Here is a 287369-nt window from a genome sequence, read left to right as displayed (position 1 = left end):
AAACACACTGCACTGGATCACGTTGCACGCAGTGATTCTCATCTCATCTCATTTCTAAAGGACAGGTGGCTGCTTCCCAGCCGATACGATTCAGCAATCTTTGATCCAACAAGAGATCAAGTGCCACGGAGCAAAAGACTAATGTTTTGGCAGCGCTGTGTTACAGTGACAGGTTGTCCACCTGTGTCTGTTCTCCAGAGCAACAGGATGCGTGGGAACTATTCTCACATAGATGAAAGTGTCTTTTATTTGACCGAAACATAAAACATTCACACACTTTTTGCACAAATGCTTTAACACCTACACCGTAAAACCAATAGCAAAACAGCTTTCACAGAACTCTGTTTGTCTGAATTGTTTTCAGTCAGAAGAAAGACGTTAAGTTCCGTAGCAAAGTTAGAATCACCATTAGGGCCACATATAGGAGATATATAAATATATGAAGTAAAATTTTATTTCCATATATTCAAAAATATACTCTATAATTGAGTAGAATGAAGCCTTTTCTAATGTCATCAGAACATTGACACGTTTATGTATATTTATTTATTAATTCAAGGGCACATTTAGAATGATTTAATATTTCCAAATGTTAAAAAAATATATTTTACATGCCTCACATATTATTTGTCATAACCTATAATTGAGTAGAATGATGCCTCTTCAAATTTCTTTGGAACATTGACACTTTATGTACATTTATTAATTCAAGGGCACAATAATTCATTTGAAACTGCATGAATAATTCCACAATTATTTAATATTTCCATATATCAAAAAATACAAGTCACATATTTTTATTATTTGTCATAACCTATAAATTAGTAGAATTAAGCCTTTCCTTGTTAAATAATATCCATTTTAAGTTGTTCACCAAAATATGTGTTTTATTATTTCATATTAACTACAATAATAACAACATTAAGCTATCATATATGGATGCAACTCATATCGCACGTAGTCCATCTTCTCCTAATAAATAATTACCCCTGAAGCACTATTAAAACAGCCATTAAATCACACTATCAGACTCTTGACACCTGTAAATAAATATATAATATATTCTGTGGTAGTTATTCAAAACACTTAAACCACAGACACGTTTAAAAAAGGGGAACATTCCAAAACCGAATGTTTCCGCCTTGAATGATACGTTGTTCCATTTTCACTACCATAATGATACATTATTTCACTTGCAGAGCTGTGCTAGCTAGCGACTTTACTCATAGTAATTCACCACGGTTTGAATTTGACCAGAGAATCACATTATAGCTGAAGGAAAATCACTCATATTTGATCAAACTATGAGTTCGAGCCGCGACGTGACACTTTAACCCTAAAATAACCTTTAAAACTACTAATCCTGGTCTAAATTAAGATCGCTAGCAGGCTATCCGCTTTCATATCAAGCCATAGACTGACCCACTCTCAACCAGCTGATCAGAAAACATACGAGATTTTAGATGTTAGGCTGTTAGACACTTACCATATGGAGCTGATATCAAAGCTGCAGTCACCTGATGATCAGATCAAGACGATTCCTCGTCATGTGTTGGACGAGGAAGCCCGTGACCTCATAAGTCTTCCATCCTCCTCCTCTTCCTCTTCACTCCAGCTGCCATCTGTACACACACAGACAGGCACACACTCATTTAGTAACCTGAGAATATTGATACTACGTTGTTGTGGCCATTTTTTATTTACATAATAAGAAAGCAATTAAGACTGTCTCCATTTGTAAGTCCTTTAATATATTTACAAAATGTTTAGCCCACCCTCATTGTGTTTTATGTTTTCATGTGTATTATTGTAGTCATAACTGGACTGACTGTGTTTATTGAAGTTTAATTTTAAAAATAAAGAAAAAAGAAACTAAACCTCAGTCCTACAGAGGCCTATTTCAGTCAAACCAATTATATTTAAATTATATTGTATACTGATAAATGATCATCATCATATACAGTGTTAATTTCAGTTAAACAGTATTAATTTAGCGCTTGTATACAGAATAACAACATATACTTTAAAATCTTGACTAAAAAAATTTAATATTTTGTCACATTATTTGGGATTTTTATAGGTAACCATAAAAAAAATGCCATAAATATGAAGAAAATAGAGTAAGACATCTTCCATAATTTATATAAAAAGTAGACCTATTAATTATTTATGAAATGTATGCATTATTCCACAATATTTAAAATGATATGCCATTGCAAAAATTAATCAATTGAAACAATTCCAAAACAGCAACCCTGGAAAAAAGTTTTTTTTACAAATGCATTGTGTACAACAACAATTATTAATTAGATCAAATTTTAACATATGAAAACATTTGACATTTATGGGAAAATACCCTTCCCCTGAGATGAACTTTTCACGTAAAATTTATCTATTGTGTTATTTTTTATCCAACATATAGCCTATAGCACAAATAAGATTGTATTTTTTTAAAGGGCTTTGATATTATTTTAGAGGACTTTTTTGTTCAGAGGACAAAAAAAATCGAATCTAACTTTAATTTAAGAGAAAACAAAGCACTGCTAGAAAAAAAACAAACAAGAAATGACTTGCTACACTTGTTATTGTTGTTAGTTACTGAAATAGGCTACAGCTCTTACTTCCAGCCTCCTATGTGACAACTAGCCCCGGCGGCGGCGTGCCCTACATGCTGCATTTTTAATATTAACCTCTAGATGGCAACCAATACAAATGAAGCGGCTGAATCCGTGTCGCAACGGTCGCACATTTACCCCTCCATCCCCGATGAATGCACAAGTCCGTTGCATTTTCAAAAAATAAATAAAAAAATTAATAAATCTAAGATAATGTAAACCTATGCATCAGAGAAATGACATTGCGACACAAAGCAGGGGAGGCGTGGTCTCTCATGAATATTAACCAGAGAGGCGTGGCTTGACTTCACCTGAGACTGCTCTGAAGAGCGTGCAGCATGCAGCGCAGTACACAGCCAGATCTCTGGAGCAGAAGCATCATTAGCTGCACAACAGGGAATCCAGTGGAAACACGGCATGACTGATGCTTACTTTTTCTGAAACAGTCAGGTAATTTAACTACAGAGTTTGTGATATATCCTTGACATTTTGCATGCGCTTTTTATTATATCTGTGTAGTTATCATTAATAGGCATCTTTTCGCATAATCTGTTGTAATGTAAGCGGAGCCTGCTGGGATCTCTACACGCAGGTGAAGGTGACTGGGAATGAGTGCCAGAAGTGTCCTTTAAAAATACCGCAGTGGTGTGCAATCTAATGTAGACCACGCAGACACAAACTAAACTCTTTTTATAATGATCATGAAAGTCTATCTATCTATCTATCTATCTATCTATCTATCTATCTATCTATCTATCTATCTATCTATCTATCTATCTATCTATCTATCTATCTATCTATCTATCTATCTATCTATCTATCTATCAGATTTGTTTTGCAGGTGTAGCTTTGCACTAATAAATCTGGTGCTATATATGAGACCTGTGATTTGTATGAAGTGAACGGTTCTGAGTGATTTATCAGAGATCAGTTTGAGCTTGTTTTTTTCTGGAAGTTGACCAGGGGGTGAAAAATGGATATGTAAAATTAAAAATGTGCTTCAATGTAGCATATTAATTATTAATACAATTTAGACTTAAAAAAATTGTTAGCATGCATTTGATCTTATTTAGTTCGACCAGAGATTGGATTACCAAACCAGATTCCTGTGCTGGATTAAATTATTATTTTTAATATATTCTCTAATAATAGACGTAAAATTGCATCACTGTGCCAGAGAATGGAAGAAAGGAGTGGGTAAAATTTATTTCTGTAACTAAAAGATGCATTTAGAAATTTTAGACTGAAAATAAGCCTTGAATAACTAATGCAAATTGGGGTGGGGGGCATTAGTCCATCAGAAGTGAATACATAATTGTCTTGATCTTATGGGGGTCTTCTTAACTCTTATAGGTTTACTACGTTACTTTGACAAACAAACCATGAAAACGTCTTCAGAAACAGTGCCATTGTTATTTGATTTAATTAACCCAAGACAGATAATGTGCTCATTAATGACATCAAAGTAACAGTAATCTTGTCTCTAACGCACTCAGAAGGTCTAATGCATTCTTGAAAGGTTCATTCTTTCCATGACGTCAAATCAAAGATGTTATTTTACTTATCTCAGCCTAAATGAGAAACCTATTGTACAGCTTTTGTAGGGGAATTAGTTATAATGTCGGATGGAATGGATGCATGAACTATTTTGGCATGCATAATTATAAGTAGCGTTTCAGGATGCAGTAATCAGTATTGGAAATTAGACTTAAATTCTCATTAAGTCAAAATCTTTCACGACTCTTTCATTGCAGCTAAACTAGATTAAGTGCAGATGGAGAATTAGTGAGATACGCCATAAAATCCCACATTTGGGTGATTGGAGGTATTTCTTCACCATCTGTGGAAATGTCAGACTGGAAATATAGTATTTATATTGTTCAGCTGACAGATGGCTATATCAGAAATGATTCCTTTATGATTCTCTATGTTTGATGCTTCTGTATGTACTAATCACAGTATATAGTGTGTTATATACAGGCAGGCAAATGTATTTATCCAGCCTGTGATGTGATCAGGTTGACGTGTCTCTTGTCCATACTACCCTGAGCAGGGTGCTTATTGTAACAGGAGAGGTGTTAATGCTTATGTGTTTATGCTACAGTATATGTCTGAATAGATGAAGTGATATGCATTAACCCAGCAGCTTTCCAGTGAGGAACAAGAAATCAGAGCAAAGCAAAACCATTTATATTCACTTCAATGTGGTATATAGTGGCTGCATCTATTGTAGCTATATCCACTGCATCCATATCCATTTCACCATCACATAATGTTGTTTCTAGACAACGAACGCATTTAAGCGATACCTCATAATATACAAAGAATTTGTGTGACTCTGAGTGTTTTGAAAGAAGATTTTCTCACTATAAAGTGAATCAAAAGCTACAAAAATTGCTTTTGAGGCAGTTCTCCAGAGCCAAAAAATGTGCATCCTCCACATAGTGCATCATGCCAGAATTTTGTTTTTGAAGGAATAGTTCACCCAAAGATGAATATCTTCTGAAAATGTACTCATCAACACTCGGATCATCCAAGATGTAAATGAGTTGGTTTCTTCAACAGAACAGTTTTGAAATTTAGCATTACATCACTTGCTCACCAATGGATCCTCTGCAGTGAATGGGTGCCGTCAGAATGAGACACCAAACAGCTGATATCACATGAATTCATAATCAATCCACATGACTCCAGTTCATCAATGCACAAAACTGCAGTTTGTGAATTATTGTGATCACCTGTTTGGACTTTCATTCTGACAGCACCCATTCACAGCAGAGGATCCATTGGTGAGTAAGTGATGTAATGCAAAATTTCCCTAAATCTGTTCAGATGAAAAAACAATCTCATCTACATCTTGGATGGCATGGGGATGAGAACATTTTTAATTTTTCTGTTGAAAATGACTGACCGGACCTCAGCGTAACCAAGCGAAAAGCTTTGTTTTGTTTTATTCAAAGTCAGCCCTTTAATATTAACCATTTATTGCTATCTTATATTCATCATGCGCTTGGAAAGTGGAGTTTGTTTCTTTAGCATTTGATGTGCTTTTATCAAACTTTGTTGTAAGTATTTTATCAGGTTATGTTCTTCCTGAGACACAAGCACCACGCAGTACCAGCTACAGGAACGTTAATTGTTTTGCACATTTTTATGCGATTGCCTGAGGCTTTTTTATATCTCTGTGTAGTTTGATAATAGCATTTGATACAGTAGACGTATATTGCACTATGAAATGTTTAGTGGATTCATTTGTGTATGACGTGTTTTCTCATCAAGCCATCTGCTCTTGATATGTGTCTCAGGAAGGAAGAGGCTTACTCATTTTTTCTTGCCAATGCAGCGGGAAACCTTTGACAGAGCAAGGATGAGTTAGCAGCCCATGACTGCACTGCTGGAAGCGGGAGCTTGTTCTAGTGAATCAGCATCAATTACACAACAGCATTATCTTCAGCAAAGTACTGCTGGAGGAACCTGCCTGGATCTTAGCAGAACCTCAATACATCCTGTTGATCATGCGGCTGACCAAACAGCCCAACTTCATGCTGATGCTGCTTGGATACCTAATACCTGTCATTTGGGGTTTTCCATTTGGACCGGTTCTTGATGTGGATGTCACCCCCAGGACAACTGTACATGTCAAAGGTAAGGCTATTTACATGTATTTCAGTGTTGTGTGCCATTCAGAACTGAATTGAGAATGCTTTTTTTTTTTGTTCTAAATTTTTCATTTTGCTCATATCATATCATTACATAATATCTGATTGTAGTGTTACATAGTATGCAATTGGTATGGTCTAACAGCTTATTTTCTAATAAAATAAGATTTGTGTAAATTTGAAACCTTGAATTTCACATCATGAGAGCATTTACTTAGTTTCCATAGTCAATTAAAGTATCAGGTGTGTCTTGCTTCATTCATGGGCCGAGCTGAATGTGTTTCACACTATTTTGCCTGTAGTGCTGGAGGCTATGGCAGTTCTCTGGATATTATTAAACAGCCCTTCTCACTTGTCCTGGCCCAGTTCATGAGATTCACACAGCAGATGCTGTGAGAATATAAAGTGAGGTTACTTTGGTACTAAAGGGAAGGGGAAAGAGAAGTGGGGCCAAGTATGGTGACCCATACTCGGAATTTGTGCTCTGCATTTAACCCATCCAAGTGTACGCACAGTAGTGAACATACACCTGCTGCGGCACCCAGGGAGCAAATGGGGGTTCGGTGCCTTGCTCAAGGTCTCACCTCAGTCGTGGTATTGAGGGTGGAGAGAGTGTTGGTTATTCACTCCCCCCACCTACAATCCCTGCCGGACCTGAGACTTGAACCCACGACCTTTGGGCTACAAGTCCGACTCTCTATCCATTAGGCCACGACTGCCCCTATTATATTATACTATTTCATGTAAATTCTCTTCTTTTGAACATATTCATCAGAAAAATCACAGTTTTGAACTGTATCCTGAAGATATGGTGGCTACTGCATACCAAAGGTGTGTGTGGTGTTTCAAAGAAGTCAGTAACTTGTAAAATGATTTGGAGGCCTGAAGAGGCCTGAACAAAGTCATTAAACCAATTGTGAGCCAGGCTTTATCAGCACCGGGCCTCACTGATGCTCCTAAATCTGTCAAAGCTTGTTGTCTTTATACTTTGTACACCAAATGGGTTCCCAATAACTGTTGTAGAATGTTAATAGCTGTTATTGATGAATAATGCCTGCAATTTGGAATAAAGCCCAAGCTTTTTCTATAGCTGAATGTTCTCTTGGAGTAGATTTGCCCTCTGACTGCACTGATGAAGATAAATGTGTATTTATCACCACAGACTCACACCATCGTTTAAGCCAATTGTACTATTTCTGGATGGTCAGGATGCTTGAACAAATAGAGCAATGTTTTGATAGCACCATAGAGCCATTATTCACATTTTTAGGTGGAATTTGCCTATGCATGATGGGAATATGAGATATGAAAGCATTTTAACATAAAAATGACAGTCACCTTTTTACTTAATTGTCTGTAAGATAATTGACATACTTGTAAAATGATTTAGGATGTTATGACATCTTTACCCACTCAGGTGCTTAAACTGAAGTGTTGCTAAAGTTTGCTGCTGTTTAATGGCTCATACAATCCATTTGTGCTCAGACACAGATCTTGTTCATGTAATTTTGTCTTTATTATTGTATTTTTCTCATTGCCCTGGTTGACTCAAGTCCTTGACATATATTTAGGCTCTCTTGGGATGAGAGGCAGAGCTAGAGCATACAGAGAGAGAAGGGAGAGTGTACAGACATGCATGTAAGAGTGATGAATCTCTGCTAAATGAAGCTTATGTCTTACAATATGTATTTTCAGGGAGAGAGTTATAATGCTGAATTCAAGAAGAGATAATTTTGTGGGTGTAACAAAAGGTGCTGACTTGCTTTAATGGTTTGCTGTAGTGGGTTTGAGCACATGGAATGCTTTCTCTTTATCTGCAGGTCATTGGGTTCATAGCTGTCTGGTTTTCGTAGTGTTTAGCAGACCTGAAGTAATGCTGAAATGAAATATGTATACATGTGTAATTCGTCTGGGGTAGCAGGACAAGGGAAAAAGTGCATCTAGGGTCTTTAGAGACGTCTATCTCTGATTTTTGTATCTGTCTACTATTGAATGTCTAAGACCTTGGGATGTTATACAGTCATTTTAATTCATTCATTAATTTATTTGTTTGTTAAAATAGAGAAGTTATTTTAAATTGCATATATATATATATATGTGTGTGTGTGTATATACTATACAGGTCCTTTTAAAAAAATTAGCATATTGTGATAAAGTTCATTATTTTCTGTAATGTACTGATAAACATTAGACTTTCATATATCTTAGATTCCTTACAACACAACTGAAGTAGTTCAAGCCTTTTATTGTTTTAATATTGATGATTTTGGCATACAGCTCATGAAAACCCAAAATTCCTATCTCAAAAAATTTGCATATTTCATCCGACCAATAAAAGAAAAGTGTTTTTAATACAAAAAAAGTCAACCTTCAAATAATTATGTTCAGTTATGCACTCAATACTTGGTCGGGAATCCTTTTGCAGAAATGACTGCTTCAATGCGGCGTGGCATGGAGGCAATCAGCCTGTGGCACTGCTGAGGTGTTATGGAGGCCCAGGATGCTTCGATAGCGGCCTTAAGCTCATCCAGAGTGTTGGGTCTTGCGTCTCTCAACTTTCTCTTCACAATATCCCACAGATTCTCTATGGGGTTCAGGTCAGGAGAGTTGGCAGGCCAATTGAGCACAGTAATACCATGGTCAGTAAACCATTTACCAGTGGTTTTGGCACTGTGAGCAGGTGCCAGGTCGTGCTGAAAAATGAAATCTTCATCTCCATAAAGCTTTTCAGCAGATGGAAGCATGAAGTGCTCCAAAATCTCCTGATAGCTAGCTGCATTGACCCTGCCCTTGATAAAACACAGTGGACCAACACCAGCAGCTGACATGGCACCCCAGACCAACACTGACTGTGGGTACTTGACACTGGACTTCAGGCATTTTGGCATTTCCCTCTCCCCAGTCTTCCTCCAGACTCTGGCACCTTGATTTCCGAATGACATGCAAAATTTGCAGTGCTGCTTCTCAGTAAGCAAAGGTCAGGCGCTTCTGCCGCTGTTTCTGGTTCAAAAGTGGCTTGACCTGGGGAATGCGGCACCTGTAGCCCATTTCCTGCACACGCCTGTACACGGTGGCTCTGGATGTTTCTACTCCAGACTCAGTCCACTGCTTCCGCAGGTCCCCCAAGGTCTGGAATCGGTCCTTCTCCACAATCTTCCTCAGGGTCCGGTCACCTCTTCTCGTTGTGCTGCGTTTTCTGCCACACTTTTTCCTTCCCACAGACTTCCCACTGAGGTGCCTTGATACAGCACTCTGGGAACAGCCTATTCGTTCAGAAATGTCTTTCTGTGTCTTACCCTCTTGCTTGAGGGTGTCAATGATGGCCTTCTGGACAGCAGTCTTACCCATGATTGCGGTTTTGAGTAATGAACCAGGCTGGGAGTTTTTAAAAGCCTCAGGAATCTTTTGCAGGTGTTTAGAGTTAATTAGTTGATTCAGATGATTAGGTTAATAGCTCGTTTAGAGAACCTTTTCATGATATGCTAATTTTTTGAGATAGGAATTTTGGGTTTTCATGAGCTGTATGCCAAAATCATCAATATTAAAACAATAAAAGGCTTGAACTACTTCAGTTGTGTTGTAATGAATCTAAAATATATGAAAGTCTAATGTTTATCAGTACATTACAGAAAATAATGAACTTTATCACAATATGCTAATTTTTTGAAAAAGACCTGTATATACATACATACATACATAGTCGTGGTCAGAATTATTGGCACCCTTGGTAAATATGATCAAAGAAGGCTGTGAAAATTAATCTGCATTGTTAATCCTTTTGATCTTTTATTAAAAAAAAATACAAAAATCACTGGAGAATAAGAATTTAAAATGGGAGGAAATATCATTATGAAATAAATGTTTTTCTCTAATACACATTGGCCACAATTAACGGCACCCTTTTATTCAATTCTTATTCAATGGAATTGAATAATATTCAATTATTCAATTCCATTTGCCAGTTTAACAACTCTAAATTTTTTCCTATAATGCCTGATGAGGTTAGAGAACACCTGACAAGAGATCAGAGACCATTCCTTCATCCAGAATCTCTCCAGATCCTTTAGATTCACAGCTCCATGACGGTGCTTCTTCTCTTCAGTTCACCTCACTCATTTTCTACAGGGTTCAGGTCAGAGGGCTGGAATGGCAATAGCAGAAGCTTGGTTTTGTGCTCAGTGACCCATTTTTGTGTTGTTTTTGAGGTTTGTGTTTGGATTATTGTCCGGTTGGAAGATCCAAACATGGCCCATTATAAAAATTTCTAACAGAGTCAGTCATGATATTTGATAAAATCAATGATGCCATGTATCTAAACAAGATGTTTAGGACCTCCAGCAGAAATATAGGCCCACAACATTAAAAATACAGCAGTATATTTCATTGTATACATGGGGTACTTTTTATCCCTGTGTTCACCAAACCCATCTTGAGTGTTTGCTGCTAAAAAGCTCATTTTTTAGTTTCATCTGACCATAGAAGCCAGTGCCATTTGAAGTTCCAGTGGGGTTGACACAGCAGTAGGCTTATGTTTTACTTAATTTTTCCTTTTTTAGGCTATTCAAAATATTCCCAGTAATTAAACTGTAAGTAAATGCATTTTGCACCTTTATATATCATGTTAGTTAATCTATAACAGGCGATGGGCAAATTAGCCTAATGTTCTATTAGGGTCATTCTATGGAAATTTCTCTGTCCCTAGCCTTTACAGAAATATTGAACTTGAAAAACACTTTAGGGTTACGATGTTAAAATGGAACAATTTGTTCTTTGAACAATTACACCTTCTTGAGCCATCAATGTTGCAATGTTTGTTTTTTTAATTAATTATATAGAATTCCAAGCACCACAAAACTGCTCGTCCCCACAGCCATATACAGAGAAAAAAATCTTTATTTGAAAAACTGATTTTTCTACCATTTAAAATACATTAATGTATTTATAACTATCAAATATATGATATAAATGGCATAAAAAATCTAAATGGTGAATAAATATGATAAAATAACGAAAGTAGTGGTCCCCTGGAGTTGTGTCACTGGTGTTACCCTTTAACAAAAATAGTTTATTTTGAAATAAAAATCATACTTATGACATCACTTGACTTCCTTCTTCCTATTTCCTGAAGATCTATGAAGAAAGGCCCATGATAAATCCACTGTCTCTTTTCAGAACAGAAATATTCTTATTTATCTCATGATTTCATATGAAGCTTTTAGTTGAACTTTGCTTTATTGTTAGGGAATTGTAAAAAACTAGAATACAAATGGATTAAACTACTTAATTTAGTGAGTACCGTGATTGACAACATGTGGTTTGATACCTTGCTGCAGACATTTTGTAAAATGCATTTGTTTTTTTTTGTTTTTTTTATTGTGTGTTACCATCACTGGTGTCATCTTCCTTATGGGTAAATAAATGCACAAAAGATTTTTTTTTTTAAAACAACCTGTCATTTATGTATATTCTTAAAGTCAAAAGGTAATCTAATAATGTGGTCTAAGTCTAAATGTTAGAAAAATAAATATATTTTAAGACATCTTGCCATACCAAAAGTGGACATTTCTGTAGGATGACCCATTAACTACGCATAAAATTAGACTTTTTACTTAAGTACCACATGGGTGTCATGCCTTAAAATATTATACGACTGCCTTTGTATTTAACATGAATTTAATTAAACGTTGTAAGTTACTAATCATATCACTTTCATTGTACAGAACACAGCAAAGGAAACTTACATTATCAAAGAACATTATCATTTCATTATCAAGACTTCAGTCTCAAGAACTCCCATTATAATCACTGAAGCTGTTTGCAGTTGTTGTTTCTGATAAGAGAATTCACTCAGCGAGCGCGTGCCCTGAACAAGACACCGCGTGTCAGCGATGACTCATCTGAACGTCTCTGATTGGTCATTGCATTCATAATCTCAACAGAATTGTGTGTGATAATACAGTACTGTAAAAACGCATCTGTCTCTGGCTCAGCGCCAGCCAGCAAACTCAGATTAGAATTTAGCTGCTAGTGATTTAACGCACTGAATGATCTAATCACGCCAGTGTGACGGTATCAAATATAAAAATATATGAATCGGCTATTTTTTGTCTTTTGGAAACCGCATTCAAAATCTACTTGGCTCAAAAATCTGAGGGGGCAACGTCATGCCCCCTTTGTTTGAATGGGCATGATGCATCTGGACACACGTCCTCTTCCAGGCAGATTCATAACATTTTATGTTGATTGGAAATGCTTCATTATTGCCCTGATGGTGGAAATGGGAATTTTCTTTTCTTAAAGCCACTTCACTAATTTGTGAAGCTCAATTATCTTTTGCTGCACATCAGAAATATATTCTTTGGTTTTTCTCATTGTGATGGATGATTAAGGGAATTTGGGCTTTGTTTTCCCTCCTATTTATATTTCTGTGAAACAGGAAGCCATGGCTGGATAATTTCATGTTCATAATCACCCTGGAGTGCTCAAAATTGTAAATTTGAATGGGGATATACTTCAGAGATGTTTTACTCATAATAATTTCTAGGGGTACCGATAATTGTGTTATTAGTTAGATTTAGATTAGTTAGATTAAGTTAGATTTTTGTGATTTTTTTTTTTTTAAATAAAAGATCAAAAGGATTAATAATGCAGGTTTATTTTCAGAGCCTTCTTTGATCATATTTACCAAGGGTGCCAATAATTCTGACCACAACTGTGTGTGTATATATATTTAAATTAGCTGTTTTCTATTTAAACAGCAATAGAACTATATATAGTATTATTTATTATTATTATATTTAAAAATATATATTTTTAGCATTTTTTGTAAATATAAATATTTAGTAATATAAGAGTCCTTCCTGTCACTTTTGATCAATTTAATGCACCATTGCAGAATAAAAGCATTAATTTCTTTAAAAAATGGGGAATTATTTGTGAGAATAATCTCTATAAAATAAATCTTTATCCAGCTCTCACAAACAACTAAAGCAGTCTTGGAAATTCATTGGTCAAAAGGTGTGGGTAGTTTCTGTTGAACGTTTTATAAACAAAATCACAGTATGTGAGTTATCGTGTAAGGTCCGGAGAAATTTCAGTCGAGGCAACTGCTGTGGGAAAAAAGCTAGATCTATATTTACTGTTCAGGCAGAAAGGTAACATTTCTTGAAAACACTGAGGTTTACAGAAAAGGCACTTAAAATACACATCTAACTAGCTTTCCTCTGGGACTGATAAAAAGGTAGGCTTGATAAACCAAAACCACGGAATCCAGCCCTCTGATAGAGGGGGTTTTATCTGCGTGGGGGTTGCTGTTGTCTTGGTGACAGGATTTGAACGGTGCCATCTACTTCCTCCTTTTAGTACAGAAATAACATCAATAATAAACACACATTTGGGGTTGCTTACATTGGTATTATGCAAAAAGGGTTCAGTGTGTCTGAGATGGATTTTATTGTTCTGGTAGAGAATTACTTGTTTTTTTTGTTTTTTCCCCACATGCTTCCTGGTCCTTTTTAAAACCAGTTTTGATTTCCTCTCCAACCAAAAAACTAATTTCCCTGACAAGAAACAACATTAAAAACTTATGACTCCTCCTCCTTTGAAGTTCTTTTTGTATTTTACATTGGTGTCATAACTATGAGTCACGATGGTTGACTAATCAGCTATTATTAGATGTATTTCTTATATTATTTTGTTTTACTACCTTTAATTAGCATGCTAACACCAAATGTTGCACTTTTAAGACACTAGCTATGCCTGAAACTGCATACTGTCTAGTTAGTATAATATTTGGATTGAAACTTACTTTGTAACCATTAAAAAGGTATATTCTATATAGTATGAATATAGAATGAAATTCAAACGTACTATATCCTCCATGTTATTTCTGTCACATGACCTACCAGCGTCAGTTGCGTCGCTTCACTGCCCGTGGCTTCATGGGATAGTAAAGTTTCCACTGAACGCGCACTACAAAATGTTAGTGGAAGTAGTGGGTCATACTTTTCGTCTAATGTTTTTCAGATTCTATGTATTCTTTTTCGCCTACTGTATAGTATGGAACTAGGCATATTTGGACGCGGTGACTGTCAAGGTAAAAAAAAGATGTAAAATAAGTCTCTGATGTCCCCAGAGTCTATATGTGAAGTCTTAGCTCAATATACCCCACATATAAATTTAAAATTGCCACTTTTAGGGTGTGAGCCAAAACGCGCTGTTTTGAGTGTGTTGCTTTAAATGCGAGTGAGCTGTTGCTCCCGGAGAAGAGGGCGGAGCTTCAAGAGCTCCAGCTCTGGCATTAGCAGTGCTAGCCTTTGCAAATAAACATTCCACTATTAATACAAGCCTGTTATCTTTACAGAAAACTACTCGGTTTCAAAGTCAGTCATCTGATTATACTGTGCATAATATATTCGCATTTATGAATTACACAGACAGGGAGCACAGCGGGATAAAAATAATAACTTAGCTGGTCTCATGGTATCACAAACTTTATAAGTCCCACTTCTGATTATGAGCTCGACAACTTCAAGCAATCGACTCACATTGCTTTCATATGCAACTTTTAACTACCACATTGTTATTCATGATCATCAGTGAAAACACACATTGACAATGAGAGCAATGAGTGATACTTACTTTGTCTGGAGCTGACGTTCACGCACAAAGCATTGGTATTAATTCCTAAACATTTAGGGGACGTTACCGATTTTTTTCTGGGATATTTCCTTCGAAAATGAAATTTTACCACAGTGTCCTCGGCTCAGATGGGGGGAGATTATGGCGACTCCTATGTTCATTAGTGCATCCCAAAACACAACACAATGCCTCTACATTGTATATATCTCCAGTAATGGTGGACCGCATCTTCTCACTCAGAGCTGCGTTTATGCTAATAGGACAGAGAGCGTCACAAATGGGTGGGACTTTTTCCCCTCTGTGACGGGAACAGAGGGAGAATCTGAAACAGCTCATCTGGAGAGACTGTTTATGATTTATTGGTTTTATAAAAAAAATTAGTTGGTGGATTTTTAACATTATAGGCTGGTTGTTTTCACACACTGCAGCCACACAACTGTTCAAACACCTTATAAAAGTGATTTTTGCATAATAGGTCCCCTTTAATGTTTTCAAATATAAAACTCAAGGTTCTGAAGAAAATCATATTACTTTATTTTGGTACACATTACAATACAGATCTCTATTATTGTTAGTTTGTATTAAATATATTATTAAAGCAGTATGTAGTGATACTGTGAGATGTGCAACTAATAAGATTAAATATATTTTGTAATCCTGGCGAAGCTTGACTGTGGTTGTGTAATGTTGATCACGTCTGAAGCTGACTGTTCTCACCCAGTGTCAGTATTTATTTAGTCATCGCTAGCCCCCTAGCAAACACCGTTCCGATTGGACTCATGAGCACTGCGGCTGCCCGCCCAAGTTTGTTTGGTCCAGGGTTGCAGTGAGTCAACAGTCAAGTCACACACACACAGATGCTACAAAGATGCATGGGTTTGTAGCATGAGGTGAGAGCTACAATACTTAACTCTTGTAGTGTGGCCTTGGGCCATAACACAGCCACACACACACTGTCATTTTTTGATATGTCATATATTCATAGTCAATTATACTCTAATATAAGAAGAATGCAAGTTCATACAGACACTGCATGCACAATTTGCATATTACTGGCTTGACACGAAGGTTGTGTGGTTGAAACTTGGTTCCAGTGTTCATTCTAGGGAACAGTAAATAAACCACACACACTGCTAGAACACAACAGGAGGCCTTGGGCGCTGTGTTGACTCTGCTCATGGATTTGTTCCCTCAGTGATGCACAGAGTCAGTCTGTTTTTATAGGCTGGTGTGGTAAGGCAGTTAGTGCACTAGCAGGCCAGAGGCTATTTTTCGTAATACCCTTATTTGCCGTTATGTTATGAATAACAGCAGTTCCAAAAGAAAGTGGTTATTAAAATTGTGATCATGGAGTGCTACAAATAATTAGATGGAAACTGATTTCATTCATACATAGTGTGCATGTTATCCTAGAGTAATTTTGTTTGTTTAAGCCTACACTCTTAAAAAATAAAGGTTCCAAAGGAGGGTTTTTGCAGTAATTCCATGGAAGAAACATTTTCTGTGAGCAGTTCTAAAAAGAGGCATTTTTATAATAATCTAAAGTACCCTTTTCTACTGTAAAGAACCTTTTGTGCCCTGGAAAGGTTCCATGGATTTTAAAGGTGCTTCATAGACCCATATATGCCAGTCAAGAGCCTTTGTTTATAAGAATGCAGTGCCAGTGTGTGAACCCACTTCCTGGTCGCCTAATTTTAAACAGAAACAAATGCAAGCTTAAAATAAATAACATAAATGTATTCTTTATTGAAGATTTTAGGGCTGTAACGTCCCAGTCGATTAGTCGATTAATTGGTCGATATGGTCTGGTTCGACCAAAAATCTGATTGGTCGATTTTTTGCCGCGCTCATTTCATCAGTTTGGCCGCGCTCATTTCATCAGGTGGAAAGCACTAATTGCTAATGGGGGTGTTTTCAGAGCACCCCTGTTTCACAGGTAACAGTCTGTTTTCAGAACACCCCCATTGTTTTCACTTTTTTTGGATTAGCCCAACCCACTGGAGAAGAGAGACAGATAAGTAGGCTTTAGAAGGTTTGATGCTGAATATTATTTATTTAATAACAAGCTAGTGTAAAAACAAGAAGCTGTCTCCTTCCAAAGAACCAGTGTTAATTTCGTTAACGAAGAGGACGACGAAAAATATTCGTTAACGAACCTTTTTTCTGTGACTAAGACGAGAAGTTGACGAGATAAAATTAATATCTGATGATAAAAACTATGACGAAATGTATGCGCGTCTTCGTTAACGAGACGAGACGGGACTAAAATGTTATTTGAGGACTACCGGACATTCAAAATACATCCTATAGGCTAAATTGACTGTCTTGTCTTTTAAAATGTGCGTCCCTGTCTCTGGATCGCAATCAGATGAGGGGCGTTTGTATATCTCACAGTATGGCAGCCGCAGTGGGCGGATACGCTACCAAAACGCAAACTAGCGATCTGAAACAATGGCCTCAGCAACTGAATGGTTATAGGGATAGGGTGACCAGACATCCCGTTTTTCCCAGGAGTCACAATTCGTTGTTGATTAACTTAAAGTTAGCGGAATCACTCTGATAGAAGTGCTCCACTTTCTCAGTTCTCACACAGCGCGCGATCAGTTCTCAGTTCTCACAATATTGCGCTGTGCCCACTGTTTGTGATAGTTTTGAGCCTAAGATGCTTTATTTTTCAGTTATGCACTTTATTTGGTTTCTGCTCTTGTTTGTTTAATAAATATTCTTTTTTTATTAAAGTGGACGCGCCTTTTGTGTTTATTAAGAGTAAAAGCTTTAAGTCTATTCGTGTCTCAGCCGCGAAGCTGAGCTCTTATGTTCAGCCTCGCTCTGTGCGAGCTGCGCAGAGCGGCTGAAATGATAGTGTCTGACAGTTATACTTATAACATATGACAAAAATAATTTTCTAAATTATGTTGCACATTCCTCAAAAGTTCTTGTGATATCACCAGTTGACAACATAGTACTGTTTTCAGAAATCACAGGCTATGATATTGCGCAGGCACCGCTGTCAGAGACGACAGACTCGTGTGTCAGACTCATTTCAGTGCAAAATAATTAGGTCAAAAACGATTTAATATACTGCAAATAGCCTATTAGTTTTTTATGTTTATTTATAATTAATTTAGGCAGACAACAAGGCTACCAAGTACTGAGCACAGTGCGTATCTAATTAATGTAACGTACGTTTTTTTTTCTCCACAACGTCATTTTTAGTCGATTTTTAGTCGAAAGTTTCAGGACTTCAGTCGACCAAGATTTTCTTTGGTTGATTACAGCCCTAGAAGATTTACACATGCATTTACAGTTAAATAAATCATAATAAATTTATTAATACAAAATAATGACATTTTAATCCGCATATGGACATTTTCAGTGAAAGCATGCAACTTGGAGCAGTAGCAAGCATAATCATCATGGCATCCATATACATTGCAAATATCTTGTATCTTCATTCCAATGTTTTCATTTATGCAGGTAGCTTTAAATTGGGACTGTATTGCTTCTGGGCATTTTTTTTTTTTTTTTTTTTTTTTTTGATAATCTTAATTATATAGCACCTCTAATCCAAGAAATCATCTAAAAAAAAAAAAAAAAGCAGGACAATAAGCATCAAGTTCTTCATATGAAAACAAGCTAGTTGGCATCTTTACGATCTATTGGTAATATGTTTCATAGCTTTGGGCTTAATTATCAAAGATGGCATCTCCAGTATTCTTTCAATTGCTAATTATTTTAAGTCTTAAAATGGTGATAATGAGATTTTTTTAATTTGCGTTGAAAAAAACCCCCCAAAAAAAACACAAATTCAAATTAGAGACAATAAAGTAGCAGTTGCTGTATGTTGCCATGGATAGTGGTCAAATATACAGTTTAGCAGTCATTATACAAAAATATTTGACCATATTGCCATGATTGACAAATTAAAATCAAGTATTCCAGAGACAATGTCAGATGTTCATAACATAGGGCTTTCTAATTAATGCCAGCAATGTTCATCGAAATTTCTTCTCTGTCTGCATTTTCCCTTCCCTTAAATTCTGTAATAGAGGTATTGCTGTGGTGTGTGTGTGTGTGTGTGTATGAGTGGCTGTGCGCGTATATGGTCCAAGGACACACGATGTGCTTTGAGCTCAAAGGCTTTTGTGTGATCGCGCAGTTTATCGTCAGCTCTGCACTCATCACTGTGTGTGTTTCAGTCACTATCTTTCTCTATCTACACAATGAGACACAAGGATTAACAACACACACAGAATGTCATCACTTTGCCTAAGGTCTTGAATCGTGTTTGCATAACTTAATATTTTTTATTTATTTATTTATTTATTTAGTCATTTAGCAGATGCTTTTATCCAAAGCGACTTACAAATGAGGACATTTAATTTTCTTTCCTGTTATGAGTAATTTTAGCCTCTAGCCGTCCCACACGCACAGAAACCCGTAGGTCTGTTCCGACCTTTCTTTGATTGACAGTTTAGATCCTCATGGCCTTGACTTTTTGGTTTATACTGTCACTCATTTTCATGCTCAAACACTAGACCAGTACTGCTTGTTTTGCTCTTTTAAAAGCTATCAGAGCCCATAATGTGTATCTTTATGCAATGTAATATAAATAACTAGTCTGTAATGATACTAATTTAAGTCTCAGTTAGTTGTAAGCTTTGTGTTTGAGGAAAAAAAAATGGCTTAGCTGAATCATTTGTTTGGTAAGCAAACTGCACCTGCTTTTGATTCAACAAAAAAAGAACCATCTAACAAAAGTAATATGTTCTGGAATTTGGACTACAGTGGTTGTGCTGTATGCCTTTGGAGGTACACACACAAAAAAAAAAGGCTCAAAAGAATCATTCATTCAGGAGTCAGACTACTACTGGTCTCTCTCTATGCTTTTGGTTCATTAAAAAGAACTGGCTTATTGGAGTCATTTATTTTGCAATTAGACTGTTTGTGCTGTATGCTTTTGGTTCACTTAAAAGAACTGGCTCATAAGAGGCATTCATTTGGGAATAGAACAACACTGGTTGCTCTGTATCAAAAACTTTAGATATACCAAAACAGTGCACTCATGTTATAATGAATGGGAAAAAGTTCAACTGGCAGTATGGTGGAAAAAATGCCGCCTTACAAAAAAAAAAGAGCCAATCAGGAGTTAATAGTCATCATGTCACTGCAGCTGCTGTTAGAGGCTCTGGTTGTCATAGAAACAGTCAGTATCCTGAGACACGCTTAGGGTTGCACAAGTGCATTCGCTGGACCAACCTAAAATATAACTTTTTTAATGCTATTTGAGTACAAGAAACAACAATTATGGGACAATTTATGTAAGATTTTGTTGCTAATTTGAAATATTCTTTAAATGTAAGTTTGGCAAGCAGTTTTTGAGATTTCAGGATTCTCCAATCAAGTAGAAGGCGTTCAGAGGTGCTGCAAAAATGGCCACTAAGTGAACAGACTTTCCTTGAAAGGGACTCTCTGTTTGCTTTTGATTCACCAAAAAGCAGTGTGTTATTCATTCTGTTATTGGAATACACTGGTCACACTATTTGTTTTGTGTTGATGATTCAGTTGCGGTGTCTCTCAGAGTATTTTAGTATGCTATTCCAGTGTGCAGTCTTTAAACAACGATATTTTTGTACTTTGCTCAAATATATAATGGAACACATGATGGGGCACAAATCTCTTTTAAATTCTAATTCCAAATACCTTGGTATTCCATGCTTGCATGCTGGATTTACTGTATATTGTTGCTGATGCAGACTTTAGCACCGTGTTTGGGGGGGATGGGTGTTTTGAGAGGTACTGGAAGGGCATTTGAGGGGTACCATGGTTGATATGTCGCCTAAAACTGCCAAGTCTCATCAGCATAGCCCACCCGTCTCTCGGTATGGGGCAGGAAATCTCAGCATGCAGTGTTGTAGATGGGCAATACAAGTCCTTTACCCTTCAGAATGTGCCTGGGTTTACTTTATGCCCTTAATTTGAGGAAGCAGACCACCCAAATACGTCAATGTCTCAGAAAGACACCTTATGATTGCGCATGAAAACAGGAAGTGTTAAATCCACTACTTTTTACAGCACCTTTTTGCTTTCCCTGACTCTTTTTATTGTTCCACCATTTCTTTTTTACAGTGAAGTTTTATCTTAGTTTGTGGCAAAACGGTCACATTAATTCAATTCATGCCATACCTTCTCATGCTGCTGAATAAAGCTTTATTATTCTGTTTTCATGGTCATGTTTTCTTTGTAGTCATTCAGTTTATTCATAGATTGGTGATAAGGAATTAGCTCTCCATCTGTTCATCCCAGTTCAAATATTTCCAATAATAGACAAAAGAGTGTAGAGCTATGAGTGGGTCTCTATGTTGTTGACACGATTTGGTCATGTTTGTTCCTGTTTTTCTAACTGGGTCTCTCTCGCCGTTCGCAGGGCTGCTGGGTTGCAATCATTTCCGTGGAGCTGCAGTGAACTACAGTTCTCTGTTATTGGAGGACGGACCAGGGTTGTTGTATGTTGGGGCCAGAGAGGCCATTTACAAGCTGGACACCTCAAACATCTCTGACACTAGTATCTCTCTTTCTGTGAGTTCCGCCTTTGTCATGATATTTTCAATATGTTTCATTCCTCTTCCTAATACAGCTGGGCTGATCATAGTTGTTGTTCATGTCTGTATAACAGCTTGAATGGGCAGCGTCTGCAGAACAGAAGAGGCAGTGCCTGAGCAAAGGAAAGAACAATCAGGTATTGCCATTCTTGATGTGTAGGATATCCTCCCCTAAATCCTGCAGGTCAACTCAATGTCATGCAATTGATTCCCAGGGAACAAGTACTAGTAAAATGTATTAGCCTGAATTCACTTTAAGCTGCTTTGGATAAAAGTTTCTTCCAAATGAATATATAAATGGAAAACTACATATAAAGAATGGAAAGGTGTACTTTTTTGCAATATATGTACTGTAGATAACTTTCAGGAAACCATATATCACATGCTCAAAGATTCTTGTGCATAGCTGACACATTTTTCTGACAAAAGCAAAACTGATGGTGGTTTTGATGTAAAGAAGTGAGAGTGAGAGGAAAATATAATCCAATATAATCCAAAAATGCTCCTTTATGAGAGCATAAACTGGAATCTAAAAGTAAACAGTTTTACCAATATAAATAATAAGAATCACAAATTTTGTTTTGATATGTAGCCTTTGCAACTTGCTGAAACATTTATTTTATTTAAAGGGGTCATTAACTGAGAAATCAAAAATCACAGCCTGATTAGCCCCACCCACCGACTCACGCATGTAGTGTAAATAATGAGAGAGGAGAACGCAGGTCTATGCTAAATTAAAAAAAATAAAGATATAGATATGCTCTATAGTGCCAAGTTGTGGAAAAAAACCCAACATTAGGAAAGATTAATGAAGATCCAGTCTGCGTCAGAAAGAACTTGGTCCTTTGTTCACTTCATTTTTCCGCAGATTCGTTTACAAACAAGTCACAATTTGACAAGATTTTCAGAAGGATTGAAACTATAAGACGTTGCTGTGCCGGCTATATTGGATCTTACTTTACTTTACTTTTACTTTTAGTCATTTAGCAGATGCTTTTATCCAAAGCGACTTACAAATAAGAAAAAGTAACTAAAACTAAAAGTTAACACTCTGTAGATACTCTATACACCCATTTAAGAAAATACAGAAATTAAATAAAATATCTGACAGTAATGTTGCACCACACAAGTGTAAGTATTTTCATTACATTCAAGATTCAAAATTTTTATTCCTCACATACACAATTATACAGACTATAACCAGCAGTGACCCATACTTGGAATTCGTGCTCTGCATTTAACCCATTCAAAGTGCACACACACAGCAGCAGTGCACACACACACACACAGCAGTGAACACACACCCGGAGCAGTGGGCAGCCATTTATGCTGCGGCGCCCGGGGAGCAGTTGGGGGTTCGGTGCCTTGCTCAAGGGCACCTCAGTCGTGGTACTGAAGGTGGAGAGAGTGCTATACATTCACTCCCCCCACCTACAATCCCTGCCGGCCCGAGACTCGAACCTGCAACCTTTGGAGTACGAGTCCGACTCTCTAACCATTAGGCCACGACTTCCCACATGGTTATTATTGCTTGGTCTGTTTGTACAGATCATTTGATATGTACTGAGTATTTATGCGTTTTAACTAGTGATGGGTCGTTCTTGAACTATTAGTTCATTTTGAACAAATCTTTAATGTGACAAAGAACGAGTTGTCTCGGGGAGTGATTCGTTCAGTCGCGTATGCGCAACATCCTATAGGTTCTGCACTGAATTAGTTCACCTGTTTCGAGTCTTCGGGTTTTTTGAGTCGTTTGTTCATCACCTAACAGCCCCATACACGTAACCAATGCAGTCTGAGGGGAAAAGACTTAATAATAATAATAATAACAACCAACTCTTTAGTTTATTACCTTTGTTACCACATTCAGTGTTATGGAAAAGAACCATCATGACAGAAATTCACACATTTATAAACTGTATAATAAAAATAAATAAAAAGCTACAATTTGAGATCAACGCATCACGTAACTGTAAGAGTAAATAACAATAATAATAACTATGCACCCGTTTGTAAGGAAGCTTGTAAATTTACTAATTTCTTTATCCAATGCTGTCACGTTACGTGACAAAAGAACGAAAGACTCGAGAGATGAACTAATCAATTCTCTTTCCGGCTCAGACTGCATTGGTTAAGTTTATGGGGTTGTAACGGGATGAACGAATGACTCAAACCTGAAGACTTGTCAGATAAGAGGTGAGGTGAGCTAATCATAGATTAAAGACCCAGGTAAACAATTTTTGTGTTTTTCTGTTTCTTATACCATAATAGTTTTGTATTGTTTGTAGTGTGATCAACGTTTGCACAAGTAGTAGATGTGTTAGGGAAGTAGCTCGTAACATTTTAATTATATTTTGCTAAAATGAATGAAATGACTCAAAAAAAGATTTGTTAATTTTGCTGAACGAGACTCAAAGGTCCGAGTCAGTAAAATGATCCAAACTTCCCATCACTATTTTTAACCTAAATCACAGCAGCGGCCATCTGTGAAGGACGTAGGCTGTCAAACAAACTACAAAATCATGCCAGTGGGTGTTTACTTCCGAATCTACAATCCACCACGCCTATTCAAATGGAGTATTCCGATGAGGGGTGTCAAAACAGGACAGAAAATTATGTTTTTTGATGTCAAAATCTTAAAGGCAGTTCATGAGTAAAAAAAAAAATTTTTAAATGGTTTTATTTAACTGTAAGAAGAACCCAGATTCACGCTCTCAAAAAACAATAAACATTTTCAACTATGTATTGGCTATTGGTTTTCTCCACAGCACCCCTCAAAGTCTGCGTATGGTACTGCATTATGTATCTTTATTTTTATTTTTTGGAAAATTTAAGAGTTCTAGAATAATTTCTTCCTTGTTTCATCACAGACTGAATGCTACAATCATGTGCGGTTCCTGGACAGATACAATGACACTCACCTGTACACCTGCGGGACGCATGCCTTCAGACCACGCTGTGCTTACATAGTGAGATGTTTACCTCTCTCATTCTGTACTTCATATTGCAAAGAAATTGTGATCATGAATGTTTTGTAGTTTAGTATAAGATTGAGCATGCTGCTTATAAATCTCCATGTTTTGCTCAGGATGTGGCACGCTTTACCTTTGTGCGTTTTGAGGAGGGAAAGGAGAAATGTCCTTACGACCCTACAAAGGGCTACACTGGATTCATAATAGGTAAATGACTTAATTCATAAGCTTATTTCATAACTTGCAGGTTTCTTCTTGAGTGACCTATAAGATTTGATGTTACAGATGGTGAGATGTACTCTGCCTCCCAGTACGAGTTTCGTAACATCCCTGATATACGACGCAACTTTCCCTTCCCCAACTTGCAGACGGACGATTCCCCAACAAGATGGCTGCTGGGTTAGTTGAAAAAGAAGAATGTGAATGGCTACTAATGTGTTCTGAGTGGTTTTCAACACATTGCTATTTGAAAGTCATAGCTGTTTTATACTCATTGTATCATCTGCCAAGCAAGAATCAAAAAGTAGTAGCATGCCTACCTTAGAAAGCACTACTAATAATTCAATACCTTTAGGGAAAATGTTTTGATTCAGTTAAAATGTAAGATATAAGATTAAAAGGAACAGAAGATCCTAAAACTATATTTTAATCACTAAACACTGTACTTTGAAACTTCTCAGACACACAATAAGATCTGTAAGGCTCATAATTGGTCCATTGTGGTGTGGGCAGCAGTTAATGCTGATGTTCTTTCTCGTAGAGTCAGATTTTGTCGGCTCAGCGTTACTCAGAGAGAGCATCAACAGCTCCATCGGGGATGATGACAAACTCTATTTCTTCTTCACGGAGAGGAACACAGAACCGACAGCTTACTCCAGCCAGACCAAAGTGGCCAGGGTGGCCCGTGTGTGTAAGGTAAAGTTTGGGATATATCTTGAAGAGGAACAATTGTATGTTCATCTGTATTTTTTCACATCTGGTGTTCAAATTTGCATTAACAAGGCATTTTCGCTCCTAAGTACAATTCAAATGAGCTAAAATTATTCAGAGCTCTGTGACAGCGCCAGCCTGACCTCATGTCACCACACGTTCCTGGAGTTCCTACGGTTTGCCACTGTTGCCAGGCAGATAAAGTCCCACTACCCAAACTATCTCTCTCGTTCTCTTTCCTTCTCCCACACATGCTCTCCCACCTGCATTACTCTCATCTCATTTAGTGTCTTCATTGTGTTCGGATAAACCACCCAGCATTTTCCCCTCACCGTTATATCTTCATATATTTCACACCTGCATTCACTCTGCAGCTAACACTTCACGGCTTTGGGAAGCAGGTCAGGTCCCTTACTGTTTGATTTACTGAGTTAGGAGGGAAAGAAGCTCCAGTCCAAAGTAGGCCACACTACGCACGCACACACACACACACACACATCTATATGGCCGATTAGACACATCACATCCACGTGTATACACTACTGTTCAAAAGTTTGTGGTTGTATTTTTAATGTTTTTGAAAGAAGCCTCTTATGTTCACCAAGACTGAATGGTGAAAATCTCAGTAAAATTGTGATTTTCTATTTTTTGTTTTAATATATTTAATTTATTCCTGTAAAGCAAATCTGAATTTTCAGCAGCCATTACTCCAGTCTATGGTGTCACATGATCCCTCAGAAATCGTTCTAAGATGCTGATTTGCTGCTCAAGAAACATTAACAATATTACTCTGAAACAGCATTACCAACATTATAAGTGTCTTTACTGTCACTTTGATCAATTTAATGCAGAATAAAACTATTAATCTCTTGAACAAAATGCCGTACTGACCCCAAACTTATGAACAGCAACATACACTGAAGAAAATAAAAAATGCTTTAGTAAATAGTTCACAGTCTTTAGGTTAACTAAATAAAATTATTAATAGTTGTGAAAAACTTTGTTAGCATTTTAAATAGATAGGTTAAAAACACTAGTCTCACCCCAATGAACAAACGTTTTGGTGTAAGTTCAATCAAGATGTTAAAGAACAATTTGAATATATTGTTTTAAATTAGTCCAATTTGTCCTCTAAATGTAGGCAACCCTTAGTCACTATACATTAAAAATCTTCTGTTGACTTACATTGTGTTCAGTCGGTGAGAAATTACTTTAATTAAGCAGGTTCACCAAGGGGAACAGTAAACACCCTTACAGAGATTAGTGCACAAAACAACAATAAAAGTTCATCAAATTACTAATTAAGTACAGCAACAAACTATTAATACTAAGTGTCCCTTAAAAAAATAAAAAAGCAAAGCACAGCAGCAGATACATGAAGTTTATAGTACTTAGCCTAATTTCTGCTTTGCAGAAGCTACTAGAGAAAATACACAAAATAAACATTTAAAGAAATATGTGATTTCCACAATTAAAGTCTAAGTAGCAATTATATGTAAGGTACTCTGAATATTGCTTTCCAGTGTTTACACATCATAAATGTGTTCCATATTAATTAAGAAAATATTTCCTGTCAAATTAACAAAGCATGCCTTGCTGTGATAATGGCAATAATGAGCAGGAGGGAAATGATTATTCTGCCCCAGATGTCTTCCTCAGCCTTCATGAGCATAATTATGTAACGTTGTACACTCTCTCTGTTTTTCCTTGTAATCTGTTTCTCTACATTTCAACTTTGATATAGTTTGTCTAATAGACTGAAAGTTGTTTTTTTGCTACAGCCAGTATACATAGTGTACATTTTTTAAAATAAAAATAATGAAAATCTTATGGGAAAAATTGCCATTTTCAGTGACCCAAATATCTGATACTTAGATCATGTGACATTGCTAATAACTTTTGTTATGGAGAAACTGTACAAAAGGATCTATTTCCTTTACTCTTATATTTGAGCCATCCTCAGTTCTGGTCTTTCTTCTTCTTGCCTGAATGTGAACTGACACCACAATTAGCCTGAAGGTCCTCATGTTACTACTAGAGCCTGATGGAGCCTGTTTTTGAGCAGAACGCTGTTAGCACATTTAGGACAGATTTTTGTTCCCACAACTGTGTCATTTCAAGCTGAATGTTTAATTCAAGAGAGTTTCACATAGCAGTGCTTGGTGCATATGGCTGTGAACGACTCTCAAGAGTATATGTGAATTATGCAAAAAGCCATGGGGTGGGTTGGTAGAAATTCCCCAGATAATATTTTTTTCCCTTTTCAGTATACGTCTGATTTGACAGTTGACAGGGATTGTGGTGTGATGCAAAGCTACATAATCATAATTTATCATTTAAACTCAATTATGTCACATCCCATTAGATTGTAAGATGGGGCGGTATTATGTTCATTTGTTAATATTTTTACAGCTACTTTAGTGTGACTCATGCCCCTGAGGAGTCAGCTTTAAAAGAACTGCAGACTATGTATAATATGTATATTGTGTTGTTTCTACTACACTGAGTTAATAAAAATGAGCCACGCTTTTGTAATTTGCTTAGATTTTTATATCAGTTGCTTTTTGTTTGGTGTTCACAGGGGGATATTGGAGGACAGAGGACACTTCAGAGGAAGTGGACGTCTTTTCTCAAGGCCAGACTGGTGTGCGCCATTCCTGATTATGAGCTTTATTTCAACGTGCTACGCAGTGTTTTTGTCATCGAGGGAAGCAACGTACACGACAGTGTCTTTTATGGTGTTTTTGGACTTGAATGGTGAGAAAATTCATTAAGATTGGATTTGAATTATGGTAGCAAACAGGATGCAGAATTGTAAATTGAATTTAAATATAAGGAAATATAGTTGGATGGCTGGATGGATGGATGGATAGATAGTAATTTAAAGCAGTCAAGTGTGATGTTATCACTTCAAATTGCAATTTTGGCACAACATTGATTTTGCTTCAAATTTAAGGCTGCAGTTAAACATAAGCCTTCAGTTTTAGTGGGTTGAAATGTTTTACAGTGAGAGGGGTGCTGCAGTCTCATTAAATGTGATGTGAACTGAAGTAGCATTAATCCTCTAGCATGTGACCCGGTTATCTTCATTCTCAACATTTTTTTATGACTAAAGGATTTTAGCATGAGAGCCCATCTCTAAATATTCCCATGTGTTTTCCTCGCTAGCAGGGACACTCACAATAGGACACAGGGCACTGGGCCAGTATTTGAATAGGCAGAATCGAGATCGAGAGAGAGAGAAAGTATGCAGAGTCATGCTACATTAAATTGTCCTTTAAATGTCTACAAACTAGTTGGTGACCAAATTTTTTTAATTTTTTTTTTATTTGTCACATACACAATTATACAGAGTATAACCAGCAGTGAAATGTGTGCTCTGCATTTAACCCATCCAAGTGTACACTCAGTAGTGAACATACACCCGGAGCAGTGGGCAGCCAATGCTACGGCGCCTTGTTTCCAGGTAGTGTTGAGTGGCAAACCCTTTTTTCGGCCTGAAGGGAGTAATAACATCAGTCTTTCATTTTGAAGCTTTCTAGTGTTATGTCCCACGGGTGAAAAAAAAAATGCAATGGGTTTGTTTTTGTCCTTGTGTGTTTTATAAGCTTTATCTTTCTCCATAAGGATACAGGTTCAGGGACTATCATTTGTAAGTTTAAACAAACACTGCTTGAAAAATGACAAGTTCATTTTTTCTTCATCCATCACACACAAAAGAATTAGTGAATAATTCACTAAATTTGCCCAACAGCATGTAGAAATTGGGTCCTTCAGCAATGTTTGCAATTCCACAATGGTGTCACTGACACTCTTGATAACAGATTTGGTGTTTATTTACAGTTGAATTATTAAAGAAATATTCTGGGTTCAATTCAAATTTATATTGACAGAATATATGAAATACTGTTGACACAACAGACAACAATTTTGACTTATAACAATTGTGCATATAGTAATGTGTACACAATGGAAGTGTATGGGGCAAGGCGTTAGACTATAATAAACATTCAAATACACAATGGGCCAGTTGCATAAACATAACCACTATGTTAAAACTGTGTCTTAGGAACTAGTTTGACCAACTTCCAGTTAGCCAAGAGGTAATTAGTCTTACTTTAATGATTCAAATTGGGGCAAGCTACCATTTTGTTATTAACTGTAAAGAATTATGACCAGTCTTTAAGAAAACAAATTAGATTATAAAATTTTTAAGACTAGCGTATGCAACTGGCCCAATGTTTTAAAATTCTTAACACAACATTACATATACATTAAATATGATACTAATGTGATAAAATGTAACAATAACATAAAATGATGTATCTATAACCTGGTTAATCACAAATCAAAATAAAACTGTTTCTACTTTATTATAAATGTAGTGGGGAAAAAACATTCACATTTAAAATTCAACAATGTGCTGTGATCAATAAATTACTATGAAAATATTTTTCTGACTATAAACAAAAACTTACTTTTTTTCACTATAATTACATTATTTAGGGATAGTATAAGCACTTTAATAAACATATGAGTTTCACATCTCATTCTCTTTCTCACTGCCAGGAGAAATGTTAAGATGTCTGCAGTGTGTCAGTATTCACTCAAAGATGTCCAGACAGCTTTTGATGGGCCTTACATGGAACTACAGGACACCAAATGGAGGGAATACACTGGGACAGTTCCAGAACCGAGGCCTGGCTCGGTGAGATGCACTAAATCAAAATAGTCCTATAAACTGTTGCCTTCTAGTATCTGTTCTAATATAGCAGTAGGAAAGCTCTTTGGGACTTTTATTGCATTGTTTCTATTTTCACTCTTCTGAGGAATGTTATGTAACAGTGGCTTTGTTTCTCTTTAGTGTATAACTGATCAGCATCGGGCCCTGCTCATAAATTCCTCCAGGGATCTCCCTGACAACATACTGAATTTCGCTCGGAGACATGCTTTAATGTCCAGACAGATCCAGCCAGTGGGAGGACGTCCTGTGTTGCTCCAGAGGAGCGCAGACTACACTAAGATTGCTGTAAAACAGGTTGTGGGATTGGATGGACACGTCTATGACATGCTCTTCATTGGAACAGGTAAGGGTAAATTTCCTTTATTAGTTATTGATTTGATTTTGAAATTAATCAAAAAAAATAATAAATTTTTTAAAGTAAAAGTGAAGTGACAATTTGTGCTCTGCAATTAACCCATCCAAAATGCATGGGTTAAAATGCACAGCAGTGAACACACACCCAGAGCAGTGGGCAGCCATTTATGCTGCGGCGCCCGGGGAGCAGTTAGTGGTTCGGTGCCTTGCTCAAGGGCACCTCAGTTGTGGTGTACATTCACCCCCCACCTCCCCACCTAAAATTCCTGCCGGCCTGAGTCTCGAACTCGCAACCTTTGGATTACGAGTCCGACTCTCTAACCATTAGGCCACGACTTCAAATTTTGATTGATGTTTGATTGTGATATGAAGATTATAACAGTTTGGGGTTGGTAAGATTTTTTTTTTAATGTTAAGTCGTCGTCTATGCTCACCAAGGCTCCATTTGTTTGAACAAAAATACAGTATCTATCTATCTATCTATCTATCTATCCATCCATCTATCTATCATTATCCTTTTATTGTGGCCAGCCTAAGGCACACCTGTGCAATAATCATGCTGTCTAATCAGCATCTTGATATGCCACACCTGTGAGGTGGATGGATTATCTTGGCAAAGGAGAAGTGCTCACTAACACAGATTTAGACAGATTTGTGAACAATATTTGAGAGAAATAGGCCTTTTGTGTACATAGAAAAAGTCTTAGATCTTTGAGTTCAGCTCATGAAAAATGGGGGCAAAAACAAGTGTTGCATTTATAATTTTGTTCAGTTTATATATATATATATATATATATATATATATATATATATATATATATATATACACACACACACACACACACACACACACATATACATACATATATACACATACATATACATACACATACATACATACATATATAAAGTCAATCAGGAGCCATCACTTGTCCTCAGTGTAACAAAAAAATAATTATTCTAATATGCTGATTTGCTGCTCAAGAAACATTTGCTATTATTATCAATGATAAAAACAGTTATGCTGCTTAATATTTTTATAGGAACTGTGATAAATTTTTTAAGAATACTTTTGTAAAATTAGTCTTTTTGATCTATTTAATACATGGTTGCTGAATAAAAATAGTATTAATTTATTTTTACACCTTATTGACCACAAACGTTTTGGACGGTAGTGTATATTTGGTTGCATAGCTTGAAATTTGGTTTGTGTGCTTCTCTCCAGATGAGGGCTGGTTACACAGGGCTGTGAAGATTGGAGACCATGTTCACATCATCGAGGAGCTTCAGCTGTTTGAGGAGAAACAACCAATCAATGACATGGTGATATCACAAAAACAGGTAACCCATGATGCACCTAGTAATTATTAAAAACCAGCATTAAATCCAAGTGTATAATACAAATGCTTATGAATCCCAAAAAATCTTAGGATGTGCATTTTTGTTCAACAGAACAGCATCTATGTGAGTGCCGCCGCTGGAGTGGTGCAAGTACCCCTGTCATCCTGTGAGCGCTTCACCTACTGTTATGACTGTGTGTTTGCACGAGATCCATTCTGTGGCTGGGATGGTAGAGCGTGTGCTGAAATAGCAGCTTATGATAACAGGTAAAAGCAGACATCTGGTGTTTTTAATAATAGACATTTACACATACTGTTACCACAGTCTAAAAGTAATTTTTCTGGCAACGGCAGGTGATATAAGAAAAATGATTAGAGATATATAACATACATAATGTCACAACTATATCAGAGACCAGTATTAAATTTAATTGGCTGATATTGGATTATGATCTCTGCTTGTTTTAAAATTTTGATTCAAATAGTATAATTTTTTTTTTCTATAGCAGATTTCAAAAAAGGATTTATCTTTATTGGATATATTTTATGCTGTAATGTTGTGATGCCTAAATGAACTAGCATACAAACTTTTTATTTTAGTTGTAGTTATGTTTTTAGTTTTTATTTTACATAGTTTTTTGTATTTAGTTTACAAAGTAGTATTAATAGAATCAGTGAAACAAAAAGAATGATCAGAATTTTAATATTAGTGCATTCCTAATTTTTTTATATATATTTTAATTTTTATATACATATTTTTAATTTTGCATTTTTTTTATCATATATAATATTTCTTAAATATTTATTTATATGAAACTGTATTTTGCATTATTTTTCAAAAAATATTTTTGTTCTTATGTCAGTGGATTTAGATGTTTTTGTCTTATGCTTATGTTAAAAGTGCAAGTCATTGTGTCACCACAATTATAAGCCAATCTTAAATGAAAATACACAAATGAAATGAGAAATTGAGAAATGATCAACTTTAGGTGTCTTAAATAAACCTCCAACAAGATAAAAGTTGTTAGAAGATGCGCATCAGTGAAAGTCAGACTATTGTTCTTACAATGTGTGTTAAATCACGTAATATTAGCATTCTTAATAAAGTTATCAGCCAGCTGGTGAGTAAATTTACTTATTTTCTTGCTAAAGCCAATTCTTTACTCTCATTGGTCTCTTGGTGTTAATTTTCAGACCCAGTGTCCAAAACACATTCACACTATTTTTTGCATGCTTCGATTAATGGATTTAATTAGTACAACTCTGTTTCCTGTAGGTCCAGTCTCATCCAGGATGTCCAGTTTGGAAGCAGAGGCTGTACTAACATTACAAGCGATGGTGCGTTTGCATGTGAATAACTTCTGAGCAGCCTAGTCAGGTGACTTTTAAGAGTAGACTAATAATGTCTTATATTTTGCCAGGTTTCGTCATGCACCGGACACGTGCAGTGATGGCAGGAGATGATGTGCTGTTACAGTGTGAGATCCGTTCTAACCTGGCCACCCCTCACTGGACGCTGAACGGTCAGGAGCTGGAAGGTTACGGCGTAGACTTCGGCTACCGCACCGGCACTGATGGCCTCCTCATCATTGGCGCTCAGAACCAGCAAAGTGGACACTACCGCTGTTATGCAGTAGAGAACGGCGTCTGGGTTCCTGTTCGCAGCTATATGGTACGAGTCCAACCCGTTCCGCCCCCTGCATCGCATCTCTCAGGAAGCCCGACAGCTTTACCCGAAAGTTTCTTTACCACCACAACTGCGCCAACTCCGAGTCCTTCCAGCGGTCCTGTGGAGCAGCTTCTGTCGGCCCCACCGGCCCTGTTGCCTTCTAGGCCGGAGTTCCAGACCTACAGGCACATGGAGGCCATGTATATCTCTCTGGTGGCTGTTCTCGGTGGGCTTTGCCTGGTTCTAACGGTGGTCCTCCTGTATGTTAGCTTCTGTACACGCAACTCTCCCAATGCCAGAAAGTACTCCCAGCAAGCTCTGTCCATAACCACAGCAACCGAAAGAAAGAGGAGCTCGCACTTTGAGCTCAAAACCATCTCCAGCCATTGCAACGGCAGAGCGGAGGGGCGTAGCAGAGCGATGTCAAGAGATGGAGAGTTTCTACAGATCGTTCCAGCAGACATCCAGACCACGCCTAGTAAGGAACCTCCGCCTGCACCGCCACTTCCCATGCCGCCGCCCCTGCCCGCATCGGAGTACGCCAACGGACTTTCGGCCACGTTGCCCAGCGTGCTGAGAAAGATGAATGGGAATAGCTACGTACTCCTAAGGCAGACGGACACGGAAATGACGTCTCCGCTTTACCACTCCTTCACCGAGGAGCTCAACAGGATTCTTGAAAAGAGGAAACACACACAATTGGACATCCAACCAGATGAGAGTTCAGTGTAGCATGATCTCGCACCACTGGTATATCGCCCCCTTATGGAGTGTTACATTTTGTAAAAGAGCCAAGAGAACTGTGTGCTGTGAAGTTCTTTGTTATCTCGATATACAATTTGGCTTGGTGCCTTTGAGAATCATTTTGTGAAAATATATTTGTGAAAATATTGGTCGACTAGCTAAAGACACCTAGACTGTGGACCTCGAAGTGTAAAAATCACAAGATAGACTTCAATCAAGAACATATAAGACTGAATTTGGTTATGTTGTTTTGTTTTAAAGGAGAAGTAAGAGACTTAAGAACACTGTCCAAAGACTTTCTCAGCAAAGCAATGCATATTTGTACATAATTAATGTGTTATTATTGTGCAAATGCAGACGTTTACAGATTTAGTTTTTGCCTAATTGCACCTGATGTAAATAACAATCATTTTATGATCAAAGTATAATAAGTGGAAACTTTGCTCGATCATTAATAATTCTGAAAGAGTTTGGGTTTTGAGCTTGTTGTCAACATTTCATGAGTGTTGAGGGCACATGTTCTTGAGCTTTGGACTTTTTAACAACGCAATTTCACACACTAGATTGCAGTCAGATTGCAGGAGCAGCGAGTGTTAGCACATGCATCGTTGACATCTACAGATACAGAGATGGTCATTTTCAGAGCCACTCAGCTGTAGAATTCAATACCTCCTTCAGGGATGATTTGTGTTTCTCTTTGGCAGTGTGTCAGAAGGAGTGAATGGATCTCAAAATGGAAGAAACACTCTCTCTGATAAATGATTTCCCTGTCAAATGCTGTCCAGCTTTGACAGAATATGATTTTTATATTTAAATGAAGGAAGAGATGCACACAAAGGGAAGTAAAAGCCAAAAAAACTTTTGAAGTTTGATGAGTTTGCATTTAGTTAATTTTATGCAGTTTGAATGCATGACAACATTCAACCGTTTTAAACTCCAGACATAAATGTATTTCTATTAGGGCTGTCAGTTGATTATTGTAATTTACTCAAATTAATAAAAAAAATAAATGATACTCTACAGCTCAAGTGTTTGGAGTAAATTTTTTATGCTCACCAAGGCTGCTTTCATTTGATCTAAAATACAGTAAAAAGAGTAATAATGTGAAATATTACAACAATTTAAAATAACCGTTTTCTATTACAGTATACTTTAAAATCGTATTTATTCCTGTTATAGCAAAGTTGAATTTTCAGCATCATTACTCCAGTCTTCAGCGTCACGTGATCCTTCAGAAATCATTCTTATATGATGATTCGGTGTTCAAGAAACATTTCTTTTTTTATACCAATGTTAAAGACGGTTGTGTTGCTTACAATTTTTTTATGGACACCGTAATACATTTTTGCAGGATTCTTTGATGAATAGAAAGTTCAAAAGAACTGCATTTCTTTGAAAAATATCTTACTAACCCCAAACATGAACAATAGTGTACTGTTTATTAATGAAAATTTTAGCACAATTAATAATGCCCCCTAATCCAAATACAAAAAGTTAAATTTTTTTTAAAAAAAGACTTGCAATTTATATGACATAATGACATCACAATGTCTATTTACTGATTTGCTATTATAATAACTGAATTATTTTTATTTGGGGGCTTTTCTCAGCAACTGAGTAACTGAAATTAATTTGATTCAGTAATCAGCATATAGCTTGCATTTAAACTGACAGGCCTAATATCTATACAGCTGCATATCTCATTTCTGCTGTGTGTATTGTGACCCTGGTTTTGTTCTGGTTTGTAAACAATGTTACAGAGAGACGTGTTGAGTCAGCTCTTGTCGTTTCTCCCTAGTGGCTTTCCCAGCTCGTGTTAGTCAGTGTTGCTGACAGGAACAGCACTGCTTAGCAAGAACTCAATCGAGATGCAGAGAGAGGTGTGGAGTCTTTTCTTAAAGCAGCTGAAAGAGTAGGGAGAGACATGATGTGCTTGTTTTGGTAAAGTCAGTAAGTCATGAAGCTTGTATACATGAGTGCTGTCACACTGACTCAATGTGCTTCAGCTCGTCCCTTGTTCACCTTCTCCACGTTATTTTGCATCCATGCACTTCAACCACTTGATCTACATAACATTTTTGATCAATCTTCCATGAGATGTATTTCTATTGCATATCAATAAAAATAAGATTCTGCCTTTTTGGTTCACTGATATAAATACATTACACAAGACTAATTTTGTTGGGTTTTCAGATTTACACTGCTGTTCAAATATTTAGGGTCAGTTTTTAAAGAATTTAGTACTTTTATTCAACAAGGATGCATTTAATTGTTGTGATAGTTAAGACATTTACAATACTGCAAAACATTTTGGTGATTCTAATAACATTCTATTCATCAAAAAAAGCAATAACAGCATTTTTGGCAAATTATGACAATAATAGGAATGGTTTCTTGAGCACCAAATCAGAATAATTTCTGAAGGATCATGTGATGCTAAAAATGTAGTTTTGCTGTCACAGGAATAAATAACATTTTACAATAAATTACAATAGAAAGCTGTTATTTCAAATTGTAATTACATTTCACAATATTACTGTTTTTACTGTATTTTCGACCAAATAAATGCATCCTTGATGAGCACAAGAGGCTAAAAAGTTGATTCAGTGGTGGAGAAAGTTATTATATTGTGATGAATGATTACCAAGACAGACTTATTTCTTTGGAATATTGTGCACGGATGAATTGTTCACGATATTAACGTGTATTAAGAAAGTAAATAATTTTGATTTCATGTTGACTAAGTGCTGTATGCCTATGGTGTACTTCGTCATAAACTGTGATTCATCACGATTTAAATATTAGTGGTTTGCTGTCATTGTGTTTGTGAACATCCACTGCCTTCCCTATAATCGCACAGAATGTTTTGCACTTAATATTTTCCCAAAGTTTTTGCTATGCTTACATGTCAGTCACGGTGTGTATTCGTGGACATATTGTTTCACTATTTTAGAGCTTATACTTACAAAATGATATCTGATGTTTACATCCTATTAAAGTATTTATTATCATTGCTACTGCTTCTGTATCTTGTGCACCCCAAAGGTTAAAGATCATTTTGCATGCAGGTTCTCTAAAAAGAAACCTCTGATTAACCTGAACCCAATTTTCTGTCACTGTAGGAGATTTTAACCAGATCCCCATCTGTATCAGGCCTGTTGGTATGTCCCCCATGTATCCGTTACTTGGCAACACAGCTCTTAATTTAGAACTTTCTTTAATCCACATAATAGGTCAAGCTAGTTTTCACTGGGGAAAAAAGATGTGATCAGAGCACTAGTCTCATCTGCTTGTGTTAAATGGGAAATAATAAATATGCTTCTCTCTTGTGAACTGATTCATTAAAACATGGCTTACATTGATTACTCAGCCTCGGGTTATCTTGCTAGGTTACTACTCAGCAACCGGTTCATCTCTGTGGAAACTCAGATGTTCTACCTTGCTCTTCGAACGACAGCCAGAAGAAAACAGCTAGTCATGTTGTGCACTCAGTGTCATTCGCAGTGGTCATTATCATTTTGTTTACAGATTTTAGCTTGCTGTTTGTTGAAATGAAGAGCCAAAACTGTTGATACTGATTACAGCCAACATATTCTTCTAATATCCTGCCCCCAACATGATCAAGGTCTGCGGCATACTGTGTTTATTACTTCTTTGCCAGTAACGTGTGGGAGTGAGAAAAGCTTTGTGTCGCTGTCACTGTAGATTAAACGCACACAATTCATGTCAGTTTCTCAGCTGCTGTAATCAACAGGATTGTAACCAACATAGATATTGAGGGGGACACTTCTGCCCTAATATTCAGATTAATAATCAGCCAATGAGGGGGATCATTTATTTTCAAATTATTACATTTGGTAACTCACAAAAAATATGAAACATATGTGTTTATAGTCTTGCAATATGTTTTCCTGTTGTTGTTTTTTCCAGACCCCAAATTTCTGTTTTGTGTTACAGCAGTTTTTGTTTTTTTTTCACAAAGATGAAATACAGTGTTATTTTAATATAATTGAGGTACTGTTACATTTAATATTAATATTTAAAAAAATTGTTCTATATTTAGCATTTTAATTTGAATGTTTTAGCAATTTCGTTGTTCGTTTTTTTTACATTTAAATATAGTGCTTATTCATTTTTATTTCAGTTTTAGTACAAGTTAAACTAAAATCAAATGAGAAATGTTGCCCTGGCAACTAGCTGAAATTAGAAAAAAAGTTTTTTATATTTTATTTTAGTTAATAGTCGTTTTAATTTAAGTACTGAGTAATATTAGTTAACTACATGTACTTACTATTAGGTTAGGGTTACTTGCATGTAATTATGCATAATTTATTGTTACTATAATAGTAAGTACATGTAACGTGTAACAAGGACACGTTTTGTTTACTATAATAACTGTAACTACTATAATACCTTGAATTCTTACCAACAAATTTCAAATTTATTCTGTCAAGAGTTGTTTTCTGAGATATTAAGATTTATTAGTGCAGGGGTATTTAGGTAAAGATTTCAAAACAAGTGAGGAAAAAAAGCATATGGAGTCATATTTTCAGTTCAAAATTTTATTTCCCAAAGGAAACGTATTTCTCATCTTATAAGGGGCCAACATAAATGTGAAAAGCAATTAATCTTATTTAAGCAAGATTTCGTTGTTATATAAACTTTATCAAGCCACAAATAATCTGTCATAATTCATCAAACGGAAAAGTATCATTTTAAAAGTCTAATAACAGGTCATTGCTGAAAACATGTTGAATTTGTTGATTTTGTGCTGTGGCAGAAGTTCAGAGCTCCTTCAGTATAGGTCAGAACATTAGTCAGAAAAATAAATTCAAGGCAAATTACTTATTTTGCCTGTGGGCCGACTGGATCGATGCTGGGGGTTCGATTTGTGAAGGGGTGCCACTGGCCCTGGATACTGGGACTGTCTGTGTGGAAGGGTTTACGAATGCGGATGATGTCCAGTCCTGACTGGTTGGACAGCTTGGTTATAAGTTCTGCAATTTCCTGTGATGTTTTGTTGGTGACTGTCTCTTCCTTCACATTACCATTCACTGCACGAATCCAGTAACAACAGTGAGTGCACAGGTATTTTTACATTTTATAATTCCAAATTGTAAACGTTTAGTAAATACTGCAGGAAACAACAAGGTCAGACTTACAATATTCCCCTACTATCTTTGGAATTCTGCAGGACTGAGGGGAGATGTAAACCACAGTTCCTGGGTTCTTCTTGGCAAAGTCGACTACACCTTCTTCAATGAAATCCCTGGAGGAACATAATTAGAATTAAGTGATTTACAATAAGCAAAACACAAACAACGCACAATGTCAAATGATCTCACTGAAACATGGTACTTAATCTACCCTTCACTACATTTAACATTAACTGCATTAAATATCATCCTAAACCCCAGCAAAATAAAAAGTTTTTTCTTAGCAAAATAATTTATTTAAAAATAATAAATACTACCCGAATTCCAGAAATTTAAATTTGAATAAAATAAAAACTAAAAGACTTTCAAATCACATGAGCCAATATTTTATTCACTATAGAACATAACAAATGTTTAAATGGAGAAGTTTTACACTTTTATCCTCTAAATGAGCTCATTTCAAATTTGATGCCTGCTACAGGTCTAAAAAAAAGTTGTCACGGTGGCAACAAAGGGCTGAAAAATCAAGACATTTTGAAAAGATTCAGCTGGGAGAACATCTAGCAACTAATTATGTTAATTGCCATCAGGTCTGTAACATAAAAGGGATGTTTTAGAGAGGCAGAGTCCCTCAGAAATAAAGGCAGAGGCTCTCTAATCTGTGAAAGAGTACGTAAAAAGATTGTGGAATACTTTAAAAATAACGTTCCTCAACGTCAAATTGCAAAGGCTTTGCAAATCTCATCATCTACAGTGCATTACATCATCAAAAGATTCAGAGAAACTGGAGAAATCTCTGTGCGTAAGGGACAAGGCCACAGACCTTTGTTGAATGCCCATGGTCTTCGGGCCCAGGAATACTTCCAGAAACCACTGTAGGTAAACACAATCCACCGTGCCATCTGCAGATTCCAACTTAAACTCTATCATGCAAAAAGGAAGCCATATGTGAACATGGTCCAGAAGCGCCGTCGTGTCCTTTGGGACAAGGCTCATTTAAAATGGACTGTTTCAAAGTGGAAAAGTGTTCTATGGTCAGACGAGTCCAAATTTGATATTCTTGTTGGAAATCGCAGACACCGTGTCCTCTGGGCTAAAGAGGAGGGAGACCTTCCAGCGTGTCATCAGCGTTCAGTTCAAAAGCCAGCATCTCTGATGGTGTGGGGTTGTATAAGTGCATACGGTATGGGCAGCTGTCATGTTTTGGAAGGCACTATGAATGCTGGAAGGTAAATAAAGGATTTAGAGCAACATATGCTCCCCTCTAGATGACGTCTATTTCAGCAGGACAATACAAAACCACACACTGCAGCTATTACAACAGCATGGCTTCGTAGTAGAAGAGTCCGGGTGCTGAATTGGCCTGCCTGCAGTCCAGATCTTTCACCTATAGAGAACATTTGGTGCATCATTAAAAGAAAAATATGTCAAAGACGACCACAAACTCTTCAGCAGCTGGAAACCTATATCAGGCAAGAATGGGACCAAATTCCAACACCAAAACTCCAGAAACTCATAACCATGATGCCCAGACATCTTCAAACTGTCCTGAAAAGAAGAGGAGATGCTACACCATGGTAAACATGCCCCCGTCCCAACTATTGTGAGACCTGTAGCAGCCATCGAATTTGAAATGAGCTCATTTTGTGCATAAAATTGTAAAATTTCTCAGTTTAAACATTTGTTATGCTATCTATGTTCTATTGTGAATAAAATATTGGCTCATGTGATTTGAAACCTTTTTAGTTTTAATTTTATTCAAATTTAAAAAACGTCCCAACAAATCCCATATTTTAGTCATATTTTACTATTTAGTTTTACATAATCTGTTACATTATCTCGGACATACTAACAAAATACTAATAAAATGCAACAAATAATAATAAATTATTAGTGGATCTCCATGCACAGTAAATATTCTATGTGTACAGTGTTTTATTATACATGATCAGCACAGATGATGTAAACCCATACCTGACTCCCAAAGAGCCCTGGCCTTTCTTCGAGAAGATCAGAGAGATTCGCTTCAGCTGACAAACATAGCGCCCCACTCCGTTTTGAAGAACGCTTTGCAAAAAACGACTCGGTGTTCCTCGAGCAGTCATGTTCACCTCTTCAGAGATCCTACATTCACTCTTTGACTGCTGTCAGTATTGGTTAGAGTGATATCGCGCGCTTTGAATCATTGGATGTAGAGGACAGTGGTCAGAACACATGTGTAATGTCATGTACGTTACAAATTGTCGTCCGGGTGGAAATAAAAGCTACGCTTTAGAAGTAACGGCAAGACAGTTTTGTAACAATCAGAAAGTTCCCAATAACATTATTACATGAAATTTAAACATAAGGCAGCTTAATTATTTATAAAGATATTCTTATTACGATTTGAGGCTACATAGTCTAATTATCTTTGTCTTGACTGACTAAGAGTTTCGTGTTTCACACGGAAGTATTTTGGAGCGCGGACCTCATGTTCAGTAGGACTTGCAGACACATGATAACAGTTTTGCGCGCTTCTTACAGATTAGTAAGTTTATGTATACAGTATGTAATTTCAAATATATGTTTCTTATACATTTCATTATTTTTACAGATACACGTTCATTATAGTTGAGTATGTTAAGGGTCATGCATAGACAGTGTACAGTTATTTTTTTGGTGACGCTTTATAATAACTTTTATTAATGAATCCGTAGTAAGTATTATAATACATCAGTAGTTCATGCACAATCTTATATGAAAGTATATAAATAGCATTTATTATAAATGATTAAAATTACTAATGATTATATAATGTATTAATAATTGGTTATGCTATTAAAGGTAGGTAAGGTTTCTGCTGTTACGCATTTTCATGTCCCCATCATAAATATCTCATGTCATTTACAATTTTAAATAACGAAATAATTTTTGAAACCATAATATAACAGAAAACGTAGCAGGTAAATAATTTTCAACGTAGCAGGTAAATAATTTTCAATATGTGAACCTGGACCTCAAAACCAGTCTTAAATGTCAATTTTGTTAAGTTGATTTACACATCATCTGAAAGCTGAATAAATAAGCTTTCCATTGATGTATGGTTTGTTAGCATTAGACAATATTTGGTTATATAAGATACAACTCTTTGAAAATCTCGATCTGAGGGAGCAAAAAAATTTTAATATTGAGAAAATCGCCTTTAAAGTTGTCCAAATGAAGTTCTTAGCAATGCATATTACTAATCAAAAATGAAGTTTTGATATATTTACGGTAAGAAATTTACAAAATATCTTCATGGAACATGATCTTTACTTAATATCCTAATGAATTTTGGCAGAAAAGAAAAATTTATAATTTTGACCCAAATAATGTCTTTTTGGCTATTGTTACAAATATACCCCAGCGACTTAAGACTGGTCTTGTGGTCCAGGGTCACATATTGCAATGCAATACCAGTGATGAGTGAGAGATGTACCAATAAATGTTCCTAAAAAAGTCTAATTTATCATATTTGATACATTTTAACATGCTTTAAAAAAAAAAAAAAAAAAAAGATTATTGATAATGATTAATTATTGATCCAGTAAGTGTTCATCCTGTAATATTACTAACAATATAAAATGTATTCTTATTTTCACATTAAAGATCATGATATGGGGGAATCATGACCTGAAGGGGAACATTTTTAGAATTATACTTTTACTTGATAAAAAGTAACAACAGATTTTCTGCAAAGTTTTGATCACGTTGATAGTTTAGAGGCTATAGACAATTACATGTCAAATGTGATGCAGTTGGTTTAAGGGGGTTTGGCTTAACTTACTGTATGTTTATGTTAACAGTGTGTTTACTTTTAAAAGTTAAAAAGATTGATCATAACACAAATGACCCATGTTTATGACAAGTTCTGTTCCAGTCACATTTTTAAACTGCATATTGTAATTGTGCAAATTTTCTGTGATCATTGCAGGTCTGATGTTCTGAATTAACAGCAAATGTGGAGGAGCAGGTTTCTCAGGGGGGCAGGCTGTCTCTTGCAGGGGACAGGCTGTATTCCTTCTAAACCCTCTCATCTTCCTCCCTGGAGATATCTATCATTTTACCAGCCCTGCCTCAATCCAGTTCTACAGCATTCTTTTAGGGCGCCAACTTGGTATTGTTTTGCAAACCAATTAAGACCTGCTGTTGCTTTATATTTCTGCAGAACATTAAGAAAAGATGCAAAGTCTATCATCGATTTCCCTGCCCAGCCCCTCACAGTGACTGATATCAAGCAGTATCTTCGTTCCAAAGATATCCCTTTCCACGATGGCTACAGCTGCTTGCATGCTCCTAGTATTTTTATGGAACCAGCACCCGAAGGGTCTGGAAAAGAGAATTACTCCCTGTTCATTGATAAAACCACCGGACAGTTTCTGTGTAAGGAGACTTTAGTGGAGGGGAGCTGGGAGGACCTCCAGGATTGCATTGAGGTGATGTTGAATGAGAATCAGACCTACATCAGTCCTAACGTGCTGCTGGGGTTTCCTGAGAGCATGGAGGAGCAAGAAGAAAGAGAGATGGAGATGAAGGAGGTGCAAAGAATATGGAGCAGCTGTGTGCCGTTTTCCGACTTACTGGATGAGGAAGTGCAGCTCATTAAAACCATGTTTCAGATTGGTAAACTCACCAACGCCACACTGAAGAAATTTGGGGTCAGGTTCTTCAAGCCCACCAAGAGTTTGGTGTTCCCCTGGTTTAGTGGACATGACTCGGGCCTCCGGGGTGTTAAGCTGCTTTCCGCTGCCACAAAAGGTGACGGACAGGTGGTCTACACTGAAGCCACGGTTCCAAAAATCTCCAGCTACCACAACCTCTTCGGCCTGCCTTTGATAGGACGGAAGGACGGTGAGGTTGTGCTCACGGGACGTGAGATAGACAGCATGGCAGTGAGTCAGGCTACCAGTCTTCCGTCTTTAGCCTTGCCACGGGGTGTAAGCTGTCTGCCTCCGATCCTTCTGCCTTATCTGGAGCAATTCAAGAAAGTCACACTGTGGCTGGGGGGAGATATGCGCTCCTGGGAAGCCTCAAAAATATTCTCCAGGAAACTTGGACTGAAGCGCTGTTCTCTTATCCGGCCAGGGGACTTTCAGCCATGCCCCAGTGAGGCACTGGCCCAGGGCAGGAACTTGGCGCGAATTGTCAAAGCTTCAATCCCTGCTGCCCACAAGTCCATTGTGTCCTTCAAGCAGCTCAGGGAGGATGTGTATGGGGAACTGGCTAATGTGGAGCAAGTGGCTGGTATACAGTGGTCTCGATTCCCTGAGCTTAATCGTATCCTTAAAGGTCATCGTAAGGGGGAGCTGACAGTTTTTACAGGTACAGACAACACAGCTATATAGAGCAGAACTTTGCGTTATGAAAACGTTTTCTGTACTTTACTGTGCAAAAAAAAAATATATATATAGTATAGCATTGTTTTTGTTAATTGCATTATGTAATATACTGAATCAAAATATAAATAGAAAATAATATTTAAATAGTAGTATAATAGATATTAAATAGAACAGAGTAGAATATTAATATTTTTTGTCATGCATGTGTTTGTAAATACAGGTCCAACAGGCAGTGGAAAGACCACCTTCATCAGCGAGTTTGCCCTAGATCTGTGCATGCAGGGTGTCAACACATTATGGGGCAGCTTTGAAATCAACAATGTGCGTCTGGCCAAAATTATGCTAACCCAGTTTGCCAAGCAAAGGCTGGAGGAGAACCTGGATCAATATGACACCTGGGCTGACAAGTTTGAGGACCTGCCACTCTACTTTATGACCTTCCATGGACAGCAGAACATCAAGTAAATCATTGCCATTCCTTTTATAAACTCTAATACATTTTTTTATTGTAAAATTTATATTGCATTGCAAGTCTTATGACACTTTTACATTTTCCTTATGCAGATGACCAAATTTTCTCATGATCTTTAAATATGAACTGCACTTTTGCACCCTGCACAGGACTGTTTTGGATACCATGCAGCATGCCGTTTACCTGTATGACATCAGTCATGTGATCATTGACAACCTGCAGTTTATGATGGGCCAAGAGAACCTGTCTGTGGACAAGTAAGGGAACAATTTTAATATGCTATTTGTTTAACATAGTTTCTATAGTCCTGAAAAACTTGGAAGTATTGGGGATTTTTAAGACTGTGATTTCCTGGCTTTAAAATTAAAAATCTTGAATAGTCATGGGAATTCTGTAGTCAATAATCATTTTTCTTGTAATTCTCAGTTATTATTCTTTGTGAGTCAGATTTCTGTAAAATGATTTCTTTAAAAGTTATCTCATCTATATATATATATATATATAGAGAGAGAGAGAGATATGTTTTACAATTATTGTTATTATTACATTATTATTGTGTTTTTTTTCCCCCTCAGGTTTGCAGTACAAGACCACATCATAGGAGCCTTCAGGAAGTTTGCCACAAACAGCTGCTGTCATGTGACTTTAATTATCCACCCTCGGAAAGAAGAGGATGATAAAGAACTGCAGACAGCATCCATCTTTGGCACAGCCAAGGTTGGTAGATACAGGCTGTGTCCACGTTTATTCCTCAGCTGTTAACTTGAGATACAAATTTGCACATGTACATGCTTAGTTTCTATCTATAAGAAAATCGAATGTATCTGTCTATAAAAAGTCTATAATGCATCATTTCCCCATATCAGGCCAGTCAGGAGGCAGATAATGTGCTCATCCTTCAGGAGAAGAAGTTGGTGACGTGTCCTGGCCGTAGGTCCCTTCAGGTGGCCAAGAACCGCTTTGATGGGGATGTGGGGATCTTTCCTTTAGAATTTAATAAAGCCTCGCTTACCTTCTCTGCTCCTGTGAAGGGAAAGCAGAAGCTTCGTAAGGTGAAAGTGGACAAGAATAACAGCACAGAGGAAATAGAGGAGACGGACCTCAAAGAAAAAAGTGAGAAAGCTCCCAAGCCTGCAAAAGCCAAGACCTCAAAGACAGTTAATACCACAGATGGAGACGTAAATGATCAGTAGCTCAGGGAATTCATTATTTGTATGAATTCAAATAAAACGATTAATACATGAAAATGTAATGTTATGGTGTTTGCTGCATTTTTGCTACTGAGGAATGTTCATGTTAAGTATTTTAAGGTTTTCTTGTTGATAGTTGTATGCAAATCCACTTATGTTTAATATGCACTTAAATCCAACTTATTATTTTTTACTGTATCAGTTATGAACTAGTATTTGATGATTTAAAGAAGGTTTAAATACAGGACATTAAAGCTGCATTTGTAGAGATCCTGCCATACATTTCATCAATGTAACTACATTTTATGGATTATGTCCAAAAATTAAATGTGATTTGTTTCTGTTTGATTGTCATTGTTACTTTAGGAGAAAAGTGTCAAATACGCTATTTAAAGGAGGCTGTGAAAAGTGTTAATAAATTGTTTTGTAGGATTTGTATCTTCTGCTTATCTAAATGATCTCTGTGTATTTTGAATTGACAGTTGAATCAATTTTATGTTTTTAAACTATTGAATTTGTCTGCGTTAATATACTTTATATACTAAAGTCGAATGAATAGCAATTACACTTAAACCCTGATCACACACAGCACGGAAATAAAGTCCATAGATCCAAATAATATAGGCCCGGTTTCACAGATGGGGCTTAGAGTTAGTCAGGATTAGATCAAAGATCAATTAGGACATTTAAGCAATTTTTAAACGTGCTTAGAAAAAAAAAACATTACTGGTGTGCATCTTGAGACAAAACAAAGGCATATTTTAAGATCAGTCAGTCCAAGTTTCTTTCAGTTGAAACAGCTCAAACTTACATTTTAGTCTAGGACTAGGTTTAAGCCTTGTCTGTGAAACTGGGGTTTAATCTAGCACTTACAATTTACTCTGGGTTTGTATTTCCCACAGGAACATTAGATGCAATTTAGCCACCCAAAATGGATAAATATTTTTTTTTTTTAAATGTGTGTGTGTACAGTACAGAAAATCGTTATTAATTATTTAAAAAGTATTTTATTTATAAATATTAGTGACAATGCTATTATATCAGTTTAATATGAAAGTTTAATGCAATTAAATGCTTTATTCATAAATGTATATTATGAAAACTACTGCATGTCTTTAAAACGTAGTTTTCCTAATATACTGATGCTTTACAACAACTTTCTCAGACAATTTACTATTTCAAACAATGTTGTTGTTGTTTTAAGATTTATAGCCTAAAATCTTTTATTTTATTTTTTTATTAGTGTCTATGCACTTGTTATAATTCGATCTGTAAAACGAGTTTATAATGGCATTTCATTGATATTTGCCTGTTTGTTACATAGTTACCAGACTTGAGCAGGACCTTGACACACTGCAGGGTGATGAGAAACGTGTCATGTGACTTTTGCACCAATCAGGACTCTTGTATATGTAGGAAGTATCTGAGCCTGAATTACTGGTTTCTGTTCCTTTACACAAACCCTATGGATTAAAGCAATTTTATTCAACTTTTTTTATTATTGACCGCTATAAATGAGTTGCTCGGTGATTTAAGATGCATGTCTGCAGCTACTGGAAATCTGTAAAACACTTGCACAAGACACAATGGCCAGCATTTGTCCAGTTAAAAGTGTTGCAGATTTAGTTTCTGAAGCTCGTCGTGTGTACCGGGAAACGTTTGACGGGGATGATGCAAATGTTGCAGTTTGCGCCCCAGGACGTGTGAATTTAATCGGAGAGCACACAGATTATAATGAAGGATTTGTCCTCCCAATGGTAATGACACTTTTTTGACATCCCGTTAGTCGACAAGTGTTGGTAAGATATATATAAAAAAAAGTTTAAATATGTTGTAAAATATGTAATATATTTTTTGTGTGAGACATTCTTTTGACGTGAAGTAGCGAACGATTCATTCGTTTGAATCGAATCTTAGAAATGAATCAGTTGAAACGATTCACAAAACAGATCTCTTCACAAATATAGTCATTTAATTGAAAACGGTGATTTTATTTTATTTTTTAGATTTGTTTAAAGTGTTTGATATGGTAGAACATTCGTTTCTTTTCCAGACACTCAGTCATTTTGGTTTTGGGCCAACATTTATAAATATCATCAAAATGCTTTACAGTTCATTGGCTCTTCCCAAGGGAACTTGACCAAGATTTCAGGTGAACAGAGCAGAGGCATAAGACATGGCTGTGGGAGTTCACCTCTGTTATTTATTATGTTTGCGGAACTGCTAGCCATTCTAGTTAAAAGTGAGAATATCGCTGGAATTCATTTATTAATTAATACACCAATTTATTATTAGTCAGCTTGCTTACCATACAACCCTGTTTGTAAAAGATCATATGCAAATCCCATTAGCACTTCATTCTGTAGAGTGTTTTGCCAAAGCATCAGGATCACAGCTAAGTACTTTGAAATGTGAATTGAAGCTCCCTTTGACCTCATTATATAATGTTTCAATTAAGAAAGAGCTGAAATATTTGTATCACAATTTCAAAAGATGTAGAGAGAATTGAAATATTAAATATTGACATAAAAATGTAGATCAATTATGAACTCTTGGTAACAGAGGGATATCACAATTTTCAGGAGAATATTCTTATCGAAACTTGAAAGCCTTTCTAGATTAATTTACCCAGGATTTTCGTTGCCAATTTCTTCCAGAAAGATAAAAGCAATTAATAAACTTAATTTTGATTTCATCTGGAGGAAGAAGTACCACTATATAAGGAAAAATGATCTAATAAGAGAATATGAGGATGGTGGGTTAAAGGCAAAAGATTTTGATATTATGAATGGAGTACTTAAACTTAAATGGCTTCAGTCTTTTATTAGAAATGAGCATTCATACTGGTTTGAATCCACCTTACCTGCACTAATGCAAAGTGACCCAGTTTTACGTCAGTTTTATGACATCAGGTTTCTTTGTCAATATGCAAAATACTATCCTGCAGAGCGGATATCTGAACAATGTGTAAACGGTAGTGTAAACGTAGCCAACACACTCCCATCTCTCCTTATAAATGGGAATTAATGATAGGAACAAACTATTTTTCTTCTCAAATCAAAACACACTGCAATTATGCACTGACAATCTGTGTTATAATGTTTGAATGATTGCAGGCCTTGCCGATGGTGACCGTTATAGTGGGCAGCAAAACTTCTGGCCAGAAGTGCTGTGTTGTAACTCTGACTGAAGCTGCTGATGAGCCCAGGGTGGTGGACTTTGATCTCCCAAATGAACTGACCCCACTTTTAAGAGGGCAGCCAAACTGGGCCAATTATGTAAAGGGAGTTGTACAGCACTACAGAGGTAATTTTTGCTATCATTTTTGCCTATATTGCAAAAAAGGGAGGTAATGAGGAAGTGTACATTTAGTCTGCCTCTAGCACGAAATGTGACCCTAGGGACCCATGCTGAGAACTTATCTTTGGACTAACTTTTTAATGCAGTGTTTCTGAAAACCATATTTGCAAAACTTAGTTGCTGAGCACGTTCACTGTTGTCTTACTCTAAAAGTGAATATAGCTTGAATATATACTTCAAATGGAGTACATATTAATCTCATGCATCATAGCTTTCACAAATGGCCATGTCTTTGCACAGCACATCCCATCCCTGGCTTCAGAGCTGTAATAGCCAGTAGTGTGCCACTAGGAGGCGGACTCTCCAGCTCCGCTTCACTGGAAGTGGCTGTGTACACCTTCTTGCAGCAGTTGTGTCCTGGTAAGAACTTTGTCTTTCACAATCATTTTAAAAAGTTTTGGTCTATTAGTGGGACCAGAGATGACAAAAAAATTACCGAAGTAAAAATCCCATAAATTTTTTCCATGCAGCATTTGCTTTAATGGCAACATGTAAAGCATTCAGAACAGAACTACCATGCGCTTTGAGGTTGTTATTTGATGGGTTGTGCTTCTAATTCTACAAGCTTTGCAACTTCCAAAAATTGTGTTGAATTTCCTGTAAAGAACTACACTGCCCATATTACTAGAAGTTGCTGTCACCATGGAAACCTATTCTTTTTTCTCTTTCTCTTCTTCTTCTTCTTCATTTTTTTCCCCCTTAATACTTTTTTTAAAGGTTATAATGTTGTGATCCATTTCAGAGCAGGTTTATTTGGTTCATGGCTAAATATGTTTTTGAAATCCTTACAGAGAAAATGAATGGGAAAAGTACTTACAGAACAGCAATAAAGAGTTCTATAACTGCATAATCCAAACAAATAATCCATTGCGTACTTATTTAGTAATCTCTTAAACATATGTTGAATAATTTAGATTTTTGTAATTTATTTTGTAATTTATTTTTGTATTATTGTTTGGATTTTTTATTTTATTAAAATAAAGCAATGTAAAATAAAACATTTATTATTTAAAAAAATATTATATACACTACTGTTCAAATATTTGAGATCATTAAGTTGTTTTTTTTTAAAGAAATTAATACTTTTACTGAGCAAGGATACATTGAATCGATCAAAAGTGACAGTAAAGGGTCATAATGTTGCAAGATGTTTATTTCAATTAAATGTTGTTCTTTTGAACTTTATATTATCAAAGAATTCTTTAAAAATATATAACAGTTTCCACACAAATATGAAGCAGCACAACAGTTTTTCAACACTGATAAAAATAAGAAATCAGCATATCAGCATATTAGAATGATTTCTGAAGGATGACACTGAAAACTGATGGCTAAAATTTCAGCTTTTCCATCACAGAAATACATTTGAAAGCATATTAAAATAGAAAACAGTTATTTAAAATTTTGCAACTTTCTGTAAATTTATAATTTCACAATATTACTGTTTCACTACATTTTTTATCAAGTAAATGCAGCCTTGGTGACCAAAAAATACTTCTTTCAAAAACATTTGAAAAAAATCTTACCAACGTTAATCTTTTGAACAGTGCATAAAGATGTGTAAAGAGGTTAATAGTTCATGGGCTTCATGTTTTCTGGCCCTCCACAGATGATGGGGATCAGGTAGCGAAGGCAGTGGCCTGTCAGCAGGCTGAACACACTCATGCTGCTGTGCCCTGTGGCATCATGGACCAGTTTGTGTCCGTTATGGGTAAAGATGGCCACGCTTTGCTCATTGACTGCAGGTAAGTAGATTTGCCAATTCAAACTCTTCTGTCAGATTAGAAATCAGTTATACTAATTTGTATATGCAAATATAATATATCAAAACAGCTATTAATAAAATTAAATGTAATCTTTTCAGGTCTTTGGAGGCCACTGATGTCCCTTTGGCTGACCCTGGACTTGTAATCCTGATCACAAATTCCAACGTTAGACATTCTCTCACAGGAAGCGAGTATCCCACCAGACGAAAACAATGTGAGGAGGCTGCAGCTGCTTTGGGCAAGAAAAGTCTAAGAGAGGCTACTTTACAAGATTTAGAGGGTAAGGTGAAAAGAAAGATTTTGAACCGACACCATGTCTTTAATCAAGGTCATTTCATAATAAAAAAGTAAAAATCTGAATTTAGCTGCCAAGGATCGATTGGATGGTGTGACATACCATCGGGCACGTCATGTAATCGAGGAGATTGAGCGCACAGCTCAAGCTGCCAAGGCACTGAAGAGAGGGGATTACAAAGAGTTTGGGAGGCTGATGGTGGAGAGCCACAATTCTCTTAGGTAAACATCTATAATCGAAGCAAGATTATCATGTTGGAAGACTTACAGAAGTCAACTCCTTTTAAACATCCCAGGATTAGAAGTGCTTTTCAGTGTCTGAAATGTTGTTTGCTTAACCCATTTATTAAATAGGTGGGGTTAACTGTCAGTTAAATGGCTTTTAATTATGCATTCTTTGACTGGGGTTAATATTGTTTGTTTTAGGGATAATTACGAGGTCAGCTGTCCAGAATTGGATGAGCTGGTGGCGGCAGCACTGGAGGTGGATGGAGTGTTCGGGAGTCGGATGACAGGGGGAGGGTTCGGTGGATGCACAGTTACTTTGCTTCAGGCTCATGTCACGGAGAGAGCAGTCAAACACATTCAGGTTTTCACAAGTTTAAGATGCTCTGTGTATCGATGTTGGACAATTTCATCTAAAGAAATGTTTCAATAAGTATTCTGGGTGTTTTAGAAATATGATTATTTCTTCAGAATTTGTAACTCAGTACCTGCTCTTGTCTTTTTTTCTCATATTGTCTATGAATTAAGCTAACACAGGAGTTCATGCCAAGATATTAATACTTTTCTGTTTCTCTACAGGAGAAATATCATGGATCTCCAACTTTCTTCATAACTACCCCATCAGAAGGAGCTCATGCTCTCAGTCTATGATTTTTAACTAGTGCTAAACCGGTGATTTTTTTTTTTTTTCAAATAACTTGAAATTTACTGTGATCTACATTTTTATCAGAATATATGTATAAATACATATATAAAAAGCAGTCATTGCTTTCTGTGCAATTTTGCATTTAGAATCCCAATTCCCACAATGATTATGATATTCAAAGAGTTGTTTGCTTTTATTGACTTAATTGATAGCGATAATGATGTTTATATACAATAAGCGTAAGTATAGAATACACATAGCAAGTACATAAATGTGTGTGTACTTAATAATATAAAAATGTTTTGGAGAATGTTTTGTGCTTGCATACAGTGTACAGTAAGCATAGGTATAGCTTAAGCTTAGCAAATACATATAAGTGTGTGTACTTAATATAAATAATGAAATTTCCACAATAAACATATTGAAATTTCAAAATGTTTTGCATTGTAAAGATGAAGAATGTGTAATAACATGAATCATTTTTAATTATTTTATTTAAGCTGTATTGTAATTACATTTATTCTCAGTGGTGACTTATTTATTTACATATTTTTAAGGCAGTATATATATAATTCTACTCAGCTGTTTTCTACATATTAATAATTATAAATGTTTTTTGAGCAGCAAATCAGAATATTAGAATGATTTCTGAAGGATCATGAGACTGGAGTAGTGATGCTAAAAATTCAGCTGTGAAATCACAGGAATAAATTACATTTTCAAACATATTCAAATAGAAAACATTTATTTTAAATAGTAAAAATATTTAGGAATTTTACTGCTTTTGCTGCCCTTATGAAAATTAACCATGGTTTATTATAGTAAAAGTTTTTTTTTTTTTTGGCATATTGATTACCATTTGTATAAGCAGGGTTTAAATTGGGCCGGGGCCGTCTGGGGCTGAGCCCCGGCACATAGACTCCAGGGCTAGACATTAACGCTTCATTAATGCCAGAAAAAGTTTCAAAGCCCATGCATAAACATCTGATGAATCTGCCATATGAACGATTCAATGACTCACTCATTAAAGGGTCACTACTGGCGTTTTAATTTCGTTGAAAAGTATCATTTCCACCATCATTTCTTGTTTGTATATTACATTTTTTTTAAAGAATCTCATAATTTAATGTAGTTGTGTTTTTCAGTGTAAATGATTTAAATTGATAATGTATAGATAATAACAATCACATTATTATAATTGAATTTATAGATCAAATGTAAGAATTTGAAATGAAAGTTAATGAGATTAGTGGGAAAATGCCCTCTATAAAGCCCTTGGATAAAATATAAAAAAAACATGCAGATTTATAGCCTATGTAACAGCTGATAGAAAACGATATTGCATTAGAATAAATCATATATGCAAAAAACAAAACGCGCACACACACACACAATACATATATATTTCCATTGTCCTCATTTGTAAGTCGCTTTGGATAAAAGTTTCTGCTAAATTACTAAATGTAAATGTGTGTATATGTATATATATATATATATATATACATATGTGTGTGTGTGTGTGTGTGTGTGTGTATATATATGTAAGATCGATACCATAGAGCCCCCGCTAAAATCCTCTTAATCTGTATTTTCTGATGAGTTCAGTGGTCTGAGCGCCCCCTGCTGGCCGCCCCCCGAACTGTCCCGGAAGGCGTTTGCTCAGGGAGGAGCCAGAGCGCAAATCAGCAGTAAACCCAGCAGGAAACACTTCACTGAAAATCCTCAAACACTGTCCATACACAGACCTCGAAGCCGAGGGAGCCTGCTCTTCTTCACCGCCCGGTGTGGTTTTCCTCTTCACCTCAGGATAATTGAGCAAACCCGCTTGAATCGTGGACAGTGCCGGGACATCGGGCTGCGGTGAATCAGGTGAGTCCTGCCCGGGCCCGTCGACTGCTGCCCGGCCACAGGTGTCTCCACTCACCGACTGTCTCAAAACATACTGATCTGTCTAGATAGCGAACAAACGAATATTCACACAATACCTACAAATGCTGTCTAGCTAGGAAGCTCACTTAGCATTGAGGCACAGCCAGTGAGCTCTGTATGAACTTAACATATGTTTTTGTAGTAGGGTGCATACTGTCTGTTTGCAGATTAATCTGCTTTTTAATCTCCTCTTTTGCATTCAGAGTGTTGTCCAGCTAACTAATGAATAACGTTTAGTCTAAAACGAAACTAACACCCAGTCCTGACCTTGTTCTCCACTGTTGCCCGCACTATCATGAAACTGCACCTTTCTGAATGAGAGAACAGAGAATGTATTGTTTGTCCTCTGGTTACTTCGATCAGGGGCTGTAAAGCACACTGTCTCATACTGGTACTTTCAAAGTGTTTCAATGGCATTTCACTTATTTATTGTGTTGGTTGCACCAAAAAAGTTGTCCCACTGTGTCCACATAGAGACTCGGATGCCAAACTGAATCTAAGTATGCTAGATGTGTATATATATATATGTGTGTGTAGTAGATATAAACCAATATTGCTTTTCTTTTTGGCTTATACAAATCTTATAACTGATATGACAAACCAATTTAAAATCATAAATATGTTTTATAATTAGTTTTTTGACACAAGAACTAATCTATATGTTTCTAAATGCTCCAAAAAATAATTTTATGATCTCTGCCCGGGGCTCTGTCCAAGTGTTAAACTAAGTTACTTGACCTCTAAATATCATCATGAGACCTGCCAAATGGTTCTATTATCAGTAGCTCGGACAATAAAGAACCAGTAAAGTTAAAAGTTGTGGATAATTGCTAGAATATATGATTATTGTTTTTGGAGTTTTTTTCAGATCAGAGATTATAGTGTTGCTCCTGGCTTAAGTTAAAGTGCTTTGGTAAGGACTGGGGAATTGGTTGTCCTTGGCATAGATTGGTGAATGGCTGTCCCACCGGTCTGACAGGTTGAGAATCGAGAATATGATAAAGCCTCCGCCTTTTAGACTCTCATGTTGCTTCACACTTAGCCATGTTCCTGATGTTATGTTTCTCTGCTTTGTAAAGCGACTAAATTTGAGTCATTAGCCTTCATAGTTAATTTGTGGATTAAACATATTGTTGCAGACTTCGGATAACAGTTGTGCCATAGATAGCCAATAGCGTGAATAGGACTATTGGCATAAAGTGTAATTAATCTTGGGTCGTTTCATTCAGAAGTCGCCTGTAATGTAATCTTTAGAGAGCCTATGCAAAGTATTACAGTGTGATCTTGGATAAATGTTAATGTACGTGACAAACTAGCCTTCTTATCAAATCCGTCATGCTTGTTGACACAAGGATTGACCTGAAATACATGTCAGAGAAGGATGTTTTTGTGAAACACAATGCCCCCCCAAAAATCCATTAATCTACCAGGATGTATGCCAAAAAAATGTCAGTTTTGCATACACTACCCTTCAAAAGTTTGGCGTCAGTATGATTTTTTTTTATATACAAAATTAATACATTGAGTAAGGATGCATTAAGGAGCAAGGATGCATCCATTACAGGAATAAATGACTTTTTAAAGTGTTTTAAAATTGAAATTGAAATAATTTCACAATATTACAGTTTTCATCAAATAAATGGAGCCTTGATGAGCATACAAGAGGCTTCATTCAAAAACATCCCTGACTTTCTGAACATTAGTGTATGAGTTGCTTTGTTTGACACCTGTTTGCTTCAAATGTAATGCAGCTAGGCTGCTCTATTGAGGCCACGGTTTTATAAGAACACTAATGTTCTTGCTCGTTCACATCTCTATCATTTCATATTTTTTTCATCTCTGAGGCCCAGGAAACATGAACTTGTTGGCATCAGTTAATGAAGAGCTGCAGGTAGTCGATGACTGTTTACAGAAGACGTTTGTAGGTGTGGTGGCACTCCGTCTCTGATGTCCCGTATCAACTGCAGCTAGTTGGTTACCTTTCTGATTTATCAGTTTGAAACGTTTGGGTGTAAATGTGGTTTTTACGTTTCACTTCATGGCCCTTGTCAGAGAAGACAGGAAAGGCTTGAGTCTGGGGACTGACATCCTGTGGTGGGACACACCCCGTAGCCATAGACAAGATCTTATTTTTACATTTTCACTGAGAGGAAGAGAAGGTAAACAAAGGCTTCTCACTTCCACAGCAACAAGCGGTTAGCGTGGGTGATAGCATGTAGGTTGAGATCAGCTTTACAATGACCAGTAAGAATGAGAGGAAGTTCATCCAACACTTCCTCATCCTCTCCAGCTGTTCTTTTTTTAAGCACTATGAACTTTTGTCTGACTGGGATGGACAGTTTTGTTCAAACAAAAAAATGGCTAACGTCTATGATCATACCGCTGGTCATAAGTTACTCATTATGGACTTTATGAGTAGACTCTATCTTTTATGACCGTATTTATTTAATCAGAATACTCAGGCCTGTCGATCCAGAGCTGTGTACTATGCATTGCATTTGTCGATGATATTTATTATGCCTTAGGCCTAACTTGTTTTTTATTTATGTTTTGATTTTTAATCTTGGCATCGTTTATGTACAGATGTTCTGCTGCATAAATTTCAGCTGTAATTGCAAATAAATGTAAAAACTAACAAAATACTTTAGTTTTAAATATTGTTGATATTTATATATTTTTTTGACACTACCATTGAAAATTTTGTAGTCCATATAAGATTAAAAAATAATAATAATTTAATGCTTTTGTTCAGCAATTGGACGTTACATTTTATCAAAAGTGAAAGTCATTCATAATGTTAAAATATTTTTTTGTTTTCAAAAAATGTTTTTAACTTTCTTTTCATTAAAAACCCACAAAATATTAAACTCTATTCAAAATGGATAATACTACAAAATATTTCTTAAGCACAAAAGCATCATATTAGAATGATTTCTGAAGAATCATGAGACACTGAAGACTGGAGAAATGATACTGATAATCCATATTTGCTATCAAAGCGATGTTACATTTTTAAAAATATATTAAAATGAATAGCCGGTATTTAAATTTTTAATAGTATTTTACAATATTACTGTTTTTACTGTATTTGTGATCAAATAAATGCAGCCTTGGTGAAAAAGAGTCTTCCTTCAAAAAATCCTAACAACCCAATCTTTTAAACCGTAATGTACATGTTTCCAAATGTAAAATGTGTTTTAAATAAAACTGAAAAGTGCATATTTGAAGTACTGTTGAACAATTCTTATTATTTCTCCCTGATTCATGAGTGTCAATGTTTATTTAAAAGAAAGAACCTGCTGACTCGTGGTATCCTAAAATAAAGATACTCTCTCTAACCGTTTCGTCATCTCGTGGCGGTTGAACTGGTTTTCATTGTGTTTGCGTGGTGTTTTGTCACTTAATCAGGGTGTAGCTGATGATTATTTCAGAGCTTGACCTATTTGTACTTGACTGCCTTTCTCTTGACCTCAAATATAATTTAGTTGATTCTTTAGTGCCCTTTTACCCATGCTGAGTCTAAAAATGGAAAATGCAATTCCTCGATTTCCCAGAATGATCGGCATGACATATTTAACGTGCTGTATGAAACCAGGTTACGCAGCTGAGGGACGACGTCTGTGGTGAGAGTTCACTGACAGATCCACGCTCAAGTCAGGGCAGGTTCTCCTCTCTTGCCTTCTCCTCTGATCTTCGTTTCCTGTGGGATGCTATGCAGAGAATGTAGTGATGTCACTAGTGATACGGTAACACGGACAGTTTGCTGTCAAAAGTTAAATTAGAAGTATTTCAGGTATGAAAGATAGAAAGTAGGTTAAAATTGCAATTTTATTGACTTGTTGTTCTTGCTGAGGCAGCACAATTACTATTGTTCGTAGTTTACAATACATTTTTACCTGGCAGATGATAATACAGGTGAAAAATCCCTTTATTTAGATTATTTGTGTATATATTTGTTAATGTGTGTGTATGCGCTCACATGGCTGCATTTGTTTGATCATAAATACAATAAAACAGTAATATAGTTTGTGAAATATTATCACACTATAAAATAATGTTGTTTTTTGTAATTCCTGTGATGGAAAAAGCTTTTATTTATTACTCGAGAGTCACATTATCCTTTAGAAAGTATTCTAATAAAAGGAAACATTTTGGATTGTCATCCCAGTTGTGCTGCTTAAAGTTTTTTTTTTTTTTTTTTCAGGATTCTTTGATACAATAGAAAATTCAAAAGAACATTTTTAATATAATTTAATACTCTTTACTGTCAGTTTTGATCAATTTGATGCTTGCTGAATAAGATAAAATCTCTTAAATAAAAAAAATCTAACTTTTGAACGGGAGTATAATAAAAAATATAAAAAAATCTATTTTTTTTGTCCTCGCTTGTCTGAATATTTTCTTTTTTTTTTCAAGCTGTTTTCTTTTGTTTCATTGGTTTTAGCTGCAGGTTTGCTATTGTGAGCTCTTGTCCCCTTATTGTTCTTTAACATAGGCATTTGTGATATGGAGTCAAATCATGGAGAAGAGGAACCTGCTCTGCTGAGAAACTGAAGCTTTAACACCTGAAATTACATCTGAATTGGTGCTTCTCTTTTTAAAGATTGCTTCGTGCAACCAATAATAGATGTAGGCTAAAGGAGTAGCACATGTAGTTGCCTCCTATAATAACAGTCGTCGAGTTGGGTGGGACATTTTGGTTCTGGTAGCGTGGCTCAGTTTGTCTTGTGCTGTGTCATGAAATGAGAGTGTTGTTGGTCTCGAATTTACTGTGGGCTTGCATGGGCTGTTTTTAAACTAAAAAGCAGTTGACCTCTCCTGACCATAGGGTGCTATTTTTTGGCTGCTGTCCTGAGGGTATGAGGCTAGTAACATGTTGATGTGTTTGCGTAATGTGATGTCACCCCCCACCATGACCTTTAACAGAGGAATCTCTAAGCATATCGATTCTTCAGCGGTGTCACTGTTTACTGCAGGTCTTTCAGAACTGATTATTTAAAAAAATAAAAAAATAAAAAATTCTAAATGAGCTTTCTGACAGCTATACAAAGTTTTTGCTCCTCGTATGGTGTGGATATTCAAATAAATCTGAAACTCATCATATATAGGACTGGGTAATATAGCTTGTCCCACACTTTTTGTGCTTTTCTAGTACTCGACTTAGAAAAGCACAAAAAAAACTTTCCTTTCTACTAAATTTTAATTTATCATTTTCACCTGACGGATGATAAAACTGGTCCTTAAAATCTCTGGAATAATATAAAGTTTCAATTTGTAATTATTTTGATATAAATAATATAATAAAACAATTATTTATTTTAATAATATTAACAACAAAATAATATATTATTTATTATTATTATATAATGATGATAATAATAAATTATTTTTTTATTAGTGTCATTTCATTGAGACAATAAATAAAATACTAATACATAACGTGGCAATACTTCATTGTGCTGCCCCTAAGACTAAACGGAAATGAACATTTATTTGTTTTAATATGTATTTTTCACATTGAAACCTGGCTTGTATAACTTGTAGGACAACATGGAAAGTGTGCAGTTTCAAATTTATAAAATTAAAAAATTGGTATATAAAAATAATCTAGATTCTACTTTAAAATCATAGTTCCAGTAGGTCTTTATAAGCTTCGAACTGATGTTTTCATGTTTTAGAGCTCCAGTTTAATCAATACTTCCTCATTTACCATGCCATTTTATATTCCACTGCCATGAATCTGTCGTCTGTATCGTTGAGCTGATTACGCCGAGCATTTCTTTGGTGGCTTCTTAGTTCCACATAACGTTTCTCCTTAAAGTCTATGAATTCTTCACACAGGCCTCCTACCTCTACTCCCACATCAATGCCCTCACATGCACCTCCGCCATAATTCCTCCCAGCACGATTCAAAACAAACTGCAGTTTGTTTTTTCTACCTCTAATTAACTTGGGATTAGATGGAGGTATAATATTGATCTCTGAGAGCAAAATTGTCTGAAACTGCTGCACGAAATGGTCCTAATGATCAATATGTTGTTCAGAGATTGTTTTAGACTTTCTGGCCTCTTTAGTTGTGAATGAATCGCGTCTTTTCTCCCACCTTCACTCCATTCCAGCTCTCCTGCTGTGAGTTTTCCCTCATAAAGCCAAGCTCACTCTTAAGTAGAAGACCTCCCACTTTACCATTGTCTCTTAAGCTAAGCTTTAGTTTACAGAGACACTCTTTTTTTTTTTTTTTTTTAGTTTGTTGGCTGGTTTCTTCAGGGTCCTGCAATCCTTGGATTTCTGTTCCTAAAAATAAGGAAATGGGAGCTCTTTTCCTTCTCTGGAAGTGTTTGTAGCCACATGCTTGATGACTAAACGTTCTTGGCTAATAATGGTGATAATCACAGAAATATGTGTCTGAGCTGAGTGGGGCAACTGACTCACTGGGAAGGTTATACTTGGAAAAGATTGATTGGGGCTGGAAAAAAGTCCCTTTTCCTGTTGATATGCTGATGTTATCAGCCTGGAGAAAGTGTGATAAATTATGAGGGCATTCTTGTCTAGACACGCTCTCAGGGGAGTTCTTGTGTGATGTGACGTTAACGTTACCTGGATATGTCACTCTGAATACAGTTCTTATTGTCAATAATCAATGTCGTAGACATTGTTTGCTTTCTCGTTTTCCTTGGCTGCATCCTAGTAGCCTCACTTACTTTTTTCCTGCAGAGTTTCTCTTTGCCTGCTGATGCTGTATGTACAGTATGTGCATGTTTTATGTATATACGCATTTGCAGAACGTTAGGACAACTTCCCCTTATTAACATGTACCATGGTAACCATAATCTCCGTAGTTTTTATGGGTATTGTAAGGCAGACTACAGTTCAGTATTTTGGAGTTAGGAGTAAGTCTCTAACGCTCATGAAGACTGCATATATTTGATCAAAAGTACTGCCAAAACCGTAATATTGTGAAATATCATTACAATTTAAAATAACTGTTAATGTAATTCATTCTTCTGATGGCAAAGTTGAATTTCCAGCTGAATTTGTGCTCAATAAACATTTATCCGTTTTTAAAAACCATGATTGATTTTTTTTTTTTTTTTTTTTTTTAGTTTGTTTGATGAATAGAAAAGGCACTTATTGAATCTAATCTAACCTAAAAAGTCTTTTGGATCTGGTTTTTTTTTTTTTTTTTTTACCCATTTTATTGTCTCTCCACTCTTTATCAACAAGCTACATGATTAAAGATATGAATAATATCTGTAGCAAAAACGATGTGGGCCAAGTTATGCCCTGAAGTTTAATACTTCAGTTTCAGGTTAGGGTTAGTTTCGATCAAACATGAGTTATAATAATTATGATGCTTGCAGTGGTTGCCGTAGTAAAATAGTTTTTAAGGAGCAAAATAGCCAGTGGCAACTTTGTTTCCACCCACAACAAACGCAAACGGTTTCAAGCTTCAGGTGAAACAAACTGCCGTCCATTCACACGTTATTCTGTATTGTTATAGTTTGAGTGGTCTCTTTAATGGAAAGCAGGTAGCACCCCTCCTTTCTCTGTCCATTTGAAAGAGGCTTTTTCTGATTGGGCTTCCCCAGAGCAACAGGTGTTTTCATCAGGTGCTGTTTGCTCAGATGACGGGAGGGACTGTAATAGCGTTCAGCTCTGAACAAAAGCTGCTTCAGTCAGGACTGCAGAGATCCACAATCTCCCTGCGGGGGCTGGGCAGAGAGAGCGAAAGAGAGGAATCGGGGTGGTGAGGGGGGTGTAGTTTCAGTCAAACAGCCCACAACTCCTTCCTTGGAATTCCTGATCCTATCAGATCCGTTGTTGTTGTTTTTTTTTTTTTTTTTTTTTTTTTTTTTTGTGGAATACACACAATAACCCTTTGCAAAGTCAGTTTGAGTTATGCACCCTTTACAGTGCTTCAACTTGTCTTTTTAAAGGCATAGTTCACCCAAAAATAAAATGGTCACCCTCATGTGGTTCCTTACCTGACTGAATTTGTTGCATGAAACACAAAAGACGATGGATAATGCTCTTTTCAATAGAATTAATATGAATGGTGACCATGTCTGTAAAGAGCAGTAAACTATGAACTGTGACTTTAAGTCTTGATTATTCTTTTTTTGTCATCGCTATTCATTAGTGTAATTTATTTACATTTTAATGGTTTTATTTTTGTCTGAAAAGCCACCGATTATTAACCCTGTACCCCTCGACTCTTGCCAGGTGGCTGAGGAGAAACCGTGAGAGAGGGCAGCGTGAGGTCCCTGCACGTCCAGGGACGATGAAGAGGTTCAGGCGTCATGGGCATGAGTCTCAGAGGGACAAGCACAAACAGGATCTCTATCAGTTCAACAAGGTGATCAAACACGCATCTGTAGGATTATACACAAGACTGCTTTTGTGCTATTTTTAAAGGAGCTCTCTTGCTGACTGTTTTTGGTTTTACATTACTAAACAAATTTATGATCTTTTTTGGCATTTAATGTGTTCTGTATATTTTTGTCTAACATTTCTTGCCATTTTGATAGGACTGGACAATTTGGTAAAAACATTTTAGATTTCAATATGACCATTGTAATATTTCCCTGTAAAATTTAGGAAAATAATAGTATAGTAAAAGAGTATTTAGGAAAATAATAGTAACAATTGTAAATTATAGTACAGCTGGAAAATTAGCATACATTTATTTATGGCTGTCTTTATTTCTTCATTTTAAGAAATAAATTTTTTTAAACTGTTAAGCTTTCATATTGGCAGAAAACGGCAAGGAAGTCCTTTTAAAGCTTCTCTTTTGTAGACAACAGCTAGTTTATAAGCACTTCTAGTTACAAGTTTGTGAAGATGCAAGTTGCGTTCCCAAATGCATGAATGCATGTTACTAAATGGAGATGCTCTGAGACACTGAAAACACTGGATCATGAGCTGCTCGCGTATAAAAGAACACAGTGTTCACTCTGAAACATGCAATGCATGTATTTATTTTAATAATTAATTCCCAGCCTTTCTGATTTGACTAAACCTTAATGCAATTTTGGTTAGAATTTTTAGTTGATCGTGCAGCCCTACAGTTTGCATAGATGGTCTTCTCCCTGAGCTCTATGCAATATAATATAGAACTGCCTCCCCTGTGAAGAATGCATGTAATCATGCTGCCTTATAATTTGCCCAAAATGAGGCATCTTTAGAAGCAGCATAATTGTATATGTTCCATTTTGGAACAGACTTTGAAACAGTATTCCTATGATGTCTTTAAAATGTGAACTGCACATGTAATCAGCGTATACCTGAGCCATTGTATATAATGTAGCATTTCTCACTCTCATTTCTCCCGTCTCTGCTTTAGACTGTAGAACATGGCTTCCCCCATCAGCCCAGCGCTTTGGGTTTCAGCCCCAACCTGGAGCTCCTGGCCATCGGTACCAGATCAGGAGCAATCAAACTGTATCCTTCAACAACCAGAAGACATTTCCACACTTTGGGTTATTTGATCTGTGTATAACGTAACTCTCGAGTAGAATTATCACATTCCATTCCCATGTCTCTGAATCCTGAGGGCAGTGTGACTACAATGTGATATGATGGTAATGTACTGAGATTTCCTGTAGCTCATCTCGTGGTTATTCTAGTGGCTCAATGGTACACACCCATCATGCAGGTATTTTGAAAGGCGGAACAGTTTATATTAGTGCGCAGCACTGAGAACGCATGTCCATATAAAAAATTTTCCCATACTATTGCGTAATTTTCTCTGTTAGTCATTTACAGAAGAGGAAATAGAAATTAATAACTGGCTAACATTGTGTGTCTGGTATTTAATAGTTATTTGCAATGTAATACTAAAAATGCAAATTGAATGTTTTCTTTTAAAATTGCCACAAAAACAAGGTGCTGTGTGAATGTTTGCCATGTGTTTCCTTAACCAGTTCTCAGGTATGGAGCTCCAGGTGTGGAGTTCATGGGTCTTCACGAAGAGAATGCAGCCGTTACACAGGTGCACTTCCTGCCAAACCAGGTACGGCTTTGAACTTCAATCCTGATGTCTTTTGATTTCATCTAGATTTTTTTTTTGGCAAGGTAATTTCCATTTAATTCAGTCTTTGAGCTTCGGTTTTCAGTGAATCATCAGTGGTTTGGGGTGAGGTTGTCAAAAAATGTTATTACAAAAATTTACAACACAAAACAACCTTTTCAATGATATGCATTGATTAAAGGGGTCATATGATGCTATTTTAAAGATCATTATTTGGTGTAACAAAATGTTGACATGCTTTAATGTTCAAAAAGCACATTATTTTTCAAATACTGTACATTATTGTAGGTCCTCTATGCCACTCTCAAACGCTTAGTTTTCTACAAAGTCCCTCCTTCCGACAAGCGCAGTCTGCTATGATTGGCCAACTTGCACAGTGCATTGTGATTGGCCGAACACCGCAAGCATGGGTCGGAAATGTAATGCCCATTTCTATAATCGCAAGCTTTAGCTTTCAAAATAAATGTAAGAACGTTAATAGTGTCCTTAGTTTTACCATCAGTTCAAGCCCGAGAGGAGAACAGTGTCGCGTGACAGACACAGTGATGATGCTCGTATGTGTTTGCAGTACACAAGCTGCGGTTGTGTGACCGTGTCTCCCTCTCACACACACGTGAGCACACACACGACACACAAAACTCTGCATTTGAACATTCAATAGCAAATACTTAAACTAATAACAAAACGTACAGTCGCTGATTCAGAAGCGCCAGATTGTCATAGCAAAGTCAGAATTACCTCCTCTCCTAGGTTCACGAAATGGTCGTCTGTAAAATGCGTTGTTGGATTGTGCTGTTCTGTTGTAAATAATCTGAATGATTCCTAAATGCATCTACTTTCAGAAGGTCAAATAAAGTGCTTTTGCTTTCACCTAGAACCAATCAGTGTCTCCCTGGCACGGCTGCATCGACACTACTGCGGTTACTGAAACCACGCCTACTTTCTTAGCTTGAACGTTTGGGCGGCATTATGCAAATATTTCCACATCGTGACATAGACATGTGGGGGCCTGTTTGAATGAGGAGTTTTTGGGGGGCGTGGCAGAGTCTTAAATTTGATAAAGAATATCGCTTTGGTTTTGAGACTTTAGTCTTTGCAACTTCAGGGATCTTATCTATGCACAAACAGCTTGTTACACTCCAAAGAGAAAGGAAAACTTGAAATCGCATTTTATGACCACCCTTTAAAATTAGTGGGGTGTATCAGAAAAATATTATACAATGGAGTTCATTTTATATCACATTAGCTGTATATATCATTTCAACAAAACATTATGGATATATATATATATATATATATATATATATATATATATATATATATATATATATATAAGAATATCTATAGTAATTTGGATAATCCACAGTGAATTAAATACATTTTATATTTTCTTTTTATTTAGAAGAATAGTTGAAGTCAATTTTATTATTGTTGCTATTTATTTCAGGTGGAGTTGGTAACATTACTGGATGACAACAGTCTGCACATGTGGACGCTTCGGGCCCATAACAGCATGTCCGAGTTGCTTGAGATGGGACGTTTCACTCTCTCTGGTCCACCTGGGTGAGTCAGAAACACACACCTACAGACCTCAGTCTAATACTATCATGCTTGAAGATGTTTTTTAAACCTGCTGGGATGCTCATGCACACACACCCAGCGAATGAGACATGAGCACTGACTCACACTGACCCAGACGTGACTGATACTCACTGGTGCTCTGAATCCATACATAGATGTACACATGCAGTCAGCTGACTTCCATGATTCAAAGTAGGGCTGCACGATATATCGCATGCAATATTTAATGCGCAACTTGTCAGTAAAGCTGGTCCTGTAATCAGCTGTAATTTCCATCACGTGCAAAAATGAGTATGCAATTTCAGATACAATCTTGGATTTTATTTTTGTTTTGTCATGGTGGGTAGCCCTGCCCACAAATAAATTTAATTGATCTAATCACCCATTTCACATAGCACCATATTAAACATCAGATATGTTTTGGTGGAACCACATTTGTATGAAATTGTAAATTGAATGAAATTGTATGTAATCATAACTAATATACATTATATTGTCTTGTGTTGTTTGTCTAAAAAGCTTATAATGTATTATAATTAAAATATTCTGTTTCATGTGTTTTAGTATATTGGTATTGTAATTGATTATTCATGAAAATACATAGAAAAGATCAATTGTTTATAATAAAAATACTTAAAGAAAAAAATTAATTGATCCCCTGCAGATTTTGTACGTTTGCCCACTGACAAAGAAATGATCAGTCTATAATTTTAATTATAGGTTTATTTGAACTGTGAGAGACAGAATAACAAAAAAATTCTGAAAAACGCATTTCAAAAAAGTTATAAATTGATTTGCATTTTAATGAGTCAAATAAGTATTTGATCCCCTATCAATCAGCAAGATTTCTGGCTCTCAGGTGTCTTTTATACAGGCAAGGAGCTGAGATTAGGAGCACTCTCTTAAAGGGAGAGTTAACTGTATAAAAGACAACCTGTCCACAGAAGCAATCAATCAATCAGATTCCAAACTCTCCACCATGGCCAAGACCAAAGAGCTGTCCAAGGATGTCAGGGATAAGATTGTAGACAGACACAAGACTGGAATGGGCTACAAGACCATCCCCAAGCAGCTTGGTGAGAAGGTGACAACAGTTGGTGTGACTATTCACAAATGGAAGAAACACAACATACCTGTCAATCTCTCTCGGTCTGGGGCTCGGTGAGGAACGGTGAGGAATCAGCCCAGAACTACACGGGTGGATCTTGTCAATGATCTCAAGGCAGATGGGACCATAGTCACCAAGAAAACAATTGGTAACACACTACGCCGTGAAGGACTGAAATCCTGCAGCGCCCATAAGGTCCCCCTGCTCAAGAAAGCACATGTACAGGCCCGTCTGAACTTTGCCAGTGATTCAGAGCAGAACTGGGAGAAAGTGTTGTGGTCAGATGAGACCAAAATTGAGCTCTTTGGCATCAACTCAGCTCACCGTGTTTGGAGGAGGAGGAACGCTGCCTATGACCCCAAGAGCACCATCCCCACCGTCAAACATGTAATGGGTCGTGGATGGGTATTCCAGCATGATAATGACCCAAAACACACAGCCAAGGCAACAAAGGAGTGGCTCAAGAAGAAGCACATTAAGGTCCTGGAGTGGCCTAGCCAGTCTCCAGACCTTAATCCCATAGAAAATCTGTGGAGGGAGCTGAAGGTTCGAGTTGCCAAGCATCAGCCTCGAAACCTTAATGACTTGGAGAGGAGTGGGACAAAATCCCTCCTGAGATGTGTGCAAACCTGCTGGCCAACTACAAGAAACGTCTGATCTCTCTAATTGGCCACAAGGGTCTTGCCACCAAGTACTAAGTCATGTTTTGCAAAGGGGTCAAATACTTATTTGGCTCATTAAAATGCAAATCCATTTATAACTTTTTGAAATGCGTTTTTGTGCCTCTCACTGTTCAAATAAACCTACCATTAAAATTATAGACTGATCATTTCTTTGACAGTGGGCAAACGTACAAAATCAGCAGGGGATCAAATAATTTTTTTCCCCATTGTAAAGGCATGGGTTAACTTTGATAATTATATAGTAATGTAAAAAATTTGATAACATAAAAATAAGCCAGCATACAGTTTTCATCCAGTGTCTAATATACGTGTAACTGGGGCAGTTATAAAAAAAATCACTAGCATCATTTTGACCCGCTTGTGATGTGAAACAGTGCCCCACCCAGTGTGACGCGTGTCACGGCGGTCCTGGCACACTCATCGAGTGAGCTGCTGCTGCTGGGCACGGAAGGAGGGCATGTGTTTGTTGTGGAAGTGCCAGGCTTCAGAGAGCTGGAGGAGAACAACATCAGCGTGGAGGCTGTACAGAACAGGTCAGATATGCTGATCTGAATTATGAATTCATGCCCAAAACACCTGTTACAAAAATACAAGGTTTGGTCAATTTACATATGAACACTATATAAAGGCAAGAGCTTAAAATGACCATATTTAATAGACTTATCTGTGATCTGTGACCCAGTGTCCCTCAACTCCGTAATCTTTTAATTCATTTTGCATATACACATACAGTGTACATGCTTGAAGTAGTTTCAGTGGAATGGTATTATGCAAGAGTTTTGCATGCCTGAGACGGCGGTTACAGTTACGCTTTGTGATCGCTGATCTGTTCACCGCTACTTTTTCCAGAATTCCAGAGGATTATGTTGGCCGCAGGAATCTGGAGTGTGTGGAGACTCTGCATGAGAACCCGCTCAACCCACGGCAGGTGCTGATCGGCTACAGCCGAGGCCTGATGGTACTCTGGGATCTGGACCGGCAGCGTCCCATCCAACACTTTCTTGGCACACAGGTAAAGTATACTTGCAGTGTTGATTCTTTATCGCTTCTAAGAAGAGGCTTGTAATTGTTTCTTTTTGGGTCCTCTGCAGCAACTAGAGAGTGTTTGGTGGATGGAGGACGGTGAGAACATACTCAGTTCCCATAGTGATGGGAGCTACTGCCAATGGACGGTGACCGGCGAGGATCCGCAGATGGAGCCTGAGAAACAGGAGACGCCATATGGTGAGACCACATTAACGGAATCACTTGTGTTTTCTGTTACAACAGTAAACATGTTCCAAAACCTATGCTGTGCCTAAAATTGTGTACATTTGCCTTAAATACTATGTTTAATGAAGAACTCACTTCTCAACTGTCAATAAAATATGTTCTATAATAATAGAAGTATCACATGCAGGTGTACTACATTACTCTCCAAAAGTTTGGGGTCGGTACTAAAAAAAATATATATAAAAAGTTTTTAATCATATATTTGAAATGGAAATCCTTTGTAGCATTATAAATGTCTTTTGCTGTTATTTTCTTATTAAATGTATACAACCTTGCTAAATTCTTTTTTCAAGAAAAGTATTGCTGACCTCAAACTTTTGAATAAAAATCACTGATTAAATTCACTGATTCCTCACTAAAGTTTCACCCTGATAATGTTGGGAAATTGTCTTTTTAATAATTATAAACATGTGAAAATACTTCTTTTCCAAGCCTACTAATAGGTGAATAAAGAGAATTTCTTGGCCATAAGTAATTTTACTGGCAATAAGTTGTTTATTCTGTATGTTTTTGTATTTTGTATTATTAAATATATAGATTAAAAAATCATTCAAAAGTTTAGGGTCGGTAAGATTTCTTAATGTTTTTGAAAGTTGTCAAAAAAGTATTTACAAAAGAATAACATTTTTACTGAACAGTAGTGTACCATATTGGAACTGTAATATGACCTGCAATGGCTGCCATATCTCTGTCCGTTGCCATTTACAAATATGACGACTAGTGATGACAAATAGGGAAGTAGGAAAATTCAAACTCTGGTCCAATGAGCTGCCTTGAAGTCTCCTGCCTACATAGTTAGCATCCTAACTGTCAAAAAGTGGAATAATGTTGTTACCTACCGTTTGGTGCCTAATATTATGCCTAAAATGCTTGCTTAATATGCAGCTAGGTTTTGGAACAAAGCCTGTTATCCACATGTAAAATATATTCATATTGAGCTGTCTGTCCTTACTTCCTTTTAATGAACAATATTTTCACACAGGCTCCTTCCCCTGCAAGGCCATATCCAAAGTTATACAGCTGCCGTCAAAACAAGGGTGAGTATATTCTTTATTAGATAGTACTGTGAGTGTTTACTCACTGATGCTGAGACAGGTGTATTTGCTTCATCATGACTCACACAGCCCGTCTGGTTAATATTTAAACCTTCCATAGACGTTCATATGTTCCGCTCCACAGTAATGATTTTTCTTTTACTGCTAATCTCTAGCCTATTTTATCATACTGTTACTTTAATTTCCTGTTGCTTTATTGTTCTCTTTTTCTTAAAAATATTTGAAACGGCTGATTTGGAAAGTTCTGGAAGAGCCAAGGGGAATTTGTCATTTAGTAAACACTTCCTTATCCAAGGAAATGTGTCTTTTGTCCTTTTGTCCCCCAGTCCCCCATTCCTCATCTTCAGCGGAGGGATGCCGAGGGCCAGTTACGGGGACAGACACTGCATCTCCATCATCCACAGCAAAACCCACGAGGCGCTGGACTTCACCTCACGCATTATCGACTTCTTCGTCATTCGCGAAGGAGAGAACCACAGAGGTAGAGAGAAATGCTCCCAAACATATGGTTTTGGTTCCTTTTACATTTTTTTTTCTACATCTACTTCACATTTTATCTGCGCTACAATAGGTTCACTACCTCTTAGTGGTCTAAATGTGTGTCTGTGTCACAGGTGAGCCGAGCGCTCTTGTGGTTTTAGTGGAGGAGGAGCTGGTCGTGGTGGATCTGCAGACTGAGGGGTGGCCCGTCATCCAGACGCCCTACCTGGTGCCATTACACTGTTCAGCCATCACCTGCTCGCACCACGTCTCCTCCATCCCGCTCAAACTATGGGAGAGAGTGCAAGCTGCAGGAGCCCAGCAGAAAACACACTACTCCAAGAAGGTATGAAACCATATGCGCACACAAATACTAAGCTCAGATCGCATGTTGCCCAAAAATAACAGCTATGTTAAGTGTTGTTGTGATGATTCCTGTGTGGCAGCACCATAGACAACTTTAATCACTGACCTTGATTCTATTGAGCCATTCAATTCTGTTTTTTGTAAATCTGTCTTTTTGTAGCCTTGGCCTATAAATGGAGGCCAGAATCTAGCCCCAGACCCTCCACAGAGAGACTTGCTCCTGACAGGGTGAGTAGACCTGTGTGAGCTAATGCTATCGATCGATATATGTATGTATGTATGTTGTATGCACTTGTCAATTTTATTTAATTTCTGTATTTTCTTAAATGTGTGTGTATAGAGTGTTAACTTTTAGTTTTAGTTACTTTTTCTTGTTTGTAAGTCGCTTTGGATAAAAGCGTCTGCTAAATGACAAAGTAAAGTGTATATATAAAAAAATATGAATTTTTTATATATACAGGCAATAAGCTCACTTCTGTATGATATTTTATGGTTAAATGGATCTTACCTTTCACTTTAAATATTTTGTTTCTATCTTTCTTTTGAAAGGCATGAAGATGGCACTGTGCGTTTCTGGGATGCCTCAGGGGTCTGTCTTTACCCCATGTACAAGCTCAGCACAGCGGTAGTCTTCCTCACAGACGCCGACCCAAATGACAACATGAATCAGGGCAGTGAGGGAGAGTGGCCTCCATTCCGCAAGGTCTGGTTCTACTGACACTTACTACTACTTACTACTTACTACTTGTACAAGTGTTATCACTCACTTCTAGTTAACAGTTGTTTACTGATTTCATCCGACATTTGATTCTGTGAATTTATTGTTTTTAAAAATATCAGGTGGGCTGCTTTGACCCATATAGCGACGACCCTCGGCTCGGCATTCAGAAGATCCACCTGTGTAAATACAGCGGATATCTCACAGTGGCTGGAACTGCAGGACAAGTGAGTTTTAATGTGGGAGTTTAAGGGAAAACATGCAATATTAAAATGGTGCCTTTTGTTCAGTTGTTACATAAACTGCTACATATACATAGCAAGGCTTCATTTATCAAGTGGGAAGCTCTGTTTTGGGGATTAAGGCTCTTTATATCTGGCAACTATGTCGTGTTCCTCTGCGGCCAGATTATACCTTGTTGTAGCCTATATTTTTTAGATAATGAATAGAGGTGTTCTTGTGTTCAAATTAAACGGTGTTCTTGTTCAAATTAAGCGCGGCCCACTGCTACACATGCCACAATATTGATACAGGGACAGCTGTATCGATACTCGTATCGTCAAATCTCTGTGACGATATATCATTGTTTCAATGTATCAAACACAGCACTAATTTTAACATGTAATTTATTCCTGTTATAGCAAAGCAGAATTTTCAGTATCATAACTCCAGTCTTCAGAGTAAAGTGATTCTTCAAAAATCATTGTAATACTGTTTGTTGATTTGGTGCTTAAGAAGCGTTTAATCAATGTCGAAAACAGTTGTGCCGCATAATATTTTTGTGGAAACCGTGATTCAGTTTCAGAAGATTAGCTTTTATTTAAAATTCAATTCAATTCAAGTGTATTTGTATAGCGCTTTTTACAATACAAATCGTTGCAAAGCAGCTCTACAGGAATTTAAGTTTCCACAATATATTTATATATTGCAGAACCTTAATATATTTAACTTATGGCAAAATATGGTAATTCTGTATGTTGTCTGAGCGTTGGCATCCTCTGAGGGGTTGGCATCATCTTTCTCAGGTGTTCGGTCATCTCAGATCATTTAAGGGTTGGATCCAGACTGAAGCTTCTGTAATTCCTGGCAGAAATAGAGACATAATTAGCGTAGCTGCTGTTCCATCGAAGCAAAAATGATTTGTTCAACCCAAGCTAAAGAATAATAATAAACGTACATTTGATCAGATATAACTGCAGTACAAGATTATAAGATGCATGTGAATGCTTGGCTAAAGAGATGTGTCTTTAATCTAGATTTAAACAGAGAGAGTGTGTCTGAACCCCGAACGTTATCAGGAAGGCTATTCCAGAGTTTGGGAGCCAAATGTGAAAAAGCTCTACCTCCTTTAGTGGACTTTGCTATCCTAGGTCCTACCAAAAGTCCAGAGTTTTGCGACCTTAGGGAGCGGGTTGGATTGTAGCGTGGTAGAAGATGAGTTAGGTACGCAGAAGCTAAACCATTTAGGGCCTTATAGGCAAGTAATAATTTGTAAATGATACAGAACTTAATAGGTAGCCAGTGCAGAGACTGTAAAATTGGGGTAATATGATCATATTTTTTTGACCTGGTAAGAGCCACTGCATTTTGGACTATTTGTAGCTTGTTTATTGAAGAAGCAGGACAACCACCTAGCAGTGCATTACAATAGTCCAGTCTAGAGGTCAGGAATGCATGAACTAGCTTTTCTGCATCAGAAACAGGTAGCATGTTTCGAAGCTTGGCAATGTTTCTAAGATGGAAGAATGCTGTTTTTGTAACATGGGAAATATGATTTTCAAAGGACAAGTTGCTGTCTAATATAACACCCAGATTTTTGACTTTAGAGGACGTAGCAGTACATCCGTCTAGTTGCAAATTGTAATCCAAGAGATTCTGTGTAATGTTTTTGGTCCAATAAGTAATATCTCTGTCTTATCTGAATTTAATAGGAGGAAATTATTGGTCATCCAATCTTTTACATTTTTTACACAATCTATTAGCTTAGATAGTTGAGAAGTTTCATCTGGTCTTGTTGAGATATATAGTTGAGTATCATCAGCATAACAATGAAAACTAATCCCGTATTTTCTAATAATATTACCAAGGGGCAACATGTATATTGAAAATATACATGTTTGATTTTTTTGAAAAATCTTTTATAACATTACAAATGTCATTTGTCAATTTTGATCTATTGAATGCATCCTTGCTGAATGAATGTATTAATTTCTTAATTCTTCGTTTGTGAAACATTGATTGTCACTTAAGGAGCTGTATGTCTATGAATTTATTCTCACTTGCGTGTGCTGAAGATCTGATCTCTTTTCCAGTACACCCAGTTCTCAGACTTTTAAGTGGCTGTTGATAATTAATCAGGAGAGAGAACTTGACTGAAGCGCTCTGATTTAGCTGATTATTAACGGTCCACTTCACATTATGTCTGCCATTTGGAAATGAGCTTGGTGAAAAGCCACTCTTCGGATTAGTCGCTCTCCTGTTGTCCTTTGACTGACCTACTGAAATGTGAATGTTGCTGCAAGGACATGAATCTTGGTGTATACTGTTTGAATGTAGCTGTAATGCCATACTTTGTTTTACAGGTCTGGTAAGAGAATATGTCAGTACAGAAGTGAGATATTGCGGTTTAATTTTCATCTGCTTCTGGCAAAATGTATGAAATAAAAATCATTTCTCTGTCTTCCTCCCACGCAGATTCTGGTTTTGGAGCTGAATGATGAGGCTGCGGAGCAGACGGTTGAAGCTACGGTGGTGGACCTGCTGCAGGGTCAGGAGGGATTCCGCTGGAAGGGCCAGGCGCGTCTAGACGTGCGGGAGGAGCCGGTGCTGTTCCCTCCAGGCTTCCAGCCCTTCGCTCTAGTGCAGTGCCAGCCGCCCGCTGTGGTCACAGCAATCGCTCTGCATTCAGAGTGGAAACTGGTGGCCTTCGGTACCAGCCATGGCTTTGGTCTCTATGACTACCACCAGAGGAATAACATCATGGTCAAGTGAGAAGAATAACATTTAAATAGCATTCCAGTTTTATTATTTCAAAAGATCGATTTGTAACTTTTAAAACAAGCAGACTGTCAGGGTATCACAAATGAACATCAGGGAATAACCTGAAACAAATTTGTTTTAGTTGGTTCAGACTGATAATGAGTGATCAGACATGTGCTAATGTGTTCATCACAATAGGCTAATAAAAGAAAAGTTCCCTTCAAAAAGGGAAGTCTTTATTATAGCTACAGTGTTAGTCACCATGGTGTACTTTTATCATGATAAAAGTGGAAAAGCAATGAAATATGATAAAAAGCACCTAGTCTGATTCACTTATCATATGATAGACTGGCTTTTCATTCAAATAATTTGTTAAATATTAAACCATATTTTTTTTACGTGATACAATTCAAATGTAATGCTTCCCACATTGAAAATAATAATAGAAAAGTAGTAAAAACTATAAAATATAATGTCTATAAAGTCTTTTATGCTCACCGATGCTACATTTATTTGATCAAAACAGTAATATTTTAAAAAATCACAATTTAAAATAACCATTTCTCTTTTAATATATGTATATATTTTTTATTATCAGTGAAAACAGCTTAATCTTTTAGTGAATGCTGCTAAATATTTATTTGAATACTGTCACATGTGATACAAGTCTTTAATGTCACTTTTGATCATTTTAATGCATTCTTGCTGAATAAAAGTATGAATTTCTTAAAAATAAAAAAACCCACTCATGTATTTTAGGGTCTTTTGACTCTATTTTACTTACATTTTTAGTTTAATGTTGTAGCCACAATTCAAAATTAAACCTTTTATTTCTGAGCCCAAGCTTTACATTAAATAGTTAGGATCAAGATTGTTAAGATTATTACAAATAAATTCTATTAGTTGTGTTTTTTTCCTGCAGACTTTGAGCATGCTAATAGTAGTTTGCTGTCCATTTGCAGGTGCACCCTAAACCCCAGTGACCAGATGGCCATGGAGGGGCCACTCTCGCGCGTCAAGTCCATCAAGAAGTCCTTGCGACAGTCCTTCCGCAGGATTCGCCGCAGCCGGGTCTCCATGCGAAAACACCACACTAACAATGCAGCTAAGGTACGGTTCGGCTCTCTTTATCTCTAATGCTGCAGTTATTCACCCGGCAAATTAACTAAACATGAAATTAGACATCATGCATGCCATTATTTCAGCAGCGGTTAGCATTGCATAATTCAGAGTTGTTAAAAGGGTGGTGACGGCTTGATAGTGAATATCAGCAATGTTTCTGCAGCTGCAAGAGATCAACGCCAGGCTGGAGGCCGAAGCTCTGCAGGAGATGGAGCTGGCACCTGTACAGAGAAAGATTGAAGCCCGTTCCTCTGACGACTCCTTCACGGGCCTCGTCAGAACACTCTACTTTGCAGATACATTTGTCAGTGATAGTGAGTACCACAGTGTTTCTCATCGTTAAATATCAAATATAGGGTTGTCCTGCTGTATCCTCTCAGATGGCATATGTGTGACTAGCAGAAGACCTTCATGATCTTTCTCTCTCTCTCTCTCTCAGGTTCTCACAGTACGCCCTCACTGTGGGCAGGAACCAATGGTGGAGCTGTTTTTGCGTATGTCCTCCGTGTTCCCGCATTGGAACGAAGGGCGGAGGATCCAGTGGTGGCTCATGCAGGTAAAAGGAAAAGGATATATAAATGAGATTTAATAAAAGCATTTCAGCTCCTAAGCAGATGGACAGAGACAAATATTTTAATAAATCACTTAATTTATTTATTAAACATTGGTTTCTTTGATTATTGTTGCTTGTGTTTGTTAGAGCAATAAACCACATTATGACTTTGTGTTAGTAATAATTTTACCACAGTTAAGGGGGTTTTGGCCATTCTGCTTTACCTAACAACACATTGAACCATGGTAAAAGTACATTAAAGTGTGATTTCTTGCATTTTTTTTTTTAATGCCCACAAATATTCACTACTGTTAAAGAGTTTCGGGTCAAACATTTTAAAGATATTAATACTTTAATGAATACTTTTTATTATTATTACCTTTTTAATTTTTTTTAAATTGTGTTCCTTTGAACTCTCTATTAATCCAAAAATAATGAAAAAAATCAGTTTCCACAAAATATTAATCAGCATATTTCTCAGTATTACTGTTTTCCTGTGTTTTTGGTCAAATAAATTTAGCCTTGATCAGCATAAAAATCTTTAAAAGATAAAAAAAAAAAAAAATCTTACTGAACATTTGGTTTGCATATTGCTTTTTTTAATACCCACAAAAATACACTACTGTTAAAAAGTTGTCAATATTAAAAAAAAAATACTTTTATTAATACTTTTTATTATTAATACCTTTTTATTTTAATTTTAAATAATGTTCCTTTGAACTCTCTATTTATCCAAGAATCCTGAAAAAAAAAAACAGTTTCCACAAAATATTAATCAGCACAATCAGCATATTAGAATGTTTCTGATGGGTCATGTAACACTTAAAACTGTAAATTCAGCTGAAAATTCAGCTTTGCCATCACAGGAGTAAATTACATTTTAAAATATATTGAAACAGATAAACAGCTATTTTTCAAATTGTAATTTTTTTTCTCAATATTACTGTTTTCCAGTGTTTTTGGTCAAATAAATTTAGCCTTGATCAGCATAAAAATCTTTAAAAGAATTAAAGAAAAAATCTTACTGAACCCAAACTTTTGAATGGTCATTATTTGTTCTGCATTTTGGTCAGCACATAATGTATCATATTTTTAGTGACTCTTCTGTTATTATAAGTGGAAAATATAAAAAAATAAATTGAGTGTGACTTGTATTGACCCCAAAGTTTTGAAGAGTAGTGAACGTACACACAACCCATATAAAGTAGTCGAATATTTACATAAACAGATCTTCTATAAAAAAACAAAAATTGCTTCTCCATCACCAGCTAAAGAGATTCAGTTGATGCATCGTGCTCCAGTCGTTGGTTTGGTGGTCTTGGATGGCAAGGGTGCCCCTCTGCCTGAGCCTCTGGAGGTGGCCCATGATTTGGCACGCAGTCCTGAAATGCACGGTTCTCATCACCTATTGGTTGTGTCAGAGGAGCAATTTAAGGTGAAAATTTATACCACACAACTTATTCTTCTTCCATTGCCAACACAGATTGTGTGTCTTACCATATTTGCATGTACACAGCTGTTTACGCTGCCTAAAGTGAGCAGTAAGTCAAAGCTGAAGCTGACAGCAGTTGACGGCTCTCGTGTTCGCCGTGTCGGCGTGGCTTGGTTTGGCTCTCGGACTGATGAACAGTTGGAGAGCAGCCTGGTGGTGCTGTCCAATCAGGGTGAGCTACACGTCATCTCTTTGCCTTCCATCAAAATGATGGTCCACTATCCTTGCATACGAAGAGAAGACGTCAGCGGAATCGCATCCTGTGTGTTCACCAAATATGGCCAAGGTAGGAAACCCTCACTTTTACACACAGTGAATTTGCTGAGTCTCCTCTGAAACTTTGTTTGGTCATCTTTTAGGTTTCTATCTGATGTCCCCTTCTGAGTTTGAGCGGTTTTCTCTCTCCACCCGCTGGGTGGTGGAGCCGCGCTGTCTGGTTGAGGCTCCCCTCCAGATGAGGCTCAAGAACCCATCAAGTCCCGTCCACAGGGACCAGCCGGATGGAGTACCTACAGAACACAGGTGTGTGTGTGTAGTTGTGTAATAGTTCAGAATCCATTATTCCTTTCCTGTTGTTAAGGATTGACAAAAGTGTTTTTATATTGTGTTTGTTTGTTCTGCTTTTCTAGAAATTTCAAAAGGGAGAGTGAAGGATATGGTGAGATTCAGTGGGCTTTTTCCAAATCTGTGTGAATTGTGCAAACTAAGCATCCAATACTAAAAAACGCATGTTCTTAGTGCTTTGTTGAATGTCACTCATGCAAAAGACTTTAGTCTGTACTTACAGACACAATCCGTAATTGATTAAACAATGCCACATTAATATTTGGAATACAGAAGTTATATATTTATATCAAATTATTAGCACCAAAAACATACTGGTATTATACATGGTTATAATTAGTGCTGTCAAACGATTAATCGCATTCAAAAAAGTTTGTTTACATGATATCTGGGTGGGTGTACGTGTGAGAACTTGTGTGTAAATTTATTGTGTGTATATATAAATACACATGCATGTGTATATATTTAAGAAATATAATTATAAACTATTTATATATAATATACATTATATATGAATATACATGCATGTATATATATACAGTATACACGCATATATATTGTGTAAACAAAAAAAACTTATTTTGGATGTGATTAATCGTTTGATAGCACGATATAATACAAACTTCAAGTGAACTCGTAATTGTGAGTTTTGTGCTTGTGATTAGACAAACTGCAACTGACCAATCACAATCAAGTGTTCTAAAGAAGTTAAAGTTGATTAGGTGCATTGGAAGGCAGTGTTTCATTATTAATATTAATTTATGTATTAATTTGGGGCCACCTGTTTTGCACATGCTTGTGGACAATTGTTGTTTTTGTTAACTAAAACTATTAAAAATGTTTTTTGTTAATTGAAATAATTTATACATTTAAAAACTTTTTTTATATTGCTTTGGCAAAATAAAATAAAATGACTCAAAATAAAACTAATATAAACTAAATATACAAAAATAAATAAAATGACACAAGCATGAAACAAAATGACCAAAAAATTATTTGATAAAATGAAATCACGAAATATTAAAATAAAAGCTAATTCAAAATATTAATGAATACTATTACAGTACATAAACTAAATAGTAACTAAGATAAATTAAGCTTAATTAAATTAAAACAAAATTCAAATAAAATATTAATTCAATGTTAATATGAATAAATACTATTGTAGTCTATATATAATACTGAAATAATACCGTTGTGGCTTGCCAGTTGCATCAATTATGTATTGTATTCATAACTCCTCCTCAGAGTGTTTGCAAGCTTTCGCCTGACTGATCAATGTGCTTGTGTGTTCCAGAGAATTCTGCTAGACAAGTAATGGAGCATGCTTTGCTCAACGATGAGAGTGAGTACACGAGGATCAGCAGTTAGACAGCATATTACGAAGTAGTGTAGAAGTAAAGTAAGAGCAGTAGAGCAGTATCAGATTGTTTGCATCTCTGCTTGCTGTGGATGTTTTGTGACATGCAAATGGCTTAAAACAATCTAAACATGCTGTATGTTTTCAGTAATCGTGGCCTGGTCTGTGCAGTCATGTGTGCATGATCTGTAACACTCCCATTTGCCTGCACAACAATATTGTTGAATTAATATCTGTGAAAATTCTTGATTTGATGTTTAGAAACAGAAGAACTAGATTTTGAGTATTTGAGTAGATCCATCGAGGACGGTGTTTGCTGGACTAGTCTTAATAATTTGCAGGAAAGTCTTTTGTTTATTTGTTTGATTCACATCTTGCTTTAACACAGGAGTGCTTCAGGAGATCCAGAAGTCTCTAGAAGGAGATCAGACGTAAGGTTTAATTTAATGTAGATCTTATTACTTTATTAATATGCATTAATACGCATAAGGTTTGAATAATCTGCCAATTGTTTGTTTAAAGGACGTTCCTAGAGAACAATCTGAAGACTAAGCCAAAAGCAGGCAATGTGCTAAGCAATGGAGGTACTTACTTTCTGTTCCTAATTGGCATAAATTGATATTCTGCATTTAATAATAATATTGTAACCAGCCTTGTTGGAAGTATTTGAGCGAACAATGATCATCGAGTTTCAAAGAAGGGAATTTTAGATGTGTTTGAAATGCAGATCTTCCTGTGTGTCTTCCGGCGCAGTAGTGTGTGTTATGCAAGTACTCCAAATGTTTGGAGCTGCTCTGAGTGCTGTTCACTTAAAAGAGGTTCGGGTTTGCATATTGTGCATCATAAAATAAAATAAAAACGTGCTCTGGGTTCACTTTATTTTTTTATTTTTTTTATAATTCCACATTTCTTTGGTTGGAACAGGTCATTATCACACGCAAAGAAAAAATATTATTATTATTTTATTTGTCTTTTTTGTTTATTATAACTATCTTTAAGAAAAACTCAAAGAAATGTTCTAATCTCCCGTCTTTAAAAAAATATATATATTTTTGTCAATACAATAATAGTAATAATTTAACACTAATAATAATATAATAATTTAATATAATATTTTAAAGGCTGAGTTACATAACCTAGAGTGTGAATGTAAAATTGTCTGAGACCAAAAAAATATTTTTAAAGTAGACGAGAATGTTCAAGATATCTCTAGAATTTCTCTTAGAGACAGCGATAATAATAGTTATTAAATGTAGCTCATTTTTGAAAATTATTATTATTTTGGTCTGTTAATTTTATTTATTTGTTCGTTTATTTATGTAATATTCAGTAAAGCTGGGTTACATTAGTATGAATGTAAAATGGGATGATACTGAAGAGAATTTCATGTTTAATGTATGTAAATATTTTAATGTATCTAAAATATTTAGTGTTTTTAATTGTATTTTACCATGCGCATAAATGTATGAGAAAATCATTTTCTATTTGTTCAAGTGAATAAATTACTTTGTATACTACACTTGTAATTGTCACATGACATGTCATAATTATTTCAAATACTTAATTTAATTGTCAGCCAAAATGTTACAAGTTATAAGCTCATTTTGCCTCTTTGCTTTCTGCTGTGTCCACAGATTGAGCCTTTAATTCCCAGTGCCTCAACGATTCTGGATGCGCTCTTCGTTCCAGACTTGCTTACAATCTGAACACTACTGCTAGAACCACTACTGAACCATGAGAAAGCCTTGCCCTGGAGAGAGAAACCTCCCACTCGAGAGCTTCAACACCCAGAGAGAGGAGAGCGAGGGACCACCACCTGTGCCTGCTAAGACCAAACACTGTATCTCCACTAAATCCATTACATGCTGACCAACCGCCATTCACACCACCTGCGTCTGCGCAGTTCACTGCAGCAACCCGAGCAAATGCAGTGGCATTTGAAAGACAGTTTTGTTTTTAACTTCATTTTAAATGCATGATTTTTCTTTTCTACCAGATTGAGGACCTCAGAATTTGCATAGATGGTGTATAATACTGGGATAAAGACGCCATTTGTTGTTGCTGATGACGAATTAGGGTAAAACGACAAGGCGACATTAGCACTAGATGCTGATAAACCACATCCACATTTAAAACCCTACTGAGTATTCCACAACAAGTAGTGTTGCCTTTCCCCGTCCACACCAATGAGAACAGTGGCTCGATAAAAGTTCTTATAGGTACTTTCACACTACTGTGTAGTTCATATGCTGTAGTTTCTAGGGTGTACAGCTTTCTGAGGGGCTAGGTTTTTGTTTTCTGTTTTTTTTTGTTGTTGTTTTTTTAATGTAAAACATTTTTGTTATGCCAATAATGAATGATGTAATTTAGGAATGTAATTTTAAAATATTGTAGTCAAATGTTTTAATATATGTGTATATGAAAATCCGTACCCGTTTTGATGCTGGGTTCCTTTTACGGAGGGCTGTATTTTCTGATCTAAGGAAATATTTTGGTACTGTCTCCTGAAATGCTTTTAGCGTTTTCTTTGGGGGGGGGTCTAGAATATATTTTTGTAGAGACATGATTATGTATGAGAACACTAATTATTATGCTTTGTAACTTCACACTACAGTCTTCTCAGTAAAACTTTTTCACACAAAACTGTCTTTTTCTTCGTTTTTGAAGAATATTCTTATTCTGTTTGTTTCAGTTTAGCGAATTCTGAGAGGTTCTTAGTGTGCAAATAGATCAGTGCAGTTAGAACATTTTGCTCTATTTAAAATTAAATAATTTTTAAATGTGCATTTTATTCACGTTTGTTTAAATGCTACAAATGGGCTAAAAGCACACTGTCAGACAGCTAGATGTTTGCACTTATTCTGACTTTGTAGCACCTCATTATGTAGTTTTGCTCCTCGTCGAAATGTAAATTGTGCTTTCAGAATAATAACAGAAATTCATTTTAAGGCAAAGGAAATTTGATATGGAAAGACTGATATGATGTAGGTTGGGCAGAAGTGTAAAAAGTATTTTGAAGAAAAAAATATATTGATAAGAGGGAGTCTACATTGATAACACCTAGAATTTTGTACTTGTCACTTGACTCATTCAGTAGGAATAGGGAATAAGATTAACTCCATATTTGTAGCTGAGGAGACTTAGATTTTTTATCTAGTAATAATACATAAACTTAATTTATAGAGTGTCTCCATACAACTCTAAATGCTTTAGAAACAAGTGAAAAGAGTAAAACCCTTTGAAGTTTCATAAGAGAAACAATAAGAGACCTTTTTATCTTAAGACTAAATTTAAAAAGTGAGTTTTTACAATGTAGAATGTAATAGCAATGTTGTGTCTATATATGTATATTTTTTATGTAATACTTGTAATTTGTATTGGTATGAATAAAACACGAATATGGTGTACAATAATATACATTTCAATAATTGCCCAATATGTTGTCTTTGTGATTGCATAAGTTTGAATTGGGCCTAAAATTGCATAGCACGGTGTATTGGGCAATTATTGTAAACTATAAACAAGAAAAGTCCATATATTTGTAATATGTATGTTAAGTAGTGATTAACTTAGTTTTTGTTCACCTTCATTCAATGCAAAATTCATTTAGTTCTTAATGCGAATTACTCTCTTTTCAAGAGAAGAGGTGAAAGAATTATGAACGTGAACAGGACACATGACTTTTATTTTTTCTAAGTGAACCATAACTACGTCTATCTAGTCAATTTATGGTTGTAGCCTTCCTGAGAAAAAGAAATCTCCATTTGGTCAGATAAATTGTCATACAGACTCAGCCAAGAGTTTTCATCATCTATTATTGAGAGATGCTTTGTTCCCTAATTGCAGTAGCTCAAATGTTTGCCTGATATTGGACACCATCTCTTAAAGAATTCTGGAGAATAGCCGTTTACACCATTGTGTCACACAGCACAAGCAAGAGAATTAAAAATAAATAGAATTCTTGAAATAGCATGGTCTAGATTCTAAATATGAGATTCAAATGATTAATAACAACTGTTAGATAATAATACTTGTGTGTTTAATTCTCGACGATGGGCAACAATATTAGTAACAAATTGGTTTAAGGATACAGCAAAAAAAGAAAAAAAGATTATCAGATTTATTTTTTGTGGACTGTATTTTATTTTTATTAAATAAACATTTTGGGAAAAAAAGATCACTGTTTAGCAATTTTAATTTTAAACTTAAAGATTAATAATTATAAATGACCTTGCACTTTATCCATACAGATGCACTTTCTGTTTTTAATATAAAACTTTCAGTATTTGGTTTCATCCTCATACATGGGTTATTGTTTGTCTAGTGTTATTAAAAAGTTTTGTGCGTTCATGTTTTAATCCGGCATTCTAATCTAGACCTTTTTTATGATGGAGAAAGAAAATCATTACAGACTTTTCTGAAAGGTTTTGGAAAGAATGCCTTCTGGAATTTCTTTGTAAGCATGTGAGCATCTGTCAGTGTCTTTCTCCTGCTCTCTCATGTATCAACACCTTTTGTCACCCCTGCAGTGAAGCCTCTCACCTTTCCACCGTCTGTTCAGCAGCTGCCGATATGAATGGGTGCATAACTATATGGTGTGCTATCAAATAAATTATTCACCAGAGCCCTTGAATGCCTGTGCATGCTTGTGTGTGTGTGTGTATTTGTGTCAGAAAGACTCTGTAGGTGTTTGAGTCTAGTCACAGGATCAATCAATGGAGTGTTTGGGACTGGCAGAAAAACTCTTGAGAACCCTTCAATGCCTCTTATGCACCTGAGAAAACCGGTGAGTCATTCAAGGTTACATTGATGCAGTAAAGTTTTGTAAATATGTTTGAATTATGTTTGACTTACCTGGTATTTGAGTACTTGTTGGTATAATGTTATGTTACAAATTAATCAGTGTTTGATCTATCTATATCTAAAAGTCAAATCTCTGATCCAACCAGCATTATTGAGAGTGCTGAGCTAAATGCTTGAAACCCAGTCCTAATGGTGACCATTAGATCAGGTACACCTTGCACTTCAGTTGAAAGACATGACATATGATCTCTACCCATGGTAGTTTAGGTTGCTGATATGCATCAATTTCACTAGACCTGCACAAAGGTTAAAAATTTGCGAAAGTTTTGCAGACAGAAGGATTTTAATTGAATAATTTTGTGATGCATCTTTTTGTGGTCTTTTAATCTTTGAAAATGTTTTATTATTCTTAGGTCATCAAAGAAATGTCCTGACATTGGAGGAAAAGTCAGAAACAGGACCTGTGAGGTTACTTTGACCTAGAATCATGCCTCCAGCCAAATCCCCTTCCAGGGCTAGAGGAGGGAAGCAGAAAGCGGTGACAAGAAAGACAGACAAAAAAGAATCAATTCCCCCCCAAAAAGGAGGAAAGACAGAATCTCAAATACTCTCAAATAATAATGAAAGTGAAAAAGGAAAAGGTGATAAATTTAAGAAGGAAGAGACAGCTGGGAAAGGGAAGAACAAAAAGGACAAGAAAATTGGGAATAGTGACCAAACCGAGGAACCACCAGAGGAAGAGATAGAGACCTCTAGGCAAATAGCCAAAGCAAGAAAGCAAAAAGGCAAAGTCTTACCTGCAAAGGGGAAAGCTGTCAAATCAAAACCTGACCAGAAAAAAAATCCAACCAAAACTCCTGCAAAAGTTGCGAGAAGGAGAGGTGCTAAAGCAGTAGATACAGAAGGGGACGAATCGGAGAGCGAGAAAGTAGAGAGCTCAGAACAAGAGAGTGATGAAGAAGGAAAGGATGACAATAAGGAGGGGTCAGATTGCGTGGAGAACACTGCTGAGACAGAACTGTCAGATGTAGGCAAAAAAACAGAAGGGGAGGAAGAAGACGATGTAGGGGAAAATACAGAAGGGGAAGAAGATAAAGATGACGATGTAGGAGAAAAAACAGAAGAGGAGGAAGAAGAAGCGGAGAAGAAAAGTGAGAGAAAGGACAACCCCGATGTGCCTGCTGAAAGCAGAATCAAAGAAGAACCCGAGAAGGAACCTGTTAGCAGTGCAGAAGAAGACGACTCTGAGGAGGAACTGAGCGATACGTGGCAAGAGAGCACACAGGGAGAAACAGCCTGTTCGTCAAAGAAACCAGGACCGCTAAACCTGACAGTTCACCTCCAGGGGCAGAAAAAGATGTTAAAATCTAAGATACTACAAAAGAAAGGGCCTTCTAGAGGAGAGGAGCCTAAAGATGATTCTGTGCCCTCAAAAGGAGTCCATATTAAAGGAATGGCTCTCTCCAAAGGTGGCGCTGCTAAAGGTAAGTCTCAAATTCTACAGTTGGCAAGTAAAACAAAGACAATGAGCAAGACAGAGGAAGATCAAGTAGCAGCCCCAATAAAAAGCCCCAAAGGTCTTCTGAACAGACAGTCTCGTATGCTGTTTTCAATGAAAGGCAAAGGAAAGGACGATAAAAGCAAGATAAAAGAGCAACCTCCAAAAGACACTGAGGATGCTGTTGAAGAACTAAATCAAGACTCATGTGAGAAAACAGTGGCGGACGCAGTTGAGCCTGAGCCTGAAGAGGAGATGCCCTCAAAGTCAACAGAGCGTTTATTGGCCCGGAAAAGAGGCATGACGACATTGCGGCGTGTCTCAGGATGGATTCAAAAGAAGATGCCAAAGGGCTTACACGTTCGGAGAAAATTATCAGCAGTCACCCAAGCGATTGGGATCTCAAAATGGTTCCCTGCTTTGGTAGTCAAGAAGAGGAATAGCAGCACCAAGTCCAAGAAGAATCTTATCCGACACAAGATGGTTAAGAAAATGGCAAGTGGTGGAAAATCAAAGAAGGAAGTATCAGCCTCAAATGATTCCAAGACAGATGAGGCTATTACGGCTGATCCCCAGGGTGACTCCTCTGATGAACCTTGTTCCTCTCCACAAGACGTAGAGGAAAAGGTCAACTCAGGAGAAGCTAAATATGCAATTGTGTTCCCAAGGATGAACAAAATTGGCAAGGCTAATGAAGCCACTGTTCCATCTACTAGCACCAGCACAGGTAATGTAGGCACAACAGAGCGTAAACCACCAAAGCCTGGTGCTCGTCTGGTTCTTCCAGTCAAGCCAGACCTTAGCTTACTAAAGTCCATTAAGAAAAACACTCAGGAGAGTAAAAGTGATAAGAATGGCAGCCCAAACTCTCAAGTGATTGAGGGGCAGCCTGAAGTTAAAGCAGACAAAAAAGAGCCAATATCAGGCATCAAAGAAGGTACAAGTATACTACAAGCCGCCAAGGGAAAACTTGGGGGATCGCAAGTAAACATTGCCAAGTTGTCTATATCTAAACCTGTGCTTAATGGTATAAGTATGGGACAGAGCAAAGAACTGGAAAGGAATCAAATGAATTCAGATGTGTCAGCAGAACCTGAGACATGGAGGAATGGAGTGATGCAACCTTCTTATGAGGAGGATGCAGACCGAGAGGTGGCGGAACTGATGGGTGAGGGTCTTTTGCCCTCCGCTATGGAGCTACACTGGGCTCAGACTCAGCAAATGTGTGGTGATCCTCAAGACTGGCTACGTTCGGAAAACCTCCTGCCCCATCAAACAGTGGAGAAGCTTACTAAATGGACAGTGTATCAAGATGATGAACATGCCCATATCATTCCAGTACATAATGGAAGAGGCCCATGGGAATCTGAAGATCCAACCCAAAATATGCTAGAGGAGAGACTTAACAGCACACAGGTATGACATATGCAGAATAATTTACACAATTTTTGCTGTTGAACTCTTTTGCAATTATGCAGGTAACCTTATTGACATCTACAATGCTTATTGTTTGATTGTTTGAAACAGGAAGCTGGGAAATAGTGTAGGTGTTATCCACATGTCTGCCCACTGGGGGCTCTCAGTGACAGCTCTGCTCTGCTTCCTTTACTTTGTGTCTCAGGTAATGATGCCAGGAAGCAGCCAAGCTGTGGAGGTGGATGAGGTGGAAGATTTAGCACAGCTGGAGTGAGTCATCGCAGCAGTCACCTGATGTACACTTCCTAGTGTAGACTGTCAAAAGCCACACTTGTAAAAAGTGAATTATATGAACAAAACATTAATTTGCACATCAGATAGCATGCTGAGTTTGTCTGAATTGTTTTAAAACATGAAAACTTTAACCAAAGTGTGCATCTTATTTCAGAGAGGTGTGTGAGAGTTCTGTTCTGCTGAATTTGAAGAAGAGGTTTCACCGGGATTCAATTTATGTATGCATTACCTTTTCCAGACAATCAAACGTGATCATGTCTCTCACATTCAGTTGTCTCTTTAACGTAACGGTTTATTAAAACCAACAGACGTATATTGGTGATATGCTCTTGTCCATCAACCCCTTCAAGCCTCTCAGCATCTACACTGAGGATCTGAGACAGCAGTACCAGGGTAAAGAAAAGCACAATAATCCACCGTGAGTGATTTTACTTATGAATATTCAAGCAATGTTTGGCAGTAGGCAATTTTTTATTATTAGTTTGAGAAGTGTTTAACTGTCATATTGAAAGACTGAAGATTTTCATTGTCCCTGTAGTCATATATATGCCATAGCCGATGCTGCCTTTTGCCAATCTCAGAATACCACTCAAGAGTACTGCATCATCATTAGGTGAGGAGGATTATGGGTATGTTTCATATGCATATACACTATACGTATGCATTACACATATCCGTTTGCATATACATACATAAACACACATCTATGAATCCATATTCATAGAGACAAACAATACACATATATATAATGATTTACATAATCCGTTACATATATATATATACACATATTCCTACAATATATGTTATAAATTTGAATGAATGTGAATGTCTCAACAGTGGACAAAGTGGATCAGGGAAGACAGAGGCTGCCAAGCTCATTATCCATTACCTGAGTTCCATGTATCAAGGCAGAAATGATCAATTACGTCAGGTAAATCAATTTATTAAGACATAAGGAAAATTAAGACATAATCCCACAACTCAAAAAGATAATCTCCCTCTCATCAGCCAATGGACGTTTTACCCATTCTTGAGAGTTTTGGTAATGCCAAGACCATACTGAACAACAACTCTAGCCGATTTGGAAAGTACCTACACATCCACATACGCCAGTAAGTGTACTGCATGTTGGTTTAAGGGGTAGTGAACTTTAAATGAGCATGATATGATCTCCTTTAATTTTTTTAGTGGTGTTGTTGTCGGGACATCTTTGTCAAAATATCTCCTTGAAAAATCAAGAATCGTCTTCCAGGTTAGATGTTTATTCATTAGCTTGCACCTTAGTACACCTGCAAGGAATGAAATGAAACCGTTTTCCTTTAGGCTAAGGAGGAGAGAAACTACCATGTTTTTTATGAACTGTTGGCTGGAATGAATGATTGGGACAAGCAGGATATTTACCTGCAAGGAGCTGAAACTTACTTCTACCTCAACCAGGTAGAATAAAAGCCACTTAAAAGCCTATTCGTTTATGATATTTGTCTAATATTCCCGTTTTAAATGCTTTTAAGGGCAGGGCTTGTGAGCTACAAGGAAAGCATGACAAGAAAGACTTCCTGCTTTTGGTCCACTGCTTGGAGACCATTGGTTTACATGCAAATCAACTTGCAACCATTTGGGCCATTCTGTCATCAATCCTACAGCTGGGCAACATTTGCTTCAGCTCCTATGAGGTGTGGATGCCTGGATTACCTCTTTTAAAAACAGTTTTAGCTTTTAGGACCCTTAAAAATGTATATGCTTTAAACTGTGTGTGTTTGTACCCCCACAAAATTAGAGTGAATCGTTTGAAGTTGCCCGTATTTTTAGTGAAGCCGAAGCTCGGAGAGTGGGAAACCTCTTGCAGGTGTCTGCCGAGGCCTTACAGACGGTCATCACACACCGGGTGACTGTGAGCGACTCATACACACACTTACCCAAATACACATTTCTTTCCATGCCCTCGGATTTAAATTAATATTTTGTGTTCAATACAATTTAAACTCAGTTGTTTTCAACATTGAAAATAAGAATTGTTTCTTGAGCACCAATTATGTGACACTGAAAAGATTTGTTTTCACAGGAAACAACTTATGATAGGATCTACTGTCCACTATCTGTGGAAAGTGCCATTGAATCCAGGTTAGAAATCCCAAACAATAAAACGTAATTGAAATGATAAGATTCTATAATGGATTACATACATTAACCCATAATATAGCTGATGAATACTGACAGATTGCTCTTGATTCAGAGATGCAATTGCCAAGGTACTGTACTCCGTGCTGTTTGACTGGATTCTTGAACGCATCAATGAGTGGTTGATTCCCACAGAGATGGACAGCACTGTTGGAGTTGTGGATATATACGGCTTTGAGGTATCTTGTCCCTCATTATGACCTTAAAGTGACAGTTTTACTGTCAAATTTCTTGTTGATTGTCTTTATATATTTACAGCTGAATCATATATATGCGCAAAGTGTCACTGAATTCCCACTTGTTAAGCCTCTTTATAGTAAGTCTGTGGGAGAGAACTGAACAAATGTGCATTACAGGACCTGAGTGTGAACAGTTTCGAGCAGCTGTGCATAAATTTCGCCAACGAGCAGCTGCAACAGTTTGTGAACAAAGCCCTGGTGGCCCAAGAGCAGGTCAGTGTGTGTCCTCAGCTATCTTATAGACAATTTATTCTCAGATTTTTCCATGTTTAGAGGCCAATTATGAAAATATTAACACTTTGAAGAGACTCTACCATTTAGACTTGATGGGAACATGTTTTAATCTATATCTATCAATTCCAATGGGACCAGCAATCGTAATTCTTGAGATACCATACCATAAATGTGGCTTCTCAGATACGTTTTTTGCCCTGGAAATAATTAATACTTTAGGAAATAAAACAAGTGGTTGGCTGTGTGTTTTTGTTAGGAGGAATACAGTGCAGAGCAGATCCAGTGGTATCCAATAATTCTGGAAGACTCTAATGGCTGTCTGGATCTCATCTCAGCACGGCCGTATGGAATCCTCCGCATCCTGGATGACCAGACTTGCCTTCCTCAAGTAATTTCCCATTTCAACTTTAAACCAGACATTTGAGTTCATTTAAAGTCAACATTCTTTTGAATAATCTTATACTACAGCTCAATTATGGATTTGGAAGTCTTCTTCTACTTTATTGTGATGTTTAAATATCATAAAACTTGAATTTCCACCAAAATGACCTAGTGTTGATTCAAATGCAAATTATACTACAATGGATTTATGGGCTGCCTTTGTCTTTTTTGCCTTTCTCCTTCTTTTTTGTCCCAGGCTACAGACCACACGTTCTTGCAGAAATGTCATTATCACCATGGCAACAGTCCCTACTACACCAAGCCCAAAATTCCTCTCCCGGTGTTCACAATATATCACTATGCAGGCGCTGTCACGTACCAGGCAAGCCTGATCTGAGCATTCACAAAATGTTTTATTCATGAAAGATGATTGTTCTGACAGTTTACCCAAGAATCTTTTGATTTCCATGGCTAAAATACTTTTTGGCAGACATTTTGGCTAAAATTGCTTTATTTCCCTTACCAGGTGCACAACTTTCTAAATAAAAATCATGATCAGTTTCGTCCAGAAGTATTAGAGCTTTTTGCCCGCAGTCGTTTACAGGTAAATTCATCTCAGTTGTGTTCATGGAAGCTCACACTGTCCTCAGTGATTTGTGATGTGTCAAGATTGAAAAGAAACACAATAATGTGTCCACTATTATATATTCATGAGACTGTCAACACACCCAGACACAACAAAAGAGTTAGCAACAACCCATATCATTTAAGCAAACTTTAGGTCTCATTAAGTTTTGAAGGATCAATGTTTGGTAACAAATACCTGTAACAAGTAATTGGAGTGTGTTTTCTTGTCTGTGTAGATGGTGTCGGGTATCTTCCGGAAGGTTCAAGAGCGTTACGTCCAACAGAAAGAGCTGGGAAGAGCAAGGGGTTACCGGAACCAGATGTCAACAGTAGCTGCTCATTTCCAGCAGACGCTTATAGAGCTCACCACTCGTTTGGAGAGGTCAACAAATGTCACAGTTTTTTATTTTGCTATATTTTGTATAAATGGACTGCTTTGTATTTTATACACAGGGCATTTGGTATTGCCAGTTGGTGTATGTATTAGGCCAATATGAGAATATGTGTAAATCATTTTATTCTGTTTTTTTTTAGGTGTAAAACTACATTTATACGATGCTTTAAACCAAACTATGTTAAGGTAATTTCAGCTGACACTATATGTCATTTACATATAGTCTCTCTGGTTGTGAACAATTATGTTTAGAATAAGCAAGCACAAATGTATTGGTGGACCTCAATTTGGTGTTTTTGCGTGTTTTCAGCTTCCAGGCATATTTGATGTAGACTACATAACTACACAGCTAAAGCATGGAGGGATACTGGAGACCATTCACATACGAAAAGAAGGATTTCCTATTCGTATCCCTTTCGCTCTGTTCATGGAGAGGTAACACGCTACAGCAGAAATTAGGACATTCAAATACATTATTAGTTGTATGAGTGTGTGCGTAAATTTTTATAGATATTTTATTGTCCTCTTTTTTATTTATTTATACACACACACACACTAAAAATAATGGACAATTCACGTAATTCCATTGATCAAAATGTGTGTGGATCTTTATAGGCGAGTTTATCTACATTTTTCTAGCACCGTTTCTTTGTTTAATTTCAGATATGGTGTATTACTGGCCCAGAGACCTGCACACCAGTCTTGTAAAGAGCAAGTAGTGACTTTACTGGAGAGTATAGGAGCAGAGGAAGGCCAGTACCAACTAGGACTCACTAAAGTACAGTAACATTACTCTTTACCACAGCCTAGGTTATTTTGACTCATTCATTTACTACATTAACACTAAAGACCCCACCCTCTAATGGTTTCCTTTCATGTGAACACACACAGGTGTTTATGAAGGAGAGTCTGTACCAGCGGGTGGAGGAAAAATGGAGTAGCACCCAAACATGGGCGGCAGTCACCATCCAGAGGAACATTCGCGGCTTCATCTGCCGGAGAAACTTCCGTTTCTTTAAACAGAAGGCTATCGTCCTTCAGTCCCACATCAGGGGCCACCAGGCTCGGTGTGTGCAGTGATTTCAAATTTGCTAAACCTCGAGAGCATGATAAAAACAGAAGAGAATTGAATGTGATTCTGAATGTGAAGCAGTGCCGCACTCTTTCTGTTACAGGAAGTACTACAAGAAATTAAAGCAGTCCTTCACTCAGTTCTGGGCAGCTATGATGATCACCAGAGACACCATCAAGAGACGTCATTGGAGGGTGAGAGCTTTTATCTCTAGCTCTTTCAATCCTTTCCCCCGTGTGCCTGTGGCTTCTTCTTAGCTTAATTTGCATATACATAAATCCACACGCTTCACTATATCAGCTGTTTACCTATATGGTCCATTGCTAGGTAACCAAGGCCACGTTATTAATATGTGGCAGCTAATATGAAGCAATGAAGCACTCCTCTCATTCTAAATAAAGGATTGTTATAGTAATCATTATATTAATTCATTCCAACCAGTTTTATATTTTATTATCTAATGCAATGACAGTCAAATACATTTCCAAGTTAGTCATACGAGCCACTGAATATTGATTACTATTTCCTTACATTATGTGTAAGGTCACAGTGTGAACTTGCATCAGAAGTCATGAGTATTATAATATATTTTACTCTTTGAAAGGATTTGAACAGTTAGTGTGCTGAGTGAATTCATGAGATTGTGAAATTCAATCTATCGCTTTTAAAATGGCACCCATAGTTTCCAATTACTCAACCTCTATAGCAAACAAATTCCAATTTCATTTCAAATTAAATAAAAAGCGTGGTGGTTTCCATTCATGTTTTTTTTTATCAATTTATTTTAAGAAAAAACAAAACAATACACAATGCAAAAAAACAAAAATCAATTATTAGTACAGTTATGTTTATTCTCTGATTCATGTGGCATGTTTGGTCTCTCTAGTGCGTCATGGGCTGTTTAAGAGTGTGTATACATGTAAGAAATATCTGAGTTAGGTGAGGTGAGCTCCACCCGCCCGCCTGCCTGCCCTTTCATCTTTGATCCTAGATTCTCTCTTTATTCCTCACTTTCTCTCTCATTACTGCAAAGCACCACTTCTCTTGTGTTTGGATTTCAACTAATTTCATCAGTTAAAGAGCACTTTACATGGGGACGACTACGTTTGTTTTAATATCATCCTAGGTAGGTAGTGTTTAATATTTATCCATATAACACATGCTAATAGCAAACAGAAAGATTAACGATAAAATTCAGGGCAGAAAATAAGAAAGAGTTTATATCAGTTATATAAGACTTTAAGATTTGTTTAATGTGGTGTAATATGTTGGAAAAAGCTTTTAAATGATAAATTCTCTTTTTTTTCTTTTTTTTTTGGATTTACACTACCAGTCAAAGATGTTATACTTACACATTCTTTATTATTGCTGTTTTCAATATATGTAGAATAATATTAAAGTTACATTACATAACACAAATGGAAATATGGGAATCATGTTAAAATCTAGATGGCAACTCTCCACATTGTGGACGCTCTCTCAGCCTTCATGAGGTGCATCATGGGATGATTTTAAATGGTTCCCATGTACGCTGGACACTTAATGACAGCTTTTCCTTCAGGTCTGTTAAAAAGAATATGAATAAAAATTTTATTTTGTAAACATTCAATTTATATTTATGAACAAAATTAGTCAGTCCAAACCTTTGGCTGGTACTGAGTTATATTTAAATGATCCACTAAGTTATATAACCTGCTGCTTTCAGTTCTGTTTCCTTGTAACCCCTCATTGTTGTATACAGTTTGGACTATGTCCTCCTCAGCTGTCATGCACTCTGCTGTCAAATCACTTTGTAGTAATTGTTATGCATTTGTGGTAAGACTGGTTTGTCACATGGTCCTCATTCAGTGGGTTTAGCAGCTTTGTGTATATTTTGTATGATAGTATTTTTGCTTGTCCAATAAAAGTGAAATTGTTTAATATAAAAATGGTTCACTGGAACAGGCAAAAAGTATCTGGTGAAACAGATTTGTTTCTACAGAATGCTAAAATCTTATTTTCTGCACACTGTTTTCTGACAACAATTAAACACAAAACAGAAAAGGCCAATCAAACACAATGATAATATTAAATGATAAGATAAAAAATGGGTTTGGTGACTCATATTTCATGTAATGTTTTTGTTTGGGGAGGAGCGAGTCATGGGAGGGTTTTCCTAGGATATAAAAGAAGGCCAGCTGCTAAGAATAGCCCTGTTTACCTTTGCATACGATGTCGTGAACAGGTAATAGAATAAATGAGTGGAATAGCTTATAAATAAATAAATGTCCAATGGTTCAGTCAAGAAGGAATGAATCACTACAATATGCAAATGGACAGAGAGTGGCTTAATGTTAAACTTTTTTTTTTTTATGTTAGATTGTGTTTTTGATTGTATTTTGATTTGATCAGGAACATACTGATAGAACCAGAGTGAAAGAAGCAGCAAAACCTACATCTTCCTCTTCAGAGATGGTGAGACACTCTGAATCTTTTCATTTTTATAGATTTTTTAAATTTTCTTCTGTGCGCTCAAGGTCTCTGAGCATCTTAGTTTTATGGACTTATGGACATCTTAGTTTTATGTGAATTTTGAACAACACAAAAGAATGAAATATTATATTTTTCCTCAAGGATGTGGGAATATTGGAGATCCCGGCAGACCTGTCGGCCAGATTACGCAGTGCAGCAGGTGAGATCCTTGATACCTGATAACCAATTAAGAGTACTGAAATTATACTTTAAACTGAAATATAAGTACTGTAATTTACTTTATTATAGTACTGTAATAGATCAAACACACTTGAGTGAAAGTATATAAGAGTTTCCATATTTATTTGTGAAAGTGCCTAAAAGTAAAATGTAAACTTTTTCTTTGACTGAAGAAATCAAGAGACAGTGGAGATTTTTTTGTCATCAAAGTAACTTTGATTAACAGGTTTCTTAAAGCAACCTATATTCACAATTTTCTCAATGGTTTGACAATGTGAAACTGTTAAACTAATCCAAGATCCTGTTGAAATTTGAAGTTGAAATTGGACAAAATTCTACAGGTTAAAAAAAGTCTGTAATGCTCACCTAAAATGCATTTACAGTAAAAACAGGAATATTGTGAAATATTATTGCAGTTTCAAATAACTCTGGATTCTTTGATGGATATAAGCATATTTTCTGATTGTCAATTTTGATTAATGCATCTTTGCTGAATAAAAGCATTCAGTTTTAGAATGATTGACGTTGTTCACACTCAAATTAAGTCTTTTAAGTAATTGATTTAATTAAACTGTATTGCTTTGGGTAAAAACTGTTTTGTAGTAACTCATGAGCATCCATATTTGTATTCACATTTGACAATGATTGCTTTCAGGACGTCCTCAAGGATCAGGAGTAACAGAAGTAGGTCTGCCACAGGTCAAAGCAGACCACAACCTCTCATTGCCCCAAGACATTGACAGACACCCTTTCTCCCAATATGCCAACACAGTCCTGAAGGTAGAACTTAAAAAACTACCTACCTAGTTTTGTGGTCTTCACAAGCAATTTCCATACCTGTGAATCGATTGCATCCTTTTTTTTTACAGCAGTTATCTGTTTTCCTTTCCATTAGGACGGATGGTGCCAACCGCAGGGTTTTCCACTTCAGAAACCTCTGATGTCTCTGGATCCTGATGATGCCCGTACAGCTCTAGAAATCTACAAACTGGTCAGTACAGAACCTAAAAACATATTGACGTGTTTTGCATAAATGGAAATAAAGTTTGAAGTAAAGCTTTACTAAAATGTTGGGTATATGAAATTAGTCCTTCCTCATCTACGTTCTCCTTTAGATCCTGCGTTTCACCGGTGACTCTGATCTGACTGGATGGCAAGAGCAGATATTGGGGAACTATATTGTGGAGAAGAGTCAATTACGGCCCAGTATCAGAGATGAGATTCTAGCACAACTGGTGTACCGCACTTGGGACGGGGATAATGAAGAGAGTGCCCTGCGGGGCTGGTTGCTCCTGGCCTGCTGTCTGAGTGCCTTCACACCCTCTCCTGCCTTGGAGAAACCCCTGCTCAAGTACGTCTATAGCAGTGCTTCTCAAAGTCCGGACTCCGGTCCGGATCAGGACCCGGAGGGAATTCAATCCGGACCCGCTTCTATTTCATATTTCAAGAACACTAATTATATTTCCTACTTTGATAAACGCACGTTAAACTTGTAAATCATTTGTTTATTTATTCTTATTTTTTTATGTCTTTTTGGAGAAGGTCCGAAATTGCAGGCGAGATATTGAAACTTTTCCTTCATGACATTTGTTGTCATCATGACATCCAGTGAGCGTATGACGTTTGACGTAATCGGGCGACATTTCACCGCTAATATTTTTTTTTTGTTTTGTTTTGCTATCACTTATATTATGGCAATTTGTCTTATAGCAGTGCCCAGTGTATACATTTATTTGTGGCGGCTTGTCACAATATCAAAACTGACCGCTACAAATTTTCCAAAAGGCTTATACTTCGTTGAATAAAATGCTGCGCTGGTGTTTTTATATGAATGTACCTTTTAAAAGAACCGTCCGTTTTCTTCAGAAAAGCTTTGATGTCAATTTTCATTTGGTCTTTCCTGTAATGCCTGATAAAGTAGCGCTTATTTGATTACAGTCGTTACCGGGGAAACAGCTATATATCACGCTCCAACAGCGCCTCCTGCTGGCAGAGAATCAACTTGCATTTGCTAGTCTGCGGGAAACACTGGTGTCTGTCAGCAAACATAAACAAAAAAGCATGCTTCAGAACTGTTTTGAGAAGGTGCTTAAGTTTTGAGCCATGTATTATTACTATGAATTAGGCTACTACTACTACTATTACTATCTTGTGCCCAAAAAATCAGCATCATATAGGCCATAGGCTGCCCTGATTTCTAAATATCGGCATTGGCCAGAGAAAAAACATTATAGGTCGACTTCTACTGCTGACACTTAAATTAATTGTTTTGCCACTTTTGCACTTGTTATTAAAGTATTTTGAATGCAAAGGGAACCGTTTTTTTTTTTTAAATTAGTGTTTATTTGTTATATGTTATGTATGTTTATTAAAAACACGTTTTGTAATAACCAATTGTTCCGGACCTTTGACACTGATGAAAATTCAGATTTGGACCTTTGAATGTAGACTTTGAGAACCCCTGGTCTATAGTAATAGTATTATAAACCCAAAAGAGGGGTCTTTAGAACAGGAAGAGAGCGGACTGATGTAACACTGCCATTGGTTGATTATTAAATTTTAAATTTCCTAACTAAACTATACAGATTGTCAAATTTCATATTGATCAATAGATCAATTCAGTACAGTACAGAAGTCAGTGTTTCTGTACAGCTATTGGTTATCTTCAAAATTAAAAGTAATATATATTATGATCGTCAGGTACGTGTCTGACCGAGGTCCAGGGGAGTTTCGTGCTCTCTGCCAGCACAAGCTCCTCACATCCCTCCAGCTCCCCTCTCCTGCCTGCAGACAACACCCACCAAGTCAACTCGAGTGGACAGCCAATCAGAGAAAAGGAAAGATGGTGGTGGAGGTTAACACTTTCAATGGTGAGGGCTGTAGTTTTCTTAGAAAACTGAGCTGATGAGCTGTACCTGATAACTGGAATAGTTATCAGCTAAATTTTGGATTCCCAGTTTCACTGTTCATTCCAAGAGAACAAATTATTATTAATATGTTGGATTATAAATGTATTAAAGTATGGTGTTTATTTGATGTTCACTGTTTTTATTTTTCAGAGGAAAGGTTAACTGTGGAGGTGGAATCTTGGACCACAGGAGAACAACTGGCCTCTTGGCTTCTTAGCTACAGGTAGCTAATAGATAAATATGTCTGTTTTTGTGGAGGAATCTTGCAAAAAAAATCATCCAGGTTATATTTATCCCCAAATATTTTTAACATGAAAAAAATAATGTTCATGAAAACTGGGCAGGTTTTTTCATTTCTATAATGCAATAAAATGAGATTCACCAATACTTCTTAATGTCATATTTTTGTTCTCTCAGGGGTCTGAAAGAAGCTACACTGGGCTGGTCTGTGTCTCTGCTGGCTGGAGAGGGCTGGACCGACCTGGCTGGCTGTGATTTTGTAATGGATCTCTTGGCTGGAGTGGAGGCTGATGTGCCCCTGCGTCACCCACCCCCTGAAACCGATTACCTCTTTAGCACAGGCAACAGGTACGCCTCTATAGTGCTCAGTGCTGACAGTTCATTCAAAAGGAAACTGTGAAATTACTGCTTAAAACCTTTGTTTTTAATCCATTATGTCTTTTTTTCAGTATGGCAACTACCGACCTGGATGACTTTATACCACCTGCTCCCTCTATGCAAGCCCCTGGTTTCCCCTCCTTTGAAGCATCCCCATGGGACACCTATGAACCCTCTTCCACATCCCAGGGTGAGTGTCCAACCATTACAAGGAAACAGACAGTAAATTCTGAGTCATGTTCTGTTGCGTAGCTTTGCAGAGGGACGATGAAATAAATCAAAGTGAATGAAAGCTACAGTATGAGGGTTGGGACCCGGCTCACCCTGTAGAGTAAATAAAATAATATTTTCACTCTGACACTCCTGAAAAATAATTTCTTTCAGGATCTCGCGGTCGACAGATGGATGCTTACGTTGATGACCTCTTTGATCCTGTGTTTGATCAGGGTCCTCCGGTCAGTATCATCCAGTTCAAATATATAAACATTATTGTACAGTTTATAGTCAAAGCGGCAGCAACTTTAAACTCACCATTAATAATAAAGTCATTATTTTATAGCAACTGATCAATATATCTGTTGATTTTTAAGTGAATTATAAATGAAAAATGTGCTTGTGCTGTCTTTCTTTAAAATAAATGCCACTGTAGATTTTTTAAATATTTTTTAATATATTGTTTTACATTTATAGAGATGGAACACGAGCCATGACTCAAACTTGTGTCACCTGCAAGAGCAGCACAGCTCAACATGTCAGAGCACATGTGCTTATCACTAGGCTACACAGATATATTGTTAACATTTATTAAGCCAGCAAAGATTACATAGCGTTGGCACTTATTAACTCTGAGATCTACTTGTATTGTCTTTTATCTTTGTGGGCTGACCTGAGGTCTTACTATCTGCATTTTTATTTGTTTTTTATTGATAGGACTTTGAACGGATGGCCATGCTGAATCGTAGAATGAGAGGAGGTGGAGGTATGATGCCCAGCATGTACACCGGAGCAGGTACAGTTTATATCTGTTTAATTAGTGTGTAGGGATTGATCGATAGTGATCCAGATATTTAGAGAGCAGTGAAGCCAATATAATGCTAATTAAAATGGTACAATTTGATGGTAACAAATAATATTGCTGAATTTAAACAATTTATTTACACAGTAATTATTTATATTTATTAATTTATCCATTTAGAAGACGCATTCATCCAAAGCAATTTACAAAACATCACAAGCAATTTTTCATAGAGCCAACAATGCCCATAGTATACAATGGCCGTTTTAGAACAACAATTTAAATAAAAAATAAATATATGAATAAATATATATAATATTTACAATTTATTTTTAGTTTAGTTTACATTTTTATTTAATGTAATTAATTTTAAATTGAACATCCAGTCATTTTAATATTAATTATTGTTTTATTTAGTTAATTTTTTTTTATTTAATTTAAATATTTAAAATAAGACCTGACATTTATTTTGGACCTGACATTAGAATGTATTTTGTATTGTTGCTAATAACATTTGTTGTCTCCTTTTTTTTTTTTTTTTCAGTTGTATGATTCCTCCCCCACCCCTAGACACAATGACACACAAGCACAGAAACACACACACACACACACACACACACACATGCACACATGCACACACACATGCATGCTTACAGACATATGAATGCAAATGCAGGAGCTAATCAGAACGGACATGTAATGTTGGCTATCAGTATACACTCACTGGCCACTTTATTAGGTACACCTTGCTAGTACCGGGTTGGACCCCCTTTTGCCTTCAGAACTGCCTTAATTCTTCGTGGCATAGATTCAACAAGGTGTTGGAAACATTCCTCAGAGATTTTGGTCCATATTGACATGATAGCATCACGCAGTTGTCAGCTGCACATCCATGATGCGAATCTCCCGTTCCACCACATCCCAAAGGTGCTCTATTGGATTGAAATCTGGTGACTGTGGAAGCCATTTGAGTAAAGTGAACTCATTGTCATGTTCAAGAAACCAGACTGAGATGATTTGAGCTTTGTGACATGGTGCATTATCCTGCTAGAAGTAGCCATCAGAAGATGGGTACACTGTAGTCATAAAGGGATGGACATGGTCAGCAACAATACTCAGGTAGGATGTGGCATTTAAACAATGCACAATTGGTACTAAGGGGCCCAAAGTGTGCCAAGAAAATATCCCCCACACCATTACACCACCACCACCAGCCTGAACCGTTGAGACAAGGCAGGATGGATCCATGCTTTCATGGTCTTTACACCAAATTCTGACCCAACCATCTGAATGTCGCAGCAGAAATCGAAACTCATCAGACCAGACAACGCTTTTCCAATCTTCTATTGTCCAATTCTGGTGAGCCTGTGCGAATTGTAGCCTCCGTTTCCTGTTCTTAGCTGACAGGAGCGGCACCTGGTGTGGTCTTCTGGTGCTGTAGCCCATCTGCTTCAGGGTTCGACGTGTTGTGCGTTCAGAGATGGTATTCTGCATACCTTGGTTGTAACGAGTGGTTATTTGAGTTACTGTTGCATGGGGTGGTGATGGCGCAGTGGATAAGACACATGCCTTTGGTGTGAGAGACCCTGGTTCGAATCCACTGTGAGACACCAATGTGTCTCTGAGCAAGACACTTAACCCCTAGTTGCTCCAGAGGCGTGCGACCTCTGACATATATAGCAATTGTAAGTCACTTTGGATAAAAGCGTCAGCTAAATGAATAAATGTAAATGTAAATTTCTATCATCTGCACCTAATAAAGTGGCCGGTGAGTGTATATTTGTTTGTCCAAGTGATTCTATATTTGGCACATGTAAACACTGTCACATTCTTTACTTGCATAAAAAAAAGAATGTATTTTGTAACTGGACTGTTTACTCCCCTTATCATTTAGGAATGCCAATGAATCCTGCCATGGCTGGCTATGGTGCCACACCAATGATGCCAAACATGATGCCTACTATGCCCATGATGCAACCCATGCAACGTAAGCATCCTGCTGATGTTGTGCTTCTCTGATAGCATAAACTGTTTAATGCTTACCCTCTTCCTACTGCTTGTTTTGGACGTAGCTATGATGATGCCAACTGCCATGCCACAAGCCATGCCTGCTGCAACACCGGCTGTCAACTCACAGCAAATGGCTGCTCAGCAGCAGGCCTTTATCAATCAACAGGCTCTGTTTCTGGTTAGTAACGCTTCTGGTATAACATTATTATGTTCTTACATTTGTTACATGAGTTCGTTCAACGTAAAGAAGACAGATAAATCTATTTTTCCCTGTAGGCTCAGCAGATGACAATGCAGGCGATGAAACTGTCCCAGAAGCAGCAGCAGGAAGAGATGCGAAAACGCGAGAAAGAGTCAAAGAGGCAGTCACCACGTCAGTGGCGGCGCTCTCCTCCGCGTGCACGTTCACCTTCACGCTCACCCTCACCCAAACCCCGAAGCCGTCCCCAGGAATTAAGAACCGTCCCTCAGACCCCCAAAAAAGCCCTAGAGACCCTTCCAAAGCCCCGCAGTCCAGTGGTACAGGAACTGATCAGTGCTGTAAACGCTGTAAACGTTTACGCTTCAGATTTTTGCAATGACTTAATTACATTTTGTTCTTTAAGGCACAGCCTGATGCAGAGGTGGATCTCAGGGCCCCAGAAGATCAAGGGTCCTTTCAGGAGAAGAGGAATTTTTTTCAAAAGATCGGTGAGTAGACACTGTCAAATCAGAATCCTTCAAATGGCTAAAATAAACTTAAAATATATCTTTATGCATCTCAGGAACATCAGAAGCACGCCCAAAGTCTGCGCCAAAGGTTGCTAAGCCACTGATATACGCCACTCCACCAGAAGTGGCCCAACTCAAATCACCTCCACCAGTACAGACTGAAGGTAAGACGCTTGTCGCAACACCTAGGGCTACGTTTTTGTGATTCATTGTGGTCTTTATTTAAATTCACACTTAAGACATTCTAATGTCTTCTTTAGTCTTATTTAAGATTATAATGTGTTTTGAAGTTTATAAACCATTCTTCACACAGTGAAACCACTCCCAAAACCTCCTAACATCCGAACACCTGAACCAGAATCTCCAGAACCCACATCTCCTAAACCAGAACCTACTAGTAACATTAGAGAGATCATCAAGCGGTACCAGAGCCGGCCCTCTCCAGAACCTAAAGCCTTCGAGCCTGTCAGGTCATTATTATAAAGCATAGCTTGCTCCACCTAGAGACCACTTTTCATGAGAATTCCCAATGGATAAAATCAATCACTACGGAAGTAAATGGGTTGCTAACTGTGATTCACACTGCAACCTCTGCTGTTCCTGAAAACTTGCATAATATTATGATGCTTTTCACTTGGAGTGACTTCCAGACTGTAAGACAAGGAATAAAGTGGACTTTGATCTTCACAGGGTTCCGGCCAAGCACTTTGTAAAGAAAAATGATCCCAAGGAAGAGGCACTGGCCATTCTCAAAGGTCAGGGACCTGTCTCTAACCAGAAGGTAGATGATACCGACCTGAGTGACATGCCATAATCTAGTGTTTTGAGCTCAAAGTCAAGGATGCAGAAGCTGACCATAAATCTCTTTTTTTTTTTTTTTTTTTTTTTTTTATTATTATTATTTGTGCTGCAGAAACAGTGGGAACAGAAGCCTCCTTCACCCCCTCAGCCACCTGAGTCCCATGGCCCTCGTGAAATCTCTAACGATATGAGGCAGAAGCAGCGTTCACTAGCTGACCTCTTCGGCTCGCAACGTTCACATGCTTTACCTCGAGCCCGTGAGCCCATGCCTCCTACACCTCCCAACATCCCCGACCCACCACAAATGCCGCCTCCTGTACCTAGTAAGTGATCTTATTTATCTTATACATCTTATATATAGGGGTCATTTCTAAAATATACGCAGTACACATGGTATGTCAAGTATGATTGAAATCGTATTATTTCATTTTCTTTAATCATAATTAGCACAATTAACTGAACATGAGGTGAAATTAAATAATTCACTGTAGGTTTGAGGCGGATGTTGTCATTTTTGTAATGCTGCTAGGTACTATGGATTAAAATTAAAAACTGACAATTCTCTTTCTCTAATCAAAATATTCCAGGTGTTGAAAACTGGCAATTTATTAAGAAATAAAAAAAAAATAATAAGAAATAATTGTATTTTATCTGTTTTTATGTTTTAAATAAGATATGCATAACAATTAAGAAATAAAAAAAACCATTAAAATATTTCTTAAATTTTTCCATTCTGTCTAATAGAAAAACTGCTAAATTATTATTATTAATATTTTTTTTTTTTTTTTTTAAATGTGTTGTCTTGGGGATATTTGGATAGATCGATCATAAAAGATTTAATTTGTAACACAGGGGTATGCATATAAATTTGAAAGTTAGATATACGTATGCAAATTTGACAAAAACTGTGAAGATTTTAATCTCTAAAATTCAATATTAAGGTAATATAATTTCTAATTTCTTATCCTTTATGTGTTCCTAAAGATCAGTTCAACAAGATGTTTGAGGAGGAGAGTGTTCGCTCCCAATTGCACAGATTCTCTGCCAGCGTTTACTTTTCCTACCCCAGTATGCCTGGCAAACTCTTCCTGCGCAAGGAGGTAATTAAGTTTTATGTGACTTTACATGACTCCTACAAAGGTTATCACGGCTGCTTCTGGCTAACTTAAGTATACTCAATGTATTTGTGTTTTCTTGTGCGCAGCTCTTTTATCCCAGGGATAAATTCAACCACCCATACATTCTTAATTTACTCTGTGAGCAGGTCAGTAGCAATCATAGTATTATACAATGCAAAGTTTCAAAATCAATATATTTTATATTAGTTTGTATACATCAGATTCTGGGCCACATTATCTACTGTTTTTGTGAACTGCAGATCATGCGAGACACTTACTCGGATTCTTGTCTGAGGATTTCACGTGAAGAAAGGCGTAAAATGAAAGATCTTTTGGGTATGACAGATGCTGTTTTTTAATAACCATGTACCAGTCTAATAATAATTCAGATAAACGATTATGGACAATTCAGCTAGTTTCTGTGTTTTTATCTTACCAGCAAGCTTCCATATCGGAAATCGTATCAATTCACTAGATGACACCCTGAAGAAAAGAATTGTCATGGCAGCAAGAGACAACTGGTCCAATTACTTTGCACGTCTCTTTAATGTGAAGGTGAAATACTTGGCTTTTCTTACATAATGCACATAAACATGCATACAGAAATTTGTTAAGCACTCTGAATTTTTTTTACATTTCTGTGTTTCTGTGTTTGCTTTTAAAACGCTTTTTTTTTTGGAATGCATTGTACAGCACTTTGGGCTGCTCTGAAGGCAGTAGAAATGTGCTTTATAAGAAACTAAACTAAACGTGTGCTTCAACAGGTGGGGAATGGAGGAGATGCTCAGATTCTGGGAGTATCACATAGAGGAATCAGACTGCTGAAAGTGGCCAGAGCTTCAGGCATAAACCCCAAACATCTCAGACTACTCCACAGCTACAGGTACAGAACATCTGACAGGATAGAAATGTTGTGTTAAACAGGATAAAGCATGCTTTTAAATGTTTTTATTACCCTGTTGTTCAAAAGTTTGGGGTTTGTAAGATTTTTTTAATGTGAAAAAAGAGTAAAAACAATACTGTTACAATTTAAAAGAATTGTTTTCTGTTTTAATACATTTAAAAATTAATTTATTCCTGTAATGGCAACCTGATACTTCAGAAAACGGCACCAAATCAGCCAACTTATAGGAAATTTTATTGTATTATCAATGTTGAAAATAGCTGTGTGGGTTAATATTTGAATGGAAACCGTTATACGCTTTTTTTTTCAGGATTCTTTAATAAATAGAATGTTAAAAATGACAACATTAATTTGATATATAATTATTTTGTAAAATTACAAATGCCTTTGATCTGTTCCTTGCTGAATAAAAATATTATTTTCTTAAAAAAAGAAAATGATTAACCCCGAACAATTGAACAGTAGTATATAATATTCTATAGTGTTGCAGTTTATATAACCATATGTTTATACTGTTCAGTTTTTCACAGGTGTTGTCAGTACAGCAGCAAGGGGCTAATAAAGTCGTGATCTCTTTGAGTAATGAGGACTTGGAACTTCACTCTCAACAGGCACCACAGATCGCTGCTGTGATTTATCTCTTCCTGATGCAGCTGATTACGGTGCCGTGATACTAACCTTAACATAGCTTTCATTTTTCATTTAATGTCACCATACCTGACCCTATTTACTTTCATGGTCTTATAAGGAATGGTTAATGCAGTGCATTTTATTTATAGGAAAAAATTGCTCAGTCTCTGAAACAACTCAGGCTCTCTTTTTCAATATCTCAACCCTTCTCTTTCAACCACCTCCATCTTGATATGCAAAACCTTATTTTCACAATCCAAACAATTGCCAAAGGATAAAATCCCACCACGTTTTTTATTTATTTTATTTGTTTCTTTCGCTATATGAAAGTAAAATGGGTTGTGGTTTCATGTTTAACAATGACATTAACTATTATTGTGCATAGTTTTCATTTCATTTGCAAAAACAATGATAAATGTGCATCTACCTCCATTTGCAGAACTCAGACTATGTGATTGGTGTGAAGAGCTATGTGACAGATGACAAGAGCTTGCTGTGCTTTCACAGAGGCGATGTCATCAAAATCCTCCACATGGACGGCCTCAAGGACGGTGAGAAGAGAAAACATTTAGGATCTCCTTAAACTTTACCTTAAAAATGAATAAGTGTAATTTCTATGCTATTAGCGACAAAATCATAAAAATTGGAAAAAAAATTGGAAAAATTTTTGAAAAAAAATAAAGAAACATTGGTTAAGCAAAAAGTCCAAATTAAAAACAAGGATACGATTAGATTAATTGCTGCTGTTTACAGATGTTAGGCCTGTCAGCAGTGACATGGCACAAGTGTTATTTCCCAGGACACATTTTTTTTAGGAAGTAGGAACATTTAATGCATGATATTTAAAAAAAAAAAAAAAAAAAGTGTGACATGTTTGTATATTGAATATCACTTGTATATATGAATAAGTAGTACAGCATAAACCCTAAAAGGGATTGTTTTTGTTTTTTTATCTTTGTAGGATGGATGTTTGGTTCCAGTGGGGGCCGTTCTGGACTCTTCCCGGTGGACGTCACTCAGCCTTGTGCCCCACCAGACTACCACAGCAGCAACATGGAACGGCAGCTTGAACGGAAAAAGAGTATGAGACTCACTGGCTCTTCCCCCAGTGTACCAGCCAATGGCCCCGTCACCAACAAACTTGTCAATGGCCCTGTGACCAACATACCTGCTAATGGCTTTGTCTCCAACACTCCTGTTGCCCGCTCAGTGGCTAGCAGTGTACACAGTGCTGGCGTGGGGTCCATCCAGAGATCTGAATCAGAACATCAGCATTATATCATGACTGAGTTTGCCAGGAAGTTCTTCACAGATGCTATCAGCAGGTGAAATCTTCTGGAAAGCAGAAGAGTTTGCATAATACTTCACAAACGCCACTTGACATTGATTTATTCAAATCAATATATTTAGTTATGTATCATATATTTATTTATCTTTTTTTCAGACAAAACAAAGACAAAAGTTTTAATGAGATGGTGGAATACACTCCAGTACGTATGCATCTCTTAGTCTCTCACTCAATGCATGCTGGGATTTTATGTTTTTTTTTTTATTGTTTTTGTTTGTGTTTTCGTTTGTTAGAATCCTAGTCAGGAACCACTGATCCTTTTCTCAGACAAGGATCTCAATCGTCTGGGTGTTCAAAACTTCATGGGTAAGTTAACAAATGTACTGAAAAACAGACTAACTGTTAGTTCACCCACTATAACAGCAAAAAGTTTGGGTTCCCTGGGATAATGTACAGTCAATGGGTCATGTAAAATAAAATCAGAACCCCAGTAAGAAGCAAAGAGGTCTCTTATGTCTTTTGTACAAGTTTGGTAGGGTGGTAAAAGTTTTATCACCCTGAAAGTTTGTTTTTTTGATAATGACAGACTAAAAAATGGTATGATCAATAAGTCATGACAACATCATGACATCAATACAAGTTAAGAAATGTTCAACTTTTTTAAAGTTTAATGTAATTCAAGTCAAAATGACTAATAAAGCTAAGATGATTGTACCTTATAAATTTAAGGCAGCAACTTTTTTTAATAGTGTATAACTGTACATTATCCCCCTTAAAAATACATTACATAAATTAAAAATAAAAATGATTTATGTCATTTAAAATGACAAAATAAATAAAATTGATAAATTAATCATTGACTTTAAATTAAGAGCGTTTGGAAGAATAAAAAAGACTTTAAAAACTAATATGGCTATTTATACAATTGTTTGCCTGGGAAAGTGGCCATTATATTTAGTTGTTGTTATAGCAAAATATTTAACCACAGATTGACCAATCAGAATGAAGTATTCCAATCTGATTCCATTGCATTCAAAGTATTTGACAGCCATCTCTTTGTAGTTTTGATGCAGTTTATGATGGATCAGCCTATGAAGAAAAATCAGACCGAGAGCGACTGCGTTAACTTCATTTTGCAGGTAAGTGTTCCCTCCAAATGTTGATCATATCTTTTGAGAGGTATTGTAAATGTATACATCTGTTTCATGACAACTTGTTTTGGTTTAGTTGGGAAAAGAGAAGGAGATCCTCAGGGATGAGATCTACTGTCAGGTCATCAAGCAGACCACAAAACACCCAGTGAAGTGAGTAAATAATACTTGTTTACTACCATTCAAAAGTTTGTGATCAGTACTTGGAAGGACACATTAAATTGATAAAAAGTGACTGTAAAGACATTCATAATGCTATAAAACATTTCTATTTCAAATAAATGTTGCTATTTTGAACTTTGTAGTCATTAAAGAATTCTGAAATGTTACCAGCCCTAAATTTTTGAATGTGCATATTGTTTGCTGATTTTGTAGGGAGAACTGTACTCGTGGCTGGCGTTTGTTGAATCTGGTGACTGGATTCTTCCCCTGTTCCAACACTCTCCTGCCATATTGCACCCGCCACCTGGAGGCCATCATTCAGGATGCCAACCACCCTTTTCAAGGTACAGTATCCACTTGTGGATTTTGCTAGACTATATGATTAGAAAGTTATTTGCACCTAATTGTATCAGGAATAGCTTTTTTGTGTTTGCATTGGGTTGTGTGAATATAATATTTGTTTACAGAACTGGCAAGTGTGTGCTTGAAGAATCTCAAACGATCACTCAGTTTCGGAGGACGCAGACACATCCCTTCACATTCAGAGATGGAGGCCATTTTGGTAAGTGAAGACACATGAGAAAAGAAAATTAGTTGAACAGAGCAGATGAAAGTATGTGAAATTGTTTTTTTGCCCTGCAGGCTGGGAGGAACTCCCGTCGGCTGCCCATAAAGCTGCCTGGTGGACAGGAATTTACCTGCAAGATTCGCAGCTTTAGTGTAAGTGAGGGCCGCTCTTTCTATTTTGGATCTTTTCAGATAACGTGTTGTTTACATGTAGTACTTTTATGTTTTTCTGTAGGTCGCGTTTGAGGTGGTACAAGACTTTTGCACTGAGATGGGCGTCTTAAATCCAGCAGAAGTGAAGGAATTATCCATCCATGCCACTAAGAAGGGGGGTAAGATATCTTTAGTCACTCTTATGCGCACTTGAACACATATCAGACAATGCTTTCATACTGTCTTTACCACAAATCCCCCTCTTTAGGTGATGTGACACGACCAATTCACTCCGATGAGTATCTTTTTGACTTCCTGCTGGATGATGGCTCCATCTCCCTCTCCTTTCATCGAATAATCTGGAAACAGCCCTTGCAGTTCAGCAATGATCTTTATCTGGAGTTCCACTATCAGCTGGTACTAAAACAGTCACTTTTGAATTTGTTATTATGTGAAATATTAAAGTAATGACACAACCCCTGTTTTACATGAACGAATATCCAAAATTCCAAGATATATATCTTGAAATGTACTGTATACGCTACATTTGAAATGAAATGTATACAATTATTTTAAAGAAATGCAACAGTTTATTCATCAGATAATCTTGAAGAAAAAGCTATTCAGACAAAGCTATTGTTGATGAGAAATGTTTCCTGAGCACCAAATCAGCATATTACACTTTAGAGTGGCATAATGGCTGCTGAAAATTCAGCTTTGCCATCACAAAAAGAAATCACCTTTTTAAATATATTAAAATAAAAACGTTATTTCCAATTGTAGCAATATTTCACAATATTACTATTTTTTTTTTTTTTACTGTATTTTTGATTAAATCAGTGCAGCCTTGGTGAACATAAGAGACGTATTAATTGAAAAATCTCACCAACCTCAAACTTTTTTTCCATATCTTTCATTTTCATGTACTGTATGATGGATCTTATGTTTTTCAGCTTGTGGCTAACTATCTGGGAGGGAGGCTGTTGCTGGGCACGAACAGTGCTACAATCTACCAGCATGTGGCAGAGTTGACTGCTCTTCAACACCTTGCACTTGGGCTGACGGATCTACCCTCCAAGTAATTTGATAAATATCTCAAACATTTGAGTCATTTCAGCTGACCGTCAAATCATTGTCTTAAAACCTGACACATCTTTACATGTAATCAATTTTCATCTTCAGCGCTGAGGTCAAGCAGTACCTTCCCCGAATGGATCAGCTCAACTCCAGTGACGAAAGACTTCTTGCTACTATACGGGCACAGTTTTCTACCTTAGGGCCCCTCAGCCATCTTGATGCCAAAGCTCGCTTTATCAGTGAGTGAATAAATCTGCTTAATGTTTCCAGATAGCTGTTAAGCCATTCCATTTATTGATTTCACATCCTTATATCCATATAAACAAACTCGTCAACTTTCCAGAAAGTGTCAGTGCGCTGCCTTTCTTTGGATTTGATGTATTCACCGCTCAGAAAGTAAGTCATCGCAGCTGCCCCTCTCCCTCGCTGGTGGCAGTCAACCATGAATTTATCAGAGTCCTTGATCCCAAATCACAGGTGTGACATCCTTGATCTGTCAATTCAGTTCCCATGATGTTTTGATCTTAATTGTGTGTTTTAATCATACCCGACCACAACTAAACAATCACAAACTTCGCAGAACGCATGTTTGACCATGTCTATGGAGGATGTGCAGTCCTTGCGCTCAGTCCGTCCCAAAAAAGACAAGCTGCCATCAGTTGAGATCAGCTTTAGTGGCCAAACTCAACCCAGGACTGTGAGCTTCAGTCTAAAGCAGGTTCGTATGTAGATGATATATACAATATACATGTGGTCGTTTTCAAGAGCTGGTCTTATTAATATTTGGTTATGGTAAATGAGATTGCTCTTATATTGATCCCTCGTGTCTCCCAGGCGAAAGAGCTGTGCCACACCATTGCTGTGATTATGGAAGAAGTGGTGAAACCCTCCCACGGCAGTTTGTCCAGTCGGTCTGGAACTCCACACTAAACAACAACATATGCAAACGTCACCTAATATCCCATGACTTACTCTAAAGTTCAAATATGTCTCCTGCCATAAAATATTGCAGTCATTGTATTTAAAAAAAGATGTACAAATGTTTATGTAAGATCAAGGTTAATGCTTACAAAATGTTTAATTCAGTATAGACCGTTTTTCAGGGGTGTAAAGATACAATTTTCTATAAAAATATCATGACATTTTGAACTTTTTGGAATGAACATTAATGATTTAATAAGCGTTATTTAATGTAATAATGTTTTTTCAAACAAATGTTTAATTTAACATCATTATGAATTTATACCAACAAATGGGGATGATTTGATTATATTTATTATAAGGCTGACCTATTTTGTATATGTGTTATCATTGTTTAATTATTTAAAATAAAATAAAAGCAAACTGATTAGTGAGTATAGATGTTAAACTATTAAAATGTTAAACTATTAAAGTGTAAAATGTCTTCTGAAGTGTAGTTTTCATTATTTTTCAATAAATATCACTGATGTCTTTCCTCCTGTCAGAAAACCGAGAAAATATTTTTTTTTTCCATTTTGCGTGCAGATACATATTTAAATAGCGATGTTTATAAATACAAATTTATTATAAACCCTATATGATATCAAAGTTTTTTTTATTACAAGTATAAACAAGAATAAACTTTAACGATTAAATACAATACTGGATAACATTATGAATACAGAAATAATATAGGAAGACAACAAAGAAACAATAAATAAGAATATATATATAAATAAAACAAGAAGTACAGAGGTAGTAAATCAAATTACATAACATTCAGCAGATTCATATTTTTTAGTGTTATAATTGGGTAGTTAAAATCATAAAGCAAATTATGTAATTTGGGTAATGTTGAAGAAAATGTACATTTATGAATATAGTATTTTTCCAATAAAATAAATACATTTCCTATATATTCTATATTATGTTTACAATAAAAAATTAAATTACAATGACAATTCAGACTGCAATTCCTTAACAAGGGGGCATTTGAAAAAAATAAATAAAAGATGATCAATAGATTCAATACAGAAATTACTATTCAAATGAGAATGACCAAATTTTGATGTAATCTCATTAGTGGGGTATATATTTACTAAATTTATAAGTAAGAGCCATGCTTTTTATCTATTAAAGAATTCCAGAAAAAAAATCCCCTCGGAGTAATTCTTTTCCTTGATTGAGACGCATTTCTTATAACTTTATTACTACATTTTGGGTTGTAAATATATGACATCAAAGGTTTCACTTTGAAATGCAGGGCAACTACGTCACACAGAGGCTCCGCCCTACCAGCCAGACAACAGCAAGCCGATTACCCGCCCTGTAGTACTGACCAATCACAAAGGACAAAACAAAGCAAATCCCGCCCTTCAGATAACACTGACCAATCAGATTCCACTACATCGTCCCTGCACGAACACACCACGCCCTTCTAGTCACTAACATGGCCGTCAGCAGGGAGCGAGTCCAAGGATTTTGAGACGAATATTATTTGATTCTGCTTAAACACTCTTGATGAGTGACGATGCCACTTGCGGGTCGTTGATGCTGCAGCTCAATAATGTAAGTTTACGTCGATTTAGTGGGATTTGAACATGTAGCCAGTAGCATTTAACCCCTAGGCCACCTCTGTTAACATGAACTGTTTAGTTTATAAATGAATGGTTTAATGATATTTATATATACAAGACTGTAACTTTGACAGCTCATTTCAACAGTGAGATACAGCAGGCTTGTTTCCATCAGTCTCAAGTCTTTATCAAACGATCAACATGCCAAAAAATGGGAGCTTTCACATGACCATGGGTGCAATAATAATCTGAAATATAATATTGTATTATGATGTGCAATTCATAAATGCAAGCTGTTACTGTAAGTATTGGATAACTTTATGTAATACCACTGCTTATTTAGGGTTTCTCTGTAGAGAAATATACATATTACTAAAGAAATGTCTCTACAAAACTGTCATATTGTTTTAAAGCTTAGACTGTAGTTGTTCAGATGAATCCTGTGTTGTCATTTCACTCCCTGTAGTCAAATATGAAATCCTCTAGAAACATAAACACTAAGTATTTGTGTAATGCTGTCACTTTATAAATCAGGTCAGCACTTCTTCTCTCTCTGAATATTTTGGATTGATTATGTAAGTGATATATACAGTGCCCTCCAAAAGTTTGAACAGTAAAGATAAAATTGCTCTGTTGGCTGTGGAGTCAAGACATTTACAAATATGATTAAAAGATGAATATGAGACAAAACTACAGAATGTCACATTTTATTATTGGGTGATTCAACACATAGATGTTTTACCAGCTAAGAAGTTCAGCACTTTTAGAGTTTCATCCCTCTATCTGATGTGAGCATAAGTATTGGAACAGTTGCCTCACAGGTCTTTCTAAGAGATCAGCTGTGTCATGTTGCATTAATTCTTCAGATATTAAAAGCAGGGAATGTGTCGTATCAGTTATATCCATTACCTCTGTATTCTGAATCTTGCAGCTAGAGCTATAGCAAAAACACGTTGTGTGTCAACTATCCTTATTTACAGACACACTGTTGCCCTTTATTGCACTCTTGTGTGTCATTGTAAATGAAATGAGTAAGTGAGCAAAGACCAGTCTGACCATCTTCTGTAGATCCGATGACAGACATTTTCCTATAACTGCAGCATGTAAACCTGACTTGGATGATGATGTTAACTGTTGTCTTTGATTATTTGTAATAACTTCTTTTCTAACGCTTTCTGGCCTGATCAGATCCCTTTGAATGTAAGAAGAGAGAAGCCACACCCACTCATTGATTCCAGTTCCCTGGGCACGACTACAGCCCTGACATCCGTCTCTCAGACTGGCAGTGCCCACAGGTGCAGCGTCTTGGAGCTGGGGGCCACCGTTGCCTTCCTCTGCCAGCCGGGTTGGGATCGGGACAAGTGTAGACTGTAACTACCAGCTCTGGGCATCTCGACAGAGTATGGTGAGAGACAGCGGCTGCCATGGAGCTACAGGATAACAAACAGGTAAGATCTCGAGGTGTCTTCCTCTTACAGATGGGAGTGGTTTTGCTCAAACTGTTGATTACCACTGAAAATGATTTTTACACTCCGTTTGTGAAACAAAAGCAACAAGAAATCGAGTTGAAAAATAGGGTATGACTTTACACAGATAAGGCAACTTCATCACATTAGTCTCATTTTAATAACATATAGTGTTTAAAAAAATATTCATACAAATTTTTGTAGTAGAGTTTAATTAAATAGTATGGTCACATTTTCTAAACAAAGTCCAAGTTAATTAGCCTAATCCTATTAACTCAAACTCATTGACCCTGGGCTTCAGCAATGCTGAGACAGTGATAGCACTAGAAATCTTTCCCTAATTGTTTTTTTTTTTTTTTTTTTATTCTTCTGTGGCATATTTTAGACCTCTGTACAGGAAGTGCTGAAAGCTGGTGGGAATTAACGTTTTTTCATAATCAAGGTCAAGGGCACAAAATTCAAAAATAGAAATATTGAATGTTTTATTTACAGGGAATTTCATTCTTATTTTCCGGTCATGAGTATTTTTGCTCTGAGGTGTCCTGTAATAATTAGCTTGAACCATGCCCAGATTCTTTTAATGGAGATCGAAGTTGTAGAGGTTGTGCAAACCATATTGTCTTGACAAGAATGGCTGATATGTTGTGGGCCTTAAAAGCAGTGAGGTTGGGAAGAAATATACAGTGACTTTTCTCATATCTTGTGAAAGCAGGAGATTTGTTTCATGTATTAGCATGTTAAAATACATATCATGATCTATGCAAATGTGTGTAGAATGGCATATTTATTTTTTTATCATTTGAAAACTCACATCCTTGTGTATGGCCTTGAATGTCTAAATTAGCCTTTGTCTGAATTAATTTTTTAACATTGCTTGTGTTGGACAGCATCATTAAAGCCATTATGAGTAATTGGCAGTAATGATTGTTGCTGGGATCCTCTCTTAGTTCTTGTCTTACCTTTATTGATTTTGCTGAAGTAAAGGGAGTGTGCTGGGATAGTGGTTCCCTTGGTATCTGAATCAGACCCTGAATTTGGAGTGCATTGCAAGGTTTGAGGTTCAGTGAGGTTTTGTTTAGCATATTGATGGACATCAGTAATGATTATTATGAAAGTACAATTATTTTGTGACTAGTATTTTGGGGGTAAAGTTGTATTTTGGGTGCTATGCTGCATTTCTGAAAGCTGAAATATTTGACTTCACACCACCAAATGTAAAACAATGAAAAAAACTGAGAATTATCTCTGAAGTATTCTACACTAACATTTTGATATCATATTTAATTTACTTTTTATTTATATTGTAGTTTATATATATATACCACTTAATATAATAAAAAATAAATAAGAGAACTATATGCAGTGTAAGAGTGTATATAAATATACACGTTTCTTATGTTTTTATATCATAGTCAATTTTTTTAAACAATTAAATTTTCCACTTGACAGTGTTCATGATCGTTTGATCCCTACTTTTGTAAGGTTGTGAGGTTCATTGAGGATGCTCTCTGTCCTGCTGTGCCCCATCATTGCTTGGATCGTAAATTGCTGTGTTAGCTGGAATTGGAGAATGACTGGACAGGGCGGCGAGGGCACACCGTGCTTTTGCTAGTCTGTCAAGCCCCTCTTCCTCACTTCATACTCCAGTTCTTTTTCTCAAAAGCTCCACAGCCCTGATACCTGCTTATTCCATCCGGCTTTTCATTGCCATTTTACACCCTTTTTGCCTGTTTCTCTACAGGCGGTGTGTCGCAGCTGCCTCTGCAGAGCTCTCAGATTAATTAACACTAGAATTCACAAAATCTTCTTTCTTTTCTGTTCATTTTCCTTAAGCTTAACTATTTTCAGGAGACCTACACACTGTTATTGTCTGAAAAGAGCAGTTGTGTGTTTATCCTCTCTAGTCAGTTGCACTGGTTTTAGTTTGCAACGCTTTTTTAGTTGGCAGTCTACAGTCCAGGGTGGCTGGGACGTGCCCAAAAGACAGCCTCTGAATGCGCAGAGGCAGAGACTGCCTGTCCAGACCACGCGAATGGTGCTGAAACAGCAGCATACATTATCCCATAGCACCCCGCCACAATCCTGTCCAACCCACACGCGCACCAGTCGCACATTAGTCTGTCTGCAGCAGAGGGACCATTCGCAGCCATGATCCTGAAAAATGGGACCTGGTTCTGGAAGAATAAAGTGAGTGTATCTGCACACTTCCTATAACAAACTCAGTTCTTTGTGATCTGTCTGAGTTGGATTGTCTGGCATCCAACATTTTGGTCTTGTGTGCGAATCAAAAGGCTTAAATCTGTTGTGTGTTTGTGATTAATCTTGAGTACCTTGAACAGGTGAGAGTCCCGTGCCAGGTGCATGTGCACTCTTCTTGGTGTAATTGTTTCATGCATTTTTAAAGATCTTGAGTGGTTTATCCGTAATAGGCCAGCATGCGTGACTGCATGTGTCCGAGCTGGTAAATCCCTGCTTGTTGATGTGTGAGAGATGCTCGAGCAGGGATTTAGTGCTTCTCTGTCTGTGGGAAAGCGGCGTGTTTATTTATAGTGCTGGGGCCCTCATTTGCTACTACAGGACCCCAGCCGTCCCAGAAGTCTACTGGTAGCATAACCAGAATTAGTCAGCAAAGAGAGACTTTTTTGACCATTCTAGGCATGTTGAGCAATGAAATTTCTGCCTTAATATATACAGGCTTGAGTTACTGTGACTACATTCTCTCAATATTTTGCTTCAGTAGTTCAGATCTGAATAAAGCTAATAAAAAAGCATTGAATGGTTATTTTCTAAGAATGTAAGGATGAAATGTTACAGATTAAATACAACTTTTTGACATGCTGTCAATTTCTACAAATATTATTTCAGCTTGTTTCTCAGATTGGGACAATCTGTGGGGCAGTGCATTGCAGTAATGCACTAGTGATTGTTTAGTTGTTAGTATAGCCACAAGCGTACAAAATATTTGATTTTAATGTTGACTAGTGTGATATAACTCCAGTAATACTAGAGTGACTCACTGACATAGACTGAAGCACAAATTTGTCTATATGCTTTTGGTCTACCCAATTTTTAATGCCATGTGATAACGATTTTTTTTAATTAGTGAAAACTTTTAATTCCTATTTTGTGAAATGGACCAAGAAAAACAGTTTTATCGTAAGTACATTTAAAGTATCATTTGTTGTATATACAAAATTGCATATATACAACAAATAGTCTATCTTATTAGGGGTTCAAGCGTGTAGTGCTGAAACCTTATTGTAATTGATAGAATGGCCAAGGATCAGCAATCTCCACATAAAACTGATCGGGCAGACCAAACCGTAAGTGGTAGAGACTTGAAAATTGGAGGGATTGTAGTACTCATACCGTCTACAATGTCACCACGGCTCGACCCAATCGGCCTGAGTACCTCGTGCAGCGATCAAAAGTACATAATCGCTCATAACTCCTAAACCATTAGTCGCAGACTCAAGTGTCTTATATCGGATTCGATTGTCATCGGATTCGATTGATTTTGGATTTTTGAAAAACCTACTTTTGCGAACTGGTCCCAGGTTTTTCACCCAATCGGAATCAAACCAGTGCAGATTCTCTGCAGAGTGAATATCAGTAATTATCAAAGGGACACCAAAACGTCCAAAAGGGGCAGTGCCACTTTTACTAAAATGATTATAACTTTTAAACGGAATGAGATATCTTCATCAAACACAGAACACAAAAAAATATCATGGAGCTTGGCCACTTGGTGGCATTATAAGAGGGGGAAAAACATTAAATTGGCTATAACTATGCAGCCATTTGTCCAATCAAAATGAAAATTGGTATTTCTATAAGGACATTTGCGTATCTCAAAGAATGTGGCTGCTATTGGCCAATTAATTTTAAATAATTGATTTAGGTTGTTACACATTTGCTAAATAATATGTAATGTCTATTTTCATTTTCGCTTAAATGTCTTAAAGCACTTCAACCCCAATAATTGCTGCTTGCAGCTATATTTCTAAGTTGAATTTATAAAATATTTGTTTTATTATTATATTGTATTTATTATATTGTTGAATGTTGACTAACCTGTGAAGCTGATATGGCAATAAATATAATCAATCAACAGCGCCAATAAATGTATAAGTTTTATATTTATATGTTCATGTTATAATTGTTAGAAATGCTATAACAATACAAGCTTCACATTTCTGCATTTAAACTCTCTTACATTCTAATTGCATTACTTAACATGATTTGCATTTGTTTTTATAAACTGGAGGAAAGGAGCTTTTGTCTATAATAGACAGCATTCTTAAGTTGTGGTCACGTTAGCGAAATTTTGGCCAAATTTCATGCGCAAAAGAAGTAATTTGTCTATAGCAAATAATGTATCGATGTATGAAGCACACCTTTCACAGAATTCACTTCTGTGAAAAGCAGGTTTCTATTGGTCAGCAACATAGAAAATTCACATGGCCAACTTATTGTGAAATCTGGTTGTGCTGTAGGAGGAGGAGGCGACTCCACTGGGACTGTCCACAGCTCAGGCTCTGTGCACCCTACGGGACCAGCTGTCCAACTTACTGGGACAAGACCAGAAATCCAGCCGGCGTAGATCCACCGTACAGGTCTGTTCTCAATGGCTTGTTATCAACAGTTACTGTGTATTACTTTTGTCAGGGAATTGCTGATTTTGGTTTTCCTCTTTGTTTTACAGGAGCTGTGGGCTAAAAGCTTCCTTCATCATGACAGCCGGCATTCATGCTTCCATTGGCCAGGAGCTGTTCTCACTCTGGTTGTGGTGGTTGGGCTGTTGTGTTGTCATGGCAGTCAGCCGGCGGGGAGGTGGGCAGGGCTCAGTTTTGATTGACAGTTTGATTTAACATCAAATATTGGAATTTAGCTATCAGGTGTTTATTTATGTAAGTCTCTTTCTTTTGTTTTGTCAGTCAAGGCATAGAGTTAGTGAACGCGGGTGCACTCTTCCTCCTGCTGCTGCTGAACCTCTTCCTCATCGGGCGGCAGCAGAGGTTACGGATGAGTGAGATGGTGCGGAAGCTCAAGTCCATCATCTCACAGCTGAACGGTGAGAGAACAGCGACTGTATAAACGTCTAAACAAGTAAGCGTTCCCTTGTTAACTTTCTCATTTTTCCCCTGGGTTGCCAGATTATTTGGAGAGAAGTGCAGGACATCCAATCAGATGGGCCCCCTCTTTGTTTCCTGACCTCTACACCCCCACTTCCCCATCCTGGTCACTGCATTGGACATTCAGAGACGAGCAGCTGGTTAATCTACCTGTCAGTCTTCTGGTGGAAGGTGATGTCATAGCTCTTAGACCGGGCCAGGAAGCCTTTGCATCTCTCAGAGGCATCAAGGTAATGTCAGATTTGAGTTATTTTTTGTTTATTTATTGTGTAGGGTATAGATATTTTGCAATATACATAAATGGAAATGGAAGAAGTGTTATTGTAGTGTTATCTGTAGAAAATTACAGCATTTTAATAATATTTAAAAATGTTATTTGTATTTTTTTCAATTGAGTTTTCATTATTTTGTCATTTTAATAGTTGTTTAATAATTAGCTTTTTTGTTTTATTAATATTAGTATTTCAACAGTATTGCCAACATTTTTAATTCTATAGAGATATTACATCTAATAGTTATATTTTGTTTAATTTCAGCTTTATTTCAATTAACAAAGACAATCTTTAATAGTTTTAAGTTTAGTTTACAATAACAACACTGCACGGTAACCATAGTTTCTGCCAGAGTAACACAGTAACTACATGTACGGTAACTTACTCCTTTAATGGTATGACCCAAACATAGCCAATCAGGAAGTATTTGATATTTCATATACACTTATACTGTATTTGAGGAGTGAGATTTTGAACCAATTAGCTTTTAGTGGTCGTGGCTACATAGCGTAATGCCTTAGAAATAGAAACAAAGCATGTAACACAATTACCTTTCACTCACTGTGGCTGGTTAGTTTCTCTCAGGTTCTGTTCTTCTCAGTCACTGTAACTTCTGTTACCAGGACGACGAACACATTGTGCTGGAGCCAGGAGACCTTTTTCCGCCGTTCTCTCCTCCTCCGTCCCCACGTGGGAATGAGCGGAAGGGCCCCCACAGTCCCCAGCAGTACCGCCTCTTCAGGGTGGTGCGCACACCTATACTCGACAGTGTCAGGTTAATACATCCAAGCTAAACTATCTTGCTATAAATGCTGAAATATGTTTGGTTTGATTAATTGTAAGGAAATGATGACTATACATGCCATTTTTTTTTGTGATATGTGACAATTTTTTGTATTCTCACAGCAGCTAATAGTAACTAACCACCTTTTTCTGGCCAATAGGAACAGTCTTGACCTGGCTCTCTCCCGTCCAGTCACAGCCCTTGATAATGAACGGTTCACAGTGCAGTCCATCATTACCAAATTCGCCTGTCCTGCTGTATTGGTATGACAAAACTGACCACATGCGCAAGGTTTTAAAATGTGGTTGTTTCACACATATTTTGCCTGCAAGCAACATCCTTTTTGACACCCGTATTAACAATTTGCTGTGTTCACATGGCATAGTATGTACGTAGATCTTCTTTGTTGAGCCTGCTGAACTATAATAAACATAAGAAAATAAGGTGATTCTTTTTTGTAAACCTGTTGCAAAAAAGCTATTATGAAGCAGCATAAAATAATGTTGTGAAACACGGGTCAACTGGGTCATGATGGTCACATGTCCCAGTTGCAAGATGTGTGATAAAACATAACAGTTAAAATATTAGTGTGAAAATGTGTCCATTTACTAATAATGATCTTTGGTCAACTTTTTCATTTATAGGTGGCCTTTTTCTCTATTAACACGATCCGGTACTTCTGTGACACTCCAGGTCTCACCCCTGGACCCTTCAACTTCCTTCAGCTGCAGGTTGATAATAGTTAATCACTACAAGTCCCTTTTGTTTTTTTTTTGTTTTTTACTATTTTTGCACTTTGAGGACAGTGAATGTTAGGCTAAATCCATCATAAAGCCTTTGTAAAGCCTTTCTCTTTTTAATTTAATATATTTTTATTGCATCTTTAATATCAGTGGTTGGGCAAATTCCAAATGAATTTTGGGAAGGGAACAATACTCGTATAATTTTTCAAACAAAAGCAAGCAGCTAAATAGCTTTATGAAACCATAACTATATACTAACACAGTGGTTCTCAACCAGGTGACCTCAAGATGACTTAACATTATTTTAAATAAGCCAAACAAGCATTAAAATAAGCCAAAACATTTTAAAATAAGGATATTCCTTGTTAATTAAATTTTTTTTGAAAGAACCAGGTTTTCCACTGAAGTTGGTTTCTGATGTATGATTTCTATACCTAAGTGATGTTGAAGTGAAAAATATTTTTTCTAATTTTGCAAAGCTCAAATATTATTGGGTAAAAATGTTAAATAATTTAAATCCTTGTCATTATCCTTATCCACTAAACGTTTGATGCCAACATTTTATTTGCCACAACAATGGTGGGATTAATGTTTCTCTTTCCCTCTTTTTGTCCTCGTCTTGCGCTCTCTGATGAATAGATGATGGGTGTATTGCCCATTTTACCTCTTCTGTTTCCTATGATGTGGACTCTTGTGAATGCGTATGGAGAGGCCCGCGTGTTATCCGAGTCCAGCCGTAACTCTCCCACTGGCCTGGTAAGACAGACAGAACACCACACATTCATTCACTTGTTTATGCTATTCATTAACAATTCACTCACATATGCAGACACAAAACATGCATAACTTCCCAAATCCCACACCGACGGATATTGCTGCTACATTGTAACTCGGTCTGTCTATGATTATTGTGTGTAGTAACGTTGATTTGCTGCTGTAACACTGCATGAGGAAGTTAAGCTCATTGGCCCAGCTCACACTAGTATTAGAGAGGCTTAGGGAGGGATTGCGGATCCGAGGTGAAGCGTTTAGGCCAGAGTTGAAACGGAGGGCTGACCGTCTGCTCAGGTGTTTAATCAGACTTTTCTCTCGTCCCAGCTTGCTAAATTCTCAGAGGACACTCTAAGCAGCTACACGGAAGTGGTGTCCTCCCAGGTATATCCTCTGTATTCCTCCTCCTCCTGTCCCACCCGTTCACCACAAGCTTCTTGTGATCCTTCTCCCTTGCTCTGGACCCTGCCACAACCGTCATCTTTTTCTTCACCTTTTTGTTCTGATTATTAGTCATTTCAACTTGTTTATCAGAGGACCAGTATGAAAAGAGACTTTTTTTTTTCTTGGGTCACCATTTTTTTTTTTTTTCAGTTCTCATTTTTCTTTTAAAAAACACGGTCACTTCATCTCACCTCGTTTGGTCAAGTTTGCAAACAATACACCTGCGGTCTTTTTATTTATTTACACCTTTTTTGCTTCTTGTGCTGCCAGTTAGTTTGGCACCCCCCCCCCCCCCCCCTCCCCCCTCCCCACGCTGATCTGTGACCCCTCGGCCTTTGCCTGCCCACCTTCTGTCTGCCTGAGGTTTGCATGATAGAGTATACGCTCTCTCTATAGTAGTGGTGCTCGTCTGGACTACATTTATCAGAGTTAATGCACATTTTGAGAACTTCTGCATGATCAAGACTGTTTTTTTCCCTTTAAAATTTCCAAAGTGTGGTAAGTATTTGTCTGCATGGAGAGATCAGACATCTGAGCAGACTGAAAGTGTTGCACTGTTTTGTGCGGTTTAATTTCTTATTTCAAAGACTTTGTAATGCAAAAAATGGAAGTTTCTAAGAAGCTCTTCATAAACTTCCTCAGTAGTTTATTTAACAGAGCTGTGCACAGTTAAAGTCTGAGTGTCTGTGTGCGTGTGTGTGTTGGATGATGCGTCTTTAAAGACCCAGTGAAATCAAAATTGGACTTTTGTGGAGTTTCTCTGTCTGTTAGATTAAAAGGTAATCTATATCCTAGTATAGTCCTTACAGTTGATATATATTAGCAGACATATTTACAGATATAGTTTATAAATGTACTAAGGTTAAAAAGTTTGGGATCACTGAAAAGTCTCTTGTGCTTACCTTCAAGAGTGCATTTATTAAATTTTTTTAACTGTTTATTGAATTTTATTCTGTGGAACAGTACTACAAAACAAAAAGCAGCTGTACAAATTTAGAACCCATCCCACCCCTTGATAGGTTGGTAAATAAATAAAATAAAATAAATAATAATAAAAATATATTAATTAATATTAATAGATAAACAAATAACAGTAAAATATTTTTTTACAAAGATTTTAGAAAAGAAGATACAAAATTAAAAGCTGAATGCCATGAATTAACAGTTTTCACACTAGATCCATGCATATGAGAAGTAGAGAGTTCCATTGAGATAATGTCCAACAAAAACCCAGTCCAGGTTCATCTGTCCATTGTGTGAGGAGGATTCCATCGGTTGACTAGCTATTTTTTGCTGCTGTGAGAGCAGCTAACAGTAAAGATCTTTGTTGGACGGACAAGGTGAAGTCCCAAAAGTCAGTCATTCATGAAAAAATAGCGTGGAGTCAAACATATCTCAGCACCCAACACATATGATAAGTCCTGTGAGAGCCGAGAGGGGCACTCCCAAAGAAAATGCAAAAACGTGCCTTAAACTCCTTGGGAACAGAGATTACACAGAGAAGACGACAGATTCAAATAAAAACGTTTCATTGGAGTCAAGTAAATCCTTTGCAGTAATTTCCAATGAATCATTTGGTGATTAGGGTTTTTAGAAGACAATTTAAACACCCCACACCTGATCGGAAAATAAAACATACACATCCTCATTAAGATCCTTAGCCCAAACAGATGTAATAGATAAAGGTTTGTATGAATGCTCAAGAAGAAAGAGATCGATGACTGAAGCAGAGGAGGGAGATTCCTCAGAAGGAAGGATTAGTTTGCGCTAAGGGTGAACGGGCAGTTGAGAGTTCCAAGGCACCCCATATGCCCGTAGGGCCGATCTAATGCGCAAATACATAAAAAAGGAGGTGCCTGGCAGATTATATTGAGTTTTAAGATTCTGGAAGGATTTTAAACCACTATCATCATAGATATCTCCCAGAGTGTTTACTTTACTATGAGTCCATTGCAGACAATGAAATGGAGTACTGCCTGACAAAAGGTTATTATTGTGGAAAATAGGCGAATGCCATTTTGTAACTAGTTGTGAATGTCTTTCAACATCCCTCCATGTGGAGAGGAGATGGGTTACAATGGGACCAACCCGAGATTTACACTGCCTAAGCGGAACTCCCGAGAAAACAAGATGCTTCAATTTATATGGATAAACAATAGATTCCTCAATTGCTCTCCAAGACACAGAAGTGATCAGATCAAACAAACTGCTAAAGGGCGGAGGGAAAAGGCTTGAGCATACAGTCTAAAATTAGGGAAAGAAAGACCTCCATGTAATCTACATCGTTGCAAGGTAGTCAGTTTAATATGAGGATGTTTCCCATCCCATATATACCGTGAAATACATGCATCTAGTTTATTCCAGTAGCCAAGCGGTGGAGCGAGAGGAATCATGGAAGAAAAGAAGTTGATATGTGGGAGAACATTCATTTTAATCACCGATATACGGGCCTGAAAAGAAGTAGGAAGACGAGACCAATTTTCCAAATCTGAGGATACTTTGGCTAGAATACCATTATTCTGTCACTACAACAATTCCTTGTATGTGTAAATATACTTGGCCAATAAAGCTCATTCTGATTCTGATTATAGTTTTTTGAGACGATTTCCTGCAGGGAAGGAGAAACATCTATCCCCAAGTACTTAAAGTTTTGAACCAATGGAATAGATATAGAAAGGGACATGGAATCAATTTTAGAATTGAGGGGAAGTAAACATGACATACTCCAATTAATTTTAAACCCAGAGAGAGATCCAAGATGGTGAAATAAATTCAACACATGAGGAATACAATGCGCCGGCATCTCCAAAAACAATAAGATATCATCAGCAAACAAAGAAATATGATGATGAGTATTCCGTATATTTATGGGAGAAATGGTTTTATTTATGGTTTTACAGATTGTCGGACCGCTTGAGCTAAGGGTTCCAAGAATAGAGAACTTTATACAGAACTTTTATCATATTTATGAAACTCGATCCCAGACCCAGATACTGTAGAACCCATACTGCGCAAGGAGAGGACAAACTATTATTTGAATTAATAATATGATATAACCTGTGTAAGGTATCTGAAGCTGAGCGAGATTTAATGAATCCTGTTTGGTCATGATGAACTAGCCTATTCATACATTTCTCTAGACGACGAGATAACTTTATACTTTAGCATATAATTTAACATCAGTCCCTATCAAAGAAAGTGGCCGGTAACTAGAACAGGAAGTCGGATCTTTATATTTTTTTAACAAGAGAGAAATAACAGCTAAATTAATAGATGAGCCTTGAGTAACTGAAAAATTTATCGTACGATCGGGAAAGGTCCTCGGAACGCCCGCAACACAAAGGCATTATTTCACAAAAATTATATGCACCGACAGGGTGCATTTATTTGATAAAAAAAAAAAGGAAAAAAACTATAATACTGTGAAATAGTATTATGATTTAATATAACTTTATTTTATTATATAAGTGTAATTTGTTCATGTGATGGTAAAGCTAAATTTTCAGCAGTCATTACTCACAGGACAGTGTCACCTTTAGAAATCATTTTAATATGCTGAAAGTCAGTTGATATGTGGTTTAAATCATTATGTTTTGATGACCAGCAATCAGTTTTTCTTTGCATGCACTGATGAATCATCAAAAATAAGAACAGGAACATGTATTAAGAAAGTAAATTAGTTCAGTTTTGATTTCATGTTGACTTTAAAGGTGGATTCTTGGACCTCTGATGTGTGTCAGAAAGATAGATTCATCTGCCACTAACAGTTTCCAGTTCTTCCTCTGCAGTGCTGCTCTCCTTTAGCTACTGCCTCAAGCTCTATTGTTTGCTTCAGTTTCAAATCTTCTGTCATTTAGTCAAATCAAATTGTGTCTCCCTTTTCCTGTTGCCTGCTGCAAGGTGCATTTATCTTTATGAAACCGCTATAAATCTCTGAATGCACCAGGACAAACTCAAGACTGAACATGCTACTGCTGCTTTTTTCCTGCCTAACTGTCCTAGGCTTTGTCTTACAGAGCTTCTCTTTGAATGTGTGTGTGTGTCAGAATGTCTGTGTGTGTTTTATCTGAGGATGACACCCAGATCTAGGTTTCATAAATCCTGACACTTTTGCAGAGCCATTCGAAACCCAGAGCTGCTGATTCATGGATTTGAGTTTCACTTAGGGGAGGTGATGAGACTCACGCCATATTTGTGTGTGTGTACGCGTATGTGTACAGGAGATGCTACGCTTTATGTGGAGACACCTGGTCAGTGTGTTGAAGGGAGAGTCCCAGACCCTCTGTTATACCTCCAGTCTGCTGCACTCGTTGGGTTCAGTCACTGTAAGTGCTCCTCCTGTTGTCACGTTAGAAATATTACACTTTCTGCTTGCAATTTGATGAAAGAGAATTGATTAATATTCACTTTAAAAATGAATATATTTGAAAGGACCTTTTTGGCTTATTTTCAACCTAATTATCAATTTACAGCTGGGCTGTAAATGCTATAGACATTACCACAAAATTACCACGTAATAGTTTAATTACCACAAATAGTAATTACAACACATCCCTGAGTATGTATAAACAATGTCTAGTGGTGTTTCAGTAAATAAATAGGCTTCATAATGCAAGACTAGAGGGCATAAATGCAGTACTGCAAATGGGCTAAATGTCCAAAACATGATCATATATGAAATATGCATTTAAAGTCAGTTTGCAATGCATTTAGAAACATATAAATCTAAGAATTATGTAAACATTGCATGTGTTGTGTGACATAATTAGCAAATGATATGCATTACTTAAAGTATACTTTATCATTCTCATGCTAGATGGAAAGTGTAGTTGTAATAGCTTTGTAGGTGTTCTTCATCAACAGTACACAAAAATATTTTTTTATTAATTTAATTATGATCAATACCATAGGTAGGTGGCATTAACAGTATTGTTGTAGCAATCATGTGCAATACTCTTTCAAATGCATCTTTTAGTGAAAGTAATAGACATTTGCTTGAAAATTATTCCTTTAGTATTCCTTTTAAATTCAAAGAATAGCATAAGCTTTATTAACTGGTAAAGTATCTTGATCATATTTCCTGACCTCTCATAGGTGCTGTGCTGTGTGGATAAGCAGGGCATTCTGTCCTGGCCCAACCCCAGTCCCGAGACCGTGCTGTTCTTCAGCGGACGAATAGAACCTCCTCATGACAGCCAGGATGACCTCAGAGACGACCTTTCAGTCAACTCCCTTTGCAGGACAGAGGGCGAGGAGGAGCGAGATGAGGTACTACTGATAGCTAGACTGGAGCATCGTAATTTCTTTTAATTATGGTGATTTGAATTAGGTTACTGCAAAAATACAGTATGTAATTGTATTTGATAGGGCTGGACTTGAATAAGTTATTATTTTAGCCTCTGTGTTTTGTCTCACTTCAGTCTGTGTATGTGTGTTTTCCTGTGTATAGCCTCAGGAAGGCGAAGCACTGCTGTGTTTACCAGCATTTGAACCCTCCCTTCACATGGCTGAGCAGGAACCCAGCGAGACATCACATGACAATGCCCGCTCCTCAGATACCCAGCGCCAGCGTCAAGGACCCCAAACCACCCGCTCCAAACACCCATCAGGCTCCAACGTCAGTTTCAGCCATGACACTGAAGGTGGTGATGATAACATTGCTCAGGTAGGATTAGGGTCTTAATATTGCTACCAGAGCTGGTTCGGGTTATAGCTCTGCGGTTTGGTTCATGTGTTTGTGTGTGTCTATTTCCAGCAATGCGGTGTGGGTGATGATCTGTGTGAAGCAGAAGATTTTGTGTGTGACTATCATCTGGAGATGTTGAGCCTGTCCCAGGATCAGCAGAACCCTGTCAGCATCCAGTTTGATGATTCCGGGTGGCAGAATCACCTGCCCTCTTTGAAGCCTCTTGGCTTGAACATCCTATTGAACTTGTGCAATGCCACCATCACCCAGCAGCTCTGCAGATTCTCAGACCACTTGTCAAACTTGGCGCTGCAGGAATGCCACGGGGCCGTTCTACCCGTTCATGTTCCCTGGGGCCTCTGTGAACTATCTCGCCTTATAGGTAAATTAGAGAAGTATGTTAATAAACAGATTTTTAGTATTTATAGTATTGCACAATAATCTGCATTTGTGAAATAATTTTTTTTGTAAACATCTGTACAAATTCAGAATCCACCCCATCCCCCGGCAGACCCCCAAAATATAATCAAACAAATAAATAAGCAAAATAAAATAATAATAATAAAAATAAATTAATATTAATAGATAAATAAATAACAATAAAATAATTTTTACAAAGATTTTAGGAAAGATGACACAACATCAAAAGCCACAAATCCATAGTCTTCACACTAGATCCATGTATACAAGAAGTAGAGAGTTCCATTGAGATAATGTCCAACACACACACAGTCCAGGTTCGTCTGTCCATTGTGTGAGGAGGATTCCATCGGTTGACTAGCTATTTTTTGCTGCTGTGAGAGCAGCTAGCAGTAAATATCTTTGTTGGACGGACAAGGTGAAGTCCCACAAGTCAATCATAAAAAAAAAAAAAAAAAGGCAAGGAGTCAAACATATCTCAGTACCCAACAAATATGATCGGTCCTGTGAGAGAGAGGGGCACTCCCAAAAAAAAAAAAATTTAATAAAAAGAAAAACCTGCCTAAAACTCCTTAGGAACAGAGCTTAAACGGCAGATTCGTATAAAAACGTTTCATTGGAGTCAAGTAAACCCTATGCAGCAATTTCCAATGAATCATTTGGTGATTAGGGTTTTTAGAAGACAATTTAAATATACCCCGTACCTGATCGGAAAACAAAAAATGCACATCCTCATTAAGATTCAAGAGATTGGTTGACAAAACAGAAAAAATTAGGGTCAGGAGTACAAGGGGCATAAACTGAAAGAAATACAATATTTCTATTCTCCACTATTGTTTTTATATGTTTTATTCTACCATCTGTATCGCAACCTTTCTCTAAAATAGGACCAATATTAGGACACCCTTGGTTTTAGTATCTGAACCGAAGATGAGTGAGATAAAACTTATTATTATACCTGTGTATCCTCCTCTTTCAAATGGGATTCTTGAACTAACACTATATCAATCTTTCTTCTTCGCAAAAAATCCAGAAAACCTGTACGTTTGTGAGGGCCATTTAGCCCATTAATATTACAACTCAGAATATTAAGGTCAGTCATAGTTATCAAACAGAATTACTGCATAATAAGACAAAATACAAGTTTGAAAATAAAACCAGTTGAGTCTACCATTAAACCACCCCCTCCCTCCCCGTTACCATTCAAAAAAAACATAAACACATTCCCATGAACTATGGCAGATCAAACCAAGAACAAACCTTGATCTGCCAGCACCCCTTAATATGGTCCGTGGCGTCAACAAAAGCCTGCACATTACTGTAGCACCAACATTTGGCCCCATATTCACATATTGACTAGGTAGGATTTCTATTTAAAAAAAAATAAAATAAAAAAAAGAGGAGAGATAAAGAACACAACTAAATCAAATAAAATATCTTATTCAGTAAGCGATACTGTATGCACAATGAACTATGAATTAAGAAGTGAGCAGTGAAAGACAGTCACCTAACCATTTAGAGCATTAGGTCCACCTTGATTGAGAATGACCTTCAGCGTTGCAGGATGCCAGCTTCTCTAATTTCCTTCCTAATTGGCGTAAATGCATTTCTTCTTTTTCGGTGACCGGAGAAAAATCTGGAAAGAAAGACAGCGTTGCTTTCACCGGGGCATGAAGTCTGGCAGAATGAGCTCCCTGTCCATGTAACGCAGCAGTTTAAAGATGAAAACCCGTGGTTTAACGCGATCTGAGGAGAATCTTGTGTACACGCGATGCGCTCGCTCCACTTCAATCTCTTTGCCCGCCAGAGACAGGAGCCACGTCGGTAGCGATCTTTTCAAAAAGCCCATAGGGTCGTACTATTCGGAGCCTTCAGGATATCCAACCAGACACTGATTGCTGCGCCTATTGCGATCCTGTAAGTCCACAACCTGTTGCTCGAGCGCGGCAACGCGCCTATCGTGATCTGCAACAACTTTCTTTTGTTCTCTCATCTCCCCTGTAAGAAGATCCAGTTTAGAGCTTAGTGACTGAACAACTGACCTGTGAGAAGCGATCTCGTTCCGCAACACCGTCAACTCGGTTCTTAGAATGTCCTCAAAGTGTGTAACAGTGTTCGCCATCTTGTCCATCATATCACTCGCGGTCGGTGACTTGGATTTCTTCTTAATCGGAGAAGCTGATGGAGACAACTCCTGCTGTTTACGACTGCATACCATCAGGCAAAGCACCACCAATGAATAAAACTTAAAACAAAACGAAAAAATCTGCAAAAAGAGGCCAAACGTACGGAGCTCTACTCGAGTGCGACAAGGTTCATGAGCATGTCATGTGACTCTCGAAATTAATTAATTAATTAATCTGGGATTTCATTCATTTTGAACTCCTGTTGCTTCTATAGGCCTAAACACAAAGGACATTTTTTACACATTCAATATATAGATTTTAAAATCTCTTGGCCAATCAGTCTTTTTTTTTAAATCAGATTAGAATTATAATTGTGCCCTAAACAGAAAATACCCGAAATTAAAATATGTAATAGTATTGTTGACAGAAATTTTAAATAAAACATGTAGAAACCAAGCTGCAACCTCCCGGTCTCTGTCTTGAAACCAATATATTTTATAAAAAAAAAGATTTCTTTCAAAATCGATTATACTGAAATACTTAACTTCAAACAGAACACACACACGCAAAAAAACTACAACAACAAAAAAAAGTGGGGGATACATAAAACAAATATAATTTGTTAATTTGTTAATTTATAAAATTTAATATGAGAGATGTTTTGTTAATTTGTTAATTTTATAAAATTTAATATGAGAAATGTTTTTATACATTTCTTGTTTCTAGTAATTGAAATCAGTTTCATAAAATATATTAAGTTCTTTACAAAAAAAACTTAAAAGAGGGAATAATAGACATAATTTTTGCTTTATGTACATGAAACTTCCCAAGAAGAATTATCACCATTAAAGTGTTAAAACTACATCTGATCCAGTATTACAATTCCAAAAGGGAGTTAGTCCCATAGACCTACCATGTTAAAATGCCCAACATCCGAAAAAATATGTTTACAGCCTGGTACAATAAGTGGTTTTGGTCTATAAAGCTACCTTCATGACAACTGTGAGGGGGTTGAATTTTTTTTATAACTCATCCGTTTCAATTATATTAAGCCTTAAAGTTCTGCATAATTAAGGGCATGGCCTCTTGAGTGACAGGTGGATTGCTGCTGTCACCACTGTCGCATTAGGCAGGTGTGGTTTCAGCAACCAGCTCCACCCACGTCCAGCCTTTTTGCTCATTTTCGATGATCCGGGCATGACAAGCAGCCAAGATGGAGACAGCCATCTCTGCCCAGTTTGAGCTTCAAAAATGCTCTTCAGAAACTTACGGGTGACATCACAGACACTACGTTTTTTTTTACAGTCTATAGTAAAAACTAAAAACTCACTTAATTTTTTAAAAACGTTAATAATTTTATGTATTCTTTAGCAAAACAAATATCAATTATATATAAATGATATAAATATTAATTATATATAATTATATTTTATACTGTGTATTATGCTGTGATGCCCATATTCACTTGTAGCAATTAAAATTAAGAAAAAAAATTTTTTTTTATTTTTTTTAAGAAAATACTGAATGGTGTGCACATACAAAAACCCAAATTGGGCCCAGGTGCAGGACAAAAAAGGATAACAATAAATAAAGAAAACATAGCACAGTAGGTTGGTGCCTGTTGAAGATCTAATCAATCAAAACATTGCATTGTTTATAAATAAATGTATATAGGAGCAGTATTGCCAGTGTGTGGACATTCCTTCTATATTTATTTTTAATTTGTCAACAAAAATGTAGAATTTTCATATGAGGCATTTAACAGTTATCGGTTTCAGGCAGAATTGGTGCATGCTTCAACATATAATGATAAATGGAAACAAATCTCCAAAAAAAGCCAATAAGGACACGCAATTATATATATTGGATATTGTGCATCCCTAATTATTGTTTGTCTTTTAGTCTGGCAGTACTTATAGTGACTAGTGACATTAAACTCATTTTAGTATCTTAACATCCTTTCTTAAGATTACTGGGTTGTTCTTTCCTGTTCTGTTGAATGTCAGGTTTCACTCCGGGAGCGAGGGAACTGTTTAAGCATGAGAACCATCTGGCTCTGTACCAGCTTCCTTCCGGAGAGAAGGCCAAAGAATCTGCTCCCCGGCGCCTCCATAACTTCACTAAACGCCAGCCCACCATCAGTCACCTCATCAGTCTGTTCGTCAGGGACAGCACTACCAGTATGACACATTTTTTCACTGTCCCACTTCCTGTTTGTCCTTGGTGGTTTGTTTAGCCACTGACCTTTGCCCTTTGAACTCTGTTCAGATAATGTACAGATGCTCTCCCACGGCTCGGCCGACCTCATCCTGGAAGCCTGCACAGATTTCTGGGATGGGGCGGACATCTATCCGCTGTCTGGCTCGGATAGGTCAGAGACACTAATTGAAAAACACTAGTCATTTATTTTTCTTAATATGCAGAGTGGAGAATTTTCTTTGTGTACTAAACTACTGGTGTTATGCCCCATAGGAAAAAGGTTTTAGATTTCTACCAACGTGCCTGTCTGTCAGGATATTGTTCTGCATTCGCCTATAAGCCTATGCAGGTGGCGTTGTCTGAACAGCTCAATGGAAAGTGTGTGGAGCTGGCTCCAGGCCCCATGCTCTTTTCTGGGGTGGAGCTTCCCAGTACCACCCCCATCAAACACGGCAGCCGCAGGAACAGCTGGAGCTCTGATGGTAAGAGACATTGTCTGTTCAGCTCACAGTCTGGACAATAGAACTAAAAATATATATCTTGATATGTTTGTCTAGCGATCGGCTGATCCAATAGATACATAGATGTTTATGTAGCTGGATAGATGGATAGGTACATATATACGTAGATGGATAGGTACATAGATACTTAGATGGATAGACAGACAGATAGATGGATAAATACATCTATGGATAGGCAGATAACAGAAACGGAGGATAACTTAAATTGATAGGTAGCTACATATTTGGATAGATAGATGGATGGATTGATTGATGGATAGATAAATAGATGGATAGACCAATATGTAGATGGCTGGATTGATGGTTGGATGTTACATACATAGATGGATAGACATATAGTTACATACTTGGACAGGTACATAGATGGATAGGCACATATGTAGATGTATGGATGGATAGTTACATAGCTGCATAGATAGTTGGATTGTAGATAGAAGTGGATGGTTTAAACTGATTCATTGAAATGAATCAAACTTACCAACTCCAACATGTTTGTGGACTGTACATGTTTCAGAGGGTATTGGAGAAGGTTTGGAGAAGGAGGACTGTGTGCAGGCTCTGAGTGGCCAGATCTTCATGGGAATGGTGTCGTCCCAGTTCCAGGCCCGACTGGACACTGTACGGCTCATTGAGAACCTGGTGGGAGCCTGTATCCGCTTTGTGTACTTCTCCATGGAGGACGAGCTACGCAGCAAAGTATGACACTGATGGGAAAAACACTCAGTAAAAACATGATGCTTTTGCCATGTCATATTTATTCACCTCTTAATGTTGTCTTTGCTTGTAGGTGTTTGCAGAGAAGATGGGTTTGGAGACGGGCTGGAACTGTCACATCTCTCTGACCCCAAACGGAGATGGTCACTGCGATGGTGCTCCGTCCAGCCCGAGCCAAGCAGGATCTCTACATGATGACCTTCTTCATGGTGAGTGTGTCTTTCTGCCTGCCTGCCTGCCTGCCTGCACACAATCTTTACATTACATTTTTCTAATGTAAATTTTCCTAATTTAAATGATCCAACTTCTCTGTGTTCTTAGATTCTCGTGATGATGCAGAGGGCCCACTACTGCCTGAAGACCAATCAGATCTTGCCAGCTTCCAGCCTACTGACAGTGATGTGCCCAGTTTCTTAGAAGACTGCAACAGAGTAAGCAATAGCAGTACAATTAGATTTTAGAATTAGATTCTAGTGCCAGATTTAGGTGGCACAGAAGCACTTCTAAAGTGTCACATAGACTTTTTAATGCTGCTTAGAGCTGGTATAAGTGTTTGGCAGTTTGAAATATATTTTGGAGTTTCTGAAATACTGATTGATGCTCTTTCCTCTCTCTTGTTCTATAGGCCAAACTGCCTCGTGGCATTCATCAGGTTCGCCCACATTTGAAGAACATAGACAATGTGCCTCTACTGGTGCCCCTGTTTACAGACTGCACCCCTGAAAGTGAGTCAGCCTCAACACCAGCTTTAAAGTCAGCATGAAGCAAAAGTTGTGTTCAGCTTTTCTTCTGTTATGATGTATATCCGAATTAAACTGCCTCTCTAATGAAAAAAAAGTGGTTCGGGACTTGATTTTTGTCAATTTGTCAATTTTGATCTCATGCTGACTTAAATACCCCTTGGCGTTTTGTGGCTTTTAGTCCTTGTGTGTATATGCTAGTGTACTTGAGTTGAACCCTCTAAATATTTGTGTTTGACAGCAATGTGTGAAATGATGAAGATCATGCAGGAGAACAAAGAGGTGACGTGCTGTTTGGGGAGCTCCGCAAACTTCCGTAACAGCTGCCTTTTTCTGCAGAGTGACATCAGGTGGGTAACACACACGTCACTGTACTCCGCTGTACACCAGAATTAAATATGACCTATAATCCTATGCAAAGCTGCAATCTAAAGAGTGGCAATTTTCAAGAAACTAAAAAGATAGCTTTGAGTTTTTTTGTCACTGCATAATTCTAAATGTGTGACATAATTAAATATAGTGTACATCAGCCTAAGAAATGAAGTTTCTTTTAGAGTACTCTATTTGAATTTGAAATTTTGAAACTCTCTCTCTGTGTGTTTTAGTATCTCCCTGGATCCTCTGTACCCGTCCCGGTGCTCATGGGAGACATTTGGGTATGCTGCAGGCTGCGGGCTGAATAGAGACTGTGATGAGCTGTCTCCACTGGGGCTCAGTGCTCGTCTCAACAGCCTCGCCTGCTCCATGTCCTTCCATCAGGGTGAGAGTGTCAGCATGGTCAAACTCATAGAGCAGGTATGGGGAGCTCTCCCATGCACACACGCTGTAGGGTTGATGAGGCTGTTGATCACATGGGAGCAAGAAGATACAAGCTCATTTATTTACTACCGTTCAAAAGTTTGGGGTCTGTACAATTTTTGAAAGAAGTCTTTAATGATCACCAAATCTACATTCATTTGATAAAAAAATACAGTAAAAACAGTAACACTGTGAAATATCATTAGAATTTCAAATAACTGTTTTTATTTTATATTTTAAAATTTATTTATTCCTGAATTTTTAGTAATCATTACTGAAGTGTCTGCGTAATATTTCTGTGGAAACCATGATACTTTTCTTTAAAGATTTTTTTGATGAATAGAAAGCCGAAGAGCAGCATTTATTTGAAATAGAAAATTTTTGTATCTATATAAATGTCTTTACTGTCATTTTGAGAAATGTAATGTATAATATGTATAAAATAAAATTTAATGTATATTCTTACTGAATAAAAGTATTAATTTTTATTTTTTTAAAAAACCTGAAAATCTTTCCGATCCCATACTTTTGAAAGGTAGTGTACATATACAACTGAAATGAAAAAAAAGGGGGGATTTTTAGTGCTTATTATATGTAGACACATATAAATGGGCATGATCCTGCATCATCCACGTGAGCACCACAGCTCAATGTAGCTAAAACATGTCTGCCAACCACCACACCACAGTTCATGCAAAAAAAGTGTACTTTAAAAAAAATATATAAATAAATAAAAATATTATGAATATAGTCATTCAGGTTCAAGTCTTGCTTGAAACCAGTCCCAATCCCATTCCCCCATCAACATTTCCTGTATATTTTGACTGTGTCTAATAAAACAATCTTTAAAAAAAAACCTGTTTGAATCTGAGTCCTGTCTGTTGATGTATCTTCAGGCGAGACACACCACTTACGGCATTCGCAAGTGCTTCCTCTTCCTACTGCAGTGTCAACTGACACTGGTCATGATTCAGGTGAGAAAAAAACAGACCTGTATGTTATTTACAGGAAATAAAATGAACAGAATTCATATTTGTGCTCTTGATGTTTTGGTTTTGTAGTTCCTGGCCTGCCTTATTCAGCTGCCTCCTCCCATGAATATTACAGACATACTGTGGCTTTCCTGCTTCTGTTACCCACTGCTAAGGTAACAGGGAAGAAAACACAAAAAAGATGCCCACATGTTGCATTTTAGTAAAACTGGGTCCTTGTGTCATATCGGTGAACTACATGTATAATAAAAAAATGTTGGCATTCACAGCATGTCCTTCCTGGGAAAACCTCCTGACAGTTCAGTGATGACAGTCGCTACTGGAAAGAATCTAGACTCCATACCACGCAAGGTCAGTCATGAGACCACACAGTGCACTGGATTTAAACGGCAAACTATTTAAACATGCTTGACATAACTGTGCATGTGCATTCATGTTATTTTTGATTCCCACCCACAGACTCAGCACTACTTCCTAGGCTGGTTCCTGTTGAAGTTCGGTCTTACGATGTTAGCCTACTTAGTCGGCTTTGGGTTTTCTCTACAGGAAGTGTATTCTAGAGCAGCTAATCTCACAAAAATTGATAACAGCACCTGCTCTCACATACTGATATCCAGGTGCACAAACACTTGAATGTCATTTTCTCTATGTTTAGATGCCATGAATTAGTTATGAGTGCTAATCAATGATTAATGTATACAGCTCCCAGGATGGCCCGCAGTGGTTTGGTGAATTGTCCAATGGGCTGCTTTTGATTCAGAAGATCATGGCAGGTTTTCTGGCTTTGCACACAGGTGACTTTACTAAAATACATTGTCTCATTTGAATATTTACTTTTATTTAGATGGATCTGAGTGAAAAACCCTATCTGTCTTCCTCTCTTTCAGTGGTCATCTCTCTGAGCTATGTGCACCGTTCACAACCCCTGTGGAGGAGGAACCCGTTCAGTAACACATGGTGGTGTCTCACAGTGCCAGTGGTGTAAGTGTAGAGAATTGTTATTTTATTATCAAAGTCACATGCTAAAAGTAATTTGTTTAGATGTAAAACGTTTTTTTTTTACTAGTAGAAGCAAGTATTTTCACTTGCCTGGGATCATATAAAAGCACTTTGCCAATGGTTGTTCTTGCAGGTTGTTGGGACAGGTTGTTCAGGCTGTGGTAGATTATCAGTTGTGGCAGGACAGGAGTAGAGAGGTGGTCTTCACGCTACATCATATTCCCCTCTTGGTCTGGCTGTTGGTCTCTCTGTCCATCGTGCTTGTGGTGCTAATCAATGAAGCAGTAAAACTGCATGAAATCAGGTAAGAGGATAAATCGCTTTAATGTAGAGTTCTGTCACCACTTACTCAACTTCATGCCATTACCAACCCTACATGACTTTCTTTCGTTGTTGCTTTTTTTCATACAATTAACGCATTTATAAAAAATGAAAATAAAAACAGATAAATGCACCATGAAAGTAGGCCATTTAAAATATTCCAAGTCATCTGAAGCTGTGTTTAGTTAGATTAAATTAATAATAATATTACTTTTATTCAGTAAGGAAGGACACAATACAGTCATCAAAAAAGACAATTATGTTTTAAACTTTCATCATTCATCAAAAAATCCTGAAAGAAATGTATCACAGTTTCCACAAAAATATTAAGCAGTTAGAACTGATTTCAACACTGATAATAAGAAATGTTTCTTGGGCAGCAAATCAGCATATTAGAATCATTTCTAAAAAACCATGTAACGATCATGAGTTAATGGCTGCTGAAAATTCTGTCATCACAGGAATAAATTGCATTTAAAACACATTAAGGTTTACAATAAGGTGTCATTTGTTAACATTACACGAACGAACAATGATCAACACATTTATTACAGTATGTATTAATCTTAGTTAATAAAAACACATTGTCGTTCATTGTTTGTTCATGTTAATTCACAGTGCATTATCCAATGTTAACGAACACAACTTATGATTTTAATAATGCATTAGTAAATGTTGAAATTAACATTAAGATTAATAAATGCTGTAGAAATATTGTTCATTCTTAGTTCATGTTTACTAATGTAGTTAACTAATGAACCTTGTGTTACCCATATTAAAATAGAAAACAGTTATTTTAAATGATAATATTTAACTATTTTGACAGAATCTACTATTTTATTTCTTATGTGATTCCTTTACATGCTAAATGAGCCCAAATCTAGCCTACATAAACCATTAATCATATAACCCACAGTTTATGAAAATATGGCTCTGATTTCAGGTTACGAGTGCGTTACCAGAAGAGGCAGAAGCTTCAGTTTGAGACTAAGCTGGGGATGAACTCTCCCTTCTGACCTGTGTCTGTACACTTAAGCGTCATGGTTATTTCACTGGTGGAGAAGAAGACTCCTTTGGATTTCCCCCCAACAGACTGCTTCCTGTAACACCTCCAATGGGCGGAACTCTGTTTTTCCCATGAAGGCCACTGAGGGCTGCATTTTTAATCTGTGAGATCCTAAACTATCTTTTGATTTAGACTTTACTCAAAGTAAAGATTTCATCTGTGTTATTTGAGGGATGTTGACCTGCATGCTGCTTTGGTTTGGACAGGGTCAGTTAATGGAGGGATTGTTTTTCGATGAGGCCATTCCTTTATCCCTCTCAAAACCTGAAACTGTAATGCACAATATAGAGAACATATACCAAAATGTACAATGGAGGGCTAAATTAGCATGATTTTTCTTATTCTTTTTTAGCTTTTTATTAGATGTTATGAAATGGGGATTTTATTGATTTCCTTTGTTTTAAACACGAGACAGTTGACCGCTCATGAGATGAGCTTTAGCTGTAGATTCTCTGTTTATTTTTTAGCCGTATGGTTCTTTGTCACACTGCTGAGAGGTTTTGTGCAGTTCATTTAGTACGTTATAAGAGCTTGTTGAAGCCTGTTTTAACAGGTTATAATGTGAATGTCATCACCACAACTTACCTCATATTCAGAGGGGAAATATTTAATTCTGTTTTCTTTTGTGATCAAGTGAATTCATTTACAAGAATTTTACAGCAAGAGCAACTTGGCTGAGAAGCTTGGCTTCCAAAATCAAATGCAGTCAGTGGGAGACTGTGCAAACTCATTTACTAGCTTGCCTAGAATCAGTCAGGCTTTACATTTCGTTTTCTCTTACAAATCAATATCAGATGAAATGCAGTAATTTTTTTTGTCGTCTTTTGAACTATTTTTACTGCAAAGTTCTTAAGTTCAATCAAAACAAAGGCTTTTTAACCAGGCAGAGCAATAGCTTTCCAGCTGAAGGAAGAATGTTCCAACTTGAATGGTTCTCATTCTGTCTATAGTGTCTTTTTGTTGTTGTTATTTTTGGTGTTTTGACACGTGATTGTCAGCCAGAATGCACTGATTTTTATTTTTTGCATACATTTGCATGCAAGACAACATTTGCCTGGTTTCTCACCGCACATTTTTTCAAGAGAATTATTTTAGATGTTCTGTAATGAATATATCTATCTCTGGATGGGGTGGGCTTATTTACAAAAAATATTTTTATAATTCTTTTTTTCACCCCCATCCAGAGAATTCAGTGTTTACTGGTAAAGAGGGATATTGAACTTTTATTCTGTTCTACCTCTAGCTGATTGCTAATATAATTTAGGCAACGTCATAATTTTAATAGGTTTTATTATTATTTTAATTTATCTAGTTGGGCTGCAGCCATGGAGTATAAGGGGCTCAATAACAGTGTCACCAGATGTGCTTATTTAAAAATGACAGTGACCAGCTAATCTCCAAATTACCAGCATTTCTTTTTTCCAATAGTAGTGCAAATCACTAACATATAGCCTGAAACCTCTGATTTACCCTAGGCTTAATGAAAGGAGAATTTAAAGGGATAGTCCACCCAAAAATAGAAATTGTCATCATTAACACACCCTCATGTTGTTCCAAACCTCTTAGACTTTATTTCATCTGCAGAACATAAAAGGAGATATTTAGTAGAATGTGTTTGTATCCATATAGTCAAGGTCATTCAGGTTTAGAATAATATGAGGGTGAATAAATCATTTGACTTTTCATTTTTAGATGAACTGTCCCATTAAGTTGCTGCTAGACCTGTATAAAGTGGTAGATTTTAACCTATACTCAAGAACCCAGGTAGTATTTTCTAAAGAACATGTCTTTCCAATAATCCACTATCTATCCCATTTTCTATGTAATGAACTGCAGTCTTAATTTATTGATTTCCTGCCTTTTTTGTTCTTGTCTCACTGCTATACTATAGTTTAAATCACAAATGCATACTGTAATTTCTAATCTAATGTTGATATTTATTTTGAAATGATTACATATGTCTGTACATCTTAACAGCAAATGATTGCAACCTAACAGCCTTTTCCATAATGCATCTAGAGATAGTTATAGGCACTGAATGTTCATAAGTGCATTTTTGCAATGCATGTTACATGCTTTCTTCTACTTTTCCTGCTCATTCAACAGGAAGGCGGGTCTTATTATGTGTTCAGAGGTTATATTGCCCCATTACATAACTGTTGCTGTGGTTTAATGTTTTCATTCAGAATCACTTCTGTGTAACTAAGCCACTCAAATACAGACATATTGAAGAAATCAAGAAGCAAGTTAAGCTGTTAATTTTTAATTGGTGCTAAATCAGTGGTACAAAAAATTTACAATTAAGAAAATTGTAAAATAGCATATCAGTATAGGGGGAAATTTGTTTTAATAAGCACTGATCGAATCTGTTATGTACAAATGGTAGTAACAGGAAAAATGTTTTGGGAGCAGTGTTTTTTGTACTGTAATTTTTTGGTAATTATTTTTGGAATCTTCTCTCTTCCCTTATTTCCTGATGTATGCATGATACAGACAATAAGGTTGCAAGGTTTTTTGATTTACTCATCTGCTGAACATTGAATATGTTGACTCAGTCATGCATGGGTTAAAATGTTGCTGATGTTTTTCCATCAGTCAGAAAATCTGTAATCTTTAAGCCAGGAGTGTGAATCAGGCCCTTTTAGGGGGCTGTACAGAACCTCTCTGCAAAATGCCTGGGCTACAACCTACACTGATTGATCCAATATATTTGCTATTTATGAATGTTCATAAGATTTATAAATGTTGTACAGTTTGTATTTTTTTATGATGTCTTTAACATTGATTTCTCCCCTTCACCAGAGAATATTTGTGACCAATGTTATGTTAATAAATGTTCATTTTAAAAAAAGGGTGTGCTCTTTCATTAAGAAAGTCTCTTATGATATTGTAATATTCAACTGTCCAAATCATTTCATCCATTCTGCCAGTTTTACATACTGCAGTATTTAAAGGAATATTTTACACACAAAATGTACTCTTGGGCCATCAAAAATTTAAATGAATTTGTTGCTTCATTGGATCAGATTTAAAGAAGAAATTTACCATTCAATCATTTGCTCACCAATGGATCATCTGGAGTGAATGGGTGCCGTCAGAATGAGAGTTTGAACAGGTGATAAAAACATCACAATAACTCATACATAATCCACACGATTTAAGTAAAGTGAAAAGCTGCATGTTTGTAATAAACAAATCCATTATTAAGGCATTTTAACACTAAACTGATGCTTCTGGCCAGAGTCCATAGTCTTCCAATAATACGTCTTCCAGAGATATGGGCAAAACTAATCTGCTTTAATATATTTCACATTCTGTTACTGTAACATCTGGAAAAGTCGTTAGTGATTAAATATTGACTGAAAAGGTTACAGGAGTTTTAATATTCAGATTTTCAAAGACTTTTGCCATTTTGTGTTGCTATAATCGTCCAGTAGGGGGCGTTGTCTGCACCTAAAGAGGTGCCACAGCATCAGAGGTTGTGATTGGATCTAGTGGTTGACAGACGGGATGTTGGCCAATCATCGTTGAAAGGTTAACTGTGCGTACTGCGTACTCCAGAATGAAGCACGGCACGGCAGCGCAGCGCCGGTGTATCAGCAGCACGCTGAAGGGTGTCATAAGATCATTTGAAGGACTCGCTACGTGGGTTTCTTCACATTGTATACCATTTTAGAGGTAAATATATCGGAATATCTGTTTTAGTGCTTTATCTCGTTCTGGTCTGTGTATTAGATGAAAATGCCATTTGAAAACCCAAACGACCTGCTGTATATGTTGCAAAGGCATGACCCAGCCAAACAAACCTGTGTCAGACATAGGCTTTTAAAACAATTAGGGCTTTAAAACGCGGGATTGATTGTTTGAAAAGGCGAGAAATGCTCCGCACCCTGTGTGACTTGCCATCCATCACGCGCTAACAGACGCTGCATTAATAATTGCACACGCGTATTATTCACGTGCATGATCTTAATGCTCAACAGGTCTTGTTTTTATGTGCATGTATCTGATAACGGTGCAGTGATACAAACTACAGCTTCAGTGAGCAAAAGAAAAACCTAAAAAGGTAGATGTTACTGATGCACGTGAATGCCGTCTTGTTTATATTGGCACATGCTAAAATCTTAGTGAGGTTTGCAGAGAGAAAACAGTAAAGTGAAGCAGACCTACCTTCAAATAAAGTCTGGTTTGGCCTAACGTTACATCTATGGCTAGTGACCCTACTGACTCCACCCAAATCTACATATTTGCTGAGAGATGTGGTTAAATTGGCTTAAAATGGTTATTATGTGAACCACTTGACAAAAAGTATATTTGTGGATTATAATAACAGAGTAAGAAGTTATTTTTTGGTTCAAGAAGCTTTTGAAATATAATTCTTTAATATGGCTATCAACACTTTTGGTTGTTCTGCCACATGTGCAGCAGATGTGCATCTTTGCAAAATAATGCCTCGGAAATACATCAGACTAGGTTGCATACAGTGTTATTTTAGTTTTGTTTATATATAGCATTCATTCATTTTAAATGACCTTTTATTTTATATTTTCAGTTTGCATTTTAGGTTTCAATCAATGTGTCCATATTTTTCTTCTTCTTCAGATTTTAGTTGCCAACTTAACTCTTCAAAATTGAAGTTTTCCTTCTAATAATTATAGGTTTATTTTATTTCTGCTTTATTTTAGTTACTGAAATCGTTTAACTGTTGTTTGGCTTAGTTAACAATAACAAGAATGGTTGCATATTTATTAATCTCTAAATTAAAAAATAAAATGGAAAAATGGCTTATTTTGAGGGCTTCTCAAACAGCAATATTAGAACTAAACATTGATTTGGCTTCAAGTGAAATGACCATCAATATGCATTTGCTGTTTTTGTCTTTTTACATTTTAAAAATAAAAAGTGGTGTATTACATGGTACATATGCTTGTTAGGGTTATTTATTAGGTACCCCAATTGAGGAGCTTCTGACATGCTAAAAGGTATTGGGATGGTGCCTTCAGCTGGTGTTGTTTATATTTAATTTCTATTTCTGTTCCTCCTGCTGAAGAGAGGCAGCACAGGAGGTTTGAGGTCCAAGATGGACGTGGACGTCCCTAAACCCCGTGTGTTTCTGAGCTACAGCCCCACTGCCCTGTTTTCACAGTGAGAATCGTTCTGCATGGTGTTGCTCCTGTGTGTGTCTGCAAGATGGACGCCCACCGCTTTATGCATCAATACTGCGCTGAAGCTCTGCTTTATCCTTCAGCTGATGCAGTTTTTGCAGAAATACCTCATGCAAATGAGGTTTCATTGGGTCACGGAGATTAGAAGACAAAACGTGTCATTACTGCAGCTTTGTCCAGTCCTCTGCTTTGCTGTGTGCTTGAACTTTAAAATCTAATTTAATAAAACAAAGACTGTGTTGTTAATTGTCGTGTTTGAAAGATCTAATGTGTTCCAGAAAGGTTTCCACCGCCTTTAATGTCCTAAATCCAATTATAGAGTCACAGTGTTTGTTAAATGTGATCTTTGTTCTCCTTATTAAGCCAACTGGGTAACAAACATTAGGCTAGCTATAACTAATCTCATAAATGAGTGCTCGTAGTAACTTGATTAGAGTTCTGCAGATTTTGTTCTGGGATTGAAAAACAACCAGAAGACCCAAAAGTCTTTGCCGTTGTCATCAACCATTCATTCGTGTTGCATGGCGCTACTAAGAAAGCCCATGTAAAATCGTACATGGTGCAGACTAAAGTTCAGGTGTTGCTCTGTTCACGGACCTTATAGCTCGTTCTGCGTCTCTAGGTGGAGTTTAGCGGTTGGTCCGACCCAAGTGATGGCCGCGGTGAAAGATGGACCGTGGAGGAGCCTGAGCTCTGGGAAGAAAGTAGCTTTGGCTGCTGGCCTTTCTGTGGGGGCCACAGTGGGATACCTTGTTTACCGTCACATTCGAAGCAGCAGTGGTAAGCTGTGAATGCTAGCAAGCTGCTTTTTTTTAATGTTCTGAACAATTGCTATGTGCTGACATACGTTTTCATGTGGTCAAAATGATACTGTTTTGTAAGTATAAAAATGATAGTATAGTGCTGATATTCTTTATTCCATTATTTGATTCTGTAGTACAATGCCAAAGCAAAGAGGAGTCCAGAATATCTGTTCCCCTTGACGTGTACCGAACTATTGCAAGATATCAGAGCACCTTTCTAGACATAGTGAGTGTTTGTTTAGTTTTTTTGTATGGCACTAGAACTATACTGTATATGCAATAGACTGTTCAAAAGTTTGGGGCCTGTAGGATTTTTTAAATATTTTTTGCAAGAATCTCTTCGGCTCACCAATGCTGCGTTTATTTAATCAATAGTAATATTGGGAAATTATTAGTTTAAAATAGCTTTCTTTTTAAATATATTTTAAAATATAACTTATTGTGAGAATAAAGCTGAATTCTCAGCAGCTAGTAAGCATTCTAATATACTGATTTGGTGTGGTTATTTATTTATTTGGAAACTGCTATTTTTTCAGGATTCCTTGATGAATAGAAAGTTCAGAAGAAAAACATTTATTTAAAATAGTTTTTTTGTTACATTATGAATGTCTTACTGTCACTTTTGATAAATTGTATGCGTTCTTGCTGAATAAAAGTAATTATTTATTTTGAAAAATTACATTGACCACAAACTTTTGAACAAAGTGTATATATATGAGTATGTTCCTCATTTGTTGCTTCAGATCTACTAATATGAATATTAAAGGGGTCATCGGATGCCCATTTTTCACAAGTTCATATGATTGTAAAAAACACCTTTTTTTACCCTGTCAAAATCAGCTCTGTTTTCAGCAAGCCGGTTTTTTTTGGTCCATGTTGCTTTAAATGCTAATGAGCTCTGCTGACCCCACCCCCCTCTTCCGTGGGGTGACGAGCAGTACTGTTTACTTTAGCCGCAAAACTGGCTAACTAGCACATCATTAGGAAAGGCGATTTGCAAAGATTCTTAAAATACCCTTATACTCACTTGTTCTGTAGATGAAGCTGGATCACGAATGATTCGCGCGAACATAGGCATGAATTTAGGCAGATCGGAGATCGGCGCATTCACTTCAAAGCAAAAGTAACGTTAATCCTCTGCGTCTTCAGCGGCTCAGATGTCAGGAGTAAATGACGACTGCTATATTCATTCATTACATCCAACAACAAAGCACCTCAATCACTTAATCTGAGACCTCTTGTCTTGCCTTGCACCGGAGTTGACACAATGGCGGTCGGACTGTTCACTCAGTTCACTCAGGGCGGGTCTAAGGTAAGACGGTCTTGTCAATCAACTATTATGGGAGAGACCTTCGCAGAACTACGTCATTCTGACAGGAATCTCAGAACAGCCCGATTTGAGAGAGGGGATTTAAAAAAAAAAAAAAAACGGTGGATTTTTTTATAATTCTAGGATGGATGTGTACACACACTACCAACACACATTATGTTCAAACAACTTGAAAAGTGAATTTTGCATCCGATGACCCCATTTAAGTATTTAGTTTTAATTAATTTTTTCTTAAATTGTTATATTTTAAATGTAAATATTTAACATTTTAAGTGATTTCCAAGGCTGTAAATCAACAAAGAATTGGAAAAGTATTGAAGGTACTGTAGGAGATATATTAGGATATTTTCTTTTTGAGAGAGATAATCTCTGTAAAATCTGATTACAAAACATTATTCAACAATTATGATGTTTAAAGACAAAAAATATTTGATGGAAAAGGTATACAATTTGTATCATGCGGTTCTCTAACGCTGATGTTTGTGTAGGTAAATCAGAAGTCTGGTGCCCAGATAAATGTGCTGCCGAACACTGAAGAGCAGAGCCTGGTGAATTTTCTGATCCAGGGCTCACCGGAGCAGATTCTTGTGGCGCAGTGTGCTCTTGAGAAACTGGCCACCGACTGTGAGGTCATCACCGATGTCATAGACGTGCCTCAGACGGCATTTGGACGAATCATAGGTTGGCGTACAGTTTACTTTTAGTAAAAGTGCCTATTGTTGTATTTTTAGAGCATTTGTGCTTTGCTTCATTCTGTCAACGTATAATCTTGTGTAAAACGTTTGAAATGTTGTTTGCTTCAGGTCGTGGTGGTGAGACTTTGAAGTTCATAAACAGAGTCTCGGGGGCCAGGGTGAACTGCTCCAAAGATCGTGGACACAGCTTGGAGGAGAAAGGCAAGATCACAATTACCGGCACACGCAAGGAAATTCAAAGTGCAAAGGTGAGATTTTAGCATACGTGGGGTTTAGAAAAAGCTTCTGCATTCACACACAGGTTTTATGCACACATTTAGTGAGTCAAACCCAGTGTTTGATTGATTTTTCCTCACAGGAAATGATCATGGAGAAGGTCATAGAGAATGAAACTGTTCGAAAGCGAATAAGTCAGGCTTCTGCCCTGCGTCAGAAGAGGAAACCGCCGGAAACAGAGCAATTAAACAAAGCTCAAGGACTGGAGAATGAAGTATTAAAGCTTAATGGAAAAGATTTACCTTCCCCAGTGACTGAGCTTAAACTAGAGGGGCCTGTTACGGTCAACGGCTTTACAGACAACAGTGATACTGCTGAAAACTCCCTTAAATCAGAGGAGGAGGAGATTCTCTCTCCAGTATCGCCTTTGGAGATCTCCAAATTTGAAAGTAAGATTCGTCAATCCCACCTTCACAAAGCCAGTGAATTAAAGGAATTGCCAAAAATGACATTTGTCATCATTTACTCCCAGTTAGTATCATTGAGATACTATTGTAGTTATTAGAATTCTATGTTGTTGGTTTTTATCTTTTTGTGTGTTCATTTTAAATAGAGTTAAAAATGTTATAATTTTTGGTGGACCTTTGCAAAAAAAAAAAAAATTAAGAAATTTACAAAGAAATAAGGCTGAATGATTGATCAAAAATAAAATAAAAAGCTTAGAGAATCGAAAATTAAGTTTTGTAATTTTACAGTTGTACTAAGTTGTATTTTACTTTTTTTAATTTTACAGTACAAAATTAGTATGTCTATTATTACTATATCAGTATAATTATATTAGTATATTAATATTATAAATATAACCATGTAATAGTAGTGTTTTGTTTAGTATCTTTATTTAATAATTGAGATATAATCACTACATGATTTTTGGGGGGCCAAATTGTGCAGCCCTACAAACCTGTTTTTTTTTTAATAATCACTTTAAACTGCAGAATTTTCAGAATTTTTATTTGAAAAATTGCAGTTATAATTTTTTTTACCCCCTAAATTGTTTAGCCCCACTGAGGAATCATATTTAGACCCCTATAGAAGACCAAATAACTAATAATTAGTCTTTTCTTACCAGTTCCTAGTCCAGACCTCAGCTTCCAGCCCGATGAGCATCTGGAGGTGTATGTGTCTGCCTCTGAGAATCCTCAACACTTTTGGATCCAGATTCTGGGGATCCGATCTCTACAGCTGGATAAACTGACGGCGGAAATGAGCCGTTTCTACAACAGTGATACCTCACAAGTACGTTTGCTTGACCCCACTTGACTTCGGATCCATGACCCTGATAAATGAGTGAATTCTACTATATTATTCTTCTCCTACCACAGGAGCACAGAGTGGAGACCATTATTGTTGGAGATATAGTGGCTGCGCCATACAGGGACCATGGCACGTGGAATCGTGCTCGAGTGTTGGGAATTCTGGGCTCTGGCCTGGTGGATTTGTATTACGTGGACTTTGGGGACAACGGGGAGCTTCCACGGGAACATTTACGAAGCATGAGGTAAATAAGAGATGGAGAATTCAGAATCAGCTATTTATATGCATATTGGGCTCTTGATTATTGTGTTTTACCTTCTATGAATAAACGCAGATGCATTTTGGGAGTGGTGTGTATACAGTACTCTTTCTGATGGTGTATTATTTCGTGGCGTTTAGAAGTGACTTCCTGAGCCTGCCCTTTCAAGCCATTGAGTGCAGCCTAGCAGGGGTTCGTCCTGAAGGTAAAGAGTGATGTTCAGGTGTTCAAAAGTGAAATTTAAGTGTCATCCACAGAATAAAGTACGACTGTAAAAATGTCATTTTTTCGTACTTTATTTCAGGAGAGTTTTGGACCGAGGCAGCCCTGGATGACTTTGAGCGCATGACATACTGTGCTGAATGGAAACCTTTACTGGCCAAATTGTACAGTTATTCTCATTCTGAGATCTCATCCTGGCCCAGCGTCAAACTCTATGACAACAGCCAGGGAAAGGTTAGAGGTCAACATCACAACTCTAATGAATTTTGCAGTTGTGGTATAAATTCTTATGTTGACAGGCACTTCAAACTGGAATATTTTATATTATAATATATTACATTTCAATCTCTTTATTTTGCTGACCATTTTATCAGTTAATTTCAATGACCTTGGCATTTCTAGCACCTTGTACTATTTGAGGTATAGGAATCCACAATAATAGGTTACCTCTTCTGAAACAGTGTTTTGGTATTATTTATATTCTATTTTGAATTGGCTTAAATCTTATGTTTCAGTTTTCATTTTAATTTGTTTCAATTTTGTAATTTTTTTTTTGACATTTTTAATTAAAATTTCTCAATAGTTATTTCACCTTTAATTTATTTGTTATTTACCAAATCAACAATTATTAAATAATTATTATTTCTATTATTCTTGAATCATTTTAAATGAAAACTATTAAAATAAAAATATTTTTATTTGAAATATATTTAATGATGATAAAACTGTTCTGAAACCTCCTTAAAGTTAATCTACACATTTGTGTGCTCTTCAGCAGAATTTTAGCATGATTGCTACCACCTAGGAATAATGTAACAATGTACAGTCTATCACCAATCCAAATACTGAGCGACACTGACATTATAGTGGCGAGATTGGCATTGCCAGGCACCACTCACATTTCCTTCTGAAATTGTGAAAGTTTGTTTTATCTTTGTTTTAATCCTCTGTGGTCTGTCATCTCTGTCTCAGGCTCTGGATCTCGGTAAAGAGTTGATTCGTCTCGGTCATGCTGTGAGCTGTGAGGATGAAGGGATTGGGCTGAGGGGAGACTGGGATGAGTCCAGATCACTGCAGAAGATGCTGGTAAGAGACACATGGATTGTGTTATACAGTGTATTGCAGGTGGAAGCAGTACTAAGAGAATCGTTGTTTACATTTTTTGCAGGACGACATGACCGGAGCAACATCAGAACTCAGTATGTCCTGCATCAGTTTGTCAGGTACGTTTTCTCAGGGTGGTTCCTCAGAAATTAATTAAGACACTGCAACTTCCATGGGCAGCTTCATTGTTCATGCTATTTATAATTTTTTTGGTATTTAAATTTTTTTAAGTTGTCTTTAAATTCTGTATGCATCAGTACATGCTTGCATTCTGCTACACACACTACTGATCAAAACCTTGGGGTTATGAGGTTTTTTTAATTACATTTTATTTAGCAAGTTACAATGAAAAACGAAAAAATACATTTTATATTGTGACAAATAAATGCAGTTCTTTGAACAAAGTTTTTTTTTTTCTTTTTTTTTTTTCAAATACATTAAAAGAAGTCTTACCAACCCCAAACGTTTGAAAAGTAGTATTTCAGTTCAGCAGAGTTTAACCAGTCTTCGGGGTGACGTATTTGAAGTTTCAGAATATCCATGGGTAGGCAAGCACCTGGGATGGTCTTCATCTCTCACAAGCTCTTTGGAGATGGAGCGAGCCGACATGGACCAGAGTCTTTGTTTTGGACTCATGTCTTCCTCTTCATTAATCCACTCCACTCCATCTCAGAACCTGAGTGATCTGGTCAGCCAAATACTTGAGTCGTCTTCCTCCGCGCTAGACCCTCCAATCCAATCCAATAACTTAACCCTTGCATCACTATTACACGAGCCATCGGTGCAGGACATCTCATCTTCGTTTACATCTCCATCCCGTGCGGAGGCTGTGACATCAATGCTGGATTCCTTCACTCTTAGCGATGACGTTTTTCTTGGGACTCGCTGTTACAGCAGGAAGTATATGATGGCATCATCTGCATCAGAACAGACGGGCTCATCTTGTACGGTGGACCATTTCAGTGAAAATACTGAGAGCAGCAACAGCAGTGACGGCATCAGAGGAGTGTGGTATTACCTCACTTCCTCTAGGGACTCGTCTGAAGTGTCTTTCAGCACCACCATGCCTCAGTCGTCCACTGCGTCTTCATCTTATTTGACAGAATCTTGTGACGAGACCACTGCTTCCTCAGGCTCTGTGATTGAGCTGAGTTCAGATTCATCCAGGAGCGCTGAAGATGCTGGAATGCCAGTCAGACCAGCTAATCAGACTCATCCACATGCAAATCCAGAAGTCATCACGCTGAGTGAGCGTAGCAGCTGTGAAAGCCACTTATGTAACACTTCTGAAGAGTATAAACCTGAATCCTTAACAGAGGGAAATTTAGAGGAACCACACCTATTAAAAAGTGATGTAAAATGCCAGAAGTCAAGTTTGAGCGAAGAAATGCTACATAATGAAACAGGAAGTGCAACTGAAGAAAGAGGAAAAGATCTTCAGGAACTAAAAAACATGGATATCAAAACTGAAAAAGGCAACAGTGGGGAAGACAATTCAACAAGAGGTGTAACTTATACTGTAACTTAACGACACACGGGAGCACACTGGATCACTGTGGGATGTAACTGGTTTTCACTGAAGGGCTTTAATACACCTTGCTGCAACTTTATACTTTAGACACGTGGGTTTGAGCTTCAATGGGGGAGATGCTTACCTTTTTATTACTGGTGCTCATTTAAGGTGAAGGGTTTTCAAAAAATGTATATGTAAAATGTATAATATATATATATATATATATATATATATATATATATATATATATATATATATATATATATATATATATATATATATATATATATATATATATATATATAAAAATAATTAAATTGAATCAAATAAAAAATATGCTGTAGTTGAAATAAAATTATTTTAAATTAGCTTTGTTATATTTGAGTTTCACTTCAAATTTTTGTTTTATCTAATATTTTTATTTTAGCTTTTCAATTAATGAAAATGATTTTTAAATAGTATTATTTTTAGCAAACAATTATTTTTATCACCAGCATTTCATTAATTTTCCCCTTTTTTTGTTTTGTTTTGTTTATGTAAAGGCTCATTTTTAGTCTGTTACAGGTCATAAAATGCAAAAGAGAAAAATAAATAGTGGCCAGTACCTTTAAATTTGTGTTTTTTGTCCTTTCTATGATATATATCTATCAGTTCTGCCCTGGTTTATTCTTTTTTTTTTTTTTTTTTCTTCCTCTTATCATTTTTCAGAAGTTGCCTCTATTTCTGGAAGTGTGGATGACACTATTGATGAGGAATTCAACTGACAAAAGACCAAAGACATGTATGCCTTGATATTGGTAAGCAAACATCAGTATAATCTCATATTATATATTGTTTGAATGCTCCTGTATATAATGTCCCATTTAAGACCAGATGATTGTAATATATAATGATGTCACTCTCCCTGTATTCTCCTCTCCTCCCTAGAGACCAGTTGTTATCCTCATTTAGCATTCTGCACATGCTTCCTGTCTCTGAGAAAGAGCCTTACTTAACTACCCCACCTGTTCAGACTGCATTTACTGTATTTACTGCATAGGTTCTCTCATAGAAGGAAATGGTTTCCACAGTTTATATCTTGTCTAAACTTTTTGGGACATCTGGAAGACATTTGATCGTTACTTTTTTACTGTTTACACTTGTGTTCTCATTGTGTTTATCTCATTTACGTATAATAGGTTATGTCAGTCATTCTTTGCATTTCATTGATCGTCTGAAGAACAGATGAAAGACAGTTGAAGAGCAGAGCTCAGGGAACTCATGAATGAGTTAGTTAGGAACCTCATTTTTGCAGTGTAGCACCAAAATTCCTTTGGTTTGTGTTTGTCAGTGATATGATGGTTCAGTTTATGTTGACGAGTCTTTTTATGTACTTTGAACTCTTTCATTTTCTGTCAAATATTTATGTTGTGAATTGAGTTTTATTACATTGAATGCTGCAGTATGTATGTGTATACAATCAAATAAAGAGTATTATTATACCCCATTTTTAGTTTAATGAATGTTTTTTGACCGAGCTGAGTGAACGATGATTGTTTTTGGACACTGTTTTTTTTTCACAAATAATGATAGAATAATTCAAAGGTTGTTATAAAATATGCAAGATGTCACGTGAATGTCATTGAAATAACCAGGAGCCAACGACAATGGCAGAAAACATATGGAAATAGATATCTCTTCCATTATATTTTAAGAAAGCATAGACTAAATAACTAATAAGAAGCAGCAAATAATTAAATTAAAATGTAATGCTTAATCCATAAGGCAGTCAATTTAATATACAAGATTACAGAGTGTTCTTTGTGTATGACAAGTTCAAGAAGTATATGCTGCTTTTGAGTAAAATAAAAGTATATTAATGTTACAAGGCGTAGTTGGGTTGAGCGAAAACAAGACATTTTGTTGTAATGTGAGGCTGTGCATCAATAGAACATTACTGTAAATTAGTTTTTTGTACCTCTATTGTAAAAAAAATATACGATAAATATTTAAGTGATCTATTTAAGTGAACTATCAGAGGCACTTTTTTCTCTTTTTCAATAAATGATTATAGAAAGGATATGCTTAACTAAGAAAATGTTGATCAACTTCAAGGTCTGAATTTGTATGATTTTACAATTTTATGGCAATAATTATTATATAAATGTCAGGATTAAATTTAGCCTACTAAAAACTTTAATAAAATTTAAAAACATGTTTCTGGCACAAATAAATGACTCAAAGGTAGGCAAACTAAAAGGACAGGGAAAATGTATTCCTTTTTAATAAACACAACAGGTTTGGAAAGGTATAAAATGATACGTACGGTTTATAAAATCCTTTTTTTTTTTTTTAGATATTATGATTATTTTTATTATTTCATTTTTTTTTTTTATATAATAGGACTACATCAGCACACCTCACTGTACTATTCAAGATGCTATCCTCATTTGCTAAACTGGCCACACATCCAGACATTTATCTCCCCATCCATCATTTCATCCTGTCATATCCTATTACCAAGTTATGACCCTAGACATATTATATTTAATAGTTATAGTCAATAAATCTGCTATGGCACCACAAAGTCGGTATTTATTTGACCTGTAATCATTCACCCTCACTAAAACATTTCCTATTACCTTATATGGTGTAAAAGGTGCAGACCAGGTGAACCGTGATTGGCTAATAGCCGTGTCAATCATTCTAGATCCACGCGCATGCGCACTTGAGCCATGACAATTGTTGATAATCAACTGGAGTTATTTTTTTCCTTTAGAGTAAAATAATTTCAAGCCAGGCCCTTCCCCCAGGGGGGCTCTTGGACCATACCACACCGTACATAAGATACCGACTTGCATGAAGGGCTAATGGAAAACCCGAGGGATATGGTAAGAAAGAGTTTATTTGAGCCCGCTTCCTTGATTTAGCGCAGTTAGCGGCTAGCAGTGTTAGCCGTCCTCTTTGTTTTGGTTGTCAGAAACAGATCCTGCTCGTCACACAAACTACCAAATTTACCTCATTCAGATCACTCGTAATACTCTCTATGGTATGTAACAGCTTATTCAAACTAGCTGTCTCACTAAATGGTGCAATTACTACTTATAGTGGATATGTTTTGTGTAGCAGGTGAAATATACCCGCAGGCCCATGTTTGTGTTTATGGTTGTGTCTCAAAACATAGTTAGCAGACAGTATTTCTGGGGATCATAAACGGGTTAAGCACGTTTTCATTAAACATTCTGTCTATGTAGAAAGCTCTCTAGGTTTTGAGGCACACCAAATATGTATGTTTGTGTTGTGATATGACCTTAAAATCACTTTATGGTGGGCTATGGGGATATAAAATGTGTAGATTTGTAGTAAAATGGTATTTTAGCAGGTGCTAATGGAAGTGGCATGCGTTCAGATGAAGAAAAGGATCTGAAATTAATTCTGAATTCAGGTTACAAGGGTTTGGACAAATCCGTATCTGTTGCACCAGTCTAGCGCTTAAATAGTGAAAAGCATAAATATGTAGATATGGAAAATAACCAAATGCCATATGGAAATATTAAATGAGATTCTTTAGCTTTGGCTGTCTCCTGTCTTGAAATGTGCTGTGGGGATATTGGGTGCTGATGATATTGACCCTTTTTACATGATATTTGCATTTTGTGACCCATGCGAACCTTCAATTGTATTCCCGTGATTCGGTCTGCTTCCTAATTCCCATCTCATTAAAGTGTTGATGAACTAATATAAAGATTATGGTTATCACTGACTGTAATATTAATCAGGCTGTATTATGTCAAAGGTAATCATTTATTGAAGTATTAGTGGTATATAAGTGAGCTTTAATGCTTGTCTTCCATTAATTTGACGTTCTTTCTACTCTCTTTTTTTTTTTCTCTCCACATTTTCCACAGGCTGAGCACACTCCCCGCTCAGAGCGGAAGAGAAGAGATTCGTTCGGGATGTTTGACGGGTATGACAGCTGCAGTGAAGACAGCAGTAGCAGCTCCAGCTCAGAGGACAGTGAGGATGAAGTCCCCAGCATCCCCGCCAGCCTGCCAATCATCAAAAACAACGGCCAGGTGTACACCTATCCTGATGGAAAAGCAGGAATGGGTTAGTAATTTGCATATATAGTGGGGTCCAAAAGTCAAGAGTACACCACAAATTGGTTTGGTTTTTCATTTAACCCTGGAAATAAATAGAAGGTATTATATTTTCAGGTTAACTTTCTGTTTATGGAAATCGTTCATGGTTACAATATAATTTCTGATTTCTAAAATTATTAAATTGACTAACTAACCCCAACAAAAAAAAACCTACCTAACAAAAAAGGATTATGGTTTGCATTTCATCTAGGATAAATGCGTTCAATATAGTGATGTTATGTGATCTCAAAGAGAGTCACAACCACATTTATTGTTTGAATTTTGTGATAAAATAAAGCTGAGACTGTTTGATTTTAAAGGTAACAAAGCACAAAGATTGAGATTAAACATTAATTGTAGTGAACCTGCCATTCAATAGTGAAGTTCGCACATCAACGGAAAACAGCCTAGACTAAAAGAATGATCTTGAGATTTAGAAATCCATATCAGTATTGAGTAATGAGAAATCAATGTTGTTAATCCAGCACTAGGGTCCACACAGCTGATATGTTTACATGTTGTTGTTGTTGTTGTTTAACCACATTGTGTGCACAAAATAGTCACAGTCAAAACGTGCTATTGGATAAATGCTAATTAAACGTCACTGTTTCAGACAATTAATTCAGCCCTACTGAACAAGGCGGTTTCAGACTGTTTTGGCTGAAATTTCTGTGCATTACTAGTTCAATAGTGTGAATATCAATCCAATCGATTAATTTTTTTTCTTCTTGATGCAGCAACCTGTGAGATGTGTGGTATGGTCGGTGTACGAGATGCTTTCTACTCTAAAACAAAGAGATTCTGCAGTGTATCCTGCTCTAGAAGCTATTCCTCCAATTCTAAAAAGGCCAGTATACTGGCAAGACTTCAGGTAACTACTCATGGACATAAGAAGCACTCCTAATCAAAACACTACCTGTATTGTTGTTGTTCATTGAATGTATTCTTCTTGTGCCCATCAAGGGTAAACCACCTACGAAAAAGGCAAAAGTCTTACAGAAACAGCCATTAATGGCAAAGTTGGCAGCTTACGCACAGTATCAAGCAAATCAACAGAACCAAGCAAAATCAAAATCAGGTAAATATCCAGGTTTAAAGTGTCATTATGTAATTGTATTCCTAATTGATTAATAATCTGTTGTCGCAGGCGCATCACTTAACCACAGCGTCATTTGTTCTTTTACTCATGTAGTGGTTCCTGTTGAAGGCTTTGACTGGGGCCAGTACATTTGTAGCAATAATCTTGTTGGGGCACCAGTCAGTTGTTTCAAACATGTGAGTACAGGCAGAGATTGGCAGAACATTATATTTTTTGTCTAACATTTTGACTGTTTGTAACTTGATCGCTCTTCAGGTGCCCATGGGTATGTGCTGGGGTGACATAGCAGAGGGAGTGAGGGTGGAGGTTCTCAATTCTGACACCAGCCTCCCCACAAAAGTTTACTGGGTAGCAGGGATTGTCAAACTGGCAGGTAATGACTTCCAAGTTTTTTTCTGTTAAGAATCTTTCAAGTATTATAACTGGAAAAGGTATGATACATTATTTTTTTAATAATTTCTCAGGTTTTAAAGCTCTTCTGCGCTATGAGGGGTTTGATAACGACTCAAGCAAAGATTTCTGGTGTAATCTGTGTATCCCAGAGATCCACCCTGTTGGATGGTGTGCTTCTAGTGGAAAGCCACTGGTGCCTCCGAAATGTATGTAAAACATTAAGCCATTCTAAACTATGTAATTAGCTGGTTTCTTTGCAGTTAAGGCAGTGTGAAGTTGCCATTGCTGAATAGAAGTAATTATAATTTTTTAAAATATATTTGTTTATATATATAATTTGTTTTCATAGCCATCCACCATAAGTATTCTAACTGGAAAGCATTTCTTGTGAAACGACTCACTGGAGCCAAAACACTTCCACCAGATTTCGCCACAAAGGTAACACAACACAACACACTCTATCCCTGCAGTGATCATGAAACTGTTCTTCAGTAGAGAGAGACTCTGGAAAAACCAGTACAGCAAGATCTTCCTGATATGAAGATCACAAAACGTACAGGTGTCAGACTGCTTTGTTGTAACACAGGAAGCAGACATCAACAACCATGTTTTACTTGCACATTGCTGTCTGTCACAGAGATAAAGTGCAATAAATCAAAAAAAAAAATTGTGTATATATTTTTAATTTATTTACATCTTTGTGTTTTTGTTTCTTCCGTTGTTGTTTTTTTTTTTTTTTCATGTTTGCCTTTTTGAAAGTGGCACCCAGAATTGCTTTTTTTTTGTATGTAAAGGTATAATGAATTAAATAATGACTATTCAATTACGGTTGCTTTTTTCAAAATAAATTAATACTTTGGTTCTGCAGGGACGCATTAAATTGATAAATTTACAGAAAACACAATGTTACAAAGTTTTTTTTTTTTTTTTTTTTTTTTTTTCAGATAAATTCTGTTTTTTTTTTTTTTATAATTTTTTTTTTAAAGTATCAGTTTCTACAAAATATTAATCTTCTACAAAAAGTGTCTACAAAAAATATAAGAAGTTTCTTGACCACCAAATTAGCTTATTGGAATGATTTCTGAAGGATTGTGTGACCCGGAAGACTAGTAATTCACATTTTTTTAAAATATAGTTTTAAAATTAAACAATATTCCATAATATTGGTGAGCATAAGAAGCTTCTTTTAAAAGCATTAAAAGCGTTACAAACCCCTACCCCAGTATTGTACAAGTCTCCATCTGTGAGTAAAAATGAATTGTTTAAATGTTTAACTGAAGGTTCTGGAGAACATGCAGTACCCGTTTAAGAAACTGATGCGTGTGGAAGTTGTGGATAAGACCCACCTGTGTCGAACTCGCGTGGCCCTGGTGGAACAGGTGATTGGTGGACGTTTGCGCCTGGTGTATGAGGAGAGCCAGGATGGCACTGATGACTTCTGGTGTCACATGTACAGCCCACTCATCCACTCCATTGGCTGGTCACGTAGCATTGGACACCGTTTCAAAAGATCTGGTCAGTGAATGTTTTCGATAGACCTTTTCAAATTTGATTCAGCAAAAAAAAAAACATTTGATGAAGTTGTTGTGGCTTATGAATCTAAACTTGTCTAATGTTGCCCTCTGCAGAGGTGACAAAGAAAATGGAGGGGCAAATGGATGCTCCCTCACAGTTGTTTCTTAAGGTATATTCGGAATTGCTTTTTTAAATTCAACTGTGTTTATAGTCACATTCATGTGTCATCTTTTGAACACCCATAGATTAAGGATGTGGATCAGAGTGGGGAATGGTTTAAAGATGGAATGAAGTTAGAGGCAATAGACCCTCTAAATCTCTCTGCTATATGTGTTGCTACTGTAAGAAAGGTAAAATGCCATTTTGTCATTTTTCTCTGTTGGACTCAAAATCACAAGGAAGAAGTATTTTTAACTTGGAATTGATTATCTCTCTCAGGTGTTGGCAGACGGGTTCCTAATGATCGGGATTGATGGTTCTGAGGCTGCTGATGGGTCAGACTGGTTCTGCTACCATTCAGCCTCTCCCTCCATCTTCCCAGTTGGCTTCTGTGAAATCAACAACATTGAGCTCACGCCCCCAAGAGGTGCTTTTCCTCTCTCTTGCAGTGTGATCTGATCTGACTGCATCACTGAATGAAATTTGGCCATTTTTGCTAATGAGTCTGAAACTGCTCCACAGGGTACACCAAACTCCCTTTCAAATGGTTTGACTACCTCAGAGAAACGGGTTCAATTGCAGCCCCTGTGAAGCTCTTTAACAAAGTAAGATTTCATGCACAGACTGTGAGGATTTTTTTTTTATTTGTCAAATTATGCATTGTGTTTTGTCTTACATTAAACATTGGGATGCATGCATCAACCCGTGTTCTCTCTTGCTCTCAGGAAATACCGAATCACAGCTTCCGTATAGGTATGAAGCTGGAGGCAGTGGACCTGATGGAGCCGCGTCTGGTTTGTGTCGCCACAGTGACCAGGATCGTCCACAGACTCCTGCGCATTCATTTTGACGGCTGGGAGGATGAGTACGATCAGTGGGTGGACTGTGAGTCTCCAGATCTCTACCCTGTAGGCTGGTGCCAACTGACTGGCTATCAGCTTCAGCCGCCTGCCACGCAGAGTGAGTGAACAGTCCAGAAGATTCTGATTCTAGAAGGTTCAAATAGATTCTTAGCAACACTTTTTATTCTCCTATAAAGTCTTCATTGTCTTCTAAACTTTTAAGTTCTTTTGTTTTTAATTTAGTTTTACACAAATATTTTCCACTCTGTCTGACCCTTAGATTTAAACAGTTTGATAAGTTTTGAGTAAACTTGGGTCCATTTTTTTTTTTTTTTTTTTTATCTGAGTTGTGCAGTTATGTAAAATTTATAATTACTGCATTACCAAACCTTTATTTTTGTCAGATCCAATCAATCAAGTGTCCTTTAACAGTGCTAACAAAGGATAGCATGACTTATGTACTATGCAAAGTATAAATAAGAATAGGCTAATCATTTTGATTATATCTATAATGTATTATTTAATATTGATTAGTATAATATTTGGAATATTTGTATAATGTATTTAAGGGATAGTTCACCCAAAAATGAAAATTGTCATTTTATTACTCACTCTCATGTCATTCCAAACCTGTTAGACCTTCGTTCATCTTTGGAACACAAATTAATATATTTTTGATTAAATCTGAGAGCTTTTGGACCCTCCATAGACATCAAGGGCCCAACCACGTTCAAGGCACAGAAAGCTCTCTGATTTCATAAAAAATATCTCAATTTGTGAATGAGTGTGAGTAATTAATGACAGAATTTTCATTTTTGGGTGAACTATCCCTTTAATGATTGGCTGCATAGAATAACAGCTTGTCTCTTTTGTTCTCAGCCACAAGAGAAGCACCGCCAAATGTCTCGAAACAGAAAAAGAAGACTGCACAGTATAAAGGACAAAAGAAAAGTGAGTGCAGTCTTTTCAATCTGTCATCTTCTCTCTCCTCTCACCGAACACTGATTTTGGGTGCAAAATTGGTCCAGGAGCATTTCTTCTGGGTTTTCCTCAGCTTTGGTTCTGGTCTGGTTCTGCTTGATAGTCGGTAGCAGTTGTCACGATTCAGCGGGGTCACGGATAATTACAGACAACTGTAGCCATCATCCTTATACCTGGGTGAGAAAGAGTGGCACGCTCCCTCAGGGTGACAGAATCTGAGCAAATTTTTGGTAGGGATTTGCAGTCATCATTTTGGGTTCCACATTGTCTTTTCTCAGGGCTTCAGTTTCTGAACACAATCACCCTTCTGTCATGTAGAAATCAAATTAAGGTTCAGCTCTGAGTTGAAATTTCGGCTCAGCCGGAGGAAGGCCTGCAGTGTTGTGGAGTGGAGCTCGGTAGCCTGGGTAACCTCAGTAACTTCGGTAACCTCAGTCTGGCTTGGTGTTTAGAGAGGAAGATTCCAGTTGGGAGGAGGCCAATCGGTTTGGGTGGGCCTCTGAGGAGGAGGAGCTTCTCGGGTGATGAAGAGCAGACTCCGCCCCATTACCTGTCCCACTTCTCTGGGTCCGGGCGACCTCCCACCTCAGGTGTAGAGCATGATCGCTCTCTCAACTCAGGTAACTCAATTCTCCATCAATCAGGGAGAGGGCGCCACAGAGCTCATTCCTGTAGAACTTTACAGGTCGGCCGGCGAGAAGAATTGCACGTCATCAGGTGTCTGAATAATTTGTGCCGCATACACCATTAACAACAGCTGCATGATAAAGAAGGGTAGTTTTATGTTTGACTCAGAAGAATTGTCTTTGTGGTCAGTTTCATCCCACACCTGACCTTTTCATTCACTTTAGGGTGGTGTGATTTCATAGTTTTTGGATGTTAAAGGAATAGGTCACCAAAAATAGTCAATTGTGTCACTTGCCCTCATGTTCTTTAAAACCTGTATGACTTTCTTTGGAACACAAAAAGAGATAATATTTTAAATAATATTTTCCATTTAACACAATAAAAATACTGGTGCTGTCAAGCTCTATTCCAAGTGTGTATTCCAAGTGTGTGTGTATACATACATACATACATACACACACACACACACACACACACATTTATATGTATGTAGTGTCATGATTCAGTGAGGTTACGATTAAACTGTTATATTTGTTATACAAGAAAAACGTGTACAAGAAGCACCAACAAGCACATGTTAAAATAGTTTTGGAATTGTTACCATATATGTGCTCCAACATTGCAGATCATTTGAATTGTGGCTTTCTGTTTGATGTATTCAGTCCAAACGAAAAGTTCAAATTAAAAATGAAAATTCTTCAATCTGGGTCTTTTGTAGAAAAAGAAAGCCCTTCCATAACATATTATAGAATAGCTGTCCATTCTTCAGCTGTAGGTTGCTCTGGCCATTTTCTATATTTCAAGTTTTTTGAAGCCATACAGGATGACATGAGGGTATGTAAATGATAACATTTTTATTTTTGATTGAACTGTCCTTTTAAATATTACAGGTAAGTTTGAGCCTACTGAAATACTTAAACTTTGCGTATGGCTGCCTGGTTGATTTCATTACAGGTACATCTCAAAAAATTAGAATATCGTGAAAAACTGAATTTTTTTGTAACTTATTTCAAAAAGTGAAACTTTCATATATTTTAGATTCATTACATGTAAAGTAAAACACTTCAAAAGTTTTTTTGTTTTAATTTTGTTGATTAGAGCTCACAGCTCATGAAAGTCAAAAATCAGTATCTCAAAATATTAGAATATTTCCTAAGATCAATCAAAAAAAGGATTTGCAAAACAGAAAAGTTAAAGTTCTTTAAATTATGTTCATTTATGCACTCAGTACTTTGTCAGGGCTCCTTTAGCACAAACTCCAGCATCAGTGAGGAATGGCATGGAAGCAATCAGCCTATATGGCACTGCTGAGGCACTATTGAGCCTTCAGCTCCTCTAGATTGTTGGATCCACTGTTTCTCATCTTTCTCTAGAAAATATCCCATAGATTCCATATGGGGTTCAGGTCAGGCATGTTGGCTGGACAATCAAGCACAGTAATATCATGGTCAGCAAAGCACTTGGAAGTGGTTTTGGCAGTGTGGGCAGGTGCTGAAGTCCTGCTGGAAAAGGAAATGAGCATCTACATAAAGCTTGTCAGCAGATGGAAGCATAAAGTGCTCCAAAATCTCCTGGTAGACGGCTGCATTGACTCTGGACTTGATAAAACACAATGGACCAACACCAGCAGACGTCACGGCACCCCAAATCATCACTGACTTCGGAAACTTCACACTGAACTTCAAGCAGCTTGGATTCTGTGCCTCTCCACTCTTCCTCCAGACATTGATTTCCAAATGAAATGCAAAATTTTAATTTATCTGAAAAGAGGACTTTGGACCACTGAGCAACAGTCCAGTTCTTTTTCTCCTTAGCTCAGGTAAGGCGCTTCTGACGATGTTTCTTTTTCAGAAGTGGCTTGGTAGCCCTTTTCCTGAAGACATCTGAGCGTGGTGACTCTTGATGCACTGACTCCAGCTTCAGTCCACTCCTTGTGAAACTCTCCCAAGTGTTTGAATCAGCTTTGCTTGACCGTATTCTCAAGCTTGCGGTCATCCCTGTTGCTTGTGCACATTTTCCTACCCAATTTCTTCCTTCCAGTCAACTTTGCATTTAATATGCTTTGATACAGCACTCTGTGAACAGCCACTCCTTTCAGTAATGACCCTCTGTGACTTACCCTCTTTGTGGAGGGCGTCAATGTTCGTCTTATGGACCATTGCCAAGTCAGCAGTCTTCCCCATTATTGTGGTTTCAAAGAACAAGAGATACCCAGAATTTATACTGTAGAGATAGTCATTTAATGAAACTCAAATATAAATATTTGAATATATTGAGATACTGGATTTTGACTTTCATGAGCACTAATCATCAAAATTGAAAAATAAAAAAAAAACTTTTGAAATTGTCTTTACATGTTATGAATGTAAAATATACATGAGTTTCACTTTTTGAAATAAGTTGCAAAAAACGTTTTTCACGATATTCTAATTGTGAGATGTACCTGTATGTGAATGCTACAACATGCTTCTGCTTTTGACACCTAATTTTGAAAACATAAAAATGGAAAAGGTTGGTTTCTGTTGGTTATTGCAAAAGTCTCTCTTTAGTTTAAGATACTTCTCCTTTCCACCCACACTTCTTTATATCCGAGTATGAAAATGTTTCCTCTTTTACCAGTGTTTCACTTTATGGATTGGTGTTCTTGTGTCTCGGGTTTTGTTTTCTAGAGGCCTCACTGCAGTTGAAAGAAGAGACTCCTGAGATGGACGAGTTCACCTTCTCGCAGGGCATCTCAGACCAGGAGAGCAACGGCTCAGGCGGTTACTACATCAGACAGGAGCCCTGAGCAGCATCAGCCATAACGGAGCCTCACCTCACTGCCAACAGCACTGGAAAAATCCCACTCGGAGCGATGCACACGAGGCCTGGAAGAAGACACAGTGACTTCCCCTCACATCAGGTCTCTCTTTTTTTTGCTCTTTGTCAGGTTTGAAAAGCTTGAAGAAAGGACTTCTCAGTCATTGATCCGAGAGAGAAAGGTGTGTATAAGAGGGGATTTTGTTTTAAATGGGGATACTGTTTTTTCTCCTCAGTGTTCATTGTACTTGAAGTTTTCTTCACTTTTTCTGTCTTTATTTCCCCTTTTGGTGAGAAAAAAAAGTTTTGGGGGTAAGATTTTAGTACCGTGTGTTTCTCGCGCTGTTTCATTTGTTCTGGATGGGTGTGCATTTGGTAAGAGTAGTAAAAATCTATATTGAGACAGTATATTCATATATGTATGACATTCATATTAAACACACATATAAATATTTAAACGTATAAATATAGTAGTGGAATGAGGGATAATGGTATTGAAATCAAACCTTACTGGTATGAAGAGTAGACTAATGGAAAACACTCACAATTTGCACTACAGGGATAAAAAAACAGTTTTGGCCTGTAACACGATAGTGAAAACCTGCAGCTTTATTGTATTGTGTGATTAACAAACATAATTATAGAAGTGGGATGTGCTCAAGTCAAAGTGAATATTGTGATATGCAGCAAAAACAAAACAAAAAAAAGTTATTTGATGCCGATGTTTATGGTTTTAATTTATTCTAAAGAGCCATTTTTATATGGGCAGTCAGAGTATTTTGTGAGCCGTCGAATAAACCGTAAGCAATCACTGCTACCTGAACACTACCTTCCTGTCATCTTTGATGTTGACGGCACAGCAGAGGATTCTTCTGGTAGATTTTCTAGTAGTATTGCGAGTCTCTGAACAATACAGCGCCAGCTTGTTTGTTTACCAACCTCTTTGTTCGTGCATCAGCGAGGAATCGCATCACATCCCATGCATTTTTCTTAACTTACAGCATTCATTCCAGAAGAAAACCATTTTTACTACCTCTAAAAGAAAAGGTGATTTTGAAATACACAGGTTGAAGATTCTAGTGGTTCCTTGGCCTCGCTAAGGTTGCAATAGGTAGTTTTCATGCTCAATTTGAAAGGGTATATTCATTATATTTTATGCAAATGGCAACTATCCACACTTGGACACATGGCTTCTTTCACTTTAAAAGTCTACACATCATTTATATTTGTATCATAGCATGTTATTGACAGAAAAATGTTATTGAGATGGAAAAGAAAGTTATGCAATAATGATGTCTGTTGTTTTATGATGTCTTACTCTGAAAACACAAATCACACAGCTCATAAATATATAAGTTAGATACATTCTATAGACTTAAAACAAAATATTCTTACAATATATTGCAAAACTGTGACAATTTTCTAAGAGCTAGACTTGAGCTTTCCCTCTTATAGATCGTTCTGAGTGTAAATAACCTTTATAACGTCCTATAGAATCAAGGCATATAACACATAGTGGTTTATCTTGGTATAACTATAAGCTCTATTCAATACCAGTAAGGTTGTTGGTGAACTCTCAGGAAACGTATCTCATCGACTTCTGCTTTATTTGAAGGTTTGCGGCTATTGCTTGTAATATCATCCAATTCTACTTTGTTTCCAATATTTGAAGCTCCTGACAAATGTGACCTTGTCGTTGTTTTCCTCTGGTTCATCTTTGCTTGCTTTCATTCATCAAATGCGGAGTACATTTTGTAAATGGTCACCCACATGTTGTAGTTAAATCCATGTTAAATTATGGTTGTTGTATAAAGATCCAATGTATTTTTTTTAAGTTGTTTTTTTCCCCTTTCTCTCTCTTGTAATTTACTTTTTTCCTTCATGGGTTTTAGCAGATGTTTGTATTGAATCATTATTTTTTTTAGTCATTTTTGGGTTTCTTCAGTAGCCGTTGTGTTGTAAGCATGTGTAGTTTTCCAAATGTAAGGCACTGTTGAGTATTTAATTTGTAAACATCAAACTGGGACTTCATGGCTACATTGTACATCAGCAATCACATCGATATTGTCATGTTCATACTTCTTCCTTCAATGCTTATTCTTCATGCAAATTTAGCATTGTTTTCAATGTCATTGTTTTTTTCCCCCTCATAAACCCCATCCATAGCGTCGGGATTTAGGTACACACTGGTTACGATCATGCTTGTCAGCTAAATGTAATTTTTAAAATTATTATAACAAGACCAAAATCTCAATCATTTGCAATTAAAATATGACTGTTGAGGCAAATTTAGCTGCTACCCTCAAATGAATTTAAGCCGCAACTTCTCCTTTAAGTAAACGCTCTCTCGTCAGCAGAATTGATGCCTTATCCTCTGTTATGTTTTTTCTCTACACAAGTAAAGTTATTGAGTCAAACATAGAGAAGCAGAATACAAAATATAAAGAAAAAAATGTTGTCCAGTAGAGTGATTATCAGTGCATGCAGCAATGTGAGAATCTTATGAGGGCCAGTGTTGTTCTGGTCTCGGTACTAACACGGGTTTTTGTGACGTTCCCTCTGTCCTCAGTAATCACATCATGGTGCTATATATATATATATATATATATATATTTGATAACTCATTCATTAGGTCTATTAAAAGAAGAATTAAGTCTGTAATTATAAGTTGGAGAGCTGGTGATTATAACTTCAGATCTGTATTTTGGATACAAGTAGCCAAAATCATTTGTTATAACGATGAAAAAAAAATAAAGAACTAACATTGACCCTCATAGTACATAGAGATGAGGGTGGTGGGTTTGTAATTTTTTTTGATAGTCTGTATCTGGTCTCTGCTTTATTTCTGATGATGATGTGGGCTGTGATATGGGGTTTGATAGCTTATATGTATATAGTTCAACTGTGGGGGGAAGCTTTTGTTGGTTGAATTTTGTTCATTTGTTTACAAGCATTTCAAACTGTTTCCGCATGGCTGTGAAAATGTATGTTGAATTTGAAAAAAAAAGAAGAAATTTTTTACACTGAATTAAAACGGATACTAAACATTTATCCGTTGAAGTTGTTTTTCTTTCTTGGAACATTTTGTCTTAAAAATAAATACAAAAATGCAAATGACAAACAACAGGAAAAATACAATATAAGATACAAATTAGTGTTTTTTTTCATGTACAGACTATTTAACAGTAAACTACAGAAATTTAATAACCAAATCTAAAAATAAAACACTGCATAGTCTTTGTATGAATTAAATATGCAATGATTCTTACTACAGTTATTCAGTCAAGAGCAGTGTGATTTTCTCATTCTCTTTAGTTGCTTGAATTACATCAGCGACATTGAGAGCAAAGGGTTTATTAGGCTGCTGTCACTTTAAGACCTAATGTGCAGATCCAATATACACGTGACCCATTAAAATGCGGTCAATGAATAGTACCGTTTTTAACAGCAGGGTATTATGATGCTTTTCTGACATTGGTATATCTTGCAACACTAAATATAGTGTATAAATAGAATAATAACAGACTGGCTATTTTTAAAAATGTTAATTGTTTTTGGTGTAGAACAAAGTTATTTAAAGCAGGTACATTTCATTATTTTAATTAAACTTACCAACTACAAGTCATATGGAGTGAAGTGAGCATTTGCTATGGAAATAAAATACTGTGCAAGATTTACAAGTAAACGTATGCTTAAACATCCAGTACTCACTCCCACTATTACCATGCGCTGTATAAAAAGCACAGTACATCCACTAAACAAGCACTTTAAATAAAACTTTTAATGAGAAGGTTTATCAGCCAACAGTATCAACTCCGTTACGCTATCATTCCAGTGGTTAATGGGTCCCAAACCATAAACAGCTCACATTTACAAAATTAAAAGGCTGCAGTTTCTACACTTCATGTTATGAACTGATCATAACCACACATACCAAAAAAGAAAGAAAAATCAATGGATTGTTGCTGCTTTAAAAGTTACTTCAAAACTCTACTGTTAAGACTAGTCCTGAAGAGACTCATCAGACACTACAGCGCTCTCAAAGGGCCATCAATACTGCATCGACATTACTGTAAGTTAAGAGAACATACATTTATGTTTCAGATATCATTTAAGCTTTCTTCTTTAAAAAAAAATTATATTCTAGTCTGTACATTATACAGTAATGTTAAATCATATATTTCATCTTATATCAGTGATATACAGGTAAATCAAGTCAAAAGTTGATCGATCAACAGATTCAGAAATCATAGAGACAAAATAACACTGGTTTAAAATGTACATGTGAAAGGGTTTCTAATTGTGTGCAAGTGTACCGAAAGAGAGAACAAAGGAGCAGAGAGGCATGATTGTAAAGGGGGAGAGGAAGTAAAGAAAAACAGATGAAAAGAAACGGGTGAGAGGAAGAGGGGAGGCACAAAGGAGGCTCAGAGGTTGCTGAAGAGCTCGTTTCTTTTGCTCCATTCCATCTGTGGGGCTTTCTTATTGGTGCGTTTCTGGTGAGCGCGTTCCTTGGCCTGCTGCAGCGATATGTTCAGAGATAGTGCTGCGTCATCACTCGAGGCCTTCGCTTTTGGTTTCTCCTGCAAACGTTTCATCATTCAAATTAACATGCTACGTTCATTCTGTATACTCAAGACACAGACACAAACCTCTGGTGCTGAGGTGCTGGCTGGATCTGCTGAAGTGGAGGTGTTGGAGGAGGTGCTAGAAGTCGACAAACTCATAGCTACTTTAGGCTTTTCTTCCTGGGTTGCTTTTCCATTAATCTACAAAAAAAGCATTGACATTAATATAAAAGCAATTAAAAACAAAAAAGGAAACCTGTCTGCATTTCTTTCTTCTGTTGAACACAAAAGTAGAACAGTAGTTTGAAGAATGTTGATAACCAGTTTCTGTCCCCCACTGACTTCCATTGTATTTCCATACAATGCAAGCCAATGAAAACCCAAATCTGTTTAGCAACCAACATTCTTCAAAATATCTTCTTTGTCTCCCACTGAAGAAAGTTAGTTTGCATCAACATGAGGGTGAATAAATGATGACAAATTGGGTGGACCTTCCCTTTAAGTGCAGCACCAAAAACAACCCCCTAGATGGACCTTGAGCTTTCAGTTCACAGTCTGTCTATGGGCCTGTCCCAACAGCCACAATTGAGGTCTTGGCCAAGTGCATGTGACAGGAAGTACACACACAAGACTGTCCCAGGTCTGATAAATGCCAAAGCTAAATCCACACATCTCTAATTGTACTTCAAAGCGTTAAGTGCAACTAAGTGTATCCCATTACACGTGCAGGAACTTGTGTGCCTTGAAATCGTGAGATACTGAGGAAAAGTGCAAGCTAAATTAATAAGATACAAATTTGAAGTGTTTATTGCTTAAGAAATGACTGTGTATTTTGTAAAACATTTGGAAGTGCTTTTTTAAAAGCACCACAATTAAATTGTGTTGTCTGTTACACAGGAACTACTGAACCAACATTTAGTTTTTTTAAAGTGTAAAGAAATGGAAATCAAAATGTGTAATTAAAGTTCTTTAATAACCTCACTTGCATTTTTGCAAAACTGCTTTGTAAGTGTGTCCCACTGGGTAATTAATGTTCTACATTCACATGTGGTCTTCATGTCCACTTGAACATGAGTATACAGTTACTGAAAAGTGAATTTTTTTCTCTCTTTTTGAACAAATTGCAGTAATTAGTAGTCTGGAAGGCACTTAGACAACCATTAACTGAACTGAAGTGTTACAAAATACTAGATCCTCAATCCAGTGATTTTTACACCATCACAAACAACTTTGGTCAACAGGCATGTTAGGTAAGGAGAGATTTTTGTTCAGTCTGATTCTTTTAATAAGGCTCTCATGCTCACCAAGGCTCAATTTATTTGATTAAAACAGTAATATTGTCAAATGTTATTACAATTTAAACTTGTTTTAAATAATTTAAAGAAATACAATTTACTGACGTCCCCTTATAGTTTACAGCTGCAATTTCAAAACAACTGATGTAAACCACAATCCACAAATCTCAGAAGTAAACGGTCTGTGCTGTCTACAGCTGAGCGAGAGCCAGGAATCCTTTATCAGAGCCAGTCAAACATCTGAGGGTGAAAGAGCATCTGAGAAATGCCGACAATACCAGGTTTAGAGTTTGATAAAGTTACAGATGTGTTTGTTGTGTGAGGAAAAAAAGCAAAAACTCTCCTGCACACCCTTGAGATGTTTTATCTACTAGCAGATACCTGGACATGCAGAGAGCTTCCATTAAGTTGGCGATTATCTGCTCCAGGTTATCATTCTCTCACAGCTGGTCTAATCTAGCAGTGGGGAAACTGACAGAGAAGAGCTGCTGGAGAGGAACCAGGACACTGCATTAAAAGTGGCCTGAAATCTGGTTATCAGACTCCACAGATTTACCTTCGTCCTAATGCTGCCTGTCTAATCCCATCACTGACGCTCAGACACTACTACACTTTATCAGCCAATCAAATGTGATTGTGTAAATTTAGCATGTGCAAACATAGCACATCACATACCCACTTTTCGAGAAATTTAATGGGGGTCACATGCATGTTTGCTCAAAACATATGAAGATAAGTGGTCCGAATACATTTACCCCCAGTTTCACAGACAAGTCTTAAACCTAGTCCCAGACTAAAGTGTAAATCTGAGCTGTTTTAACTGAAAGAAACTTGCACCGACTGCTCTTAAAATATATCAGTGCCTTCGTTTTGTCACGAGATGCACACCAGTAATGTTTTTTCTAAGGCATGTTAATACAAATTTTTTATAATAATTTCCTAATTGAACAATGGCCTAATCCTGGTTTAGTCTAAGGCCTGTCTGTGAAACCGGGCCTTTGTCTTTTGAACAATGAGCAACATAGATGTTACTCACCTGATCTTCTGCCTCGCGGCTGGAAACAAGCTCTGGGAGAGGACCTGAGAACACGGATGGACAGACAAAGATCAATTCATTAGATTTTTATGATCAGATACATTGGTCTAACAGTTCATTCAAATGCAACTTGGGGAAAAAACGGTTATAAGATTCATGATTACAGCCCATCACTATTATTATCCAAAATGCCATTGCCAAAGGGTTTTGGGTCACAATACAATGGCTAAACAGCGAGTTCCTTCCAAGAAAAAACAGGAAACAGGCAAAAGCCTTCATAGAATTGAATGAGAATTGGGAAACATGGCTGTTGTGGTTGAAATAATGAATAAAAGATGTGTGTGGGTGCAGCTGTCAACATTCATTCAGTGAGAAATGGAAAAAGTCCAACAGCCCGATGGCCAGCTCATCATAATGTAGTTTTGCCAATCATTTTCTCAGAAATCATCATTTTTTTACTTTTCATTATTTCACCTTTTGCTCTATTACCTTGAAAAAGCCTCCAATGAAGTATTGCTACTTTGTGAGACATTTGCCTGTCTGGCACATTTAGGGTGGGGGTGACTGACTTCCCCCATTTCTCATACTGTTTCCATGATCCTGATCACCAAGACAACATGCTGGCAGTGCGCTGTTGACTTTGGCTAATTCTCTCATGTACAGACAGTGCCACCACAGGCCTCGAGTTGAAGTTTAACCAGCAGTCTGTTACTATGTGAGTGTGTGTGCGTAACATCATGTGAAATGTTTGACAAAGTGAACAAAGTTGTTCTTGATCAGCAAAAGCACACTTACGGTCAAGGGTGAGATAGACGGAAACCAACTTTGTACATGAAAAAACATGCTATAGCTGGTTAAATTGTTACGCTTGTACCTGTGAGATGATTCTCAGTTGGAAGGACATCACAGCTTCTGAAGAAAGCGTCTGTCTCAGAATCCACCACCAGCAGTCTGGTCTCATCTCCTCCCACCTTGATGGCTGCCACCACCTCTGAATGCTGCATTGTGTGCACAGGAACGCCATTCACCTGCAGAAACAACAGACAGGAATTCATACATTTTGAAGCAAAGATAGAGACTTATATTGTGATGAGGAAGAGTTGTGGGAACCTGGCAGGAATGCAGGAAGTTTCCATTCATTCTGACATATCTGGATATTTAAATGAACAGTAGTTTCCCTGGATCATTCAAAGCATGTGGCTGAAGTGGTCAGCACCTGTGGTTCTGCAGGTTCACATTTCATTGAAAACCATTTTTTTTTTTTTACATAATTTTAATTATTACAGTAGTAAAATAATCTGTGAAAGAGAATGCATAGAAATATATATACTTTTTTTTACACTTCAGAATTGCTTAATTATTGTATGTTTTTTACTTTTTAAATCTGTTAATTAGTACTTCCTTAGTCAATTTAGTTCATTGCTTTACGGTAATTTAATTTCAATGTAATTTAATTGTAAAAACCAGGGGCGTAGCCATCATTTCAGAAGTGAGCAGGACAGAAATGTAATATATATATACTACTATGGGGAAGTCGTGGCCTAATGGTTAGAGAGTCGGACTTGTAATCCAAAGGTTGCGGGTTCGAGTCTCGGGCCGGCAGGGATTGTAGGTGGGGGGAGTGAATGTCCAACGCTCTCTCCACCCGCAATACCACGACTGAGGTGCCCTTGAGCAAGGCACCGAACCCCCAACTGCTCCCCGGGCGCCGCAGCATAAATGGCTGCCCACTGCTCCGGGTGTGTGTTCACGGTGTGTGTGTGTTCACTTCTGTGTGTGTGTGCACTTTGGATGGGTTAAATGCAGAGCACGAATTCCGAGTATGGGTCACCATACTTGGCCGTATGTCACTTCACTTCACTTCACTTCATATATATATATATATATATATACACAGTGGTGTGAAAAAGTGTTGGCCCACTTCCTGATTTTTAATTTTTTTGCATGTTTGTCACACTTTAATATTTAAATTTGTTTGATGATCTGAAACATTAATCAAAAATAACTCAAGTAAACACAACATGCAGTTTTAAATGAAGGTTTTAAAAAAAAATCCAAACCCACATGGCCCTGTGTGAAAAAGTGTTTGCCTGCATGTTGTGTTTACTTGTGTTATTTTTGATTAATATTTAAATTTGTTTGATGATCTGAAACATTAAAGTGTGACAAATAAGCAAAAAAATCAGGAAGGGGGCCAACACTTTTTCACACCACTGTATATATATATATAAAATGTTCTGCATTTATTTAATCCAAAATACAGTACAACTGCTTTCTATTTGAATATATTGGAAAATGTCATTTATTTCTGTGATCAAAGCTGAATTTTCAGCATCATTACTCCAGGCTTCGGTGTCACATGATCCTTCAGAAATCATTCTAATATGCTGATGTGCTGCTCAAGAAACCTTTTTTAATTATTGTTATTATTTAAAACAGTTGAGTAATTTTTTTCAGGATTCTTTGATGAATAGAAAGATCCAAAGATAAGCTTTTTATTTCAGATAAATGCTGTTGTAACATTATACACTATACCATTCAAAAGCGTGGAGTCAGTATTATTATTATTTTATTTGATTTATTTTGGAAAATAAATGATAGAAATTAATAGTTTTATTTAGCAAGGATGGTTTAAATTGATCAAAAGTGATGATAAAGACATTTATAATGTTACAAAATATTTCTATTTCAGATAAATGCTGTTCTTCTGAACTCTCTATTCATCAAAGAAACCTGGAAAAATATTATACTCAGCTGTCTTCAACATCATCATAATAATAAATGTTTTTTAGTTTTTTTTAGCAGCAAATCAGAATATTAGAATGATTTCTGATCGTGTGAATGGAGTAATTTACATTTTAAAATATATTCAAATAGAAAACAGTTATTTTAAATAGTGAAAATATTTCACAATTGTACTGTTTTGCTGTAGGCCTACTTTGGATCAAATAAATTCAGGCTTTCTGAGCAGAAGAGACTTCTTTAAAAAACATTAAAAATCTTAGTTCGAACACTTTTGACTGGGCAACTTACATTTCTTCTCTTATTTCTAGCTTTTAATTGGCTTAGAAATCAGATACACTGCTGGACAATAACCAATAATAATGATTTGTTTATATACCACAAACGCTTTTTTTGTCCCACGAGGCAGAATAGTTTCTATACTGTAATGAATGCCATGTCAATTAGCACTGCATTGTTCATATACTTTATTTATTACCTGGAGATGACTTGAAAAACGCAAATAAACCATATATCGTCGCAATCGCAAATCCAAACTCGTCGATTTTTCTGTTTTCATCCATTTCATATATTAGGAATTTCATGGTGCAACGTTCTGCGCCCTCCGGCTTCGAGTATGAATGAAACACACACTGCATGTAATGAGCGTTTAGCGCTCCGTGATGTTCATCTCGCCTTATTCTGGGTCCGAATAAAACATCAGGTCATGCAACAGACTATCTTAAATCTATATTTATTCACACCGGCTCTTGAAAAGCTTTATGCCAACACACTTGCCCGAAAATGTGCGGGATCCCCCGCGTAATCTACGCCCCTGGTAAAAACACAATTATATTCAAATCTAAGTTACAAATTAAAAATTAAAAAACTAAATATATTAATTATTTTTTAATTTGTTGATTAGTAATTACTTTTTAACTAAAGTTAATGTATTGCTTTAAGTTACCTTAATTTTAATGTACTATAAATATAATTAAATTAACAATTTACAGTTACAATTTAAATGTAAAAATATAATTGCATTATATAAAATTTAATTACTACAAATTGAACAAAGGAGTTTTTAATTGAACTTATTGTTTCAAAGTAATGTCATTTGAATGTAACCTTTTAATATAACTTAAATGTAATATAATGTAAAAATACAATTAAATTAAATTTAAATACAATTTCAAATTAAATTAAAATATATTCAGATTTTACTTGCAAATATTACTATTTTAATATATTTGCACAATTGTTTCTTTACATTATTACTTAATTCACACTATTCACACCAATGCAGCTAAACTAAAATTTTGGCAATACAAATGTACCGATTTTAGTCTATAATATAGTATATACCAGCAAGCACAGCAAATCTCCTTTCTCTGACGCTCTATTCATTTGAAGTACTTATGGGTCAATAGAAAGTCTAATCCCATGACCATGACTTCTCTGGTTCACAGAAAGCAGACACCTGGGAAAAGACTGAGGTTCTGTTGGTCTATCCCATAATGCCAGAGGCTAAGGAATCTGCGTGGGAGATTCAGGGCAGGAGTGGGCTCTTAGGAATGCCGATCCCACTCTCCCGTTCTGCAGGCAATTAAAACACAGCGGACAAACAACAGCCCCCTTATGTGTCCTTTAAACAGCCCTATTAGACATACAGACACACACACACACATAACAAGAGGCCACGCTCACAGAACAGGGAAGCAAAACGGAGAATTCATCTGAGTGAGTGTGAAACACATGTTTGTGAACAGGCCTAGCATAGCATGTTTTTATCATCATGTTCAGGTAAAGCTAATGCCTGACATTTAAATGTCTCAGCTCTCTGGAATCTGAGATGAAACGCGGGAAACGGGAGTGAAACTAAACACAGGGATCCTGAGTGTGTGAAAACTTTGAAGCTTTGAAGCACGGCGGCTGAATGAAATCAGCATTCAAAGAAAAGGGTTCGGTGGCATTTTGAAGGAAACGAGACAAGGCTTTAAGATGAAAAATGTTCTCAGTCCGGATTTATGCTCAGGGTGAATAACTATGTCAACCAGTCACACAACCAGTGAAAGGGCATGATTACTTCCAATGTGTGAAATTAAAACTGTGAAAAACACATGACCGCAGATTGAGTTACAAGTCAGCCAAAACCATTTCACCATTACCCTCAGAACATTTACATACTTTTACTAAAGTCACGTACACGCACTACACGGGTTTTGGGAGTGACAACCTTATTTAAATCCAAGAGTGATTCCCCTAAAGTCACTCCCAAAATGACGACGACTGACATCTAAATCAACATAACACCTGATTGGAAAAAAGTGACGCATCTCAGATATGGTTTTAATGACATCATTAGTAACTAGCTGCTAATCTGCTATCTGTTCTGTGCACAAATTTATCAAGAATTAATTCAGGTGAAGAACAGATTTCACTCTAGTAAATAACCAAACGGTGTATAGATTAGGACTGAACACAAAAATAAATTGGTCTTGTATTTATATTTATTTGTCTAACCTCACTTTCTTCATATCTTTGACCTCATTTACACCAGGTATTTACATGCGTTTAAAATGGGACAGTGATAAATATATATTTTTAGACATAACACAAACGGGGCCTCCCCCCCCCCATCAGCCTTCTTTGAACTTTCTTTGGGTTTTTTGGACCTCTATCACATAGCTGTAGTAAGTGGATTGAGCCTGGCATTATATCAGTGGTTTGATAAAGATATGTGGCTCTGAGCTCTCCTCAGGCGTTCAGTAATCCCAGCACTCCCAGAGAGACAGTAATTACACAGGCCACTCCTTCGCTGATAGATAATGAGATTAACGCTTTGGAAACAAACCGCTCAGGCATTTATAGTTCACGCTCTGCAAGTATAAAATGTGCAAAATATCACTCTGGCTCTAAAATTTGATCTTTAATCGTTCTGATGTCAGCTATAAAAAAGCCTATGGTTAGGCTAATGAACTACATTATAAATTTGGAGAATATTATTAAACAGTGTTTTATGATGAATGATGCCAATGGTAATATATAGAAGGATGGCTGCTGGCTGATATAATGTCATAATGCAATGTATAACAATAATACATAATATAATACAATTATAGAAACTGTGCACAAAATTGCAGAAATTAATAAATAATATATAATAAACATTATTTGTGTGGAATTCACTGGTTTACCATCCACTGAATAGGCTGTCAAGGAAAGTCAAAATGGCCAAAAGTTACTATATGTATAAAAATATATATGTATCCTACCATTCAAATGTTTGGGGTCAGTAAGATTTTTCAATGTTTTTGAAAGCAAAGCTGCATTTATTTGAATACTGTTAAAATACGGTTAAATATTGTGATATTGTGAAATGTCATCAAGTTTAAAATGATAGTTTTCCATTTTGAAATGTAATTTATTCTGGTGATGGCAAAGCTGAATCTTCAGTTCTTTGACATTTCTTATTATTAGCAATGTTGACAACATTTGTTCTGTTAAATTTCGTGGAAACCGTGATATATTTTTTCTAGACTCTCTGATGAATAGAAAGTTCAAAAAACAGCATATATCTAACTTTTGATCAATTTAATACATTCCTCCAGAATAAAATTATTCATTTCTTTCATATAAAAATCTTACAGATGTTTAAGAAGAGGCCTTGTGTTCCAGTGATATATATCAATATATATAAATATATATATATAGAGAGAGAGAGGTGCTATCTGAACATATGACCACAAACGTTTATTACCACACATTCCTGAAGTACAAACACACTTGTTTAAAGTACTGATTAAATATGGTGTATTATACCTCCACTATTTTATCTTGGGGCCGAAGTCCAGATTTCTCTGCTGGGGAGTCCTCATCCACTGCCCTGATGTACTGGCCAGGTTTCGTCTTCTCTGTGTGCAGGTTAAAGCCATATCCGGTGGCACCCTTCTTCATGTGACAGAGACGTGGACGCAGCTCGTTCTTTGATTCCTATAAAAAGACAATAATCAAGGAAGGAAAAACAGCTTATACACTGATATATCCTAACAGACAAAGTAGAACGTATAAATAAGAACATTTCAAGATATCAAATACATATCATAATAATCATAATAATAACAGTCTATAATATATGGCTGAAATTATACAAACAGATAAGAAAACCAAACATCTGCCTACTGTGTCCCTTGCACATATTGATCTATGGATGAGTAAAAAAAAAAAAAACCTACATGAGCTGGCAAAGTATGAAAACAAATACAGAAGGAAGTTTGTTCAAGTTTATTATAAAATTATATTAAAATTATCAAATTATATTATTTTCAAACATGTTTTTGTGTAGTTTATAGTCCAGAGTTTTGTCTTATGTTCCCCACAAGTCCCAGAAATAATGCTCAATTACCCCTTCGTCAACAAAAAAGTAACAATATTTTAATAAAATAAAACAAAACATGATACATTAAAACAAACACTAATAATAATAATAATAATAATAATAATAATATCTACTGCTGCCGCTGATTACTATTATAAGTATTTTAATTATTATGATTATTATTATTAACAACAACATAGTTATAGTTGATATAGGCCAATGTTTTGCTTATGTAGGGCCCTATGAAATCGGTTTTGTTTATTCTGGATTCCATTTTTTTTCCCTTTTAATTTTTCTAGACTCTGTTTTAATGGTTAAATTAAATAGTAAAAAGCATTTCTAATTAACTGAAATCATGAAACTTACACAATTTAACAGCAATTTCTTTAAAACCCTATGAAATACATTTATTTTTTCTCAAATTTAGTTTTATTTTAACCAAATTCTGTGTTTTCCATTCATTTTCTGGATTCCATTTTAATGGTTTCATTACATTTTATTAAATCAAAAGCATCTCTAAATAATTGATTTTATTTATTTTTTTCAGAAATACTGTGTTGTGCATTTACATTTTTTCTAGCAAATAATAATAAGTAAATATTCATTAAAAATAATGTTTTTATAATAATTTTATTAGTACTAGTAGTACTGTCATTACATTAAGTAATATACTTCTGTCACAGTTTCTTCAAGTTAAACCAAACTTTTATTTTGACAGGTTGATGTGAAGACCTTTAGGTTTCTCTGTTTATGATAATAGTTTTTCACGAAAGAAATGGTAAAAATGCTCATGAAGTGACTCTCAGAGCAGTTCTAGAGATTATATTCATGTGTTTGTGTACTCATACATTGAGGTGGCAGAGGCGCATTGCGCTTCAGTATGTGTGTAGTAAATGAAACTGCATGCATACAGAGACACACAAAACATGCAGGATTCCTATTTAAATAGAATTTCTTGCGTCTTAATATTCACAGACACTAGTCCATATCCCGTTTTGATTTTAATGTACTGACCTACTCTTAATTTATTCATCCAAAATTTGGCAAATTCCGTGACATTTCATGTTATACAGTAAATTCCATTTTTATGACTGGATTCCGTGATTCCTTCCGCATTTTCCGCATCGTGGAAATCATGGGGCCATACTTATGTATTCCCATATCCCCATCAATAACACTCAAGTGATAATAATCTATATATTTTTTCTTTAAAATGGATATAATTACATTAAAAAAACTAAACATGATACAGAGAAACAATTTTTGAGATTAATCATGATCAGTTATTATAATCTTTACATTAATCTGTTTTATGTTATAAAAATCTAACTCAAAATTATTACCCCAATCACTGATCCAGACCAACTGCAAAACAATTCACCACACAGGTAAAGTGTGTCCAAAGGTGCTCATGATAGGCCAACACTGGCAATACCAAAGACAGCAGTACAACGCTGCAGTGTACAGGCTACATACTTCCCGGGAGGCCTGCTCTTCGGGGAAACCGGATAGCAGTGCGGAGTGAAGGGGTTAGGACTAGGGTCACTGAATGTGCTCGACACGATTAACAATACCCGCTCTTCAGAAAACACTAGCTGGAGGCTAACCACAGGTCACAGATACAGCTGGCAATAGCAAAGATATCCTCATTACTGTCCCCTAAAGAAAACGTGCCTAACTGTAGCCACTAATGAAAGGAAGAACCCTTCTAACAGGTGACTATGCAAAGGCAAGACCTATCTGAGCTCTGATTAGCATAGGCTTAGCCAGCAGAGGCCATATGTTACATTAAGAGTTTAATCCCTCGTGCTGAACACAAGGCTGCGACTGAAGAGCTCTGTTTGGGGATCGTTTGTGGACGGTGTGTGACAAAGTTGTTAAAGCAAGGCCTGGTAATCAGAGCCATGAGCTATTACCAGTTGTACCCTTGATCAAAGCATTTAAACCCACACTGCCCCAGAGAGACTGTCCCTGTAATAAGTGTACTGTAAGTAACTGTGATACTAAGATAAAAGTGGCCGCTAAAAGACTTACTGCTCATTATAGAGAAGTATGGTATCTAAATTTAAAAATATGTATGGCAGAAGGCCACGTGACAGAACAGATACAGTAAGGGCCTTCCTCTTTAAGTCTGGACTATTTTTATATTTTCCTTAAGTATTTACTGAAAACTAACAAAAAAAAAAATGTACATAATAATCGAAATGCTTTCATAATGAGCATGTCTCAAAGTTAACTTGCCATCTATTCAAAGTAGAATGTGCACATCCAAAATAAAAATAAAAACTTAAGCAGGTGCTTAGATAAAATGCAAAAAGACAGACACCATTATTATTTTTTCTCCCGAATAATTTTTTATAATTTAATTAATTGCAATGTTTTGACCTGATGAAGACCGCTTAACATTGCAATTTAATCAATTATATAAAAAAAATATTTGTGAGCAAAAATAACAGTGTCTGTCTTTTTGCATTTCCTTCCCATCTACAAATAATCAAATGTAGATGAAAAAAAGGTCTTATCCCAAACCTGGTTTATTTGAACAGCCGTAGTCATATATGTATGACAGATTAAAATAATTGTTTTATTCTATTTTGCTGCTCGCTGCGTTTCTGCTACTGCTGTTAAAATAACCACAGCATCTGTAGCTCTTGTAGCGCTTTTCGTCTTTAGCGGGGGAGAGAAGCTACAGAACGGAATGGGCTTGAATAAAGCGTGTTTGGCTCTAGATAAAAACAGAGCATATAGCACCATAACATCATTACCATAAACAACCCTGAGTGCTTGTGGTGTGGTGTGACACACTGCTCACTTTAAACTACAGAAACATCTTTCTTCATAACAATTTGGGGTATTTTTCTAGCTCAAATGTGCTGGATGGGTTAGCAAACAAGTTCTTGGCAAGAGACTAACATTAGGTCTTATTTCACCCAGCAAAGCTGTAACTTTCCTGCCAAAGTGCTGTAGCCACGTCTGACTATGTTTGAAAGAAGGTTCAGAGTGTCCTGAGAGGACTGGACATACAGTCAGGAATATTATACAATGTTATCCGCTCTCTGGGTGGGTCTAACAGTCACAATGTTTTTAAATGCCTCTGATACTATGCACACAAGTAGGCACTGAAGATCACTCAGCATGTACTAAATGATACACCCCTGCTGTGATAATATATATATATATATATATATAAAGCTGCCTGATAAAGCCATAGACTGTATTGGTTCTTCTCGTTTCTTCATTACCAATTATATGTAACCTCTGCTAACCCTTCCACCCAAGGCCGCTCTTTTCATAAGCAAATTTGGGTTGGAAAGTATGAACTAAGCTGATGAGAAGATATAGTATGATATGGAAATCATGCTGCATTGCCACCCAATGAAAAGCAAAAGAATGCAGCCGATGAGGAGAGCTAATGACTCTGGCATATCAGTGTTTGGTCATGCCGGATGTGAGTAAGGGGAGAATTGTGGGAGTGTGGGCTTGGGTGTGGACTGCTATCTCTGAGAAGGGTAGGGGCCCACACATTCACAATGCAAAGATGACATCATCCGCTTTGATAAGATCCGTGGAACACTGCAGTGTGATTTTATGAAAGATCCATGTGAAGAGAAGGACACTCAAATAAGAGATATTATACATATGATCCTAAGACATAATGAGGTTAATGTCACAAACTCTGTCGAGAACACACCTGGGTCATATTTCATCCCAAAATCCCAAGAAAGTTCAAAAGAAATTATGTTTGCATAAGGAATTAAGCCTTATTTTTAGAACGACAAATTCTTTGGCATTGTGACATAATTTTTTATGACAATAATAATTCTCATTATATAATATAAACTATTTTCTCAAAACTTTGAAAAAAAAAATGCACCATGGTTATACTTCTTGTACTACCTTTGCTGTATACCGATGTAAAAAATAAACATTGTCACAATGCAAACTCTTAATTTTGCCTTCATATGTAAAATATTTTTACAGGTGTTTTGGGCATGTTTTTGTTAAATAGCTTGTTAATCATGCATGTTCTTATTTGGTACAGAATGGTTTATTCTGCAAATGTACAAACTACTGTTAATCAAACCTAAGTTTAGATTAGGAAAAAAATCATTCAGGCATTTGGCAAGAGATACTTGATATGGGCTTTTATAGATCTGTGTCTGATTATGACTCATAAGAGCAGGGGTTTTAATTTGAGAGGATCTGCTTTGTGACCAGTTTTACGAGCAGGGCAGAACAACTTCAACAAAAACTGAAATGAAATGAGAGGAAATAAGCCTATTCTTTATATGTCATGAAACATGAAGCTTACAACAGAACTATTTTCTAACAATAAACTAGCATTAAACTATGGCATCCCACAATACAGAACATGATGAAAGCCTGTGATCTCTTGTTGTTATGCATGAAACTCACAGAGTTCCTTTTCGGAAGTGTAGAGTTCCTTTATGGAATTTACTCTTTACTAGATAGCCTCCCTCTGGGCCTCCTTTTGCCTTTGGGTTATTCAATACAGAAAGCTGAAGTTAGCAGAGGGAATAATTTCCTCCTGTCCACAGTAGAGTCATTTTAAACTAAAGTATCTGACAAAGACCTTCTTTCACAATCAATCCTCCTGAGACTGAATGATATAACATGAACCCGTGGCACCTGTGGCCTTCAGAGTGACTAATGGCAAAGAGATGAATCATTGATTACAGGGAAAAATGAAAATGTAGCAGTAACTTTTAGACTTATCTCTCCTTGACTTCTCACGTACTGCGAGTTAAACGGAGAAGTGTTCTTGTTGATTTAAGTAAGTTCACAAAAGGAGAAATGTTCAAATATTCCACTGCTTCATCTTTTTCAACCATTTACAAATGGGGACTGAAGTGCAACGTTGCATAAAAGTATCATCAACTTTTGCATTCTTTTCTAGATCGCCTAAAGGTTTGTGCGAGTAGCGCTGTGCATCATAACATCAGATCATTAAGACATGTATGACAGTCACAGTATGCAAACTCACAATGATATTTACCCAACCGTTTATTACCACAATGGGGACAAATTCACACCACAGCCAAGCAGCAAACAAAATTCATAATTTTTTAAATCTGTGCTCATTTTCACATGTGGTCATCAGTCCAAAACAAGGATGGGTGCATGTAGATATGCTTTCAGATTACGTACGTAGCTATACTCAAAAAAATAAAAAAATTTAAATAAACTTTATGTTGACATCATCCTCATGTCATTCCAAACCTATTTACCTTTCTTTCTTCTGTGGAACACACACAAAAAAAAAGTTAAAGAAAATTTGAACAGTTTTGTCTATGCAATCGACAGTACAAGGTCAGCAGGGTTCAAAATAACACTAGACTTCGTGTGACTTAAAAAAAAAAAAAAAAAGCATTGAGACAGTTTTCTTTTGTGTTCCACTGAAAAAAGAAAGTCATACAGGTTTGGAACCACTTGAGAGTGAGTAAAAGGAGTGATGAAATTTTTATTTTTGGGAACTGTCGCATACCATTAAGTCAACCTGTTTGTCACGAGCCGAGTGTGGAAAGGCCCTAACCTAACCCATCTCCAGCTCACCACAGGCTTCAGTAAATCCTCCACCAGCCCCATAAAGATACTACAGATTGATGATACAAAGGTTAATGACTTTATAGCTCACTTTAGTAACTCATAATATTGTCCTTGGTTTGCTCAACTCTTGAAGGACTGGGGTAAGGTTGGTGAAACATGAACTGATGATTGAAAATAATAATTATCCTAAAACATAACCTGGGTTGTCCAAGTAAACAAGCTTTATTTAAAGCCTATGTCATGTGGTATACTGACATATTGGTTCAAGCAAAAGCAATAAAGGAGGATTTTTTTTAAATAGTATGACGCAACATTGATTGCATGAATGTTAAGAGCAGAGCTGGCAAAGGAACCATAAATATATTTACAGGCCTGAGGCTTTGGATCCAAGATGTGCACTTGCAAAACTCAACAGCCAATAATTAACCAATAGAGATTTGAAAACTGCCAACCAACAGCAAAATACACAGACAGGTAGCAAGAGCAGTGAGACGAGTACTGATACGATTGGTGTAACTGCTCGTGTCATCTCAAAATGCAACAGACCACAGCAGGAAAATCAGCGATCTTGTAACCAAGGAAGTGGTTAATTCAAATGTGTGAACTTCACTCCCTCTCTTGCAGAGTTACGCATTCAGTTTACTTTTGAAATGTTTAGTGGTGAACATCTAGAGAACGTGTGGCTGCAAAACACACCCCAAGATGTTGTATTGTTTCTGCTGAAATGTATTGTCAAAGATTAAATCATTTTTTAACTGAATAAAATGTAAACTTGTGCTTTGCCCATAAAAAGTCTCCTTCAAGGATACTAGAGTGTCAGAAGTGGTTTCCAAGGTAATTCTATGGGGTTGCTAAGGTATTCAGTAGGTTTTTGGTGTTGCTATGCCACTGCTAAGGTGTTGTGATGGTGCTCTAGCTAATTGCTAATTGGTTGCTAACCATCCCAAGTTTAAAAAAAAAAATCCAATGATATTCTGGCATATAGTCCATCAGTGATTTAAGTTTATGGTAAAATTAAATATCTGTGGGATTTTCTGTCTATTTCATCGACCACCAGTCAAAAATCACACAAGATTACTTGAAACCTCTCCTCAATAAGCTGTACAATTTGAGGAAACATTCATATTCATAGCGCAAATAGAAAATTACACATTTGGAATTACAATTTTCAATAATAATTTTAATACATCTTCAAAATCCCTAACCCTAAATAGAAAAAAAGTGAAAAAATTATCTGAGAGAATATCAAGGTTAAAATACATATCATATAGCAATATAACTCTACAGTGACAACGACCACTTTCACCAGTCTATAACTGTAACTGTATTAGAAAAACAATGGCAATTTTAACATTGTAAGTAAGTAGGAAGTAGGCCCCTTCCATCTTTTCATCATCCACTTAAAATGAAGCTAACCTAAATAATAAATAAAACACTGAATGAACAGCATATTTCCTTTGCGACAAACACATGACAAGCACACAATGTAGTGATTGATACATCATCACATGCCACTTATTATAAATAGAATCAAAGCAAACTATTGAGGATGGATCCAAAGAAACACACCCCAACACACCTGCATTTCTGAAGAATTATGCCAAGCAACCGCTATCAGAGAATGATTCAGATGTTTGCAATGTCAGGAAATACTGATCAATACAGACATTGATCTAATTTTTATAAATCATCTGTTCTGCCTCTTTTCCATCATTTATTTCCAAACACAACGTGAGCAAGCTGTCTGAGTGTAATCCGCTCTGAAAACTCATCTCAGTAAGTAAACAGCATCCCACAGGGCACTGCCATCAAGAACATAGCTTAGTCTGGGTTTAACTGACAGTCGATCCAAGGATGTTCCCTCCAGAGGCATTTCATTTCTGAATGATCACAGAGAGGAAGGATGGGCCGCAGGAGGGTGAGAGGAAAACGACACAACAGAAGGGCCATTCACGGTCGACTGAGGGCTTCAGAAACACTGATAATGCTGGAAATAAATGTGATTACAATCCATATTGTTCCAGGGCCTCTAAATAACTGTTATTGAGCAAAGGCCTTCTCTGGTCCGCCAAGGTTATGATGATTAAAGCTATTTCTAGCTCATACCACATAATCAGAAAAGGGACTGACAAACACTGGCCTGTATGCGATTATGTAAAAGAATAACTAGCATCAAACCTGAACACTTGACATTTGCTTTTGCTGTGCTGGCACTTTCAGAAACTGATTTGCCTTCTATAGTAACTTGTAACTAGATTTTCTGCCTGTGCAAAAACTACAATATTCAGGGTGTATGTGTCAGTCCCAAATGCCTCTAAATAATCCTTATTATTTGATCAAATTATTTGTAATAGAGTTGCTTGCTTTATTTGGTTTGATCTTCTGTAACTTCTCCAAGCCTGATGGCACATCAGAATCTGTTACATGGGATAAAAGATCTCAATCCTACTCTGTGGGCTTCTTCCTCTCTAATCTTGCTTCTGCACCCAAATAAAGAGTAACTTTCCACAATAACCCCCTTTACTGCTCAAGGATTTCCAAGGCAAGGGATTGAAATTTTATTGTGGTCAGTTTAGCCTGCTGGCTTTTGTCCTCAACTTGAACAATTACAACTCAAGGAAACCATTAAGTAGCCCATATTTGGTACAACTGGTCATTTTATTTACCATCAAACTAATACAACTCTATTGAAATATTCAAAATAGAATGACTTTGATGTTGAATCCAATAACTTTGACTGAATGAAAATTAAATTAATGTGTAAAGGGATCTGTCATCATTTTCTCATCCTCATGTTGTTCCAAAACGTAAAAGAATATATATATATATATATTTTTATATATATCTCGCAGAAGAAAGTCAAACAGGTTTAGAATGACATAAGGGTGAATAAATAATGACAGAATCGTAACTTTTCGGTAGAGTATCCCGTTAATCACAGAAATAAAATATTTGTCCCAGGAAAGAGACTGTTGCCCACTGAAAGGTCTTCAGATTAACATCACAGGAATGAAGACAAAGCTTTTTATATTCTTATTGCACAATTGGTGCAAATCACTTGCAGACCTTGTACTGTGTTACATAAAAATGTTGTATCACTTGAAAGCCATGCAAATACCCTATACACTCTACATGATTATGTAATCTTAAAACTTCAACAGTGGTAAATGATCAAAGAGCCCAGTTATGACACTCGATACGACGTGTATCTGCTCTATGAGAAGAATTTGTCCACTTCTTCCTTATAGACAAAGCTTTTATGATCAGTTATCATTTACTGGCAATTAATAATACCATCTCATAAGTAACAAAGTATTTGTCATTTACTATGCAATGCATGAGTAGTATTAGAATTATTTATTAAGTAATCAGGCCTGGAATTGGGTTAATGCATCGGATGACAGGCATCGTCCTAAAAAAGGCAGAAAACATGTCTGACTGTCCTCATGTCTGACAGGTCAGACTGGAAGCAACGTGAAAACCGGTGATACCTGCGACGTAACACAAAGAATATCTGATTTGAAACATGTAAATATCCTCAAACATTTCAGAAGGGCCACACCTGTTCATTTTCCCACCAAGCACTGTGTTGTTATGGGCACATATTCACAACAAGTGGCATGGTCATCAAACAATGTGCCATGAAACTTAAGAAAATATAAAAATGGGCTTTTCTGTGGACAGCATATCCTCTTATGCTCAGCAGGTAATATAATATTAGTAGGCTATAATATTATAATATTCAATGATTTTGGTCTGAATATATAAAGGTATACAAAATGTACACTAGAAAATGCAATTCATACAAAAATGACTTGAAAACACCTCTTCTATGATGAGCATGTTTTTCATTTTCATTTTGATAGATTTTGTGTGGCATAAAATCAAACTCACCAGCCAGAGATAACAAAAAGTAAAAAGGACGGAACTCCTACAAATATTCAATTTCTGTGAACTCAAGTGTATTTAAGGCCCAATTAAAGTATTTTAGTTTAAGGGTTACACCACTTGACATTTTAAGTAACTAAATATGTGGAAAAGATTTAGCCATACAAACATGAATGTATAGGCCTACATACAAATAATTGATAAAATACTGATTTTAAACTAGGTTTGAGAAAGAGATTTCTAATTTTGAATTATCTCGAACATCCTTATTTGACATTAACCTACATATGCACATATTTATTATGGATATTATGAATTATATACCCTAATTGTAAGGGGACAGCTGTCAAACTTGGCGCACGTGAAGAAGATTCAACTTGTTCGCAGCTTAAAATCCAAAATAACTTTTTAAGTGATGCTCATGAGAGCTGCTGAACTCACCTTGGAGCTCACGCTCAGTCTATCCATGCGTATGTCCCCATTTGTCTCCGGGACAGGGGTGGACTCCCTTGGTGTCCCGTTCTTCATCTCCTCTTCATGGTCCGATTCAGCACTGCTCGGTATCGGTATCCCATCGGTCACATGCTCTCTCTTGCACTTCAAGTTGTGCTTCTGCAGCAGATTTGCGGTCTCTGCGTCCACCACGATGAGCTCTAGTTTGCTCGTGATGCCTCGTATGCGGGACACCACCTGTTGATGCTTCTCGTCCTCTACATTCTCCCCGTTCACGAACGCCAGTTTGTCCCCGGCCATCAGACCCGCCTCGGCGGCAGGAGAATCGTCTTCCACATGCCGGATGTACTGACCTGACTTGTTCTTCTCGCCGTGGAGATGAAAACCGTAGCCGTTGTCTCCTTTTTCTAAGACGCACAGCTTTGGCCTGAGGTCGCTGGACATTTTGAAACTTTAAGACTTACACAAAAGCGGCAATCCGGCTAAACTGAAAGTTGGAGGCAACAAAGTAGTTATGTGAAGAGAAAAGTCCGCGCCGCCACCGTGTTGCAACACTAAGTCAAATCGCAGTTTTCTTTGAAGTGTAGCGAGTCAGCGCTTCATGGACCCGCCTACGTCCGTTCCTCTCACTGATTGGAGCTTTCACTTGTCAATCAAACGAACGTCACGCGAGTTCTCTGACACAGTTTCGCAGGGCTATGGGTTGCAGTCTTTGGATCCTGTTGACTGCTGTTGGTCGAGTTTGCTTTTCTTCCTTTTTCAAAAGGATGTTGTCTCCTATTAGTGTTTTGATATGGCATAAAATGTAGAAGTTACCTCATAATTATTTAATAACAAATAAAGTAAAAGAAATTTCTTTCAAACTCATATTACCCCAGTAACTATTTCCTTGTAAACAGATTTAACTGTTGTATTTACATGCTTTGTACATTTTGTGGTCTACATACAGAAACGTTTTTTTTTTTATTTGTTCTGGAGTTGTCCTTATTCAACCAGTTATTGGTTAGATTTCTGCTCATTTGTTAGAAATCATATTATGCCCAGCTTTCAACTTTATTTTGAAAATATTTTTTTGGTTTTGTTTTTTCACTTATGACGTCATTCCATAAGGAATATTATTCAGTTAATTTGTTGGCAAAGTTTAGTATTATATAAATGTAAGTAGGGTGATTATTAAACATTATTTCTATTTTTTGTTAAATCAGAAATTAAACAATACCCAAAATCTATTTATAATCTGATAAACAAGAAAGCTGTTAAGTGTATTAATGTATGTAAACATCTCCATGTTTTTATTTAAATTGGTTTCATTGTAATTTTGTATCTTTCCTTTCATGTCTTCACCCCCTGGCTAATGTAAAATGTTAAATGTGAATGATTCAATTAATTAAAAAAAGGGGGAGGGGGGGATATGGGTAATACAAACAAAAAGAAGATAAAAAACATATTTCTTTTATTTAATAGAAATGTTAAATAATTTTTTTTACATATAATATAGGTGAATTATCTTTTCATTTTCATAATTGTAATTTAGTTTTTATCTTTTAAAACCAGTTAAACCGTTTAACATTTTTATGCTACGCCTATATGTTAAGCCTGAATTTGACACTGTTTGTACATTAAATAGGGACACATTGTTATAAACAACAATAATTATTCTGTTCTAGAGGTTCTAAACTGTTTCTCTATAACATCCATAATATTTCTGTAATCAATTCAGGATTGCATCCGGACATAGTTGGAATTCCACGGCATGCTTCTGCATTCCAAGGTTGAATAAAATGGTAACATTTTGCCAAATAATTTCATCATGAATTGACGAAACATATCTAAAAGTTTTCCTTGAGTAATTTCTATTATAAGTTATAACCAAATCTTACTGTGACAGCTTTTTGCTTTCTTCCATGCAATAAAAAAGATAAAGATTTGCTGATTCACCTGCAGAGATTATCTGCCTGTCGACATACCTGAGCAAATTTATGAGACTCACGCCCTAAATATTGTTACTGTTTAATCACAAATGGGATTCACTCTCAAATACACTAAAAGTTCAAAGAACATCTCTGTAGCACTGTGCGATCATTTGCTTTTTAAATTCTTGTGTGAACAGCAAGAGACTCAGTAATAAAGTCATACTACCTCTTGTGTTCGGCTTGTGTCTGAATTCACTACACTGGTTAATGGCCCAAAATTGCTCAAGCAAGGAAGGACATGCATGCTTGTGCAATAAGGCAAGATTGCTTCATTTGAGAAGTTAGATTTACCCTTAAAGTTACAAATTCTTCTTCAATAATAAACTGCATTTTAAGGCATTTCTCAATTAATTTCAATAACATTTTTTTGCACTGTATCTATCTCTCTATTTATCTGCCAGGGCTGAGCATATCCGCAAACTCATAGATAATAACCAAAACAATCCAAGGTTCTTATTTAGCACAGTGGCTAGATTAACAAATAAACACACGCCACCCGATCTAAATATTCCCTCACAGTTTAATAGTAATGACTTTATGAATTTCTTTACTGATAAAATAGATAACATCAGAAATACAATATCAAATGTAGATTCTACTGCGTCTAGTATTTCAGCTTCATTCATCGCACCCAAAGAAAAACTGCAGTGCTTTACAACTATAGGACAGGAAGAGCTAAATAAACTTATCAGTGCATCTAAACCAACAACATGTTTATTAGATCCTTTACCCACTAAACTACTGAAAGAGTTGTTACCTGTAGCAGAAGAACCGCTTCTCAATATTATTAACTCATCGTTATCTTTAGGTCACGTCCCAAAACCATTCAAGCTGGCGGTAATTAAGCCTCTTATTAAGAAACCACAACTAGATTCTAATGAACTGGCAAATTACAGACCCATTTCAAATCTTCCGTTTATGTCTAAATTTTTTTGAAAAAGTTGTGTCTGCTCAATTGTGCTCCTTCTTGCAAAAAATATCTCTATGAAGAATTTCAGTCAGGTTTCAGGCCTCACCTTAGCACAGAAACTGCACTTGTTAAAATTACAAATGACTTGCTTCTTGCTTCAGACCAAGGCTGCATGTCATTGCTAGTATTACTTGATCTTAGTGCTGCGTTCGACACTATAGACCATGACACACTCATAGATTGATTACAAAACTATACTGGTATTCAAGGGCAGGCTTTAAGATGGTTTAGATCCTACCTGTCCGATCGCTACCACTTTGTTCATTTAAATGGGGCGTCATCTCAGTTATCACCAGTAAAGTATGGAGTATCACAAGGATCTGTCCTAGGTCCTCTGCTATTTTCAATATACATGTTGCCCCTTGGTAATATTATTAGAAAATACGGGATTAGTTTTCATTGTTATGCTGATGATACTCATCTATATATCTCAACAAGACCAGATGAAACTTCTCAACTATCTAAGCTAATAGATTGTGTAAAAAATTTAAAAGATTGGAAGACCAATAATTTCCTCCTACTAAATTCAGATAAGACAGAAATATTACTTATTGGACCAAAAAAACATTACACAGAATCTCTTGGATTACAATTTGCAACTAGACGGATGCACTGTCACGTCCTCTAAAGTCAAAAATCTGGGTGTTATATTAGACAGCAACTTGTCCTTTGAAAATCATATTTCCCATGTTACAAAAACAGCATTCTTCCATCTTAGAAACATTGCCAAGCTTCGAAACATGCTACCTGTTTCTGATGCAGAAAAGCTAGTTCATGCATTCATGACCTCTAGACTGGACTATTGTAATTCACTGCTAGGGGGCACCTGCACCTGCATCTTCAATAAACAAGCTACAGATAGTCCAAAATGCAGCGGCTCTTACCAGGTCAAGAAAATATGATCATATTACCCCAATTTTACAGTCTCTGCACTGGCTACCTATTACGTTCTGTATCATTTACAAAATATTATTACTTGCCTGTAAGCCCTAAATGGTTTAGCTCCTGTGTACCTAACTCGTCTTCTACCACGCTACAATCTCTAAGGTCACAAAACTCTGGACTTTTGTTAGTACCTAGGATAGCAAAGTCCACTAAAGGAGGTAGAGCTTTTTCACATTTGGCTCCCAAACTCTGGAATAGCCTTCCTGATAACGTTCAGGGTTCAGACACACTCTCTCTGTTTAAATCTAGATTAAAGACATCTCTTTAGCCAAGCATTCACATGCATCTTATAATCTTGTACTGTAGTTATTTCTGATCAAATGTACGTTTATTATTATTCTTTAGCTTGGGTTGAACAAATCATTTTTGCTTAGATGGAACAGCAGCTACACTAATTATGTCTCTATTTGTTTCTCTGTTTCTGCCACTGGATTAACATCCCATGGTAACTATAAACTTCAGTCTGGATCCATCCCTTAAATGATCTGAGATGACCGAACACCTGAGAAAAGATGATGCCAACCCCTCAGAGGATGCCAACGCTCAGACAACATACAGAATTACAAAATTTTGCCATAAGTTAAATATATTAAGGCTCTGCAATATATAAATATATTGTGGAAACTTAATTTCCTGTAGAGCTGCTTTGCAACGATTTGTATCGTAAAAAGCGCTATACAAATAAACTTGAACTTGTGTGTGTATGCATCATTATTTACTTCTGATATAATTATCTACTTATTTTTAATATTATTGTTACTGCGACAGCTTTTTGCTTTCTTCCATATAATACATACTGGGCACACTGAGAGGGATTTGAGGAACTAACTGCTGTCCATCAATCAATATGTAGCGGTGTATTCTACCATCTAGTGTCTCATTAGAAAACTACAACAAAAATCAAACCAATAATCAGATTACCACTCCTACAGAAAAGTTGGTGTTCATGTCAATAAAAGACATTTATAAACACATTTGTGACCCTGGACCACAAAATCAGTCATAAGTAGCACGGGTATATATAAAAAATAAATAAAATTAAAATGAAGCTTTAATTGATGGGGGGTATTCGTTAATTCACTGCGCCAATATGTTTTAGTTTTGCACTTTCTACAGTCGAATCTTAGTGATAGTCATACACAAAATGCTATCACTATTTCCTTTAGTGTGTATTAACAGGGTCCAGTACTGAATATCAGCCAGAGGGTTTTTCTTTTTTTGCCTTGGGTTATTGCTATTGTCCTTTTAATAAAAAATGTTATGCGTTTCATAAAACAAGTTTACTAAACAAGCCAAGCTCATTTCAGTTAGTCTGACTTATTTTGAATCAAATCAATTGACAATAAGTCAATTAATAAGAGAATAAGTCAAATAAACCTGGCTTATTGGTAAACCTGTTTTATGAAACAGCCCCCTGGTTGCCCAACCATGCATGACATCATTTAGGTGTAATGTGAGTGAATGTTCCAGAAAACTAGTTAAAGAATGCACATTTTCTCATTAGTAAAGCAGATTCCGATTCACTGCATAGAGCAGGAAGCCTGTTTGGTCCTCTGTTCAACTTTTCTTTTACTGCAGACACATTGCAGTCCGTGTGAGCCCAAGATAGCATCAAACAGTCAGTCTTGATTGGTGCTTTTAATGCCAAGCTTGGTTCCTGATATGTGGGAACGCATCAGTGAAGGACTTCCAATCACCACTGAATATCAGAATTTAGTGTCTGAGAGGGCGGCTGCGTGTGGTTCTTGTACTGAGTGTGGAGGCATTGTTGTGCATGAGGGGAGTCGTGGCCATCCAGCCAGTCCTGGTAGAGGCGCTGAACCTCTGGGTTGGTGTCAGGCAGTCGGACAGGTAAGCTGCTATAGTGCTCTTCCATTTGCTGGACCAATGTTCGGTCAGGACGACCTCCCTCTCCCTCAGCTTGTCCTCGCCCACTTAAACAGCCTGAATGTCAAACAAAAGGAGAGATGAGGAAAGAAACTGTATAAATTTGTATAAATGACAGCACCTATTACAATTAATATAATTCATGGCAACATTAAAAGTACAATTTCAATAAATTTACAATAATTTACACCATTTACAAATTACAAACATTTTCTTTTCATTTATAAACGTACAATAATTATAATGCAAATATTTTTGAAACATTTATTGTTAGGGTTAGGATCATTTTACATTTAATATCACAGATGTATTCATATCTAATATTAAAGATGGCTTTTGAGCTATTTGTGACTTATAAAAAACAATGTTTAACCACTAAAATAGTAAAGCAAAACAATAAAAAAAAAAAAAACATTCACTAAAGTACAATAAATTATTTATATTTTATAAATGACAGCAAATTACATTTGAAAATATTCAAATAGAAAAGTTATTTTAAACTTTTAATTATAATATAATATTACTGTTTTACTGTATTTTTGATCAAATTAATGCAGCCTTGGTGAGCACAAGAGACTTTGTATATGTAACTTTTCTAGGCCTTACAAATTGACAATACCCTCATATTTCCAAGTTTTCTATGACCATGCAAACCTATAATAATGTGTTCAAGCTTATTTGTATAAATGACAGCACCTATTAAAGTTAATATAATTAATATTTATACAAAAAATAATATAGGCCTATATATAATATTTTTACTATTTAAAATAACAGCTTTCTATTTGAATATTTTAAAATGTAATTTATTCCTGTAATCACTGCAAAATTTTAAGCATCATTACTCCAGTCTTCAGTGTCACATGATCCTCCATAAATCATTTTAATATGCTGATTTGCTGTTCAATAAACATTTTTTTTATTATTACTGTCAATATTTTTATCAGGATTCTTTGATGAATAGAAAGATCCAAAGATTTATCTAAAATAAAAAGCTTCTGTAACATCTGTAACCATTTAAAAGCTTGGAGTCAGAAATTAATACTTTTATTTAGCAAGGATGCTTTAAATTGATCAAAAGTGATGATAAAAGACATTTATAATGTTACAAAAGATTTCTATTTCAGAAAAATGCTGTTCTTCTGAACTTTTTATTCAATAAAAAAACCTGAAAAAATTCTACTCAGCTATTTTTGCTGTACTTTGGATCAGATAAAAATGGCCTGGTGAGCAGAAGACACTTCCTTTAAAAAAAGCATTTCATACCTCCGGGGCAGGAAAGCACCTCTACTAACTGGTAGGGCACATTGCCTTTTCTCATTCTGTGCACTAAAGTTTGAATGTTCCGGAAGCCATAAACTGCAGCAAACTGCAGCAGAGTCTCTCCATCACGCTCTAGCACCACCTCCTGGAAGTCTCGATTCCTAGCAGAAACAAAATAGATGTTTGTAAAATCAATGAAGGATAACATTATGGATTATTATTTAGCATTGACTACATATTCATTACTTGTAAATAATACAGATTATCCATATAGATCAGCATTTCCCAATCCCAGTCCTTGCGCCCTCCCGCTCTGCATATTTCTTATGTATCTCTCATCACGTACAACGTTTGTTCTATTCGACCGTTAGTGCCCTGCAAAGTGAACATCACAGGATATTCTATCATGATTCCAGTTTGAAACGAGTGTATATGTTCCATTCAAAGGGCATTAAAGTGTGCGAGACGTGAATTGAATTTGTATTTATTTACAGAGGTATATGATTGTCCACTCATCTGTGTGTGAAGACACAGCGCAAATCCATGAATTAATGTTCCAAAGTGAAGTAAACTTCAACGGATTTCCCCTGCTCAGGGAGTAGGATGCAATGAACACTGTGTAAGGATCATATCAATGGGAACACAGTTCATGCACGTAGCTCTCTTCTAACGAGCTGGTTATCGGAATCAGGTTTGTTAACTAAGAGAGACATGCAAAATATGCAGAGTTGCGCGAGGACTGGGATTGGGAAATGCTGATATAGATGATCTGACACTGACTGGTCTGTTTCTCACCTGAGTGTCTTGTACACAATATCTTGGATGTCTAGTCCAAACAGCTCTTTGGCTGCATGTTTGAAGATGTGCTCCAGGAAGCCTTCGGATCCATGACCTTCATGCCTGGTCATATCTGGGTCACTGGTCTCACCAAATCTAAAACACAAACACACACATTTCAGGATTGTTTGCCTTATATTTTCAACAGTACAACCATTCAGCAAGACTCTGATTGCCTTTGCTTTAATAGGATAAATGTTAAGACCTATGGAATTGTATATTCTAATTCCAATATAATGGTGTTAATTTAACTTACACATGATCCAAAGGAGCAGAGTCCACTTCCTCTACAGTAACTTTGCTTTGTTCCATTAAGTGGAGAATCTCTCCTAAACAAAAACAGCCATTTAGTGTCATTTCAGGAGTACAAAGATCACAAAAACACTCTTTGCCGATCATTTCCAAGAAGGAAAGACAGACAAGGGAAGTATTATATTAGGAGAAATAAATCTAATATGTTTGATCTGAAAAGGTAACAGTAGAAGTAGCCCAGTATCTCCTCGCAGTCATACCTGACGTAAGCACACAGTCGACATCTCTGGTCTCTAAGATGCTGTTGTAGAATGCCTCTCTCACAGCTTCAAGCTTCTTATCAAAGCAGGGAGCCACCACCACATGGAAAATCTGATCTGGGGTCAGCTTCTACAAAGACAACACAGGCTCAATGCCTCATTCTGTCACTACCAATAAGAAATTGACCAGTAAGCCCTAGACACCTCTCACCTGTTGTCTGGCAAAAAAGTCTTTGACCAAGGAGCCCATGATCTGCTGAGGTGATCTGGCGGTGCAGATGTGTGGTGTGACCAGGCTACCAAGAACACGCTCAGCATAGCGAATCCATCCTGCACAAAAACACACACAATTACACATTTAATCTTCATATGTTTACTACATACAGCAACTTGTAAGCGGTACCGACTACCATTTTATCTGACAACACTGAAATTGGTATTCTCATACAAAAAAATATATATATATTTTTAGTCATTTTTACAAGTAATGTAATTTTGTATTTGACTATTTTTGAGAAAAATAAGTGACCAGCATTCAGAGCTATGATGAGATGGTTAAACATAGTGTGAGATTTATTTATATTTGACCAAAATGCATGATCTGACAATAACTCATAACTATGCACTAAACAAATCATGACAAAATTACTGTATCTTGAACCCATTTATGCTACTATTAATCAATTTATTTCGTCCTAGCTGAATAAAAGTGTTAATTTTTTATATAACAAAAGGTTGCATTTAAGCAAGACACATAGCCCTGGGTTGTTTCAGGAGAACTCTCACTGAACTAAACATACTGTAAGTCACATTGGAAAAACACATCAGCTCAGTGAGGTAATAATTATCATCCATGATGAAAATGAAATAATGGCTACCGAGAGTGAGGAAGTAAGTTGTTAAAAGTGCAGGAAGGGTGTGTAAGGCAGCTTACACTCATCTATCTCACAGCTGCAGAATGCTATGGCTATCTTACACAGTCCCACCCCTTCACACACAACCCTTATTGACATACTGAACCACATTTGGCTCTTATCTACCTTTAGAGACAAAATGTTTGAGGTTCACACAAAGGTGATTATTGGTGTTGCAAGACTAAGTCAGTTTGCAACCACTTCACCTATAATCTTCAAGAGTTTAACACTGATATGGAGATCCAACTGAAATCTGCAGACTTGTCTTGCATTCACAGCTGAAAGCATAATCACATTAGCTAATATAGATTTTTATAAAAAATTAACATGCAATGCGGTGAAAATCTACAGAGATTCTGTGTGGACCTACTTGCACATTGTTTATCAGGATGGTCTTACCTGGACATGAGGATGTGAACATTGGCATGGCATTAGAATCATGATGTTTACGACGGTAACGCTGAACAAATTCTCTCTGGCTTTCCAAAATGCTAAAACTTGCAGCTACTGTAGTGTCAAAGACATAATGAACCCCTGGGGAGAGAGATGAATGAGACCTTAAAACCGCATGAAAGACCTCACGTACCAGGGTTATCATCATTAAATAAAACTATTAAAAACATTTATTTTAACAGAAATATAATATGTAAAATAAATACAAATTTAAAAATTAGATGGAAAAACTGAAACTAAAAGGAAATGCTTCCTTGGCAACTATTTGCTAAGCTTAAATACTAAAATTACAAGCTGTAAATATATAAACTACAACTGAAAAAAAAATTAATATAAAAAAAATAAAAAGGAAATATAATTAAAATATTAAAATGAAAGTTAATACGAAATAATAAAAACTATAGTATATAAAAGATACTGGAATAATACTGATGTGTGCAAATATTTAGGAATGTTATTAACTTAGTCCGATTGCATATGGCAAATGTTTACTATAATGAACATTTTGATTAAGGACGTTTACAAAGTGACAGTGACTTCAAGGCAAATGTGTCGTCCAGACGTACCCACACTCTTTAGGAAGCCACAGAGTTTCTTTGCAGCTGCTGGAACATCCAGCTGAAATTTAACAGCAAAAAATGGCAGCGACTGGGGACACACAGACACCACGAGAATTTTGTGCTTCGAAGTGTCACATTTCTGCCAAAGACACAAAAATAATAACGTGAGATACATCCACGCAGACCATCTTTTCAAAGTCTGACATTTTTCAGGTTTACACTACACTACCTTATTGAGGGCGAGCACATGGTTGATCTCGTCCAGATTTTGCTGAGAGATTCTCTGGCCTTCGTCCTCCGATACACAGCCGTCACAGGACAGACACGCGCTCAGCAACACCTGCTGAACTGAGGTAGACTCCTTCACCTGAGAAAAAGCATGTATCAGATTATCAACATCCACACGTCCAAAACAAATGTTCATTCATCCTCCCCCAGACCAAACACAAACAAAACAACAGATGCAAACCACAGCTTAACAGATGAGTGCAACTCAATGAGAAAAAATACCTCTCCAGTGGCAACACCATTCTCCTGCAGCGAGTTTATACCTTCATCACTTTTTTTTTTGCTGCACTAAGAGGGGGAAATAAACAGTGAATAATGACTAAATCAAGCAGGGGAACTGATTCAGACAGAAACTAAAACATTTGCAAATAATAATGCGTTAAGGTAAGACATACATCAGTATTAAATGGATGTATTACCTGTTTAGTGCAATTCTCACACTTTTCTTTTTTCCGTCCAATACTAACTTCAGACATTGTATAAGGAGCAGCTTCTGAAATGTTCAGTGCCCTATGAAAAGATAATAAAACCTGTATTTATAGAGCATTCTGGATGTTATATGACACCAAAAACACATATTTAACCTAAAGAGCGGGATTAGAATTAAAATACAGTTAGAAAAGCCTGTTATTAACCTCAAACATCCACCCAAGCTCCAATTTAAGGGAAATGTGATAATTTTAGGTTCCCATGATACACTCTATTCAGTTTCACCTGATTGCTGTTTTGAGGAGCTCTCATGCTTTTGTACATAATCACAGGTTACGCGGTTGGATTACATTCATTTTCTACAGTGTAATAACATCATCCAAAGCTCTGAGGACTTCGATTTGATTAGATAACCGTGACATTTACTTAACCAGCTGTCCCAACCTTACCTTGCCGAGTGCTAAAATAAAGCATAAACTACAACAAAACAAAAAAAAGGCCAGCCAACTCACATAAAATTCACATGAAGCCCTTATTGTTCAGGGGGGAACCCCAGGAGACGAAGCAGCAGTAGGTTAGGTCTTTACAGCAAATAAGTTCTCCTAATGACACTTGAAAGCGTGAGCTGGTGATCAGAAAACAGCGCACTGCGGTGATATAACACTCATCCAGTCATGCGTTTCACAACTAATCCGAATTCATTTGCGGTAGAAGGATCTCGGCTCGATTTGACTCCGAGTCCGCCAGAGCCGTTGAAAAACAGAGTTGCGACAACGGACGTTCTAAACGTTCGATCGTCACGTGATTCACGTAGACCTCCAATAGTTCCAGGAAGTTGATAGCGAGCAATTGGAATGCATTGAGTTTGAGAGACAGAACAACGATTTTTGGTAATTAGTAGACAATAAAAAATATGTATTTACATTATTTATCAAATAATGTATACGTAGCACATGTAGCTGTATCAGTGTTGTTTTTAAAAGATAAAATCCGCTAATATTTGAGGATTAATTTGGTCAGCTATCCTTACCTGCCTTGTTAACATATTTTAGGCTGAAGTTACCATTGTAAAAGCCCATGTTATTTAAAAGACATCGTGATCTTTTAGCAAGGTAACTTCAGACTCTGAATATATATATATATGTATGAATGTGTGTGTTCATAATATATTCTTACAGCTTGTATGTTGTAGTCAAGTGCAATCACATCTAAATGTTCATTTTCGTATTACTAATCTCATGCTAAATATTAAGTTTGTTCTTAGAAAATGCATTCCAAATAAGTGAAGATATTTTAAGATTAAGTGAAAATGAATCGTTTAATTTTTTTTATCCTTGTGCACCCCTGTTATTAATATATAAAAATATATTTGTAGTATATTCAAATTTAAAAAAAATAATCATATATTCCATGTATGTTGACTTTTGTTATGCTCTTATTTGCAGCAATCTATTTATACATTTATAATAAACTATACATATAATTAAATAAATAATTCACATTTATTTGTATAGCACTTTTTATTATACACATGGTTTCAAAGCAGCTTTACAGAAAATGAATGTTTCTATATTACAAATAAGAGTTCTGTTAACAGGTGTAACGGTGTCAAAGTAATTACAAATCATGCAGTTAAGTAATGTCATGTATACAGAAACAATGAACAAATTAAAGCAATGATTACATGAGGAATGCAAGGACAATTGAGCAGTTTTGTATGTTTATTCAGAGTCAGCTTCATCTGAAGTCCTCTCAAGGGTTGGCGCCATCTGAGGTCTTCATGAGAGGCTGGATATCTATAGATTACACCAGCAAAATGTGATGGAATCATACTTGGGAACTGGCACTTTTTCACAAAGAACAGGGAGAGACTTGCCAAACCCAGTCATTGTGAGGGTGATGTCTCATTACAGGGAGTCTTCAGGTGGTTCTTGTTCTGAAAGCAAGATAGAGTAGGAGAAAAACACAGGAGAAATGGTTAAGTGATGCTCTCCATCACATTTCAGTCCTGTGGCATCACTGCTCCTTCAACACAGTACTTCTATAGTTGCTAAGACGTTAAGTATAAAATACAGTAATAATGTACAGGTTTACTGTGATTACTTCTATAAAATAGTAGTGGTATATAATACATTTTTGGAAATTTAGTCTGGCGTAATTCTGAAATGAAAACTGCTCACTTATTTTAAACTTTTCATTCTCACTTAGGTCCATCAGCATCCTTTGCAATAAAAAACAAGTCTATTAAATAGGGCTGCCACTAACAACTATTTCGACTAATTTTTATGTAAATTCAAATCATATTTACTTTTACTTGCTTTACAGACACTTTTATCCAAAGCGACTTACAAATAAGAAAAAGTAACTAAAACTAAAAGTTAACACTCTGTAAATACTCTATACACACCCATTTAAGAAAATACAGAAATTAAATAAAATTGACAAATGCATACAACAACATTTCAATAGTAAACATATAAAGAAAGAAAAAATTATGTTCTAAATGACGAATCATGGCTGCAACAAAATTAACTGGGACATAATAAATTTACAATAATAATCTCTCCCCAATTAACACAATTTAATAGAAAAATGTGCATACAGTGAGTAATATGCCACCCGGAATGTCACGAGGGACTCTGAATTGTTCATTTGGTTCACAGAATCGAACTGTTTGAAAGAACCGATTCACGAGAACGACTCCTTGCGCATGCGCGAATCAGCAACAATGCTTGACACTGTAAAGACTCACTTTAGTCGTATATAATAATATTTTGGGGATAGTTATGCCATTTATGATATTTTCATTAGTGCATTGCATCAGTTACTAAAACTCTTTGGATTTACAGACATTTCCAACCAATAATCACGAACTAGCTATTCATACAGATGTGTCAGATTATTCACGAGCCAAACTCTTTTTGAACTTTTAGAATGAGTTGGACATCGTGCAGAAAGGAGTCGTTTTAATGTAAAGGTCGGGGTTCTTTAATACATCCAGACCGGAAACCGCTGAGCGGAAGTCGAAGGCGGGTTCACGTGTGTTGCATGATCAACACATTTTGTTTCCTGAATCTGTTTTGCTCCAGTTTTCTATTGCAAATTTCCAACATTTAGATTTGATATATTTTGAAAATAATTATATTTAATTGTTTAAAAGAGGAACGCGACTTATTAAGGTAAGTAAGATGTCACGTGCTGTCAGTTTATGGCAGGACATCTGTGATCACATTAATGAGGGTGTTGTCCTTATGCATGTATATGAAACTGCTCAGGGTTATTATGATTATATATAGTATGCTGGTCATAAAACAGCTTTGTGCAGTATTAAAGGTGAGCTTTCCTTCAGAGTACAGTGATGCTACACACATTACTGGAAATCAACAACTAGATCTGTTAGGTGGTCCAAAACATTTGAAATGTATTTACAGATGGGGTATATGGTCGTGGAGAAACACACATCTGATCTTCTCCATTTGAAGAGGTGTCCTGGGATTAGATCATGGTCCCTCCTTGTTGGTATGAGATCATTCGGTGACTAGAAGTGTGTAGTCTACCATGTGCAGCATACAAATGTCTTCCTACTTCCTCTTTTTACAGGAATTGCTTCAGTTGGACTAGCAGCAGCCTATTACAGCGCTGGTGAGAAATGTTCCCTGAATGTCTAATAACCCTGGAAGTGAATAAAACAGTAAAAGGAAGTATTTTTGTGATCTGTGTTGCTCACTTTGCTTTGTTCTTTTGTTGTAGACAGCATATTATGGAAGTTGTTCTACGTGACTGGCTGCTTTTTTGTGGCTTTACAGAATATGGAGGAATGGGAGGTGGGAGACATTTTACACGCGCTATATCTGTAGTGGATGTACTCAGCTGTCCTAACAGTCTGTTTTGCTTTGTCTTTAGGAGGCAGTATTTGATAAATCTAAGAATGAGATCGAATTAAAGACGTTTAGTCTCTATACCATGATATTGACTATGTGGAAAAGAGGACATGAGAGAGGTGAGTTTGTGTTATATGTTGCTATTGGTTTTGCACTATATGACTGCTCAAATGAAATGTTGTTTTGTCTGACTCAGTGGTGTTAGATCTGCGGCACCTGCGGGACGTGAGTGTTCAGGAGGAGAGGGTGAGGTATTTGGGGAAGGGTTACCTGTTAGTGCTGCGTCTAGCGACAGGCTTCTCTCACCCTCTTACACAAAGTGCCACGCTGGGCTCACGCAGGTACTTAAGCGCCGTGTGCAGTCCTGTGATTATGTAAAAAAATAATATATTAATATTTTTTGTGCAAACCATTTGGGATACGCAAGTTGAAAAAATATATTTCAAATAAATGCTGCTCTTTTGAATTTTTCCATTCAAAAATGCTGAAAAAAGGTCCACATAAATATTAAGCACAAAAGACATTTCGCAACATTGATAATAATAAGAACCATTATTAATAATTAGTGCTGTCTAACGATTAATCACATCCAAAATAAAAGTTTTTGTTTACATACTCTGTATATTTATTATCTAGATATAAATACACACACATGCACGTACCTATTTAAGTAAAATGTTATATTTCTATATTAAATATATTTATATATAATATAAATTGTCAATATTTTCAAAATATATACTGTATGTGTGTATATTTATATATACATAATAAATATACACAGTACACACATATTACGTAAACAGACTTTTATTTTGGATGCGATTAATCGCAATTAATCGTTTGACCGCACTATTAATAATTGATCACTAAATCAGTGTATTAAAATGATTTCTGAAGGATCATGTGACACTGAAGACTGGAGTAATGGCTGCTGAATAAATAACCATTTAAAGTATATTAATATATTTATTTTAAATTGTAACAAATAGCAATATAACAAATATTTATATATATAAAAAAAAAAATTGGGGGTAAAATGTTTTTACATTTAAAAAAAAAAAAAAATTTGCACTTTACAGGGTACTCAAAGAAGCTTTACAAGAGATAAAAACAAGTAAAAGAAGTATAACAAAAGTAATATGATAAATTAATCACACCAAGTATTTTTACGCCATTCATTTTTTTGCAATGTGACATTATTTGTTGGACAGTTAAGCATATTATTACCATTTTTCTTACATTCAGTGATGTGGAGGCACTTGCTGCACTTCTGAAGCGCTTCTTGGGTCTTGAAGAGTTACAGCGACGTTTGGCAGAAGTTTATCCTGATGATGACGACATTGAAGATCTGGGATTGGGCGATAGCAGTGATTCAAAAGATGAAGATGAACATTAAAAAACCTCAGGGATAGACGGAAAATGGTGGAAGACAACATATCAAGCCTTACATGAAACAACCAAACGTTCCAGTCTTACAAACATCCTGATGACAATCTCAAAGCATTATCTCTTATTGTTGCATTGCATTTTCACTTCATCTTCAAAGAGGCATTACCAGATGATATTCAGTACTTTTGCATGATTTCTCTGTAAGTCAACAGTTTGTGCAATAACTGCATGAATTCCCTTTCTTTGGTCATGTGCTCTGATCCTCTATGCATGCCCACTCAGTTCACACTGTGCCTTTATACACTGCATGAGGCAAACTGCAAAACCGTGATGCGTGTAAATGGATTTAACACTGCTTGAATGTTATGCCCTTAGTGGTTTGTGATTTTAATTTTCTTTTTGTAAATATGTAAATATTATTTTGAATACAATTTATTTTTTTTACTTTAAGACACTCAAGCAAGAAAAATAATATTAAACACATTGGAGCTGCTTAAAAATCAGTTGTCTTCAAAGGGGATTTTTTATTTTTTAATTGATGTGGCCACTTTTTTATTAGATTAATGAGTATACTTTGTTACACTTTTCACTTTTGTTCATAATAAAATTATTTGATAACATTGGTTCAAACTGGATTATCATACTTTTTAGCTTAGCTTGGTTGCATAATCATTAAATCTATAGAACCAGAACATCTCATATGGTTGAAGAAAAACCAGTAGACATTGGATGTGTATGTTAGTAATAGCATTTTATTTGGACTAGTACAATAAATACTGGAAAAATTACACCACAAGAAAAAAATATTTCAATAGAAAAATGAACTCTAGCTTTTCCAGCTTTGAAAGAAATCACAATTCGTCACTGACTTCCACAATTAGTCTCAGAAATGTGTAGTGATTTGCTTTCAAACAGAAGACTTTCCTCTGTTGTGACAGAGAGTCTGTAATCACGTCACTGCAATGAAAATATTCATACATCAATTTCACTCCTATACCAAATAACACTTCATTCTGACAAGATTTAGACTAAAATATGATGCCATTTGCACTATGAACTGAGCTTGTGTTTAGTGTGGACCTGGCCACAAGAATTTACTACAAATAACATCTGAAGTATTAAAGCAGTTAATTAATTACAGAGCATTTTGGGAGAACATATACATCTGAGAGACTCGGAATAAGGAATGTTGGTACTATCCTCAAAAAAAGGATTAGAAACGTCAATACAATGTTAATACTCCAGTTATTGGTCTACGGTTAAGCAGCAAAGCATCATTATAGTATGAGCCGAGATGATTCACTCTGATTAACTTCAACGTAAACATTAACAAGTCAATTAACCAGCTCTCTTAATGGTCACTCTCATCCAGGAATGTTCATTTTAATACATATCTTCCCTTTTAAATAAACATCAATTGCACAGTTATATCAGCATAAGTTTAGATGTTCAGCAACAACAAGAGAACCAGCGAATATCATTCAGAAAAGAAGAACAATGCTACAGTAAACAGAAGCGATTTTAACTAAAGCATCAGTAACCGCTCACAATTGGTAAACAACAATCTCAGCTATGTGCGTAACTAGAATCCCAATGGCTAATATGTGGATTTGAATACAGTGAAGCCTTGACTTGCAGTCCGCATCATTAGGTTGGATGAATGAACATGAATGCACAGTTCTGACAAAACCTTTAGCAGACTTATGCAGGTGTTAGACAGTGTCAGTGATCACTACAGCTAGGCACTACTTAGGGTAAATGGTACTAAGCTATACTCATGCTAGAAACCAGTGACATTTTAGTTTTCACAGTAACATATGATGATTTATAGAAGACAATGAACAGCTGATTGAATCTTAACCGATAAAGCAAATAAACAGACATGCGTTTTTGTTCCCAGCGTGGAATAAAGAAGTAAAGCGTGATAAGCAATTGAGATGTGTAGAGAATGAGAAAGATGAGAAGGAAAAGGCTGTTGTGTGGGTGAGAGGTACGAACTGATCACAAACGTGCATGCTTTAATACGCCGGGACACAGTTTTGGTTTGTCAGGTGAAAGCAACAGAGTAAGAGTGAAAAAAGACGTAAAAGCCGTTAGCTGGGAAGATTCAGCCCTCTCTGGTGCTGACTCTGGGTTCAGCCAGTGAGCTGTGGATGATGCCTGAGATGGACTCCACACCCTCGCCCTCTAGGAAGGTCCGGTGGTCTCCCTCGATCACATGAACTGACACCTTCCCATCACACACCTGCAGACGAAACACAATCCAATTATTAACACTGCAGGGATGCATTACAGCAACAAGTCTTTTTCTCAGCACAATCTCCTTCCCAGATTCAGAAGCACTTCCTGTGCAATTGTACACAGACCATGTTCAGAGCTACATCTCAAAGGTGATCACACTACAAAATGTCCTCAAATTTTGTTTCTGGAAAACACAGTTGCTGGTAGCTAATATTCTTTTATCATTGCTTTGTTAAAGATTTTTTTGTGATTGTATTTTCAAAACAAAACTTGTTTGACATTTTAAAGGGGACTTATGCAAAAATCACTTTTATAAGGTGTTTGAACAGTTGTGTGGCTGCAGTGTGTGAAAACACCCAGCCTATAATGTTAAAAATCCACCAAATAATTTTTTTATAAAACCAATAAATCATAAACAGTCTCTCCAGATGAGCTGTTTCAGATTCTCCCTCTGCACGTCACAGAGGGGAAAAAGTCCCACCCATTTGTGACGCTCTCTGTCCTATTAGCATAAACGCAGCTCTGAGTGAGAAGATGCGGTCCGCCATTACTGGAGATATATACAATGTCAGCGCCAAAGTGGCTTTACAAGTGTTGTGTTTTGGGATGCACTAATGAACATAGGAGTCGCCATAATCTCCCCCCATCTGAGCCGAGGACACTGTGGTAAAATTGTCTATCATTGTCTCTTGTGTGTTTTCACTGATGCTGCCTTCAAGTGCTATCAGAATGATTATGAATAACAATGTGGTAGTTAAAAGTTGCATATGAAAGCAATGTGAGTCGATTGCTTAAAGTTGTCGAGCTCATAATCAGAAATGGGACTTATAAAGTTTGTGATAGCATGAGACCAGCTAAGTTCTTATTTTTATCCCGCTGTGCTCCCCGTCTGTGTAATTCATAAATGCGAATTTATTATGCACAGTATAATCAGATGACAGATATGAAACAGAGTAGTTTTCTGTAAAGATAACAGGCTTGTATTAATAGTGGAATGTTTATTTGCAAAGGCTAGCACTGCTAATGCCAGAGCTGGAGCTCTTGAAGCTCTGCCCTCTTCTCCGGGAGCAACAGCTCACTCGCATTTAAAGCAACATACTCAAAACAGCGCGTTTTGGCTCACACCCTAAAAGTGGCAATTTTAACAAGCTGTAAAAATTTATCTGTGGGGTATATTGAGCTAAAACTTCACATATAGGCTCTGGGGACATCAGAGACTTATTTTACATCTTGTAAAAAGGGGCATAGTAGGTCCCCTTTAATGTATGAAATATGTAAAATCGTTTTTTTTTTCATTAAATTGACCCCTAGTTGAACCCTCTTCTTGATTAAAGAAAAATAATTTTTAAATAATAATAATATTAATAATAACAAATATTCCTGATATAGCTTGAAGAATTAGTACCATATAAAAGTAAAAAAAATATTCAGTAATATTATTAAAACTAATATGTTCAAAGTATATTATTTCTTCACATTTGTTTGTTATTTGAATAATAAGCTCAAATACACTACAGTTCAAAATTTTGGGTAATTTTTAAAATACGTATTATTACTTTCATTCGGCAAGAACACATTAAAATGATCAAAAGTGACAATTAAAAAAATAATTATATACAGCACCAAATCATGTGACACTTAAGACTACAGTATCATATTTGTGGTCCATGTCTTTACCTCGTGCAGTTTGTAGTCAGATCCTAAACCATCACCGTACTCGCTGCTGGCCTTGGCTCTCAGCAGGGTGACATTGCCGTGATACTTGGAAGTTGGAACATAGCGGTCGGCAGCCTTCAGTTTGTGGTAAAATGTAGAAGCAGCAAAATGGAGCATATCTCGGCTGACATTCTTATGGCTGGATGTGATCAGATCAACAGCCTTGTTCACACGGGCCTCCAGGTCTGACAAAGGTAACAATTTCTCCAACAGCTGTGCGAAAGGATACAGAGATAGCATTAGCTTTAGCACTGACTGAACTGTAATGATATAGGTACTGTCCATTTAGTAAAGACCATTTTAAATAAAAGATTTTTGACCCTTAATTCTTTAAATCACAAAGCAACAGTTGTTCATGTACCTTGTTATACTCAATGCCAGTGAACTGTTGGATAAAAGCACACAGAGCTTCAGTCTCTGCCTCAGACTCTTTGCCAGGGGTCAGTTTGGCTCTGTAACTCTGTCAGAGAAAAAAAAAATCTGAAATGATGACCTAGCATAGCACATTTATCTGTTTTTGTGTTTCCTGAGCTGTTTTACTGCACCTGTGTATAAGCTGCCACATAAGAGTGTGAGCCGTCAAACAGGAAGAGGTATTCCACAGGGCATTTGGCTGCCTGCAGCTGTGAGCACATCTCAAAAGCCACACAAGCACCGAATGAGTAGCCAGCGATGCGATACGGCCCCTCTGGTTGCACCTGCCTCACGCACTCCACGTAGTAAGCAGCAAGATTCTGGATACTGTCTAGAGGAGCGGCTACAGATGGACAAAACACATAAAACAGACAAATATATAACAGGACAGGATTGATTCAAAATAATCAATATAACCCAACTGCAGTTTGATTGAGATTAATTGGAATGCACAATGAAAAAACATGATTTTCGTGTATATATATATATATATATATATATCTTATATCTTTATAGTTAACAGGGCTTTATACTTGAAAGGCAGTTTATATATAACTATAAAGATAACGATATTAGCATCCACACCAGTCTGTTTATTCTAAGCGCACACTCGTCTGCCGCTTCTCGAGCTCATGATAGCAGGATTGATTCTGATTGACTGTTAATGTTTGTATCATTCATCAACTGGAAAAAAATCATTCTGAAAGTGATTCCATCGATATCGTTTCTCTGTGCCTTTATCATTATAGCTTTGGTGTGGACTCTGCTATTCTTTAATATTGAGAATTTTTTTTAGAACTATATCTTTATCGTACTTTATCTTTATATTTATCATCCTTGGTGTGAACGGGCCTTAACAGTGAAAAGTGATCCTTGATCTTGTGTTTGTACCTTTGGTACACTGCAGGCCGTAGCACGGCACACTAAGCTTGCTGGTGAGAGTGCGGAAGGCAGCAATGGAGCCCTCAATGGGGTGAACGAGGAACAAGGGCCTTTCAGCACTCTGGACCTCGTTAAGCGGGGCCACCGTGGGGCTGTCCGGGTTCACCAGCATCCGACTCAGATCTGACTCCAGCAGAGCTTGAGCACCAGATCGCTTTGCAGGAGCAGCTCGGGACTCTGAGAGAAACAGAATGAGAGAAAGTTATATATTGATGCATTATTCTCCAAATAATTCAATGCACTGTATCTTACAAAACATGAAATTACATCTCCTGAATTTATTAATTTATTCAATCTTTTAGCAACTTCCCAATATCTTATTCAAGATACTGTGGATAACAAAATATGTTCTAGAAAAAAAAATGTCAGGCTATCGATATTGACACGAATCACACACTCACCCTCTTTTCCTCCTGATTGGCTGGAAAGCTCCCGTAGCTTATTAATGGTTAGCTGTCGGATTTCCCTCATTGCCATTACAATGTCATAGTCCCTCTCCAGTGTCTGCCTAACCTCAACACCCATCAGCGAATCGAGACCCAGATCAGCCAATGAGGCGTCAGCATTCAGACTGTTCACATCACGCACACCTGAGAGAATGAGGGGACACTGTAACTTTAAAAAGCATGAAATAAAGTGCAGCTTATCAGACTTTAAACATTTCAGGTCTGAGCTTTTACCCAGAATATGAGCCACAGCCTCCACCAGGTCCCTCTGTCCGCTTCCTTCTCCTTTAGCGACCACCACTTTCTCCGCCAACACAAAGCTGGACATTACAGGCCGCTGCTGGCACAGGAATCTATCCAGTACTTCCAAACAGGAAGACATGCGCTGGGGTAACGTGCCACCAATTACAGCATCATTGCCACCCATGGTCTCCAAAATGACACCCACATCTCCAATGGCGCCCCACTGTATGGCCAGGCCCGGCAGGTTGTCGTGTCGGCGCTGCTCGCACACTCGCTCCATGGTGGAGTTGGCGAAGCCGTAGTTGCTCTGACCAGCGTTACCTCGGCCGCAGCTGACTGAGGAGAACACCACAAAGTGCTGAAGCTCTGGGCACTTCTGCCTAGTCACGCTGTCAAAAGGAGTAGTTTATTAAAATTTGTAACAAGCCACAAGTGAACAGCTGAAGAAAGAAAATATTCAGTCAAACCATTCCCTACTTGTCTAGATGGATGGTTCCACCGTATTTGGGTTTGTTGACATCAACGAAGTGCTGTGGGGTCAGATTCTCCAGCATGCCATCTTTAAGGACCTAGTTAACAGAGAGAAGTATCAGTTATGTCTTTGTCCTTTATTTGACTACAAAAAAAAAAGTGAACTGAAAGCAACAACTGAATTTTACCATGGCAAGGTGGAAGATGCCACCAACTGGACCCAAGCGGCAGGCCTCAGTGATGAGACGCTCCGTCCCTGCCATTGAGCTGACATCACTAGTGGACACGAGGACCTGGATGCCCATGGCCTGCCACTCTCGAACACGCTTGGCTTGATAACCTGTCAAGACAACAGACGTTTTATTGTGTTACCCTGACCAACATCAGTTTTCCTTTAGTATTTTTATTATTTATATACTATTACGGTATTTATTAATATTTTGAATTTTTGAACATCTCGACCAGTTTATATTTAATGAAAATAATTGTAATATTTTTAGTACTTAAGTGCTTTTGTCAATTTTATTATTTAAATTTTTCTATTTAGCTTTAATTTTTATTTCAGTATTATTTATTTATATATTTAAGTTTTTAGTCAATTTAGTACTTCAACTTATTTTATTTCAGCTAATTGCAAAGGCATTGTTTTAAATTTTCAAAACATTAAAGTTTTTCAAATTTTTATATTTTATTTCAATTAATGAAAAAGATTTTAATCATTTTTGTTTTAGTAATTTATGTGCTTTTGCCATTTCTATTCATTATTTTGATGTTTCTCAATATTTCTATTTTAGCTTTTTTACACTTATTACTGCCTACAAAACTAACTGAAATAAATCAAATATAAATATTACATTAATACGATTTACATATAACTTAAGTTAAATTTAATTTTGTTTTAGTTAACAACACTGACCAATGCTGACATGAAAACTTATCACATCCAAGTGCACATTTACCGTTGCGGATGCCAGACCGTGACGTCAGCACCAGTTTACGAGCACCTCTCTCAGTGAGCCATTGGGCCAACTCCAAGCCGAAACCACCCAGACCTCCAGTGATGATGTATGAGAGAGAGGCAGGGAAGAAGGTACGGCAGATAGCGGGAATAGAAAGAGGAGAGACTGCAGGAACAGTGCTGCTCGTCTCCTCTGAACGTACCTGAGAGGTGAAAGCAGAGAAAAGCAATTAGCACAGTAAAGGATGATAAATCTCCCATCCAAAATTTCATTTTTTATGCAGGTTCATAAAAATTAACCACCGCCATTACCTGCAGCAGGACTTTGCCGATGTGTTTGCCCTGAGCCATGTAGCGGAAGGCATCCTCCACCTGGTTCCTCTCAAAGACAGTGGTACGTAATGGCTGAACGACTCCACTAGCGATTCCCTTCTTCAGAAGCTCAGATACCTCCTCCCATTCCCTGTTCCCCTCCTCAAACAAAGCATCCAGCAGTATGCCGTGGAAGGCCACGTTCTTTAGGAACAGAGCCATACCTGAATCAAAAACAATTGGACAATTACATTTAACTGTATTTAAGTATAAAAGTAAGAGAATAATAGATAGAGAAAAAGATGATTTTTGATTGATTCAGAAATTGTTGTACATCTGGGACGCACCTAGTGGTGTGTTGTTAGAAAGGTCATATTTGCCGATCTCCAGGAAACGCCCATGTCTGGCCAAACAACGCAAGCTGGCCTGCAGCTTCTCTTCAGCTAGGGAATTTAGTACCACATCAACTCCTGCAAAAAAAAAAAAAAAAAAAAAAAAAAATACACACATAGGTGGTTTAATATCTCAATCTACAGAAATTTAGATGCAATGCTGCTGTGTATTCAGAGTCATTGTAATGTAGTCTATTCACCTTTGCCTTGAGTCTGGAGCATTACATGCTGTTCAAATGAGGCATCTCTAGAATTAGCGAAGGATTCTGCTGTAAGCTGTGGGAATCTTTCCTGCAGGTACGCCTTCTTCTCTCCAGAACCTGTGAATCAAAACGAGATACACGTCAGCAATGTTCATTTTTCAACAGCTGTTTTAGTCATAGCTTTTGTCTTTTGATGAAAATCTCCACTAAATTTACGATACAGTGTCATATTCATTAATTATAGCCCATTTCACTCTGACTGCAATGGCATCTAATTTAGTCTATGAAGATGACTTTAAGGGTCACATGTAAGAAAATTAAACCAAATATTCAAAGATTTTTTATATTAATTAAAACGTTACATTTAAATGTGTTAAACTGCCCTTTGTTGAATTGTAAAAATTTTTATCTTGTAGTTATTCATTGACTGTTGTAGACGTGTTTTAATTAGTGATATACCAAATTTAGTTTTGTAAAATTAGTTTTCATTTAACATTTCATTTTACACATTTGCGTCTTTTTGTGTAGCTGTATTTGGAGTTAATTTACTCACAAGCAAAGAGATTACATTCCCCAGTGTTCATTAATTACAAATCACATCTTTTTAAACTCTTAAAGAAGCAAAAGTGCGTCACTTGCCGACTGTTGTGAAGACTCGGCAGCGCATACTAAGTGCAATAGCAATAGCGGCCTGTCCCACCCCTCCAGAGCCTGAATGGATCAGCACACTTTCTCCAGGCCTCAGACGCCCTCGCACCACTAGGGAATAATATGCAGTGGCGTACACCACTGGAACGGAGGCGGCCTGCTCCAGCATCCTGCACATAAACAGCTTCACTTAGCATTGAGAGTTTTGCAGGAAGACGTCACATTCAGATTCAGAGGTGCAGAGGTTCTCACCAGCTAGATGGAACATCCCAAAGGAAGCGCTTGTCTGCGTCCACACAGGTGGCTAGACCTTTCGCTGGCAGCAAACCCATTACACGTCGCCCACTGGGGTCTCGTCCCGAAAACTCCATTCCCAGCATGCATTGCTGCAGCGCTATGTCTCCTGCATGGACAAAACGAGAAAAGTCTCTTTTCTAAGTCTTTTTATAGGGTAAGCTAGCGTGCAAGATTTCACAAAAACAAGATGGGGTACAAACCAGGGATGGCATCTGGAGGCAGCTTGCCAGTGGCCAGCATGATGTCTCTGAAGTTGAGGGAGGAGTAGTAAACACGGCAGAGCTGCACGTTGGGATTGGATGGGACAAAATGACGCAGTGGGGAAGCAATCCATCTTAGCGATGAAAGATCACCGCGGGTCAGGACATTGACGTAGGCCTGCTCTGTCAACTCCTCGCTAAGATCTAAATATGAATGCACAGAACAGAAGACGATCACAACATGCTCAAAAGACTTCAATCAAAAGATCCAATCAAAGACAGATCAGTCAGTATGTCACAAAGTCTTATATGACATCCTTTTCTACCTTGCGTTAACAAGTGGTGTCTAAAGACACCCCACTGTCCATCACGGTACACGTTCATGACCAGATCCTTCTTTAGTAATGACTTCATGTCCTTTTGGGTAGGAACAAGGGAGGGGACATCAGCGTCCTTACTTAGATTAGAAACAAATGCACACCTATTGGAGAGGGAAAAAAAGACCACGTACATGAATGATCTATACTACAAAACATTCAATACCTAACAATTGCATAATTGTACCATCAAAAATATAATAACAGAAAAGTACAGTAGCATATGTGGAACACTAACGGCACAGGAATTGGACGGACCGTATACGGTTGCCTCCAGGCTCCTGTCTGAGGCAGTTCACCATTCCCACCACTCCATTATGACCCTTAGTGGCAATGAGCCAGACTGGGATATCAGATGACTCCGCTAAGGTGCTCTAATGAGAAAAAAGGAGACAGAAAGGGTTAGAGGCATGCATTAGGATTCATTTAAGGAGTCTGCCGATTAGTTTTAGCCTGTTGTTATGGGACTACAGTGTGTTCTTGGAGGGCTTGGCAACACCACTAATGAGTTTGCATGATTAATACCATGATGAAACAGAAGTATTGACAAATATTTTTTCCCCCATATTGTGACGACGAATTATCAAAAAAGAAAAAAAAATTGTAGGGCAGGGACTTGAGCATATCGATCAACTGCTGATTGGATTTTGAGATGTGTGCGAGATGTGAGATGTGTGCGTTCAAAATAAATGAAAGTTTTGCATATGCCACCAGAGAGAAGGCTGAAGTTTTCACCAGAAGACAGAGTTAAGACATTTTTGATGAAACATTACAAGGTCACTTCTTTCCATTAAAAAACGGATCATATACATGGATGAACAATTCACAGTAATATCTGTAACAAGTATTGTCTAAACAGTGAATTTTCATTTTATGCTGACTTTAATAATCACCTTTAGAGTCTCCACCCATTTATAGTCAGTAGGGTCCACAAAAATAAGGACAGGTTGATCCCGAGGGTACTGTTGGCGCCGGTGACAGAGGAAGAGCGCAGAGCCGTAATAGGACTTTCTCAGCATGACAACATTTAAAGAGGCCTTTTGGAAGAGCGCCTCCCATTCAGTCTGAAAAAAACAAAACAATTCCATTTAGAACCTTGAGAACGTTGCAAGGAGCCAGACAAAACAAAAAAGAACAGACAAAACAATACACCGTGTTATTTAATGTTGTCACAACTTTGTTATTCACTTTCATTTATGTTGTGGATCTGAGACTGAGCGATTAAGTTTTTAAGCACACACCTGTGTCAACAAACCCTCCTGGTTGTTTTGAGATGTGAGAAAGGCTACCGTCTCTCCCAGAGTGTCTCCTCTCAGCAAGGTGTGGATCAAAACAAAGCCGCCTTCCCTCGCAGCTGAAGTCAGGTTCTGTATCAGAAGTGCAGGGTTGGCCGTGTGCCTTGTTGCATAGTTACACACAACCAGGTCAGCCCCATCCAGACCACCCGTTGCTGGGCCCTGAAGAGGGTCCCACTGAGCAGTTGAGATGCCCTGCTCTTCCAGGGAGCTCTGGTGAGCAGAAAGCTGGTCAACGGAGACATCTGAAGCCGTGTAGTCAAGACGCAACATTGGCTGGATATTGAGGAGACCAACAGCCCGAGAAAACACATGACCATCAGCAGCTAGAGCCTGAAGGAGAAGAATACATGTTGAGAACTTCAACCGTGTCATCCACCCCTGCCTATTTTCATCCTAAATAATGAATTCCCCACACCTCCACAACTTTGAGTTTTCCAGGAGTGCTGTTCTCAAGGGCCGTGTCCAAGCAGTGACGTAATGCCTGGGAGTCCAGCAGGCCGTTGAGCAGAGGGTCCTGCAGCAGACAGTCTCTTTCCTTCTCCACTGTCTGTTCCAGCTCAGAGCGCAGGTTTCCGTTCAGCTCCAGTCCACACAGCACAGAGAGCAACCGCAACAGGCCTTTCTCTGCCTCTGATCCAATCAGCTGGCTCTCTGTTGCACCTTCTAGCCCAGGGATGGAGATCTTCACTCCCTGATTGGCCAGCTTCCTCTGCAGACGCTGTATTAGACCTGCATATACAACATAGGGAAAGTAAGTACAGTACCACTGAAATAGAGGAAAATACCCCAGAAAATTAAATCCGGGGACAAAAATTAAATCATTTCAGATCCTTCTAATTTTACAAAAACTATGAATTTAAAACATTAAATTGATCAAAAGCGAAAGGCATTTATAATGTTGCGAAAAAAGTTCTGCTGTTCATTTGAACTTTCTATTTATAAAAAAATCTTAATTGTTTTTTTTTCTTATCAATAACTGTTTTCAACATTGATAATAATAAATATTTCTTGAACACCAAGCACATTATAATGATTTCAGAAGGATCGTGTGAGACTGAAGATGGCTGAAAATTCAGCTTTGCTATACACATTTTACTGTATTTTTGATCAGCCTTGGTGTGCAAAAAAGACTTTCACAAATATATATAAAAAAAATTAATGCAAAATGCCATGCTGCATTTCTCAAAGAAATGACAATCACAACATGCCTTTGCAATGTCTCAGTTGGTCTCCAAATTTCTCATTGGTTCTCAGGCAATCTGGGTCCACATAGGGAACAAAGGCAAACTCCTCCAAAGTGGGCAGAGTCTGCTGCTGTTGGCGACGAGGTGCTACGGTAGCGTGAAGCCCACAGATCTGAACTCCTCCAGCTGTTATGTTGTCCAGGCAGCGGTTAACATGAACATCCACAGCTAAGGAGAAGAAATTTTGGTCAGATACATTTCAGCTTAGAACAGGTTACATCAGACTTCAGGTAGATGGTGTGTCTAATACCTTTCTGATCATCTGTATACTCGTTTACCCTCTCCTTGTGAATTCTGGGGTCCACACACACACAGCGGATGCGAGTAGGCAGTCTCAAGCTGCGACCGGACAGCCCCACTACAATCATCTGTAGCATGGTGTCTAAAAATGTCACCCAGTTACCATTCCAGTGAAGCTTTCCATAGTCACCTGGAAGAACCAGAATACAAAGAGCTCAGGACTGGCCAAATCGTGTTTTTGACCATAGCAACATTATCTCCACAATATAAGTTTAAGATGCATTTGAGGGGAATTACCAGCATTGTTAGACTCCAGGATTCCCTGGAAAGTTTTTCCATAGTCATATCCACGCAGACGCAGCTCTTTGTAGATGTCCCCAGCTTTCAAAAGCATTTTAGGATCTTCCTTGTCTACAGCCATTGGTTTATTCAGCTCAGCATGGAAAGCATCAAGTCCAGCATCCTCCAAGACACTCACCTTACCTGAGACACCAAGGGTATGAGAATGTGATTATTTGTCGATTTACAAATATCTTGTTTTACACAAAAACGTTACAATGAAAATTAAGTTGTGAATGGGGTCTCATGTTGTCTGGAAACTCACCACTGACAGCCAGATTTCCATTCTCTGACACCTCAAAACGGTTAGTGGCAGGCATGAGTCGCACTTCCAGCTGGACAGACCCTGTTATGCAATGCACAAAACAATTTGGTTAGCACTAAGCCAAGATTAACAAGCTAACAACTAGTCTGTTCTATTTAGTTTCAAATTTACTCCAAATTATGGAAGTACTCTACCATTTAAAAAAATTGGAAGTGGTAATATTTTTTAATGTTTCTAAAAAGAAGCCTCTTATGCTCGCCAAGGCTGCATTTGTTTGATCAAAATAGAGAAAAACAGGATTGTGAAACAGTTTTAGAATTTGAAATAACTGTCTTTTATTTGAATATATTTTAAAATGTAATTTACTCCTGCAATGGCAAAGCTGAATTTTAAGTTACTCCAGTCTTTAGTGTCAAAGGATCGTTCAGAAATTATTCTGATATGTTGATTTATCAATCTTATTATTATAGATGTTGCCTTTGATGAATATAAAATTCAAAAGAACTACATTTATTTGAATTTGAAATCTTTTTAAATGTCTTTACTTTTGGTCAAAGAAATAAGGAATATAAAGTTTCAATAGTGAGAAGTTTGCATTTACAAGAGCGGTCAAAGAAAACAAATCTTTTACCTGTCTTGGGTAGGATGGTGGCTCTGTGGATGGTGACGTCTTCAAATATAACAGGTGTGTGCTCCATGACTGTACCCAGAGATCTCATCAGAGTCCTCCAGGCCAGAACCAGGTATCCGGTGGCTGGGTACAGCACCCGACCATCAATGCAATGTCCAATCATGTAATAATCAGGAGACTCTGGGTTCATGTCTGCACAAAACATAAAAAATAAGTATGACATGACAGCAAAGATGAGAAAAACACTAATTTCAATTTCACAACTACCCACCGATATTGTATACAGTGGCTGAGGTGGATCCTCCTGAGCCAGCAGGGAAGTCCTCCACCTTGGGCACATCCCAGACCTGGGAATGGTCCCACTGAATGTGAGGGGAGATGAGTGGGGTCCCAGTCGGAACAGGATATTCAACAGTTGGGTACAATTTATTACTGTCCACGTTAATTCTGCAGATGCAAAAGAGTGTGCATCAATCATTTAACATTGGAAATGCTAACAATTCTAGGTCAAAACAACTAGGAAATTAAGAGTACAAAAACCAACCCATTCATGTAGATCTTGCCCACATGAGAAAGGAAGAACTCCAGATTGTTGGCGTGTCCTCTTTTAATTAGGGGGAGTATGGAGCAGGTGGGTTTTAAGCTCCGCTTCAAGATGGCCTGAAGATTAATCAAGAGCATGTTAATAATAGAAATGGATCTACATTTGAATCTTGAAGACATGCGTATTAAGGTCAATTCCTTGTTACCTGTAGCAAAGCATGTGGGGCAATTTCTACTGCCACAGCATTATCGGGCACAAAGCTCAGTCCCTCCTGAAAGAGCACAGGGCTGACCAAGTTATTGACATGGTACTCTGCAGATGAGTAGAGCGCCAGTGGGCTCTCCCAGTCTGTCTGTGGGATGGACGTGCTGATCCAGCGTGCTGAACGAGGCCTTGGGTTTTTTATTACCTAGAAGAACACGTACATGAAGTCAGTGTCTATCTGAGCTGAGGTTTTGAAATGCTAATGTCCAGCAGAGTGCACTGTGACACTGCAATGCCTCACCAACTCACATTCTGCAGTGCACACAGAAGGGCTGGAGCAATAGAGGCCATATAATACGAGTGGAAAGCCACACCAGCACTGCGCACTTCTTTGGCAAACACACCGGCCTCTTTCAGCTGGGCAACAAACTTGCTGACAGAGTCCTGCATAACCAAACACTTGCTGTTAGGTACTAGAATACATACTTTCACTCTATATATTTAAAAAATTCTATAATTTCTCAAAACCTAAAAAAACCCCTAAGAATATTTTATACATCTAAAGAATTAATGTTAGTTTGGTATTTAAAAACAACAACAATTTTTATTCATTTAAAATAAGGCTGGAGAGACTGGAGTAAAAGTTACTCAAAATTCTACTTTGCTATCATAGGACTAAATTAAATTTTAAGATTACATTCAAATTGAAAAGAGTTATTTTACATGTAATAATATTTGACAATAATACTATTAATACAGTATTTTTTTCATAAAATGTATGTAGCCTTGATGAGCGCATAAGAAGCTTATGAATTTTTATATATATATATATATATATATATATATATATATATATATATATATATATATATATATATATATATATATATATATATATATATATATATATATATAAAAATATATATATATACATACACACACACAATTAGGGTGATGTTATTTCTTAGTGTATAACCTGAGGGCCTGAGATGGTCACAGTATCCTCAGCATTGTGACAAGCAGGAACGACACCCTGTGGACACTGAGCTTTGCATTCTTCCCACGTTAGGCCTGAGGGGGGAGATGATGGGAGGGTTGGTAAAAGGAACCATTGGTAAGCTTGCTAAAAAAATTTATAGCATACATTGCTGAACAAAAGACTAGGCAAATCCCCCATGGAGGGATGATTTGCGTCTGATTAATGAAGCAAAGCCTGTGAAGGCATCTGCTGCCACACTAACCCACTGCAGCCATGCCCCCCGGGGGCAGGTTGGCCTCTTTAATACAGCGTCCTCTCCAGTAAGCGGCCAGAACGGCCTCACTGTGGCTCAGTGAGCCGTCGGCGTAACCACATGCTAGCTCTCCAACAGAGTGGCCCACGATCCCATCAGGCTGAAGACCCATCTTCTGCAACATGTCAATCTGGGCAACCTGGAAATTTGACAGGAATGCATTCAGGTAGGTGAAAGATTGTCAGGCATGAAAATTGTGAGACTACAACTAGCAGGTCTACTAGATTTGAATACATGACAAGTTTGAATATGCAAGTGTGCCAGTTCCATAGGAAAGAGCAGTTTGTTTGAGCAAAAAGAATGCCATACAGGTTTGAAAATGTGGGCTGAGTAAATAATGACAGAATTGTAATTTTTGGATCTCTTTATAAGACAGTCTTGCAGATGGAGCGACTGTTGAAATCATGACTGATTGTGCCACAGTATTGCTCCATTTGTCAGGCCTATATCAGTTCCAAAGTTGTCAGAGGTCATTTTTTCATTGAGAAATTCTGCTGATGTCAATCCTGTTCCAGTCATGCTGGCACTGTACTTGGTATCTCTAGAGATGGGGGAGGCTGACCTGGATGGCTGCAAGACCAACAAATGCGTGGACAGTGTCTTCAAAAGTGCTCTCATCAGCGTCCATGAGCAAGCGAGACACACACAACCCAGTGTCCTTCAGAGCCACATCTGAACGCTGGATCGACTCCCGGAATTCAGGCAGCTGCATCAGGCTACGGCCCATTCCAGCCCACTGTGTGCCCATACCTGTCAGAAGACAGATACAAACAAAGACAGGACACAGAAATAAAAATCCAGCCAATGTGATCATGTGTAGAGAGAGACTTTCCATTATATTACTTTCCATGACTCGCACTGAATCACAACTTTAAAAGGGTTGTATATCCCACATTTTACTGTATTATTTATTTCCACAAAAATATGAAAAAACATTAAGTATCAACACTGTTAATAATAAGAAATGTTACTTGTGCGCCAAATGATGTATTTGAATAATTTCTAAAGGATCATGTGACACTGAATACTACTGAAAATTCTTCAGTTAAAATGTATTACAATAGAAAACGGTTATTGTAAATTATAATAATATTTCACAATATTGCTATTTTACAGTATTTTTGATCAAATAAATGCAGCCTTGATGATCATGATTATATGCAACACTATATATTTTTTTCTCAATAAATAAATGACAAATAAAACATTGTCTCATTTGTTTGGGTTCATATTTATGCAGAAAGATAGAAAATTCTAAAGGGTTCACAAACTTTCAAGCAGCACGGTTTCAACGGCAACAACATAAACAAACTTTAATGCACATGCGCGCTTTTGTGGCCCTAACTTAACTTCCGGTAGACATCCAAATAGAATAAGTAACAACAGCTAGAGTAGATTATTTTTTGATTACAAGCAAAATATGTTTGCTGCATAAATCAGACAGACTGAGATGCAGCGATAACTACTTATTAAAAATGCAAATTCATTCTCTGCCAGCAAGAGGAGCTTTAAAGCGGGAGAAGTAGAGGTTTCCCCGGAAACAGCTGTTGGGCTGTACATTAAAGCAGCACTGAGCTTACAAACGCTGCTTTATCAGGCATATAACATGCAAGATGAAACGAAAATTAAATCGAACATTTTCTAAAGACAGTCTTCCTTCAGAAATACAGTGATATAAAAACACCTGCGCCTCGTTTTGATTTTTAAACATGCATTACGTGGTCATGTTTATTCAATGAAGCCTTTTGTAAAATCGGTCAGTTTTGATATTGTGGCAGGCAGCCACAAATAAATAAATGTATGTGAAACACATCCCACAGCACAACAATCTGAGCCCAACTTCATTACTCATCACTTTAACTTTAATTGCGTTTGTAGCCGGCGCCACTAACCAGACCGATAAACAAATACAGACCAGAAGTGAACTTTTATTGTTAGTTTTTTTATGTTTAGGATTAATGACATCTAATAGTACCAGTTTTCATGTTTTTATCTCACCATGAAACATCAGAAAATTGCTTTTGCAGCTTGCTTCCAATAACAGCTCTTTTTGGATGGGACAGGAAGTTTCTATAAGTTACAGTATGTATTCTGTAGTACCTCAAGCTCCTTTAATATAAAACATTGAAGGAAATAAGATTTCATCAATTGAAAAGTTCACCATAAAAAATATAAATGCCCCCTCACCTGAGCAAATGTACCAGAGTGGTCTGGGTGTGGGCTGGGCTTGTTGAACCTCTGTAAGCTCTCCCTGTGCTCCAATCAGTGCATAGCCCCTGTACGGCATGCTTGCCGTTGGAACTCCAGACACATCATTCAGAAGAGACAGGTAGCTTGGGTTATCCTTATGCTGCTGGGCATTGTTGAGAAGGGAAGTGACCGCTTCCTCAGTCCGACCGGAGGCCTGCAGGAGTCTGGGGACTGAAGGTTGTGCAGCCTGAGCCGGTGATTTTGAACCATGTGGACGCAGAATAACATGGACATTTGAGCCTCCGAAGCCAAATGAGTTGATGCCCACGATGCCACCGCGGACAGGTATGGGCTCCGACACCACACGCAGCCGGCCGTCCGTCAGAGCAGGAATGTCAGGGTTTGGATCATGGAAATGGATGTTGGGAGCCCAGATGCCATGTTCCAGAGACAAAACCACCTGATCGCATGCAACACAAGTTACTTGATTTACTTCACATTTAAGATGAGAGATTCAGCTTCCAGAATTTTAAAGAAACAGCCGAGTAAGCTAAAGCTAATTAAAACAGGAAGACTTGTTAAAAAACACTTTATATACCTTGGCAAGAGCCGCCAATCCAGATGCAGGCTCTGGGTGTCCCATGTTGGATTTGGTTGAGCCAATCAAAAGAGGATCCCTCTGTGACTGACAGAATACACTCACAATGCCATTCACTTCCTGAGGATCCCCAACCTGTAAAAGCAGTTATTTTCAATATACACATAACTACAAGTTGAAATGTCTATTGCTCAATGACTGTATTTACACACACAATGATATTATGCATATTTAAATTTATTTTTTATATTAACAAACATGAAATGATATGTCCTTTTTTAACCACCATTTTCACCTTAAATTAAAAATATTACATTTAAAAAAGTTTTTTTATTATTGTGTTTTAATTAATATTTCAATTAATCTATTTATGTATTTACTTGCTTATTTTTTTTTACTTATTTATTGGAATATAGACCTGTATTGGAAAATTGTGTGCATGTAAACATGTCCAGTTTGAATCAAACTGTTCCCATTCTTATTTTCAAAGCAAATCTCTTCTTAAGGGATGGATGCATGTAATTTCATAGTGACTGACCTTAGTACCAGTGCCGTGGGCCTCGATGTACTCCACCTGCTCAGGTGATATGTTGGCATCCTGGTAAAGGGAACGGACCAGGCGCTGCTGCATCTCACCTGATGGGAATGTCACCCCTGAGGAAAGAGGAGACATACCACATTCCAGAATATAAGCAGATTCACACGTAGCAGCTATGACATATGTCTTTCTGGAATGCACACGTGAGCTACAGCATGGATTCTTTTGTCCTCAATGTAGCAGCACAACAGGAACTAGAGGGGGTCTGATGTCAGGCGTATGCCAGAGATTTCAAATACCCTGAGCCCTCATGCTCAGCCAAGTGTCATATTTAAAAACACTGGCGTGTAAAGTGTGGCAGGAGGCACTGGGGGAAAGGCTATGACATCTACAACACATGTAGTGCCAGCTTTTATAGTAATGCCAGACTTCCAGAGCGAGTAAGAAGGTATTAACTGAGCTGATTTCACTCATGCTGGAGGATTTGAGGCAGATTTGACGTCTGTGGGAAGGAAGGATAAGTTTACCTTGTTCTTTGTAGCCGTCTGTGTTATTACCAGCATTGAGAACTGTGGCGTAGATTCTCTTGGCCATTGACTTCTTGGTCAAGAGTACTGCAACAGCAGCCTCTGAGCGACAATAGCCATTTCCTAGAGGGTTAAACAAAATTTGTATCAAAAAGCCTCCATTTTTAAACAGCTGAGCAAATTAGAAATATACTCACAAATCTTTTTATGTTTATTTCGGGCGGTACACAAATTTTTACAATTTTATGGAATGCTACTTTTGCCAAAATGTGCAATATTTAGCAAAACATATATCGTCAGGTATTACATTCAAAAATGCAATGTGAATCTCCGGGTTATTAGAGTTAACTAAAACTAAAATTAAAGCCATTAAAGGTGCCGTAGAATGGAAAACTGTCTTTACGTTGGCATAGTTGAATAATAAGAGTTCTGTACATGGAAATGACATAGCTACAGTGAGCCTCAGACACCATTGTTTCCTCCTTCTTATGTAAATCTCGTGAATACTGTAACACAGGCGAATCAGAACATAACACCGACTGTTACGTAACAGTCGGGATCACTAATAGTTACGCCCCCAACATTTGCATAATACCTGCCCATGTTCTAGGCCAGCCACCAGCTGAACCATCAGAAGTTCTGCAGGTATTGTGAAGAAATACGAGCGAGGACAACTGCGAAAATGGCAGATCATGGAAATAAATGTTATGTTCCAGGCTGTGCAGGGGATCTGAACTGCAGGGATGGGTTGTTGCCAGTATTCAGAAAGGCACGGAAAACACAAAAACGCATTCTAATAAAATAATGCGAGCCACTAAAGGGACATTCTTAGCTCCTTGCTAGTTGTAGCCTGTTACAGTACATAAGATTTCACTTACCACATAAACAGAGTAAGAAGAGATGCCTGAGGATTATGGTGAATGATTTACAGATCCTGAGCACCACTGACAAGCATCTGATCTTGTAAAATGTGTGGTAAGTACTGCCGCTCCATTGTATATAAACAGAGTACGTGCGATCGCGAAACTGATCATGCATTCCAAAGCAGTTTCAATGCCCAGTATATTAATAACTGATGCCCTGATGCCCACATTTTATTTACAGTATAATTACCCAATGATATAACTGCGCAAGAAAGTATTGAAATATATATATTTTCCCTGTGTTTCCTTACTGTGAGCTACTGAAATGAGCCGCCAATCAGAGCAGAGCTCAACATTGAGCCGCACTGTGAAACAGCCAATCAGAGCAGAGCTCAACATTATTATTCATGAACCTTCCAAATAAGCCAATAACAGACCGTTTCATTCTGGGGAGAAATTTTAGGCTTGTAAATTGACATGTAAAACTGTTTCTGGAGAATTTTTTCCCTTATCAAAGCCACATACCTTCTATGTAGATATCAGAGAACAATTTAAAATATTGTATCAATGCATTCTATGGGACCTTTAAAGTATATATAAATAAATTAAATGTGTTATATTAATTAATTCAATTCAGTTTAATTTGAAGGCCTAAAATTAAAAAATTTAAACTATAATAAACATGACAAAAATACAACAAAATTACTAAAACTAAAATAGAAAAATAAAAACTAATTAAAAATATTAGTCTCATAGTAAGTCATATTAGTCAATAGTAAGGCAATAATACTAACACTGGCTCAGCTGCCATTTTTAACATCTCTTTCCAGACTACAAGAGACATATTTAAACAAAATTGGATTAAAAAATATGCCAACTAACCATTTTTTTCTCTAATATTGATCATAAGTGGACAGAAAATTGCTAAATTAACTAAATTATTGGCTGCCCACTGCTCCGGGTGTATGTTCACTACTGTGCGTACACATGGATGGGTTAAATGCAGAGCACAAATTCTGAGTATGGGTCACCACACTTGGCCACACACCACTTCCCTTTCGCCTTATATTCTTCTAATTGTTATGCAACGATTGATGCTTGTAGAACCAGATTCCTTTAATACCTTCCTGAGAAAGCTTTAGATGTTACAGTGACATACGTAAACTCACCTGAGGCATCAAATGACTTGCATGTTCCTTCAGGACTGAGCATGCCCAGTTTCATGAACTGCACTGAGGTGTTGGGCTTGAGCAGCAGGTTGACTCCACCCAAAAGTGCTGCATCACATTGGCCGTGGCGAATAGCATTGAAGGCGTTCTCCAGAGCCAGCAGACTAGAGGAGCACGCGGTGTCAATGGCTGTACTGGGACCTGAATGTTCGTTGTACATCAAAAACAACAGTTAATGGCTGATGACATCAAGAATTCTTGCATAAAGTGATTTAAGTAATCCATTTCAACTGGTTGTCTCAGTCTAACGTGATAGTATGAGTCAAGTTACACCAGTGACAAACATGACTGTGTAATGAGTCACTTATTCAAATCACATCAGACGACACATCACACCATACAGAAAGAATGACAACACAGTCCTTCAAAACAAAGGTTCTGGCAACTCAATTCTGTCCTACAATGTGCAAGAGCATGGAGTCGGTAATTAAACTTGTAATGTTTGCATACCATTGAAATCAAAGTAGTAAGACAAACGGTTGGCGAACATGGCCCGCTGGCATCCTGTCATGCTGTATCCCAGCAGCTCCTCTGGGTCTTTACTGAAGGCCTCTCCTGCCTCTGAGCCACTTACTCCAATGTAGACGCCAGTCTTGCTGCCACGCATGGACACTGGGTTAATGCCTAACAGAAAAAAAATCAACATGTTTTATATTCACATAGTCAGTGAACACTGAAAAATAATACATTACACATACAATGCATTACAACTAGGTTTAAAATACAAAATATAATTGCTCTACATAGAGATTTGGCATCACTTTGGCTGTTTAGAAATGTTAATATAAATAACTGAAATGCTCATATAAGCACCATATATACTACTAATAATTTTTCTAAACGTTTATGCTCACCAAGGCTGCATTTATTGATCAAAATCACAGGTTTGTGAAATATTTCCAATTTAAAATAACTTTCTAAATTCTAATTTTCAGTAGCCATGTCACAAGATCCTTCAGAAAATAGCCTAATATGCTCATGCTCATCTGGTGCTCAAGAAAAATGTATTTTATTATCAGTGTTAAAACAGTTGAAAACAGTTGTGCTGCTTAATATTTTTGTGGAAACCTTGCCACATTTTTCAGGATTCTTTGATAAATAGAAAGTTCAAAAGTACAGCATGATATAAATGTTTTGTAACATTAGAAATGTCTTTATTGTCACGTCAACGCATCCTTGCTGAACAAAGTAATAATAATTGTAGTAATTAAAAAAATAAATAAATCTAATAAATGCATGCCTGAAAATAACATTTAAATTTCTTAATTTGGCAGATGCTGTTATCCAAAGCGGCTTATATTGCATTCATGCTATACATTTTTCAAGGGTATTAGCTACCACTAAATATTAATACTTATTATAAATAAAAGAGGGCAGCTGATACTAACCTCCATCGACGATGGCCTCGTACGATATCTCTAGCATAAGCCTCAGCTGTGGGTCCATGGTGTGTGCCTGTTTGGGATGCACACCGAAGAAGGCTGCATCAAATCTGTCGATTTCTTTTAGTTTTCCATTTCTCCGGGGAAGGCCATACAGACCTAGAATTTAAAAAAAAGGGGGTAAAAAGGAATCAAAAGTGCTCTCTACTCATCGTCCAAAGCCTGCTTGTGCTTTAGCACATGAATGAGAGCATTAGCTTGGCACCAACAGAGAGAAGAGAGACCGGCTCTTCATAAAACCCAAAGCCAGACGGACAAGGAAAAGCACAGATCAGCAGCCAGGTAGGCAAGGAGACCAGCAGTTGAAAGACACTACAAACCCCAAGGTGGTCTTAAGAAAAGCACTATGATAAAAATCATGTTAATTAAGTCTAAATGTTATTTAAAAGTTATTTAAAATGATAAAGACAAGAGATCGACCGATATATCGATTTACCAATATTTTACCCGATATTTAAGCATTTTTCCATAATCGGATATCGGTTTTGTAATATCGGATTCACCGATAACCGTTTTGAGAATTGCGCGCAGGATCGCAATTGCAGCGCATCTGAGGGGAGACGAGACAACAACAACGGCGTGCAGGTACTTCATTTGCTGTAGTTAGTAAACTATTTAATATTACAGGCACTAATGCACAAATTAAATGTATTACATAAATGCCTGATATATAGTTTATGCAACTTGGCTCTAAGAAATATGATAAATAAGATACTCTGTCAAGCCCTGTCCCTATAAAGATATAACTTTGCCTGAAATAACACAGCCATGAATTAGCGCATGTTGGAAATAAAAGCACTGAATTTAATTCCCTCTCTGTGGTCTATTAGTCTTGTGAAGTCGCAGTCATGTACGCAGATAATCCGTCAAGTCCTCTCCAAATAAAGACGTAACTTTGCATGAATTAAACAATACAGCCATGAATGATTGCATGTTGGAAATAAAAGCACTGAATTTAATTCTCTCTCTGTTATCCATATGCTCATCATTAGTCTCGTGAAGCCGCTTTCATATTGCAGTTCACTCAGCGGTTGATGCTCAAGAAATGCTCAGCTCGGCGACTGCATGTAACTTTTAACAAGATTCACTTTTTTGAAGCACCCTAAATCGTATTAACACTTACTATATAACCATTATTTCGTTTATAAACATCTAAATTAATACAACTCTATGGAAATTCTCTGCAATCGATCGCAGTTTGAGTAGCCTATAGTTCTGTGTAAATGCATAGATAAACCGCGCTGTCAGCAGCATAATTTAGAGCATGCCAGTTGAGAAATGCAATAAAATACAATGCTTGTTATATTTCAATATTCCAGAGAATATTATTCCGTGAATTAACATTATCCAGTGAATTATTCTTCACTCTTTAGCCTATTAAACACCTTATAAACCTACCAAAACTGTAGTTAAAAATGAAGTTGATATGACTCCTGTCCTTTATTTATTTTCTCCATTTGAAAACATTAGACATTCTACGTTTATTTTGCTTACTGCTAATATTAGTGTTGCTGCTAAAGCTTTTTATAAATAAAATGTTTTTTATTGTTGTAATACGAAGATTAAATTTAACATGACAGGGCTCTAGACTGCGACCAAACGTGATCACGTGAAGAGAGGTGCTTTCAGCGCGAGCGCTTCGTGAGTAGAGCCTGGTTTATACTCGGCGCGTCAGCACGAGCGCGAAAGTGCGCGTCGCGGACGGAGCGCAACGGAGGATTTTGTTTTCAAACTAAAGTAAAAGACCACTTCTTAAACCAGAGAAGGTGAACATGCTGGTGTTCTTGTAGAAAAAACATGCAAGTCCTGTCAGCTACAGCCAGTTTAGTTTTACTTTTCTTTTTGTTTTCGTTTTGAGAAGCTTGTTATCTTTGCTGTTTACCTCACGTTATGCTATGGAGGCTTTCCTTAATTTAAAAAATATTAATATTTATTTGCTTCCTCAGAGTGTGCTAAACATTCCGTAATATAATCGGTATATAGTACAGCATGTGGTGTGTCCTGTGCCATGCCTCGTCTTATTCGTTTTTGTTGATAAATGTTATGTAAGCTAGTTTGTCATTGTCAACATACTGTTTTATTGTTGTTGTGCTTTTTAATTAAGAATAACAATGAATCCATCTTTTGTTTTAGTCTTAAAAAATTAAAGGTGTATAGATATAAGCAAAACAGACAATTATCTTTTCTTGTAAAATGTGACACCAAGATCGCAAATTTGAAAGTGAAAGCGCACAAAAGGAATTCCTGTTCACAAAATTTAAATCACAAATAATACCGATGAAAAAGAACGAGTTGAATGTTGAACACTTTCGTTACCATATAACTATAAACTATGATAAAAGTTCATCAGCATGCATTGATTAATCAAATGTTCAAATGTGCAAAAACAAAAAACAAATTGCAACCAAATTATGTGCTCGTGCGACCAACTGAGAAAGTTAGTGCAAAAGTGAGATCAGTGGTAAGAATGAGTCTAGAGACCTGCATGAAAGCTAATTCTCAAAACATTTTTTGTTAAGATGACTGAAAGGAGGAAACACCAAAGTGAAATATGGACTTGCTTCACGCAGTCATTTATTTACTTTATAACAGTAAATAATATCGGTTCTGCATATCGGTTATCGGGCACATAAACATGCAAATAATTGGTATCGGTTATAAAAAATCAATATCGGTCGATCACTAATAAAGACATTCAAATATTAGCATACCTGGTTTCCACCGCCTGTCATCTTCTGTGACCATATCCACTCCATTGAAAAGGTTCTGCCAAAATTCTTCCAAATTGTTAGACTCAGGAAGACGACCTGAAATTCCGGCTATAACAATATCCTCCATGTCTGGGTAGATTTTCTTTGATTCTAAGAGGAAAAAAATAAAAGAAAGAAGTGGTCAGTCAGTGAACAGAAAACCTTGCAAAAATGGAGAGATTCTGTCAGCTTGAACTACATTGGCATTACCAAGAACTGTGTGAATGCGAGCGTGTCATTCATTTTAAATCAGCGGTTTGTGAGTTGGGGTCACCGAGTTGGTGCAAAATTGGGGATAGGCGGGAGAGTGTGCTCGGGGGGCGTGGCCTGGAAAGCTGGACACTTTTGTTCCCCGTTTCAGGGTCAGAGCACTCAAAGCGACAGCATGGATGAGATTCCTGTTCATTCAATGCAATCAAGAAGCGGTGACAAGTACAAAGTGTCCCTCTGTTCCACTTTCCTCGATACACAAAGGAGAGTAAAAGTAAAATTACAGATTTTAAAAAATTAATTTAAAAAGTAGAAGTTCACAAAAAAGCTACTGAATTACAGTAACGCGAGTAAATGTAATTTGTTACTTTCCACCTTTGTATAATAATAATAATAATAAGGGACTTAAGGGTATTCTGTAGTCTTTGACTAAAATGATAAAGACAATTCTTAGCCTATAAGTCTTGCTGACACAAAGATACAGACCAGCAGATATGAACGTGCATTATGAAATGCATTAAGTGATATTAAAAAGATGCAATGCGTTAAATTGCACATTAAACGTTTTCCTCCCATAGAAAATCATTTGAAATAAAACACGTAATATAGCTTAATGGACAAAGACAATGATATAAAAGAGCTGTAGACCGTTTATTCTATTTGGAAAAACGCTTAACGTGAAACTTTGCATGTTGCGTTTATTCTGGGCTCACCTGCCTGTACATTAGTTATGTATATTTTAATAATGATGAGGAGCATATTGAGTTTGCTCTTTATCATCTTACTCCATTATGCCACATTATCCCACGTTTTGCGGTATGGGAGGAAAATACTATATATACATATTCATTATATTAATAAACTGTATATTGAATTTGATATTTTAATAGCACTCTCTTAACACATTAAGCCAAATTAAGCGTTTATGGTTTTCTATGGGAGGAAAACGCTAAACGAGAAACGTTGCGCATTGTGTTCATATTCTGCTGTTCTGTAGCCACGGATTTGCAGGTCTTGTCTTTTTCTCCTACAGATGACTTGCAGGACCCTGACCCTGTTCGACCACCACAGTGTCTTGTCTCCATTGGCAACGCACACGATTCGTGGCGAATGCAAGTGACGTCGCAGGTAGTGGAAAGTGCAAGCAGCGATTGCAAGTGACATTATAATTTAGTTTCTTTTTTCTTGTCTTCACCACCTGGCTACTGTTGTAAAATGTTGAGAGATTCAAACAAAACAATCAATAAATAGAACAAAATAAAAAAGACTGCAAGTGACATCACTCGCGGAAGCGCAAGTGTCTGAGAGTGCAGCCAGACCCTTCTCACCCTTTAAGCACACCCCTGTTCCCATTAAAAATTCTTGATTATTTTAAGGAAAATTGTTAAAGAATAATTGTAAAAATATATATTTTTTGAAGGTACAAAAAAAAAACAGAACACTAAAATCAAGCAACAAGGCATTCAAGTGTCATCTAAGAACATATCAACATCTATAGCCTATATTTTACCATCTTTACAAAGAATGCACAATAACCAAAAATGAACCTCAACAAGTCAGAAAATTAACTACAAATGAGTTAAAGTACAAATGAGTTTGTACAAAATAATTTACAGATGAAAAATTCTGAAAATATTTTTATCCAGATATTCAGTTCAGCAGTCATAATGTATTTTTGTAAATATGTGAAAAATATGGTAGAGTTTAGCATGTAAAACAATAAACATGCATTACATAACAGCTATGCTCCTATCATAACAACCTTTCACAGCATGACTGAGTTGTAAATGATATTAGTAGCTATAAAAGTAGGCCAGATCATTTAGCACAAATTATGCATCATAAATCAATAAACTTAATTACAATTGTCCAAATAAAAGAAAATCATAGAAGAAGCCTTTACTAACAACTTTACGTCATTTTATAATTTGTTTCGACATTGGAGAAATTTGAAAGAAATTCTGGTTCTTGTTTCATAAGGGAAAAGATATGATTCACTCAAATCTTCTGTCGTAAATGTGCAAAGAACAGCAAGAGCAGGGTTTTCAGAGAATATTAAATTAATTTCAGGCTGTTTCACACACAGAGCTATCACATAAATATAATGTATGAATGTATGCAGTAAGGTTTACTATATATTTAAATATTTCATGATTAAACAGTAGTAAGTGATGTCAAAGCTCTTTAAAATAGCCTGACAAGCCATTGAGAGCAGTTTCTTATATCAAAATAAATTGCTGTTATATTTAGAGAAAAACAATACTTTTCAATTTCATAAACAGAATTAGCAAAAGTGGACAGGTAAGTCTGAGAGAAGCAATTAGTGCCATAGTGACAACCGGAAAGAAGTCTTTGCTGGGCAGGTGCTCACATGCACCAGCTTGTCTATGAACTATTGTACTATTTAATGCAACAGTACAATACAGACATGCCAGATACAGAAGTACTAGCACACCAAAACAGCTATGCAGATTTTAGTGTAAACCAGGGACTCTATCCTGGTTAGGATTACAGTAGTACTGGGAGTAAATTACTATTCTGATTGCTTAACATTTAACCACAAATGCAACAACATTATGCTCGGCAGAAGTAGATCGAGAAAATTAATGGATTTCTGAATCGACTGTAATCTACCTGACCCAGATCCTCTACAGCTCTGATTAACAACCTCCCATTAGCTGGTGACAGTATTACAGTCCTGAAGTCCTTAAAACATCAGCCACACGCTTACCTTAGACAATAAATACATTCAATGAATTCACAAAAGTTATTTGATAATCAGATGAAGATCATTTCTGCCTAATGGGTTTTACTAAATAAGAAAGACTACAAGTAATGAGTTTTTTTTTTTAACCTGATTCCACATATGAACACAATTCAGTCAACTGAACATAAGGGTTAATTAAAAAGAAAGGGAAAAATAGATGATTAGGCTGAATGTTTAATCCTGACAAGCCAAGGATGATGTAAACAGAGCCCTGTAATAGAAACTAGACTAGCCATAAACTGGTTAAGCTACATGCCAAAACTCAAGGAGGCTTCACAAATTCCGCATTGACACTACAATTCGCCCTGATACTTTACCACGTCTCAACATATTACATTCTTGTTAGGTTTAATATCTATTCTCTTTGTTTTCTGTTTATGGAAAGAAAGATTCAAGGCATACTGCTATTTCTCTACGCCAAAGATGAAACGTAGTAACGTTACAATCACACAGAAATAGCGCGAGATGGTGTCATCCTGTGCTGAATTTGTAGCCAGCAGCTAAACGTTTACTCACATTTGGTTAAGAGTGTGCTGGTTACGGTTACTCACAAGTGTGCAGTATTCTCAGGTTGGAATTAGTGATGGGAAGTTCGCGAATCGATTCTTTCGAACAGGTTCACAAAAGCGATTCTGCAATTCTTTTACGTCTTGACGTAATTACGTCATCCCAACATCTTTATCCCATGCACAACGTTACAAACTAAATTCATTTACATATCTTGGGTTTTGCTTGTTTAAATAAAATGCTACATGCAGTGTATTTTTTCTGTTGCCCGGCTATTAAAATATATTTAGCCTCATCTGTAAAATCCTCGATTCACTCTAAATGCTTTTGCCTCTCGGTTCAGAGTCGGTGATTCAGCTGTGGCCGATTCACCGAAAAGACCCGACTCACAATAACGATTCGTTTCGTTAGTAATATTATTAATTTTTACCTGCCTGAAACTCCACCTTTACTACGCCAGTCTGCATCTGGATAAACTACAGATCCAGAACTGACACGATTAATATGCTCTCTTACCTGGAAGTGGGTACAGTTTAACGCAGATCCTTTGGCATAGAGTCGACTTCTATATTCCTCTTAATATTTGTCGGCTCCCGGTACAGAATGGAGAGTTTAGTGGCCAAGCCCTAGAAATTACTCTCGCCCTTCTGAGTCCCTGTGTCTGTTTCATTTAAATGTCTGACATCCTCGATGGCCACGCCACATGGGCTGACAGCTTGGCTCGGAGGTGCAGTCCAATGAGAGAGGAGGCAGGGCTGTAGACGCAGCCAGTGATGGGCTGATTTCCTACCGCCGCAGAGGAAAAAAAAAAAGCATTTAAAAAGCCTGGGTTACTAAAGTTCATCCCGGCATGATCACATGCACGGCAGCATAAATTTCTGCTTTTACGGGTTTGAGCGAGCAAGTTCAAGTTCAAGGCGACACGATCGGGTCGTGTGTCTGCGGTTTGCAAACAATCCGAAATTGGGTAAATTTAGCATGCAACACTGGATTGATATCTTCATTACTTATTTACAGTATGGATTCATTTTAAAACATAAGAAATGGCATCGAGTAATAAATTATTGGATATAATTTTAGCTTGTTGAAATAAATACAATTTCATGTATCTAGGTTTTCTGAAGAATTCCGAAAGAAATAGATTTCTTAATGTTTTTCTGTTTTATTTATTGTTTATTTTGGTCGGCTTTTGGCATGTTTTGATTTGCTAGACAATTAATATTTTTAAACAAACTTGCTTCACTTATTTTTATCTTTAAGAACAGCATAATGCCGTGCTACTTTTTTCTACATTTCTTTTTTTTAAGAATTTCAACCAATTTACAATGTTTTAACAGATTACCCCATACAGAATGTTCAATATAGAAAGGTATGCTAGTCATTTTTCACATAAATAGCATTTTTAATACAATTTTGAATAACCCAAGAGAATCAATGTGCTTTTTTGTCGCATAAGACAGAAGTGTCATATTAATGCCTTTTTTTTGCCAAAGTTTTCAATAGAGCAGTCAAATTTGCACTCTATAAATTTGGTGCGAAAAATACTGAATTTGCATTGTTTATATTGATGTTCGTCTAACACGCGATGTATTGATCTAACTTTTGGTTAGATGCAGAGTTATCAGCACATGAAGGCAGCACACAGACTGTGTTGAACCGTGTCTGTTGGGGGCGCTGTGGAGCTCTTTAGACACGTGAGAGAAAACTGCGCATGAAATTTTGACGTTGCCAGTGGAAAAAAAATTCACCAATCAGTGAGCGGAGGTGTGTAGAACCAGCCAATCAGAATGAATGCAAGGGTGTTGCTAGGAGATAGGGTGATGTCAGGACAATGAGGTGGGAGGAGTGGAATCCTACACCTGCTGAGGCTGTGATGTCATCGCGAGGGGCTGGATAGCGCTGGGTTACAGAAGTTCAATTTGCAAAGACACAAAGTTCAATTTAGTAATTAAAATATTACTAAAAAGACAATACAGTCATATCTGACTACATTTATTTTAGTGCATATATTGTGTGAATTTTATGAAGGGGAAATTGAACCAAATGCTCATGTGCCTATTTAAAGTTTATTATCTGTACACCAGACCACATATTGCTGGATTTGGATTTTTTTTCTTATCATTATAGGTGCTTATTATTATTATTAAAAGACTCACTTGTCTATTGGTAAAAATATGCAATTTATTAAAACATTTACAAAAGGTACATATCTAAAAAAAAATCTTGCATGATGCAAAATGAACAAATAATAATGCGGCACTTCAAATGAGACGGTTCTTTAAATGATTTTTTCAGTCTTTGATGTTGTAATTCCGAATCTTGCTCTTATTTCCAGCAGGACGTGTCTTTTTAGCAGGTGCAAATGTTATCTGATTTAGTTTCTTCGTTTCCTGGAGTGAAGCTTTTGTGCCCTCCACACTGACCGGTGGAGCAGGAGGCTGATTAATATCTGGGTGTCCTCTGTTTGCTGTAGCCGCTCTACCTGAGAGCACAATATGAAAAGGGGTTAAATACTTAATTTTACAATTGTAAATCCCACATAACGTGGTGGCTGCAAGTCAGTACTGGTAATGAAAAAATTGCTGGTTTGATCCCTGAAGCCATAAGGCGTCATTATTGTGATATTGAGAAAAGCACTTGAAAGAAGAGCGCTTCAGTAAAAAGACAGTATGAAAATGGGAAAATGACATCACTTTGGCAGATTTAGTTATTCAATTATTAAAAAATAAAATGTATAATAAAAAAAATATTCAAATAAATGACTAGATATATAAACATATTTTTGTATGTTTAATAAACAATGACTTAATTCAGAAATTTAGATTTCCTAATTAAATGTCTTTTTGATATTTTTAGTAGAGCTTAAAAAAATGTGTAAAGGTGTAAGACTGTAAAAAAAAAAAAAAAACTAAGAATATTTGGACCTTTTTAAGAAAAACTAAGTTTTATATACACACACACACACGTATATATATACACATACATACATTTAATGATTAAACCACCGGAGTAAAAACATTTTTCCAAGATGAATTCAAAGATTACATTTCTATGAACTTGTGTTTGAAAAGATTTCTCTTTCTTATCCTCTCAGATATAATTTTTTGCCATTGACCCAAATAGAGGTCAACGGCACTTGTAATATCAGATATTAGCATCTTTAATCTTTCTGACAGAGGTGCAAAAATCAAAACTCTTTACTTGTGCATGTGACTGATGCTGAAATGCTCTCTAAGTAAATATAATTTGATATTTGGACTACATGATGTACTGTGAAGCAACGCTGACACTGAACCTTTGGTTGCATGATCACATTGTCGCCATTGCAAGTACCTGTTTCAGTGCCAAGGTTTTCAAATGATGCAAATGTCTGTCCAGGTTACAAAGAGGTGAAAATCATGCCTGGTATATTTTTAGTCAACTGGACTTTGTTTTCAATTTATTGAAGACATTTGCCACTCCTCTAAATGGCTTCATCAGTTGTCTGATGAAACTGATGTACCACCATGATGTGACAGCCAATTACAGAGCTACAACAGAGATATTATGCCTGTATAGACTATTCTCATTCAAAATATGCCTTTCAGGATGGATCTATGCCAATATAAAACAATGTAAGACAAGGTTTGGCTGGTTACAAAAATCAAATGGCTTTATGGTCTAATCAGCATTATGACCATAGATTGGGCAACGTTCATTTGACCTTGAGTCCAATCATTCCGCTCTCTCATGATTCCCCCAATTCACAAAGCAATTCTGATCAAATCTGATCCTTTGCCTTGACAATTCAACTGATGAAATTTAACACGCAGAAGAAAGTTTTTATATATTTAAGTTTTGATATATTTACAGGAGGAAATTTACAAAATATCTTCATGGAACATGATCTTTTCTTAATGTCCTAATGATTTTTGGCATAAAAGAAAAATCAATAATTCTGACCCATACAATGTATTTTTGGCTATTGCTATAAATATGCCCCAGCGACTTAAGTTTTGTGGTCCAGGGTCACAAATGTCTGAAGATTGAAGTGGCTCATTTATGCTCACTTTTGTCCTCACTGTCACTTGTAGAAAACGCAGAGGAACTCAAACCTCGATCCAACATCTTCCACACATTCTGTAGGGAATCATCAGTGCCTATGGATGACAACAGAAAGTGCGATGACCCAGGCAATCGTACCGGAGCTTCAGATTGGTTCTGTAGAGGAGTGTTTTCTTTACTGCCCACAGACTTGAGGAAGGAACAGAGAAAAGGAACTCAAACATTGAAACAACAAAAACAGACTCACACTGTTTCCAACCAATAAAATTACATAGACTACTGTTCAAACATTTGGGTGTTAGATTTTTTAAAGTATCTTATGCTTACCAGAGGCTGCATATATTTAATAAAAAATACAGTGGAAACGATATTATTACAATTTAAAAAAACGTTTCTACTTGAATATATTTTAAAATTCATTCCTGTGATGGCAAAGGTAAGTTTTCAGCAGCCATTACTGCAGCTTTCAGTGTCACATGATTCTTCAGCCTTATTATTATCAATGTTGAAAACAGCTGTGCTGCTTAATATTTTGGTGGAAACTTTGAAATAGAAATTTATGTAACATTGTAAATCTCACTTTTGACCAAATTTGTGCATCCTTGTCAAATAAAAGTATTAAACAGTGTATGTGTAAAATAGGTTATATTATATAAAATATATTTATGGGGTGGTGAAGATGTCATAGTACCTGGACTCTGATTGGAGGCTCCCATGGGTTAGCGGTTCTGCGTTTGTCTGAACTCTCACTCTCAGAGAATTGAGGACGGACTATAATTGCCATTTTCTTATTCTGATCTCTTTGTGCATATTGTAGCTCCTAGAGTGAGAATCAAAACTAATGTATTTAAATTTCATCCTTGCGTCATTACAATCAATCATGTATTTTCATACATCTGACAAAGGAGTGATCGCTAACTTTTGCCACACTCCAGTGACCTTGACAAAGATTGCATAAAAGCTGTGTCTAAATCTTCACATCAGTACAGAGACCAAACTGATTAATATGATGAAATGTATTCTCTGTATCAATACAGAGAGCACGCTTTGATTGAACAACGTCTCTCTCATGCAGGAGTCACCTGAGTGGTTAGCTGGTACTGTAACTGTTCCAGGGTAGATAGGCGGCTCTTTGGGTGCACCCCATGCTCGGATTGAGAGGGTTCTTTTTCCACCAGACTGTGCTCTGGATCATTTGGTTTGAGAGTGATCTTTGAGTGCCGTGGAACTAAGAAAAAAAATCATTCAGAAATTGCTAGTATATTTTACTATTAATTACAAAGAAACAAGAAACACATTGAATTAAACGTGAAATTAAGCAAAAAAACTGAAATAGTATTTTCTTGTAAAACATGCTTGAATAATTTTGTTTTATTTACTATTTATTTAATTTCACATAAAGGTGATTGTTTGCATCCCAGATGTCCATTTTAGACAATTTCAATAACTTAAATGTCCATTTTTGTCTGTAAATGCACAGGACATATCAAACTGAGGATGTAGCAAGTAAAAAATATTTGGATGTGTTGATATTCAACAATGATTTGCCAGTGAATGACTTCTCAATGAGTTGTATAACCGATATGAATCAAGACAAAACACACAAAGCATGGAGAATTTCCGGGACAAATGAGCATGGGGTTCTATTGAGAATCAAGGCTTCTTTAATCCCTTGGTAAAAACATGGATCAGCCCATTGTGATGAGGCACCAGCATAACAATGAGTGGCGAATTATGGTTGTTATCCCCATGTGCCCTTTCACAAAATAACAGAAGAGAGTTCTTCATATCCCTCTTGAGCCAGAGATAATTCCTTATATAATTTAAAACATTTGCAAATCTAATATATTGTTAATTAATTCTAGATGAAAATACTACTGAAACCAATGATTACGCTTCAAAAACGACACCAACCCTCCAGTCCTGCTTCTATCAGCTGTGCCCGGAGCCTGTTGCCCATTTCAATGAGTTGCCGTTTGTCCTGACTGAGGCTGGAGATCAAGCGTGCAGCCTGTTTGAGCTTCGCCTGAAGAGTAGCAACATCACCCACGGCGCCCCCTCTGGCTGAACTCTGCAGCAGTAGCAGTTGCTGTCTCATGGACAAGTTCTCCTCCTGAAGCTGCTTTACCATCTCACTCTTGAATACCAGACACACATTCTCGTTTAGGCAACCATAAAACATACTTCTGATAAAAGACAATTCATGTCAGTAATACATTATATAACCACAAGAATGACACATAACACAACTTATTAAATTTGCTTATAAATATTAATTAGGAGATAGACTGTTTGGCCAGTAGTCCTAACTGCTGATACAGCCAGTTGGCAACAGCTTCTGCTTAAATTTGTTGTTTTATTCAGCCAGTCATGACTTTGCACCACAAACAAACAAAACATATTTCTAGTAGCTCTCAAAAAGTTGGGGGATAAATTTAGACATTTCTATAAGTGGGTAAAATTATTTCTATATCATTGAAATAAAATGTTTGTTAGTGACTGTACTATAAAACATTTTTATGGTGTGCATTATGTTATATTATATTCCATGCAGTGCTGTACCTGGTTAAGGATAATGGGCTCTCTCCTGCTTGCAAGGTCAACCTTCAGTGCTGACACCTGACCACAAATACATTGCAGTGTAATAAAGATAAATTGTAATTCAGAAAATATATTAATCATCTGGTCTCTTTAAAGCAGAAATATTATTAATTTTTTGCACTTATTAGAAAGTATTTTTAAAGATAAATTCTATATACGTAAAACTTGCCTGGTTGCCAAGTGCAACAGTCTCTAGGTTGTGGAGCAAACTGCCTTTTTGGTACTCTTCTGCCTCCCTTCTCACTTCATTTAACTCCAGCTCAGTAGCTGCCGCTCTTTGCTTAAGCCTCGCTTCATCAGCTGCTGCTGCCCTCTTGTGATTGGCCAACTCCAGACGTAAGCTCTCATTCTCCATGTGTTTTGAGTGACACTGGAGAAATATAATCATATATACAGTATATATTCAATATAACCAACTTTCCCCGTAACTAATCATGAAATGTCAGAGAAGAACAAACTTATAAGAAAAAAAAGCAACTAGGGGAGGCACATCATGTCAACTGCCTCTGCGCTGGTATATGTGTGTTATGCTAAATTTATTTCCATCTAAACAAGAATTGCATCATATTATGGCCTTCTAATTACTAGATGCATGGGCAAGGGACTGAAATCATTACCTGCTGGGTAAGCTGTTCCACAGCAGACTCCAAATGAGCCAACCTCACTTCCTGCTTCTTTAGAGCAGCAGCACTGGCTACTTTCTCCACTCGCAGCCCACCTGCAAACACTCTTCTTTAGAACACTGTGCTCCTACCAAAATCTCACTTCATCTTTTTTTACAGTGAGGCAAAGAAAACACTCTATTTTAATTAAAATCACCAATCCACAATGTTCCACAATGGTGTTTTTTTAATCACCTATGGTCTCATTAAGTGATCTAATGTGGTTTTGAAGGTAAGCATTGTCAGGTGAAACAGGGAATGTAAGGGCAGGAATACTGGAAGTATTGACTATCTTGGAAGATTCCTCTAACCGGTCCTCCAGATCACGACATTTGGCCTTTAGCTCCTGGATCTCTTTCTCCAGAGCCTGACTGTAGCCTGTAGTTCCTGAAATAGACAAATTACTGTCATACAACTAGGTGGAGGTTAAATGTTCTGACACAAATGCAAGTAATACACTTCATGCACTACTTGCAGTATCCTTGGCAGGATACTAAGACTTTGTCAGTGCATTACTGTACTGTGATTTAGAAGTGAACTAGAAGACAGACCTAAATAATTTTCTGTTGTATTTAAAATAATTTTATTTTATATTCCTAATTCTAATGACTAAATCCCAACAAGTAGGGGAATAAATTTAGAATTTTCTGAAAGTGGTGGAAATATGTCACAGAAATAATAAAATAGTTTCCTTATTGGTCTGGAGACCCCTTGTACCTGCAGTGCTGGGTTCTGGATTTGTGGTCTGACTCTGAGCTTTAGGCATCTGCTGGCTCAGGTTCTCCATCTCTTTCCTCATTTCAGCCACCACTGCTCTAAGAGTGCTGTTCTGCTGCTGGAGTCTCCTGATCTCTTCTGATGGGAAACTGCTGCTGTCTACTGCAGATGCCTGAAGATGCAGTCCACATTGTTTTATGTTACGTAAGACGGTAATGAAACAATAAAATGATGGTATAAGTCAATTAGCAACCACTAGGTGGAGGCAGGAGATTGTGGCATGCTGACACACTTTTAAAGATCTGAATTTTCAATCAGTCAACAAGCTATAACAGGACTGAACACACACCACAAACATAATAATAAGTGTGCTAAAAAGACATGTATTACTTTACGGTCAGACTCTGGCTGCCGGAAAAAATGCCAGCTGGCAATTTAAAGTGCTGATACATATGACAATTTATACTGTGCTGAATATATGGATATGTGGTATTATGGGATATAACCTTTCCTTGCGCATAATGTCCAGGGAGATAGTGAACTTTCACAGTAACATTTTGTGAGAGGTCAAGCATCTTCTGCTGATATGCTATTTAAAGTCTCTTTAAATGTTTCTTGATAATGACCTACCAAATAGCTGACAGGGCAAATATGAACAGCTAAATGTGACATATAACTTCAAAATAGCTGTAATAGCATTGCATCTAGTGGAGACTATTTATAGTTCCATTTAATGAATGGAAGAGTAGGCCTTAGATTAAATAAATGCTGTGGATGTTGACGCTCTCTGCTGTTTTATTTAAATAGTCATTTAAGCTACATTTTCTAAGCAACTACACAGACAATCCTCCAGAGGCAAGTTAGAGTCAGATGATTTGCTTCATATGCTGTGTGACTCCTACTCTACAGACACTTTGGCACGAAACCCAGAGAACTGTTGGACGAGATTATATATCATATATCAGTCTAAGTGGTGTAACAGAGAAAGCTGCGTGTGGTCTAACCTGAATTCCTGTTAGTGCTGGTTTGGTTCCACGTAGCGCTTGATTTCGCTCTACAGTGACAATTTTCAGCAATGTTACTGCCTCCTGTAATTCTCGTTCCTTCTCTCTCAGCTCAGCAGTTATCTTAGGGCAGATACCAAAATGTAAAACATCACATCTTTACAGAGAACAACCTTATGAATAAGTTCAAGTCCAGAAGCTTGTGGGAAACACTAACCGGTTAGGTCACAAATATAGGTCATATATTTGTACATATATAATACATTTTCGCCAAATCGGAACTACAGGACACATTTACATTTTCTTTCTTCATGAAATTATTTTATTTTGAATATTTTTCAGAATACTTTTGTATTTTATGGTGTCTGACTGTGCATCAGCTCACCTGGTCTCTGGCCTGTGTAAGGCTTTGGATGAGCTCCTCGCTTCTCAGGTAGTGCTCAGAACGCACCTCCTCACAACGTCGCTCCCAGTCCAACTCCAGCTGAACTCTCTTCTGCTCCAATGCCTGCTCCCTCTGCAGACCACTAGACACCTGCTGCTTATACCTGACAGATATACAATTGATCTGAAGGATTGCTTTTTTTTGTTTAAGTAAATGTAAAGCAAATGTGGCTATACCTCAACCTAAACTTGCAAATCCACACACTGAAGGATGCACAATATATTAGTTACTGGACAATATTATGTTGTGGTCAAATGATGTTGGATATCATACTTAGGAGATGAATGCGCACAAAAGGCACCACAAAGTCAGTTATGAGTGGGAATGTTCTTTAAGCCCAGAGTTTCCTAGTGGGGCGTGATGACTTTAAAGATTTCTTTTACTGATTGGAATCAGCTTATATTGGATATTTAATTGTGCATGCTCATAGAACCTATATTTACATTACTTTATTCATCATCAAACCCTTACATAAAGTTAATCTTTAAAAACACAAATTACTAAATAACACTGTTAAATGTAATCTTATATTTTTATATTTATCTAAATTTTATAGTGTACATTATAATTGCAATGCATTTTAGTTTTTATTATTTTATTTTTAATTACTTTAGGCAAATTAGTATAGAATTTTAATATCAGACATTTATTGGCTATTACTGAAATTTATTTAATTAATAAATAAATAAAATGCATCAGACAGAATTTTAATATTGGTGCATCCCTACTCTTATTTCTCACAGTACAATACAGCTAAACAATTTAAATGTTGTGTAAAAGGAATGCAATTATTATTATCTTGTGACCCCTCACCTTTCTATATCCTCTTTACACCTTTCCATCTCTGCTCTCACTTTAGCTTCTTTTTCCCCTGCAGAAAGCAGCTCTGTATCCTTAGCAACATTTTCTTTGGAGACCTGCGTGATGTAAGTATCCCAGCCAGATCGGGTTGTTTCCAGCTGCGTTCTGAGCCTTCGGTATCAAATAAGAGATTCAAAACTAACGGGGATCGGGTTACAACTGTGGTACCAAACACAAGTTGAGGCTCTCGACTGAGTACAGATAAGTCTTACAGCAGCCATGTTGTCTGTTTTAATCTGTACATATAAAATATATAATTTATGAATGTTACATTATAAGCAAAGAAAAATTAGGAGCACTTGTTACCTTGAATTTAAAACATGTTATATAATCCTAGTGCTCAGAAAGCCATTCTCAGGGACACCCACACATTTCCTCTCAATATATTTATACTAATTTAGTCATCAGCAGGAGCCACGTAATGCATCTCCCATCCATTTACACAAATGGACCATTTAACATTTTATGAATTATTTACATTTACATTTATTCATTTAGCTGACGCTTTTATCCAAAGCGACTTACAATTGCTATATATGTCAGAGGTCGCACGCCTCTGGAGCAACTAGGGGTTAAGTGTCTTGCTCAGGGACACATTGGTGTCTCACAGTGGATTCGAACCCGGGTCTCTCACACCAAAGGCATGTGTCTTATCCACTGCGCCATCACCACCCAATTATGCGCAATTATGTAAATCTTTATGCAATAAAGCTTAAGTATTTCTTGGTAAGTAAAAATGAACCACAATTTTGATACGTTTGTGTCTTACTCTTGTATTTTCTGTTCTCTGTGATGAATGTCATCCGTATGGCTCTTTTCTCTCCTCTCCTGCTCCAGGATCATCCTGTCCAGTTGGGTCTGCAATTCTGAAATTTTCCTTCTCTCCTCTTGGAGCTCCCTGGCATGAGCCTCTCTTATGAGACCCAACACATCCTCTTTCTCCCGAGACCTTCGTTCCAGCTCTGCGTGTCTGCATATATCAAATTTCAAAACATCAGAGCGAGACATATGCTGGCCTATAATCTGAGCTATGCATATTAATCTACCGAATAAAGGTTCATGACCTCAACTGTTTTTTGATTGGTCATTAGGATATATAAATGTTCATGTCATTTGTTTTACTGTATCTTTATTTGTACTGACTGGATTTGACAGGGGATACTTTATAAAAGGGTATCTCAAAATCTCGATGTATTACTTACTTCCTGTTGTAGGTTTCTTGCTCTTTTTTATAGTTGTTCTCCATTTTTTTTAGTTTGTCTTCAAGCTCTTTTATCCTGTAAAACAGTAACCACAATCTTCGTTTTCTCAAAATTCAAACAGAAAAGGTTTTTAGCATACACATGTCAGTTTACCTGGAGTCTTTCATTGCAGTGGTGTTCTTTAGGTCCCAGTGTTTGCGCTGGATCTGTTTTTGAGCCTGCTGGTAAAGTTCTTCAGAGGTCTGCAGGGCCTCGGTGGCCTGACTGTGAGCTTTGGCGTGGACCTCCAGCTCTTTGCTCAATAGCTTTTCCTGGACAATTTAATATTACTACTAAAGTAAAAATTATTCATTATCCAACTATCCAAGATCACTCATACAGATAACAGAGTAAGTATGAGGATGCCTGAACATCACATCTAACAGCTTCTACTTCTCTGGAAAGGCTTTCTGAACTAGGTTGGAACCTGGCTGTGGAATGTGCCCCCATTCAGATAGGAGTATGAGTTCAAGCACTGACTTTTAGGTAATGGGGCCTAGGTCATGGTCAGCATTCCAATTCATCATTCTTGTGGATATTTAAATTTATTATCATACAGTACGTTTGGCCATGTAGTGTTTAAAGCAGTGGTTCATAACCAATAGGCCTTAGCAAGAGGGTACAAGGCTGACAACTACTGTTCTAGACTGCCCTGACTTCCAACATAAAGTTTATTATAGGTTTGATATGATGTGGGTCTTACTTTGAGCTCATGTGAGAGAACCACATTGTTCATTTCATCCAGCTTCAGATGGAATTCATGCTCCCGCTTCCTCATCTCACTGTCAAAATCTGCCATCATTTCCTGTTGTGGATTGCAATTTACAAGTTTCACTATAAGTCATACTGTTTATCCTAATAATGCAGGCAATATTGCTGTTTAGTATAAGTGATACTGTTTATCCTAATAATGCAGGCAAAAAGAGATTTACAAAACCCTTATACGCCTATGCTTATAAGCAACACCTAAATGTCAAAAGTCAAGAGACAACACTGAACAATAATCTATTTTCGAACTGACCTACAGAATAAATAGCTTTGGTTCACTGACATTATCTGTGATCCTTCACAGCCTTATCATTTTACCTTACTGAGTGGGGTGAGGATTGCTTTAGCGGTTAGTTGACATAGCTCAACAACTAAGAACTCCTGCCAGCTGGAATCCTTTTAGGTCAGTGGCCTTACTTTAAATAACATACAATGTCCTGGCACTAATCCCAGGACATCCACTTTGTGGATTAATTTTTAGACCAGAAACAGCATCATAACTGTACATACCCAAAACAAATAAGATTTCAAAAGACTTAAATTTAGGGATTGGACACAATAGATGTTTAGTCAGTTAATGAAATCAATGTATTTGTTATTCTGTGGCCATGTTATTAGTGTGTTACAGCCACCCGTGTGCAGATAGATGTTTTTGGCCATTATGTTGCATCTTGCAGTGTTTTTTGAGCATCTTCTGCCAAGAGCACTGTGCAGTGTCTAGTTATATATAGTACAGCTTTTTAAAACATATGACCCCCTGTGTTTTTGAACACAACAAATGTGTCCTATAAATCTTTTTTGTTGTTGTTGCTTTTATTAGGAAAGGACTGTATGTAGACAGGAAACTAAGTGGGAGAGAACTTGGGATGTCTGGAGCGCAACGTCACTATATGTTGGCGTGCTGCCCACAAGGCTATTGGCACCAATGTGTCCTAGAAATCTTGCAGTTGACACCATACCTGTTTCTGTAGTGCCAGCTCACCATCAGATTCTCTTAATCGCCGCTGGAGATCCCGTCTAAGCGTTTCATTTTCCTCCCTGAGTTTTTCAATCTCACTTTCCATCATGCTAAAAAGCCAGAACAAATGTCATCAAAATTCCACAAAAAACTAATTTAGAAATCAGTGTGGATGACCAAATATAGTTGAGCCTGAGAAACAAAGTCATACTTCTGGACTTTTTCCAGTTTGACTCTATGCTCGACTCCCCTCTTCTGATATTGCACTTCTATGTCCTCCTTCGCCCTCCGCTGCTCCTCCAGGACATCCTGAAGTTTCGCTATCTCAATCCTCAGCTCACTGACCTCTTCCCGCCTGGCACTCTCTTCCGTCTGAGCGCGGGCTGCCAAGGCATCATAACGCTCCAGCTCTTTGTCCCTCTCCTCCAACACACGTAGATTATACTTGAAGTCATCCTGTAAGCGAAGGAAACGCTCTCTCTGGGTGGACAGCTCTGATGTGGCTTCATTTAAAGCAGTCTCCAGTTGTTGAATCTGTAAAGCCTGAAGATATTTCCATTCTCTTTCTTTACAAGCCAGCTGGGCCTCCAGGTCCACAGCTTCCTGCATGGTTACAAAGCAGATGCAGAACAACAGGGCACTGAAACACTTGACATCCTGTTAAGCAAATCTGTAGACACAAGAAGTGATTATAAAAGTGTTTAACAGAACGTGTTTCTAAGTAAACATGCTAAAATGAAACCCTACACATCATATAACTGATAATGGCATAATAGCTTAAGTTAAATCCTCCAATCCTGATCCAAAAAGAACGAAACAACTAACGTTAAAGTATATGTTCAGCTACAAGAAGAACATAAATCCTGATGGCTAAAACATTGAACACAACAGAACTTCACAAAAACAAGCTATTTTAGAATTATTTCATTCAATAAAAACGTTAACGTTACTCACCTTCATGTGTATATCAGCCAAAGCATTAATGAAGAGGCAAGTATTTTCTCCGGTTAGCTTGCACAGCGAATATCGTTTTATTTCATATTCTTGTCATAAGTGCAGATGTCCGGAACTGTGTAAAAGTCAAAATACACAGCAGCTAATCCGGTAGGAAGCTGCTGAATATGTCTAAAATAGTTTACACCGAACGTTTAAGTGAGCTAAGCTAACTAGCCAAGGCATAGCATAAACTCTAGCTTAGCGCCACCACAACTATCAGTGTTGCCATGGAAACAAAAGTCGACTCTGCCGGATGAATCTAACGTTAGTTTCCCCCCCCCCTTTTTTTTTTTTTTTTACAACTGAGCGTCATTTGCTTATTTTAAAAGCCGGAAATAACGAGTTCAAGTTCTATTTCTGGCAGGACTATTATTTCCCGCTATAAAAGCATCACGCTTATCGTAAAGTCATAAAACGTTTCCGAGACTTTTGTTTAAAAAGAAATTGAGTTAATGGAAAATTATTTCTTATTTTGTATTGTATTTTTGGTTAAGTTACCTATACTAAAATATATATTTCTCACAAGGTACTGGAACGTTTTACTTTGCAAGTATGTCACGTACATTGTGTACCTTTCTGCCAGAAGCATAAGACAAGTTGAGACAGTTTTTCCAAACCTGTGATACAACTTTTCCTGCGGCTTACAAAACAGACGCAAAGGGAAACAAGACACCTGATTCACCTGGTTTCTACCTGCCTGCTGTCACGCTCTAATTTGCATCTTTAGTCTACTTAGTGTATAAATTATACATTTTCTCTCATTTATGAATAAGAATGTTGCATGTAAATCATTTATTAGTCTTATTATGGATGCTACAACTTCCCGAGGAAACTAAATGTTCATCTTTTCAATTTTTGTATTATCTGTCTGTATGTTTGACACACATTCACTACTCAGAGCTCTCTACAAAACTGACAGCTGTCTATACATAATATAACAACAAACACTGTATCTAAGAAGTGTTCCGCGTTGTTGACAAATAGCTCAATTGCAAGGAAGTGGCATCAGCCTGTTTCACAACCCTTCAGTTTTACCTGCGTCACCATGATGTGGGGGAAATGCGAAGTAATATTTTTATCCAGCACCTACAAGCTGATGCTTCATATATGGAGGGAAGGTGCGTAAATCACCTTTAAATCCCCTGAGCACATGGTTTGAATAGGGATGAGAGAGCGGTGGTGAAACGCACGTAGTGCCCTCGCGCACACAGCCGAGTCATTGGCTGCAAGTCAGTGTGACTCAACTGGTTACAGAACAGGCTACAGTCAGATGAGCCGATCCCATTCAGTGCCTCTTCATCAAAAGATGAGTGCCATGCGAACGTGATGGTCCTAGTCCCAGTAGCGCATCATCAGTGAAATACCTTAATCGAAGAGCATCGTTAAGGTATGTATATGAGGACTGATAACTTTAAATATGTCAACATGTGTTCAGAGAAAATGATTGGGGGATTTCGCGCATGCTAAGCGTGCGTGTGTCGTCGGGATGGGGGATGCTGAATGCCGGTGGGCTGCTATGGAGATTGACTGATGAAAAGAAACAGAAATAGTATTCTTTTGTCTATTTATCGTTGAAAATATATGTGATAAACACAAACATTTTTAATAACCGTATATCGTGAATTAACGTATCCACAAACCGATACAATTGTCATATATGATACTAGTCTGATTTTTTCACAGCATGTAATGATTGGTACTAGTGCTACGATTGTTTAAGTGAGAAAATTGATACTAAGGATGTGGATTTATACTCATGTGGTCTTGCCAGCGCTTATTGGTGGAGGAGAGAGAGAGTATAAATGTCACGTTTAGCACGTAGACCAGAGAGCGCCGGTGCGTTTATGCTCTTCATGCAAATATTTACAGACAGAATTACATTATTAATTAATGTAATTATGTAAACATGTAATTAGTTTACAGTGGCTTACAGTGGAGTCGATTTTACAAAGTTATTTTTTTGAGCCTTTTGAGCAGTTAACTTAACATATATGACATTTAAAACTATAATGTTGTCAGTGTCCCATCCTGAAATTAACCAAAATGCTCAATCAGCCTCCACCTCAAGGAAAAAAAAAATGTGCTGCTACTATTAAAAGTACACACACACGCACACACACACACTTGTTTCACTATCCTTGTGGGGACTCTCATAGGTGTAATGATTTTTCTACTGTACAGACTGTATATTCTATTGCCCTACACCTAAACTTAGCCCTCACAAGAGACTGTTTGCATTTTTAGATTTTCAAAAAACTTCATTCTGTGTGATTTATAAGCTTGTTTACCCGTGGGGACCTCAATTTAGGTCCCCACCGTGACACAAGTCCCCATGAGTCTGTGTGTATTCAGGTTTGAGTCCCCACCGGTATATAAAAACACACACACATATTATATAATTTATATCCCTAAAATCAGAGGGAAATTAATAACAAGGGTGTATAAGCACCCAACTGTGGTTGTAAGGCTAACACTGACATTTCCTGTAAACTTATACCTCAATTCTGATTGGATGATTGGAATGTTGATCCAGGAACATGTTGCTCTTGGTGAAATCATGTTCACCATGAGGACTCTAGGGGGAGGAGGCTGTATGTATAATGCAAATCTACCTTAATTTCCTTGTCAGACTTATCCTTATCACTACAGCCAATACCATTCTTAACTAGAATAAAAAAACAACAATATATTTAGGAGTGGTGCCACACACAGACCTATATATAGGATATACATTGATTAGATGTTTGAAAATCAAAAAAAGTGCCAGCTGTGATCTGTTTCAAAGAAACAATTCAATGGCCTTTCTCAAATGAATCCTAACCCTGCATATTCCTTTTTTAAGCAAACATAATTTAAATACCAACTACAAATTTTGTATGACAATCTACATAAGATGAGGGTAAACACAAGACAAGTTACTCTTAACCTCATGGGAGGTGATTCTGGTTATTGCAATCAGTACCCCATGGAGAAACGTCAGAGTCTTAATTTAGGCTGGTAGGGTACAGAGATGTGCCCCACAGCCCCCACCCCCTGCTTGCCCCTAGACGAGGTAGATATGTGAGAGGTTCAGAACAGTTAGAGAGAGAATCAGTTTCCAGGGACCATAAGCGAGGTAGGTTCTACATTATAGCTCTTGATTCACTAGTTTCCACTGTAACATGTTGAGCAAACACTTTTTTTGTTTACTTGCATGTTGCTAATAGTGGTAGTGGTAATACTTCAGTGGTTTAACTGCCTTGTTTATTTATTATACATATATAGTACACAATACCATATAGTTGTTCTTGGTATCCAGATGAATAGTTTCAGAGTTCACTTATTGATTTAAATACTGTGTCTACAGAGGACCAGGTGTCCATTAGCTTGTTTTAAATGAGTATGTATGAGCATTCATTGATCAGTCTCTTTAGTTTAATGAGTCATGGAGCAGTCTTGCCCTTTAGCAAGGTCAATATAAGAAGGCTGACCATTCTGTAATGACTTTTTATAGCAGTATGTGCAACATTACCTTCACGTTATGTTCAAATGTGTGTGTGATGTGTTTTTTTTTTTCCTTTTTTTTGCCAAATGCATAGAAATGTGGCAAAAGAAATCACAAGCAATATGACAAATGTTTTCAGGAAGTTGGGTAGCCATCAACAGCCGTCTGACAGTTCCTCCTGTTGAGAGACATTTGAAAGGGCACAGCGATTCACATTGCATAGTAGGTTACAGAAGTGTTTGCTAATCCTGGTCCTGGAACACATTACACATTTTGGATTCCTTCCACATTCGACACCCATGATTCAACTCCTCAGGTTGTTAGTTGCGTGCTCATGAACTGAATTAGGTGTGTAAAATACGGGACGCCTAAAAAGTACAGTGCTGGCAGTGTTCCAGGATCAGGATTGGGAAACTCTGGGTTAGAAGCCATTTAATTAACTCTGTGAACTAAAATAATAAAAAAACTACTTGATGCTGGGATTTTGTACAAAGTGGGACTTTGTAATTTGTTTTGATACTTGGTGGTGAGTATTACATTTAACATGTTGTAACCAGAATTATTAGAACCGCTTTTGGCAGGAACATGAATGAGGGAGGGTGTGAATCCAGTGTGCCAGGCAAACAGAAAAGCTCTTGCTGTACAGGGATATTCGGTAAACGAGCATGGTCATCCAGGTGGATGCTGCACACTGGTGGTAGTTGAGGAGATACCCCCCTTACTATGTAAAGCGCTTTTGAGTGCCTAGAAAAGCTCTATATAAATATAACATTGATTTTGGCAGTCCAGCATTAATCCTCTATAAGCATTTGTCAATTAATATATTTAAAGTCATATTGACCAATCAGGTTAAGTACTCTAACATTCCTGTTGAATTAAGCAGTTTTATGACACTGTTTCTTCACTTTTTGTCTCAGTTGAAACCTGTCCTGTACAAAGCATCATGGGTGGAGCGGTTGTAGACACTGGTGACAGTGGGGTCAAGGCGCCTGATGGAGGATGGGGTTGGGCTGTCCTCTTTGGCTGCTTCGTCATTACAGGTTTCTCCTACGCCTTTCCTAAAGCGGTCAGTGTATTCTTCAAAGAGCTTATCCGGGAGTTTGGAGTGGGCTACAGTGACACGGCTTGGATCTCCTCCATACTTCTTGCAATGCTTTATGGCTCAGGTACAGTTGTCCACTTGCAGCAGGCATGGATGGGAATATTTTGTGGGTTTTCAAATTGCAGGTCCACAAGAAGGATCTATTTTGAGAGAAAAGTATTCTCATCCTATTCTTTCTTGGAAATCACAATTCTGCATGCTAACAGTAGTTTGCTTGTTGCAGGGCCTATATGCAGCATCTTGGTGAACCGTTTCGGGTGTCGCCCTGTGATGATGGTCGGGGGCCTTTTTGCCTCACTTGGCATGATTCTGGCATCCTTTGCAACCAATATCATCCACATCTATCTCGGCATAGGAGTCATAACCGGTGAGTACTGTTTTGCGACCTACTTATGAAATTCTGATGTACTTCATTTCAATGCATTAACACCCTCAAACCATGTTCTCCAGGTTTGGGTCTTGCTCTGAACTTTCAGCCATCCCTCATCATGCTGAACAGATATTTCAGTGAGAAAAGGCCCTTAGCCAATGGGTTGGCTGCAGCTGGAAGTCCCGTGGCTCTGTGCTGTTTGTCTCCTCTTGGTCAGGTTCTTCAATACAAGTATGGTTGGCGTGGAGGCTTTCTAATCCTTGGAGGGATTCTACTGAACTGCTGCGCATGTGGAGCCCTCATGAGGCCCTTGATGGCACCCAAAAAAACAAGCGAGGTGGACGAAAAGGAGAAAGAATCCAAACCAAAGCCCAAGCTTCTTGATTTCACTGTCTTTAAAGATCGTGGCTTTTTGATTTACACGGTGGCTGCAGCCATTATGGTGTTAGGTCTTTTTGTGCCTCCTGTGTTTGTAGTAAGCTATGCAAAGGAACTGGGCAACGAGGACACCAAGTCTGCCTTGCTGCTCACCATACTAGGGTTCATCGATATCTTCGCCAGGCCAACATGCGGTATCATCGCTGGGCTCAAGTGGGTTCGGCCACGATGTGTTTATCTCTTCAGTTTCGCTATGATCTTCAATGGCACGACTGATCTTATCGGCTCCATGGCCAAAGACTATCCATCTCTCGTGGTGTTCTGTATCTTCTTCGGTATCTCTTATGGCATGGTTGGAGCCTTACAGTTTGAAGTGTTGATGGCCATTGTAGGGACCGAGAAGTTCTCCAGTGCCATTGGCTTGGTGCTGTTGGTTGAAGCCATTGCTGTGTTGGTGGGACCACCTGGAGCAGGTCAGAGTCATTTATGTTCTGTAGTTTCTGTGCTGTTAAAGAGAAGTCATAAGATGAGAAATGAATCAAATAAAACCTACATTTACTTCACCAAAGTATCTCCTCTTAGATTACCTACCAAAGAAAACCACATTCTTTGCAAATGGTGAAAAATTGGCCAATCCATGTGGGTAGTTTATCATACTTCTCTTGTTTTGTTTCACAGGTCGTCTTCTGGATGCTACAAATAATTACATGTACGTCTTCCTGCTGGCTGGGTGTGAGGTGGTCCTCTCAGCCCTTGTGCTCGCCATCTGTAACATGCTCTTCGTCAAAAGGAATCCCCAACAGCCTGACCCTCCAGCCAAGATGGAGATGGCCATTACCGAGACCGAGATGGAGGAGCTCAACAAAGCACCAAAGGATGACCAAGACAACGGAGGTGGTGAAAATGGGAAGAAGCAAGTCATCGAACAGGAAGCACCGACAAAATCTGATGATAAAAAGGTTGAAGAGCCTGAAAGCATAGGGGTGGACTCGATAGAGGTGGAGAACGCTTCCAAAAAGGTGACTGACCCAAACGGCGTGGTTGTAGAACCTGAATCCTCTCTGTGAGGATACTAGAACAATTGGTATGGCAGAGTTTCCCTTGTAGGACTCGCGGACGTGCGTTTGATGTTGTAGTGTATGCTTTTTGTATCATGCTTCAAGTGTGGTTGCAGAGGACCGCTTTTAGACCTGCTCTGCAGTTCCAATTCAGCCATTTTTAGGCCGACCACTGCCTTGTATGCTAGCAGACATGTCAGGATATGTTCTCAAAAGGTTCTTGTTACAAAAATGGAATCGATTTATACTGTGGCACCAGATTTTTGGCCAGTAAACACTCCACATCAGAGCAGGTCACCAGCATTATACTGAATATTACCAGCTTGCTTCTTTGTGGCATCCGGTGTTTGCTAATGTGGATTGTTGGTTCATAGTATCTGTTGTCGTCATTTTAAACTGGTCCTGGGAGAGTATAGGATTGTATTAAAGTCCTGTATTTCAGACAAATTATAATGTATGACATGCAAATGAGGATCCTAGTTAGTCTTTTTAAATTGGACACATTCTTGAGGAATGTACAGTCATGCTTGTATTTTTGTGAAACGTTTCAAAGTATATTATTGGAGGACAAAAACGCTGTTACATTTTTATAGTGTTTGGTTTTAAATTTTTTTTAGATTCAGTATTTATATTAAAGTGTTGACGTCAGTTGACAGCTCCACTTTATATTTATTTGTATTTTAAATGTCAGTGTTTTCAGATCAACTGTACCAATCAGGAGAGGACTACAGCTTATACTTGTGATATGTTGGTTATGTAACTTTTTTTTTTTTTTATCCGTTCAATCAACATTTGACTCATGCATTTTTTTTTTATTTTTTTTTTCTTGTAAAAAATAGTATAAGACTTGTGAAAATGGTGGTGTGGATAAAACCCTTCACAACTTTACCTCTTTTTTTTTCACCAGCACTGTGAGTAGGGACCCTCTTTTACTATGTTCTAAAGACACTTGAGCTGTTTTTGGTTGTGCCTTAAGTCTTGTTGCCGTACAGAATTTGTGAATAATTTTAGAAATAAATATATATATATATATATATATATATATATCCTTCCCTCTCCACTGGACCTTGACTCATGTGTTTTTTGACTTTGAATTAAGTTTGAAGTTAAAAACAATCCCCCACTTTACTAGTATTCAATTAAATTATGCTTTAAATTACTGAGTGAACCGATTTACCCTGAAATTATGGTAGCTAGTAAAAGGCAGTGAAACTTGTAAATGACCACAATGTTTTACTCCAACAAGAAGACAGTAAGACATAGTCCAGATCCTATTAGCACAGGATTTGCGCTGTATTTTCAGTTCAGTCCAGCTGGTGTCCTTCTGTAAATGCACCTTTAAGCAGTGGCTCATGTTAAACTAGTAAGGTGATCAATCCTGCTCCTAAATATCTATATATATAAATATTGTTGTGGAGTTTGTCTAAACTTGCTTTAATGATAAAATGAACAATGTTAAGCCAAGTAAGCTGAAACATAGTTAATGTAGAGTGGTTAAAGTCCTAGATGTTTCTCAGACTTAAGCAGAGCAAAAAGGCATAGCACATATCTATGCTGACACTCAAAGCAATTTTGGATGTTTCAGTGCAACTACGGTATTTGATGCATACAAGGAAAAAATTGATTAGATGCACGAGAAGAGCATGAAAAATAGATGGTTTATTGTAGCTAGAAAGAAAAAGGCAGTAGGATTCACAGTGAGACAGGAATAGTGGGTTACTATACTGCCTGAGGTATCAGTGGCAGTAACTGTGATACTGGTATGAACTACACATCACAGTTCTTTCTAGAAAACGGTGTTTTCAAATTTTTGATGGTGGATAAGCAAAACCAACTACATTTAATTCTGTGTTTTTATCTGTGTAATTTTATGGCAGCACAAAACAAATTGCCCCACTAATTAAATAAAAATAAATGCAACCACAAGCAAGTACAAGTAACTCATTTATTTACACGGTTTAAAATACACAAATGCGGTGGTAATACAAATTCTTACAGGACTGACAAATTGGCATGACTTCCACAAAAGTATGTGGAGCCCAAAGCAGCCATGGGCTTCAAAATGGGGGAGAAGCAGATGAAAACTTTTACCCAGGAAGTTGCCAATGTCCCCTACAGATGACAGGGGAACAAGATGACCAGACCAGCCTTCAACGTGCATTAGAAAAGCCACATCAGTGCTGGAATATTTTGTAAAAGGGGAAGAAAAAAAATCCGTAAACATCGGAGCAAGACTTTGATTTTTCATTCTTACAACCTTTGCAAAGACAATCGTTATCTCCAACAAATGATTTTTCACTTCCAAAACGCCATCTGAACCATCAGAACACAAAGCATAGCCAACCTTTTCAGAGGACACATCTAGCATGATCTCCATGAGTCAAAACAACACCCTCAAGAGTCAAAGTTCAAGTTCAGAATGCATGAAACCCCCAAAGTCTGGCACTTCATTGTTGTGGCTTTATGAGAGTGGATAAAAATAAACGGAGATAAATTTCAGACTCAAACCATCTGCGGTCATTTCATAGTCTTTCTAAAGAGTTGCATGGAAACATTTACACAATTATTTTACAGTTATTTCACAGCTTAGAAACAGAAGACACAAATAATGGGGGAGGCAGTATTGTACAGTTAAAGAGATCAATATAGCAGACAAACAGGCGAGGTTCACATGGTCCCTCTGTGAGGATGTGTACGAGTGAAAACGACGCTGTGGAGTCAATTTGCTATGAGCGATGTATGCTGAGATTTTGGCCCCTTTGTAGTCAGTCCACTCTATACTACCAGCTTCACCGTGGGAAAGGAACCTCACCAGCTCCAGAGGGTTATTAAAATGTATATTAAAAAATAAATACACAGTAAATAAAAAAAACTAACTTAAAAGTAAACCCATAATGCCACCAGACAGACTCGTCTGTTGCCCAGGTTAAAATACAAAAGAAAATTCAGTATACAAAGAAACAAAAGACCCATTTAAACCACAGAGACGATACATTAGCCTCAATCACGAGGAGCTTGAACCAGAGAAAGTTGTGCAGCACTGAATGTGTAAGAGTGGAACTGTGAAGGAAGGACGCAGGAGATGACAATGGTGTGGCTGGCTGATCCAGTCTCTGATTGGTCAACCCACTGGTGTGAATTCGCAACAGGCTATTGCTCTCATGTCCACGAGAACATTTAAAGAGTGTAGGGGAGAAAATGAGAGAAGAGGAGGAGAGCGAGTCTGTAAGCAAAGAGGTCAGAATGGTTCTACACCATTTTGGTTTGGTCAATAGAAGAAAGAGACTGACGCCCTATCTATTAGCTGATGGTGGAGAGCTGTCAATCAGCCGTGTGTAGTTAGGTTACCCATCGCGCTCCATATTGCAAAGTGGAGGCTTCTGGGACATGGAGAGAATCTGTAAACAGCAACAAGAGAAAGAGACACCCAATAAATGACAACTGTCATAGACCAAAATAGTCTTTTAAAAAGACTTTAAGAATGATGTATTTTATAACAGAATGAATCTCAAAAACTGTCTGGGTCATATTTTAAGCGAAAATAAATGATAAAAAATGGTTTTAATATTAGTAATCAAATGTGTGTGCATATTGGGTGGGTATTCAGTTTTTTCTTTTAAATCAACACTTTAGCAAGGACACATTAAATTGATTAAAAGTGATAGTAAAGACTTTCAACATCATTACAAAGGATTTGTATTTTGAAAAACAACCCCCCCTGTTTTTAATATTCAGAATATATATTTTTTTCGAGCACCAAATTAGCATATTAGAATGGCTTTGAAGGATCATGTGACACTGAAGACTTGTTGTGACTGATGAAAATTCTGCTTTGCCATCACATGAATAAATTATATACACAATATATAGCTAATTCAAAATGTAATATTTCACACTATTGATGTTTTCAATGTATTTTTGATCAAATAAACAGCCTTGGTTTAGGATTCTTTACCACATAACTTTAACAAATACAATTCTCAGTTTATATTACAGTAAGGAAAATTAAACTTTTGCAAAATGTCATACATTATTAATAGATAATTGGTAACTGGGGAGGAGCATTTAAATGTCAATTAATGAAAAATCACAATGAGAAAGCACAGAATGTACGAAGAAAAGTATTAAGGTCTCTGCACACTGAGTCCGAAATTTTCATATGCGTTTTTTCGTATTTGTTATCCGAAAAATTTGTCACGGACAGAAACCTTGCACACTGAGTCCGATGCATATTAATTAATCCGTTGCAAAACAGCACTAAATGGAATCTTCAAGCAGTGAGGATGATTTTGTCGGCTTCTCGCTTTTGAGATAAAGAGAGGAAATATTGGGTCCATCCAACACTGAGATATGGAGAGGAAGTTGAGTTCCCCCTCAGGAGTAGCGGCATTATCCCGAGGCGATTCAAAGTTTACTTCAGGTTTACCACCTATTTCTGTGAACTCAGTGTGCAAGGAAATTAACAGTGCTTTTTGCTGCGAGACTAAGTGGATGAACTTGACAATCGCCATTCTGGATTTTGCCGTTCACTTGTACGGTGGTTCTGAACTGTAAAAACACCTCAAAATGCTTGCTACGGATGCAAAAAAAAAAAAAAAAAAAAAAAAAAAAAAAAAAAAAAAGTCAAACCTGATCTGAATTTTTTTTATGACGGACGAAGATTTCAGACGCAGGGTGTAAATGTGATTGACATAACATAATACGCATTTATTTTTTAACGTGAGAATTTCGGATGTGCAATGACCTTTAGTCTTAACATCTTTGTTTTTATTTTGAAATGCACTATAAAAATATACAATTCCATCTTTATAATAACAATCTATAATTCCAGGAAGGATATACATGGAACATCTGCATTTTTTTAAAAGGCTCTTCAGATTATTAAAATGAACTTCACACTAAGAGAAAAGTTTTTTTTTTTTTTTAAGACCTATTCAGAGATGCAAAACCCCCTTTCTGAACCTTTATTTTTAAAAGTGTATGACCGTTCACATAAGATTCACCCAGTGAAGGCAATGTGCAGTTAACACAAGCTAATCAAACTCACCTGGTGCACCTGCCTTCACACAAGGATGTGATGATCAACTACTTGCCGTGGTGATCGAAAGGAATGCTATTCTGGGGTGAAGAGAGAGAACATTACAGCCTTCCACCCCCACAACACAATCACATGTGCATTGACACACTGCTCACACCAACTCATAACCATACAATGCCTACTGTCTGTCTCATTGAAAGAAATATGCTGCTGAAATTACTTTTCCCAGAAACACAATCGTTAGGTCAACAGGTTCTAATAAGCAGACTGAATTTTAAGTTGAATGCCACCAGTCAGAAACTCTAATACAGATCATGAGAATCAAAAGGTCAATTACTGCAAGCAATAAAAGATGTACTAATATTTCATCAGGCATTTATTTTTGTGAACAATTTATGCGTGTAGAAATAAGAATTCCTAGTGCAACCATTCAAAGCCAGAGGCGCTAAACTATTTATTCTGCCAGAGTAAAATCTCTTTTACCCGTAAGCAAATATCAAAACAGCTCATTCAGATACAGACTGGCTACTTTTGTAATGCGGCTTATTATTGCTCTGCTTAAGACTTGGATGAGCAGGGTGTGCATTATACCTGTGATGTGGACATGCGGGAGGTGTCTTGTCGCCCCGTCAGGTCTGAGGACGACACGTTCACTGGGGCGCCACGATGAAGCCGCATGCTGACCTTCCGTTCGCGCTCCATGCCAGTGACCGGTCTCGGTGAGGATGTGTTTGCTGTGAGATAGTGAGAAGCATGAGATGACTCCTTACAGTGTTTCAAGTACCTGAGAGGTAAATGTTAGACTGTTTACCTGTGTGAGAGGTGGGGGTGAGGGGTGTGGGAGGAGCTCCGTCCTGTGTGGGGCGGGGTCTGCCTGAGGCTGCTGGGATTCCTCGAGCTGCAGGATTCCTGCTGTGCCTCATCCGCTCGTCTCGCTCTCTCCTCTCACGTTCCACCTCCTCTGCTGTACGGTTGGCACCCTGAGAAAGGAGAAATGCAACAATGAAACACCAAAGCAAATTGTGCTACTTGATGCACACAGGAGACTTGACAATTGATTCAAATACTCTAGTACATAGTAAAAGTGACAGTAAAGACATTTATATAAGTACAGCATTTGTTTGAAATAAAAATGTCTATTTAAAAAATCCTGAAAAAAATGCATCATGGTTACCACAAAAATATTAAGCTTAAAATATTGTTTTCAACATTTATATGGAATTACTTCAGTAGCAAATCAGCATATTAGAATTATTTCTGAAGAATCATGTGACACTGAAAAATACAGAGTACTGACTGCTTAAATTCAGCTCTGTCATCGCAGTAATAAATTACATTTAAAATTAGTGCTATCAAATGATTCATCGCAATTAATCGCATCCAAAATAAATGTTTTTGTTTACATAATATATGTATGCTGTGTATATTTATTATGTATATATAAATAAATACACACAAATGCATATATATATATATATATATATATATATATATATATATATAAAAACATTCTTTTGATATATGTTTATATATTAAATATATTTATTTATAATATAAATTATATGAATATGAATAGACATGTAAATATGTAAATGTTTTCAAAATATTTACACAAAACATACATAAATATACACAGAGAACACATATGCAAACAAAAACTTATTTATGCGATTAATCGTTTGACAGCACTATTTAAAATACATATTAAATTAAAAAAAAGTTACTTTAAATTGTAATACTTTACAATATTACTGTTTTTACTCTATTCAGCAGGTGAGCATAAGAGGCTTTTCAAAATTATATTTAAAAAATATATATATTTTGTTTTACCAACCCCACACTTTAGAATGTTATCGTGCATATCTATAATGCACATTTGGGTTCGAATTAAAAAATCATATCAAAATCACAATGCTCTTCATTTCTTCAATAATGTGACTACAACGCTGTTTGCACCGCGTCACTTGATCTTTTTTTTTTTTGGTGCGTCAATCTGTTAAATTACTTAGTATAGGAGATTATGATCTGCACTCACGAAAACAGTTTTCTTTTTACGTTTTATTTAACATTCATCGCAGATGGGAAAAGACAAACATTTCGGCTCAAAGCCTTCCTCGGTGTGCAAAAATAATGTGACAAACTATAATACGTATAATGCCTTTATTCACAATTAGAAATGATAATATCTGGAAAATCATGTGTAGATGATGGCAATTCAGAATAGTGAAAAGTCAGATTATTGCGATCAAGTGAGTGACGAACACGAGAAATAGAGATGAATGATTTAAAAATGTTTGGATGATACTGATGTGATATTTTGTTGCTTTGCCTGTGATCTTCATTTTGCCTATTTCAATTATGGCTGCAAACAAATACTTTTTAATCCTAAGGATTACAAAAGTGGTTTTATGTGGTGTAATTAGGGTTGGGTACTGTTCACATTTTAACCGGTACGGTACCGTATCGGTACCAGTACCTTTTTTCGGTACTTTACTCTGTGTAAAAACAAGAAAAATGTTTCAGTGAAAAAATAAGTCCAAAACTCTAGTAGGGCCCTAAAATTTAAATTCTTCCAGAAATTCTTGTTTTATATTTTTTCTGATCAAATTATGGCATGAAACATTTATTTTTAATCAAATGAAAATGAAACCCTTTTATTTTTTGGCAAACAAACAGAGGTTTACTGTTAAAATTAATACATGGTAGAAAAATTTAATTGAATATTCCTTTAACCCTTTAAGACCTGCCATAGAATAATTCCGCCAGAGTATGTCTTAGTATTTTTACATGCTGTGCTGTCATTCTTTTGAGTATTTTCAAATGTCATATATCAATACAATCCTTACACCCCCAATTTGAAGGCTATGTAAGAAATCCATAATTACTAGATAAATAGCTGAAAAGTGCAATAAACCAACAAAAAAATTAAAATCAAATTTATTCAACATATTTTACTAAATACAGAAATATCACAAATGTCAACCTCAAACTTGTCAATGTAAACAACTTGCATAAAACACTTTGAAGCTACATACAATTGATTTGGACTGATTACATAAATTTGTTTGTGAGATACTCATTTTTACAAACAGTGCGTTGTGAAGTCAAACCGATAATATATTGCTTTTGAGAGCAATGTTGACTGAACAACTAAAAAATAAAATGTTTTACATTATGTAAAATATTCAAAATAATAAAATTGGTTCATTTTTAACAAGAACTTATTTTTTAAAATTAAATAAACAATAATGAAGGTTTTTGACAGTACATTGAAGCTTTGAAAAAAAAAAAAAAAAAAAAAAAAAAAATATATATATATATATATATATATATATATATAAAAAACAAAATCTCTCAAACGCTGCATATTTACCCCCAGGAGGATGCAGTGTTAACCCTATTTTTTAAGATTTAACATTTGTAGATTGTCTAAAGCAAAGAGAGTTGTAAATATTCTGAAAATCTTTTAGAGCTTCTGATTTGTTTAAAAACAAAACATTAACGAATAAATCAGTATATATAAAATTATTTAATTTACAATAGGGATGTATCGATCTGATACTCAGGATCGGTATCGACTCCGATACAGTCATTTTCTGCGGATCGGTCAGACGAGACGATTGTGTGTATACTATTCCTTGTTATTGTTGAGCCCCACGAAAGGCACAAAAACACTATAAAGCACCATAAAATTGTCGTGCACTATATTGTCTATAAGTGTTCTGAAGCTGTTCCATAGTTTTATCTGAGGTACAGATGAATATTTAAGTCTTTAAATTCAAGTTCAGGTAAACTCTTCTTATTATAAACTCTTCTTCTTTTATTTTTGCAAAGGTTCTTGAGGTTATGTAATATGGTGCTAATAATATAGTGTGAAGAAACCCAAAATGCTTATAACCTGCATTTTGCATAATGAAAACGTGCACCTTCAATTCCTTCAGTCATATTTGGCGATCACTAAAGAATCACTAAAAAGCTGCCATGAAACCACTCTTCTTGTACGATAAATTAATTTTCATAAAATTCTTAATTTTCTATTATAAAAAAAAACCCCACTAAATAGGGTCAACAGTCTGGAAAAACAAATATTTTTCCATACTTTGCTTTCCTTTTTCCATTCTTTTCCAAACCCTATAGGAACCCTGGAGTGTGTGATTGTGCTTGCATTTGTAAAGGTGCATTTGTGTGTATGCGTGAAAAAGAAAAGATGAAGCAACAGATTGCAATGATAAAGAGAGTTGACGAATAGAACGCAAAGAGTAGTATGTACAGCAAATGAAAGTCACGGCTTGTGATGTCACCACATGCAACAAACCTTGGGGTCATAGTGCACAGAACGTGATTACATCATAGTAGTCGTAGGAAAAGGTAACTAGTAACCGCTAGCAACCTCAGATCTATAGAACGTGTGCAAAGATGAGCAATGTTTTTGTTAGTGTTTTTTGTTGAAAACGCATTTTATGCAAACTTGTTAGAGGGTGAAAACAACGCAACAGGTGCATTTTGTAGGCTTGATTTGAATGTGTAACGTCTCTGATTTTGTATGCAAATATAATTAATGCGCTACCCTTTTGGTTTCGGTTTATATTGGCTTTTAAACAGACAAGCAAACCGTTATAAAGTTAAAAATTGTATTTTTTCTATAATTAAGTGGTTAATGTGGTTGTAATTATTTTTCTCATTTAATTGTTTTATTTAAATTTGACAGTAAATGGAATATATTAAGACGTATATTATACTTGTCATGAAGTGACTCTCACAGCCTGTAAGTTCATGTGTTCATGTCATCATGTAGTGAGATGCAGAGGCCGAAAAACACAACGAGTTCATGTGTGCTTCAGTATTTGTGTAGTAAACAAAACAGTATGTGTGTAGTAAACAAAAAATCCTCCATTCATACATAGAGGCTAACGGAACACGCAGGATTCATATTTAAACCATCTTTTTGCGTTTTTACATACACAAGTTCATATCATGATTCGAAAGTGACAGACCTTTTATTCATCCAAAAATTTACGAATTCCATGGCATTTCACGCTATAGAGTAAATTCCGTTTTTATGAATGGACTCCATCCTGTCCGTGTTTTCGCGGAAACCATATGACCCTAGAAATGTAAGCACACTTTAGAACATTTTGGTTTGCCCTGTGTGTTGAGTTTTAAAGAGTCTCTCTATCGTATGCGCCCAAATGCGTTCTCAGGTACCGAAATTTGGTACCGAATGATTTAATGTGAATGGTACATGGTAGTACCGACGCAATTCGGTCGGTACCCTTAAAAGTACCGAGTTTGGTACCCAACCCTAGGTGTAATATTTAAAACCTCAACAAAACGTTGTACCTCTTCACAACGCAATAATCATACCCAATCAATGACAGTTTAAGTCTGATATATCACTAATGAACAAACTACAAGCAGCAACACAAGCTTCATTTATTACACTCTAAAGAACGAAGAATCTAGACATATACTTACAAATTTGAGCATGTTCCAGTCAAACACGTAGTCATAGGAAAAGCCCTGTCTGTGGAACAGATTCCTGAAGAGTTGCCTCAAGTACGAATAGTCTGGCTTGTCATCAAATCGCAGTGATCGGCAAAAGTTGAGGTACGTAGCAAATTCAGCTGTGGAACAGAAAAAAAACAGCCATATTACAATATTGTAGGCATCATTTGAAAGACAAAGTCTGATTAACATTTACAAAATGTTAGAAATTACACAAGGCTTTGAACATACATGGGTAGCCCTTGCAGAGAACTTCAATGGGGGTGGACATCTTCTTTTCACTGATACGCTCATACTTCTGTCTCTTGGTGGCGGCTTTCAGTCCTTGCCAAGGCAGCGAGCCCAAGTTGAAGTACATCAGCACATAACCGAGAGACTCCAGGTCATCCCGCCGAGACTGCTCTGTAGAGACACGTACGTAGAATTATAGATGCTTGCATGGAGCATTAAAGGATGACTGCAACTGTATGATTCATGAATAAGCATTTATATTGCTGCAAACACACATACACAAATCAATCTCTTCTGGGAAATGCTAAAAATATACATGCATCCACTTGAGCATGAGTGCACACTGATGTCATACAGAGCCAGCAGAGAAATGGGAAAGAAAAATGAATCAAGAAAACAGTAACTACAGCCGTCACTAGGGCTGGATGATAAATCAAATTTTAATTGTGATTGGGATTACTGCTTCTCTTTATTAATTAAGCATAATCATCTGTGATATTTGGCCACTTGTTATTTATCCTGAAGGTATTTTTTTTACCTTTGGCATTTGCATTATCTTGCATTTGTTACAAGCTTTCAACCTGCTTTCATGTTTGGCGTTTGCAGATATCAAAGCTTTTTATTTAAATGAATACATCTTCTGTCCAGTGTAACACTTAGTGCACTTAACGCATGCAATCTCTCTGAGGAAGAAAAACACTGGTGATCTGAAAACACCAGTAAACATGTATGAGTTTAGTGATCTCCACTATAGATTCTTTTTATATTATATATACTCTCCACTATATATTCTCTATTCAATATATTGAGATATTCTGCTCAAATGAAAATAATACAACCAGTCTGTTCCTTCACATGCCCATTTGTGCTATTTGCTACAAATAAATCTATCAAACTAATTAAATCTAAACATGGGTCATTGTTGTGGCTGCTAAATAGGTGCACTTATGCAGCATCTGTCACAAAACGCAGACGACTTTGTCGTTTTAATAGAAAAACATTAACAAAAAGTTGGAATTGTTGGAGTTAATGTTAGGAATCTCACAGGTTTAACTTTTGAAAGAAGCTTTTACCAGGTTTTATAATGTAGAGAAAGTTAATTTATATGATTTGTTAGATACAATCTAGAGGTGATATCTGTACTTATGTGAAAGTGCTAAAATACTAATTAAATAAAAATAATAATCATATGACAATAAACGTGATTAAAAATTGGGCCAAAATAATCAATCAGTTTAACCATGGTCGTGCATGAGCAGCATTGTCTATGGCAAGAAATCTGTCACATGTATATACACACATGCCAGAGTCAAATTTACAAGCTAACTGGAAAGAATTGGTGTTTTTACCAATGCCAAGATGTGTGTTGATGGATGCGTAACGCGCAGTGCCCGTCAGGTTCTTGTTCTCGCGGTAGGGAATGTGCTGGTGTGTTCGTGCATCACGGTATTTCTTGGCCAGACCAAAGTCAATGATGTAGACCAGGTTGCCTTTCTTTCCCAAGCCCATCAGAAAGTTATCAGGCTTCACATCTCTGTGAATGAAGTTCTTGGAGTGGATGTACTCAATGCGGCTGATCTGAGGAATGCAAGGTTTACAACAAAAAAAAAAACATTTAAAGAAGTTGTACCTCTGCAGCAAACTATTTTTTACTCGTCAACATGATTTTGTATCATACCATCTGATCAGCCAAAAGCAGGACAGTCTTCAGGCTGAACTTCCTGGAGCAGAAATTGAAGAGATCCTCCAGACTGGGGCCGAGCAACTCCATCACCATCACGTTATAATCTCCTTCTGCACCACACCACTTTATAGTAGGAATGCCAACTGCATAGGGAGCACACAAAACACCTAAATACACAGCCTAGAAACCCAATAGATGCTTATTGACAAGTATGAATCACTTCATTGATTACATTAATTTATTGAGCCCCTCAAACCCTTATTTACAGATGAATCAAACCCCTTTTCTCATTACCTCCACCCTGCATCATCTTGTAAATCTTGCTCTCGATGTGGAGCTGTGGGTGCTTTGTCTTCACACATTCCAGTTTGATGGCCACTTCCTCTCCAACTGAAATGTCTGTGCCTAGGGCAGAGTGAGAAACAGAAGGAACAGAGCCATTAAAACAGTGAATGAGGTCAGAACACAGCCTGAATCTCCAACAAACGGACATGACTGTAGATCATAATTAATTGACCTTTATAATTTGTGCATACACTACTGCTCAAAAGTTTGATCAGTTTAATGCATCCTTGCTGAACAAAAGCATTCATTTATTTCAGCAAATTCAGTCATTATACAGTGATCCATACGTCTGAACCTTTTTCCAAGACAGTCAATGCAAATTATTATTTTTAAATTTTTTAAGAATTCTTTTATCTTTATTTTAAAGGACCTGTTTGGCAGAGGTGGGGGCAAGTCACACGTTCAAGTCTCAAGTCACAGTACAAACAAATCAAGCAAGTCAAGTCACAGTATCAAACAGGAACAAATATATTTTTGCCACACGACCTTATTCTAAATGATAGACCTACTCTATGACATTAATGCCGCCAGTAAGTGGTTTATCACAGAAGCGTTCATTGAACTGATTCATTCAAAAAGAGTTGATTCGTTCATGAACAAGCAAGAATGGGCCACTGAATCACTCAACCGATTCGTTTAAATCCTTGGATTCGTTCAGTGTTGTGATTCGTCCTCTAGCTGTGGGCTGAATGGAACTGACTGTTGGCAGCCGCGTTGAAAATATTACTAAATATCGTATGTTATAAAATACAAAAACTCATACTAGGGCCATTTTGACCATGTCTTGGATTTTGGGTTCAAGAGAAACATCACTAATCGATAAAACACTGTGGTTTTTGTGGTACAATTCAATATATTGATTTACAAAAGAGGCATACTTGACATTAAGCACTGTTTTGAAAGGAAAACGCCAGAAAAATTAAAGTTTGACGTCGTTAATTACAAACAGGAGATGAATAATTTATAAATCACTTTAAAGACAGACCTAAGATGAATTTTAAGACCAAAGCCGTTTTAAACTAACGAACAAGCTTACATGCCTTTCCTTTATGAAGTGGTGACGTTCTGGCTTTGCAAATGCATACAGTTTCGAAGTGTTAATCCAAACATCTCGGGAGATTCTCTTGCTCCCTGCATTTCATGAACTGCGCAGACTCGGATCACTTCTGCCGCTGGTTCAGTGGCTTGCATTTTGTTTACCAAATTATGTCGCAATTATTTATAATAATAATTAAAGTTGTTATAAAATCAAGTCCTGTTGAGTCATGAAGGTCAAGTCAAGTCACTGGATCTCATTTCGAGTCATTTTCTTTATTTAGTCAAGCAAGTCAAAAGTCCTTAAATTTGCGACTCGAGTCCCCCACCTCTGCTGCTTTGCTTGGGACAAAGCACCTTGGCTATTATAGGGCCCTATGATTCTCGCAATGCGGAAAACACGGACGAAAACTGTGAATTCAGTCATAAAAGAGAATTTACCAAATAACAGGGAATGTCTCAGAATTTGGCAAAATTTAAATGAACAAATCAAGAATAAGCCTGTACAATTAATCAAAATAAAATATGGACTAGTTTCTGTAAATATTAAACTGCAAGAATACTCCTATTAAAATATGAAATATGCTTGTTTCATGTGTCTTTGTGTAAATGAATGGCACAGCTTTGACCACTACATACTCATGGTGCTTTCAGTGTCAGTCGTTGCCCCCCCAATGCTTTAATCTAAACAGTAAACTTCTATTGTGAAGAACTTTGTTTGCCAGAAAAAAGGGAAAGAATTTTTCAAATTTCATTTGATTACATTTTAAAAGATTAATTAAACAGTTCTAGTTTTAGGCATTCATTTGATTGCCACCATTATGATAATGCATTATTATTCAATCATAAAATACAGAATCCAGAAAAACTGGTTATGAACAGTTGATTATCCTTTTTTATTATTTAAACCATAAAAACAAAAAGAACAAAGTATTTGCTTAATTTTATAGGGACCTACTACATTGTTACTGACGGCAAAGCTGAACAAGATTTGAGAGCTGTAATGGAGATTCTAAGGGAATATAATATATTGGAAATATAATTGGCTTAGATTTGGAATATATTGCACAAGTCATATGATATAAATACATTTATAATGCTCTTTTTTTGTGAAAAAAAAAAAAACTCTGGACATTCTGCAAAATCTTAATTTGTAAAATCCAATTAGCAAAACAAAGACCTGAAACTGCCACCCACTGTTGTCTGAACAGAAACTCAAGGACTTGTTTTGCTGGTTTCTGAGATATTTAAAAAACAAACAAGCATAGGATAATGTTCATCTCAGCTGATAGCAAAGAAATTCACGTCATGCAAGTCAGGTCTATGCACAACTTAATCAGCAAATTAGACACATTTAGTCAAAGAGCGCAAACAGTCAGTACTATGGATGCACGGTATACCGGTACTGGAAAAGTACCGGTATATATTACATTTCAAACAGTACAATATCATAATTTTGCTCAATTCGGTATTTCATACGCTGCAGTTGCGAAATGCTTCCCAAATTGCTGCGCAACTGGTAAATGTGACAACAGAACAACGCAATGGATCAAACATCAAACTGTGTCAACGCACCCAAAAAAAAAAAAAAAGAGAACAGTAGAAGTGAAATGGCATTACTTTGCATACAAAACAGATGACAAAGGTGAAGGAACTGACCTTCCTGCACCTGTATGTAAGCGTTGCTATAAATCATGTTTCCACAGAGACAACACATCAAACCTTTTTAAGCACTTGTCACTTGCTCATCCTGATCTTTTCAGAAAATTTATAGATCGACAGGTGAGTACATCATTCAAAAATTCTGATTTAATTTGAACTTTTATTTACAACTGATCAACGCACATACAGATGTGATACAGTAAGCTCAAACGTGCGTGTGTGATACGCTAAAACCAGTGACGTTTTGGTCACATTACGTAATATATGCACTTGCATTTCATACAATCGAATATTGGATTTGAATTGAGCAATAATTTTGCTATATTAATTTTAGTATCAATAATATGAAGGGAATGTTTCTGCCGCGCTGCCGACCGCTAATATGAAGCAGCCGAGAGAGTGAGATTTATTTAATGCTTTTTCTTTGGTTGAGTCTGAAATCTGAAAACAATCTGAGAGAGAGAGAGAAATAATAACGTGATTTTGAATATTACTTTGACTGTTAGAATAACACTTTACAGTAAAGCAATATTTATTGCATTAATTGCGCAACTTCAGTTGTATTTTTTTCCATCAAACTCAGTCAAAATGTAACCCATGTTCCCGGTAGGTATTTTTGTTACATTTTGCGATAAGAAGATTTTAATATATTTTCATCTTATTACTTAAGTTAGATTATTTTTTATTATTTTTTCTCCAACATCAAAATTAAACCTATGTTCCCTGTAGGTTTTTTGTTAGTTTGATACAAAGGTATTAATATATGAATCTGTTTTTATTATTATTATTAATAAAATAGTTTTAAATTCACTTATCTTTTGAGGCTGGTTATTTGTCACCTATGGTATCGATTTAGTATCGATACCGAGGCATTACATTCTGGTAGCGTACCGAAGCCAAAATTATGGTATCGAGCCATCCCTAGTCAGTACCCCATGTCTACATTTAGATCAAACGAGAAAAACATTCAAATGTGGAGCAGGTCCAAGCCTGTATCTGCCAATGAACAACAAACAACACGGTTCTGCTGGGGCTACAGATCAGTTCTAGTGCAATGATAAAGAAAACCAATAATACGGCAGTGTTATGCAAGAAATCACCAAAAAAAGAAAGAAAGAAAAACCAGTGGCTATCCAACAGCTGACTCTTGATGGGGCCATATTGGGTATGGACATGTGTTTGAAACTGACTTGAAAAATAGATGTCAAACGTCTGATAAGGTGCTAAATGCAAATTGCAGCATGATAGCTAAATGAGATCTCCATTTTTGGTGTCGAAAGATGAAGGGAAGTTACAGAAGTGGCATCCTGTCCAAACCTACAAACATCACCACATCATTAATCCAAACCAAACACTCCGAAGTTACATAAAAGCTAATGGAAAGGAGCCAGAATTGTAGAGGAGTGGGACAGTCCTGGGTGATTCACACACCTGAGGCCTCTCATGATGCCAAGTGACGCAAATATTACGGAATGCTGAGAAAAAGGGAGAAGTGTTGCATATACGCTGATTGTCGGATGATTTGTAAGGGCGGTAAGTAGTGTAACATGACGCATCAAGTCAAATCTGCTTGGGTTTGATCTTCTGAGCCTCTAAAGCTAATGACATGGCAGATGATTTTAATGTATTTCACACAGAGTCATGTGCTGAAGATCGTCCAATAGCACTGCCTCAGAATCACACCTGACATTGAGGCATTAATCAAAAAGCATTTAATTTTGTTGACGTACCAAAGAGTGGGTGCAGTTATGTAACAACTGAGCAGATGGAGTTTACAATCTCACCACACCCACCAAGCCCTGAAAATCTCAGCCAGAAAGTTTCGTGATAAAGGTCTCCCCACACTTTAACACCATGATGATCAAAGTCCCCTTGCCAACACTGCTTCTCTATCAAAGGAAAAGCAAGCTGATTGTATTTGAGCCTGATGTTTGGAGGAGCTTTGATTAAATTAAACATTCTGTCCACAGGTTTCAATCCATGTGAGAGGAACCCTGTTAATGAGGAGACCACAGCGAGAAGAATTAAGGCCAGCAGCTGCTAAACTACCTTTAATGCCTCCTGAATAAGAGATGAACATCACATCTTGCTCTACACAAGTAAAATTTAAATCACAGTCTTGAGTCGAAAATGAAATGCCAAGGTGGTTAAGCATACAAAAAGTAGTAACGATAGACTCTGAAGTAATTAAAAAGCCCATTATCAAATTGCTATGCCTATTAAGAGTATAAAAGAAAAACGATGACCTACTTCGGTGCTCTGTATAGCAATACAAACCAATGGCTCTCTATAGCCATCAATACAATCTCTAAATATCAACCATAGATACTCAAATGAGCAACAACATCCTGGTGTGATACGGATGCTCTCAACCATGAAGGCCATCTAGCATGTAAATAAAGAGTTCCTTTGGTTCCTGACTGTGTTGCTTCATCAATCAAAATTGTTTCCCCAAAAGGCACCATGACCCTGTGATCAGAGAAATAAGACTGCATGCATCATGAGCCTTAATAGTATGATCTGACTTTTAATAGACTGCAAAAGCATCAGCCAGGCTTGGTTGAATGTCCGTCATAGGGTGATTCAACATGCCAGGTTTGGCCTTTTGGGTGGTTCATGCATTCAGTGAAACCTGTATGAACAGGTAAGATTCATTCAGACTTAAACACAAGGGAGGACCTGTTTGAAAACTCCTGTTCACAGGTTCAGTGAAATTACACCTCAATTTACAGCAAGTGCTGTATTAGTTACATCTTGTCACTGACATCCGAGTCTGTCAAAAGCACATATTTTTATGGTCACGTATGACCTCCTTGAGTGTTGTTCCAACGGGACGTAAAGTTTATATACTCTGCAACTTCTATAAACCACTTGTGGTCTGAAATGCGTTCTTGTCTCGGTTATAAAACATGTATTCCTTATAAACAGACCACATAAGCGGACCATAACGAGTCAATCTTTGGAAAAACGCCACTGACAGTTACAGCTGACACATATATGAAACAACACAGCTTGTTAGCCGTGTTATGTTTTTGACAGCTTCATGGCAAGAATGTATGCGTGTGTTTAAGTTTATACTTACCCAGATAAATGTCTCCAAATGATCCACTTCCAATTTTTCGACCCAGTCTGTATCTGTTTCCAACTCGTAGCTCCATCGCTGTGTTTACTGGTGTCTCTCGAACGAGTCCCTGGATTGTATTTCAGCTAATTTCTATAAAACCAAATACTGCCGTCCTTCAAATTCGTGTTTACGTTAATATTTTACGCGTTATTTAACTGCTGCGACCCTATATATCTTTATGCGACCCCAACCCCCCCGAATCCCTGAGGAGAATTCACGGAGTTCACTTTTCACCATTCCTTTTCTAATATATCAAAGTCCGAAATATCACAATATTGTGATCAGGCGAAAGCTTAGAGTCTGTAGATTATGCTCTTGTCGGTTTGGTCATCGTTATCCCCAAAGATAAAGAAGATGGAGGTGGATTTTAACAGCGGACCCCCGTCGCAGAAACTGTCACAGGCCTCGTATCTTCTGTGGTGAGCAGTGAGCACGAACCGACGTAGCGCCGTGACGTCACTTCCCCTTGGCAACGCCTCGCTCGCCACAGTCACGTGGGAGAAACGCTGGATGAGTTTCTTTAGGTCAGTCTCATTAACTGTCTCGAACACCAATTAATTTATTATATATTGGACATACGTTCGTCCCAGATAGATGATATCCTATTTTGTATATTAAAGTTACAATAACTAGTATCTATTTTGTCACATTTACATTGGATAGATAGTAGCGTCCATTTATTAGTGTGTATTCCAGTTGTTCAACGCACATTTTAATGATACTATAAATACAAATAACTATTCGATTACTTACTATAGGTTTAAAAGGATAATAAAACTAAATAATAGTTACATAAATAGAAATAATGAGAAGAAATATAATATAAAAAATAGAAAATTGATATTTGGCTTCGCATACTTCTGTCAAATGCTGGAAAAACACTAGGCTTAAAATCTTAAATCAACATTTTGCTCTTATGTCTGTCCAGCTGACTGACCGGCCCCTGAAGCACGCTTCCTAGTAATAATCAAGGCAGCGGGACAGTAACATCTTGTACCCTCTCAAGAGTTTGGAGGGTCCTGGTCACGCCCACCCGCTCGCTGATTGGTGGAGCTCTTTCGATTGACCCAATCAGGACACGGTCACATGGCTGTAATGTTTTCCAGCAGATTGCGTAAGCGTCTTGCACGTGTTCTTCAATGCTCCCCTCGGAGTAACTCAAAAGAGCTGTTCAGGGAAAAAACTGAGCTTTTGAAAAGAGCCGAAAGCGTTATTATTATTACTTTTTTTTAAATTAAAGGTTTAGTTTTAATGAACGTGATCTCTCATGTGTAAATTACAAATAGTTACGGTAAGAAATAATAACAAACATAATATAAATATTCAAATATTAAACACTACTATATTTACAATATTAATATCAATATAAGGAGTCATTTTATCAGACTTCCAAGGTAATAAAAAGCCATATTTTCTTTATTATTACTATTTCACACATTTTAAAGTAAATCGGTGTAATTATGTAGTGACCAAAAATAATAAACAAATAAAAATAATAAAAATAACATTTGCCTTGTTTAAAGAAGCAACTCTACAGATCCTTATTTAATAATTGTGGACAGAAGTGTTTTTGTTTGTAGCCAGATTTATTTGCTAATGAGGACATCTAGTGTTCATTGGTATAAACAGCAGAAACAAACTAACAACAACAAAAAAAAAAATGGTCAGCAACACAGGCCAGTTTTGTGCTATTTTTTAAACATATTTTGCAAGCTTAATATTTCTCCACGTGATGTTTTAACAGAAAAATGAATGTAGGACAATATCTAGATCCACGGTCCTAAGAAAAATCCTTCAAATGGTGACCTTATCCTTATGTGCTCATGTACTTACAAACCCCCATTTGCTTAGATTGCTTTATATACAATTTAGAAGACAGCAATTTCCACTGAACCATTTAGCATGTAAATAAACCTAAATGTGGTCTTTTCTCAGTAACAGTAAGCACACGCCCCATGTCATGATGAATCAGGTGACTGGGAGGAAAAGCACTTTGCAGAGATTATAAACATGGGAAGCATGGAGAGCCTGGATCTGATTACAATGTTTGAAAGGCATCCTTTTCTCTTTTTTGATTGAAAGTTGATCCGTATAAAGGTAGTTGATAAATAACATTAACATCATTTTTTTTTTTATATACAAGCATTAAAAATGGTACATATAAATAATAATGCAGACAAATGTGTCCCTCAATGTTGAAAAACTGTTTTAAAGATCAGAAGGTTGAGGCTTAAATAATTAATTATATGTATTAGATACATATTTATAGGCAAATATAAATTGTACCCACCTGTGCATGTTTTTGAAAAACAAATGAATGGTTTAAACAAATAAAATTAACATTAGATAATTTAAACACACACACACACACACAAATGTTCCCTCTTCATGGCACAGTTGCAAAACAGCCAATCTGGCCAAATTACAAAAATGGTCAGATTATTTTGTGTTCTCCTGTAGCTTTATGCCTTGGAACAATGTTCTTTTTCACGTGGTTAAGCTAATGGCTTTCTTTAGCCACAAAAAGGCCAATATTAGCCAAATTATCCTCTACATTCATGCATGTGAATTTATTCATGCAGTAGGTAGTAAATACATACCTACCAAATATAATGATTTAAAGTTCAGCTTTAGCTGATGATACAGGCATTCTAGACCAAGTTAAAAAGAGTACAACTGTCAACAAATCAAAATTATATTTCATATACTTCAATGTATTTCAGTTTGCTGCCAATATATTAGGCCTACAATGCTTCCAAGTTTTACTATTTTTATCTGAAATGTTTGCATAATTAAAATGCTAATCTTGTTCTTTAAAAGGTTCTCTGGAACTGTCAGCAGCTATTTAACATTTGTCTGAAAAGTCTGGGAACAAGGTGGTGGCTGTTCCTTTCTCTCTCATACTCTTTCCACAGCCTTGTGCATTTCCTTCTATCCAGTTGGTCCTCTCTGGCCCTTTTTTTGAAGGTTTCTTTTCTTTTCACTTTGTCGTTTTTGTTGTTTTCATTTCACCCCACCCTCTTGGATGCATCCATGCTCCTCCTTTCCTGCATTTTTTCCCCTGGCTCCTCATGGCATGCTGAGTTTGGGAGTGCAGGAGGGAGATGCCTAAAAAACGCTGACAGACTATAACACTCTCAGAGACACACAGCAGTGCGGCCCAGTCAACGCAAGCGTCCTCAGTGCAGCCCAGCAGAGCTTCTGTGGACCCTCATGTTTGGACCTGCCAAGATTAAGGTAGGGGACACACCAGAATATAAATGTACACTAGTACTGCATGCCATTTAATTTTTGTAAATGGAAACTGTTTGAACAAATTACATTGTTACAAATAATGGCAAGTGCAATGATGTGAAAACTTTTTCAGATGCCAAGGAAACAACATGCTCTCCTAGCGCAAAACAACATGCTTGGACAATACAGCCAGATTTTTACATTTTTGTGATTTATCAAATTATTTCGCTTTATCTGTTATTAGTTGCCCATTCACATAAATGTTTAGGGATGTTTTATTTTGAGAGATGGCAGCAATGTCAAGATGATTGTTAAGTCAAGCAATCTTAGAAATGCACACATATACATTTTAATAGCAGGTGCAAAGCAAAAAGAAACAGCTGGGTTAAATGTAACAACACCCTGGGTTTCATGTGGTTTTAATATTACAAAGTAATTAATTCTGCTAGTGATGCATCCCACCCTGTCCCTAAGGACTATCTATTAAATCATGGTCAATGTAGGATCATTGTAAATTGCAAAAAGATGATTATTATTATTTTTTTTTTATCTATGGAACGAGTAGCACTGCCACAGGGTACAGGAACTCAATCTAGGACAGGAATTCTTGAGGCATGCCATCATCACAAAGCCAAATTCAGTAGTGCTACACAAGATTGCTCCATCAAACCTTCCAAACTACATAATAAAAGTTGTGTAACAGACATAATTTTCTTGCATAATTTTATGTATATGGCCCCTCCTAAAATATTACTGGCAGTGAGCAGTGGTTTATCAGGGAATGGTTCACCATGTTACTCCAGTTAACAGTAGATAATAAGTCCCACATTATTCTTTTTGCGTCACATTGTGGAAGTAAAATGGGTTGCAAAAGATAAGTTGAAGATTAATGTTTTTGCCTAGTTCTCTGAACCATGGAGGATGTTTAATTTCAGACAAAGTGGCTTATATGGGTCAAGGGTGAATCTGGCCTCGGTGTTATGCCACACTGACTTCAAAGTAACCACACATACTGTTTGAGCTTTGATGTCAACACCAAATCCAGTGGTGTCTATTGCTAGTTTAAAGTAAAATGAATGGTATTTCTAAACATTGTTAAACAGTCATTCCACGAAACCGGCACGATTTGGACTTACGCATTTTTAGATTTTTTACCAAAATGTATTACTTTTCTGAACACCCCACAGCATTAATGGCATATTTAACTTCCTGAAAAACATATTTTCCCACCTCAGGCATCAAATCCCTATTATTATTAGTCATTATTTCAAGATATGCGCACTATTAATCTTCAACCCCATTATGGACACTATGGGAGCTCTCTGAATATGATCATAAAATGTATTTGTAATGAAATCAACATTTGCCTATTAATCAGATGTCCCTCGCACTAATTCAGTATTTGCAAATATAAAAGTTACATAAAATCTCACACTTTTGCTATACTAAAGTCTGACATGGAACTTTTTGTGACAGCAACCTCACAATTTTTGATCAAAAAGTGGGTTAACTTGAGAATTTGAACTAAAATCAGTATTCTTATGATTACTCTGAACATTTCCGACTGAGTTCAACAAAAATTTAATGACTTTTTCATAAAACTAAAAAAGTAAATACTAATAATGTAGGTGTGACGGGGTTAAGACTAGGGTAACGGGGTTGAAGAGACAAATACAGCTTAACATATAAATACTTGTTTTTTACTCAAATTCACTGTAAGATTTTCTATAAACACTGTATTTCATTATGTGACCACATGCATATATTAAGAAATCATGTATATTGTTAAAATAACAAAAGATAATTTTCATAAGTAATTGTTTTCTATCTTTATTTGATGTAACGGGGTTGAGTCGTTAAGCTTGACAATCAAAATATTAATAAGTTATAGTTATAAAAGAAGGTGGTAACTTGCCTATGCCTGCTCACAATGTTGTTCAGAAGAGTTATCATTAACAGAAAGTGACATCATATGTCACATAAGGATCAGTTCGTTATTTTTATGATTTGTGTAACGGGGTTGAGGGGTTACTGAGGTACGGAACTAAATATTATGATTTTAATGAATAATCAGGAATTTACTTACAAAAAAAACAAACATAACCAGCAAAAAAGCACAGATAGATATTTATGAGAATAGCAAAATGTATGGACTTTTTTTCTAATTTTATAATTCATATCCCAAGTACACTTTCATAGAAGGCCATGAGGCACATGACATAATAGGTGGTGCCAACTGAAAAAAACGAGATCATTTCTAATATATAGATAAAATTAATGTCATGTTTTTTTTAAAAAAAGGGAGAGGGGAAAACAATTCAATGGGACCGGGAAGGCCGCTGGAGTCTTTCCACAAGGTTAATATTGAGCTTGTTATTCTCTAAACAATTTTTGGAAATGTTTACTCTTTTACACTCAAATTACTTGTGACCAGCTGTGTTTCAAGTGCCTGTCCTTTCTGATAACACTAGCATCCATATGAACTCGAAGAACTAATTGTAAGCTCAGAAGGCAAAGAAGATGGTTGCTTTTTAATAAGATAGAAGTTTACTTGTGACCATGCTCACTTTCATTCCCTGAGGTTCATTCAACTTCCTCTAAAGAATTTATATTACAAAACAGCTGCAAAATATTGGGAGGATTATGAATGTGAGAAAAACAGCATGTATAGTAGGAAAGGGTACATGGTAGATTGAACCTGGTATATGGGGGCTTCAACTGTGCATGACTAGTGACAGAAGCACAGAGTATTCAGTATGTGGTTGAAAGTAGGCAGTGTTGGGGGGTAACTAGTTACATGTAACGGAATTACGTAATTTAATTACAAAATAAAAGTAATTTTAATTAGTTACAGTTACTAAGAAAAAATGTGTAATTAAATTACAGTTACTTCTGAAAATGTTAAAGATTACAAAGAGGGTTACATCTGATTTTTTTTTTCACACACTCCCACATACATATTTAACTGATTTCTGCAGTGACTGCTCTAAAATATGAAACACCAATGCTTCAGAAGTTTATACTGTAACATGCTTATCCGATAACTCTTATATTTCCTATATGAGTTTATGTATATGCTTTATTTTTTTAAGATTAACAGTTTTTTTTTTCTAAGGCATGGTTAGATTCCAGTGTTTCCTGTCATAGCTATGCAAAGATTTGATTTCAAAAACAGTATCATAGCTATTAAACTATATCTTGTTATGATTTAAAATATGTATTTAACCTCAGAATGATTTTAAAGTAAGTCTGATTTTGTGGTGGCTGTGCTTCAAAGGGGACATCGGATGCCCATTTTCCATAAGTTGGTATGATTCTTTAGGGTCTTCTCGAAATGTTCTCAGTGGTAGTGAAAAACAACACCCTTTTTATCTTGTCAAAAACAGCTCTGTTCACAGCAACTTGTTTCGCTGCATATCTCTTTACATGCTAATGAGCTCTGCTCACCCTGCCCCTCTCTTCTGTGGAAGAGCAAAGGCAATTCGCAAATAATCATAAAAAATATACAGTGTGAGACTTACTTCTTCTGGAGGTGCAGCTGGATCATGAACAATGGGTACTGCTCCATCCTTGAGTTTTAACTTTTTAACAAAACCTGCCTTGAATTGTCCCTCATTCAGAAAGCAGTCTGGAGCAAAATGATTTGCGCAGCCAGACATAACAAATTTAGTGAAATAAAGGGATTAAAAAAAGGGCTTTTTATCGTTTTAATCATTTTAATTTTTATCATTGTAGAGTGGTTGTGTCCATACACTGCCAAGACACATTTATATGCAAATGAAGATAATTGGCATCCAATGTCTCCTTTAAAATTAAAATATTATAATCTTAATTCAAGTGATGAAGGATTTCTAAAGTCTGACAGTAATCAGTGTTAAGTACTACTGTGAGATTAACCCTGTCTGCTTTACATGTTTGAAAGTGATTAACAGTTGAAAACATTAGGAATTTAGAAAAGTAATCAAAAAGTAATCAGTTACATTACTTTAATAAAGTAATTGAAAAGTTACACTACTTATTACATGTTAAGTAGGGTAACTTGTAATCTGTAACCTATTGTATTTCCAAAGTAACCTTCCCAACACTGAAAGTAGGTCATTGGGGTGCGTATGGTCACACACCCAAACCCAAGAATGGAGACAGTAACTAATTTCTGTAGCCAAGAGTCCTTATTTACCCCAGTGTTTATCTTCAGCTGCTGACCTCAGGCTGGAGAATTTAGGAAAGCGCTACAGTGCACCTGGTGGGCCTCACCTTAAATATAATCCAGAACCAAACACCAAAGCAGAAGGACAAAGAATTGGCCGACTTTTATTGATGCTGGATTTAACAGTATCAGTGACCCAAGACCACACACTTGTTTTCCACTGGGAAAATTCACCAAAACCACACCTCGTAGATCAGACACGCCACTGCATGCCTGTGGAATTGTGTAGGGATGACAAAAAGCACAATGCAGATTAGTAAATAGTTATTATGACCTGTTGTGATAACACAATGGTTATTTGTTATGACACATTCAGTCGCTGTTTGCAATTTAGGAATGTGGATACCAACATAATTTCCTTGCAAGTAGATTAATATCATGATTATTTCAAAAAGGGGAAGTGTGTAATTTCTACATCAGAATGGAATCTTTTTTATCTAAACCCCAAGTTTTTTCAAACAATAAAATGCAAGTTACTCCATCTTGATTAAAGTTTGAGGAGTTAGTAAAATGCATAAATTAATTGTTCAAAATAAAAGCAGCAATGCGTGTTTATAAAGTAAAAAGGGTCAACTGTCATTTTTGGTACAACAAGTCTTCAATAGCCAAATCCGGTAATGGTATATGACTAAAGAAAGCAGTCAAATGTTTATGCATTTGACTCTTGGCTCGCCGTTCATAGTTTCAAACCTACAGAGGGTTCAGGGACTTTTAGATGTTCTGAAAAATAGCGGTTGGATGCTTATGATTTGGAGCGTGGTGTTCCCTGGAGACGAAGGGAGAAAAAACACTCACTGCTTATGTAATACATTTAAAAAGGTCAGGGTAGAAGTTGATTGAGCCAAGAAGACCGGGCATGAGCTAAAGGAGGACTCAGTGATGTGCTGAACACGTAAACATGACCTCAAGACCCCAACATCCGCAGGAATGTGAGGGATTCTAATGCCAGGATATCAGATGTGCGGATTGACTACCAATTACTTGAAGCCTAAAAGTCAAATGGAACCAGAAAAATCTATGAAAAAAATGTTATATATAATATAAATAACTAAAATAAAAAATGAATACAATGATCATATATGCATTTAATAGCATCAAGTAACATCGGACCTCTTTACCAAGCCTCTGCTTTGAAACATCACAAACATTCCTATAGACATATATATGTGCAGTGCAAAAAAGATGGTCAGATGATACCCAGGTGAACACATCATAAACTTATGGAGGAACCTCAAAGCCCTGCCCTAAAACTGCTTTGAACTTCAGACTGAAGTGTGTGATCTGACCCCTTCTTTCATTAAACATCACTCGTCTGAGTGAGTTTATTAAACAGTGGGATGTAGCACTTCATTCTTCAACCTCATGACTCGAGATGGGTCACGCAGTGTGGTGGGCCTCAGAAAACCTTATTCTTCTCAGTATTATGTGTAGTCTAAAGCTTTAAACACTTTATGGCATGTTTGGATTGTGCACAGTCAATATGCTGCATGGCCTGAGGGCTGGGTGATCATATGAGTGACCATATCAAAATATGTAATACTCGGCTCAAAAACACTAAAAAATAAAGAATGAAACATGTTTACACAGATAATACCTAGATTATCCATGCTATCCACATAGACCAAACACTCACTGTAAAAATTTTTTAATAATATGAAGGATCATAGTCCATGAAACCACAGACATGTTTATACTATGTGACCTACTGTGCAATTATTTAGTGCATGTCATTTCCTGTAGTGCTGCAACACTGCACAGCTGGACACTACAAAACTAATATGATGACAGCCTGTAATCTAACATAGGTTTTTCTCTGTTAAGTGTATATTTAGTGCATTTATCAAGCTACTTGTTCCTATTGTGTATCAATATCCCTATCATTATTTATTTTGTACACATATACTGTATACGTGACCCTAGACCACAAAACCAGTCGTAAGGGTAAATTATTTGAAATTTATAATGATTTTTTTATTGAGATTTTATCATCTGATACAGCTGAATAAATAAGATTTCCATTGATGTATGATTTGTTAGGAAATGACAATATTTAGCTGAGATACAACTATTTGAAAATCTGGCATCTGAGGGTGCAAAAAAATAAAAAATTTAGAAAATCGCCATTAAAGTTGTCCAAATTATGTTCTTAGCAAAGCATATCACCAGTGTTGAGGAAAGTTACTTTTAAAAGTAATGCATTACAATATTGCGTTACTCCCTAAAAAAGTAACTAATTGCGTTACTTAGCTACTTTTTACGGAAAGTAATGCGTTACGTTACTATTGCGTTACTTTTTAAATATGAGCAGGGCTTGATTGTTTTTAATACAAGAAATTTCATTAATACAAATGTAAAAGCCCTGTATCTTGTGAAGGAAAAGTAAATCCACGTCTGTAAAGTAAAACTCAGGATAAGAAGGTTTAACACTCTTCGGCAATAAAAAAACAATGAAGTACAATTGTTAGTTTACCTAAAGTCATTGTTGCTTATTAGTATGGTTGAACTGGATCATCAAAGGTCAGCAGCAAAGACATTGGTTTATAAAATGGGATTAGATACATTTGTGTTATTTAACATATTTAATTATTGCAGGTTTGCGTCATATTCTGAGTTTGCATTTCACTGTTTTAATTCATTTTGATGAATACTAAATCTGTTTTTTGCGAGTGGGATGAATTCATGCACATTCACATTTAGATCTATAGTAACAGCATGCTCACACAGCGCACTGTCAGTCAATAAATGGGGAAAAAGTAACGGGCGTTACTTTTTTGAAAAATTAATTTGTAAATTAAAAAGTAATGCGTTACTTTACTAGTTACTTGAAAAAAGTAATATTATTACGTAACTCGCGTTACTTGTAATGCGTTACCCCCAACACTGCATATCACTAATCAAAAATTAAAGGTGCCATAGAATGAAAAACTGTCTTTACCCTGGCATATTTAAATAATAACAGTTCTGTACATGGAAATGACATACAGTGAGCCTCAAACACCATAGTTTTCTCCTTCATATGTAAATCTCGTGATTAAAAAAGACCACTGAAAAACAGGCGAATCAGAACATAACACCGACTGTGACGCAACAGTCGGGATCACTACGCCCCCAACATTTGCATAAACCCGCCCTTGTTCTAAGCCCCATCAGAAGCTCTGCAGGTATTGTAAATAAACAAGCGCGGACAACAGCGAAAATATAAAATAAATTTTATGTTCCAGGCCGTGCAGGGGGTGTGAAGTGCAGGGATGGGTTGGTGTCTGTATTCAGAAAGGCACAGAAAGCAAATAACGCGAGCCACTAAAGGGACATGGTTAGCTCCTTGCTAGCGGTAGCCTGTTACAGTACATACGATTTCACTCTCAGTAAGGAGAGATGAGGATGATGGCGAATGACTTACAGATCCTGAGCACCACTGACAAGCATCTGATCTTGTGAAATGCGTGGTAGTACTGTTGCTCCATAATGTAAACATAGTTTGTGTGATCTCCTCTCTTGAAAGTGAAACTATAACGCGATCGATGGATCGTTCAAAAGCAGTTTCAATGCCTCGCATATTAATAACGGCGGCCTGATGCCCGCGTTTTATATACAGTATAATTACCCGACGATATAACTGCGAGAGAAAGTATTTAAATATATATTTTCCTCACTGTGCTTCCTTCTTGCTGATGAGCTGTACTGTGAAACAGCCAATCAGAGCAGAGCTCATTATTATTCATGACCCTGCCAAATAAGCCAATAACAGACCGTTTCATTCTAGGGAGAAATCCTAGGGTTGTAAATGGACATGTAAAATCGTTTCTGGAGATTTTTTGCCCTTACCTAAGCCACATACCTTCTGTGTAGATATCAGAGAACAATTTAAAATACTGTATCAATGCATTCTATGGCACCTTTAAGGTTTGATATATTTACGGTAGGAAATTTACAAAATGTCTTCATGGAACATGAACATAGAACACGCACACGCACGCACGCGCGCCGCGCACGCACGCACGCACGCACCTTGCACATCATGATCGTGCAAAAAAGACAACTTAGCCATGGATTGAGGATGTTTATGTTCTTAATGATTACATTCCTTATGGACAAACTGTTTTATAGAAGAATTTTGATAGTCACAGTATTTGTAATCTGTTATAAGTAGATGTGTTTTGACTCTCACCACATTAAGCTTTTGGAATTCATGCTGGCCTTGAATGGGTTGTTAAGTATTTTGGATTGCTGAGCATTTAGCTGTAGCTACCTCACAAAATACGTGGGCTCTTTTTCAACTTTTTGGGATTTTTTTAGTATGCTCCCAAGCACAAAAAAAAGGTAAAAATGCAAACAAATTTGCTTGCAAGACAGCTAGCAATGAAGGGAATCAAAATTAGGTTTAAACTGCATGTGTATAATGACCTGTGATAATGTAATTGTTGAAGCACATCTTATTTTCTACTCATATACTGTAGCTAACCATTTAAAAAGTAGTTAGCTGCTACTTGATGATAGTGCAGGATTAAACTATCACAGAGACAAGAGCGACAGCCTTAAACTTGAACAGATACATCAAATGTAAATAATAAAATCAGCAAAAACCCAACCGTATTTAACTGACGCAAAAACATAGTTATGAACAACAGCATTTAACTAAATATTTCAATGACAATAAAAACATAAATGCCCCTGCAAAGACTCAAATGAACTGTCTGACTGAAGCTGAAAATGAATTGAAATCACTTATCAGTGCTACATACCAGAAATAATTGTATGTGCGAAAAAAACAGCAAGCATTTACTCAATACTGCTACTTTTTATAAAATGTTTCTTGTTAAGTATCTTGAAAAGTAGTATTTTACATTTAGTAATTTAGCAGACCCTATTATCCAAAGCGATTTACAAATGAGGACTTTTTTTTATTTTGTGGAAAAGCTACAAATACCAACAGAATAAGGAAGGACTGAAACAGAACTGGCCTTAAAACACTTTCTCTTAAGTTTAAGTGAATTTTTGTCTCACTAAGTGTAATATTTTCTACTCATTGATCGTTAGATGTCTTTCTGCCTCTTGGTTTGGAAACATAGTTTCAAAAGGGATGAGCCATGAGAAGGAAAAAAACATGAAATAGTGGTTTAGTGTGATTGCCAGTTTAAAATAGGACAGTAAATTCCAAGACGTCTTTGTCATTGGTTTCATAACATTTCAGGCCACATTTTCATGAGGGTCGGATTTATTTTTTAATGTTTTTGAATTATCTTGTGCTTACTAAGGCTGCAGTTATTTGATCAAAAACATAATAAAAATATTGTATAAAATTGTATAAGATATAAATAATAATGTGAAATATTATTACAATTTAAAATAACTGTTTTCTATTTAAGTATATTTTCAAATGTAATTTATTCATGTGATGGCAATTAATTAATTAATTGAATTATTAATTAAATGAATGAATATGTCTTTGCTGAATAAAAGTGTTTTTTCAGCAGCAACAACAACCACAAAAAAATGTTTTCTGGTATATTCTTCAATCCAAATAATTCTTCTATCCAAATAATGTGTTAATTCTTGTCTCAGATGCTGGTATCAAGCCTGGTACTACTGATGGTGGTGTTTGCCAAATGGGTTGAGCCATATATTACACAATACCGGGATGTGGACCAAGACACATATGTGCCCAGAGAAAACCAGAGATCCCCAGAATACTACAGAGATGGCAGGTATGTTCCATGATTTATCTATCTATCTATCTATCTATCCATCCATCCATCCATCCATCCATCCATCCATCCATCTTATTAATAATATCCCTTTGTGAATCTAGTGGAACAGAGTGCAGGCGGTGCTGTGACCCTGCCGAGGAGACCCCACAGTATGCCAGTCCATACCCACATTACAATATTGTGCCACAGATAAACATCACCATCCTAAAAGGTACAAAATATGCCAAAATCTACTTCAAATGTTTTCTGGCTTTGGACTTATGAGGTGAACTTCTTCCATTTCAAGGATAATCGTGGTA

General features: G+C 36.8%; 18 protein-coding genes across 27 annotated transcripts in view; 11 read left to right on the top strand and 7 right to left on the bottom strand.

Moving 5' to 3' along the window:
• Positions 1-1613, bottom strand: part of LOC306857318 (transmembrane protein 180-like) — a 16783-nt gene extending 15170 nt beyond the window's left edge. The window contains exon 1 of the mRNA XM_079397214.1: positions 1487-1613. The gene's annotated coding sequence lies outside the window, so the exon portion shown is untranslated. The remainder of the gene's footprint in view (positions 1-1486) is intronic.
• A 1350-nt stretch (positions 1614-2963) lies between these two features.
• On the top strand, positions 2964-35289 carry LOC306857995 (semaphorin-4G-like). The gene is made up of 15 exons (XM_079398328.1): positions 2964-3065; positions 5959-6260; positions 21342-21493; positions 21591-21653; positions 24387-24485; positions 24605-24695; positions 24774-24887; positions 25249-25403; positions 28000-28175; positions 29988-30126; positions 30283-30505; positions 31742-31857; positions 31969-32123; positions 33133-33194; positions 33278-35289. The coding sequence occupies exons 2-15, from the start codon at positions 6131-6133 to the stop codon at positions 34255-34257; spliced, it is 2655 nt and encodes an 884-aa protein (XP_079254454.1). The 5' UTR covers positions 2964-3065; positions 5959-6130; the 3' UTR covers positions 34258-35289.
• A 2802-nt stretch (positions 35290-38091) lies between these two features.
• On the bottom strand, positions 38092-41674 carry LOC306857996 (large ribosomal subunit protein mL43-like). Its single transcript, XM_079398329.1, has 3 exons — positions 41400-41674; positions 39432-39538; positions 38092-39323 (listed from the first exon to the last, which is right to left on the bottom strand). The coding sequence occupies exons 1-3, from the start codon at positions 41528-41530 to the stop codon at positions 39115-39117; spliced, it is 447 nt and encodes a 148-aa protein (XP_079254455.1). The 5' UTR covers positions 41531-41674; the 3' UTR covers positions 38092-39114.
• A 192-nt stretch (positions 41675-41866) lies between these two features.
• On the top strand, positions 41867-46896 carry LOC306857627 (twinkle mtDNA helicase-like). The gene is made up of 6 exons (XM_079397653.1): positions 41867-41952; positions 43378-44765; positions 45003-45243; positions 45404-45511; positions 45830-45971; positions 46121-46896. Exons 2-6 carry the CDS (start codon positions 43403-43405, stop codon positions 46445-46447), a joined length of 2181 nt encoding a protein of 726 aa, XP_079253779.1. The 5' UTR covers positions 41867-41952; positions 43378-43402; the 3' UTR covers positions 46448-46896.
• Positions 46897-47841: 945 nt separating this feature from the next.
• Positions 47842-53456, top strand: LOC306857525 (galactokinase-like). 2 transcript variants are annotated; one of them, XM_079397507.1, is made up of 8 exons: positions 47842-48243; positions 49561-49750; positions 50045-50164; positions 51414-51549; positions 51669-51850; positions 51936-52086; positions 52291-52453; positions 52669-53166. In XM_079397507.1, exons 2-8 carry the CDS (start codon positions 49570-49572, stop codon positions 52738-52740), a joined length of 1005 nt encoding a protein of 334 aa, XP_079253633.1. In that variant the 5' UTR covers positions 47842-48243; positions 49561-49569; the 3' UTR covers positions 52741-53166. The 2 variants fall into 2 exon arrangements, with proteins under 2 accessions (XP_079253633.1, XP_079253632.1); XM_079397506.1 differs by having other exon boundaries at positions 47844-48201; positions 52669-53456.
• A 942-nt stretch (positions 53457-54398) lies between these two features.
• Positions 54399-82667, top strand: LOC306857874 (LLGL scribble cell polarity complex component 2). 2 transcript variants are annotated; one of them, XM_079398134.1, is made up of 26 exons: positions 54399-54604; positions 62888-63020; positions 64008-64105; positions 64595-64676; positions 66142-66257; positions 68441-68599; positions 68916-69078; positions 69158-69290; positions 70321-70375; positions 70720-70874; positions 71008-71219; positions 71400-71467; positions 71789-71942; positions 72080-72184; positions 74652-74944; positions 75899-76046; positions 76222-76372; positions 76498-76614; positions 77880-78046; positions 78128-78389; positions 78463-78625; positions 78733-78761; positions 79965-80012; positions 80416-80458; positions 80550-80611; positions 81662-82667. In XM_079398134.1, the coding sequence occupies exons 2-26, from the start codon at positions 62946-62948 to the stop codon at positions 81664-81666; spliced, it is 3063 nt and encodes a 1020-aa protein (XP_079254260.1). In that variant the 5' UTR covers positions 54399-54604; positions 62888-62945; the 3' UTR covers positions 81667-82667. The 2 variants fall into 2 exon arrangements, with proteins under 2 accessions (XP_079254260.1, XP_079254261.1); XM_079398135.1 differs by lacking the exon at positions 79965-80012 and having other exon boundaries at positions 54408-54604.
• Positions 82668-86628: 3961 nt separating this feature from the next.
• LOC306858159 (unconventional myosin-XVB-like) lies at positions 86629-112434 on the top strand (the record flags this gene model as incomplete). The annotated part of the gene is made up of 64 exons (XM_079398556.1): positions 86629-87744; positions 87950-88014; positions 88193-88256; positions 88347-88456; positions 88577-88651; positions 88876-88969; positions 89047-89150; positions 89227-89290; positions 89362-89475; positions 89550-89711; positions 89816-89929; positions 90101-90159; positions 90272-90395; positions 90573-90668; positions 90946-91077; positions 91327-91452; positions 91597-91674; positions 91934-92079; positions 92232-92277; positions 92402-92526; positions 92755-92869; positions 92983-93158; positions 93267-93357; positions 95555-95617; positions 95777-95834; positions 96510-96634; positions 96750-96845; positions 96970-97205; positions 98555-98724; positions 98914-98986; positions 99181-99351; positions 99453-99571; positions 99766-99836; positions 100312-100390; positions 102291-102383; positions 102469-102584; positions 102683-102925; positions 103012-103096; positions 103171-103281; positions 103431-103587; positions 103808-103898; positions 104031-104241; positions 104903-105018; positions 105123-105182; positions 105297-105372; positions 105476-105591; positions 105801-105919; positions 106461-106602; positions 107010-107121; positions 107532-107895; positions 108015-108060; positions 108152-108224; positions 108921-108997; positions 109086-109162; positions 109385-109515; positions 109639-109733; positions 109814-109891; positions 109974-110070; positions 110160-110308; positions 110845-110969; positions 111074-111207; positions 111312-111445; positions 111549-111686; positions 111803-112434. 64 exons carry the CDS (start codon positions 86629-86631, stop codon positions 111896-111898), a joined length of 8319 nt encoding a protein of 2772 aa, XP_079254682.1. The 3' UTR covers positions 111899-112434.
• A 919-nt stretch (positions 112435-113353) lies between these two features.
• LOC306857994 (transmembrane protein 94-like) lies at positions 113354-142546 on the top strand. Its single transcript, XM_079398327.1, has 32 exons — positions 113354-113497; positions 114694-114953; positions 119468-119587; positions 119677-119804; positions 119909-120045; positions 120128-120336; positions 121002-121153; positions 121323-121425; positions 121807-121893; positions 122545-122661; positions 123004-123060; positions 127341-127445; positions 128215-128388; positions 128570-128785; positions 128876-129188; positions 133359-133532; positions 133621-133723; positions 133825-134033; positions 134587-134768; positions 134860-134995; positions 135108-135217; positions 135412-135511; positions 135768-135876; positions 136132-136321; positions 137221-137298; positions 137386-137471; positions 137586-137667; positions 137776-137933; positions 138019-138110; positions 138204-138297; positions 138449-138619; positions 139580-142546. The coding sequence occupies exons 2-32, from the start codon at positions 114930-114932 to the stop codon at positions 139650-139652; spliced, it is 4089 nt and encodes a 1362-aa protein (XP_079254453.1). The 5' UTR covers positions 113354-113497; positions 114694-114929; the 3' UTR covers positions 139653-142546.
• A 708-nt stretch (positions 142547-143254) lies between these two features.
• Positions 143255-153809, top strand: LOC306857609 (tudor and KH domain-containing protein-like). 4 transcript variants are annotated; one of them, XM_079397632.1, is made up of 15 exons: positions 143255-143347; positions 144753-144847; positions 145490-145647; positions 145805-145896; positions 147489-147681; positions 147804-147943; positions 148054-148360; positions 149041-149207; positions 149294-149469; positions 149625-149689; positions 149789-149940; positions 150679-150792; positions 150875-150929; positions 153032-153120; positions 153251-153809. In XM_079397632.1, exons 2-14 carry the CDS (start codon positions 144783-144785, stop codon positions 153085-153087), a joined length of 1740 nt encoding a protein of 579 aa, XP_079253758.1. In that variant the 5' UTR covers positions 143255-143347; positions 144753-144782; the 3' UTR covers positions 153088-153120; positions 153251-153809. The 4 variants fall into 4 exon arrangements, with proteins under 4 accessions (XP_079253758.1, XP_079253757.1, XP_079253760.1 ...); XM_079397633.1 differs by having other exon boundaries at positions 143293-143380; positions 153251-153808; XM_079397631.1 differs by lacking the exon at positions 144753-144847 and having other exon boundaries at positions 143261-143347; positions 153251-153808.
• A 1207-nt stretch (positions 153810-155016) lies between these two features.
• LOC306857961 (MBT domain-containing protein 1-like) lies at positions 155017-167294 on the top strand. 2 transcript variants are annotated; one of them, XM_079398267.1, is made up of 17 exons: positions 155017-155193; positions 156211-156412; positions 157182-157315; positions 157408-157522; positions 157637-157719; positions 157799-157916; positions 158008-158142; positions 158286-158374; positions 159217-159451; positions 159565-159620; positions 159697-159801; positions 159890-160037; positions 160133-160215; positions 160336-160570; positions 161332-161403; positions 161886-162053; positions 164730-167294. In XM_079398267.1, the coding sequence occupies exons 1-17, from the start codon at positions 155173-155175 to the stop codon at positions 164846-164848; spliced, it is 2118 nt and encodes a 705-aa protein (XP_079254393.1). In that variant the 5' UTR covers positions 155017-155172; the 3' UTR covers positions 164849-167294. The 2 variants fall into 2 exon arrangements, with proteins under 2 accessions (XP_079254393.1, XP_079254394.1); XM_079398268.1 differs by lacking the exon at positions 161886-162053.
• Positions 167295-168622: 1328 nt separating this feature from the next.
• LOC306857963 (Na(+)/H(+) exchange regulatory cofactor NHE-RF1-like) lies at positions 168623-190905 on the bottom strand. Its single transcript, XM_079398270.1, has 6 exons — positions 188755-190905; positions 178302-178472; positions 172633-172786; positions 171759-171802; positions 169512-169628; positions 168623-169442 (listed from the first exon to the last, which is right to left on the bottom strand). Exons 1-6 carry the CDS (start codon positions 189208-189210, stop codon positions 169287-169289), a joined length of 1098 nt encoding a protein of 365 aa, XP_079254396.1. The 5' UTR covers positions 189211-190905; the 3' UTR covers positions 168623-169286.
• On the bottom strand, positions 190772-200589 carry LOC306857962 (nuclear prelamin A recognition factor-like). The gene is made up of 13 exons (XM_079398269.1): positions 200310-200589; positions 199788-199878; positions 199591-199656; positions 199310-199447; positions 199087-199219; positions 198467-198601; positions 197365-197483; positions 197154-197283; positions 196898-196970; positions 196600-196737; positions 195808-195965; positions 193637-194598; positions 190772-193375 (listed from the first exon to the last, which is right to left on the bottom strand). Coding segments are annotated over exons 1-12 (1434 nt in total). The 5' UTR covers positions 200312-200589; the 3' UTR covers positions 190772-193375; positions 193637-194347.
• A 1914-nt stretch (positions 200590-202503) lies between these two features.
• On the top strand, positions 202504-205570 carry LOC306857504 (cytochrome b-245 chaperone 1 homolog). Of its 2 annotated transcripts, XM_079397478.1 has the most exons (7): positions 202812-202976; positions 203229-203316; positions 203398-203439; positions 203548-203621; positions 203701-203797; positions 203875-204019; positions 204927-205570. In XM_079397478.1, exons 2-7 carry the CDS (start codon positions 203229-203231, stop codon positions 205075-205077), a joined length of 597 nt encoding a protein of 198 aa, XP_079253604.1. In that variant the 5' UTR covers positions 202812-202976; the 3' UTR covers positions 205078-205570. The 2 variants fall into 2 exon arrangements, with proteins under 2 accessions (XP_079253605.1, XP_079253604.1); XM_079397479.1 differs by having other exon boundaries at positions 202504-203316.
• A 232-nt stretch (positions 205571-205802) lies between these two features.
• On the bottom strand, positions 205803-235343 carry LOC306857503 (fatty acid synthase-like). Its single transcript, XM_079397477.1, has 42 exons — positions 235125-235343; positions 231086-231235; positions 228321-228473; positions 227383-227556; positions 226873-227073; positions 224841-224963; positions 224314-224429; positions 223776-223910; positions 223175-223637; positions 221550-221737; positions 220937-221126; positions 220672-220766; positions 220005-220139; positions 219697-219900; positions 219492-219607; positions 219219-219394; positions 218948-219139; positions 218317-218397; positions 218010-218195; positions 217723-217902; positions 217437-217640; positions 216644-216957; positions 216172-216558; positions 215824-215994; positions 215189-215304; positions 214880-215034; positions 214554-214757; positions 214309-214459; positions 214048-214226; positions 213406-213525; positions 213161-213283; positions 212814-213037; positions 212503-212704; positions 211732-211883; positions 211550-211641; positions 211064-211461; positions 210785-210973; positions 210333-210560; positions 209573-209784; positions 209389-209487; positions 208989-209240; positions 205803-207315 (listed from the first exon to the last, which is right to left on the bottom strand). The coding sequence occupies exons 2-42, from the start codon at positions 231210-231212 to the stop codon at positions 207178-207180; spliced, it is 7545 nt and encodes a 2514-aa protein (XP_079253603.1). The 5' UTR covers positions 231213-231235; positions 235125-235343; the 3' UTR covers positions 205803-207177.
• A 1427-nt stretch (positions 235344-236770) lies between these two features.
• Positions 236771-249236, bottom strand: LOC306857457 (coiled-coil domain-containing protein 57-like). Of its 2 annotated transcripts, none has more exons than XM_079397413.1 (20): positions 248864-249236; positions 248121-248579; positions 247911-248019; positions 246887-246988; positions 246298-246455; positions 246145-246219; positions 245712-245912; positions 244895-245053; positions 244022-244184; positions 243637-243759; positions 242633-242804; positions 242111-242302; positions 241871-241971; positions 241423-241623; positions 241215-241271; positions 240567-240789; positions 239735-239880; positions 239344-239472; positions 238658-238841; positions 236771-237090 (listed from the first exon to the last, which is right to left on the bottom strand). In XM_079397413.1, exons 2-20 carry the CDS (start codon positions 248516-248518, stop codon positions 236900-236902), a joined length of 3084 nt encoding a protein of 1027 aa, XP_079253539.1. In that variant the 5' UTR covers positions 248519-248579; positions 248864-249236; the 3' UTR covers positions 236771-236899. The 2 variants fall into 2 exon arrangements, with proteins under 2 accessions (XP_079253539.1, XP_079253540.1); XM_079397414.1 differs by having other exon boundaries at positions 248121-248512; positions 248864-249126.
• A 901-nt stretch (positions 249237-250137) lies between these two features.
• Positions 250138-257221, top strand: LOC306857953 (monocarboxylate transporter 4-like). 2 transcript variants are annotated; one of them, XM_079398254.1, is made up of 5 exons: positions 250138-250292; positions 253307-253555; positions 253715-253858; positions 253942-254712; positions 254918-257221. In XM_079398254.1, the coding sequence occupies exons 2-5, from the start codon at positions 253333-253335 to the stop codon at positions 255304-255306; spliced, it is 1527 nt and encodes a 508-aa protein (XP_079254380.1). In that variant the 5' UTR covers positions 250138-250292; positions 253307-253332; the 3' UTR covers positions 255307-257221. The 2 variants fall into 2 exon arrangements, with proteins under 2 accessions (XP_079254380.1, XP_079254381.1); XM_079398255.1 differs by lacking the exon at positions 250138-250292 and adding an exon at positions 251983-252020 and having other exon boundaries at positions 254918-256361.
• Positions 256939-274890, bottom strand: LOC306857954 (casein kinase I). The gene is made up of 10 exons (XM_079398256.1): positions 273880-274890; positions 268050-268160; positions 267750-267898; positions 267421-267649; positions 266072-266242; positions 265811-265959; positions 261147-261315; positions 260927-261069; positions 260345-260415; positions 256939-258695 (listed from the first exon to the last, which is right to left on the bottom strand). Exons 1-9 carry the CDS (start codon positions 273953-273955, stop codon positions 260383-260385), a joined length of 1230 nt encoding a protein of 409 aa, XP_079254382.1. The 5' UTR covers positions 273956-274890; the 3' UTR covers positions 256939-258695; positions 260345-260382.
• A 2123-nt stretch (positions 274891-277013) lies between these two features.
• c1qtnf1 (C1q and TNF related 1) overlaps positions 277014-287369 on the top strand; it is an 11651-nt gene continuing 1295 nt past the window's right edge. Inside the window, exons 1-3 of the mRNA XM_079397385.1 lie at positions 277014-277158; positions 286925-287067; positions 287172-287281. Coding sequence (XP_079253511.1) covers positions 277135-277158; positions 286925-287067; positions 287172-287281 — 277 coding nt within the window. The 5' untranslated portion in view covers positions 277014-277134. The remainder of the gene's footprint in view (positions 277159-286924; positions 287068-287171; positions 287282-287369) is intronic.

Source organism: Barbus barbus (genome assembly GCF_936440315.1).
Source record: "Barbus barbus genome assembly, chromosome: 38".
Lineage (NCBI taxonomy): Eukaryota > Metazoa > Chordata > Actinopteri > Cypriniformes > Cyprinidae > Barbus > Barbus barbus.
This window is presented reverse-complemented; position numbering and strand designations above follow the sequence as displayed.

What these genes read in the sequence shown, in the direction of transcription:
- LOC306857995 (XM_079398328.1), top strand. Translation starts at nt 6,131, where the DNA reads ATGCGGCTGACCAAACAGCCCAACTTCATGCTGATGCTGCTTGGATAC. An exon ending in GACCACGCTGTGCTTACATA is followed by an intron (nt 24,486 to 24,604) that starts GTGAGATGTTTA and finishes TGTTTTGCTCAG; the next exon opens with GATGTGGCACGCTTTACCTT. An exon ending in GGGTGGCCCGTGTGTGTAAG is followed by an intron (nt 25,404 to 27,999) that starts GTAAAGTTTGGG and finishes TGGTGTTCACAG; the next exon opens with GGGGATATTGGAGGACAGAG.
- LOC306857996 (XM_079398329.1), bottom strand. Translation starts at nt 41,530, where the DNA reads ATGACTGCTCGAGGAACACCGAGTCGTTTTTTGCAAAGCGTTCTTCAA. An exon ending in CAGGGCTCTTTGGGAGTCAG is followed by an intron (nt 39,539 to 41,399) that starts GTATGGGTTTAC and finishes ATGTTCCTCCAG; the next exon opens with GGATTTCATTGAAGAAGGTG. An exon ending in AAAGATAGTAGGGGAATATT is followed by an intron (nt 39,324 to 39,431) that starts GTAAGTCTGACC and finishes GGATTCGTGCAG; the next exon opens with TGAATGGTAATGTGAAGGAA.
- LOC306857627 (XM_079397653.1), top strand. Translation starts at nt 43,403, where the DNA reads ATGTGGAGGAGCAGGTTTCTCAGGGGGGCAGGCTGTCTCTTGCAGGGG. An exon ending in CATGGACAGCAGAACATCAA is followed by an intron (nt 45,244 to 45,403) that starts GTAAATCATTGC and finishes CACCCTGCACAG; the next exon opens with GACTGTTTTGGATACCATGC. An exon ending in GAGAACCTGTCTGTGGACAA is followed by an intron (nt 45,512 to 45,829) that starts GTAAGGGAACAA and finishes TTTCCCCCTCAG; the next exon opens with GTTTGCAGTACAAGACCACA.
- LOC306857525 (XM_079397506.1), top strand. Translation starts at nt 48,031, where the DNA reads ATGGCCAGCATTTGTCCAGTTAAAAGTGTTGCAGATTTAGTTTCTGAA. An exon ending in AGTTGTACAGCACTACAGAG is followed by an intron (nt 49,751 to 50,044) that starts GTAATTTTTGCT and finishes GTCTTTGCACAG; the next exon opens with CACATCCCATCCCTGGCTTC. An exon ending in GAGCAGTCAAACACATTCAG is followed by an intron (nt 52,454 to 52,668) that starts GTTTTCACAAGT and finishes GTTTCTCTACAG; the next exon opens with GAGAAATATCATGGATCTCC.
- LOC306857874 (XM_079398134.1), top strand. Translation starts at nt 62,946, where the DNA reads ATGAAGAGGTTCAGGCGTCATGGGCATGAGTCTCAGAGGGACAAGCAC. An exon ending in TGCTTTGCTCAACGATGAGA is followed by an intron (nt 80,013 to 80,415) that starts GTGAGTACACGA and finishes GCTTTAACACAG; the next exon opens with GAGTGCTTCAGGAGATCCAG. An exon ending in TCTCTAGAAGGAGATCAGAC is followed by an intron (nt 80,459 to 80,549) that starts GTAAGGTTTAAT and finishes GTTTGTTTAAAG; the next exon opens with GACGTTCCTAGAGAACAATC.
- LOC306857994 (XM_079398327.1), top strand. Translation starts at nt 114,930, where the DNA reads ATGGAGCTACAGGATAACAAACAG. An exon ending in ACATGATGACCTTCTTCATG is followed by an intron (nt 134,996 to 135,107) that starts GTGAGTGTGTCT and finishes CTGTGTTCTTAG; the next exon opens with ATTCTCGTGATGATGCAGAG. An exon ending in TACAGACTGCACCCCTGAAA is followed by an intron (nt 135,512 to 135,767) that starts GTGAGTCAGCCT and finishes TGTGTTTGACAG; the next exon opens with CAATGTGTGAAATGATGAAG.
- LOC306857609 (XM_079397631.1), top strand. Translation starts at nt 143,265, where the DNA reads ATGAAGCACGGCACGGCAGCGCAGCGCCGGTGTATCAGCAGCACGCTG. An exon ending in ATGACAACAGCCAGGGAAAG is followed by an intron (nt 149,941 to 150,678) that starts GTTAGAGGTCAA and finishes TCTCTGTCTCAG; the next exon opens with GCTCTGGATCTCGGTAAAGA. An exon ending in GATCACTGCAGAAGATGCTG is followed by an intron (nt 150,793 to 150,874) that starts GTAAGAGACACA and finishes CATTTTTTGCAG; the next exon opens with GACGACATGACCGGAGCAAC.
- LOC306857961 (XM_079398267.1), top strand. Translation starts at nt 155,173, where the DNA reads ATGGAAAACCCGAGGGATATG. An exon ending in AGGGATTGTCAAACTGGCAG is followed by an intron (nt 157,917 to 158,007) that starts GTAATGACTTCC and finishes ATAATTTCTCAG; the next exon opens with GTTTTAAAGCTCTTCTGCGC. An exon ending in CTGTGAAGCTCTTTAACAAA is followed by an intron (nt 160,216 to 160,335) that starts GTAAGATTTCAT and finishes TCTTGCTCTCAG; the next exon opens with GAAATACCGAATCACAGCTT.
- LOC306857963 (XM_079398270.1), bottom strand. Translation starts at nt 189,210, where the DNA reads ATGTCCAGCGACCTCAGGCCAAAGCTGTGCGTCTTAGAAAAAGGAGAC. An exon ending in CCCAAGATAAAATAGTGGAG is followed by an intron (nt 172,787 to 178,301) that starts GTATAATACACC and finishes TTGTTTCTGCAG; the next exon opens with GTGAATGGCGTTCCTGTGCA. An exon ending in GCCGCGAGGCAGAAGATCAG is followed by an intron (nt 169,629 to 171,758) that starts GTGAGTAACATC and finishes CTTTTTTTGTAG; the next exon opens with ATTAATGGAAAAGCAACCCA.
- LOC306857962 (XM_079398269.1), bottom strand. An exon ending in GTGAGAATTGCACTAAACAG is followed by an intron (nt 199,657 to 199,787) that starts GTAATACATCCA and finishes TCCCCCTCTTAG; the next exon opens with TGCAGCAAAAAAAAAAGTGA. An exon ending in TGGCTTCCTAAAGAGTGTGG is followed by an intron (nt 198,602 to 199,086) that starts GTACGTCTGGAC and finishes CTCTCTCCCCAG; the next exon opens with GGGTTCATTATGTCTTTGAC.
- LOC306857504 (XM_079397479.1), top strand. Translation starts at nt 203,217, where the DNA reads ATGTATTTACAGATGGGGTATATGGTCGTGGAGAAACACACATCTGAT. An exon ending in AGAATATGGAGGAATGGGAG is followed by an intron (nt 203,622 to 203,700) that starts GTGGGAGACATT and finishes CTTTGTCTTTAG; the next exon opens with GAGGCAGTATTTGATAAATC. An exon ending in GCCACGCTGGGCTCACGCAG is followed by an intron (nt 204,020 to 204,926) that starts GTACTTAAGCGC and finishes TCTTACATTCAG; the next exon opens with TGATGTGGAGGCACTTGCTG.
- LOC306857503 (XM_079397477.1), bottom strand. Translation starts at nt 231,212, where the DNA reads ATGGAGGATATTGTTATAGCCGGAATTTCAGGTCGTCTTCCTGAGTCT. An exon ending in CCTGGAGGCAACCGTATACG is followed by an intron (nt 215,035 to 215,188) that starts GTCCGTCCAATT and finishes CCTCTCCAATAG; the next exon opens with GTGTGCATTTGTTTCTAATC. An exon ending in TTCTAACAACACACCACTAG is followed by an intron (nt 213,038 to 213,160) that starts GTGCGTCCCAGA and finishes TTTTTGATTCAG; the next exon opens with GTATGGCTCTGTTCCTAAAG.
- LOC306857457 (XM_079397413.1), bottom strand. Translation starts at nt 248,518, where the DNA reads ATGCAGGAAGCTGTGGACCTGGAGGCCCAGCTGGCTTGTAAAGAAAGA. An exon ending in TTCTCTCACATGAGCTCAAA is followed by an intron (nt 246,456 to 246,886) that starts GTAAGACCCACA and finishes TAAATTGTCCAG; the next exon opens with GAAAAGCTATTGAGCAAAGA. An exon ending in ATCACTTAATGAGACCATAG is followed by an intron (nt 241,972 to 242,110) that starts GTGATTAAAAAA and finishes GAGTGTTTGCAG; the next exon opens with GTGGGCTGCGAGTGGAGAAA.
- LOC306857953 (XM_079398254.1), top strand. Translation starts at nt 253,333, where the DNA reads ATGGGTGGAGCGGTTGTAGACACTGGTGACAGTGGGGTCAAGGCGCCT. An exon ending in TGCAATGCTTTATGGCTCAG is followed by an intron (nt 253,556 to 253,714) that starts GTACAGTTGTCC and finishes TGCTTGTTGCAG; the next exon opens with GGCCTATATGCAGCATCTTG. An exon ending in CGGCATAGGAGTCATAACCG is followed by an intron (nt 253,859 to 253,941) that starts GTGAGTACTGTT and finishes CATGTTCTCCAG; the next exon opens with GTTTGGGTCTTGCTCTGAAC.
- LOC306857954 (XM_079398256.1), bottom strand. Translation starts at nt 273,955, where the DNA reads ATGGAGCTACGAGTTGGAAACAGATACAGACTGGGTCGAAAAATTGGA. An exon ending in ATTTGGAGACATTTATCTGG is followed by an intron (nt 268,161 to 273,879) that starts GTAAGTATAAAC and finishes ACTCTGCCCTAG; the next exon opens with GCACAGACATTTCAGTTGGA. An exon ending in TCTCTGCAAGGGCTACCCAT is followed by an intron (nt 265,960 to 266,071) that starts GTATGTTCAAAG and finishes TCTGTTCCACAG; the next exon opens with CTGAATTTGCTACGTACCTC.